Raw genomic sequence first — 261,861 nt, forward strand, 5'->3', positions numbered from 1 at the left:
AGCTGAGCTGGCGTGCCAGGCAATATGACTCCGCGTGCCACCTGTGGCACACGTGCCATAGGTTCGCCATCACGGTTCTATAGGAACCTAGGGGCTCATCTTACGCAAACAAATTCAGATCGTTTCATGAGTAAATGGGGATTTTAGGTCAAGTCGTTTCCATCCTAGCTTTAACACGGCGCCCTGAAAAAAGACAAATATAAATTTGCTGCTGTCATATAAATCCAGCACATCCCTTCTTGGCATATTTAATGTTCTTTCCCGTAGACTCAGTACTCGTTTCAGAAGTTTTCAATGAAATGGAAGTTAAACCAAAGAGCAGAAAGCAGAAGGTCACATCAAAAACACCACCAATGCCTTCGCTGACAGCATTCATATCACAACAAAACGACACATGGAATTGATACAAAAACCAAAGAAAAGGGGAGAGCAAATCCCAGAGCTAGTCGCACTAACTTTTTTCCAGGAGAAAATTTATGCCCTGCAATAAACCGAAGCCTGGCACTTGGTAGTAACTCTTGAACGAAGCAATCGTTTGCATGCACCAAGCGTGCCAAAAGAAATCCTTGTTAGTATCCTTTGACGTTTTTCAGCGTGTTGGCACCATTAAGTTGCATCCTGCATGGCACCTTTTCTCTCTACCCCCCAAATGACAAGCATCTTACTTTTCTTTTCTTTTTTTTTTACACAGAAGTGAACAGAACCAAACAAATGGAAAAAGTCTATGCAGCAAAGACAACTAAAAATCAGTACACCCATGGTGCTCATCCCTCCAGTGAATTCTACCTAGTGTAGTACCTTGTGGCTATCCATAGTTCCACTCTGAACCTAAGTGCACAGGAATTTCTCTCCCCCACTTGGCAGCACAGGCAAAAGAACACTTTGATTCAGGGCTGCCCAAATCTCTGTGAAAGGATAACGGTGACCTTTGACACTTGAAGAAGTTGCGGTTAATGCTGAAATCTGCTCCTTCAACTTCTAGCTTTGGACCAGGCCAGTTTTAAAGGGTGTACTCTTTCTTGAGTCTCCTTGCTGGGAAGTCCTGCCAAAGATGTTGTGTCAGTAGCAGTGTTTCAGCTTTTCTTCCAGCTTCTACAATCTTCCTTGCTTGCTAATGAGTTAATATCTCAATGCTAACCCTGTCTGTTCCTGTGTTTGATAGAGTCCATGTTGCTCCATCCACGTACATGGAGAAAGCCCGCAGCAGTTTGGACTGAATCTGGAATATTGCACATTCGGTAACCTTTAAGTTTAACCTGCGCATTAAATTAAAACATATTAAACAAATTTGTTTCAGAAACAACAGAAAATGATCCAGAACATGTTACATTTATGCACATTATTAGATTGTCCCTTTGAGGTGCCACCCCGAGTTGAGTTTGGTCCTGTTATTAACTTTAAAAAAATTGATCAAGAGTCTAAACAAGACACTGCAGGTTCCTTAAGGCTATGTTTCCCCAGAATTTCTGGATGTAAAATATACTTCTTTTTTTTTTCATTTGTCCATGTACTGCAAAGCAGCTCTTGTCCATGGCAAATTGGAAAGCAGTTAACAAAAACCAAAAAGAAGGGGGGAGAGAATTAAAATCTGAAGCCGAGGAAGATGGATGCATTTCACAGCTTCATCTGCAAGAAAGAGAAAGAAACAAAAAGGAAATAATAGTAATAATTTGGTCCCCTTTGGAAGAACAGCAATACCTTAATAACTCTAATGTTAGTAGATCACCAACCTGTTATTAAACAATGATACAATTCGGTGAAATCATTATCAGCTGATTAGTTATATTTTAGCAGATTCACTCATTAAATCAATATTTCCCGACCTTGACAGCTTAAAGAATATGTGGATTTGAATTCCCAGAATTCCCCAGACAGCCATACTGGCTAGGGAATTCTGGGAATTGAAGTCCACACATCTTTAAGTTGCCAAGCTTGCAAAACACTGCCTTAAATAAACCAACATTTTTGTAAAAGAATCTTGAGGGTAAAGTATCCTTTGATATAGCCAAAATGCATGAATGCTGCACAAAGATGCCTTTACATATATTCTTTTTCTTGAAAGTAAATTTTCACTCAGCAGGCCTGTTGCTGCTAGAGTTTTACAACTATAGAAGAAGGCTTTGATTCTGAATGCTCCAACAGTCAGATTTTAATCTTTTAAACACACAAATCTATTTGCATATTACATACTCTCAAGTTACGGTACTTATTCCCATCTTTGCATGACTGGATGGAATTAGAAGATTCTTTATTCACCCATTCTTTGTCTTCACTGACTGCATTACGTTGTATGATTAGATTAGTTATATTTATATGAATTATTACACATATCATGTTTTTATTGTCATTAATTCAACAAGACACCAAGACGCTTTCTGAGTGGATCCCTCTCTTTTTAATTTGTTTTACCTTTGCAGAAATATACAAGTATTTCCGAGACAAAACAGTCCTGGGGGACAATCATTTTCAGTTGCCTTGGAAAGCTGGATGATTTTTTTAGGGAGAAAGATCAGGCAGGAGACCAAACAAAATGGAGAGGCTTGATATCAGAATAAGAAGCATCTCACTTTGCAAATGTATTTTGCAGGGCTCTCTGTGGAATCAATCAGTCAAAATCAATCCATCAAGCAACCAACCAACCACTATGCAGTTTTTCCCTTTCAGAAAGGAACTCAGAGTTGGTTTCATATTTAATTTACTTTTCGTATTGATCCCCATGTTAATTATTTTCAGCTACTCAGATCTCTCTGTTGGGAAAAAAATATCAAATAAACTTGAGCCTTGCAAGCTTCCAATTTATCAGTATCTTAAACTGCAGAAAAAACAATTACTACCAACCTGCCTTCCATTGAGGATCTGTATACTGCATGAGTCAAAATGAGGACTGTGAAAATATCTACAGAGCCCTCGCATCCTGGACATAAACTGTTTCAACTCCTACCCTCAAAACGACGCTATAGAGCACTGCACACCAGAACAGCTAGACACAAGAACAGTTTTTTCCCGAACGCCATCACTCTGCTAAACAAATAATTCCCTCAGCGCTGTCAAACTAGTTACTAAGTCTGCATTACTATTAACCTTCTCATCGTTCCTATCACCCATCTCCTCCCACTTATGACTGTATGACTATAACCTTGTTGCTGGTATCCTTAAGATTTATATTGACTGTTTCCCTATGACTATCACTAAGTGTTGTACCTTATGAATGTATCTTTTCTTTTATGTACACTGAGAGCATATGCACCAAGACAAATTCCTTGTGTGTTCAATCACACTTGGCCAATAAAGAATTCTATTCTATCCTATCCTATCCTATCCTATCCTATCCTATCCTATCCTATCCTATCCTATCCTATCCTATCCTATCCTACCCTACCCTACCCTATCCTATCCTATCCTATCCTATCCTATCCTATCCTATCCTATCCTATAATCCTGTTGCTTTTGAATTGACTATTTTGATTACCTGTCTTGGATAGAAAACAGGATATAAACAAATAACACAAGGGAAGCTTAAGCTCTTTAAGCCACAACTGAATCCAAGTCCATTCGGGCGGACCCTGATATGCTTGTCCATCCTATGGCTCCCTCTGGTGGTGATCATCATGGAAAGGAACCATCTCCGCTCGGATCTTTCAGCACCCAGACCTTTTAATGGTCCTTAAACATTTCAGGAAATTGCTTTGTGGTTAATTTGGGCTGCTCATTAACAAATGCAAATCGACAATGTACTGTGTTAACACTTTCTTTTTTTAGCAAGGATCACTGCTGTTGCTGTGCTAATGTTTGCTCTCACCTACTGGAAGATTTTTAATAGATTAGCTATTGTCCCCCTAAGAAATGTAATAATATAAATATATCGTTGTATATTGCTTTTTTGGGGAAAAAAGGGGAGTGAAACAGGCTGCCTTTGATGCAGGTTTCTGGTCTCTGCTAGGTTGCAGGAATTGGGTTTGTCTAGTCTAGTGAAAAGAAGGACTAGGGGAGACATGATAGCAATGTTCCAATATCTGAGGGGCTGCCACAAAGAAGGGGGGCTCAGTTTTCCAAACCACCTGAAGGCAAGACAAGAAACGATGGATGGAAACTAATCAAGAAGAGAAGCAACCTAGAACTAAGGAGAAACTTCCTAACAGTGAGAGCAGTCAACCAATGGAATGGCTTGCCTTCAGAAGTTGTGGATGCTCCATCACTGGAGGCTTACAAGAAGAGACTGGACAGCCATTTGTCTGAAATGGTATAGGGCAGTGATGGCTAAACTTTTCCAGACCGAGTGACCAAAGTGTGCATGTGTGCATGCAAATGCATGCGTGTGCACATGGACCCCCCAAAATGCAATGTGTGCACAGCCCCCACACATGCGTGCATCTCCTGCATGTGCCCTGCGCACCGCATGCATGGGTGCCCCCCCCACATGTGCTCACCTCCACACGTGCCCTGCTCCCTGTGCATGCAGGGTAGAGAACCAAAGACCAGCTGGCTGGCGGGAGGCGTGCGCGCATGTGCAGCAGAGCTGAACTGGGGCGATGGCTCACGTACCATCAGAAAGAGCTCTGCGTGCCACCTCTGGCACGCGTGCCATAGGTTCGCCATCATGGGTATAGGGTTTTTTTGCTCATGAAGGGGGTTGGACTAGATGACCTTCAAGGTTCCTTCCAACTCTGTTATTCTGTAAAGGGCAGCCTGTAGCTAAGGCTAGTTTATGGAGCTTCACTGCATAAGCACCGAGCAGTATATAAAGGCCTCGCGGTAATATTTATGGCTGCAGTGGCCTTTGCCTAAGCAACAAGCATGAGCCCAGGGGGACACAACCAGCCAAGAAAAAAAGTTCCCAACTTACCACCTGTGACCTGGAATTATGACTTGCTGACATTCTCATATATGACATCGCTAATGCAAAACTGCTGTTTCTTCTTTAGCCACATTAGTTGCACACACTGGTGAATAAAAATGTATTGTTCCTGTAGAAAGAGAACCAAAACACCACCAGTCACCCATATATAGTTATGATAGGTCCCCTGCTTCCAGGGGTGGGCTGCTGGGGGTTTGCGGGGGTTCGGGAGAACCTCTAGCTAAGATTCTGTGCAGTTCGGAGAACCCCCAAATCCCACTCCTGGCTGGCCCCGCCCACCCCACCCCGCTCCACCCCTCCCAGGAGTCCCCATGCAGCCCATTTTGGATGCAGGTAAGTGCAAGGCATGCGCAAAGGCTCAGGGACGGCGAAAAACAGGCCTACCGGAAGTTCGGGAAGGCTGGAAACAGGCCCATTTCTGGCCTCCAAAGGGCCTCCAGAGCCTGGGGAGGTCATTTTCGCCCTCCTGGAGGCTTGGGGAAAGCCTCTGGAGCCCAGGAAGGGCAAAAACACCCCCCCCCATGGTGCTGAAAGCTGACTAGGCCACGCCCACCATGGCCACACTCACTCAGCAACCGGGCAAAGAACCCCTGGCTAAATTTTTTGAAGCCCACCCCTGCCTGCTTCCCAGGGGTGAAATCCAGCAGGTTCGGGAGAATTGGTAGCGGAAATTTTGAGTAGTTTGAAGAACTGACAAATACCCGAGTGGGGTGGGAATGGGGATTTTGCAGTATCCTTCCCCTGCCATGCCTACCAAGCCACACCACCCCCACCAAGCCACGCCCACAGGACAAGTAGTAAAAAAAATTGGATTTCACCACTGCTGCTTCCCAATACATTTGGGCTGCTGTCCTTTAGCCAGCTTTATTACAAGATTCTTCATCAATTTTCTAGGAATTGTCAGCACCAAAAACACACACACACACACAAAAATCTTGGCTTTATTTCCTCCAGAATTCAGATCGGAAGATTACTTTATGATTTCCTTAATGTTCTGATCTCTTTAATTTTTTTTTTTTTTTTGGGGAAACCAGCATTTTTCAATCCAATCAATTTTAATAAAGGTGGACTTCAACTCCCATAATACCCCAGACAGCATTGCAAGATTTGCAAGACAGTTCAGGTATTACAGCTTTGGGGGGGGACTTCAAAAATGTCCTTCGAAGTGCCCATCTACTGTTCGTCAGCTTACAACATTAGTTTCTGTTTCATCAAGGAGGCTTATGGGCCACGTGGTGAACCAGGAGGATTAATTTTCCACTGCATAAAGAAACCTGAAACCAGGTGGAAAGAGGTTTGCTTTGCAGGTTTATATCGAAATGAATTCAGAAGAGCGGCTCTAAATTTGCTCCTTAAAGGGAAACTGACATCTAGCGGCCAAATAGATGTGTTTTCACAGCTTGTTCTGACATGAAAGTACATATACTATATCAGAGGTGGGTTTCAGCAGGTTCTGACCAGTTCTGGAGAACTGGTAGCGGAAATTTTGAGTAGTTCAGAGAACCGGTAGTAAAAATTCTGACTGGCCCTGCCCCCATCTATTCTCTGTCTCCCAAGTCCCAGCTGATCGGGAGAAAATGGGGATTTTATTTATTTATTTATTTATTATTCAAATTTCTATACCGCCCTTCTCCTTTCGGACTCAGGGCGGTGAACAGCCAAGATAAAAACATCTATACAAACATCACAGTTAAAAATAAAGTTAAAATAATTTATAAATTTGGCCCATAATTTAAAACTTGTCAATTAAAATCAATATTAAAATTTTAAAACTAACTCTAAAATCAAGACAGACCGGCTAACTGAAAAAAATAAGTTTTTAGGGCCCGACGAAAATTTTTGCAGTATCCTTCCCTTGGAGTGGGGTGGGAATGGAGATTTTACAGTATCCTTCCCCTGCCATGCCCACCAAGCCACACCATGCCCACCAAGCCACGCCCACAGAACCGGTAGTAAAAAAATTTGAAACCCACCACTGCACTATATGTATGAATACATGGCTGAAGAGGTTAGAACGGGTCCCCAACCCCCAGTCTGTGGACTGACACCAGTCCGTGGCATGCCAGCAACCAGGTTGTGCAAACAAGCAAAGCCTCAGCTGCAGGATGCAGGCAGCACACGAAACCACACCCCGTTCGGTCCATGGGAAAACCTCTCTCCATGGAATCGATCCCTGGTACCCAAAAGATTGGAGGCTACTGGGTTAGGACACATTTTCCCATTTTGTGTTATTCTAGATCTAGAACTACCATATCTCGAGTAGAAAAATGCAGATGACCAGCAGGTGGCAGCCAAGAAATACATTAACTCTTTACTGCCACCACTTGGTGGTTCTGAATATCTGCACTGGTGATTTGGCACTAACTGGCTTGTGTTGCCTGAATTGCAACTGAACTGTGTCACACTGGGAAACAGCTGAGTTGGAATTCTTGCTGGAATGTGAGACAAATTCAACAGGGCATGAAACAGAAGTGTTATCCAAAAATAACCCTCCAAAACTCAGGAGTAGTAAACCTGTACATCCTAATGTTGGGGATACAACTTCCCAAATTGTAAGCTGCAGTTAAAGCATACTTTTGCATTCCTTTCCAATTCCACAATTCTTCTTCTACTATTCTGATCCTGGCAATCCAACACATCGTATCCTGCTCTTTGGGGTTTCATGCTGCCACACATTTGGGGCATTCAATAAGTTAGACCTGATTTGCTGAAGCATGACAGCACCCTACTGCGTTGTGTGTAAGAAGAGAAGGAGGGAAGACATAACATGGTTTTGCCAGAGGAACAGGAGGTTTGACCAGCTGGCAAACAGCAGGGTTTCACTATCCTTACAAAGAGTTGGCAATATCTCATCCGTGGATATTTTGGAAGAAAGGTTAATTGAAAGCAACTCAACAAGCAAATGGAAAAGGAAGGTATCTAAAAGGACCAGCATCAGATCAGACCTTCAAGGTTGTAACAATGACTTGGATGCATAAGGAACAGCCTAGTGAGAATTATTTTGGAAAAGTGGGAAAGTACTATTACCCCACATGAAATACTGGATTAAAGGAATGTTTGCCTTTTTTTTTTTTTTTTTGAAAAGGCTATTTTTTCTAGTAATCCAAAAACAACACAATATATTTCCCTCTGGTCCAGATTTTTTAACATTTTACAAGAAAACTAATCAAGGAGAGAAGCAACTTAGAACTAAGGAGAGATTTCCTGACAGTGAGAACAATTAACCAGTGGAATCACTTGCCTCCAGAAGTTGTGAATGCTCCAACACTGGAAGTTTTTAAGAAGAGGTTGGATAACCATTTGTCTGAAGTGGTGTAGGGTTTCCTGCCTACGCAGGGAGTTGGATTAGAAGACCTCCAAGGTTCCTTTCAACTCTGTTATTCTACTCTATTCTATTCCCAAGTAAAGTACAAGAATGAATAATTTTATGCCTAATTTGATACAATTTTATAAATATTTTAACATATATATATCAATTTAGCATGTTTCTGTTTAATGTTTTTTCCCTATTTGTTTGCATGACTGTTTTTTATGCTTGATGGTTTTGTAACTAAACAAATAATTAATTCGTACTAGTTGTTCTGTATATTGTTGTCTCTTGGATTAAGATGCAAATAGGAATGTAAAATATTGCTGCTGGATTATACCATCTCAGATTGCAGTGGGGTTTTCGGGGGGGGGGCAGGAGGTGGAGTCATGTTTGAATTCTCCCTCCAAAATTAATACATGAAAAGAACTGCACATAAAAAAATAGGATTTCCAGGAGCTGGTTCTAGATTCTGTGTGTTTGAACCAGAGGTGGTATTCAGCCGGTTTGGACCGGTTCACCAGAACCGGTAGCGGAAATCGCAGGTAGGCCCACCCATTTGCCCCGGCTCTATGCCATCCTGTTTAGACATGTTTTTGAGGCCAGGCGCATGCGCGGAAGGCCAGGCACATGCGTGGATGGGGCATATGCGCTCACATTTGTGAACCAGTAGGAAAGTAAATGAATACCACTCCTGATCTGAACTGTATGTCTAGCTGGACATGCAAACACAGATATATGGCCCAAGTCCACCTCAATAATGAACAATCTTTGCTTGTTAACGCTTTGAGACAGACCAAGAAACAGCCATAGTTCCTACCATGGTTTTTATAGTTGCAAGGTAGAATAACAGAACCTTAGCCTTCCAGAGTTTCTTCCTGCCCCATCTTATATCTCTTTTTATACCAAATCAGGTGGGGATTCTTGAGGTTCATGTTTTCTTCTTTCTTAGGACTGAAAGATCTTTCCTAAAAATTCTCTCCTTAACGGTTCACTCCTTCCTTCTGCATTCCCAAGACTAGGTCTACATCAGGGGTGGGTTCTACTTACCTTTACTACCGGTTCGCATCATGCCCGCATGCGCAGATCACTTCTGATGACGTCTGGGTCAGTGGGTGGAGCCTCCCACCGGTTTTACTACTGGTTCTTGCGAACCGGCCAGAACCGAGGGCAAGCCACCACTGGTCTACATCCCTTCCCACTGCATGATTGAGGCCATTTTCTCTCAGCCTGACCCACCACACAAGATTGTTGAGGCAGAAAGAGCTCTGTGTACATTGCTTTGAACTCCTGAATGAAAGTTGGGTTAAATCTAATAAATAAATAGGCAAAAAGGATAGTGGTGATGTTACATTTGCACTCTCATAGATGTTCACCCTTTGTAGGCACAGCTGTTTTATCTTCTCCCACTGGTTTCAGTTCTTTCCATTTATGCCGGTTACTTCTTTTATAGTGTGATGTTCAATATTCTATATTTTCTAGTCATCGTTCTAGCCAGTGGTGAAATCCAATTTTTTTTACTACTGGTTCTGTGGGCGTGGCTTGGTGGGCGTGGTGTAGCTTGGTGGGCATGGCAGGGAAAGTATCCTGCAAAATCCCCATGCCCTCCCCACTCCTGGGGGAAGGATATTGCAAAATCTCCATTCCCACCCCACTCTGGGGCCAGCCAGAGGTGGTATTTGCCGGTTCTCCAAACTACTCAAAATTCCCGCTATCGGTTCTCCAAACTGCTCAAAATTTCCGCTACCGGTTCTCTAGAACCTGTCAGAACCTTCTAGATTTCACCCCTGATTTTAGCCATTGTCTATTCACTGCAGGATGAAGGCCTATATGTTTCTCAGGAACCAAAGGAAGCCTTAAGCAAATAAATGAATCAATCTGGCTGTTTGAAATATGCATAAGTAAAAGTCGTACCTCTGTCTGAACCATGGACATCCGATAAGACCTCATATCGGACACCATTCCCAATATATCTACAAATTCATGATCATGAATGTGTTGTAAAAGCCGGTCTAATGCTATGAAGGTCCCAGTTCGTCCTACACCAGCACTGCAAAACAAACATAACGTTATAGACTTTTGCTTCTGAGGTGAGAAATATGCTTATTTTGCATTCTGTTCTGAGAAATCTTATAAACTGCATAAGAACAGAATACTTTATTGTCACTTTGAATGTACACTAATCGGCATACATTAAAATGAAATTATGTTGCATACAGCTCTCAAAGGGTCACCACCTCTAATATAAACATAAACATGATAGATAGATAGATAGATAGATAGATAGATAGATAGATAGTAGATAGATAGATAGACGAAAGATAGATGATAGATAGATTACATAGATAGATAAAGATAGCTAGCTAGAGAGATGATAGATGATAGATAGATGATAGATAGATAGATAATAGATAGATAGACAAAAGATAGATGATAGATAGATTATATAGATAAAGATAGATAGATAGATAGTAGATAGATAGATAGATAGACAAAAGATAGATAGATGATAGATAGATTACATAGATAGATAAAGATAGATAGCTAGAGAGGTGATAGATAGATAGATGATAGATAGATAGATAGATAGATAGATAGATAGATAGATAGATAGATGATAGACAGACAGACAGACAGAGACAGACAGACAGGCAGAGAATTATGCATGGACCCATATATATATGACACAGAGAAACAACACATAAATATCCATCATCACAGCATACCATATATCTCACCATCTAATGTTTGTTACTATTGCAACATATTCTTTACTGTATATAGGGAAACCTAAATATGGAAGTGCTAATGATTTTTAAAGCATTTCTCCTAATAATATACAAAAGAGGGAGAAAACTCTTAGTTTGATAGTGTCATGATTAAGGATGGGGTCTGGCCATGCCTATAAGAATGTGATGATTGGGCGTCTCTTCCATCACATCACATCTGAGGAAAAGAACAAATATGGTTGGTTTGACTTCCAAATTTGTAGGTTCCATGTGCAATCCCCCCATGTTTTTCTGCATGCTTTGGAGCAGAAAAAGATAAACTCCAATCCATGCTGTTCAGCACATTCTGACAACCAGTTCCCAAATCCATGGTAGGTTTTATTTTAGATTGCTCATCCATCCTTCTACTGCAATTCAATGCTATCTGAATGAGGGTTTTGGTAGCATTTAAATCCATGAGCTACTAGACTTTCATCGAACATTGTGTGTCTGAATTAGTGGGTTTCCTCCTCTTACCCAATCCCTTTCCTGACTGGATTATATACTTTCATCTATAGATCTATGGGAAGGAACCGTTTCATTTCTGAATTTTGTAAATTAATCTGACCTTCAGAATCTCATGATGACAATTGTTTTATGTAAATGAATAAAATGGGAGAAAACGATATTCGGACACTGATGGACTGTATAGAGATAATAATAATTAAAAACAGACTGTGCTGGATTACAGTATTTTAGGAGGAGGAGGAGGAGGCAGAAATCTATTTTTCTATTCAAATGTAATGGTGCTTACAGACTTAAGTTTAAGTGGATCAAGACATATAGAAATAAAATTCTGGGATTTTCAGCATAGTGAAAAGATTGCCATGTCCACAATTTCCCCCAAAATAAGGAGCCATACATAATGGCACCCCTAAAATGAAGCACTCGTAATGTAGGAAGAATTGAGGTGGCAAGACATAGCATGTAGTAGTGAAACACTCCGATCGAAGCATCTTAAAAGGGAGAGAAACAGCCTGTCAGTGGAAGAGCCATTTGACCAGCAAGTTCAGAGACTTCAATGAATTCTCTACCAAACAGAATGCAACTTCTAAACGAAAACATATAGCCCTTCTCATTCCCCTTCACTGCAAAAAAAGCACATCTTTGGCACTGCTCAGGAAGCAACACACCATTGTTCTTTCGGCTATGTTATGTCCACATCTTCCACATCCAGCGGCCAAAAACTTACCTGCAGTGTACAATCATGGGCCCCTTGCTTTTCGTCGCCTGCTGTCTGACCATCTGTACAAAGTGCAAAATGCTTTCTGCTGCATTGGTGGGAGGGACACCATGGTCAGGCCAGGAGGTGTAATTAAAATGCATCACATCCTGCACTTCATCTGCCTGAGTGGAAGGAAAAAACACAAAGGTTCTGGAATGACATCAGCCCATTGCCAGTGAAGTGCTCACTTACACAGGTTAAAATCGTCAAAGCATAGAGCTGGATAGGAGTAGAGTACTCAGTCTTAACTTTCTACTGTGCAGGGGTGTAATTTATTTATTTTATTTACATATTAGATTTGTTGGCCGCCCATCTCACCTAGATAAAGTTGCTGGCTAATTAATAAATGTGTTGGTTTTTGTTTTTTTTTAGCCTGGAGACTAAAACATATGAAGAACGGTCGCAGGATTTGGGTTTGCTAGTCTAGAGAAAAGAAGGACTAGGGGGGACATGATAGCAGCATTCCGGTATTTGAGAGGAGAGGGGTCAACTTATTTATCAAAGCACCTGAGGGCAGGACAAGAAACAATGGATGGGAACTAATCAAGGAGAGAAGCAACCTGGAATTAAGGGGAAATTTCCTAACAGTGAGGACAATTAACCAGTGGAACGGCTTGCCTTCGAAAATCATGGGTGCTCTATCACTGGAGGTTTTTAAGAAAAGACTGGACAGTTACTTCTCTGAAATGGTTTAGAGTCTCCTGCTTGTGCAGGGGGTTGGATTAGAGGACCTCCAAGGTCCCTTCCAGCTCTATTCTGATTCTGATACTACAGGTAGCCTCAATTTACAACAATTGAGTCCAGAATTATAGTAATATACTGTGGCAATTGTTCATCGAGGTGCCCATTTGAATGCCTTGCTTAACAACCATAATCCCAGCTAACTCCATTACAGTTGTTAAGGAGAACACAAGGTGCCTCAGGGTAGGGAAGCTGCTGGGAGGCCACAGGCCCATATTGCAGTATCTCCCCAGTTCAGAAAGGACTTGCCCTGGGCCACTCCAACCTGGTGAGACACCCCTTGCACAGCTTCCTGTCCCCACCCATTGAGGCCCACATTGGGCCTCCTCCACCCACCTCCTCTGGTCATGCCTTGCTCCACTTACCTTTCCCAAAGATTACCTTTCCCAAGGAGAAGCAGCTGATGAATTGCAGATCGTCCCAAAATGGTGCTCGCTTTCGGGATAAGCGGTCTCTTTATAGGAAGGCTGTGTGCTGGATGGGCTGCTTCTCTTTCCGAAAGGCAAATTTTGTTCATGTGATTGTGGGGGCACAGCAGCGACCATAATTTCAGGGACAGTTTGTAAGACCCTTCATTCAGCACCATCATAACTCTGAATGGCAGCTGAACAAATGGTTGTAAAAGCCCATGTTCCTCCCCAGCCTCCTCACTGTCTGACTCTGCTGCCAGCTCCGCAGGCTGCTGGCGGACCACAACACTAAATTGAGGACTACCTGTATCTGTCCTATGTCAGGGTCCGTGATCTCTTGATTGAGATTTTGGATTATTGCTTTTAAATTGAGGCAAGGAGAAGCAGCTAAATCTGCCCAAACACATAACCATATATATACATACAGGAAAGTATTGTTTATGTAATACTCACGTGTGGATTATGTCTAGATTTTGTTCTAGTTTAGGGCCTCAAAACCCAGAAACCAATGTCTAAATATTAAATATAAGACTGTTGGGAGTCCAGGAATCTGATCTGAGAACTGAATGGCGCACATATCCCTCCCTATAGCAATAGCATTTAGACTTATATACCGCTTTACAGTGCTTTATAGCCCTCTGTAAATGGTTTACAGACTCAGCCTATTGCCCCCAACAATCTGGATCCTCATTTTACCCACCTCGGAAGGATGGAAGGCTGAGTCAACCTTGAGCCAGGTGAGATTCGATCTGCCAAATTGCAGGTAGCTGGCAGTCAGCAGAAGTAGCCTGCAGTACTGCACTCTAACCACTGCGCCACCATGGCTCATCCAAGTTTTATTTATTTCTGCAGTGTAATTTAAACCCAGAGGGAAATAGAGATGATAACATCCAGACAACCTTGGCTGATCTTGGAAAAAGTCAGACCTACTAGCATGAGACAATTATGGAATTCCAGAGTAATAGACTTCACAGTGGGAAATTGAAAGAACTCAAAGGACTATGAGAGGCATATAAATACTTTTTTGCATATTCAGCGGTATTCGCTGATTAAAAAAAGACCGTCTGAAGTAAATGAAAACTTAAGGTGAGCAGGAAAGTCTGAAAGTTGAATGGAAATCTACACACACACACACACGTGTCATGGAATGTACAGGTAGTCCTTGATGTAAGACCACCATTGGGACCAGAATTTCAATTGTTAAACGAGTTGTACCCCATTTTACAGCCTTTTTGCCACGGTTGCTAAGTGAATCCTGTGACCATTAATCAAATCTGTCTTCCCCCATTGACTTCGCTTTTCGGAAGCTCGCAAATGGTGATCATGTGACCTCCTGGGGCACTAAAACTATTGTAAATACATGCTGGTTGCCAAGCACCCAAATTCTGATCACGTGACTGTGGGGATGCTGCAATGGTCGTAAGTGGAGGACCCATCATAAGTCACTTTTTTTCGGTGCCATGGCAACTTTGAGCAATCGCTAAACAAATGGTTGTAAGTCGAGGACTACCTGTATAGGGGATTTAAAATCAAGTTCTCTGCTTAATGGAGCAGAATTCCTAACAACTAAAAAGCTGCATGACACCATTTATATTGACCTACATAGCTGATTCTGAAGTTCCTGAACACCCAGTCAGCTTGCTCTTCTTCTGAAAGCATCTCCACCGTGATGTCTCCATAAAGAACGGGCTCTTCTGCAAAAGGCCAATAATGGTCACATTTCACCTGGAAAGGAGGAAAAATAAAGCAAAGTTACAAACAGGGAAACCAATCTCTTAAGAGGGTTTCCTTTGGTATTCAGCCGGTTCGGTTTAGACAAACCGGTAGTGGCGACCTGTGGGCGGCAGTATGCCGTCCTATTTAGCCACGTTTTCTAAGCCATGTGCATGTGTGCAAGCCGGGTGCACAAGCAAAGGGCATGCGCGCACACTCACATTTTCGGTGCACAGCGAACCGGTTGTAAAATTATGTGGAACCCACCTCTGATCAAAGTTGATGCAAGAATCCAAGGAAGGAACGTGCAAATCTAGACATAAAACACGTTCCTTTTATCCAGGAGACCCTAATGCAACCCCTTTATTGGGGTGGTTATTTTGGGTTAGATAGCGGCGTGTCTGTTTTGGACTAGAAAAATCTTCTTTTTTGAAGAAAAAGAAAGGTGAGCAAATCTGCCTGCAATAATGTTTTTCCTACTTGTACACTCAATTTGCCTTAACCAGCACTGTCACTGCCTTTTAAAAATTACCTTTCAGGTTGTGCTTAAACTACAATACTTATTTATTGTATCTGGGCAAATTCCGCTTGAGAAATGGTCTGTATTCCTGCTCCCTCTCTGCCCATCTTTTAAATTTCATATTATTGTTATCCCATTGTTTATTTTATTTATTTATTTATTTATTGAATTATTTATTTATTTATTTATTTATTGAATTATTTATTTATTTATTTATTTATTTATTGAATTTCTATACCGCCCTACTCCCGAAGGACTCAGGGCAGTGAACAGCCATAAAATAAAACACATACATATACAAAATTTAAAATCGAATAAAATGAATTAAATAAATTTGGCTGAATTAATACCCATAATTTAAAATACCCATATTTTAAAATACATTAAAATTTAAAATTTGCACTTAAAAGGGAGAAGATTTAGGCGAGAATAGAATAGAATTCTTTATTGGCCAAGTGTGATTGAACACACAAGGAATTTATCTTTGGTGCATACGCTCTCAGTATACATAAAAGAAAAGATACATTCGTCAAGAATCATAAGGTACAACATTTAATGATAGTCATAGGGAAACAGTCAATATAAATCTTAAGGATATCAGCAACAAGGTTACAGTCACAAAGTCATTAAGTGGGAGGAAATGGGTGATAGGAACGATGAGAAGATTTCTTTTTAGTGCAGACCTAGTAAATAGTTTGACAGTATTGAGGGAATTATTTGTTTAGCAGAGTGATGGTGTTCAGGAAAAAACTGTTCTTGTGTCTAGTTGTTCTGGTGTGCAGTGCTCTATAGTGTCGTTTTGAGAGTAGGAGTTGAAACAGTTTATGTCCAGGATGCGAGGGGTCTGTAAATATTTTCATTTATTGTTTTCATTCCTCTGCGATTGTTATGTTTACATTTTTAAATCGTTCTTTTTTCTATTTTGTTGTTGAAAGCTGCCTAAGGCAAATAAGTTACAAACAAACACATAAAGAAATATTTTTAATCTGCTTTATGGAAGTTTTGAAGGCATTTGCCCTAAACTGAATTAGCCTGCTGTGTGCTGTGGCCTATACTGAGTGAAGTGGCTATCTTAAGATTTCTCTTCTAGTTTTGTTAGCCCATATGATTAATTGGTCAAGATTAGCAAGATGCTTTATTGTGTGAGCATCCAAAAAGGGGAAAACAAACCTAATTCATTAGTTCCCAAGGAATTAAAATTCACCTCAATCAGACACACTTTGTGTGCTAATTGTAGCTATTGCTAGAGTGGGATGTATTGGCAACAGTCATTTGTGGCTTTTTCATCTCACAGTTGAACTTACTTAACGCTTTCTGCATGCAACGGCCATTGAAGACTTTCCAAAATCTACAGCTGGTGCAAAATATGGCTGCCCATATGTTAACTACTTGTCTCCAGGTGTAGCAATATAACATAATTGCTGGAGATCCATTGGCTTCAGCTTTATTTCCAGTTGCAATTCTTTTATTTCCTAGTTATTGTGCTTAAATACCCCAGTAAATTTGCTAAAAGCCTGTTTCCAAAAATATTTGGGATTGTACAGTCAAAGAACAGCTGTTATCTGAGATGAATGTGGCACTCCAGATCAATCAATCAATCAATCAATCAATCAATCAATTCCTTTAGCTGTGTTGCAGGAACAGCTAATAAGGATGAATTGATCTTCTACATATACTTAATCTTCCAATAAAAGTGTTGGAGGAAAGAACAGCTGAGCCAGCAAGAAGATTAGCCAGTTTAATGTAGTAGTTAATGGCACCTGGCTAGAAACTGAGAGACTGGGAGTTCCAGTACAGCCTTAGGCACAAAGCCTGCTGAGTGACCTTGGGCCAGTCCCTCTCTCTCAGCCCTAAAACCACTTCCAAAATCTTGTTGAGAAGACTGCAGGAACCTGTGCAGGCATTTTCCAGGAGTCAAAAAATGACTTAAAGAGACACACACACACATAATGCGAGATGTAGAATTTTAGCAAGACTCCATGTTCCAAAAGTCATGAAAGAAACTAGAATCATAGAACAGGAAGTGACCCAGGGGTGGGAGTCAGCCGGTTCAGAGCGGTTTGGGGGAACCGGTAGTTCCCACGATCAGCTGGCCCCGCCCACCCGCCCACGTCCCTATCCTGTCCTATATTTCCTTCTTTCTGGCTTAGCTGATTCACACGGCACAGCTGATTTCTACACCTCCACTGTTCTACTTACCAGGGTTGCCTTAGAAGGTAAGCAGCTGAGCTTCAAATTGCTGTATTTTGATACTGCGCGCAAGTGCATTAGACACGCGCTTGCGCAAAGCGCACACTCACCGAACCAGTTGTTAAACCGGTTACAGCCCACAACTGAAGTGACCTCAGATATTATTATATCTAATGCCCTGCTCAGTCTACATACCCTTCTCTTCTCATTGCACTGAGTAAGCATAACAATGATTTGTGACTTCTGCTGGAGAACCATCTTCCAAAAGTCATTCCTTGTCTCAGGGAGTGGTCCTTGAGTTGCAATGTACTCTTGTGGAGAGTTGTAACCCTGCAAAAGAAAAAGCTTACTACAGTATTATTTTATCGATATATCTTTTTAAATAAATGGTGCCTTTTAAACCACATCAGACTATCGTTTCCTCCCAAGGATATCTACAGAATGATTCATTCTTATGTAACTGCTGCCCTTATATTTTGTGTGTGTTGCTTAAGCCAGGGGTCTCCAACCTTGGCAACTTTAAGACTTGTGGACTTCAACTCCCAGAATTCCTCAGCCAGCTTAAAGTTGCCAAGGTTGGAGACCCCTGGCTTAAGCAGTCTGTCAACCCTGAAGCTGGTCTGGCCGAAGCCAAATTGGGGCTTCAGTGTTGCCACACTAGAGCTGAGGGAAGGTTACTTACAGGGATGTAGTTGGCATTAATGTAATCAGAGCCTTCTTCTTCATTCATTGAAACCAACTGAACACGGCTGAAGTCATCTGCAAAAAGACAACACATCCAATGACAAATTCAACATAAATACATATCATGAATTTTGGAATTGAGTCTCTGAAAATTTATGCATGCATTTGAATGAATTTGGGGAAAAATCAAGAGTCAATCAACTTTCAGTAGCTGATATTTCAATACATTCATAGTTTTGTATACAGGAGAGGGGAAGTACCTTGTTTCCCCGAAAATAAGACCTTGTCTTATATTTTTTGAACCCTGAAATAAGGGCTTGGCCTTATTTTCAGGGGTTTTTTATTATTTTCAGGGTGCAGGAGGCCCTGGGCAGCCTGTGCACTCACAGCCAGAAGTCTGGCAGAGAGAGGCTTCCTCTGCATGCCATCATCAGGCCCCTCCCCTCCTGAGGGGTTGTGTGGAACGTGAGCGGCCCGAAGGCGCCTGTCCCCCCTCGCTTACACGCCTCCCAGGCCTCACCACGTCATTGTGGGAGGACTCTCTATGCGGGGCTGCAGCTCTCTTTGCCCATCGCTGCCTCTCTGCCCCGGCTGCCCGCAAAGCAGAGAAGGGCGCCCGGCTGGAGGGGCCCCACAATGTTCTAGGCCAACCGGCTGAAGACTTGGCAGCAGGCAGCTGGTCCGACGGGCCTCTTCTCTGCTTCCAGCGGCTTCCAGCCAGGGTTTGGAAGGTGCAGAGGCGGCGTTTGGGGGAGAGAAAGAACAACTTCTGCTGCTTTCCTTGTGTGCAGCCAGAAGCAGAAGCAGCAGAAGTCTTTCTTTCTCTCCCCTAAACTCCGCCTCTGTGGCTTCCAAACCCCAGCTAGGGCTGCGGCTGCTCTGGGAGTGCACTTCCCGCTCTATGGTGATAGTTGTTGGAGGCCTCCCCTTCCCCCCTGCTTCTCTCCACTCCGATTGCCCCGTGGTCCCTCCACCCAAGTACTGACTGACCAGAGTGCCCACCAGCAAGCCCAGGAAGTCCCTCCACCTCGGGAGTCACCAGACAGGATGGTGACCAGGCTGGACTCTTCCTGGAGAGGGGAGCCTTACGAGACCCTTGCCCTCCCTCCCTTCCTCCTGCAGGCCCCGCTTACTCTTCCCAGGCACTCGGCAGCGAGATGCTGGGCAGCTGCACCAAGGGCAGCTCCAACAGATGCAGCTTGGCCAGCCCGGCCATGGCCAGCGCTCCCCGCCCACGACTGAAGTTGGCCCACAGGGGGTCGGCCATAAGAGAAGGGAGAAGAGATGGCAAGTGGAGTCCCATCTCACTCCATGTGTCTCACTCCTCCACCACCCCACCTGCCACTCCCCCTCGTCGGCCAAGATCAGCAAGCCAGATTCGGGAAGCTGAATGCGCTGCCACAGCCTGGGAGGAGAAGAACGTCAGAAATGGGCTCTCTCGCAGCGCCCCCCCCTCTCTCTTCTTCTCCCGAGTGGCAGCGGGCAGCGGTGCATCCGGCTCACCGAATGTGGCCTGCTGATCTTGGGCGGCAGTGGCAGTGGCAGCGGCTCTGACCCAATTGTTTGTGCAGCAGCTGCACATGCGTCTAAGTATTGGGGGGGGGTTATTTTCAGGTGGCGGCTTATTTTAGCACATGCACTCGAAAGTTTATTATCCGGACATGTCCTAGTTTCAGGGAAACACGGTACTTCATGACTACCACCCAGAAAAACCCTTCACTTCTGGATTATCAGGAACACATTACATATCAAAGACCATTTGGTAACCTTAAGCTAACCTTATTCCAGGGAGTAGGGAGGGAGCGAGGGAGGGAGGAAGGAAAGAAGGAAAGAAATTTTTCTATGAGTTAGATTTAAATATAGAAAAAGCTGGCAGGAATGTAAGTCACTGGAGTGCTATTCTTTTATGTTCATAAAAGGTAGTCGTATTAGTTGAATTAATAACATAATACTATGTGGTAAATTTATTCCTTTCTGTAGTTCAGAAGGAAAGAATAAGCGGGCAAGGCAAGTAATAGAAAAAGCAAAATGCTCAGAATACATAAAAAAATATTGTTGGTAGTTTCTCAACAATGCTATCCTTTGGTGTTAGCATTCCATGTCACCTGGATGCCAGTACAAAGTCTGGTGTTATATACAACAACTCTCTCCTAAAATAACAACTTACAAGGCAGGATATTTGTGTAGCGGTTTTTGCTGCGATTCATGGGAAGATCCGCTGCAAAATGTGGGGTTTCCAGCCCAATCAGTTTCAGTTCCTGAGTGTGACAGACAAACACACACATTATGCTTAGACATCTTTTGTATCAGTATCTTTATCATTAGGCAAGCTAACTCAATAACAACATTATAATCAAGGCAACCCATTTGTTTTCAAAGAATAGCTGAGCTAAACCCCAACAAGGGAGGCAACTGTGAGAGTGAACCATTATTTTATGTTGGCTTAGTCTTTGTTTGCTTTTCTTTCCTCCATGGGACAAAATGGACAACATGGGGGGGGGAAGGGGCTGAGAATAATACAATTAAGTAAAAGAGGAATTCTGAGACTAAGAGAAATCATCTTTGCGAATGAATACTTACTTATCTGAATAAATAAGATAGCAATGTTTTTATCTGCATCAAACATTAGTGGAATTATGTGGGAAAGAAATTTCTTCATTCATCCTACCTACATTTGCAAAGTGTACACTACAATATCTTTGGAAGTGGTTGGCCATTGGTGTTTTCTTCCTAGGGCTGAGAGAGAGGAACTTGGCCAAAATCACCCAGCTAGCTGCATGCCCAAGGTGGAACTAGAACTCACAATCTCCCAGTTTCTAGCTAGGTGCTTGAACCACTACACCAAACCATCTCTCATCAGGGATAAAAACACACGTACAAATATCACACACATACATGTGTGTGTGTCACACATATTTGAGTGTGTGTTTGTCGGGTTGGCCAAGATAACTTACTACGGTAGTCCCTTGCTACTCAACTGCTTTGAAACTCATTGAATTTTGGTATTCAACACATTTTGACATTAAAATTTCACCCCAGTACTCATTGTTTGTTTGGTACTCGATGCACAAGCTAGAACTTGTTGGTTTCGGCTAACTTGTGACTTACTATTTTATTCCTTAAGGGAAAAACATGTTTGGTGCTCATTGTTTTTGGTACTCATCACGCATCCTGGAACCAATTAATGATGAGTACCGAGGTACCACTGTATTAGGCTTTTATCCAGTGGTGAAATCCAATTTTTTTACTACCGGTTCTGTGGGTGTGGCTTGGTGGGCATGGTGTGGCTTGGTGGGCGTGGCAGGGGAAGGATACTGCAAAATCCCCATTCCCTCCCCACTCCTGGGGGAAGGATATTGCAAAATCTCCATTCCCACCCCACTCTGGGGCCAGCCAGAGGTGGTATTTGCCGGTTCTCTGTACTACTCAAAATTCCCGCTACTGGTTCTCCAGAACCTGTCAGAACTGGTTGAATTTCACCCCTGGTTTTATCCCATAATAAAGAAGAGATGGCTGTTAGAGTATCTCCCTGCTTAAAGGAAAGTATGAGATCTCTCTTCGTCATGCAAGGAAAGTTTTAAAAAGAAATGGAAAAGAAAATGATATTTAAGAAGTAATAATCCCTCCGCTCCCACCCCGCTTTGAAGTGGAAAAGTCTAAATATACTATCTAGTCATTTACTCATTTATTTCCATAAAATTTAAATAGCCAAAATCTGAACTGGGATTACCTCAAATTGCAGAGAGAATTTGTAATCAGAATCTTTGGCCATATCCTTGACGTAGCTGTCAAAATCATCCAGCTGGACAGGGCTTTTTAAAAAATGCATACAGAAAGAAATAAAGAAAGTCATGTCATTCGCAAAAGTCACCATCTGGTAATTGAACCAGTAAGCTAAAGAAGTAATTTATGTCTGTATCCAACTAACTTGGAACCGGATGAGAGAAACATCAATAAAATATGATATGTCAGATAGATATTACAGAAGTGAGGCCAGAATGGTCTTTTTAAATAAAAGCCAGTCCTCCTTCCCACAATAGCAGGTGAACTGATAATATCTGAATTACATGTCATACCACAAGAAGGGAAAGGCCCCTCATCTGACTGAATTCTTCACCCCTAGGCATCTGTCACCAGCCACAGTGATATCAAAAGTGGGCCATCACTCCACGAGGCAATTAGTGTCATGACAGCTGATGAAAATCTGGTCTTTGCATGCAATGATACATATGACTTTTGCATAGTCTTGCCTTCCCCTAAAGACATCTAAAGTCTGTTTCTCATACCCGTGTTTCCTCAAAAATAAGACCCTGTCTTATATTTTTTTGAACCATGAAATAAGCGCTTGGCCTTATTGCCATGCGCTCAAAAGCCCGATTGGGCTTATTATCAGGGGATGCCTTATTTTGGGGAAAACAGGGTATATATATATGTGAAAACATAGAACAGGAAGTCTGGAATCCTTGTCCCCAATATTTTATTTTATCCCTCAACAATTGGCAGAAGGTAAAGGCCCATTCACACGTGTTAACCCTACTACCTGAAATACTACAGTCCAGATTAGGTTTATTACCTCATCCAATATGAGGAAATTTTACTGTTTTGTTGATTATTTTCAACAGGACTCAGTCCTCTAAAAAACGCCTCACAGGTCAGGATTCCATCCTGTTGTTCTAACCTCTTATTTCCTGAATACAGGTAGTCCTCAACGTACGACCATAATGGAGGCAGGAATTACAGTTGCAAATTGTTATGATTGTAAATGAAGGCATCATATGATCAATTTTTTTATTTTTTTATTTTTTTGTGGTGGCCATTAAGCAAATGTCATAGCTGTTGGGTGATCAATATGGTCATTAAATGAATCCATTTTACAGGCCTTTTTTTTTTTTTTGCCAGAAACTAAAGCAGATGCCAGAAACAGGCAAAAACATTGAAAACTGCAGTCATGCGACCACCAGAAGTTACAAATGGCCATAAAGATATGCTGGTTGCCATGTTCCCAAATGTAACAGTAACAGAGTTGGAAGGGACCTTAGAGGTCATCTAGTCCAACCCCCTGCTCATGTAGAAGACCTGTACTAGGGATTTGAACCGCTGAACTGCCGACCTTTCTGATCGACAAGCTCAGTGTCTTAGCCACTGAGCCACCTAGTCAGATGCCTAAATTGTGATCATGTGACTGTAGGATGTGTGTGTGTATCTGTGTGTGTACAGACATCATAACTTTGAAATCGGGTTGTCTTGGGGGAGGGGCATTATAACTTCAAATGATAATTAAACAAACAGTTGTAAGTCAAGGACCACCTGTAATGAAGGAAAGTCAACCACTCTTCTTGTCTAATTTCTGTGCTCCAATTTGTGAAGATTACAGGACACGTATGCGTTTCTTTTCCTTAAAGCAACAAAATCCCAAGGAACCTGTCTCTTATCAACAATTAATTACCGCTGTTTACCTGCTTTCATTAATGATCCAGCGAATAATTAGCAACCGTGTTGAGTGATGGAGCAGTTTGATAACAGGAATGTTCCTGGTTGTCCCCCCACTTCATTTCTTTCACGCTTTATGAGAGTCAACCAAAGGCAAACCCTTTGGGGAATTGTTAACAAGAGATAATTGATTTTTCCCCAGTGCTTAATTTTCCATTTGTCAAGAACATTTTTATCATGAAGGATCTTCTGTGAAAAGTAAATGGAAACCTACAGGTTCTCATGATGGAATGTCATTCTCAGTGATACCTTCAGTTTTTGGACAGCCCTTGAGCAAGGACAAGGCTGTTGTGGCTCGCTGGCAGCCAGCAGAGCTGGCAGCAGAGTCAGACAGTGAGGAGGTTGGGGAGGAACATGGGCCAGTCCTGGGGGCTGGGGAAAGCTCGGACGAGGGCTCTGCATCGGAGGCAGAGAGGGAGATAGACAGAAGTGAGGCAGAGGAACAGCTGGAGCCCATTCCCAGTGTGCTAATACGCAGAGCAGCCAGAGCAGAAGGCAAGAACAACTCAGAAAGCAGAGTCAATCTGGGAGTAAAGCCACACCTTGGAGATGATTGGCCCCTCCCATAGGAAACAAAAGAGGAGCGAATGGGGAAGGGGCTTTTGCAGGAAACAATTCGTTTGCTTGTTCGGTTCAAGAGTGGAAAGTTCTGTTCATGACTCTAAGAGACTCTTCGCCAAGTTTTGCCTTACAAGTTACGTGGCAGCTTTTTATTTTTTTATTTTATTTTATTATTTTATTTTATTTTATTTTATTTTATTTTATTTTATTTTATTTTATTTTATTTTATTTTATTTTTTTATTTTATTTTATTTTATTTTATTTTATTTTATTTTATTTTATTTTATTTTATTTTATTTTATTATTTTATTTTATTTTGATTTATATGCTGCCCTTCTCCGGAGACTCAGGGCGGCTTACAAGGCGTTAAGCAATAGCCTTCATACTTTTTGTATATTTATACAAAGTCAGCTTATTGCCCCCACAAACCGGGTCCTCATTTTACCTACCTTAGAAAGGATGGAAGGCTGAGTCAACCTTGAGCCTGGTGAGAATTGAACTCGCAGTAATTGCAGGCAGCTGAAAGCTAAATACTACCTTTTAACAGTAGCATTAGTCTACTGCGCCACTCAGGCTCTAACTTGCCAAGCAAGATAAAGTGTGTTGATAAATATTCTTTTGAAAAACTGTTTGGACAAGCCTTGCTGGCTGTGAATGAAAGTAATTCACAGTCGTGTAAATAAAAGAGGTTTTGCCAGGACCAAGACTTTGTTTCCTGCTTTTTAAGGGAGCCTAGGTCATAACAAAGGCAGTGCAGGTTCCAAAATTGAAAGGATTCTTGCAGGGTTGATTATAGAAATTTTGACAATTATAAGGTCATAGTATGGTGCCCTCTGTGATGTGGGTCATCTTCTGATTTTGTTAGGAATTTCAAAAAAGCCCCACCCTCTTCTTCCCTTTTATTCTTCAAGTTTTTGAGCTTTATGCTTATGATTTTCAGCCCTGGGAAACTTCTTTTTTTTCCCTTTTCTTGAACATTTCCACCCTAATACCAAACTATTTCTATAACCAAATGCATGGGGGGAAAATACTGATGCATTAATTAAATAATTGATATTTATAAAATGAGCATACTTGGTCAGCTTTCTCTTCTTCAATCCATTTTTACTCCTGCAAAAAAAAAAGAGAGAAAAACATTCCATAGTTATGTCTCATTTCCAGTTCTGTGGCTATCTATTTCTAATGTATCCTATCTATCTATGTGGTTGCTAACAGTCAGCACTGACTTGGTAGCATGCAATCAATCACACAATCTTTCTAATAACAGAAATGCATCAGTGTCGACATTTTAATGTGCATGTGTAAACATTCTTGCCTCGTATGCTGCAGGAATCATGGATTTAATTGGGCAATGAAAACTTGCTTATCTATCTCCTTGCTCCCATTGTCTGCTTCAGAACCAGCCCTACATTTCCACAGGATGAAACTCCAAAGCAGAGACATATTTTTGCCTATTTTATTTATTGCAATATTTAACTGCCTGGTAGAAGGGCTTAAAAGCAAACTGGCTCATTCCCAAAAACCACAGCAGTTCTAGAGCAGATTCTTGTCTCTAGCAGGCCAAGAATATATTTGCTTAAACCAAGGTAGATGTTTAGGTGAAGAATATTTTGTGTTCTATATCACAGTCATACTAAATCAAAGCACGTAAGCATGCAATGTTTGATTGATGATCAATCAATCATAAGATTCCATGTAACTATATCCAGATTTTCTTAAAGCAAAAAACTAGATCTGGTTTGCCCCAAAGGTGCTTTTTCAAGAGGCAACTGGACTTTCTGGTTTTTCTTTGAGGACGTTTCACTTCTTATCCTGAAGAAGCTTCTTGGATAAGAAGCTAAACGTCTTCAAAGAAAAACCAAAAACTCCAGTTGCCTCTTGAAAAAGCATCTTTGCAACAATCATGACTTGGATGAGTGAGAAGCTCCGTAGACATTTAGATCTGGTTTGCAACCTTTTTATTTCAAGGAATAAAATGCATTCACGCTTTGGAAAATTCAGATTAATTAATCAAACCCACCAAGAAAAGAAACTGGTTTGTTCAGTCTTCCCCAGCCTGGTGTTCTCCAGATTTACATCTGTCTGTGCTTACCAGAGAAAGTTGGGAACAATGGTTGAGCACATCTGGAGAACAATAGGTAGTGGGGAAGCTGGCTTTGATTACTGTTAAGCAGAAGAAGATAATATGACTTACCAAGGGTTAATATAAAATGCCAAGAGATAATCAGTCCAAAGGCAGGAGGGTAACAGAGTTAGGAAAGCAAAGACACTCCTACGCCTGTGAGTATTAATAGATAACATACACAGATTTTTTTGGTCAGAAAAAAAAAAAGCAAGATTATTAATATGGCAAACAGAAGTCAATACAGCAATTTGTCATTTGTTAGACTTGGGCAGTCAGAGATCCCAGAAGAAGTAACAGAGGGACTTAGAGACTCCCTAAATTTGGTTGGTGCTGAACTCTTCATCAGGCAAAGAAGTCTGCAATTACAATTAAGGCTACGTGATGAAAAAGAGAAAGAAAAGGTGCACCCATTTTTTTAAGGATGCAACAAATGTCTGCATTTAATTTATTTCTTTATTAAAGAAATTTGAATGCCTGACCATTCCACCAAAGGCAACTCTGGGCAACCCACAACAATCATTTGTGCTATTTTCTGCAGAAAGAGAAGCGTAGCTAACAACTAAAGCTGACAATCCTTGAATGTCCCAGACACTCCTGCATTATGACGTGAGTGCTAAAAGAAGGAAAGGAAGGAAGATGGAGACGAGAAGACATTTCATGAGCTCATACATCAGATTGCCCAGTCTTTCAAGCGGTAGGTGTGGGGTCTTATTGAAAAAGTTCTCGTGAGATTAGACGGGTATCACATGAAATCTCAAACAAGGTCATGACTGAGGGAGATGAAATATAAATAGCTATCCCCCCCCCATATTTTTACTTTATTTGATAGAATAAGGGCACTACTTGAAGTCCAGTAGCTACTTTAATGTTCACATGTGTAATATTAACAAACTTTGAACTCTTTTGGATATGGAGGAGAGAGAGAGAGAAGTTTGGGGGGGGGTAAGAAAGAATTAAATACAGTAATAGTCAATGCTTTAGTTTCTAGGTCTTATGGAGAGACCTTAGTTCCAATGCCTTATGGAGACTTGGAACTGTTTCCTAGCCTAGGATTAGAGCAGGGGTGTCAAACTCATGACCCGTGGGCTGGATGTGTCATGTGCTGGCTCTGCCCCCACCCGGTTTAGCAAAGGGGGAAAAAGTCCCGATACATCACGTGACGCCTTGACGCCGCAAGTTTGACACCCGAGAGTCTCAGTCTCTCTCCCTCCTCCCTCTCTCTCTCCCTCTCTCGTTCTCTTATCTATATCTCTTATCCATTATCTCTATAATCTATCTATATCTATCTATCTATCTATCTATCTATCTATCTATCATCTATCATCTATCTATCATCTATCTATCTATCTATCTATCTATCTATCTATCTATCTATCTATCTATCTAATCTATCATCTATCTATCTATCTATCTATCTATCTATCTATCTATCTATCTAATCTATCATCTATCTATCTATCTATCTATCTATCTATCTATCTATCTAATCTATCATCTATCTATCTATCTATCTATATCATCTATCTATCTATCTATCTATCTATCTATCTATCTATCTATCTATCATCTATCTATCTATCTATCTATATCATCTATCTATCTATCTATCTATCTATCTATCTATCTATCTATCTATCATCTCTAATCAATCAATCAATCAGGATAGATCTGGAAGGGACCTTGGAGGTCTTCTAATCAACCCACGGCTCAAGCAGGAGACCCTGCACCATTTCAGATAGCTGGTTGTCCAGTCTTTTCTTAAAAACCTCCAGGGATGAAGCATCTACAACTTCTGAAGGCCAGCTGTTCCACTGGTTGATTGTCCTCACTGTTCGGAAGTTTCTCCTTAGTTCTAGGTTACTTCTCTCCTTGATTAGTTTCCATCCATTGTTTCTTATCTTGCCTTCTGGTGCTTTGGAAAATAGACTGAACCCCTCTTCTTTGTGGCAGCCCCTCAAATACTGGAATACTTCTATCATGTCACCCCTCATTCTTCTTTTTCTCTAGACTCCAATTCCTGCAACCGTTCTTCATATGTTTTTGTCTCCAGGTCTTTAATAATCTTAGTTGCTCTTCTTTGGTCTTACTAAGGATTTATCTATTCTCTCTCTCTCTCTTTCACTCTCCCTCCCTCCCTCATGTGACCTGATTGCCGAGCACCTGACATGTGGTAAAATGGCCACAGGGATTGTGTGTGTGTGTGTGTGTGTGTGGGGAATACTTCAGAACTTCAAAACTGGATCATAAGTACCCCTAGGAGATCCATTGCAACGTCGAATGGTTGTTAAGTGACCACTAGTAAGCCAAGGAGTACCTGTATCTCTTCTCTCACTCTGACACCCCAATTACATTTCTCCTCATTTGAATTGTATATATGAAGTTTACTGTATATTGTAGCACTGGGCTGTTGGGTTTTTAGTTCTTCTTTAGATTTTTCATGTCTGAGTCTTTAATTAGGATTACGTTTGAACTCCTGACTTTGATGCAGATTAAAACCCGCTTTTTCAAAGCAGCCCAAAAGATGTTAATGATATCTGTGAACAATTTTTTACTTCTGGGGGCTCAAGGAGGAAGTGAAGGTTGATTAGTTAATTAGCTACGTCAATATTTACAGGGAAAACTGGTAGCCGACATTCAGTTTGGAAGTTCATTACCGGAGGATCAGCTTCAATGCCATATCAAATCAATTTAGCCATTTGTGCCAGCTGATTGCACCCCATAAAATCCAAAGAATGACTTTCAAATTTATCCGGTCTTTAATCTAGCCATTAAATGGTCACCCCTGAGTATAGAGGCAATGCCTGATGGAATTTTTCTTCCAAACAGAATAACTTTCCTTTTTTTCTCTTTCTCTCTGATAAATGTATCTGCCTACAGGAATGGGTCTGCCCTCTTTTGAAATAAGACATAATGCAGAGACAAGCTAAAGAAATGAGATGTTTGCCTGCAGACGTTATGTGAAAACTTTTTCTGCTGAAGCCATATTTCTACAGAGAGGCTGGGAGCAAATGCCAGTAATAGACAAAATCAGAACAAAACATGGAATGAGATATAAAGCATGCATGGTTTCCTCTTTCAATACTTCTCTTTGCAGCATCTTCTCATTTTCCATGCTGCCCATATCCAAATCTCTAGCTGACTGCCGGGCTTTAGGTGGTATGGATAATTTTTTTAATGGGATGGGGGCTTGGCTTGGCTTGGCTTTCCAGGGGCCACATTGGACAGAATTGTGATGCAAAACGAGTAGAGGTTATGTGAACAGACAGGATTTATTTTCCTGTTTCTTAAATTTTATTTTTGTTTCTTTTAAATGATGTTCTCATGTTAGTTTTGTTAACAATTTTCAGAATTTTCTCTTTCAAGTTCCTCCCTCAGTTTTTAACAACTGGGTTTATTTATTTATTTTATTACATTCCTTGAAACGCCCATCTCGTTTCAAAGTGACTTTGGGAATTTTACAGCATAAAACATTTAAAATCATCCGTCATAAATATTCCTAACCCAATAAAATGAAAGTACTATCAAAGTGAAATCATGGTTACAAGATGGAGAAGAAGGGAGGGGGGGGAGTGTTTCTTAATTAATCAACCACCTCCAGTGTGATATTCTCCCCAATTGGGACCCCCCCCCAACCATCTGACAGAATCAGGTCTTAAGGCTCTTATAGAAAGTCAGAAGGGTGGGAGCCAATCTCACCTCAGGGGTTAAGATATTTTGGAATATTTTACCCCTTGAGGTGAGATTGTCCAAAGAAAGACACTCTGGATATTGTAAAAAAAATAAAATAAATGTGTTGCCCATCCCTTCTTCAGGCAATATTTCTTGGCTGGGGGATTCTGGGAGTTGAAGTCCACACATCAGGCCACACATCTTGAAGTGTCCCAAGTGGAGAAACACTACCCTTTTCTAAAATGTGCCTGACCATCCTCTTAGATCAGGGGTGTCAAACTGGATTTCTTTAAGGGCTGGTTCAGCATTGTAGTTCTTCTCTGCAGGCCGGTGGGGGATGGGATGGGTGGGATGTATGCCTCCTGCAGCACCCTGCCGGCCAAAATGGGGTGCAGGGGGTCCACGTGTGCCTCCCCTGCGCCTCATTGTCATCCTCCACGGCCTCCTTCAGCACTCTGCCAGCCATTTTTCACTCCATTTTCAGGCCCTTTTTCAACCCGAGTGCTGCAGGAGGCCATGGAGGGTGAAAACTAGGTGCGGTGGGTGGAGGTGGGGGCATTACGCACCCCGTTATAGCCACCAGAGGCACAGCGGGCTGATCCTTTGATATTTCCAGGCCGGTCCTGGGGGCCCGATTTAAGCATCCCGCAGGCCGGATCTGGCCCATGGGCCTTGAGTTTAACACCCCTGTCTTAGATCAGCAAGCCTTATGTTAAAAATGTCACTGTGTGCCACAATAACACACCTTCTTGGCTGTGGCCAAATCTATGGAAGGTGCTGATTCTGAAGAGAAATTTAGCTTCCTTTTTCTTGGCTTTTGAAATCATTCTTTTTATGGCAGCTTTGAGGACTGAAACCTAACAGAAAAGCAGAGTGGCCGTATTTTATTGCTTTTCTTGATATTTAGAGATGAAGATTTCTATTGAGATGCTGACATCCCTATCCCAGAGGGTGGCTATTAAATTAATCAACAAAAATAGGAATATGTTTACATTAAAATGGGGGTGGGGAAGATATATGTCTGTGATAGTGAGGATGGAAGGCTGCCAACCCAGAATGGATTGGTTCTCAGCTGAATCCAAGTGCAGAAAAGCAATACAATACAGGTAGTTCTCGACTTACAACCATTTGAAATTACAACAGCACTGAAGATGGTGATTTATTACCGGTCCTCACATTTACAACCATTGCAATATCTCCAGGGTTTCATGGTCAAAATTTAGGTAACTGGCAACCAGCATATATTTGCAACATCTCCAGAGTCATAGGATTTGTGGCCTTCCTAGCCTGGTTACAACAGTCATTGGAGGTAGCTGGATTCACTGAACAACCATGCGATTCACTTAACAACCGCAGCAATTTGTTTAACAACCATGGCAATAAAAAGGTTGTAAAACTAGGCACAATTTGTTGAACAGGTACCTTGTTTAGCAAGAGAAATTCTAGTCCCGATTGTGGTCATAATTCAGGGGACTGCCTATATTCCAGGATAGGCAGGTCAGAAGTCCAATGTAGACTAAGCTTGTTAACAAAACATACACAAGCTAACACTACTTTTATTATAAGATGACAGTAATAGAATCTTGTAAGTCTGAATGTGCTTCCCCCACCTCTCTTTTTTCTTTATGAGAATTAGGGAGGGTTCTGTCTGAGATACTTTCTCAAATTACATTTCTGCCCCAGGCTAAGATTTCTTGTATCTAATCACTGTCTTGGTTGCATCTCTTCTTCCTGTTCTCAAGGTTATTCCTTCTTCCCATTACAGGTACATTTCTCTAGCTTGGTCCCAAAAGCATAAAAGAATTGCTTAAATGTGGTTGTTGTGAAGGACAAAATCCTCAGATTTAATTAATAACTTGCATGTATTTGTCAAAATCCTGTCCAGAAAATCATGGAAAATGAGATTCGTGTAAGTTTGAAAGACCGACAATGCCCTCTTGAGGCTGAAAAATAGGACTCAAATTTTCTTCTTGATAAAAAGGTAAAAGTACCGGCACGAGTGGAGACAAGATGGATAAAGACTGCTATAAGTTGTCACTGATATTCTTTTTTCTTAGTTAAGATATCTCTGCATTTGCTATGCTTTGTGAGAATCTAAGCTCTACAAAATGCAGCACGGCTTCCTCCAATTTTTTACAAGAACAACAAACTTCTATTTCAGTTGGGCTGAAAAAGAATGATTTGCCCCAAATCACCCTGAACTTCCATAGCTGAGGACAGTCTTGAATCTTCCCATTCTTCGTTGGTGCTCTTGCAACACAAAACAGGGAAATTTCTCCCTAGCTCTAGGTTGGTTCTCTCCTTGATTACTTTCCATCCATTGCTTCTTGTCCTGAGCTCAGGTGCTTTGGGGGGTCAACCTATTCTCCAAAGCACCTGAAGGAAGGACAACGGATGGCAACTATTTTTCGGAGTATAAGACGCACCTTTCCCCCCCAAAAAAGAAGGTGAAAATCTGGGTGCGTCTTATACTCCGAATGTAGCCCCGCCCAGCTTCTCAAACGGAGGTTTCAGAGGCTGAAAAAAGCATCAGAAACAGAGCTTCAGAAAAGAAGCCCCCAAACAGAGCTTCAGAGGCTTTTTTCTGAAGCTCTGTTTCGGAGGCTTTCAGAGGCAGGAAAAAAAGTTTTTTCTGATTTCAGAGGCAGAAAACAAAGCAAAAAAAAAGGCAAGGCAAAGAACTCACAATCAAGGAACCTGTTGCTAAAATTAACCTCTGGGAACAGCTGATTGGGAGTATTCCGGGAGGCTGATCCACCTGCCAATCAGCTTTTTTCTTATTTTCCTCCCCAAAAACTAAGGTGCATCTTATACTCCAGTGAGTCTTATACTCCGAAAAATACGGTAATCAAGGAGAGAAGCAACCTGCAATTAAAGAGAAATTTCCTGACAGTGAGTACAATTAATCAGTGGAATGGTTTGCCTCCGGAGGTTGTGGGTTCTCCCACACTGGAGGTTTTTAAGAGGAGACTGGATAACCAGTCTGAATTTGTCTGAAATTGTATAGGGTTTCCTGCTTGAGAAGGAGTTGGACTAGAAGACCTCCAAGGTCCCTCCCAATTCTGTTATTCTGCCAGCCCCAAATGTCATTGAATAGCATGCTAGGAGCTACATGTCCCCCATTCTCCCCCATCTCACAGAAATGGTCAGACAGTTGGACTAAGAAGACCTCCAAGGTCTCTCCCAACCCCAAATTGATTTAATTTAAAGTTCCCTTAATAAATATAGTTAAATATAATAACGGATAACTTCTCAGATGTTTAGTAATTTCCACCTTACACATTGCAATTGGGCGACGCCCTTTGGAAGACCTATAAGGACTGCAAGCAAGTTTTCCAGGAATTGTATGGAGCCCTGAACAAGTGTGATGTTTACTTAATGACTGCAGTTTTCGCTTAATGAGGCTGCATTCACTTAATGACCACTGCAAAATAAGGTCATAAATTATGGCAATCATAAAGTGGATCATCGCACCGGCCTTGAAATTTCTCATTTTTAACTGAAGCGCAAAGATATTAAATAATTTAATTGGATGAGTTAATTGGCTCTATCACTTTGAGGATCTCCCTCTCTCCCTCCCTCCCTCCCTCCCTCTCTCTTTCTTTCTCTCTCTCTCTCTCCCTCTTATAAAAGGGTTCACTGTATTCTGTTTTCAGCTTCTGGGAAAAAGAATGAAAAACCACACCAAGACAAAGAAAAAAAGTACATGTAGAAAACACATTAAAAATTAAAGCTTACTGATATATTTTAAAGCACTATTACCACAATAGTTAGCCTTGCTCTTTACATTGTGCTTCGAAAATCTGGCCAAATAAAAGGCATTTCCTCTCAGTCAGCACAGGTGCAATCTTCCTGCAATTTTTCTTGACCTTTAAAAGCCATTTTTCAGGTTCATGGTGCCCATTTTCTTTTAGAAGCACCCATAAATAAGGAGACTACATTCTACATGTACTCCCATAAACAAAAGAGATTTCCACTTCTTTGAGTTCTGAAGCTGCAGCTCTTACAGCCTAACTGTGACTGCCACAAACATTGTAATGCCGTTTTAATTAGGAAAAACATAATACTTTCTGATCCTTTAATAGCAATTTTGGATTAGATGATAATGATTTGAGATAACCCAGTCCCTACACTCTATTGGACTGCCCAAACTGTTATGGAAATTAGAGTTGCACAGAAAGTTTCTCAAGCAAAGATTAATTCCGTAATTTGAAATGTTCTTACCTCATGTCAGAAGAAATAATACTCTACTATATTAAAGCAATTTTTTAAAGAGAAAGATCACCAGGATCTAATGGCTAGACTTTCAATATTAATATCCAGCTTAAAGGAGTCAATGTAACAATTATGCATTGCAATACAGGAGGGGGGAAACCTATATTGCAAATCTTCTGAGATATATACCTACCAGTTGTACGGGAGTTTCCCATCTCTTTCCAATGAAGCAAAATTCACAAATGTTCCTGCTCCACACTCCCTAGTTTGGAAGATTCAGAGTTATTATTGATGGACTTAAAAAAAAAAAAATCACATATCTTGGCAGAAAGTCTATCACTTTAAACTTAAACAAGGTAAACTAGGCTGTTTTGTATGAGGATGTTTAAACCTGCTGTTTAATGCTGTTAGATGTTGTTAGTTTCCAAGAACAGTTCTTGTTGTCTGCTTGGAATGCAAATTAGGATAGGATTAGAGTCCTGAAATAAATGACAGCCCACAGCTGCCCCACCTCTGCCGTTGCTCAACACCTTGATTTAGAAAACAGTTTTGTCATAAGCCAGAAAATTTCCCAGAAGCAACACTACTGCATAAATGAGCTGTTTAATGGGTTTTTACTGAAAACTGTGAGGATAGTGATAAAAGATCGGCATGGAGTTTAGGAACCTTAGCAACCAAAAATATGCACAGATGTGAAACTAGCGCTGAACTTGATGTTGTAACAGAAGGGCTAGGTGGGAAATTTAACATCTTCAAGCTCAAAATGTAAAAGTAATTTGCTGCAGTATTGCGTGCAAAAGAGATGCAGTGGTCCACAATCTTTTGGGCATCAGGGACCAGTTCTGCGGGAAACAATTTTCCCATGGACTGGGGGCAGTGGTTTTGCACGCTGCCTAGCTCCCATGCAAACTCAGATGAAGTTTTGCTCACTTGCACATCTTGGTTCCTAACTGGCTGGGGACCAGTACCACTCCGCAGCCTGGGACTTGGGGGACCCCTGCTATATACAGTTTATGTGTGTGTGCATAATATGATATCTAGCCGATTGGAGAATAGGTCTTTATAAGAATGTACTGGTCAGCTGAAGTCTGGGAATTACTGGAGCAACATGGAAATCAGTTATAGTTATATACTGTAATCCTAAATATGATTGCTAAAAGTAAGCTCCATTGAACATAATGTTGGACTTTGGACTAAACTGGGTGAGCAAATCAAATTTTTATTCAGGACAAATCCAACAATCTGTTCGTTTAAAGACTGCCTTCTGATGTTGCTACATGTCTGTGGGATCAGAGAGCTTTGATTTATACTGGCAAGAGGGTGATGTTAATCTTCAGATAAAGAATGGGAATGGAAGGGGTAGGGGCCTTAAAGCAAAAAAAAAAAGTCTGCTAGAGAGACAGCAAGAGAACCATCGTGCTGGAAGACATCTGCCTCAATCTGATGTCCTCCAAATGTGTTGGACTATCTAGGAGTCTCTAGGAGCCTCTCTAGAAGTCTCTGGAGGCTGGGGACAGCAAAAAAGTCACTTCCTGTCCCACTGGGAGTCAGGAAATGGGCCCTTTCAACCTCCGTAGGGCCTCCAAGGGAGTGGGAAAGGTTGTTTTCACCCTTCCCAGTTAAATAGAGAGGATCTGGAGCCAGGTAAGAAAGAAAAACGGGCCTTCCCCACCCCCCCAGGCCCTCCAGAGGCAGGAAACAGCCTGTTTTCCTACTTCTGGTAGACCCAGAAGGCCTGAAAATCAGTTGGCCAGCGCACGCATGCGCCCCAGAGCTGAACTGGCGTGCCCACTAATATGGCTCCACGTGCCACCTGTGACACGCATGCCATAGGTTCGCCATCACGGATATAGGGTTTCCTGCTTGAGCAGGGGACTGGACTGGAAGACCTCCGAGGTGCCTTCCAACCTTGTTATTCTATGTTCTGTATGCAAATGAACTAATCTTCATTATGTACTTCTGGGGTGAATCTACTGGAAACCTTAAAGCCATCAAAAATCCATCTACATATCCTCATGTTAAATGTTAGGCTCCGTGGAACAATTCGTACTGCTTCCGTGTTACATATAGAACTTTCATCCCTTAAGAAGACCTTGATATTAGAAGGTGTGTTGTCCTACCTGGCCATTTGTAGATGTTTTCTCCGAAGAACCACCAATGTTACAAGCAAGAGCCCTATCAGAAGAATGCTCAGAATGGCAAGAATAGAAATCACCACCACGTTAGGATTGATCTCCACAACTGCAAATGGCAACAAGGGATCCAGGTTAAGGAAAGCAATTGATGGTACAATTGAAGAGCCTTGATGGTACAGTGGTCTAAGCACCCTGTTATTAACACAGCTGCCTGCAATTACTGCTGGTTCGAATCTCTCCAAGGCTCAAGGTTGACTCAGCCTTCCATCCTTTCTAAGGTAGGTGAAATGAGGACCCAGTTTGTGGGGGCAATAAGCTGACTTTGTATAAAATATACAAAAGTATGAAGGCTATTGCTTAACGCATTGTAAGCCGCCCTGAGTCTCCGGAAAAGGGCGGCATATAAATCAAATTAAAAAAAATAAAAATATGATACTAACATTCCCATAAAGTGGCATGATAAAATAAAAAAAGATGTGAAACATTGACTTCTGCCAGTGGCTTTCTAATTCTGGAGGTTTTCTTTTTTCTAATATTCTCAGAAAATATATTTGAATTTTTAGATTTGTTCAATGAACAAATCATGTGAATTAACCAGTAACCCATACATGCTTAACTCTGGCTCCCTTCATTGAGAAGACAGAAGTGGATAGAAGACTGCAGCCTAAAACTGACACTCTGGTATGGCCAATGTCAGCCAGAAAACAAGTCTTTGCATAATGATTGAAGGCTATTAAATAAAAGGATGAGGCAGATCTCCCTTCTAACAAGAGCCAAGTTCTAAGGAAAACATCTGCATGATATCATATTGGCGGGGTTCATCTATTTCACTCATGTTTAAACCAGTGGTGGGATCCTACCGGTTTAACAACCAGTTCGGTGATCGCGCACCTCTCACTCGCACTATGCGTGCACCCACACCAGATGTGTGCTATGCACGGGTGCGCAAATGAACGAAAAATCATGTTCCATATTAGTGCTAGGGAATTAAAACAGCTGACATGCGGCAATCCACTCTGCCACGGTAATCAGCTGCAAAGATATAAGTAAGTAAAGCGCAGGGGTGGGCAGGTGGGCCCAGCTGATCGTTGGAGCTACCGGTTTGCCCGAACCGGTAGAATCCCACCCCTGCTTTAAACCCTGATTTGCAAACCATAACAACTGACATTACACAAAAACAAACAAATCACATTATATATGAACCCTAACACAGAATAAATAGATACGGGCAATTCTCATTATTCTTTGTAGTAATGTTCTCTGAAAATGCCATGAGTACCAAATTAATAATGCTGAAACCTCAGCTGGGGACACACACATAAGGTAATCTCAGTGTTTTGCTGTCCTGCATGTCCACCAATAATCATGACAGCACCAAGATTTTAGACTTACAAATAGCTTTTAATGAATAAGAAAATTTCCAAATACAGAACTCACAAATAATGAGGATTGCCTGTAAATAAAGGATGATTACATAATACCCATTTCTGATATATTTCAAATTACACCAGTGGTTCTTTTGATGATTCAGTCTAACCCCTCTGTTCAAATTAGAAATGGGAAGGGGAAAGCATTCAATCTGATTGTGTGTTATACACACACACACACACACACACACACACACACACACACACACAGTTGGAGAAATGCTTAGTTGGAGAATTTGAAGAACTCGGCTCACCCATAGTGGAAACTGCAATATAGGTGGGGACACTGGGGCTGTTATGACTGAAACTTGTAACACTGCAGTTGTAGGAAGTAGCAGGCAGAAGGCTGGAGACTGTCACGACATGAGAAGATACGGTAACTGGTTCCTGTATTATATTGGGAAGGAGGAAAGTGCAAGGTTAGGAATTTTTTTCCCCCCTACTTCTGATTTTACGCAGGATTTGAAACCAGAGGGCCATGCACATCAACTTAGCTATGAGCTCATCCTCGCATTTTTTTTGTTCCAAGGAAGAGATTATATGGGTGCATTGTGGAACACCCATCCAGTCCACTGTTTGTTTAGTTAGTTACCACTTCTCTAAATATGAGGATATTGCAAGACATAGGGATGAAACTGTGCACAGCATGGGTCCACAATAAAGCCATTCAATGACAGTTTTACCATATTTCTATTGCGATAAACCGCATCCTGGTTTATGCAACAGTCTCATATATTGCTCTTTATGCTTGTCAGCATGCAACGTGCGTCAGAGACAAAATGAGAGTTCAGGTGGTTCAATCCTGAGTGTAAGGAGTCAACCTGTCATTCTTTTGCTCGTGGTCTTTAGCATGATTTGTTTATTCAGGCAACCATTTGGCCTCCTTTTCTATAATTATATCCTCCTTTTTAAAAGCAAGTTCTAGAAAGTAGTACAATCCTACATTTTATCCTTGGCTGAAGGCAGCAATTGGGTATTGATATCTCTGGCATCCCTGCTTTGGGAAACTCTTCTTCTCAATATGTCTTCCATAGTTATAAGCACTAGTAGTGTGGGATTAGGGAAAATTGAAGTCCAACCTCCTATATAAGATTTCAGGTAATGATGAGCGACATAGTACAAAAAAGAAAGATCTATTAGCTCATGCTTGTATGCTAATAGAGAATAGTTCTCCAGTTGCTCAACCAGAGAATCCAACCTTATCTGAAAGGTAGTAAACTTTTGCATAGGTTCTCTCTTAAGACAACCCATTGTTTTCAGTTGGAGTTAGTTAGATCAATTCACTCCCTTGGGTGAGTGGGCTTAATTTTAAGACATGCACATTATTACATAGTATTTAAGATAGCTAATATAGGGAATAATGGATTGGCTTAGAGTTAGTAATATTTAGAGCAGGGGTCCCCAATCTCCGGCCCACGGCCACTAGCGGGCCATAACTGATTCAGAACTGGGCTGTGCGAGGGGCAGGTGCTTGCACTCAAACATGAAGCTCCATTTGTGTGAACTTGAACTCTTCCCCCACCCCACCCCAATGCTGGGCTGCCAAGGGGGAAAGGTTGGGGACTGCCAATTTAGAGGAAATCTTTTGAGTTAGCTAGGATTTGAAATCTCTCTGATTTCAAGGGTTCTAGTCCTAGAGGAGATCAACCCTGACTGCTCTTTAGAAGGCCAGATCCTGAAGATGAAACTGAAATGCTTTGGCCACCTAATGAGAAGGAAGGACTCACTGGAGAAGAGCCAAATGCTGGGAAAGATTGAGGGCAAAAGAAGAAAGGGACGACAGAGAATGAGGTGGCTGGATGGAGTCACTGAAGCAGTAGGCGTGAGCTTAAATGGTCTCCGGCGGATGGTAGAGGACAGGAAGGCCTGGAGAAAAGTTGTCCATGGGGTTGTGATGGATCGGACACTTCACAACTAACAACAACAACAACAAATCCAAGGTACAAATTTCTTGGGTGCTTCTGGCTCTCCATTGTGGATAATCAGGTATTAGTGGGCTTTGATTCCAATTAAACCTAGATTTTTTTTTTTTACATCTCCAAGCTGGAGATTTAGTTTGACATTAATTAAAATCTCTGAAATAGAATAGAGGGTCAATGAAAAAAAAAACAACCCTACCCCTTAAATACAACTTCAGGAAAACAAAAGTAATTTTGTTCTTCTCAGAACAAAAGAGTGTTCTGCTCAGAACATTCGGATGTGAAGAATGTTGCAAGAAGTACCACAATATTGAAAATGTTAACCACGAAAAGACTAACAAGGGTGATTATGAAACAACAAACAGAACTGGGAACTTAAAGCATTTTAAGATAGCAGCTAAAGGAAGACAACAGTTTCAGATAGGATTCTTCCAACCCTCTCAAGACTTCAGGTCTTGAAATTCAACATTTGCGATGATTTTGTATCCTGCAATGGGGACGATATGAATAATTTACTCTCAGAAAACCTCTTCCACATGTTGACGAGAAAGAGGCTGTATTCAATAGTCATCACTCTTGTTAAGGTTTTCTGACCCTCAGCCAAATGCTCTTCAGGATCCGACTGAATGTGGGAAAGGAGCCCACTTGAATCTAGATATCTAGTTCTTGACTGAATGGAGGCCTCAATGTTTTGAAGACTGGTATGGTGGCTAGCTGGTATAGCTCCAGTTCTATCTTACATATGGTGGTATCTAGCAGAAGCTCTGTTCCTTTACAGCATTCGTGCTACTTGACACATGTAGGAAAGGACAGGGCTTGTGTCATTATGCCAGTTTCTTATACTGCTAAGTAACAACTAGAAATGGTAAGTAGTAAAAAAAGAAAGAAAGAAAAATCAAATAAAAAGAAGATCTCAAAAGAGTAAAATAAATTTCTATATCAAATGAAATTTAATAAAGAAATACCAGATACCAATAAAATAATATCATTATATAAGGTGAGAGAAAGAATATATACTGAAGAATATAGGTTATTGAAATTGTAATAATTCAGACATTACATTTAGATGTCATTAAGATGATGCTTGTTGTATATTGTTTTACTTGTATTTATAAATGTATTTTTTGGTTTCTTAAATTAATAAAAGTTTACAATTTTTTTTTAAAAAAAAGAAGTGGTAAGTAGTAACAGGAGTGGTAAGTGTCTTTTAAATTAAATTTGTGTATCAACACAACCAGTAACACCAATGGCTCAAGCTGTGTCTTTTCACTTAAAGTTTATCTTGCACTGCTTCATGCAAAGAGGCTAGGTTTTAAAGAAGAGCCACCCAGGTTAAGTATCTCAGGAATGATCTGAAATCGATAAAGGATAAAAACACATACCTGAACTTTTGTCTCATGGTCTGAGCCAACCTGCTGGCAAAAAACCTCGAAGAAATCAGCTACTCCTTCTTCTACCCACAAGAGAGTCACAGAGGTCTGCGTTTTATTCACCGCAAAGAGTGATCTTGGAGGAGCTGGATCTAGAAACGAGATAAGGGTCTCTTTGACTGCGCCTTGTAGGTCAGTGGGATCCCACATAAAGTGAAAGATTACAGATGATCCAAAATCCTGAATTCTACACAGACCTATGGGGATATGTTTTCAGTCTTTCCCTAAGTTTCTTGGCAATAAAATGGAACTATAAAACAGGAAGGCTGCATGTTTTTTCTTTTCTTTTCAACACTTATTTCACTTCCTTTTTCAATTAACCCTTAGCTGCAGGATGAGCATATACGTGTTGGCACAAATTTGCTGCTGAAAATGTTTTTGTCCGATAAAGAACAATCATGAATCCTGGAGTGTTGAATCATCTCACAATTAATGACTCATCTGGTTTGCTTTCTCAAATGATTATAAATCTCGGATGTTAAATTTTTTTTTATCTATATCACAATTGTGGAAGTTTATTTAGAAAATAATAATAATAATAATAATAATAATAATAATAATAATAATAATAATAATAATAATAAAGCAATCCCAAGTCAAAACAAAGAAAATTCAAATATGAAAGCTCATTTCCCTCCAGGTCTTGTCTTACTAACTGAAGGTCACTTGTTTTCTCCTTTTTGATCTGTCTTTGCATTTTTATGGGGATTGTGACAATTCATCGAAGTGAAAATGTAATGTGCCCATCACTTGTAACTATTTTATCTTATACGAAGGTTGGCTATCAGCCCTGAACAGGGTCATCCAGGAGAGGTGTCTGTGTGTGTGTGTGTGTGTGTGTGTGTGTGTGTGTGTCAAAAAGTCAGAAAACATCTGCAACTATATGATTGGATTAGTGGTGAAATGTAAAATCTGTTACTACCGGTTCTGTGGGCGTGGCTTGGTGTGTGGGGGGTTAATGTGACTGGGTGGGCGTGGCCAACTTTTTTTTTTTTAACTTTTAAAAACATTTTTTCCAAAACCTCTTTGGCCAAAGAGGTTGTAAAAAAATGCTTTTAAAAGCCTCTGATGATCCCACCTGAGTTGCCTGATCACCAGAGGTTTTTTTTTACTTTTAAAAACATTTTTTTCTACAACCTCTTCGGCCAAAGAGGTTGTAGAAAAAATGCTTTTAAAAGCCTCTGATGATCCCAGCTGAGCCGTGCGATCATCAGAGGCTTTTTTTTTTAACTTTTAAAAGCATTTTTTCAGCCAAAGAGGTTATAGAAAAAAATGCTTTTAAAAATAAAACAAAATAAAGCCTCTGATGATTGCGCGGTTCAGCTGGGCATGGGTGGGGATTGAATCTAAAATTTGGTGGCAAACTCCTGGGATTCTGAGAGTTCCATGCAGACTTTAAGTGGTTGATTGCTCATTCAGATCTTTCTACCTTTCTACAGGTAGTTGTTGACCTACAACACTTCATTTAGTGACCGTTCAAAATAACAAGGGCATTGACAAAAGTGACTTATGACTATTTTTCACATTGATGACCATTGCAGCATCTCCATGGTCACATGATCAAAATTCAGACACTTGGCAGCTGACTCATGCTTATGACGGTTGCAGTGTCTTGGGGCCATGTGATCGCCTTTTGCGAACCTTCTGACAAGCAAAATCAATGGGGAAGCCAGATTCACTTAACAACCGTGTTACTAACTCAGCAACTGCAGTGATTCACTTAACAACGGTGGCAAGAAAGGTTGTAAAATGGAGCAAAGTTCACTTAGCAGTTGTCTCACTTAGCAACAGCAATTTTGGGCTCAACTGTGGTCATAGGTCAAGGACTACCTGTATGTGCCCAGTCACCAATGACTGTATGATTTCTCTACTCTTCCCGGTTTTCCAAAGGAAAATTTACGCCTTTAGTTTGCAGATGCTTTATTGTACCATCTTTAATACACACACACACACACACACACATATCTATATATATATATATATATCTGCTGGGGATTCGCAGGGGTTCGGGAGAACCTCTAGCTAAGATTTTGTGCAGTTCAGAGAACACCCAAATCCCACTCCTGGCTGGCCTCACCAACCCCACCCCGCCCCTCCCAGGAGTCCCCATGCGGCCTGTTTTGGATGCATGTAAGTGCAGGGCATGCACGGAGGCTCGGGGAGGATGAAAAATGGGCCTACCGGAAGTTCAGGAAGGCCAGAAATGGGCCCATTTCCGGCCTTCAGAGGGCCTCTGGAGCCTGGGGAGGCCGTTTTCGTTCTCTCAAACGCTCGAGGAAAACCTCCGGAGCCCGGGGAGGGCAAAAATGCCCCCCCCCGTGGTGCAGGAAGCTGACATGGCCACGCCTACCATGGCCACGCCCACCCAGCAACTGGGCAGAGAACCCCTTGCTAAAATTTTTGAAGCCCACCGCTGATTATATTCTTATAAAAATACTGATAGATCTCATCATTTTCGGCATTCAGTATGTTTCACTATTCAACTGTGAGTAATGAAACTTAAAAGAACAAGATCCTGAGTTTGTGAGACTGAAGGATTAGGATTTACAGCCACTGAAAATGACCAGAGAAATAGCCAAAAAAATAAAATGAAATGAAAAGTATACTAAAAAAGCTAATAAAAACCCTGAACGTTGTTTCTTGGGCACCCCTTGTACTTTTTAATCTATTTGCTAATTTATTTAATTTATATCCCATCTTTATTATTTTTACAAACAACTCATGACAGCGAATATATCTAATGCTCCCCGTTCCTCCTATTTTCCCCATAATAATAACCCAGTGAGGTGGGTTGAGCTGAGAGAGAGTGACTGGTTCAAAGTCACACAGCTTTCTGCTCTGCCTCTGTGTTTTATTCCAAATAAAGAATAATTAATACTTATTCAAACTGTATTCCATAATTCTCTGCTAGTACAAAATGGCAAGAAAATTGGCCAAAGATGGTGACTATGGATACTGCAACTAAGTACAAGTACCGTATATGTTTATTATTCACGAGTATATGAATCTGCAAAATACAAAATTCATATATATTACAAGAGATAATCATGCACTGTTTACAAACTCTGTCTTCAAATCTGGCTCTTTTCTTTATTTCAACCACTTCAAAACTTCCTGAATGGTAACTGATTAAGCATCATTCTTCCATCCCCATTAAAAAAAAACAACTTTCGTTTTTGAAATATAGAAAACTTAATGATGACTTCCTTCTTCTTCACTGTTGCTAAATTGATTCTCCCTAGTTAATTCATGCAATTTTTTCCCCTCATACTTCTTTTAAAGTGCGATTCCACACAGGTTTACTAGGGAGTAAATACATTTAAACTCATTTGCTCATAGACAAATTCTAGATGTATATTTTAAAAAAACCTTCTGAATGGTAGTTTGATATTGGAATAAATGACTAAGGAATTTCAGTTGTAAGTCGAGGTCATCTGATGAGTCACCATATGACCAGTTCCAATTTTATGATCAATTTTATCAGTCATAAAGTGAGGAACCATGGACATAAATTGAGTCACCATGGGTAAAGGTTCACTTTGGTCCACGGACCAAAAAAAGTTGCAAATCATGATCTCATAACCACTGCAACTGGTCATAAGTGTGAGCCAGTGGCTAAGTACCGGAATAGCAGGGTGGGTGGATGTGGGTGTAATATTTTGCAATGACTGGAAGTGCATACGCGCATAAAATGCCCTTTCTGAGACAATCAATAATTCGAAGCATCGTTAAGGAAACCATTGGAAGCTGAGGACCACTGAATCATAGAATAGCAAACCAATAAACTGATATATAATCCAGTGTTGCACTGGCCATTTTAATATCAAATGAAAACTCTTATTCCCTCTATTATAAAGCATATAGACCCAATTCAGTAATTCACATACACTCACATTTGCAGATAGAACTTATGACTAAAGAGAAACACACAATCTGTTATGCATTCAGTTGTATAATATAGCCTTTATTGCAGTGGTAGATTTCAAAATTTTTTACTACCGGTTCTGTGGGTGAGGCTTGGTGGGCATGGCAGGGGAAAGATACTGTAAAATCTTCATTCCCTCCTCAATCCAGGGGAAGGTTACTGCAAAATCCCCATTTCCTCCTGATCAGCTGGGACTTGGGAGGCAGAGAATAGATGGGGGCGGGGCCAGTCAGAATTTTTACTATCGGTTCTCCGAATTACTCAAAATTTCCTCTACCGGTTCTCCAGAACTGGTCAGAACCTGCTGAAACCCACCTCTGGTTTATTGTCATTGTACATCATATATACAACAAAATTGATTATCTATCAATGTCAATTTTTCCTCCAACCAAAATGCATCCCTTTAGTTCAGAGAACCATTTTCATTTTGTAGCATCCTTTCCTTAAAACCAAACCAAACCGAACCACAGCTGCAGCCCCAGACTGAAGGATGGCTCAGCTAAGGCCTTACCAACTTTCACAAGCTGAAGCGCAGATCTGTTGCTACCCCGTTCAGTGCAAGCAGTGACCGAGAGGTTATAGATGTCCCCGGCAGGAAGGCTGAGCATCGTGGTCATGACATTCCGGGTCACCTGAAACAAACAAAGAGTTGAAAACTTCCTTGCAGGGAAGATCAGCTTTGAAGAGTGACCAGGGATTAGTGGGCTAATTGGACTTTTGTCTCAACCTCTTTAGAGGATCTGGAATCAATCTTCAAAGAAGGAGAATTTGCCAGCTCTCAAGAAGGCTGATCTTGCAAGTCAAGCCAAATCAGCTGGGAATGACTTAGGGAAGAGATAAATCTCCCCTGTGTCTCTAGGGCAGGGGTCAGCAACCCGCAGCTCTGGAGCCGCATGTGGCTCTTTTGTCCTTTTGCTGCGGCTCCCTGTTGCTGGTCGGCTCCACAATTGATAGGGCTTTCGGTTAGGACAGGTAGAAGAAAAAGGATGCTATGCTAGGAAGAGACTCTATGGTGGGGGAACGGGACTTCCAGTCAGCAGAGGAAAAAGGACACCATGCTAGGAGGAGACTATGATGGGGGAACTGGACTTCCGGTTGGCTCCAGAATTGAATGGGGGGCTTCCGGTTAGGACCTTTGTGGCTCTTTGAGTGTTTAAGGTTGCCGACCCCTGCTCTAGGGCAAATGCAACCATAAAGAGCTTTGGATGTAGTCTCCATCCTTTCAAAAGCTGCTACTGAATTACAATTTTTAATGTGACAGAAGAGGAAGATTATTAAATACTTAGGGAGTAATTGTATTAATTGCACTAAATTATTTTTAATTTGAGGGGTCCTCTCTGAGCACTAGCACTGATGATATTACCTAGTTGGGTAATGAAATGTCTGCAAAAAAACAAGGGGGAAGGGCCTTCTCTGTGGGGGCACCTACCCTCTGGAATCAGCTGCCCCCAGAGATAAGGAGAATCCAAGACCTCAGTGCCTTCCGCCGTGCCCTTAAAACCCACTTTTTCCAGCAAGCCGGGCTGGCTTAAGAAGAAATTTTTAAATATTTTAATTGGTTTGTGATTTTTAATTTTTGGGCCAAATTTATATATATTGTAACTGTTTTTTTTAATATTTGTATTTCATGTTCTTAATTCTGGCTGTACACCACCCTGAGTCCTCAGGGAGAAGGGCGGTATATAAATTGGAAATAAAATAAAATAAATAAAATAAAATAAATAAGCAAGCTCAGAGAGCACCAAGGACCCCTCATTTCAACCGTGATCTACAAGTATTCTCCCTTATTGGTAATTTCAAACTTATTTGAATTGTACTTAATCACAAATGCCACACAATGAGGGAGTGGCCATATAAATTGATTAAGATTTTAAGATTTATTGTGATTTATCTATCATGGATAAATAACGCTCAGGATTGGGGAATTAATGCATCCTGAAATAGAGGATTAGACTAGTAACCTATCAGGCCATGTCCATCTCTATGAACTTGAAGAATTAAGAAAACCTATGCTGGATCACACCTCAAAGCCAACTAGTCCAGACTGGTAGTCCTCAATATATGACCACAATTCAGCCCAAAATTTCTGTTGTTAAGTGAGACAGTTGTTAAGCGAATTATGCCCGTTTGGCGACCTTTCTTGACATAATTGTTAAGTGAATCACTGCAGCTGCTAAATTAGCAACATGGTTGTTAAGTGAATCTGGCTTTCCTCATCGACTTTGCTTGTCAGAAGGTACAAAAGGGGAATTATTATTATTATTATTATTATTATTATTATTATTATTATTAATCATATTTCTATGCCGCCCACTCTCCAAGGACTCTGGGCGGCTTACACCAAAGACAGTATACTAAATAGCATATTGCCCTCAACAATCTGGGTCCTCATTTTACCCACCTCGGAAGGATGGAAGGCTGAGTCAACCTTGAGCCGGTGAGATTTGATCTCACATGATCTCGGTACACTGGAATCGTCATAGTTTATGAGTCAGTGGTCAAGCATCTGAATTTTGATCATGTGACCATGGAGATGCTGCAGTGGTCGTGTTGAAAAAAGTCATTTTTTTTTTCAGTTATAACTTTGAACAGTTACTAAATGAACTGTTGTAAGTCACCGAGTACCTGTACTTCTGTTTCCAAAATGGCCAACTAGGGTTAGAAAGACACATAAAGAAGAGCTGGCAGATTAAAGGTGCTCTGTAAACTTTGCTTGCCAATTCTTGCTTCACCTCATCTAGCTATGTCTACAGGTAGTCCTTGAGTTACAAGAATTCATTTAGTGACTGTTCAAAGTTGCAACAGCACTGAAAAAAGTGACTTTTGACCATTTTTCATATTTATGTCTGTTGCAGCATCCCGATGGCCACATGAATTTACATTAGAATTTTTGACATCTGGCTCATACCACATGTCCCGTGCGACCTTCTGACAAGCAAAGTCAGTGGGGAAACCAGATTCAATTAATGAACATGTTACTAACTTGTGGGGAGAAAAGTCATAAAATGGGACAAAACTCATTTAACAAACTTCTCTTTTAGCAACATCAATTTTGGACTCTATTGTGGTCGTAAGTTGAGGACTACCTGTATTCTCTTCTATATCTCCTTGTCTTTATAAGGGGGCCTACTTAAGAAATAAGAGCAGTTGGAACACATGCTTGTAAAATATTTCCCGAGGAAAAGCTGAAAAGGAATCATTTGTCAATTGTAATAAACCCAATGTCAATGTTTTACTTCTTGTGGCCTGACTCTTGTTGGTCTGGGAGCAATATCCAAGAGTAACATGAGTCTTACACTCTTTTTAATCTTCTTCTTTCCTTCTGCAATAACCATCCAGTGCAACATTCTAGAATGGGAGAGGTCCGTGTTGTCATCACCGTAGATCCAGCTGACATAGAGAAGGCTGTTGAAATATTCAACTGCAGTGATTTTAGGGGACACAGGAGCTACCAGGAAACAAGCAAACAAAGAAACAAACACTATCGTTACCATCATTGTCAACCATCATCTTCTTCTTCCTCCCCAAATAAGTGTACATTATTTGCATTAAGAACATATTCTTTTTTTTTTGAAGGCTTCTTCTTCACTTCACTTAATTTCACCAATTGGCATGGTGACTCCGTGGTTAAGATGCTGGGCTTGTCAGCTGGAAAGTTGGCAGCCCAGGTTCAAGACCCAAGCGCCAACTGACAGGGTGAGCTCCTGTTCTCACCTCAGCTCCTGCCAACCTAGCAGTTCGAAAGCATGCAAGTGCAAGTAGATTAATAGATACCACTTTTGTGGGAAGGTAACCGCACTCTATGACATCATGCTGGTCACATGACCATAGAAACATCTTTGGACATCACTGGCTCAAAGGCCTTGAACCAGAGACGAATCCTACTAGCCGAGTAAAATCCACAGGGACTCCCTCCTCCAGCACACATCAGACTTGGAGGAGTCTGCCAAACAAGTCACCAAAGGGACCTCAAAGATTATCTGTTCCAATAGTTGCAACATTTTTTGGGCCAAGGACTTCATATTGCACTTGGGTGACATACTGGGGGGGCAATATGCCGAAAAGTATGTGGGGACAAAACAAAAACTGAATTTTGTTTTAATATAATACACACTTGTATTAGATTAAATTTGAATTAATTGAAAGTAATAGGTTTAATTTTAATTTAAGGATCTTTACATACTTAATATTATTCCTCTCCTTCACATGGATATTTGACAAGTGTATGAAAGTACTGAAGTATGATATATGCAATCTTGGGGTCACAGATTGCACATGTTCATCTAATCCAGGGATGTCCAATCTTGGCAACTTTAAGACTGGTGGAATTCAAGTCCCACAATTCCCCAGCCAGGCACCCCTGATCTAATCCAATCCCCTACTGATAGAAGAAATGTTTGGTTATCCAGTGCCCTAAAGATGGTTGAGTCCAACGTTTTCTGAAGCCTTGTACTATCATTGAGTTCTTCCCGAGGCTAAATTAAAATCTACAGTGGTTGACTCAAAGTGACAGAAAGCAAAATTGTTCCATAATCTGACAGCCATGCAAATATTTGGAATTGACTGGCGTATTACTTCTTATATTGAAATCCCAAGATTTTTCTATTTGGTTAAGCTTTTGAAGAAGCAGTTATGTGTATTTTATCCGATTGCACAGTCTTCTGTTTTTAAATCAGTTTTGTGCACATTTCAATAATCCGCCAAGGAAAGTGGAAACAGTCTTCTATATTTTTTTGAAAGAGCACCCGCTAAAGAATAGTAACCATAGCTTCCTATTATATATTTCTTTAACTTTGTTCGTCAGATTGCTTTCTTTAAAAAAAGAAATAACAAAGCTATGTTTAATAGGATATTTATGCTAACAAAAGACTGGATTTATTTAAGAATTGTATCTCCCATATACTCACTGCCTAGATTGGAGATATTAATGGAGTAAAAAAATTGCCACACACTAGCATTCCAGATTCATGTAATTCTGAGCATGTTTTACATCTATCAAAATCAAGGTGCATCAACTCCACTGTCAGAAAAATAATTACATATTTGGATGAACAGTAGAATCTAAAGAATTCAGAAGTACATTCAGCAGACTAAATCTTGGGTTGGCATAAGATATTTGAATGTTCTTTACTGATTTGATCCGTTTGGTCCAGATACAGTCATTTCACTTCAAATAACTTTATATGTCAATAAATTTCAGGGAAGAAATATTGTGGTTGGGATCTTAATGTGATGTTGAATACTACTCTTGAAGCATGGAGTTTATCATCTCATGAAAAACTTTGCTCTACCAAGCCTGCAGCATAATAGAGGATAGATATGAGAATAAGACCAAGCAAGCTGTGAATTTGCTGCCTGCTTCTCTCTCCTTCTCTGGTGTAATATAAACAGGTGACTGTAAGTTCTCCAATATTCCCCTCCTCCCAAAACCCTTTGAAGTAGCCTGTTCTGCAAAACAGAAATTGCTCTGTGGATTTTTGCAGCTGAGCTCTTGCTGGTCTTCCAGCAAAACCGTAACTAACAAACCAACTTCTTTTCCATCTTTAACCGCTTATAAGAAAGATACGATTTAAATCTTTCAAAGAAGCAAAGATGAAACAGTGCAGATTCAAACAGTGCAGTTTCAGCTTTTTTTTCCACTGGAAAATGATGCTAAAATTAATTTGTCTCAGTCCAAAGCCTTCTTCAAAAAATCCTAACTGATGCTGTGAATGTATGAGACAGGAGCAAATAGAGGCATTTACCGAATCCAAAGGTAGCATCAGAATGACAAATGGATGTTGTGTTATTGTGATGTATACTTCACCATTTATGTGCATGCATATAATCTCATGACAAGCAGGGAGATGTTTGTAACATGACACACACACATTGTTAATTGCTCTTCACTGTGGGGGAAATCCAAGGGGACAAATTACCTACAGAAGGTCCTTGGGTTAAGTCCTTGGGTTAAGAAAACTAAGATCATGGCACCCAGCTCTCTCAATTCATGGCAAATAGATGGGGAAGAAATGGAGGTAATGACAGATTTTATTTTCCTGGGCTCCAAGATCACCGCAGATGGGGACTGCAGCCAAGAAATTAAAAGTTGCTTGATCCTGGGAAGGAAAGCCATGGCAAAACTAGACAGCATACTAAAAAGCAGAGACATCACCCTGCCAACAAAAGTATGTATAGTCAAGGCTATGATTTTCCCAATGCAATGTATGGCTGTGAAAGTTGGATCATAAGGAAAGCTGAGTGCCAAAGAATTGAGGCCTTTGAACTATGATGCTGGAGAAGAATCCTGCGAGTCACTTGGACTGCAAGGAGAACAAACAAGTCAGTCCTAGAGGAGATCAACCCTGACTGCTCTTTAGAAGGCCAGGTGCTGAAGATGAAACTCAAATACTTTGGCCACCTAATGAGAAGGAAGGACTCACTGGAGAAGAGTCTAATGCTGGGAATGATCGAGGGCAAAAAGAAGGGGGCAACAGAGAATGAAGTGACTGGATGGAGTCACTGGAGCAGTTGGCATGAACTTAAATGGACTCCGGGTGATGGTGGAGGACAGAAAGGCCTGGAGGAACATTGTCCATGGGATCACAATGGGTCAGACACAACCTTGCAACTAACAACAAAAGTCCTTGGATTATACCTGTCAATCAGGACTGAAATTTCTATTGTTATGCAATGCAGTCACAAAGCACAATATCATGTATACACATCAATTAGCAAAGGCAGTTCCAGTTACCATTGTAACCTGCTGCCCTTGCAGGGCAAAGCAGACAGAAAATATGACCAGAAGTACTATTTCTACTTTATAATAAAATTTCACTGACGGAATCTTGCAAGTGTATGTCTCTCTATCTCCTTTACATCTGAAGAAACTAGGGAGGATCTCTTCTGAACTTCTTGCCCCAACCACTATTCACCTGCAGGCTTCTTATCTGACCCTTCCTTTGGTAACATCACTTTTCCTACTCTTTCCCAGGGTGATTCACACCATAACCCCAGGACTGGGCGGGCCGTTAAATGAGGACCTCATGTATTTGTGACATGGGAAAAGGCACAGTCCCAAGCAGACTGGTGGGTGACAGCTACAGATGACAGCAGCAGGAGGTGCCATGGGCAGGCATCAGGGAACGCAGGTGAGTGCTAAGGAACACAGGTGGTTGGGTACTAGAGAGTGCTGGCAGATGGGTGGTGTGTGCTGCAGCAGTCACTAGGAAGTACAGATGGCAGGGAGGGTAGTTGTAAATGTGGAACAGCTGAATTTTTGATCATGTGACACTGTGACTGTCAGAACTTTGAGGACTGGTCATATGTTCAGTTTTCTTCTGCTGTCGTAACTTTGTACACTTGCTGAAGGAATGGATGTAGCTCGAGGACTAACTGTATCTTACCATGACCCACAAATCACACAAACTTTCAGACATAAAGTCCTTTATGCATTCCCCCATTCCCTTTCAGTTGAACTTTTTAATGAATAGATCCCCAGGTTCATGCTGGATGTATGATTTTCCAGGAGATAGTTCCAAGTTTTGTTTTTCAGTTGCAAAAAATCCCCATCTCTTTATTTATTTTGTTTATCTTTCGCATTTCTGAACCGCCCATCTCCCTCAGACTCTCTTATTCTGGAATTAATTTTATAAAATTATTCTCTTATTCTATCTCTGTTCCATTCACTACCAGCTCTGGTTCAGGATATGCTGGAAGTATGCAGCGGCTTCTGAAAACATGTCATTGAAGTGACAAGATTTTTCTCCCTGACAGACAACTAACATTTGCTCTCTCCATGCACCACGTATGCAGTTTGAGAGAGTTGTAACATGTGCTTCATCTTCACTTAATACAAGCTGTGCAGGAGGCAAAGGCTGCTGTTGTGACCTAGGCTTCCTGAGTCATTAAAACACACGAGTAGTCCCAAAAACCTCTTTTATTGCAACAGCTGTGAATTCTGTTCATTCACAGATGAGTCCCAATTAGTTGCAAAAAGTCCTTCAGGACAAGTCCTTCGGGATAATCACCCACCTTTATCTCCCTTGACACACTGCCAAAGACCTAACTGGCAAAGCCACATGGAGTCCAGAATCAAACAGAGCTTCAGGCTTTAAGCAGAACAGAATGAACAAAAGTTGCTTCCTGCAAAGGCCCACGTGCCTTTGCTCCTCTTTTAAGTCTTATGGGAGGGGCCAATCTCCAAGCCCTACTGCCAAGTCATCCCTTTTGTTTTAACTGTTCTTGGCTTCTGGCAGGTCTGCGTATGCGCACGCTGGGAACAGGCTCTCCCTGTTCCTCTGCCTCTCTGATGTCCGACTCTGGAGGCTCCGGAGTCTGTGCATAACTCCCAGATGGCCCTGGCCTCATCTCTGCCTCCGACGCAAAGCCCTTGTTTGAACCTTCCGTAGACTCCAGGACTGGCCCATGTTCCTCCCCAGCCTCCTCACTGTCTGACTCTGCTGCCAGTTCCGCAGGCTGCCGGCGGACCACAACAACTGCATAAAAAAGGACTTCTTTAGACCAGAAGTGGATAACTATGGCCTTTTATGACTTGTGAACTTCAACTCCCAGAATTCTGGGAGTGGCTGGCTCAGGGATTCTGGGAGTTGAAGTCCACACATCATAAAGGTTATTGGTGACACTTTTCCAATCTTGTATTTCCTGTATGCTGTCTTGAGATAGTGGATATAGGGAGTGCTCAACCTACAACCATTTCTTTAGTGACCATTTAAAGTTACAAAGCCACTGAAAAAAGTGACTTATGACTGGTTCTCCTACTTAAAACCACTGCAGCATCCTTACAATCGTGTGATCAGAATTCAGGTGCTTGGCAACCTGCATGTATTTACAGTGGCCGCAGCATCCTGGGTTCATGTGATTGCCATTTGTCTCCTTCCTAGCCTTCCTAGTTGACATGCTAAGTCAACAGGGGATGCTGGATTTGCTTAACAACTGTGTGATTCGCTTAACAGCCATGACAAAAAAAGGTTATAAAATCAGGCAATAACTCAGTTGAGAAACACCTTACTTGCCAATGGAAATTGCGGTGTCAATTGTGTACATTAGTCGAGAGCTACTTGTATTACAATCCAGTGCCTTTGGATGGGAGCAATCTGGGTGAGAGTTTTTTTTTGTTGTTGTTCACATTTTCACTTTTCTTACCATCTTGGAAAGAAAAGAATCCTTCTTAGGAAGGTATCTCAGGTATCTTGCACTTATGTCGCCATCTTTCCAATGACGTGACCAAAAAAAGTGTGTAACTTCTCTAGACTTACAATAGTGGCATTTAAACATAGATTTCCATTCAGTAATGTCATGATGGAAAAGGGAGTTCAGTATATCTCTGTGTTACCATTGTAACTGGTAACTGTGCCATGGTGATGCAGTGGTTAGAAATGCAGTATTGCAGACTACGTCTACTGACTGCCGGCTGCCAGCAGTTTGGCAGTTCGATCCTCACCGGCTCAAGGTTGACTCAGTCTTCCCTCCTTCCGAGGTCGGTAAAATGAGGAGACAGATTGTTGGGGGCAATATACAATATATTTTATGCTAACTCTGTAAACTCCTTAGAGAGGGCTGTAAAGCACTATGAAGTGGTATATAAGTCTAAGTGCTATTGCTATTGCTAATTGTTATGGATTGGATTCAGTGGTGGGTTTCAAAAATTTTTACTACCGGTTCTGTGGGCGTGGCATGGCTTGGTGGGCGTGGCTTGGTGGGTGTGGCAGGGGAAGGATACTGTAAAATCTCCATTCCCACCCCACCCCAAAGGAAGGATACTGTAAAATCCCCATTTCTTCTTGATCAGCTGGGACTTAGGAGGCAGAGAATAGATGGAGGCGGGGCCAGTCAGAATTTTTACTACCGGTTCTCCGAACTACTCAAAATTTCCGCTACCGGTTCTCCAGAACTGGTCAGAACCTGCTGAAACCCACCTCTGATTGGACTGCAGGCAGTCTTCGACTTACAACAGTTCATTTAGTGACCATTTGAAGATACAATAGCATTGAAAATAGTGACTGATGACACCTATTTTTCACACCTATGACTATGGCACCATCTCTGTGGTCACGTGATCAAAATTCTGGCACCTGACAACTGGCTCACATTTATGACGTTTGCAGTGTCCTGGGAGCTCACCCTTGTCAGATGACGCTTGGGTCTTTCAATGAACATGAAGACTTACAAGAAAGACATCAAAAAACAGAAGTTTGTCAAACATTCCCCTTTACCAGTTATGAAACCAATAGTGGAAGTATCGCAGCAGCTGAGTTCTGGTTCTCCCCATGTCACCATGGTAACTCGAAAGTTATAGTACCAGGCAGGCAGCAGGCTGTCTATTTTCTAAAAAGGAGAAAAAGAGACAGAATCAGCTTCCAATCCAGTGAGGTCTGCAACTGATATCAGGATCTTTAATGGGCCATAGGTTGCCAGGTACTATACCGAAAAATGGTAAGAATCCCTGCATGGAAGAAGGGAGATGATAAGAGTTGGATCAGTATTACCTCTAGTAATACTAGAGGTAATACTTTCTTCTATTGTAAGTAACAGGTTTATTTTATAAAAATTAAGATGCTTCTTAAAATTAAAGGCACAGATTTAGAAAGCCTAGCATTATGTGTTTTGACTGGGTTGGCAAAGAATTCTGGGAATTGCGCACACAATGTAGCCAGTGGTGAGTTTCCAATATTCTTACCACCAGTTAACCGCGTGCGCGTGCCTTCCGCGCATTCGCCTAGCCTTCCATGCATGCGCTAGCCTTCTGTGCATGTGCTTTACTCGCTCGTGCGCCTTCCACGCATGCGCCCGGTCTTGAAAACGTACCTAAATAGGACGTCATAGAGCCGGGGCGGGTGGATGGGCCAACCCGCGATCTCCGCTACCGGTTCACCTAAACCGGTACGAACCGGCTGAATACCACCTCTGAATGTAGCTGAAGGACAACAGACTATGGAATGTAGTTGAGAAAACTCAGGTTGCACATGGTGCTGAAAAATCCACAATGCAGGAATCAACCAAGCCTCTCTGAGGGAAAAAAAATATCATACATGCCTCACTTGGCACCTTACCCAGAAAAGGCCTCTGAGGGTGAAGATCCACGGAGACATGTATTAGGAAAGACAATCCATAATTCTATCTCAAATCCTTGGGAGCAGCAGAAGTGATTATTTTCTGCGATTTCCCATATAGAATAACATCGTATGGAGCATCAGCCCCTCAATAAAATTAAAGAATGTCTTAAACCTCTTCAAATGTCAGGAGATTGGATGACTTCGCCTCTTTGATCCCGTGTGAGATTTCAACGTTCTCATCTGAGATATTAAGGAATGCCCTCGTCTCATACTCATCTTGCTTTTGGATAGCCCTAATAAATTGTTTTTTCTGTCAGCAATTATATGAATTAGACTTTTATTGGATTATATTTACCCATTGTTATAAGCAGTAGATATTTTAGTTGGGGGGTGGGGGTCTGTTTAGAAATATTTGAATTGTAGGTTGAATTCACTTTACCACTGAAGAAGTGAGTGAGACGGTGGCTGCTATTTCATAATGTGTGGTCCACTCAGAAGTCATAGTTGATGGATTGAAATAAAACATCTCTACGATATATTTCCGAAAGACACCAAGGTAAGGCCTGTTCCAGCTGAGGACCACAGCTGTGGGTCCCAAAGGATAAAGGGTTAAATCTTTGATCCCAGTTGGCACTGTAAAACAGAAATGGAAAGCTGTTGTACATAGAGAAATTTGTCATACGTTCCAAATTCTCAACTATGCGAAATAAATCCCATCAAGAAAAAACCAACTCAAAGATAGCCAGTGGCTATGTTTACACCGCATTCTTAAGTAGTCCAAAATTGACCAGCTGCAGTTTTATAAGATGCAATGCTTAGCTAGCTTTGTTAGCTTAGACCAGTCAAATTGGATTTCTTCGAGGGCCAGATCAGCACTGTAGTTCTCTTCCGTGATCTGGCCGGAGGGAGGAGGAGACGGGACAGACGTCTCCTGCAGCACCCTGCTGGCCAAAATGGGGCATGGAGGGGCGCATCAGGCCCCCTGCACCTCATTTTCAGCCTGGACGGCTTCCTGCAGAACCCTGCCAGCCAAAACGGGGTGTGGGGGTGCGCGGGAGGCACCGCGTGCCAGTCCTTTGCTATTTCCAGGCTGGTCCTGTGGGCCAGATTTAAGCACCCTGCAGGCCAGATCCAGCCCGTGGGCTTTGAGTTTGACACCCCTGGCATAGACTAACAACCTTAGTTACTTTTTTGCAGCTTAATATATTGTAATCTCAGACCCTCTGCTTAATTCAAAATTTAGTGCATTGTACTGATCAAAATATCTAATTAACTCAATAACACGACTATGTTGTGCATTCAAAGCCAATTAATTCCTTCCATGACATGGTTCCTGGACATTAAAACTGGCTTCCAAACTGCAAAAACAACAACAGAAACACGTGTGCACAGACATTACCAATAGCAAATGTAACAGGATCAGAAGGAGGCCCAACTAGTGGTCCTTTCTGTAGGTAAATTACAACTTGGTACTGAGCCCCAGGAACAAGGTTTTCGATAAAACTGCTGCTTGTATTCACCTAGAAAAATGAGAAGGAGTAGACATAAGGACAGATTAAAACAGTGGTGGGTTTCAAATTTTTTTTACTACCGGTTCTGTGGGTGTGGCTTAGTGGCTTGGTGGGCATGGCAGGGGAAGGATACTGTAAAATCTCCATTCCCACCCCACTCCAGGGGAAGGATACTGTAAAATCTCCATTCCCACCCCACTCCAGGGGAAAGATACTGTAAAATCTCCATTCCCACCCCACTCCAGGGGAAGGATACTGTAAAAACTCCATTCCCTCCCCAATCCAGGGGAAGGTTATTGCAAAATGCCCATTTCCTCCCGATCAGCTGGGACTTGGGAGGCAGGGAATAGATAGGGGAGGGGCCAGTCAGAATTTTTACTACCTCTTCTCCGAATTACTCAAAATTTCCGCTAACGGTTCTCTGGAACTGGTCAGAACCTGCTGAAACCCACCTCTGGATTAAAACCATTGCTATGTGTTAAATAAAGCTAGTGTAGTATTGCTTTAAGATAGAAAAGAGAAAGAGCAAAAAAGTTGCTGGAGTGATGAGAGGGAGGTTACTGATATCGTACTAAGGCCGTTCTAAATCCACTTTAACATTTCCCAAATCTTCTAGGAAAGATGCTTCAATTTTATTTCGTTCTTAGGATGCTTGAGAAATTCTTTCAAATTTCTAGGTGGTGATTTTGATCCACACCATCACCTGCAATTGTCACAGGACAGTCTGTATCCATGATCATTTTCTATAGCCTCCTTGCTTTGATGGATCTCTCTAAGTGTAGTAACATGAGAAGAATGAATGAATGAATGAATGAATGGGAGCCAACATGCAAAATAGCAAATGTATTTTTCCATAAAATATGGCCATAAGCATATTTATTTCTTTTGAGGTTTGTCTTATAACTGAGAAATTATATAAACGTTAAATAGAATCAAGGGTATGGGACTTTCTGCTGCACTCATTTAAAAGGAACAGTCAAGAGTTAGAAGCGCTCACTTAGAAACAACAGCACAATGGAATTTATCAGGCAATGCCTTGCAAAGAAAGAGACTGATCTTCTTCTAGAGAGGGACCGTTGAAGATCTCCCCTTAACGAGAACATGGAACAGGGGACTGCCTTCCTGATTCCCACCAGTGGATGAAAGGCTACAAAAGTTGATCAGTCAGCAGAGATGGCTAAATTGACCGTTTTGATCAAAGAAAAGTATATAAGTACTTTTGCTTCTATTGGGAAACTGTTTCTGGACTTTGTGCTTGAGGTAGGAAAAAAATGAAACTTTGATTTTGGGTTTTACTAATTAAGATTGATTTGTCATTACAGAAATGGCTAGTTTATACTATTATGAAAAAAGTATAAAAAATTGAAGTTCAATGTTAATGCCTTATTCTACTGCAGCAGAGGGAGTTGGAAGTCAATGCCTTTTCTTCTTTTCCCCCTCTCTTCCACACTTCTCTCTTCCCCTTCCCTTCCCCTCTGTGTCCTACTATTTGCTTTTGTATTTTGTATTTTGTATTTTGTATTTTGTATTTTGTATTTTGTATTTTATATTTTAATTTCCTTCCTTCCTTCCTTCCTTCCTTCCTTCCTTCCTTTCTTCCCTCCCTCCCTCCCTCCCTCCCTCCTTCCTTCCCTCCTTCCTTCCTTCCTTCCTTCCTTCCCTCCCTCCCTCCCTCCCTCCCTTTCCCTAAGGCAGGATATAAATACACGTGATAAATAACGAAAATGAATTTTGGACAATACTTAAGCAGAAGAAAGTTGATCAAATTAAGTGTGGGGTGTAGATGCATTTTTTTCAGTTAAAGAAATAAGCATAACAATATTTTTAATTAACTGCCCACCTTACCATTGGCTGCTAAGCCAGAATTGCAAAGAATTCTGGGTTAACTAGAAATGAGTGATATGTAGGGACCTACTGATCCATGGCCCCCACTTGCTATTCCCATCAGTGGGGGCAGCTAAATAAAGCTGGATAGATTTGGCACAGGACCAAAAACTTTATAGCTATTCTCGTAATTAAACGTAATCCAAGACCACGGGTTGTTCCTGGCTCTTAATTCCAGCTTGTTTGGAGAAAAATAAGCCAGAGTTACTTGTTTACATATAAAACTAAACAAAATATGGATAGGGCCATCTGGACTTGTTTAGATACTCCAACTGGCAGAAGGCAAATGAGAGAAACAGATCAGCGCACTGCTTTCTCCTACCCAATTCCATTGTGAAGACTTTTGCATTGTACAGATTTTGTGTATTTACTATGTGGAATTGTGCCAAATGGTGAAAACACCATTACTTGCATGCCTATTTTAAGTACACAAACTTGCCTCTCTTGGTATCTGACTAGTGAGTCCCTTGGACTGCAAGGCGATCAAACAGGTCAGTCCTAGAGGAGATCAACCCTGACTGCTCTTTAGAAGGCCAGATCCTGAAGATGAAACTCAAATACTTTGGCCACCTAATGTGAAGGAAGGACTCACTGGAGAAGAGCCTAATGCTGGGAAAGATTGAGGGCAAAAGAAGAAGGGGACGGCAGAGAATGAGGTGGCTGGATGGAGTACTGAAGCAGTCGTTGTGAGCTTAAATTGACTCCAGAGGATGGTAGAGGACAGAAAGGCCTGCAGGAACATTGTCCATGGGGTTGCAATGGGTCGGACACGACTTCGCAACTAACAACAACAACCGTAACTCTCGAGATAGCATGGTGCCCTTGAATCAACCTAGCCTGATCTCTTTATGGAGAGGTGTTGCTGGTTGAAGTGGCTGCAGGTCAGATTCCAAAGAGTGAATGAATGAGAACTATGAGAATAAAAGCCACCAACAAGATGTACTGAAAAATTCTGAGCACTTACATACATAGACGAGCTCCTTCCCCAATCAGCTGCAGTGGGCATTTTGAAGAGATAAGTCTTTGTGAAACCACTCACTATGGGTCATCTTTGCTGGACAAATTTTGAAGACCTTCATCCTCCCTCCCCATCCCCCACCCCAACTTCTGGAGTTTCTTAGCTTGCTTTGGGGAAAAAAAATAAGTCAGGAAATAACTGCATAATTTAGGAAACAGCAAGAGAAAGTTACGCACAGTAATCAGGATGAGTGACATTGTTAAGTGTCTAGCAGATATTGGGCAAGTTAAGGTAAAAGCAGGAAATGATGATCATAGCGGGAAGCTCCTTATCACACTAGGGTCACTCAAAGCAAAGAGAGAACTTGTGGCTTTTTGGAGAACACAAGAAAGAGGCTAGTATGAGTAAACAAGTCTTGGCATGCTAATTAAAGGGACAGTTCAATTCACAGTACACGTAGTTTCGACTTATGACCGTAATTGGAACCAGGATTTCTGTTGCTAAGCAAGGCGGTTGTTAAGTGTGTCGTACCCAATTGTATTACCAGTTTTGCTAAGGTTGCTAAGTGAATCACTGTAATTGTTAAGCGAATCTCTTTCCTCCCATTGACTTTGCTTGTCCGAAGCTGGCTGAGAAGGTTATAAATGATGATCACATGAAAACTGAGGCATTGCAATCATCAAAAATGTATGCAGGTTGCCAAGTCCTCAATCAAAATATCATGTGATTGTGGGATGCTGCGATAGTTGTAAGTGCGAGGACAAATTGCAAATCACCTTTTTGGGTGCTCTTGTAACTTTAAGCGGGCGCTAAGTAAATGGTTGCATGTCAAGGACTACCTCTACCTTATTTGCTTATTAAATTTATATTGCACCCAACTATCAAAAGGAATGGAGCATGGTGGCTCGCGTGGTTAGGATGCTGGTATGGAGGTTTGAAAGCTTGTTGTCAAGCTTCAAAGTGTATTCAGGCTGCTTTTTGCTTCACAGCTTGCCAACAGATGGAGAGCAGGGGGGCGGGATTGAAATGTGTATTCCAGACAATAAGAAGAAACTGTCTCATGGGAACCAAGGATGTTTCAGCAGGTGTCTGCCAGAGTCGTGAGACTTTCCCACAACAACACCTGGACACCTAAGTGAACAATATGACCTGCACTAATGGGGGAGGGAGGATTCTATACTTTAATTATATTCCATTGCCCGGGAATTACCCAGAGCTGGTTTTGCTTTCATTCTGCACCAAAATGATGTACTCAATAAAGTTTTGCATTAAGAGATCAGATAGCTTGGTTGGGTTCGATGGTTGGAACCTTGACACTTGTGTTCAAACCCCGAGTGTTGTCGTGAGTTGGGGTGAGCTCCAGTTCTTCACTCCAGCTCCTGCTGGGGACATGAAAGTAGCCCCCAATTGGGTCACCCCTGGGCAATGAAGATGTCATCCGCTAATCCTTTCAACCTGGAAGTGCCTCGGTGCTCCTGACATAAGTGTGATGGAAGGGTAAAATGTAAAATTTGTTACTACCGGTTCTGTGGGCGTGGCTTGCTGGGGGGGTAATCTAACTGGGTGGGTGTGGCCAACTTTTTTTTTTTTTAACTTTTCAAAGCATTTTTTCTAATGCTTTGAAAAGCCTCTGCCGATCAGGCAACTCAGCTGGGATCGCCAGAGAGGCTTTTTAAAAAATGCCTCTCTGACAATCAGGCAACTCAGCTGGGATTGTCAGAGAGGCTTTTAAAAAAATGCTTTGAAAAGCCTCTGATGATCCCAGCTGAGCCATGCGATCATCAGAGGCTTTTATTTTTTACTTTTAGAAGCATTTTTTCATCGGAGGAGGTTTTAGAAAAAATGCTTTTAAAAGTAAAAAAAAAAAAGCCTCTGATGATCATGTGGCTAAGCTGGGCATGGTGGGGGGACGCGGGGATTTTTGCTACCGGTTCTCCGAACTACCCACCGCCATCGCTACTGGATCGGATGATCCCGTCCGAACCGGGAGCATTTCACCCCTGGTGTGATGCAATCAAAAAGAACACTGGCAACTTTTACAATGTAAAAGTCTATGGAGATTCTCAGTCATCCAGGTCATGGTTGTCCCAAAGGGGCTTTTTTCAAGAAGCAACTGAACTTTCTAGTTTTTCTTTGAAGACATTTTGCTTCTCATTCAAGAAGCTTCTTCAGCTCTGACTGGATGGTGGGAAATGGAAGGATTTATATTCCTTGCAGACATCTGGACATTTGCATTCTTTTAGCAGGTTCATCTGCTTTTAAAAGACACAGGCCACTCTTTTGAAGACAACAAAGTCCATATTTTGGACGGAGAGGATGGCTGGTTTGAAAAAGGGGTTAAAGATGCCATCTATGTCAAAATTGAACAGCCCTCTCTCAACAGAGGGGGAGGAATAAGCCATCATCTATCTCCAAACTACAACACAGTCCTTTCAACAGTTCCAAGAAGGTTCCACATCAATTCGTACTACTCAGGTGATCCTGATGACACAGATAAACCTTCAGGTGATTTAATGACCTACTGAAAGAATACAAATGACCAGCTGTCTGCAAGGAGTATAAATCCTTCCATTCCCCACCATCCAGTCAGAGCTGAAGAAGCTTCTTGGATGAGAAGTGAAATGTCTTCAAAGAAAAACCAGAAAGTCCAGTTGCCTCTTGAAAAAAGCATCTTTGGGTTTTACAACGTAATTTCCATTTCAGAGGCAGCTCTGTGGGTACACTCAAGGCTTTGGGGGGAGGGGGCAGACAGAGGTGCATTTTCAGATTATACCCCTTCAATCAAATGAATCCCAGGTTTCTATACAGGAATAAGAGCACAGGATAATGGGTTGCAATCCTGACAAGGTTATGTTTAGAACAGGAATCTCCAACCTTGGCAACTTCAAGACTTGTGGACTTCAACTCCCAGAATTCCTCAGCCAGCTTTGTCTTAAAGTCTTAAAGTTGCTAAGGTTGGAGACCCCTGCTTTAGAGTACAGACACCAAAATCAACAAGACAAGTTAATTGCGTTTGATTTAAGCCTCTTTAAGTTCAAAAAGCCCCCTCTGACGCTGATGAAATCTGCACCCAGACCAAGATCAGCAAGGTGAGAGAAGGAATGTGTGCCACTTATCCAGGGGTGGGTTCGCAGGGGTTCGGGAGAACCTCTAGCTAAGATTCTGTGCAGTTCAAATCCCCAAATCCCACTCTTGGCTGGCCCCGCTCACCCTGCCCCTCCCCTCCCAGTAGACCCCAAGCGGCCCATTTTGGATGCAGGTAAGTGCAGGACATGCGTGGAGGATAGAGGAGGGTGAAAAATGGGCCTACCGGAAGTTTGGGAAGGCTGGAAACGGGCTGTTTCGGGAGGCTGTTTTTGCCCTCCCAGAGGCTTAAGGAAAGCCTCCGGAGCCTGGGGAGGGCAAAAATGCCCCTCCACACCACCACCACCCCCCGCCATGATGCAGGAGGTCGACTAGGCCATTCCCACCTAGCAACCGGGAAGAGAACCCCTTGCTAAAATCTTTGAAGCCCAGCCCTGCACTTACCTCTGTGCAATAATGTTTCTCCAGCCTTTGACTCTCCTTCTGCTTCTGGCACGTCAAGGAAACAATGGACATGATGGTATTGTTGTTCCCAGCGGTCTCCTGAGAGGTTGTCCAAGACAGAGAGGCTGTGGTGCTGCTCAGCACAGTCACTGCAACATTCTGAGGCTTTTCTGTCAGCTCTTCTATCAATTCTCCTGTAGGACCTAAGATATCATCAGAAGCCAGAAATGATGGGGGTCACCAGAGGTGGGTTTCAGCAGGTTCTGACCAGTTCTGGAGAACCGGTAGTGGAAATTTTGAGTAGTTCAGAGAACTGGTAGTAAAAATTCTGACTGGCCCCGCCCCCATCTATTCTCTGCCTCCCAAGTCCCAGCTGATCGGGAGGAAATGGGGATTTTGCAGTAACCTTCCCCTGGAGTGGGAAGGGAATGGAGATTTTACAGTATCTTTCCCCTGCCATGCCCACCAAGCCACGCTCACCATGCCATGCCACGCCCACCAAGCCACACCCAGAGAACCGGTAGTAAAAAAAATTGAAACCCACCACTGGTAGTCACCATTAATAGTTGTGCTTCTCTCTGGCTGAAATAAGATTAGTTGTCTCCAGACTTAGCACGGCAAGAATGAGTGTTTTTCCTCCAGTGGGACTGGTCTCTCAAGGCAACCTGGTCTACTCAAGTATGAGATGGAGTGTATTGCTTCCGCTTTCGCCTTTCAGCCCCGATCTAGGAGCCTTCGCAGGCAGACACTTTCGTGACAAACTATTTTTGTATTGAATTTATATTTATCGACAAAGAAATAAAGGGAGATTAGTAGAGATCTACCATGTTTCCCTGAAAATAAGACCCTCTCTTATATTTTTTTGAACCCCAAAATAAACGCTTGGCCTTATTTTCGGGGAGGTCTTATTATTTTGGGGCATGTGGAACAAGATGGGGCTCTTCTTGCTGTCTTACCTGATTTCCAGCTCTGCATTTAAATATTTTCGGGGAGGGCTTATTTTGGGGGGCAGGCTTATTTTAACGCATGCTCTCAAAAGCCCAACTGGGTTTATTATCAGGGGATGTCTTATTTTCAGGAAAACAGGGTATTTCAAACTATTTAGCTCTCATCAGCTAGCCATACCCTTCTGGGATTTGAATGCCAGAAGGGTATGGCTAGCTGATGAGAGCTAAATAGCTTGAAATAGATCTATACCAGGGGTCAAACTCGCGTTGTCACAGCAGTGCCAAGTGACATATTGTGATTTTCCCGCCCCCTTTGCTAAACTGGGCATGGGCGTAGTCAGCTCGTGACGCATCTGGTCCGTGGGCCAGGAGTTTGACATCCCTGATCTATACTAATTTCCCTTATTTCTTTGTCGGTAAACATAAATTCAATATGCCAAGAATGGTTACACAGGGGTGACCCATGAAGATCTGGAATTAGAAGAAGAACTATGGCTTCCATCCCACACAATATAACTACTCAATCTTGGGTCAGCTATGCTACTCAACACGACTTGCTCTGTGAAGTCCTAAAGTAAGACATCAGTTATATTTCCCCAGCATGGCTTAACCAAATCAGTTAAAATCTCCCTGCATTTACATGTTAAACATTATCACAGGTAGTCCTCGACTTACAACAGTTCAAGGTTATAACAGCACTGAAAAAAGGGACTTTTGGCCATTATTCACACATACAACTGTTGCAGCATCCCCATGGTCATGTGATCAAAATTTGGGCGCTTGGCAATGGACTCATATTTATGACCGTTGCAGTGTCCCGGGGTCATATTATCATCTTTTGCGACCTTCTGACAAACAAAGTCAATGGAGAAGCCTGATTCACTTAACAACCGTCTGACTAACTTAACAACTGCAGTGATCCACTTAACAATTGTGGCAAGAAAGCTCGTAAAATGGGGCAAAGTTCAGTTAACAACTGTCCTGCTTAGCAACAGAAATTTGGGACTCTATTGTAAGTCAAGGACTACCTGTACTTTTAACCTGTCCTTGATTTTGTTTGAAAATTTGAACTTAAGGTCTTATGTAAACCAAGCCCATTCGATTAGCTTTTGGTTCCATATATTATATAAAATAAAAAACTAGTAAATTCAGTAGTAAGATTAAGGATATTCTGCAAGGATGCCCACAGGCAGATGCTGCAGCCCTTTGCAATGTACACCTTCTGTTCCTTCTCAGAGTAAGTCATAGAGGCTGTGGTTTCCGATGTCCCGATACAGTCAGCTGGTGCCATTGCTGACTATTGGGGGCGAATCATTGGCCCCCACAGAAAGGGTTCGCAACTTGGGCATCCTCCTGGATTCACAGCTGTCTTTAGAAGAGCACTTGACGGCCGTGACCGGGAGGATTTTTCATCAGGTTCGCCTGATCCGCCAGTTGCGTCCCTTTCTAGATTGGGACTCTCTACACACAGTCACTCATGCCCTCGTCACCTCTCGTCTGGACTATTGTAACACTCTCTACATGGGGTTCCCCTTGAGGTGCACTCGGAGGCTCCAACTGGCGCAGAGTGCGGCCGCGCGGGTGGTTATGGGAGCGATGTGGAGTTCCCATGTAACACCTCTCCTGCGCGAGCTGCACTGGCTCCCGGTGGTCTTCCGAATGCGCTTCAAGGTTCTGGTTATCACCTTTAGGACCTGGTTATGTACAGGACCGCCTGCTACCACCAATAGCCTCCCACCGTCCAATACGCTCCCATAGAGAGGGGCTCCTCCAGGTGCCGTCGGCCAAACAATGTCAACTGGCGGCCCCTAGGGGGAGAGCCTTCTCTGTGGGGGCACCTATGATCTGGAACGAGCTCCCCCCAGAGATACAGAGGATCCCGGATCTGCGCACCTTCCGTCGCGCGCTTAAGACTTTTTTATTTCATCAAGCTGGCCTGGCCTAAATCTTCTCCCGTTTTTAAATGTAAATTTTAATTTGTTTTAAATTATGGGGTATTTTAAATTCAGCCAAATTATTTAATTCATTTTTAATCTATTTAAAATTTTTGTATTTATGTGTTTTATCTTGTGGCTGTTCACTGCCCTGAGTCCTTTGGGAGAAGGGCAGTATAAAAATTTAATAAAATAAAATAAATAAATAAATAGAGAGTGTGTTCGCATGATAAGGCACTTTAAAGAGTGGTGGCATGTTTGGGAGATGAACTGGGAAGGCAGCAGATGGCAGGCAAGCTCCAATTTGCCACTTCTCCTGCCCTGCCAGCTAAAGGAACTGCATCATTCTGATTGGAGATAGAAGATGGTCCTTCAATCACTTCTCTGTGATTCCTAATGAGATAGCCATCAAAATGAGAATCCTCTAGCTGAGCAGAAAGGATGTGTGTGTGTGTGAGTGTGTGTGTGTGTGTGTGTATGTGTGTGTGTGTAAGAAAGAGGAGGATATATAAAGATAAAATCAGAAACTTTCCTTTTGGGTTTAATGGAAAAATACTTGGGAAAAATTTCGAACTTTGATATATGTTGACAGCAGCAAGATTACCTTATGCACAAAAACGGAAGGACATTTTGATTCCCACCATGGATGAATGGCTACAAAAACTGATGGGAGTTAACAGAGATGGCTAAATTGACTGCTTTGATTAAAGGGGAAATACAAACAGAATTACTTTCGTTTCTACTTGGAAACCGCTTCTGGACTTTGTGCTTGAGGTGGGGAAAAATAATGAACCGTTGATTTGGAGTTTTACCGATTAGATATTAATTATTTGTTATAGAAATGGCTACTTTATACTACTATGTCCAAGTAAAAAGTTGAGGTTTGATGCTATTATCGTATTCTGCTTAGTGAGCTGTGGTGGCGCAGTGGTTAGAATGCAGTATTGCAGGCTACTTCTGCTGACTGCTGACTGCCAGCAGTTGGCAGTTTGAGTCTCACCACCTCAAGGTTGACTCAGCCTTCCATTCTTCCAAGATGGGTAAAACGAGGACCCAGATTGTTTGGGGGAAATATGCTGACTCTGTAAACCACTTAGAGAGGGCTTTAAGGCACTGTGAAGTGGTATATAAGTTTAAGTGCTATTGCTATTATCATATTCTACTGCAATAAAGGGAGTCAGAAGTCAATACCTTTTCTTTCTTTTTCCCCTTTTTCCTACAATTTCCCCTCTCCCTCCCTTATTTTCCTGCTATGTTCTTTTGTATTTTTGTATTTTATATTATAAACTAATGAAGAAAAGAAAGAGGAGGATATAATAGGGAAGGAGAGGCTGGTAGATAGAAACAGCAGACAGTTCTTTGAAAGATGGATTGGAATAAAATAGTACCTTCCAAAGGTTGCTCCAATGCTGTCCTGTATGATTACTTTTTAGTACTTATTCTTTACTCACAAAGGGAGCAAATATTATAAAGATGGAACACATCACAAGTGTTCTTTCATGCAAAAGACGTTGTATCAGCTCATGTTGTCCTCGGGACTATTTACAGCTCAGGTAGATAGCAGGATGGGATGGAAATTAATAAATACAGAACACAAGCAAATAAAATAGAAAGAATATTTATCACCGATGAACCAGAACATTAACTAGCTATAGGTCATTTTTTATTAGTGATTTATAGTGTGTTACAGCATCATCCAACCATTGCTGTACCAATAAATCACCATGAAGAGACACTTTATCTTGCCACAAAGATAGCTGGATGAAGCTAAAAGGCGCTGTAAATCACTAGTGAGAAAATAACTATAATTTTTTACAACTACCCATATATATCATACGAATATCTAAACTTACTAATATAAAAACGAAGGGTTTGGGTAGATTGACTTTCCCGTGCGTCACATGATCCGGAGGAGCTAAACGTTGTAACTGTTAATGTATATTTTCCTGGTTCTTTTAGATCAGTGACAAGTTCGTGAACGTCTTCTCCAACGGTCAGGAATTCCGTGAAGTTCTCTAAATCAAGATAGGAGATGGTATATGAGAATAAACTGCAATTGGAACGATTCTGGAAAAAATATCTACGATTCGAAATGCTTAAGAGTGCTAATTTGCTGGTTTTTTTTTTTACTTTTAGGATATGTCTCCAACAGTTGGGAATGGCTGTAGCCAAGAAGGAGGAACAAATTCCCTTGAACTAATGATCAAGGAATCCATTCAAACTAGCATCACACTGAAGACAATAGAATATCTGAAGAAGGTATTTTCCAACTATGGTCCAATTGTTTTCGAGATAAAAGGGGGAAAAAAGAGTGTCTAGACCAGGGGTGAAATCCAGCAGGTTCTGACAGGTTCTGGAGAACTGATAGAAGAAATTTTGAGCAGTTTGGAGAACCGGTAATGGAAATTTTGAGTAGTTTGGAGAGCCAGCAAATACCACCTCTGGCTGGTCCCAGAGTAGGGTGGGAATGGAGATTTTGCAATATCCTTCCCCCAGGAGTGGGGAGGGAATGGGGATTTTGCAGTATCCTTCCCCTGGAGTGGGGTGGGAATGGAGATTTTGCAGTATTCTTCTCCTGCCATGCCCTCCAAGCCGTGCCCACCAAACCATGCCATGCCCACAAGCCACACCCACAGAACCGGTAGTAAAAAAATTTGGATTTCACCACTGATCTAGACTCTACTATTGATGTTATTAAAAAATAACATTTTAAAATATGATATATTTATGTCTACAAAATCATCCAGGTCAAAATACATTTTAAAATGTTCATATTTAATTATATTTTTGAGAGAAACAATGAATCTCTCGGTTAAGAACAATAAGTCAAACTAAGACAAAAGTCAAATAAAATTTAGTTATGTATCAAAAGAAGCCAAACAGGTTTCAGAGCTGCCTTAATCAAGCTATTCTTAAAGTAAAATATAATTATGTGGAAAGAAAGTTTCCACCTATGTATCTTTAACAAACATAGTTTGATATGCGCAGTCTAGAACTGTACTGTGGGGTTAAACCTCCAGGGTTTAACATCCTGATTTATGTTGCTTGTAAAGTTACCTTCTCTCTTAATACGAATGTGGAAGCCATCAAATACTGTGGGCAGTTTTGGAGGTAACCAGCTCAACACCATTTGCACCGGAAGGAATGATGGACTTCCTGGAGTAGGTTTTCCAAGTTCTACAGTTGGGATGAGGTTCTCATAATCCCTTGGCACTGCATTAACAAACTCATTCTCATCCTCAGATTCATTAGTCCACCAATCAGGCTGGGATGTGCTTTCATAATCACTGCTGTTAGCTGGATAATCAGGCCAAATATAGGAAGCGTTCACTGTTGGGAGCTCAGATATCTCATCCAACACAGGAGTAACTTTTTCCTGCCCGATAACATTCTGTGTCTCCAAGAAGGTTTGTTCTGGGGAGTTGCCACTGTGCTCTTCTTCCCAGTTCTCGTGGCTATTCTTGCGTACAATTTGTACAGAAACGTTTCGCGGTGGATAGGGAACTGAAAAAGATCAAAAGGCATATTTATAACATTCACTTACTGCCCTAGGTTTGTAGGAACAGAAGGTCTCATTGCACAGGGGATGCGTCATTTTAAGCAGCTGGTCAGCCTACCATCAAACTGAGGCAGTGATTTTCAAAAGCAATTTAAGAATTAATTTGAATTTGTCCTCTTGATTTATTTTTTCTCTACAGAATCATGCCACTACAACCTGCCCTTTTCTGCATATGGGATTAAACCAAATGCAGCAACCTTTTCAGATATTTGCTAGAACTCTTAAGGGGATTAAGGGGAGGTTTGGTAGACAGTATAATGCAACCTTCTTTAGGCATTAAAATAAAAACGATAAAGGAAATGCATCCCCTAAAAAGAAAGAAAGAAGGACACAGCTGTCATAAGAGTTGCATAGGATCTATCAAGAGGTACAACTTCAGAAAGAATTCCTATAATCTTTCTAATAAAATTAGAATCTCAGTTTCCTTTCTATGTGCCACTTTGTCAGGCCATTTCACTGTATAATTTACAGGATGGACAAAGTTTGAGTAAATGAGAGCTGTACTTTTTGAACTGAGCTGAGGGTTTTAGTAGGCAGCAAAAGTAAGCAAAGAGGAGGAAGACATACTAAGTGAAAGAGCACGGCAGAGATTTTCTCATTTTTCTGGTTTTGAGTGGTTAACATTATGTTATACCTATACTTTACTACACTTTTTGTATATTTCTTGCTTCATTAAAGGTAAAGGTAAAGGTTCCCCTCATATATATGTGCTAGTCATTCCCAACTCTAGAGGGCAGTGCTCATTTCCATTTCAAAGCCAAAGAGTCAGCACTGTCCAAAGACGTCTCCGTGGTCATGTGGCCAGCATGACTAAACGCCAAAGGCGCACGGAATGCTGTTACTTTCCTACCAAAGGTGGTCCCTATTTTTCTACTTGCATTTTTTACGTGCTTTCGAATTTTTTATTTTTTTTATTTGATTTATATACCGCCCTTCTCCGGAGACTCAGGGTGGCTTACAATGCGTTAAGCAATAGCCTTCATACTTTTGTATATTTATACAAAGTCAGCTTATTGCCCCACAAACTGGGTCCTCATTTTACCTACCTTAGAAAGGATGGAAGGCTGAGTCAACCTTGAGCCTGGTAAGATTCGAACTTACAGTAATTGCAGACAGGTGGTGTTAATCACAATGCTTTTAGTCTGCTGAACCACCAGGCCCTTAGAATTGCTAGGTTGGCAGAAGCTGGGACAAGTAACGGGAGCTCACCCCATTATGCGGCACTAGGGATTCAAATCGCTGAACTGCTGACCTTTCGATCGACAAGCTCAGCGTCTTAGCAACTGAGCCACTGCATCCCTTCTACCGCGTCCCTTCACATCCCTTCTTGCCTCATTACTTTTTGTAAATTCCACCAGAAAAGATTTCAGGGTGTACCCCAAATAAAGCATCTAAAGCAGCATTTCTCAACCATGGCAACCTGAAGATATGTGGACTTCAACTCCCAGAATTCTCTAGGCAGCATGCAAGGAAATTCTGCCTTAGCAAAAGTTTGGAAAAATCAAAGCCTGCTCAGATTATATATATCCATAGCAACCGTTCTGCATCTCTTGCCTTTTAGGTGGCTTGGATTATAATTCTCAGAATTCCTAGATGCTGGCTAGGAACTCTGGGAATTATAATCCAAGTCATCTAGGAGAAGCCAGACTAGGAAGGCTAACCTAAAAATTCTGAGAAAAGCAAACAAACATTTGATCGCAGCCCTAAACTGACCCAGGAAATGAATCAGTGGTTGGGTTTTTGTGATAAAGAATGTTGAGACGATGAGAAACTTCTAAAGAACATTCTTGCCTAACTTGAAAATAAAAATGTTAATATTGCAGCTTTGTTTACATCCTGCATAACCTTAAAACAGGTTGCAGATTTAGTCAAATTCATTTTCAATAAGATAGCTCCTGTTCTGTTCTGTTCTGTTCTGTTCTACCCTACCCTACCCTACCCTATCCTACCCTACCCTACCCTACCCTACCCTACCCTACCCTACCCGAGTTTTTATTCTTCAAGGCATAGACTGATGAAGAGTTGAGAAAGGAAATGAGGGTAGAATTGCATCATTTGTCACCTCCTTATCACGTTATGTAAAATTGGTCCAGAGAGCATGATCAAGGGGTACTTTGTCTTCCTTGAAATATGTCCTTGGTGAGATTGTTGCTAAAATTGAATCATCTCTCCCAGACTGACCACTGGGAGATGTTCTTGTCAGAAAGTTCAGTGTAACAGTTAGCAGACTGGAAATAGATCAAATGATTCCTGAATTTGTATTGCCCATGGAGCATCTGCTGCATCTGTAGGCTAACAGCCTGTCTGGCAGCCCTTTGAGAAGCGCCAGGTCCGGAAATAGACCTGACAAGAATTACCTAGAACACTACTTCGTTGGCCTGTTGAGTTTGTTTTAAAAGAGAAGAGAAAGCAGGAGATTTTCTTGAAGTTCCTGATTAGCAGTTAACACCTGGTCTGTGCTAGGCTGGGGAAAACAATCTACTAATCATAGATACACACAGGGGTGGGCTGCTGGGGGTTTGCAGAAGTTCAGGAGAACCTCTAGGTAAGATTATGTGCAGTTCGGAGAACCCCCAAATCCCACTCCTGGCTGGCCCTGCCCACCTCGTCCCTCCCCTCCCAGGAGTCCCCACGTGGCCTGTTTGGGATGCAGGTAAGTGCAAGGCGTGTGTGGAGGCTCAGGGAGGGTGAAAAGAGCCAAGGTGGCGCAGTGGTTAGAGTGCAGTACTGCAGCTACTTCAGCTGACTGCTAGTTCAGCAGAGCAGCGGATCAAATCTCACCGGCTCAAGGTTGACTCAGCCTTCCATCCTTCCAAGGTGGGTAAAATGAGGACCCAGATTGTTGGGGGCAATATGCTATTTAGTATACTGTCTTTGGTGTAAGCCGCCCAGAGTCCTCGGAGAGTGGGCGGCATAGAAATATGATAAATAAATAAATAAATAAATAAATAAATAAATAAATAAATAAATAAACGGGCCTATTGGAAGTTCAGGAAGCTGGCCTCCAGGGGGCCTCTGGAGCCTGGGGAGGCTGTTTTCATCCTCCCAGAGGCTCAAGGAAAGCCTCCGGAGCCCGGGGAGGGCAAAAACTGCCCCCCCACCGTGGTGCAGGGGGTTAACTAGGCCACACCCACTCAGCAACCGGGCAGAGAACCCCTTGCTAAAATGTTAGAATCCCACCCCTGGATACACAAAGTCACATTACCTGTCCGATGCTGCTTAGGTTCATGCTTAACCCCACTGTATTCCACCAGCGTGGTTTTATTGAATGTTGCTTCAGATACCAGCTGAAATGTGATATTGCTGTAGCATATTCCAGGCAACCAGTGATTGAAAACCGTTTTGCCTTTAAAGAAATCTGTGGAGCGGGGAAATAAACGTTACATATTAAATGAGCTCATTCAAATTCACAGTCCTGATGAGGACTGTTGGTCACTGTCATGAAGATTTAAATAAGAATCTAAACTATTAGTAACATTTGAGCCTCTTCTGCTCTTATCCTGCCACTCTTTTTCTGGTTGTCATAAGTCCTTAGAAGCTCAAGCCAAAGAAACAAACTTGAAACCTGGCACAATTGTTACGACTGGCAACATGAACTGAGTGATAACAAATATTTCAAAGAGGAGATGACATAATCTTCTTGACATGATCTGCATGAAAGGGGTTCTTGAAAGCCAACTAGCTAAGGGACATATTTCCCAGAGTATAAATAAGTCAAACATGTAAAACTGATTGTCAAGTTATTTCTGTCAGGAAGAGATAAACCTTATGCTTCGGGGTCCACTTTCTTTTTTGTTGAAAACCCTGAAAACAAGCCAAAACATTTCAAAATATAGAACAGAAAATTCTAACAATATTTCCAATGGGAAAATTCAGTCTTTTCATATAAATCAGGGGTGTCAAACTCAAGGCCTGGGGGCCAGATCCAGCCCGCGAGGTACTTAGATCTGGCCCGTTGGGCCACCCTGGAAACAGTGAAGGACTGACCCGCAGTGCTTCTGCCGGTGAAAACGGGCTGCCGAGCTCCGTTTTCGGCTGCCACGTCCTCCTGCAACCCTCTGCCAGTGAAAACGGAGCTGAGGGTTGCAGGAGGCTGTGGTAGCCGAAAACGGAGCTTGGCAGCCCATTTTTGCTGGCAGAATGCTCGGGCCACCACAGGCGCCTCCGACAGGAGTGATGTCAAACTGGCCACACCCACCCTGGCCATACCCACCCTGTTCTACCAAGGTTAAACACAACCCTGATGCGGCCCTCAATGAAATCGAGTTTGACACCCCTGATATAAATGTTCATCCCTGGTTCTGTTCTTCAAGCCTCTTAATTGTTGTTATTAATAACTGGGAGTTAGGAAAAATTGGCTAATTTATTGCAAATCAATCCAAACTGCATGTATGTATGTATGTATGTATGTATGTATGTATGTATGTATTCATTCATTCATTCATTCATTCATTCATTCATTCAATTTTTATAGCTGCTCATCTCAATCAATAGCAGTTCGAAAGAGTTAATGCAAGGAAAATGAGAACTTGCAAGAGTAGCTTTTTAAATCTACTTATTGTACATGTAGGCATACATACATGCATGAACACAAATAATTGTCTCCTTTAAGTCCATTTTGATCCATGAAGTTTTCTTGCCCAAGTACAGATGTGGTCTGCTGTTACATTATTCCAGATTCTTTTTTAAAAAATTTCCCAGTCTATTCTGCATTCTTGGGGAGGGAATGTTTCCTTGTATAATTCCATTTACGAAAAAATACTGACAGCCCCAACATTGCTTTTGAAAGATAATTCTCAAGATTGTTTATATTTTATTTCCTATTCTAGAAACTGGCAGTTACTGCAAAATTGTTACTGCTTATTTCTAATGCAAGCAGTCCTCCACTTATGACTTGGTCACTTAGTGCCCAATTGAAATTACAATGGAATTTCCCAGAGATATTTACCACCCAGATCTGAATTTCTGACAACTGGACTCTCCCAGGATTTTGGACACTCAACAGGAAGCCCACTTTTATGGCCATTTGCAATATCCCACAGTCACATGATCACAATTTACAATATATATATATATATTTGCTAGAAACTGGTGTTTACTTCTGGTTTCCAGCAAAAACTCCCATTGCAGACAGTGGATTTGGCAGCAGATTTGGACAGTGAGGAGGTTGAGGAGGAACATGGGCCAGTCCTGGAGTCTGGGGAAAGCTCTGATGAGGGCTCTGCGTTGGAGGCAGAGAGAGGGCCAGGGCCGTATGCCAGTTATCAGCTGCCTTCGGAGTCAGACATCAGTGAGGCAGACAAACAGCTGGAGCCTGTTCCCAGTGTGCTCATACGCAGTGTTGCCAGACGAAGGGAACAGCTAAAGAACAAGGGTCGACTTGGGAGTAAGGCCACAGGTGGACGATGAATGGCCCCTCCCAGAGGGAATAAAAGAGGAGCGAAAGGGGAGTGGAGTTTGCAGGAGACAATTAGTTCATTACTGCATTCTTGCCAAGTATTGCAGCGTTTGAAAGATATCGGCCTGGCCACTCTCCAAGCCTGATAAAGGTCGGTAATTGTGAACTATCTTGAAAGGCTGTGGGAGAGGAAAGACTTTGCTGGAGAGGAATTCACTGTAAATTAAATAAAAGGGGTTTATCGGGATGAGGACTTGGCTTTGTGCTGCTGGGGAAGCCTAGGTCAGAACAATTTACTTAATGACCACTGTGTTTGCTTTACCACAAATAAGGTCATAAAATTAATCACAGTCATTCTTAACAACTGGCATGACCTGCAACCATATTTCCAGTCTCAATTACAGCTGTAGGTCATGGACTCTGTTATTTGATATGGGTTGTGAAGGTGTTATACCTTATCAAAAAATTCCTCCCTCAAAAATTCATGCCCTCAAAGATGGTTTTAAAAGCCCCAATAAGTACCGTATATACTCGAGTATAAGACGAGTTTTTCAGCACATTTTTTATGCTGAAAAAAGCCCCCCTCGGCTTATACTCGAGTGAGGAAAAAATGACTTTTTTCCTGCAACCGTTTTGGCTCCCAGGGGCTGCAGGGAGGCTTGCTAGGGGCATGAGGGGGGTGCTTAGCAAGACTCCCTGCAGCTCCCTGGAAGCAAAATTCTCTTGTGTAATTTTTTATAGTGTAAAACTACTCTATTATGTCTCAAAATAAAAGGGAGATCAAAAATCCAATTAGTGCCATGTAAATTCTGGAATCCCCAAAGACCTTTCCCATTGTATTTATTAAACAAATTTATATAGCTACCCAACTCATATACAGTACTTTTAAAGTTATTGTTGATACCATATCAACAATATGGTAAACAAGAGGATTTATTGATCCTCTTTTCCATTTACAGAGCTAGTTTACTATTTTTCTTTGAAATCAATATTCAAAAACATTTAACCTACTGATGCCTCAATTAATGTAATTTTATTGGTATCTATTTTTATTTTGAAATTTACCAGTAGCTGCTGCATTTCCCACCCTAGGCTTATACTCGAGTCAATAAGTTTTCCCAGTTTTTTGTGGTAAAATTAGGTGCCTCGGCTTATATTCGGGTTGGCTTATACTCGAGTATATACGGTAAATGTAAATGAAAGGATTGTTTAAGCATTTACGCAACAACACACACACATCCTCAGTTGCTCTGGCATGTAACTTGTTTTGATTTTAAGATGTATTTTCCACCCACCTTTATATAACATTGTCCGATACTCGCTTCCTTCCCAGTAACTTATATTCACCCGTGTGAAAACATTATACTTCTCTGGATATTGGATTTCAAACAATACTTCTGTTTCAGGTGATGGCTTATAATCGTAGATGGAAACGTTGGTTACAGGTAAAGGTTCTTTGAAAGAGAGATAAAATGAAAAGACAAAGAGTGACTTGAGACATCCAGAAAATGGTATTGAAATCCAGTGCCATCTTTACAAAGTTTTGGGACTGTCATGGCACCACCCGCTGAAGGGGAGGGGGCCCCTCTAGGAGGAGTAAACAGACATTCCAGCTTAGTGTGTGTTTGGGGGAGATCAATCCCTGTAGCTGCCATTTCCCAAGGGAAGACAAACAATCTGGTGAGATTTTTGTAATGTAGGTGGTTGTAGAAGTGGGAGAGCCTGAGGGGGAGTCAAACAAGTCATCAGCTTAGAATTTCTACATTGCCACAAATGGTCTAAGTCCTCTTGAATTCTATTAACCCTTACCTAGCTTCAGAATAGTGCTAACCATTAGTTGACTAGATCTCTGTGTAGAGGCATGAACTATGAATCAATTTAATTGGAACTTAACCTGTGACCCTGGGCTTTTGCACTTCACAGAGATCAACAATAAAATGTCTACTTGAGTGATTCTGGTTGCTTGCATTTGACAGGGACTTATCCTTGCAATAAATAACTAACAATCCCATCTATTAAAGAATGTCATCTTGAATCTTTGGACCTTCCTCAAGATCTTATTGGCTCTGAAGTGGATCACTTTTCAAAAAGCTTTTAAAATATGGAAGTGTTCCTAGGCTTAGAGGGAGTTAGTATTTATCTGAGCTGCCTTCATAGGTTTTTCTAATGGTATTTTATTCCATATCTGGACTGTGCTTTACATGTTATTATCTACTTAGATGTGCTATGGCAAAATAAAATTGAATAAATAAGCTGTTTTTTTCCTGCCCTCTTCTTCTCTTTTAAAATATTATCCTGCACTCATAGAAGAACGCCATAAAGATAGTGTTTATAAATGAACATGCCAGCTTGATTTAGCTTTAAAATAATAGTAACAACAGAAAGGGTAGCATACTGAAAATTTCTCATTTCTCCATAAATTTTACTTCAGAGTTATTTCTTCCCCAATGTTCAGGGTGCCATCATATTTTGCAGACCAGGCAGGGAAGTTGGGGTGATGTCCTGGGGAGGAGATCTCACATTGGAAATTTGCTCCCAGACGATAAAATGAGCTTGCAAATATACAATATACTGAATGGGTACCTTCTAATGGATTTTATTTATTTTTCTATTTTTATCACATTTTTAAACTACCCATCTCCTTCGCAGAGGGACCCTTGGCGGTATAGAGTAAGATATTAAAATATAAAAATAATACATAAAAGTTAAAAAGGTAGAAGAGCCAAGGATGTATAAAACACTATTAAAAAGTAATTGAAAGTCGAAGGGAGAGTTTTCAGGGTGCCCACTAGCTCCACATGCGCCTCTGGACTCCCCATGCCAGCTTGTTTTCACTCCTTTCCAGAAGGCAAGGAGGATGGGGGCCTGCTCACCTCCAGTGGGAGAATATTCCACAGGGTTGGGGTAATGGCAGAGATTAAGATTAGGTCAAAGGATTAGAATTATTCAACTAGATCCTATGCAGCTCTTCAAATTGGGGCAGATTTGTATGTTTAAAGCAAGTTTAGCCCCTGTGACTGAGTATGGATTTTCTAGCAGCTCGGTCATGATGGTTTCATTAGACACATACTGTGTTTTACTCTCAAAACACATCCATATATCCGTAATGTACCTGCAGTGTTCAGAGAAGATGCATGTAGATTGTACTTAGCTATAATATGGTTTGAATCGTTTTTCAGATAAACATTGTCTCTCAGCCCAGCATGCCTGGTTAGATTATTATGGGCTTACATCCCATAAAAAGGCCATCTTGAGCTCTTAAAGCAAAGATGAGATATCAACGCAATCAATCAATAGTTAAGTAGTGCACCAATTGAAACAGCAGTTCCCAGCCTGACACCCTCCAGATGTTTATAACTGTAACTCCTTACAGTGGTGAGAATCCTGGAAGTTGCCACTTGGAAAAAAGGAGGGAAATAAACATCCCTGGAGCCAAGGTAGGGTACAAAAGCAATGCAATGTGAAAGTAAGGTAAGATACAGGATGCAATCTTTGAACAATTTCTCCAGGGCTAAGGTCTAAAAGAATTCCTGATTACATCCCTTGCAAGACAGATTTGAGATTCCAGAGAGACGCTGCTTGCCACACACTACTAGCCAAGCAATCCTTCATTACTTTCTGCCTTGCACAGGCTTCCCAAGCTATAATAATCTCATCCCAATTTTCTAATTATGGCAACTTTATAGACTAAGTGATTGCATTAGCCGGTTACTTCTTCCTAGAAGAAATTAAATAAGGAAGAGATGCTGTATTCATTTTTATTACAAATTTATTTCAGTCCTGATCTCTTGATCAGATTAGCTGATAATTAGATTCAGCGAAAGGCCTTTTAAATGGACTCTTTCCTGCCATTTTCCATCTGAGAGCCAGCAAATCAGGATGAGCCAAAGGAAAAGACTGAGAAGAAAGTATAGGGGGGGATCAAGGCCACTTTATCTTAAAGAGGGGAAGAGAGGCTGGAACAAGGATTCTGGAGCAATCAAAACCCCAGTTGGTTAAGGATACAATTTCCTCCCTTTGGTTTTTTTCTTTCTCCTGTATGTTTGTCTTTCTCCACGAAAAAAAATATCTCATTAGAATCCTGAACCCATTTCTCATATAAGGTGTTTGATGAAGTATGATGAAAGCCTGAAATCAAGGCAAGAACTGCCTAGGATCCTATCTCCATAAACTGCCTATTTTTGTGATTCCATGAGTAGTCAATGTTTTATCTTCTAAGCTTAGACACAGGGGTGAAATCTACTTACCTTCCCTACTGGTTTGGAAGTGCATGCGCCCTGCGCGTGCTTGGGCCCTCTGCACATGCACAAACCCTTCTGCACATGCACAGAGGGTAAAAAACAGGTTACTTCCTGGTTAAAATCAGGAAGTAACGACGTCTGGGTGGGTGGGCGGAGCCTCACTCTGCCGCCACTACCGGTTCTACGAACCACCCGCCTCCACCGCTACCAGTTCACCCGAACTAGTGCGAACTGGTAGCATTTCACCCTTGCTTAGACACCATATTCACACAAAGAAATCCTGTACAGCCAGGTGGGCAGGAGAAGACCTGTCCTAAGTGATTATTTTGCAGGAAAGTCAGCTCGTTTCCTTTCCAAACATACTCTACAAACCAAGTCTCTAGAAATTGCTTGCTATCATCATCTTCTTCTTCTTTGTTTAAAGACCCCATAATCCCTTGTGAGGTGGAGTCTGGGCAACTGAATGGAGCTAGCAGAGTGTTTACTGGCCAGATGCCCTATCTGATGCCAATGCGGAGATTTGTTCAGCAGATATATTCTCATTGTGCCCAGAGAGAGAAATATCTGCCTCTACCTAGGATCAAACTCACAGCCTCCTGATTGTGAGGCCCCCACAGCACTCTATAGAAATTGCTTGCTATCTAGTCTATTTATTTGTCTGCTTGTTTGTAAAATTTATTGGCTGCCCATCTTACATAACTCTGGGTGGCTTACAATCATAAAAAGTCTACAGCAGGGGTGGGTTCTAATTTTTTTTTACTACCGGTTCTGTGGGCGTGGCTTATTTTGTGGGCGTGGCTTGATGGTCACGTGACAATTATTTAGGATTTAGCAGAGGTACTGGTCCACCAGGCTTTTAACTGCTTGCAGAGCTGTACTGATCTACCCATTTATTTTTTGCAGGCACTGATCTACTCATGTATTTTTGCAGGCACTGGTTTACTCATTTGTTTTCTTTTAACACTGATCAGCTGTAGGGCGGCCCTTTGAAGCCCCGCGGCAAGAGTTTAAACAGGTTTTTTCCCTCTATCTGTCAGCTGGGACTCAGGAGGCAGCAATAGATTGGGGGTTGGGCCAAATAAAAGGTAAGAATAATGCGGGGGGGCGGGGGGGCAGAACCGGTTTGGTGACATCATATGATCACCGCTACCGGCTCGGGAGAACCGGGCCGAACCGGGAGGAACACACCACTGGTCTACAGGTCTTACAGATCCTTGTGCTAAATAGAGAGCACGGGGCTTAACTATAATACTTACAATGATGATCATCTAGTTTAATTTGAGTACACCAAATGGTTCAGCAACTACATTAAATATGTTGATGGTTCCAGCATGTTTATTATTGATAACGGTTATTTTACAGACTACAAAACAAAGAATGAGGAAATAACAGGATAACAGAGTTGGAAGGGACCTTAGAGGTTTTCTAGTCCAAACCTCTGCTCACAAGCAGGAAACCCTATGCCATTTCAGACAAGTGGCTGTCCAATTTCTTCTTTCAAATCTCCAGTGTCCAGAACTTCTGGAGGCAAGCCATTCCACTGGTTAATTGTTCTCACTGTTAGAAAAAAATTCTCCTTAGTTCTAGGTTGCTTCTCTCCTTGATTAGTTGCTTCTTGTCCTGCCTCCAGGTGCTTTGGAGAATAGGTTGACCCCGTCTTCTTTATGGCAGCCCCTTAAGTATTGGAACATTGTTATAATGTCATCCGTAGTTCTTCTTTTGATTAAAAAAAATCATCCTTTTTTGTGTAGGTGGCTCTTGCCTTATGACCAGGCACTTGGTAACCGTTCAAAACTAGAATGGATTTACCTAGGGATTATTGATGACCTGGATTTGAGCTTCTGCTGGCTGCATTAGTGTTTACTTCTGATTTTCAGCAAAACCAGTCGCATAGCAACATTGGTTTGCTTAACAACTGTGGCATTTGCTTAATCACCTCTACAAAAAAGGTCATAAAATCAGATGTGTCACATGGGTGATCCAGTTTATGACTGTCATGACTTACAACTATAACAGGCAAGCTCCGTTATGGTTGTAACTCAAGAACTACCTGTATCTGATATTCTAGTGACAGTATTTGGAGGAGTCAAAGCTTCACAGGCATCCTTCTTTAAGATGAAAAATAACCCTTGAAGAATTAGCTGGAAGTTTGTGTTACCTTTTTAAAATTATTATTCTTTTACAAATTACTGTATATAGCAGAATTTTTCAATCAGAAGTAATTAAGGCTGGCTAGAATAAATGTTTGGAATCTGTTGTATTTAGAAATTGGAGGGAAATGTAGGTCTCACTTTCATTAAACTTTAGAGCCGAGGTGGCGCAGTGGTTAGAATGCAGTACTGCAGCTACTTCAGCTGACTGCTAGTTCAGCAGATCAGCGGATCAAATCTCACTGGATCAAGGTTGACTCAGCCTTCCATCCTTCCGAGGTGGGTAAAATGAGCACCCAGATTGTTGGGGGCAATATGCTATTTAGTATACTGTCTTTGGTGTAAGCCGCCCAGAATCCTCAGAGAGTGGGCGGCATAGAAATATGAATAATAAAATAAATAAATAAAATAAATAAAGAAGGAAGGAAAGAGGAAGAGAAAATAGGTGAACGAAATTGCAGCTTCTTTATTTAAACTGTCCACCCAAAACATTCCAAAGCATATTACATTTTTCAGAATATGAAAAATACTTTCTTAGTATATAAAATACTTTTTAAAAAAATTAATCAGTCTGCTGTCTTTCTAAACAACTTTATTGTAGAAATCATAAATAATAGGACTTAGGTTAAGATAATAATAATTAAATTCATTGAAATTAATGGGATTTGTGTTGGACAGAATAGCTAATTATCTTTGAATAATGGTGATTTTGAAGTAAAAATAAAAAATTCAGTAAAATCTCAAATGATTTCAATACATTTCAGGTGAACTGTTTTGCTTTTTATATTTTCTAGCATCCAAAAAGGAAAAAAACAGTGCTTTTTATTAACTTGAAAAGAAACAGTATGTTTTTATATTAAATAAGAAACAGAGATCAGAGGAAAAGCTCTCACCAGTTTTTTCAAAGGCTCGCTCTTAGAGTGCTCTTATATTCTTCTTTCCTATCCTCAAAATAGTTCACCCTTTGATATTAACCTTTAAATTCTTAAATGCTGGCATTACAGCTTGCTTAGTACCAGGAGACCTCATGAGGTTGGCTAATGGGGACATTTGCACGAAAGAGGCCATAAGGAAACTGCACAGCATGTTTTAAATAGGCTTGTCTATTATTTGGAAGTAAGTAAGTACAATGTGGTAGTAGAAAAGATTTATAAACGTTTTAAACTTGTACCTGAAGTTGTATCTAAGGTACTGTATTTCTTTGTCTGGAAATATTTTGTGTAAAATGAGAAGATTGCTTAAAGGAACAAGATTTGGCTGGGTCCAACTGGCCTTTCAAAATTCCTCACAGGAATATAGAGACAGAGGCAGTTAATAGACAACTTCTCCAACTTTTTTGACATGAGGAAGGGAGGAAGCAATTTCTCAAGGATGCTTTTAAAAAATCTCATTAGAGGCAGCTCCCACCAGATGTCTTCCCTGGGTTGAATATAAATGTGGGAAGCCAGGCAGGCTATAAACTATCTATAGAAAGAAAGGCTTTTACAATGAAAGATAATCACAGATAATCCTTGCCCACTTCATCATCACCATACATAAAAAGAAGCATTAAATGAGCATTAAATAAACCTTGAATGCAAATTTTCCTTCAAGCTGAACAAGAATTAGTACATTAAAGTGCAGAAATGGCAGATTAATGACCTATCTTTTAATCTGATATAACCAATCTGATTCAGAATTAGGCAGCCTCCTATGGAACCAGAGATAGATCTACCTACCTACCTATCTACCTACCTACCTATTTTTTTCATCAAGCATGTATTTTATGACAGATACAAGTGTAAACATAATTATAAATATATGAAATGGATACAAATAAAAGAAATTCTATCTACCTACCTACCTACCTACCTACCTACCTACCTACCTACCTACCTACTTACCTACCATCTGTCATCTATCTGTCATCTATCTATCTATCTATCTATCTATCTATCTATCTATCTATCTTCTGTCTGTCATCTATCTATCTATCTATCTGTCTGACTGTCTATCTATCTATCTATCTGTCTATCTATCTATCTATCTATCTATCTATCTATCTATCTATCTATCTATCTAATACTTGAAGGGGAGGAAGAGAAGCAAAACTAGATCTATAAAAGCAACAACAGATGGTGGAGATGACATCTGTTGGATGCTTTGAGTGAGATCCCTAGCAGGAGACTTAGGTTTCGAGGCTGCACTCAAACCATTGTTTTCATATGTTCTGTATTTGCCAGCACACTTCACACACACCCGAAAAATGAGACAATTCTGATATGCAATCCTCTTGCAAACATCACTAGACCCTGGGGAACTGCTGTGAAATGGCAAAGGACTACTCAGAAACCAATTGTTTTATGTCACTGTGCATTGTTGTTGCTGGCTTCATAGGCTCCCTCCCATAGTAGGAACTAATGACGGCTGGTGGATGGAGATGGAAAGCATTGTCTGTCTGGATCTAAGTGATGTGCCAAACATTAGGATCCAGTCGCATCCCAGTTAGACATGGACTTTATCAATATGATCTCATGGGGACTCAATGCAATAGCTCAATGGTCTTTAACAAACAGGGAGCCATTTGACACAGAACAAGGAAAACAGTGGTTATTTTTCCCCAAATTGCTGCCATGGTTGTCATGACAACCAAGATAACTAAAAATTGCAGTTGGCTATAAAATGCAGCATTGAAATGGTGAATGTTTGCGAACACAAGCAACCCTACGGTTTCTTCCTTCACATTTGTCCTTTGTGTTCCTTTCCTTCTTTTGCCTAGTCCCAACTTTTGAGCTAAGATACATGACTTGCTTAGCCTCGTGCCTCTAGGACAGGGGTATCAAACTCGATTTCATTGCGGGCCGCATCAGGGTTGTGTTTGATCTTGGGGGGAGCAGGGGGGATGTCCAGGTGGGCGTGGGCAGGGTGGCTAGGGTGAGTGTGGCCAGCTCAGTGTCACTTGTGTTGGGGGCACCTGTGGTGGCCTGGGTGGGGGCTGGGGAGGGATCCACTTTTGCTAGTAGTTTGTTTTGCTAGCACTCTGCCAGCGAAAATGGAGCTTGGGCGGGCCACAGGTGGCAGAGGCCAGTCCTTCACTATTTCCAGGGTGGCCCTGCAGGCCAGTTCTAAGCACCACACGGGCCAGATCCGAGTTTGGATGGGCCTTGAGTTTGACACTCCTGCTCTAGGCCAAGCAAGGGGGACTGTTGGCGGTCTCTCAGCTATACATGCGGTTAGCAAAATAACTGGCTCTTGAATGCATGTTTTTATTTAACAAACAGCAGTTATTTTGCAAATGAGGATGAGGCACCTGAGCCTTTATAGCATTACATCTCAACAGCTGTTTGCACCATGGGCGAGATACTTCAATCCACTGTGGGAGGGAAAGCTTAAATGCTCTCGTTCTCTCTCTGCCATGATTGTAATCCGGATTGACATGTGCAACATCTGTATTCTTTAAGCAAGGGGGACGGTTGGCATTCTCTCAGTTATATTCAATCAGTTCTTTGCTCTCTAGAAAGAAACTTTGGGGGAAAGAAGCATAAAGTATTGAAACTGAAGTTTGCCAGTTTTGGTCTAGGGGTTAAGGCACCAGTCTAGAAACCAGGAGGCTGTGAGTTCTAGTCCCAATTTAAGCATGAAATCTGGCTGGGTGACTTTGGGCCAGTTATTGTAGGGAAAATAGGAGAAGGAAAGAGTATTAGAAATATTCACCACCTTGCATTATTTATAAAAATAATAAAGGCAGGATTTTAAAAATAACCTAAAAATGGATAAAATAGTCTCTTCCCATTCCCCCATTACCAATTTGAAATTTAAGATTTTTTAAAAATGTGATCATGGTGATGATTGAAAAGAAGTCAGAGTAACTGAATTATAAGCAAGGCAAGGCTGGCATTTTAGGAAATGTTTGATTTATTGGCAAAAAAATGTTTATTATTTGAGAACTATCACTAGCCACAGTGGGAAGGTCAAGTGGATTTACTAAATTGTTTCTCATCTGATGAATAGACTAACCAACCTGCCTCCATCATGAATAAGCAGCAGAAAGATATGCCATCCAAGTTTCAAACAGATCAAATCAACAATGTTTTAAAAGCATACTTACTAGTTAACACAGTTAGTGATCTAGCTGGCTTGGAAATAACATTTGCATTCACCACCATCAGGGTCACAATGTAGTAAAGACCATGGTAAGTGGCATTAAAAACCACAGGAGCAGGTAAAGTGCTGTTGAATTCATCAAACTGGAAAAAATAGTTCTTGGATTCACCAGTGATCTTCACAACATACACCGAGGATGAGCTCACCACGTCAGCTGCTTCCAGGGAAATAACTATGCAGTTGTCATATCGCACAACCACTTGGAGAGGTGCCACATTCTGGGGGTCAAGAAGCAAAAGGAAATGAAATTAATGAGGGTCCTGAACAGGCTGTCATGATGTTCACTGTTAAGTATTTAGAAGTCTGGATTGTGTTTCTGAAGGCTTTGAGCTAATGAGGAACTGGGAGGATATTCTGTAAAGGAAAAATCAAATTAGGTTGTAAAAGGACGCCACCATGAATTCTGTTGGGGGAGGATCTGAATTTGTCACAACAGGATAAACGCTACAAGAAATGAAATCCAGATGGCGTTCGTCTTTTCTTACAAGATTAATACCCAGCTCTCAAAATGTATGAAGAAGCCTGAACATTGAGAGGGTTTTTTTCCCCCTCTATTTCTTTTTCAAATAAACAATAATTAATGACGCCCAACTTCCAGTAATTCTGGAATATGATACTTGTACCCAAAGTACAATAGCTAATTTTGGAGCAGAGCTTGTTTATCCTTTGAACTACAAATAGTCCTCAACTTACAACAGTTTAGTGACCATTCAAAGTTAAAACAACACTGAAAAAAGTGACTTATGACCATTTTTCACAGTTACAACTATTGCAGCATCCCCATGGTCACGTGATCAAAATTGACAACGGATTCATATTTATGATGTATCCTGGGATCATGTGACCACCTTTTGTGACCTTTTGACAAGCAAAGTCAATGGGGAAGTCAGAGTCACTTAACAACTGTGTTACTAACTCAACAACTGCGTTTGAGATGACATGCTCTTACTGAAATATTATTATATTCTTATAATCAGGGACACATATTTAAAATTGCCATTTTTCACTCACTGAGTGACACTACATATCATCAAAAGGAAAATAGTTTGGGATGAATTATTTGTAATGATGGAAAAGAGCTGAGACTTTGATGTTGCCTTTCAACCATTAATATCTGGTTACATTAGCAGATGCTCACTGTCATTCCTCTATCTATATATACCCAACTGTATGGATCTAAGTATGAAGTTTTCTTAGCAACAGTGAGGAAGTGGTTTGCTTTCTTCCAGGATTCTTTAAACTAGTTTGTCCCACAGCCCTTAGTTTCTCAAATGATTTTCTATCCAACGCCAACTCTGCTTGATTGATTATGTGCCATCAAGTCAGTGTATACAACCAAACTGATGATAACTGGTACGCTAACCAGCCTTAGAATTGACAATGAAAATACCGAAGTGGTAGATAGCTTCTGCCTTTTAGGATCAACTATCAAGAATAAGAGAACAAACGCTCAAAAGTACTCTAGAGCAGGGGTTCTCAGCCCCCGGTCCATGGACCAACACCAGTCCGTGGCATGCCAGCAATCAGGCCATGCAAACAAATGGACCCCTCTCCGGGGGAGAGCTCCATGCAGTCAGCATGCAAAACCACACCCCTCTGGTCCATGGAAAAACCTTTCTCCATGGAACCAGTCCCTGGTGTCCAAACGTTTGGGGGGCACTGCTGTAGAAACTAGTTCTTGGTAGAGCAGCCATAAAGGTCTTGGATAAGCTATTCAGATGCTGTGAAATATCTGTACCTAACAAAGATCAGAATCACGTAAGCAGTGCTCCTCGTGAAACTTTATGTAACTGAAACTTGGACTTTGAAGGAAGAGGATAGAAATAGTATTGATACTTTTGAATTTTAGTGTTGGAAAAAACTGCTGGGAATACAATGGGCAGCCAAGAAAACAAATAAAGGGATCATTGAACAAATCAACCCAGAATTCCTAAATCAAGGGATACATGACCAAGCTCAAATTATTATAGTTTGGACACACTATATGAAGACCTAACTCTGACTTTAATCCTAGGAGGAAGGGAAGGAAGGAAGGAAGGAAGGAAGGAAGGAAGGAAGGAAGGAAGGAAGGAAAGAAGGAGATGATCATCAACAAGATGGATTAATTCAGTTATAGTGCCCATGTCATTGCTAAGGGTCAACATTGACTGGATGCCACATAATTTAAATAGAAGATAGATAGGTGGGTGGGTGGGTGGATAGATGGATGGATGGATGGATGGATGGGCAGGCGGACAGACAGACAGACAGACAGACAGACAGACAGATAGATAGATAGATTATAGGATATATTACACATTAACATATTTCTACTTTTAAATGTTGCCTCAATGGCCACCCAATCCTTGATCCCATTAATAAGAGGTATGTTTTCCTCCACAGCATATCTCGACAGGACTCTAACCACACTGGAAGTCAAGGGAACAGGTCAGAGGAACAGATACAAAGAAGACCCATTACTCATTCTTAGATCCATGGAAACACAAATCCTTCCTGCACTTCTATTTTATTTTATGTGAGCCTTCAGTTCTATTTATTTTGGTTAACTCTGTTGCTCAGGTGTCAGAAGAAAACATAGAAAGGTTAACTTTTCCCTCAACACCCCATCTGTCAAGTGTTACCTGGAACTATTTGGCTGCAACAGTAGAAAAACAGAATTATCTCTCTTCTAGTGACACTGAAGTTGTTGTCAGTAAAGACAACTACCATATCTGCAGGATTTCCAGAATGCAGCTGTAATTAGATGGAAAATGGAACTACATTCAAGGCTGAAGCTGCTGCTTCTCCTCCTCCTCCTCCATTTAACTGGCTGTGTAGAGTTTAGATCTCCCTGTCTTGCTACTCCAAAAGTCAGGATAGCTGAACTCCACTGAACCATTTTGCTCTTTGATGATCCACAGGAGGGAAACTTCAGACATCTCATTTCTTTGCTTTCTATATCAGAAATACAGTAGCTTTTCTCTCTTAGTAGAGAAGCTATAAGTAGTAGTTTCTCTCTCTCCGTGGGTCCTCTAGACAGACCACATTTTCTGAATCTCAATAAGACGACTGTTCTCAATTTATAATTTATAATTCAAGGGAATAATTCAAGAAGCATTGTGAGCCCACAATATTTTCCCATAATTTACTAAAATTAATGCTCTGTTAGTTAGACAGTATTTAAGCAACTTTGCATGTGTGTCTATTAATAAATAACAGACTAACGCACACACACATATGCATGTGTTTCTTAAGAGTTACTTAAAATAACAATAGTATCAGTAGGGGTCATTCACTGTAATCATGACATATTTCAGGAATGAAATTCATTTCTACTGCAGTTTATTCATGCTATATATGGAGAGAAAAGTGTTGGGATGCCTTTTGCTTTCCAGTGTGGAAACTAAATTCTGTTCCAATTACTGTATTTTTTCAGAGTATAAGACACACTTTTTTCCCTCCTAAAAGAGGCTGAAAATTTGGGTGTGTCTTACACTCCAAATATAGCTTTTCTGAAGCTTTTTTTCAGCCCTAAGGAGGGGCTAGATCTACTTCTGACTCTCAGCTGTGCTTTAGAAGCTTTTTTTTTCAGTGAAGCGATCTTCCCGCTCTCTCCGACTCTCAGCTGTGAAGTATTTTTTCAGCCCTAACTAGGCGCTAGCGTATGAAGTGATCTCCATGGTTTGCCTACTTTTCTCATTGCTTCTCTTTCCAAAGATCAGCTGTGCTTTAGAAGGGAATAAAAGTAGGGGATAAAAACCAGCAAACTATTGTGCTGAAGCTGACTAGACTAAGGACGCTGACCAGATGAATACCTGGTAGGCAGATTTCCCCCCCCCTATTTTCCTCCCCAAAAACTAAGCTGCGTCTTATACTCTGGTGTGTCTTATATTCTGAAAAAAACGTTAGTTCTAACTACAGTAAAAAAATAAGGCTTTGATTCTTGATCAGCTAACTGGTCAAACTTCTTCCTGAGCAGTTAGCCATTTAAAAAATAGGTTATACCACACCAATACATGCAAATTTCTCTTTCAGATTCTACAGTACTCAAAATAGTAACAACAAAAGTGAATCAGATCAGGATGCAAACTTAGCGTTCTCCCACCCAAATTGTCCAAATTGCACATTTGATTGTCCAGATTTTTCTAGAGATGACCTCTTTGGCAAATGGAAACCTGAGTGTAGCTCAACAAAAATGATATGTGTATTTGCCATACTGATGCTTCAAATAAATTACAAGAACACTGAAAGAAAATTGTCAGCACTCAACAATGCATCAAAGTAGCACCATAGGTCTGATAGGATGATACTGGTGCCAAATTTCAATAAATAGAGGGTGGAGCAAAGAACAGGAAGATGAAAAAACAGAACTAGTGGGGATTGATGTAGAATTATTTCTCCTAAAATGATTTGTTTCCTAGCCATTTTTCTGAGTTGGGTTGTAAGACTAAAAATAACAAATGGGAAGAAGAAGAAATATAACAGAAGAAAATATCTGGGGAGGGGTTTTATTCCTTGAGTGGTTGCATGCTTAGCATAAGGGGATAGCTCTGTTTCCCCCTTCCATTAAATGATAATTTTGCTTTAGAGAAGGAGTATTCCCCTTCTCTTTCAGAAGTCTTTACTAGCTTCTTTTGACCTTTTTTGCAGAATACTTTAATTTTCAAAGTATTTCCATTATAAAATAAATACATAATGAATCTGGTTAGATTTCTATTACTTATTTGGTCAGGCTCATAGGTCAGTCCAGGGGTGAAATGCTACCAGTTCGGCGGAACCAGTAGCAGCAGTGGTGCGTGGTTCGGAGAACCGGTAGCGGCAGCAGTGCGAGGCTCTGCCCACCCGCCCGGACGTCATTATTTCCTGGTTTTAACTAGGAAGTAACCTGCTTTTGACCTTCTGCACATGCTTTGGATTGCACCGCTGCCTTAACCACTAGACCAAACTCACACATAGGCCAAACTACTAGACAAACAAATCTGCCAGGAATTTAACCAGGAATGTTATGCGACAGTCCTATATGATCTTCCACTCAAAATTCTCTTCTTCACCAATTAATTAGATGGTCTCCTGCATACAGTTATTACTGCTCTCTTCCTCCCAATGTACTCCCACATACATTCACACTAATAATGGGAGGGGGAATAATGTTTCTTGCTTCACAAGGCCATTATCAAAATTACTGTGATAACACACCAGAAGAATACTAGTAACTCACAAAGCTTTTCCTTTTTAAATAAAATGTATTAATCTAAAAAGGTGCTACCAATCTCCTGATTTTTGGCTACCATAGTTTAGCTCTCCTTCTGCAAATAATAATAATTTTATTTATGAGACAATGCATGCAAAGTAGTTTGAATGGTTTATAAAAATGGGTTATACAAATGTGAAGCATTCATTCAAGCAATTAAGAAAAAATATATATTAAACTATAATGCCAGATCAGCCAAGGAATCTATCTTGAATGGAAACAATCTATTTGGGCATGATATCAACTCTGTGGGCATCCACCTACTCAGCTACTTATGAAGCACTGACAATTTAAGTGAAGCTGTTCTTCAATACATATGAATACCCAAATAAGTACAAGATGAATTATACAGTTCAGCTGAAATGTTCCTACCCACGCAGGTCTTGCTGAAAACCCAGGACAATACAAACAGAGAATAAGATTACATCATCTAATGGATCGCCTTACTAGAACAAGAGTAATCCCTGTAGTGCTGTTCTTGAGTGCTATCTGCTATCAGAACTGTATGTCAAGTTTATTCTTTGTCATAGTGTATCCAAGCATGTATAGGTGTCTATCTGTACCTATACTAATCGAACACACATATGTAATTACTCTTCTAGAAAAACCTAAGAAATCTACTATTTTCCTGCTAATAATGAATATAAATTATTCAGTAATATAGTAGTCATTTAATTCATGCACAAACAATGTTGAGGAATGGCTATAATATTGCAGCTTTCCTCTCTGGCCATTCCCAATAACTTCCAGGAGAGGGTTACTGAAATGCATCAGCCCAAGATGTGTCAGAATATTTTAGCACCATGGACAGAGAACAAAGGTTTTGAATTGGATGGAAATATAAGCACGTTCCAGCTGTAATTACTTCTAGGTGAGGCTCAGGTGTCTTTATGGTGCCTCATCCATCTTTACTTCATGCTGCATTCCTGCAGCAGGTTTTTTTTAAAAAATAAGAATCAAAGCCATTAGCTGCAAATCTGCTCTGAAGCCCAGCACGAGGATACTATTCTGCTATGTTGTCCTAACAGTAGGGAGATGGAAGAGCCAAAGACATGGAAGGCGGAGCTTGACCAAAATTGACCAATTGTCAATAATAGCCTGACCCACCTCCAACCTCATCCAACTCCAGTACTGCAGACTGGAAAACAAAGGCGTTGCCATTGAACTGCACCTCAGTTCAGCCAGAGGAAAGTCCCTTCCCCCAATATTGATGATGGCATGGAATCACAGATGAGTAGCATTGATCCAGGAGTGGGTTCAAAGCCCCACCTGGTCATTCCCATTGTTTTATATCAGGGTGAAAGGAAACATTACGATGTGTGATAGAAATGTTTTGCTTTCCACACCTGTGCAAGAACAATTGCATATTGAACTGAACTGTAATTATTACATCATCTCTTGGATTTTTTGTCAGGATATAATTGGTCCCTATAGTGGGAATCTCTAGAGTTTCATTCAATTGTAATCCATCCCCCTTTCCAACCTCCATTTTACTTTTGTAAAACAATTCCTGAGCCAAATATCGAAGTGGTATTTTTGGTGAAAAAGAGGTATTTAGTAAGTACATACACATCACTTTGAAGCCCTTGTTCTCAATATGGTCAGCTCCATTTGCTCCAACATATACCTTTTGTCTTCAGTCATATAGCAATACCTTTTATTGTGCAGGAACAGACTATTGTGTTAAGTCTGTTTTAAATCATCTTACTGACTCTGGGAGACCTTATCAAAAGTAAGTCAGAACATCTAAACAATTTTGCTACGTTTTTCAAAAAAAAAAACCAAAACATTATTTAGACTTGCCTTGGCCGAAGTGATTGATATATTCATATTTTTTTTAAAAAAAATACAAAATACAAATGATAAACTTTATAACCACCATGGATACCACTCGGTACTGCAATATCAGTCTGAAATAACAATAGCATTTAGACTTATATACTGCCCCATAGCATTTAGTAGCACTCTCTGGGCGGTTTACAATGTTGAAGAATTATTTGCATATTGTCCCTAACAATCTGGGTCCTCATTTTACCAACCTTGGAAGGATGGAAAGCTGGGTCAACCTTGAGCCAGGATCAAATTCCAGGGTGTGGGCAGAGTTAGCCTGCAATACTGCATTCTAACCACTGTGCCATCATAGTTCACTCTTCATTGCTTTGTGTAAAAATACAAGGATTGAGGCTGCTCTAAACTCTGAGAGAGAGGTGTCTATGTAGATACCCAGTCATCCAGGTCATGATTCACCCAAAGATGCTTTTTCAAAAGGCAACTCAACTTTGCTTTTCCTTGAAGATGTTTTGCTTCTCATCCAAGTCAGAACTGAAGAAGCTTCTTGGGTGAGAAGCAAAATGTTTTCAAGGAAAAACAGAGTCCAGTTGCCTTTTGAAAAAGCAGACAGAATCTGTTCCTTAAAATATGGGCCACTACTAAGTAACCCTATCCAATGCTCCCTCTGTTCTCATATGTCAGGGAGATTCAACATCCCCAACCACAGCCAACTCAGTAGATAGTGATTGGACCATGAAATGTATTAATAATCACCAGATAGCTTTTTGGCCAGCATCGAACGCTTCTGTCCCAGAACTTTCTAATGGCACCAGATGGGGATGGCTAATGTAGACTCCCATTAAGGATGGAAGTCGGCAAGAACATCAGTAATGGAAGAGTTATTCCGAGCAGGTGGCCTACAAATGTGATTAAGAAATAAAGCAATAAAAGAACATTTCCCTTGAGTCAAACTTGGAATTTAGTAATCGCATGGATGCCTCCATGTTGTTTTCTTGCCAACAATATAGAAGCAGACTGTCATGAAGAAAAATTCACTCTGCTAAAATAAGAACCATTTGATTTTCTTCATTAAGATACCCATACAGTGATCACTGGGCTCCAGCCAAAGTGAATTGGGACTCTCAAGCTTAGATCAGGGTGGATAGCATAGAAACCGAAAGAAAGTGTCCTACTCATAATGCATAATTTATCACACAATATAGCCCCCAATTGTACATCACTAAATGAAACAAATACTTGGAGCCAAAAATGGAGACTGATATTTAATTTTTTATTTCCCTAGCCTGCCCCACTAAGAGGGAAGTGAGGCATTCTGTCTGCACCTGATTGAACAGCCCATTTATGGTGATAAGTCAGTCCTGCTTCATGCTTTCCCTTGCTTGGCAGATTGAGTCTCATATCTCTTTGTACACTCCTTGCTTCAGAGACAACTGTAATTAATTGCAGCATCAGACAGCATTCTGCATTCCTGGCTTGTTAGATGTCTTACATGGGTGAATAAGCTGTATTAATATTAAAACAGAAAGGATCAATGTCTTGTTTTCTACCCTGTGCTAGCCGAGAATAAAAGTCAAATTTCTAAACCAACAGCCCCCAACATTTTTGGTGCCAGGGATCGATTCTGCGGAGGGTTTTTTCTTCTTCTGAAGACTGGAGGGTATATGTGGTGTCGTGCACTGCCTGAATCCTGCACATGTGCAGATGGGGCTTCATTCACTTGCATGGCACAGTTCCTGGTTGGCCACGGCCCAGGGCCAGTCCACTTCTGTTCTAAAGCAGGGGTCTCCAACCTTGGCAACTTTAAGCCTTGTGGACTTCAACTACCAGAACTCTGTGAGTTGAAGTCTAAAGTCTTAAAGTTGCCAAGGTTGGAGTCCCCTGTTCTAAATCATACGAGATGCCCACAAGACAGACCTTTTTCCCTTTTGCTTAGCTGTTCTGGTGATCTCCAACCAAATACTAATACAGATTTCATTCCGCTTGGCCTTTTCATGATCAGGCAGATCCTATGACTTGAAATGGAAGCAGTAAGCCAAAGCTATTAATAGAAGAACATGGATTTTTCTCCCTGCTGACTCTTCTCTTCCACACTCTCTTCCTAGGTCAGAACCTTGGATCCAGAATGTCCCAAAGGTGCTTTTTCAAGAGGCAACTGGACTTTCTGGTTTTTCTTTGAAGACATTTTGCTTCTCATCCAAGAAGCTTCTTCAGCTTTGACTTGGATGGTGGGGAATGGAAGGGATTTATATTCCTTGCAGACAGCTGGTCATTTGCATTCCTTTGGAGAGTCATTGAGGCCACTTGGAGGTTTGTCTGTGTCCTCAGGGTCACCTGAGTAGTGCAAATGGGTGTGGAGCTTTCTTGGAACTGCTGAAAGAGAGCTGTAGCTATGCTTTCTGCAGATGTTTTCTGCCCTGTGTCCCTTCACTATATATATATATATATATATAGTGAAGGGACACATATATATATGCATATTCTTTCTAGCCAGGTTTTACCTATGTAAACTTAGTTGTTCTTCAGCCCTAGGTTCTGTGAAATCTCATTCACAAGTTCTTGGGCCCTTTTTCTGCTGACAAACTGCAACTCTGTGTTGCTTCCTGGGAGACCCAGATAGCTATTTCTACCTCTTAAGGCGTCCTCAGTGGGCCACACCCACTTCCCAATTATCCTCCCTGTAAAGGCATAATGTATCTTTTTTCTTTTTTCATTTTTTTTCAATATATATATATATATATATATATATATATATATATATATATATATATATATACATACACACACTGTACCACTCTATAAAGTTAGAATACTGCATCCTGTTTTGGTCACCACACTATAAAAAAGATGTTGGGACTCTAGACAGAGTGCAGAGAAGAGCAACCAAGATGATTAGGGGACTGGAGGCTAAAATATATGAAGAATGATTACAGGAACTGGGCTAATCTAGTGAAGAGAAGGATCAGGGGAGACATGATAGCAGTCTTCCAATACTTGAGGGGCTGTCACAAAGAGGAGGTGGTCAACCTGTTTTCCAAAGCACCTGAAGGCCAGACAAGGAATAATGGATAGAAACTGATCAAGGAGAGATTCAAGCTAGAAATAAGTGGGGGGGGGGATTGACAGTGAGAACCATCAACCAATGAAACAGCTTGCCTTCCAGAAGTTGTGGGAGCTTCATCACTGGAGGCTTTCCAATAAGAGACTGGACTGCCATCTGTTAGAAATGGTGTAGAGTCTCCTACTTGGGTAGAGGGTTGGACTAACCTGTTTCCCTGAAAATAAGACCCAACTGGAAAATAAGTCCTAGCATGGTTTTTCAGGATGCTCGTAATATAAGCCCTACCCCCAAAATAAGCCCCAGTTAAGATTGTCAGCCAGATGGGTGCATTTAGTACCGTATTCCCTCAAAAATAAGACCTAACCAGAAAATATGCCCCAATGTATCTTTTGGAGCAAAAATTAATATAAGACCCGGTCTTATTTTCAGGGAAACACGGGAGATGACCTACAAGGTCCCGTCCAACTCTGTTATTCTATTCTCTATTCTCTAGGTTGAACACAGACACAGGCTTTTGGGGATGAGTCTTTGTTGTTTGCATCTCAAAATGAAGTGCAAATGGTTCCTGTAGTCTGCAATTCGTATGAATCCGTTCATACTCCAGCACCATTCGAAGGATGTTCATCCCAAAGTGCATAGCTAAATATATAGGGAGAGATTCTCAGTCAGCCAGGTCATGATTGTCCCAAAGGTGCTTTTTTTGAAAATTAGTAGCTCGACTACTGCTATTGCTATGCCTCTGTTTCATCACATTTTACCTCCATTTTTTTTTGGAAAAAGCACCTTTGGGACAACCATGACCTGGATGACTGACAATCTCCATAGACACTTGGATCCAGGATGTGCAAGGCAAGACATGAAAATAGTTCAATCTGTGGGCAATAATATGAATTTTGGAGATAGTCTTCTTTGTTCTGCTTCATTAAATTTGGGCTTGCCATTTTAACAGAAACCTGGCAATTTGAAAAGCTTCTCTGATTCCTTCTGCAGTCCTATGACTCCTACCCTTGCCTACCTCTCCATGTGGCACGTAAGAGATTAAGCAACAGAGCAGATAATTGGATTGAAGAAGAAATGAGAGGAGCCATATCTTCTTTGTCTTCCATTTTAACAGAATTGTAACACCTGGGAACTCTAATTAAATGTCTGAGTAGCCACAGGTTACCTTTTAATTTTAGCTGACTGTACTGCTCTAAAGGCATGGGGCAATACATGAAAAATATAGCATTGGACATGTCCAATTAAATAAAAAAGTAAACAATACAGTTAAGTCACTGCAGTAACCTTATTATAACCACATAGACCAAGATTTCAAATAGAGAGGCAGAATTGCATTTAAATGCTCCTGAAATATAAAAAGTATCTCACTTTGATTACATGTTCTATACTAATGGCCAGGAACCAATATAAAATAGAAATGAATTAACACAATGGACAAGAGACAAGTTCTTTGTATTGGCTTGCAATTGAAATGTTTCTTTGTCAGAAAGAAAAATTGTACCATTTTCTATCAGTTTTAAATGTGTGTGCCCAGTTCCATCAAGGAAATCGTTTTAATAATAGACTTGCCCTACATTCCTTGAATCAAAAAAAAAGGCTTCTGTTAAATGCAAAGCAAAAAGAACAGGGAGAGGGCTGAAGAAAAGTGGATTAATGGGATCCATTCCTCTCACAACATAATGCAGCCAATCTCTTTTAATAATCTTCAGGCTCATCAATGAGAGATCCTCCCTTTGTTTCCTATATGGCGAAATAAATTTATTGCTAAATAAAATAGGGAAAGGATAAACAGGCTTGCATTAAAAAAAAACCTATAACCTTTGATAGCAATGAAAAAAGAATAGGTTTTGGGCCATGCTCTTGTTTCACAATGGGGGAGGAAGGGGAGAAATTGACATTTCCCTAAGGCAAAATGACAAAATCAGGCAAAGACATGGGAGTATATACCAACTCTAAGCCTGTAGAACAGAGGCTGCAACCGTTTCAAGCCAGAGATGCCTGATCTCTCACCCTCATCCTCAGATTACAAGAAAACCTTTGAGAACGTCAAATCTCATGAGATCTTATGAGGACCTGTGTGAGAATGCTTACCTTCTGCAGGACTGGGGGACAGGAGTTGGAGGTTAGCTCTCCATTGTTTTTAAGGAATGTATGGGTAGCTTCTGTCTTTCCATTCTGCTCTGACATAAGTCTCTGACAATCCATAGAAAGGGAAATAACTTCTGAAATTTTCACCCCCTGTCTATTGTGGGAGGGGAATTCTTGGGGTCATGTGCTGTGAGGCCCAGCCCAAGAACAACATAGACTGTACAATCCAGCCAAAGTCCAATTCTTTATTTGCTTGTGCCCAATTGACAGAATCTTGCCAGACTAAACCAACAGACACTCACCTTAAGAGATACACCCTAAGAGATTCTAGGGAGTGGCTATCCTAACCCTCTGTCTCCAATCTAGCTTCAGGCTACCTTCCGGCTTGCCTCTCCCCTTTCCTTGGAATGTGCTCCCTCCTTCTTGGGAAATTGCCACTTTTTTAAAATTATTATTATTATTATTTAATTTATATACCGCCCTTCTCCAACAGGACTCAGGGCGGTGAACAGCCACGGTAAAACACAACGTATAAAATTTAAAAGCAGTTTAAAAAGCATTAAATAATTTTGGCCATCAATTTAAAACAAGCCAGTTAAAACCAATTACAAATTAAAACCGCAAGGATGGGGTCAAGCCAGCCCGGCTAGATGAAAAAGATGTGTTTTCAGGGCCCGACGAAAAGTCCGGAGGTCTGGTATCATGCATATCTCTGCGGGTAGGTCGTTCCAGAGGGCAGGTGCCACCACAGAGAAGGCTCTCCCCCTGGGGGTCACCAGCCGACATTGTCTGGCCGCCGGCACCCTGAGGAGGCCCTCTCTGTGCGAGCGAACTGGCTGGTGGGAGGCTATTGGCGGCAGAAGGCGGTCTCGTAGATACCCCGGCCCTAAGCCATGGAGGTGGTCACCAACACCTTGAAGCGCACCCGGAAGACCACCGGAAGCCAGTGCAGCTCGCGCAGGAGAGGTGTCACATGAGAGCGCCCCGTCGCTCCCATAATCCCCTGCGCGGCTGCATTCTGAACCAACTGGAGCCTCCGGGTGCACCCCAAGGGGACTTCATTGTAGTCCATCACAACCCTTCCCCTTCATAGGACAATCTATCACAGGTGCAGCCTAAACACACTGTGGGTAACCCATCACTAATTTCTTGCAACTAGACCAGTGATGGTGAACCTTTTAGTGCCCAAACTGGAAGATGTGCACCCATCTGGGCATATGCGTGCACGCCAGAGCACCAGAAACCTGACGACCAGCTAGCTGAGCTGGGGTGATGACACACGTGCCCACAGAGAGGGCTCTGCGTGCCACCTCTGGCACAAGTGCCATAGGTTTGCCATCACAGAACTAGACCAATCTGATAACAGCTGATGGATGGATGGATTATTTCAATTTGTAGGGAGCTCCATTTCAAATTGAAGACTCAGAGCAGCTCACCATGAAACAACAGTTTTAAAAAAATAAACAGGAAAAAAAAAAACCCTTACCCATAATCAGCAGCCAGGTAAAAACCATCGGCATAGCCAGACATGCACAGAGATCTCCTGGCCTAGTTACAAAACGGTATCTTTAAGTCCTTGTGAAAGACCAACAGGATTGAGGCCAACCTAATCTCTGGGGTAATAATGTTCCAAAGGCGGCATGCGCCACAATAGAAAAGGCTGTTTAGGATAGGATAGGATAGGGTAGGGTAGGGTAGGGTAGGGTAGGGTAGAGTAGAGTAGAGTAGAGTAGAGTAGAGTAGAGTAGAGTAGAGTAGAGTAGAATAGAATAGAATAGAATAGAATAGAATAGAATAGAATAGAATAGAATAGAATAGAATAGAATAGAATAGAATTCTTTATTGGCCAAGTGTGATTGGACACACAAGGAATTTGTCTTTGGTGCATTTGCTCTCAGTGTACATAAAAGAAAAGATACATTCGTCAAGAATCATAAGGTACAATACTTAATAATAGTCATAGGGAAACAGTCAATATAAATGTTAAGGATACCAGCAACAAGGTTACAGTCATAAGTGGGAGGAGATGGGTGATAGGAACGATGAGAAAATTAATAGTAATACAGTCTTAGTAGTTAATTTGACAGAGTTGTGGGAATTAGTTGTTAAGCAGAGTGATGGCGTTCGGGAAAAAACTGTTCTTGTGTCTAACTATTCTGGTGTGCACTGCTCTATAACGTCATTTTGAAGGTAGGAGTTGAAACAATTTATGTCCAGGATGCGAGGGGTCTGTAAATATTTTCACAGCCCTCTTTTTGACTCGTGCAGTATACAGGTCCTCAATGGAAGGCAGGTTGGTAGCAATTCTTTTTTCTGCAGTTCTAACTATCCTCTGAATTCTGTGTCTGTCTTGTTGGGTTGCAGAACCAAACCAGACAGTTACAGAGTGCAGATGACAGACACAGTAATTCCTCTGTAGAACTGTAAATGTAATTAGAGAGAAGCGGTCCTTCACATAGACCGGCCCCATGCCACCCGCTCAGTTCTGTCTACTCCTGGTAGAAACAACATTCTTCATATGAAGGCTGAGCGTTACTAATCAGTTACTAATAACTCTAACCAAGGCCTTGATATGCTGCACAGCTATTTTCTCTCTTGCATGTGAAAGGGACTCAGAGTAAAGTGAATTCCAGATCCAACCACAACTCCAGAACACTCAGTATCTGCAAACATGGGGAACATCTAAGTTAGTAATAGGAGAGAATACTAAATTCTTCATAGTCTCAGTGAACTTTAATGAAAAGAGACTGGTAAAATATGTCTTTTTTATTTTCCTCATGCAAAGGCTTTTTTAACTGGTTTTGAAGTGGGAGACTTTAAAAGTAGTGAATTTTATTAATTTTTTTTAAAAATAATATTTATTGAAATTCCAATATATAAAACAGACAATACAAAAAAAATAAAACCCCACAGAAAAAGACATAGCAAAAATTGAGCATTAATGACAACTTTTCTATATCGGTATCTCTATCATAATAAACATATTTACAAAAAATCTAATTCTATATATCTCTATCTTAAATTACATCCTTACTTGAATTGTAATAACATCTATTCATAATCCAATTTCATATCCTATATTTCTTCAACAATTTTGCCTTCTACATATTATATTTAACAAATTATCCCTTAGGTTTTGCATTTACCCTCAAGCCAGGAATACCATCTGTTCCAAATTTAATAGTACTCAGTTTCTAAGTAGTGAAAGTAGTGAATTTTAAATGCACTCATTTTATCTTACAATCTGTGATAGTATTATTACTATCAAGAACTTTGAACCAGGGTGGATAAAAATCAATGTTTTTTTTAAAAAAAAATCAAAAAAATCAGATTTTTTTGATTTAAATTGGATTTTTTTGATTTAAATCGGATTTTTTTGATTTTTATTGAATTTATTTTAATAAAAAACTTTTGGGGTAAAAATCTATCGTGAAATAGTTTTCTATTTAAGATACATAAATAATTTAGTTTATTCAGCATGAAATGGAGCTTAGTTCTGTAGCATGAGGCTGTATATTCTGCAACACTGGGACTATCGGTGAGTCAACAGTGGGTCAAAGGAGTAGCAGAGATGACAGTTGCTCTTTAAAAATTATGATTTAAATCGAGTTGATTTAAATCAAGCCTTTTTACTAGTGATTTAAATCAAATCCACCCTGCTTTAAACACACTCATTTTATCTTACAATCCATCAGAACTGAAGTATGGGTAACTGAACTGTATCTTTCTTTCTATCCCTCCCTCTCTTTCATAACGATTCTAATCAGTGGTGGGATTCAAAAAAAATTATTACCGGTTCTGTGGGCGTTGCTTGGTGGGCGTGGCATGGCTTGGTAGGCTTGGCTTGGTGGGCGTGGCAGGGGAAGGATACTGTAAAATCTCCATTACCATCCCACTCCAGGGGAAGGTTACTGCAAAATTCCTCCTGATCAGCTGGGACTTAGAAGGCAGAGAATAGATGGGGGTGGGGCCAGTCAAAGGTGGTATTTACCGGTTCTCCGAACTACTCAAAATTTCCGCTACCGTTTCTCCAGAACTGGTCAGAACCTGCTGAATACCACTTCTGATCCTAATCCCACACTCATATCCCCATCATAAATGAGAAATGGACATGGCATTGATGAATTAAATCTTTGTTCAACTGAGGCAAACATTCCATTTTCAGATGCCTTTAGGTGGCCAATGAAAAGAAAATGAGTCTAATAACTTTTTCGTTACTGCAGAGCCCCATCTCTAATCCTCAGTTACTCTGTCTCCGAACATGACTCCCTTTCTTTTTTTAAGAGTGTATTTTCCATTCTTCAAGTAGCTGCCTGCTGGATCAGCTGGAATGCAATAGCTATAATGCAAGCAAGACTTGCATTAAAGTTGCATCAAGCTATAACCTATTAAATATTACATGACAGTGGATACATTTGGAATGCTAAAGCATGCTATATATGTTCTTACAAATTGGGTCTTGAGGATGGGAGAGGCTGGTGCCTTCATAAAATGGTAGCCATAACACATGTGGTCACTCAGAAAACATACACTCCCAAGTATTTTGGAAGGTCTATGTGATGATGATGATGTTGGAGAGTTAGAACCGGTGTTAGAGGAACCCTAGAGATCAGGGTCATATGGAAGAGGGATAATGAGGGAAATTATATGATCAAAATTATCTTCTGCGCATGCGCAAGATGGCGATTTGCCTGTGATCCCGGTGATCCTGGGGGGCGATTATGGCTCCAGGGGGCCTTTGGAGGGCTGAATTTCGATCGTTGCAGCCCTGGCCCAGCTGGAGGAGTGTTGGGGCTCTCCGTTGAGGGGTCTCCGGCTTCTGTGAGTGTCCTTGAGGCTCGCGGTGACCGTAGGACGGCGAGAGCGGCCCAAAGGAGGAGGGGCGGCAGCAGACTCTCTTGGCGAAGGTAGCAGAGCCAGGATGACGGCGTCAGCGCCGCGGCGGTGGCGGCGGTGCAGCACCCTCGCCGGGATCCTCGCCAGCCCAATCTGCCCTGGACATGTACTAGGGGCGGAGGGGGGGGCGAGGTGAGGGCGGGGAGGCTGGCAGCGGCGGCGACGGCGGTGCTGGCGGCGTGGAAATGGCGGCTGCCGGGTCAAGGAAGAAGCTGCCACAGTTTGGAGCGTGGGAGCGTCGGAGAGGTTGGCAGTTGCTGGCTTGCTTTGTTGGATCTCCTGGGCGACCGTGGGGCGTTATTTGGCCCCTTGGTCGTCCCAGAGGCCTCCATGAGGATTTATGGAGGCTGGGCGAGGCTGGACGAGGCAAGCAGCATGGTCCCAAGGAAGATCCGGGAGGGGTTGGGGAGAGCTGGACTATGACTGAGGGGTTTTCCCCCCTATGGCATTTGTTGCCTCTGCTCTCCTTTTTCTCCCCCATCCCCCTGAATGTGGTGATGCCATGCCGTGTATGCCTGCTGAACAATCATCTCCGGGTCTAGATGCCATCTTGACCTCCCCGGAGGTAATGACGGTTATGATCTCCGCTGGCTGAGCCTGTCTGGACTATGTGGACTGACCTGACCCCATTCTTCCCCTCCGTTGAATGGAGGTTTACATCTGGGGATTCAAGTCTTGGTGGAGTGGGTCTATAGCTGCTGTCTCAACTCCGGCTTTTTGGACGATCGTGGTTGACCAGCCCCCGTGAGAGGAGGGCTGGGTCACCCTCTGCCGGACCGAAACAGCATTTTACTCCCGCCATTGCCGTGAGAGGGCACTGAGGTCTCACATGCTCCATTGGAACTCTATTGAAGCCTGGCATTTCACTCCTTCTGACTGTGATAACATCAAATTGGCCCCTGGTTATTGGCCATGGACTATCACCTCCCTTTGATCTTTGATGTACTCGGTGAATGACCTTCGTGCCCTGCGAGACTCCCCCCTCTCGCAGGTCTGGCCCTCTTCGTTATCGAGGGCCTATCTTGATGACGGGCGTTGGAGCCCCGAGAGATGGCATGCGGCTAAGAAGAGTTTGAGGGGTTTTTTAAGTGGGTTTTTTAGTGAGTTTTTAACAAAAATTTTAAGGGGTTCGGGGGGGATTAGGGTGGGTTCTGGGGGAAATCCACCGGGTTCAAGACCAGCCTTAGCGAAGGGCTGCGACATTAGGGACGTAGAACCGGAGGTCGGGGAGGGGGTTGGAGTTCGATTTGAAGAGGGCTGTTCCATCAGCACAGTGAGTGGGAGGGGCAGATATGGCGGAAGCTGGGGACCATATCATGTGTGGGGAATGCGCACTCGCTATCTTAGAGCGATTGCGCATTCCGGTCCCCAATGCTTTTCTTGTTCCCCAGGTTGTTCAGATTCTCAGGGCCAGAGCCTCCGGCTGATGTTGTGCAACGCCAGGTCCGTTGTTAATAAAGCCCCCCTCATTCACGATCTTATTCAGGAGGGGGAGGCGGACCTGGCGGGCATTACGGAGACCTGGTTGGGCCAGGAGGGGGGAGTCCCCCTCGTGGATATATGCCCACCAGGCTTCCGTGCATTTCATCAGCCGAGGGCTCAGGGCAGGGGCGGGGGGGTGGCGGTTATTATAAAGGAAGGTCTGGATCCAAGGGAGACCACTGTTCCACAGATAGCCGGATGTGAGTCCCTCTTTGTGAAGTGGGGTCGTGGAGTACAGATGGGCCTGTTGGTCACGTACCTGGCTCCCTGCCACGTGGCAACGGCCCTGCCCGAGCTCCTTAACGTTATAGCCGAGGTGGCGGTGGGCACCCCCAGACTTGCCATCATGGGGGATTTCAACCTGCCATCTATCGGTGAAACGTCTGAGGTGGCTCGAGAGTTCATGGCTTCCATGACGGCCATGGACCTTACTCAGTTAATTCATGACCCCACTCACACAGGAGGACACACTCTGGACTTAGTTTTTGTCTCTGGTCAGTGGTTGAGTGGCCTTGATATAGGGGATATAGCCATCGAACCCTTGTCATGGTCTGACCACTCGCTCCTTCGACTGGACTTTCTAACCGCTACACCCTGCCGCAGGGAGGTGGGACCGACCAGGTGGTTCCGCCCCAGGCGCCTGATGGACCCTGATAGGTTCCAGATGGAGCTTGGGCCATTTCCTGAGATTCTGGCTCATGACTCGGCTGAAGACCTGGTGGCCGTCTGGGATAGTGCGGCTGCCGGGGCCTTGGACCGAGTCGTGCCTTTGCGACCTCTGACCCGGCACCGAACTCACCTAGCTCCTTGGTTTTCCGAGGAGCTTAGGGAGATGAAGCGCCGGAAAAGACGCCTGGAGAGTAGTTGGAGGACCAGCCGCTCCGAACCTGACCGAACACTGGTGAGGTCTCATATTAAGACCTACCTAGTGGCGATAAAAGCGGCGAAAACTAGCTATTTTGCCGCTCTTATCGCATCATCAGATAATCGCCCGGCCGCCCTGTTTAGGGTGACCCGCTCCCTCCTCCATCTGGAAGTGCGGGATGACCCCTTGCAGGGTCGAGCTGAGGATTTTGTGCAGTATCTGTATGACAAAATCGCTCAGATTCGGGAAGGGCTGGCCTCTGACTGGGTATGTCCAGACGGGATGACTGAGGCAGGTCTTGAGAGTGTTATCTGGGGTGAGTTCGATCCTGTGGTTCCCGAGGACATGGACAGGGTCCTGGGACGGCTGAACGCGACCACATGTTTATTGGACCCGTGTCCCTCCTGGTTGGTACTGGCTTCCCGGGAGGTGACACGAGGCTGGCTCCAGAAGATTGTTAACGCTTCTTTGAGTGAGGGGGTCCTGCCGGCCGCTTTGAAAGAAGCGGCCGGCAGGCCCCTCCTCAAGAAGCCTTCTCTGGATCCGGCTGTTTTGGCTAACTATCGTCCAGTCTCCAACCTTCGCTTCATTGCGAAGGTTGTTGAGAGTGTGGTGGCGCAACAGCTTCCCTGGTACCTGGATGAAGCTGTCTATCTAGACCCGCTCCAGTCCGGCTTCCGGCCTGGGCACAGCACGGAAACGGCATTGGTCGCATTGGTGGATGATCTCTGGAGGGCCCGGGATAGGGGTTGCTCCTCTATCCTGGTCCTGTTAGACCTCTCAGCGGCTTTTGATACCATCGACCATGGTATCATGTTGCACCGGTTGGCGGGGTTGGGGATGGGAGGCACCGTTTTGCGGTGGTTCTCCTCCTACCTCTCTGACCGGTCGCAATCTGTGTTGACAGGGGGGCAGCGGTCGACCCCGAGGCACCTTGCTTGTGGGGTGCCACAAGGGTCGGTCCTCTCGCCCCTTCTGTTCAACATTTATGTAAAGCCGCTGGGTGAGATCATCCGTGGCTTCGGGGTGGAGTTCCATCAGTACGCTGATGACACCCAGCTGTACATCTCCACCCCAGGCCACCCCAACGATGCCCTTAAAGTGATGTCCCAGTGCCTGGAGGCCGTGCGGGCCTGGATGGGGAGAAACAGGCTCCAACTCAACCCCTCCAAGACCGAGTGGCTGTGGCTTCCGACGTCCCGATATAGCCAGCTGACGCCATCGCTGGCTATTGGGGGCGAATCACTCGCCCCCACAGAGAGGGCTCGTAACTTGGGCGTCCTCCTGGACGCACGGCTGTCGTTAGAAGATCATTTGGCGGCCGTGGCCAGGGGGGCTTTTTATCAGGTCCGCCTGATACGCCAGTTGCGCCCCTTTCTAGATCGGGACTCCCTACGCACAGTCACTCAGGCACTCGTCACTTCCCGCCTGGACTACTGCAACGCTCTCTACATGGGGCTCCCCCTGGGGTGCACCCGGAGGCTCCAGCTGGTCCAGAACGCGGCCGCGCGGGGGATTTTGGGGGCGACGAGGCGCTCCCACATGACACCTCTCCTGCGCGAGCTGCACTGGCCCCCGGTGGTCTTCCGGGTGCGCTTCAAGGTGTTGGTGACCACCTTTAAAGCGCTCCATGGCTTGGGGCCGGGGTACTTACGAGACCGCCTTCTGCCACCAATAGCCTCCCACCGGCCAGTACGCTCCCACAGAGTGGGCCTCCTCAGGGTGCCGTCCGCCAGACAATGTCGGCTGGCGACCCCCAGGGGGAGAGCCTTCTCTGTGGCGGCGCCCGCCCTCTGGAACAACCTCCCCCCAGAGCTACGTACAATAACAGACCTCCGGATTTTTCGTCGGGCCCTAAAAACCCATTTATTTCAACTAGCTGGGCTGGCTTGAGTCAAATTTTAAACGGATTTTAAATTGGAATGTTTTAATTATGGCCAAAATTATTTAATTATTTTAAACAGTTTTTAGATTTTGTATGTTTTGTATGTATGTCTTGTTTTTACTTTGGCTGTTCACCGCCCTGAGTCCTACATTGGAGAAGGGCGGTATAGAAATTTAAACAAATAAATAAATAAATCAAAGTCCCATCCCTTTAGCATACATTGTGTCATGGGTGCCACCTTGACTACAACCTTGAGCAGTGGTGTATTAACTATTAAGCAGACTAAACACGTGCTTAGGGCACCAGGCCCAAAGGGGGCACCACAAAGTTTTTCGTAGCCTAAACTTGGCTTTGTTTGTACACCAAGATTTGTCAGTGCTTAGGGCACCAGTGAGCCTTAATCCACCACTGACCCTAAAATGCTGGAGGCTGAAAAAGTGCAACTGATGGAAATTTTTATCAAGGAGAATTCCTCCCAGCAGACACCAGCTGGCAGCCTCCATTTTATTTCCTGCTAGAAGCCATCTAAAAAAACCAAAGTTGAGGAAATATGGCCCCTTTATGACTTGTGGACTTCAACTCCCAGAATTCCTGAGCCAGCATAGCAGGAATTCTGGGAGTTGAAGTCCACAAGTCATAAAGGGGCCATAGTTCCCCTCTTCTGCTTAATGGCATCCTTCCCCAGAGCTTTCTGGGAGAAAATTAGTAGCTCAACTACTGCTATTGCTATGCCTCTGTTTCTCCACATTTTATCTCCATTTCATCAGCCATTCTCCAGGAAAAAAAAATGCTTAAATGCCTCCCATTTATCATGCAAGAACAGGGCAATGAAACGGAAGGACATTTAATCTGAAGTCTTTTCCTTGAAATGCTTCCAATAGTGCCCTGAGCCAATAACATTAATTTTCTTCACATAGTATGGCTTTTTCAGTGAATGCATTAAAAAGAAAGAAAAAGAAAAGAAAAAGAAATCTGGTTGACTCACTGGAGAATTCTAAGAATTGTGTTTCTTTAAAAATCTTACAAGAAATATGGCCAAGTTTAATGAAGTCCATGCTGAGAAAGGATCACTAATCAAAAGGTTGGTTATCAGAATGGATGGCAAAGCACACTCATGATGATCACATAGGAAATGGCACTGTGTATGGACTCTTGATCATTCAGACTTGATGGAGAAAATGGTTAAAGTGGTGTTCTTGGAAAAAAGGGGCTCCGAGATCCTTGGAATGCAATGGACAGAATCCAAATTCTGAGAGTTGTTGTTCTCCATCATATCTGGAATGGTTAGTGGGGTTAGAAGATACAACTGTCAACCCTAAAGCTGACCTAACCGAGGCCATTTGAGGCTTCAGTGTTGCCACACTGGAGCTGAGGGATAGGGAGGGGGGAATAGAGATAGCTGGGGTTTGTAGCCAAAACAAAATTCTTACTCCTGGGAACCAAGGACATTTCCACAGGTGGTCGGAGAGAGGAGGAGTGACGTTACCAGGCAACCAGATGATACCTTGATTGGACTATGTTGACTGATTGTTTGGGGAAGGGAAAAAGCTTTCACTTTTAATTAAGTGAAAACCACGGGAATATTCAGAGTCGGTTTTCACCAGCCTGGCCAATAGGATATATCCAATAAAACTATTCTTTGAGGAACCTACCTGCCTCAGAGTTCTGTTTGCTATGGGTGTATTACTTGGAACTCTGACAACAACTTTTAAATTCCAGGGTATGAGACAATTCACCCTTTCTTGAGATTCCCTGAATTTGAGAAGTTCCATAATTAATCGATTAGGATTAGTATCCTCCCTACAAAAACTCTTCTTTCACATTGGTTCTTTGTATCTCACACTCTAAAAAGGATTTACCTTGCCTAAATTAGATTCATTAGTAGGAAGTTGAACAGGACGAGGTTCAAGGCTTGTTTAAGAATGTTTTGAATTGTACCTTTAGAAGCTCGTTTTGATACTCTTAATCCAAAGAGATTCAAAAAGTTCTTTTCTCCAGCTGTAAATATTCTTCTGTTTCAAAGTCCAACGGGGGGAAAAACAGATTCAAAACCAATCCTTTAATCCTGTTATTCTTTGGGCAAAAAGTATCACCATCGAGTCCAAAAGTATAGAAGTTGCAATCTCTTCTTATCAACCCCGTTGCCTTTGATTTTACACTATTTACAGATTTTACACTAGCTTTATGAGTCGTTTAATGGGAACAGCAGAATGAGAGAGGGAGAGAAATTGCTTTGAAAAAATAATTGACCAACCTGGCCATATTTTCACATATTGATCCTGTTCTAGGACATGCTGAACTGAGCCAATGAGAAGAAATTACAGTGTTATGGGGACACAAAACAGGACTTAATGGATCCAATCAATCAATTCACAGGAAGTTTAACTTCACCCCACACAAACCTATTGTGCATGAAGTTAACTCCTCCAATCTAGATCTCCAAGAAAAAGAACTGGAGAGACCAAGTAGCTCAAAACTGCAAACTTCTCTGTTGCAGAACTCACTGCCAAGGCCTCTACAGAACCGTTTCCAAACACTGATTGACCATAAAAAGCATATCATTCCTAGTGCTGCTGACCTATGAGGAAGGGACTGATGATGTGAGACATCCTTTCCAGTGCTCTCTTGGTACAAGGATATATAAGATGTTTGGGAGGACTCCAAAATAATGATTCTTGAGCCGGTTGGAATGTCTGTGTTAAGCCAGAACCAGCAATATGGACATGTGAGTGGGTTGATGGCAGTGGTGGGATTCAAATAATTTAACAACCGGTTCTCTGCCCTAATGACCGGCTGGATGGGCGTGGCCATGGTGGACATGGCCAGGGGGTGTGACAGGCAGCACTCGGCCTCCTGCACCCCCCTGGGAGCAAAATCGGGCTGCAGGGGGGGAACGCACCTCTCCTGTGCCCCATATTTGGCTTAGTAGGCCTCCCTTCAGCCCCTTGGGAGTGAAAATGGGCCGTGAGGGCCCTGCGCTGCACACATACCCACACGTTCCCTGTTTTGGGCCTAGGAGGCCTCCCTGAAGCCTCCTGAGGGCAAAAACGGTCCACGGGGGGGGGGGAACTCCTGGAAGGGGCGGGGAGGGGAGGGATGGGGCCAGTGAGCAATTTAACTACTAGTTCGCCTGAACCGTCCCAAACCGGCTGAAACCCACCACATGGTTCATTTAGGTAAGTATGAAACAAGGCCCTACAGTAAATGCTTTTTTGCATGTCAGTTGTCAAAAGGGCTAACATCAAATACAAATATCAACATCTAATTGTGAATGACTATGGAGATTCTCAATCATCCAGGCCACAGTTGTCTCAAAGGTGCTTTTTCAAAAGGCAACTGGACTTTGTTTTTTAATTGAAGAAGAAGAAGACATTCTACTTCTCATCTAAGAGATTTCATCAGTTATGAAGCTTCTGTTGTGACCTAGGCTTCCTGAGTCATTAAAACACACGAGTAGTCCCAAAAACATCTTTTATTGCAACAGTTGTGAATTACGTTCATTCACAGCTGAGTCTTAATTAGTTGCAAAAAGTCCTTTGGGAGAAGTCCTTCGGGATAATCACCAACCTTTATCTCCCTTGACTCTCTGTCAAAGACCTACTTGGCAAAGCCACACGGATTCCAGAACAGAGATGCCAACTGGGAACAGAATTAACAATGTTGCTTTCCTGCAACGTACCTTTGCTCCTCTTATAAGCCTTATGGGAGGAGCCAATCATCTCCAGGCCTTACTCCCGAGTTGTCCCTTTTGTTTTAACTGTTTGTGCCTTCTGGCAGCTCTGCACATGCGTGCACTAGGAACTGGCTCCTCTTGTTCCTCTGCCTCTCTGCTGTCCGATTCTGGAGGCTCCGGAGTCTGCACATCACTCCCAGATAGCCCTGGTCCCATCTCTGCCTCCAACGCAGAGCCCTCTCCCAGGCCTTCCCCAGACTCCAGGACTGGCCCATGTTCCTCCCCAGCCTCCTCACCGACTCCGCTGCCAGCTCCGCAGGTTGCTGGCGGACCACAACAGCTTCTTGGACAAGAAGTGAAACACCTTCTTCTTCCTCCAGGAAAAACATTCAATCAATCTCACCAGTTGTTGCAATTTGTAGAAAAAGCATTCCAAAGAAACCCCTTTTTACTCCAAGAATAAGGTAGAAAAACCTATTCTAGTCTTAAATCTAAGATGTACAATCCACCCTGTTGCATTGTATGGCACTGAATATTGGGCAGCAACAACAGGGACCAAAAGCTATCTCCATGCCATGGAAATGTGAATGCTCTGTTGGATATCAGGCATTTCCTTTCTTGACCACATCACAAATGACACTATTCGACAACATTTTGGTGTGGCACCAATTATAGAGAAGATCAGAAAAGAAAAGATTCCACTGGTATGGACATGTCCAAAGAGCAGCACTTTCCACCGTGGCCAAGACTGCCTACCAACTAGAAGTCAATGGCCGGTGACCTCATGGGCATCCAAAACAGAGATGGCAAGACAGCATCAACAAAGATATGCAAGCCACGGGCCTGCACCCTGGAGACTCAGCTAACCGTGCAAAGTGGCATTCAATGATCCAAAAAGTGGACCCTGCACTTGTGGGAATACGCTAGGAAGAAGAAGAAGAAGGGGAAGGAGGAGGAGGAGGAGGTAGAAAAACCAAAGGAACTCTTTGAAGAACCAGAACATTTTTGAGAAACTGCAAGATCTTTTTCAGCATAACATTACCTTGAACATCTAAAGAAGGTTGAATACCATTGAGACCTGAGATTTATAAGAGAGAATAATTGGTACCAAATTCTTCAAGACTGCTTCATAAGATAACAACTTCTGCTGGATTTGTGGCTGAGAAACGTACTTCTTGCTGGCATCAGAACAAACAGCAAAAAACAATACTAGAGCTTAGAGTACAGTCCTACCGCAATTAACATTCAAATTATTCCCAAGAGGGAATGTGTCCATTGTGTCAACACTGCCCTTTAAATGGAAGCTTTTAACTATAGACACATTTTAAATTGGCACATGCCCTAGAGGGTATCCATCAACCTTCAAAACATATTACACATCCAGATACAATTCATTACATAAATGAGGTTCAAACGGAAAATAGCTGTTTACTTTCTTCAAGACATCAATTTAGTGAGACAGTATTTCCTCATTACCCCAAATATAAGATAATTGTCTGTGTAATTCCTTTAGCAAGTTAATTGTACACAGGTCTTCTTTTAGTTAGGAAATTTAGTTGTCAGCTTTGCATAATTTTTATATTATAGTGTGTCAGCTATGCTTAACAGCACTGGGCTCGATCCAGTGTTGACTGCCAATTCTTACACAATAGAAATGATAACACAACATCCTGAAGTTATTAAGAATCTAGTAATATATTTTGGGGTGATATTATTATTATTATTATTATTATTATTATTATTATTATTATTATTATAATATAGCTTATTAGTAACCTTGACTATCACTAAGTGTTGTATCTTTTTATTCTTGATGAATGTATTTAATTCTCCTTATGTACACTGAGAGCAAATAGACCAAAGACAAATTCCTTGTGTGCCCAATCACACTAGGACTAGGCCAATAAAGAATTCTGTTCTGTTCTGTTCTGTTCTGTTCTAATTCTGGCAAGAATAAGGTACAATGGTATAGATAAATATCCCTAAAGTATTTAAGAATGGACTTGTGTGCATGTTTCAAGAATATGCTTGTATATATGTTTGTTCACAAATACGTTACACTGTGCTCAGTGAATGCTATACTCAGAATATTTTGCTGAGCTTTTTTCTAATACATAAGCATTGGATTGCAGCCCAAATTGGATCTGTGATGGAAATATGCTTTTACTCTACTGTAGCTCGATACCAAAGATCGAATTTGTTTCCTTGGTAAAAGGGGGAAAGTAAGGCCATATTTCTTGGCTGTTACATATGGCTTGAAAGCTGGACCATCAGAAAGGCTGAATGAAGAAAAAATGATGTCTTTGAATTATGGTGATGGAGGAGATTATGGAGAAAAATTTGGAATGCAAGAAGAACAAATCATTTAATAGGAGAGGAAGTAAAACAAGGCTGCTTGCTGGAGACACTAAAAATTGAAAGCCTGCAAAATCAAGTTGGAAAAGAGTCTGGTTTTTTTTAAGGGGAAAAGTCAAAGGGATTAGAAAGAGGCTAATAGAAGATAAGAAGGTCAATGAGTGTGACCGATCACATACCCATGAACTTGTTCCTGACAGACAATCCTGGTATTGGGTTAGTTGCTTGTTGGGTTAGCCAAAATCAAATACAACTGAGCAGCTGAACAACAATAATGAAGTTATTTAGGGCAACCTCATTTTATTCATTATGTTTCCAAAGATGGATGCCTTTGATAACTTCAGCATTAGTTAAGATACTCTGCTTCCTAAAATTGTGATTCGCCAACTAAACCAAGGCACCTTATAAAGACACAAACACAGGGGTGATAACATGAAACAAACCAACACAAGGCCAATTCTGTCTCTGCTTAGGCCCTCTAATAATGTTAGCCACAACACTGAAGCTAAATAAACACACATGACATATAATACTATTGCCACAATATCATTCTAAAGATGAAGATTCCCTTGACTTGATTTTGACACCTAGAGATATCAAAGACAGTTTGGTGAAAATGTACTGGAAAAGCTATATAATTAGTCTTTTACTTTTTAAATTTTATTTTATGTTTTTATGTCAGGGGCAAGCAACCAGAACCACCCATGAATAGTCTCAAGCAACAGCTTTACTTAGGTTAGAAGAATCTCACCAGACCTGGCTGCATTCGCTTGAGAACGATAAGGTTCAGGGATTCTGGAGGAGGTCAGGACTGTGCCACTTTCTGCACTGCAAGGACTTTAAGCTTGGTCCCCTCTTAATAACACCTCCCCCAGTCTAGCTGGAGAGTCAACCACATTTTGCTTCCTAAACTAACCTACAGACCTTGCTGTATTCTATTTCTATCCCACTATTAATCAACTCTGATGTTGCTTAACAAAGGTTATTGAAGACTGTCTGGGTGCTGCCACTGACTGGGGCACAGAACAAATAGACCAGCCTGAAAAATAATTTGATGCAAAGTAATACAACCCGCCCCCACTTCCACTTACATCCAATAGGAGAAAAGGCAATATTCAGAAACTAGTGTCGGCTTCCTCTGACACATTGTCCTAAATACAGCTAATGTGAAACAAAAGAAATTCCAAAGGAAGTTGCAGTATATTGATTGCTTGATTACTATTTATCAAGAAGCTTGATTCCATCATTGGTAGAACTACAATTTATCCTTGGCATGTATTAATTGTCTGTCAGGAATTCTATACCATCAGAAGCAATGTTTGCAAATGGCATCATTTGGCATAATGACCATTGTCATTCATTTCCTCTAATCTCATTGTTTATGATTTTCCCCTTGCCTAGGCATTGCTCTATTTTATTTATTTATTTGTAGATTAATTTAATTTAATTATCTGTATTTTCATCAGGCCTCCAACAGAGAGTGCAGGGCTTAATTCATGCATTGTCCACCTTCTCTCTTCCCATGCTTCTTCTCTTTTCAGTTCTTCTTCTATATTTGCCAAAATGCTGCTAGGGGTTCACACTTAATCAGCATTTAAATCAGAATAAACAACTCTTAAAAGACTGCTCTGTCCTGTTTATTTCTTTGTGAATAATCCAGGAGCTTCAGCCAGGAAGGATGTAATTGCATTATTTTGACATCCGAGCTTTGTCATGCTAACATACTGGATTGCGCTTCTACAATATGCTATGTCCAAAGAAATAAATTGTATTATAACTCACCGTGATGTCTGATTCTCATAACAGGCTAACACAATGGCTTCCTTTTCCACAACACATTTAACTATAAACTACTAGTGGATCTGCAGAACATTTTGGAAATAATTTTGGGGGGAAATTGCTTTAGAGCACACAGAGTATGAATAAAACATCTGTCTACAACTTATTAAAACAGCTATGCTTTATTTCCCAGGATTCTTCAACATTCTCTGTCTGTACCTGCCATGGGAAAGAAGACATGGCTGTTTTAATGAACTGTAGATGGGTGCTATCCTAAATGAGATCAAAGCAACTTTTTAAAATTAAATCTGAAGCATCCCACAGCCCTACAACTCAACTACAATTTAGTTTAGCCTAGCTTGTATTACAGATCTGGCTTCTTCTTTCAGCTTAGTTCTGATTGTCAGTTCTACAAAAACAGCCACAATGTTTTCCTACCAGACAGTGGTGTATATAATGTGTGGAGTTATTAGGAAGTTTCTCTGCCAAATTGTTGACCTAGGCAGAAACTCTGCCACTCTTTCCTTTTCTTTCTGCTAAGCTTCTCTTGTTCAATATACAATGAATAAAATGTCTAATTCAATTAGTAGAACTGAAACCAAATTTGTAGCATGATCTGGGAGAATTTTCTTGTCTAGGAATAGATAATATTCCTTGGGACTTGTCAGCTACAAGTCCCAAGTTCACATACAGTATATCATAAATTAATTTTTGTCTCATAATTAAATCATTTTTGTACCTTTCAAAAACTTCATGAACATTAATATTTCACAGGGAATTTTGTCTTGCACTTCATATACATCTTCCCATAATAGAAATGTCTTCTATAAGACTTTTTTTTCCCCCTCCCAGTTTCAGGAATTGCTTTATATTTCAAGAATTGTGTGATCTAAATTATGGGCACCATCCAAACTAATTATAGGCAATTTTGAGCTAACAGGCCTATAATTTGCCTCAGTATAATGTAGCTTCATGTCTGATTTTACATTATTTAATGATTTATGGTGCAATCTGCCTTGAGTATAGACTAGGTAGAAAATCCTCATTCAGATAATGATTAAAAGACGACTTCAGTTCATTTATTTACTTCTCCATCTCAAAGGAGAATAACTTACTTGGCACTAATGAAAGGCCAGAAAAATAATTCATCCTTAGGACAGAATGCCAGCCCAGTTTTAACCCTTTGTTGAATGTAAATACATACATTCCAACTGTAGGCTGATGTAACAGAAAGGAAGGGAAGGGAAGGAAAAGAAAAGAAAGGGAAGGAAATGCAATGTTTAGATCTCTAGTGACCTACTTGCAGCATAGAAGGCCCCGGTGGGAATAGCGTAAGGACCAATATTAACTTAATGCAGGCTGACATGCATTTGCATTTTAGACCATATGATAATCAATGAGACATGATTTCACCCCTTGTTGAAGAGAATAATGACAAAAAGGGATACCAAAGAAAGTAAAACAGATAGTTACATTGTCCCTTGTTACCTTTTACAATACAATTTATTTATTTATTTTATTTCACAGTTGGACTTGGACCTGTGAGTTAGCTTTCTAAATCTTTTGACATATGGGCCCCTTTCATTAATAATATTAAGTTAAAAGACAAAGGGTACAAAATGATCCTCATGATTAGGTGAAGACTGGTATTTATAGGAAATCTGGCAATTTAATACTTTTTGCATTTCACTTAGCAGTGAAGCATTGAAATAATTTTAGGGGCTGGAGTTCAAGTTGTGTCGCCTTGCCCAGCTGGGTGACTTTGGACCAGTCATTCTTTCTCAGCCCTAAGAAGAAGGCAATGCTAATTACTTCCAAAAACGTTGGCAAGTAAACTGCAGAGACGTATTCAGACAGTTGCCAAGGAATCAAAACTGACTCCAAACCATAGAATTTATTTTTATTTATTTAAAATTACTTAAGTAATGAGCTCTTACTCTCTTGTTCTCTTTGTCCCCCAAGTCAAACAGCAAGCAGCAATCAAAAGGCCACAAGTTTTTCCCCTTCATGGGTTTAATTATGTATGCCATCCTTTGCACAATTTTTATTCTTTTTAAAAAATCTGCTTTATCTGTAATATATTGGCTTTATACCTCAGGAAGATGTTGGCCGAGTTATTTCAAATCTTCTGCATTATTTATTCCTATTTACCATAAGTCGGGTAGACATGCTGTTTTAGTAATTAAATGTCAACTGTTCATACTGCCGGTTAAACTGTGAAAGATCAATCATAATTCACTTCAAGGTTTGTATGTCCATGGGCCTTGAAGGCTCAACACTTTTCCTTCACACCATCCAAAGACTAATCAATTAGAATCCCAAGCTACAGCAGGATTCTGGAGAGAACATCCTCAGATGCTTCGTTGTGCCAGGTATTCTAGTATATTGGATGCAAAAGAGGTGATGCTAGAGATTATATATGCCACTTAGCAACATAAAAGGTAAAGTTTCCCCTTGCACATATGTGCTAGTCATTCCTGACTCTAGGGGATGGTGCTCATCTCCGTTTCAAAGCCGAAGAGCCAGTCCAAAGACGTCTCCGTGGTCACGTGGCCGGCATGACTCAACACCAAAGGCGCATGGATCACTGTTACCTTCCCAACAAAGGTGATCCCTATTTTTCTACTTGCATTTTTTACATGCTTTCAAACTGCTAGGTTGGCAGAAGCTGGGACAAGTAACAGGAGCTCACCCCATTATGCGGCACTAGGGATTCGAACCACTGAACTACCGACCTTTCAATTGACAAGCTGTGTCTTAGCCGCTGAGCCACTGCGTCCCTTAGCAACATAGATACCACTAAGACAGATAAATGTAAATTTAGAAAATAGCTATGGGCCTTCCTGGGTAAACTAGACAGGAAACTTGTCTAAATGAGCTAATTCTACTTTATTTCAAGGTTACATTAATAGAATCTTGCAAGCCTGAAAATACAAATTCCCAGGCCTCCACTTTTAACTGCTTGCTCCATTAAGGCAGGTCCTTCTTTAGTTTCTTCTTCTGAAAGTAAGCAACTGTCTAAATTAATTTAACGTTTGTATCTGTTGAATTGTCCTGTGGTGAGTTGTCCCAAGAAAAATGTCCCGTAATGAGTTGGCCGTGATGAGTTGACTGCAACGAGTTGGCTCTGGCAAGTTGTCTCATTCTATTCTAAGTGGTATCTCTTCTCCCTTTTCCTCGAGGTCGCCCATGCCATCCATTACATTAGCACTATGCAAAGCTGCAAAACATTTTAAGAATGTTGTGAATGAAAAGAACCTAGGATATCCTTTATTGTGTGTACTGGGAGGATGCAATTATCATGTTTAATTTCCTGTAGAATCTCAACCACCTGAGTTTGTCAATCTGGAGATTTACCAGCCTTTCATTACTAACATCTTCTGGATTTATAGTTTAAAAAAAGGAGTCTAACTAACTATGCTCCTCTGGCTATGTAGGTACAGGCATGTCTACTTCTATATGTCTCTATAGTCCTGGCAGAGAAGCAACAATCAATCAGAACTGGTCCAGTCTTGTCAACAGATAATCACAGAAGCGTCTTAGACAGTCAGTGCTTGTTTGTCAGCCAACAAGGAGAGACTAGTTTCACACTGAACTATCAAACCATTTCCCACTGTAAAATACTTAAGAGTGCATCTGTGAGCCTATGCTAGCCAAAACCCATCAACGATTGCTTAAAAGAGGGGGGTGGGGGCTGGAATCAGAATGAAAAAAGAATCTTCTACACTTTCAACAAACAGTGAATAACTTGCAATAAAAATATGAGCAACTTTGTTCGTGGAATAACAAGTGAGAAGAAGGAAGCAAAACAAACACTCCATGATAGGGCTACCACTAAACCTCATGGTGAAATTTCTTAGAAGCATTTCTGTAAAGGATAAAAACCTGGAGAGGGGAAAGGGGGTTGGATTGTCTCCAATTTTTCCCCCAGCCAGTAGAATCAGAAGTATTTGAGCCTTCTCTAAACGCTAAAATCCCTAAAATATTGGATTAAAATTAGAAGTTGGATAGAAGAAATAATTGGCTATAATGTGGATTGGAAACCAGAAACATTTTTACTGGGGATATTGAACAGAATTTACAGCAAAGAAATTAGATATTTGATTCTGCATATAATTACAGCAGCAAGGATAGTCTATGCACAGTCCTGGAAAAGTGAAAAGATCCCAACAGAGGAAGAAATAATTAAGAAAATCCTGGACTGTGCGGAGATGGATAAATTAACGAAAGAAATAAAAGAAAAGGAAAATACAGAATATTATCAAGTATGGACTAAGTGGTATGAGTGGCTCGAGATTAGGGAAAGTAAATGTGAATAAACGATGGAGAGAAGAAGGTGACAAATGTGTAAAATATTGTAAATGAAAAAAATTAAAAATAAAGGGACGATAAAGATAATGATAATAAAGGATGGGAAAAATGGGGAATGTATATAATAGAAAGCAAGAGGAATGAAATTGATATGTAAAAAGAAACATATATCATGTGTTTGTGTTTTGTATGTTGCGTTCTGTTGTGTTGTTGTAAAATCAATGAAATTAATAAAAAAATAAAAGCTAAAATCCCAATTGTGATGATGACAAGCCACCAAGCTGTCTATCATACTATACTTTTGCCTCTTCACACAAGTCTAGCTGGCATGTCACAAAAGCAGGCATTAGGAGATGGGAAGAACCAGGCTACCCATTTTATGGCCCTATGGCACATCCAAAGAAAAAAAACCCCACTGCTTTTTTTTATAAATACCCAAAAACTGCAATTGGGAAGAAGCTGAGTTTTATTCCAAATCTCTGAAGGAATCCGCATCCTGTCGTGAAATGGCCTTTGTTTGCAGAACATGCTAATTCATAATAAGATTTGGCTTAGCAAGCAATGAGTCAGCTTGCAATTAAGAAGAAATGCATTAAATGCAATCTGTAACAATAGCCTGACTAAATATTCTGCAGACATAGTCCACTCTGTTATCCAAAGCTAAATGAATAGTTAGTTTAGGGTTAGGCAAAACATTCATCCTCTACGAAATGACAGGAGGTAATCAGGCTGAAATTCTAATTATATTTATGAAAAAAATTAAAACCACTTGAATTGAACTGGACTCCTGGGGGCTACATGGATATGTCCATACAATTTCCTTGGCAAGGATTATTTGCTACTATCTTTTGATAGAATATGTTGATGCAACTTCCCAGTTCTAGTCTACTCCTCTGAGATTTCCTTATGGTCTTCTGTCCAAGTGTGGTCAGACTTAATATGGTGTGACCTTGCTTCACTTTTTGAGATTAGTTAGAAGACTGCAAACTTACTTTTCAGTAAATGAAAAGTACTTTGATAAATATGCTTAAGAGCATTTTATACTAAGGGGATACAGAAGTTTCAGATAGAAGAATGAGATATTTTGAACATCTCTCTCTTCTGTCACATTTTTTCTTCAGTCATCTCCTTTAATCATCCTCCTGTCTTATTATTACAGCAAATACAACTGTAGTAATAATAGTAATGAACTTTCATTTCTATACACAGCTTTTCATCTTGAGTGACACGTTGAGAGCTGCAATGAGAATGCCCAAATATTAAGGAAACATGCAAATTAGCTCTTTCCCAACATAGAAAAAAACCCCAGGCTTTTGATCTGAACAATTACTACGTTTGAAGGCTGTGTGTCTGATGTGTTTTATAAGCTCTGTTAGTTTTCAATTGCTTTTTTTTTTCTTTGACTTTGGATTGAAATGAGGAACAAGCTGCTTTTGATAAAGAGAAAAAGAAGATGCGTGTTTGTGTACATGACCGCTATAACGAATTTTAGATGAGATTTGTCATCTGACAAATTGATAAGTTGATTCCCAGATGCCCCAGAGATGTATTCGGCATCCTGCAAAAAAGACTTTTAGCGGGGTTTGTTGAATTTTTAATGACTACTGAAGGGTTTAGGAAAACTCACCCCAACTGATTCACTCTGGCTTTCTCGCCCCAGCTGACTCGCCCCAGCTGACTCGCCCCAGCCAACTCGCTGTAGCCAATTCATGATGGGACAACTTGTCACAGACAACTCAATGTGGGATAACTCAAGAGAGGGACAAGTGCATTGCAGCAGGACTTGTCTTGCTTTAGGTTTGAACAGGGGTGGGCTTCAAAAATTTTGGCAAGGGGTTCTCTGCCCGGTTGTTGGGTGGACATGGCCATGGTGAGCGTGACCTAGTCGGCCTCCAGCACTACAGCCGGGGGGGAGGTGTTTATGCCCTCCCCAGGCTCCGGAGGCTTTCCTTAAGCCTCCGAGGGCGAAAATGGCCTCCCCAGGCTCTAGAGGCCCTCTGGAGGCCAGAAACGGGCCCATTTCTGGTCTTCCCAAATTTCCAGTAGGCCCATTTTTCACCCTCCCCAAGCCTCCCCGCGCGCCCTGCACTTACCTGCATCCAAAATGGGCTGCGTGGGAGCTCCTGGCAGGGGCAGGGTGGGCAGGGCCAGCCAGGACTGGGATTTGGGGGTTCTCTGAACTGCACAGAATCTTAGCTAGAGGTTCTCCCGAACCCCTGCGAACCCCCAGCAGCCCACCCCTGGGTTTAGTTTTAGTTTAGTTTAGTTTTATTGAATTTATATACCGCCCTACTCCCAAAGGACTCAGGGCGGTGAACAGCCATAGAATAAAACAATATAAATACAAAATTTAAAATAGAGTAAAACGAATTAAATTATTTGGCTGAACAAATTTAAACCCCAATACTTTAAAACCAAATTTAAAATTTCCATTTAAAAAGGGGAAAGACTTAGGGTTTGAACCTTCTCAAGTTAGAAGTCCTTGAGGCTGCAGTGAGCTGCAATTCTACTTGAGTTGTCCTGTAGTGAGGTGGCCACGGCAGGTTGTCCCACAGTGAGTTGGCCACGGCAAGTTGGCCAGGGCAAGATGACCGGGGCGAGACAGCCAGGGGGAAGTCAGCTGCAACAAGTTGTTCCATTCTGACTGCTGAGGGGGTAGAATGTGATCACGGTGGGTTCAGGAGCTCTTCTGGCTAAGTTGTTATGGAAAATTCAGCTTTGTTCATGGACAATAAGAAATTAGCTTGTGCATCTTTCTCTCCCGGAGAGGCACATATGACAGATAAGCTTGCAAATCAACTGATGATGTCTCCAGAGCAACAGCCAATATTGACATCAAACCAAAGTTCAAACATCGGGCCAAAAGATGGTTGGATGAATTTGAAAATCTATAGATTCGAGCAAGCTGACTATAGGGATGAAATTAAATATAAACAGATAAAGCATGTTGATGTAGTGGAAAGCTAGTCAGAAATTTCCATTTCTGAAGAAGCTTCAAAGAAGTATCAGACAATACTTTCTACTATTATGATAAGGAAAGAGAATGTGAAGACAATAAATCCATAACATTATAGTGTATGGTCATTAATTTATTGTTTCATTAGTTGTTTTTAGATTTTTTTTTTGGTCTTGAATAGAATGGAACCCATTAAAATGGTTTTAAGACTTACTTGGGGGAGGAATAAGTATGTATAGTAGTTCTAATCAATTCAAGTAGAACTACAGATAAGTGATAGCAAATCAACGTGCTTTACATTAAGAGCTTAGATACTTCAAATCAAGTTGGAACAATTACTTCTTGAAATCCTGATGCCACTTAATATGAATTCACCTTCCCCAACACGGGACTCTTCATGGGCCTGTAGTTAAAAAAGGAATCCCCAGGAGTTGAACAAGTTGGCTTTGAGACTCAAAATGCTTAATCAGGCTGGTTAAAGACCCAACAGATGCATTTGCACAACATGCTAGGCTTAGTGAAAATGAATTTTAGATTTGTGTATGCCTTAGCATATTATGCCAACCCACCCTGTTGCTCAATTTATTGTTCTTTGCGTAGGACAAATCAAGAAATATTTACAGGACCGCCTACTACCACCAATAGCCTCCCACCAGCCAGTACGCTCTCATAGAGAGGGACTCCTCCGGGTGCCGTCAGCCAAACAGTGTCGGCTGGCGGCCCCTAGGGGGAGAGCCTTCTCTGTGGGGGCACCTACCGTCTGGAATGAGCTCCCCCCAGAGATACGGAGGATCCCGGATCTGCGCACCTTCCGCCGCGCTGTGAAGACCTTTTTATTCCATCAAGCGGGCTTGGCCTAATCTCCTCCCTCTTTTAATATGTAAATTTTAATCTGTTTTTAAATTATTGGGGTGTTTTAATCTGTCCGGACCAAAATGATTTAATTTGATTTTATCTGGTTTTTAAATTTTGTGTATTTATGTATTTTATTGCTTGGCTGTTCACCACCCTGAGTCCTCCGGGAGTAGGGCGGTATACAAATCAAATAAACCAACTAACTAAAAATGTGTTGATTCAATGTCCAACGCCACTACATCACGTAAGTGCATCTTAAGACTTGAAGTCTAATCCACCTAGCCTATGCATTATGTTAGTTATCAATCCATGGCTGGAGACATAAGTAATAATTCCCTTCTGCAATAGAACAAAGAATTGTGAGACGTTGCAAAACTTGACATCAAATACAGTTCTCCTTCTTGAAAGAACTGAGCAGCACCTGTCCTCTGGAATGAGGTTCTTGAGGTTCTCCATTCTGCTGTTGTTTAGAAGAGTTGTGAAGACCCAGGCCTTTGGTGAGGAGAGGGAGGTCCACCCACTTCATTGTGCTTGCCAACTTTTTAATTTCTTATGTTTTATTGTAATATATTTGATCGATATGAGTCATTCAGAGTTGTTGAGAGTCAGATGGCATGTGACTTAAAGCACCCTGTTATTAACACAGCTGTCTGCAATTACTGCAGGTTCGAATTTTACCAGGCTCAAAGTTGACTCAGCCTTCCATCCTTTCTAAGGTAGGTTAAATGAGGACCCAGTTTGTGGGGGCAATAAGCTGACTTTGTATAAATATACAAAAGTATGAAGGCTATTGCTTAATGCATTGTAAGCTGCCCTGAGTCTCCGGAGAAGAGCGGCATATAAATCAAATTAAAAAAAATATATTATTATATACAGAACAATGAGAAATCACAGCTACCAGTTCTATAGGTGGTGTTGGCCTTCACTAGCAATGAGTTCTTCACAAGAAACCTAGAATTTCATAATATCCCAGCCAGGGGTGGGCTTCAAAAATTTTAGCAAGGGGTTCTCTGCCCGGTTGCTGGATGGGCATGGCCATGGTGGGTGTGACCTAGTCCGCCTCATGCACCACAGTGGGGGAGGGGGGCGTTTTTGCCTTCCCCGGGCTCCGGAGGCTTTCCTCGAGCCTCTGGGAGGGAGAAAACAGCCTCCCCAGGCTCTGGAGGCCCTCTGAAGGCCAGAAACAGGCCCGTTTCCAGCCTTTCTAAACTTCCAGTAGGCCCATTTTTCGCTCTCCCCGAGCCTCTGTGAGCGCCCTGAATCCAAAACAGGCCACGTAGGGACTCCTGGGAGTGACGGGGCAAGCCAGGAATGGGATTTGGGGGTTCTCCAAACTGCACAGAATCTTAGCTAGAGGTTCTTCTGAACCCCCAACAGTCCACCCCTGGTCCCAGCATAGTATCTGTGTGGATCCAAGCGGTGTGGCCTTTTGCAATCAAGAGATGGAAATTTTGCCAATGTACCCAGTATGCTGATAATCACTGGGACTACTATGGCAGCTTTATGCCATAATCATTCAGCTTCAGTTTTCAGAACTTAATACTTTGTGATCTTTTCCAATCTTTTTTCCTGTTTTATATTATATCCTAGGATTGCCACATCACTTATCCACACTTTCTTCTTAAATCCGGTGCGTTATGCACCAAGACTTTATCACTTCCATTCAGAAATCACACAATATTTTAACCTGCTCATTTTCAACTACTTGAAAATCATATGTTCCCACCAATTTATTCATTCCTGGCACACAAAATCCTTTACAGATTTTCCACCATGAGTCATTTTGGCAGCTATGTTACCATCATTGTTTATAATCAGCTTGTGTAATCTTTTTTTGCAGGAGCTGTGCGTATGATCTACTGTTTCTTCTTTGCGCAATCTGCACTTTGAATCATTTGATGGTTTTTTTCAATTCTGGCCTTGTTCACATTAATTTGAATAGCTTGCTCTTGAGCAGCTATTATCCTTCCAAATGTTTTGCACAGTGCTATTCTCTCTCTCTCTCTCTCTCTCTCTCTCTCTCTCTCTGTGTGTGTGTGTGTGTGTGTTACTGCTGTGGATGCCTTGGCAGCCCAAACCCCCTAATTCCTGTCTTCTGTGCTAAGCTAAAACCTAACAAAGCTCACTGCAGCTTAGCATGATTTATGTACCCAATCAGACCATGCAATAGTTTTACTGAAGTCCAATTCAGGCATTCAAATCAGGAAACATAAAAGTGTAAGAGTTGGTGTTTAAGGCACTATTAATCATTAATTGCATCGGGTAAATAATTGGTGGCTTGTATGAAATTAAAACCAAGGACTTCCTAAATCCTAGGCTCAGCTGAACCAGTTACCTGTTGGGGGCTGCTCCTTTCTAAAGTGTTTTTTTTTTCTTGTGATCAATACATTGCAGGGGGATTGAAAAGCAGAAGTCCCAGGAGTCTGATTACTTCGCAGCAGCCTGGGCCCCTTGTCAAAGATCACCACTTAATCAGTCCTTGCAAGATCTGTCAAACCAATATGCTTTACATTAGGAGGAACGTTGCAAAACCTGTTGCGGAACCGTAATTCAGCCAAACTGTCATATCTTAACAGAGATGATAACATGTAATTGTCTGTTATCTGCACAAAGGCACCTGCAACTGAAAAGCCTGACAGCTGCAGCCAAGATAAGCATGACTGCACACTGGGAATTTGAGCCCCAGTTGAATCTTTAATTGAGGAGCAGGGCACCTCCTGCTGCACAAGGCAAAACTTGCTAAGTTAGTAGAGTTGCCTTTGACTAGGAAACAGCTAGTTCTGAGGGCACATTTATCTTTTCTGGCTTCCTATATCATTGAATTAAGGGCCAACATAGTAGAATTCTTTATTGGCCAAGTTGGGCACACAAGGAATTTGTCTTTGGTGCATATGCTCTCAGTGTACATAAAAGAAAAGATACATACATCAAGAATCATAAGATACAACACTCAATGATAGTCATAGGGTACAAATAAGCAATCAAATCATTTTAGGAAACAATCAATATAAATCGTAAGGATACAAGCAACAAAGTTACAGTCATACAGTCATAAATAGGAGGAGATGGGTGATAGGAACGATGAGAAGATTAATAGCAATAGTATTGCAGACTTAGTGAATAGTTTGACAGTGTTGGGGGAATTATTTGTTTAGCAGAGTCATGGCGTTTGGGAAAAAACTGTTCTTGTGTCTAGTTGTTCTGGTGTGCAGTGCTCTATAGCGTCTTTTTGAGGGTAGGAGTTGAGATGGGAAGCTACATTTACTGTGGATTGGAAATGGCACATAAAAAAAAAAATGACCTGCCCTGCAGGTGGCAGAGATGAAGTTTAATCCTTTCCTCCCCTGATCTTCTCTTTCAGAAGCACTTAAGGAAAAGTCCCTCTGGTGACAATTGTCTGGTTTGAAGAACAAAGCTTCTGTGCTCTTTAACAAGAGAGGAAATGGTTAAATGGGGTCCTGTATGCTACAAACCTTATAATTATAGTCCAAAGGGGGCATTTAGGCATTAAGACCAACTCCTTGATCAATGCAGAAATCAAAATTGAATTGTCTAGCTTTGCCTTGATCTCATGCAATGAAGAGCAGCCCACCAATACTTCAATCTTTGGGGGACTGATTGGGGGACCCCCTCCTCAACTGTTTTTATTGTTTTGGGGGACCCATCCCCAACTGTTTTCATTGTTAGTGATTTTTTTCTATATAACCAAATCTAATTTAAATCCATTCCATCATGTCCTAGCACAGGAGGAAAGGTGTGGATATTCTTGTATGTAATATACTTTGGTGTATAGCAATAACACTTAGATTTACATACCGCTCTTTATAGCACTCTCTTCGTGGTTTACAATTTCAGCATATTCCCCCCCAAAATCTCTTCTCATTTATCTGACCTAGGAAGGATGGAAGGTTGAATCAAGCTTGAGCCCTATCAGAATTGAACTCCAGGCTGTAGGCAGAGTTTGTCTGAAATACTTCATTCTAACCACTGCGCCACCAGGGCTCCTTATTGTTATTATTATTATATATATAATATATATATATATATATATACATTATTATATATCCTCTGTAATCTTTTCTCAGTACTAAACATACAGTGGCCTTTCAATTTCTCTTCCCTTCTAATTAGCTGGCCATCCTCACTGTCTTCTCCGAACTTGTTTTAAATTGGTTTTGAAACACTATTAAACTGTTGTCCAGAACTGGAATTCTGCCTGTTCTTTGTTACATGATAGCATTTTGTTGATTTCCCTAATACAGTATTTTCCAATCTTAGCAACTTTGAGATATGTGGACTTCAACTTCCAGAATTGCTGGCTGGGGAATGTTATATAAAAACATAAACATTGTATAAAATTTTCCATTAAAAAAAAAGGAAGTTCATTATTCTAAACTATCATGGAATCTGTGTCAAAGGGAAATATATTGCATTTTAAAAAAAGAGAAGAAGAAAAGGAACAGATCATCCTGGAGAAATATGGCCACTGTGAGCTGATGCGAATTTGGTGGCACTTCATCAGTCAATCACTACAGACCTTCAGGTTCAGCTGATAGGCAGATTTTTTGCTTAAATCAGGAGAGGATATGAAAAATGCAGCTAGAAACCTAGGGGTTGAATGAATGGACATAAGTGGTACCATACACAAAGGGATCTAGAGAAAGATTGGTGGGTGTGCTCCTAAGATGGGGAGATGAAACTATGAATATGTATATATGGACATGTTGAAATATGCAAAGCAAATACTAATACTCATACTCTATAACAAGGGTGTCCAACCAGTGGTGGGTTGCCCCTGGTTCGGTCCGGTTCTATAGAACCGGTAGTAAAACAGTTGGGAGGCTCTGCCCACGCGCCACGACGTCATCATGGGTGATCTGCGCATGCTCCCGTTGCGAACTGGTAGTAAAGGTAAGTAGAACCCACCCCTGTGTCCAACCCTGCCAACATGGCTGGATGGGGAATTCTGGGAGTTGAAGTCCACAAGTCTTAAAGTTGCCAAAGTTGGACACTCCTGCTCTATAAGAAGGATGGGAGGGAACTCCCACATTGCAGATTGATAGGTGAGGTTTTAATTATTTCTTTCCTGATACATCAGGCTAGGAGAAGAATGGAGGAGGAGCAGCCAGGATGGCATTCCATCTCTATGACACTATGTATTGTAACAATATCATTATTCAACAAGCTTCCATAAAATTTCACAGTAAGACTTTCAACCTGCAAAAAAAAAAAAAAATAGACAGGTACCAAACAGAAACAAAGTTTATTTTATTTCTTGGTCGCCATTTAGTGGTCGCCCAGATTTCTGCAGCCCTGATTTTGTAACACTACATATAGGTCATCCCCAACCTATGTTAGGAAACTTGGAGCTGATGAAGATCAAGCAATCTATGCCACAGAGAAAATATATTTGTATTTATATATGGTTCCTTATTTATTAATTTGTTTGTTTTATTTATGTATTGTTTTATTTATGTATTGTTTTATTTATGTATTGTTTTATTTATTTCAATCAAATTTATATAGCCATTTCACCCATTTGAGCAGCCCACAACAATAAAAAGTGAGAATGCTTTCTATCCTTCAAAACATATTCTAACATGTTATTTTAAGCCATCACATTGCTTGAGGCAAGAAATCCAGTCACTGTAGTTCGTAAATCATGATTTATGGCTTGGCAATGTTGAACAGTATTAAACAATTGTGGGTTATTTAATAAAACACATTTGTTTGTTTGTTTGCTTGTTTGTTTAAGTTGATTGACTGCCCAACTGTGATGAATGTGATGACTGCCGTGCCCCACATACCCAAAATTGCAAACACGTTCTTTAATATCTTGTAGCATTTTGCTCTGATTGCAAAAAGTCCTTTCAGCATAACTGTTCATTTGTTTTTCTTGGCATCTTCCCCTCTGCCATCCTATCTTCAGTTTCAGATGAGTAAGAAAAGAAAGGAAAGGAAAGGAAAGGAAAAGAAAGGAAAGGAAAGGAAAGATGAAGGAAAGAAGGAAGGAGGGAGGGAGGGAAGGAAGGAAGGAAGGAAGGAAGGAAGGAAGGAAGGAAGGAAGGAAGGAAGGAAGGACCTACAAGTTGGAGTAGAACATAATTATAGCACATAGCTCTGCACTTAGGAGGCACCAAATTGTAATTACTTTTTCGTGGGATCTGATTCATTGACAGTTCAAGCTCATCGTGCTTACAACAGCTGAGCTTCTTAATTACCCACCATGCTGGCAAAAAGTCTCCAATTTGCTTCTGAGAATCAAGGTCATTAACCCAACTCATTATCTGATGCAAAACCGATGTGGGTGGTAACTCTATCAGGGATGTGCATGGGGATTGAGGAGCAACAGATAGAATGGAAAGGTTACGTAGTCTAGATGAAAAATAGAAATGGAAAGGCTGTATTTCATTCTTCTAATTAAGAACAACAATCTTGAATGTTCTTGTGCTGGGAATTACTTGAGCTGAAAGCCAAATGATGCCGCCTAAGATTTCATGCATTTGGCTTCAGTTAATTAGAGGAAACTTAATTTTTACTAGACAGTCTAGAACAAAATCCACTCTGTGGTCACAAACCAAGAAGTTGCTTAGGTTCAAGCTATGTTATAGAATAAAAAGCACAAAGAATCAGCTCATAAATTTCTTTCTGCCATGTTTCCTCATTCTGAATGAGGATGAGTACTGGAGATGGGGCAGTTTCTTTTCGGGAATTAAACATTCTCTGCTGGTAGATTTTTTAAAAAAACCTACCATACACTAGTCTACCATACACTAGATACAATAGTCCTCGATGTACAACGGTTCATTTAGTGACCATTCACAATGGCTCTGAAAAAAGTGACTTATGACCATTTTTCACATTTATGACTGTTGCAGCATCCCCATGGTCATGTGATCAAAATTCCCAGGGTCAAATTTGCAGAAATTTGGGGCTCAGTTGTGGTTGTAATTCTAAGACTAACTGTATCAATAACAAGAGAAGTGACAACTCAGGGAGGGAAAAGGAAGGGTTGGATGAATAGATGGGAGATACACCAAAGTCTTACATTGCACAGAAAGTGCCCAGCCTGCCACAGACCATTCTATTCTCTCTACCCAACCCTCCTATCTTTTTGTAAAGGCCTAGAAACATGGATATGACACTTGGTTTGGGGCTCCAGTGGGGGAACAGTGCAATGGAGGTAGTTGATCCAATCTACCCCCCCCCTCTGCCCCGTCCTTCCCATGTGTCTGTTTGGTTTTTAAGGTTTGATTTTAGCTTTTTATGTTTTAGCTTAGAGATAGGATAGGATAGGATAGGATAGGATAGGATAGGATAGGATAGGATAGGATAGGATAGGATACAGGAACAGGAACAGGAACAGGAACAGGAACAGGAACAGGAACAGAACAGAACAAGCATTGGAAGGGACCTTGGAGGTCTTCTAGTCCAATCCCCTGCTCAGGCAGGAAGCCCTATACTATTTCAGACAAATGGTTATCCAACATCTTCTTAAAAACTTCCAGTGTTGGAGCATTCACAACTTCCGGAGGCAAGTTGTTCCACTGGTTAACTGTTCTAACTGTCAGGAAATTTCTCCTTAGTTCTAAGTTGCTTCTTTCCTTGAGTAGCTTCCACCCATTGCTTCTTGTCCTGCCCTTAGGTGCTTTGGAGAACAGCTTGACTCCCTCTTCTTTGTGGCAGCCCCTGAGATATTGGAACACTGCTGTCATGTCACCCCTGGTCCTTCTTTTCATCAAAATAGAGATATCCAGTTCCAGCAACCATTCTTTGTATGTTTTAGCCTCCAGTCCCCTAATCATCTTTGTTGCTCTTCTCTGCACTCTTTCTAGAGCCTCAACTTTTTATATATATACATCGTGGCGACCAAAACTGGATGCAGTATTCCAAGTGTGGCCTTACCAAGTCATTATAAAGTGGTATTAACTTGTCATGTGATTTTGATTCTATCCCTGTGATAGAAGGATAGAATCTCTATATAACTATAAGCAGCCCAGAGTTATCCTATGGTAAGATGGGCAGCCAATTACATTTAATATATAAATATAAATAAATATAAAATATAAAATAAAATAAACAAATGAAGTGTATGTATAAGCACCATCGGAAACAGGCAAGAGAACTCAATTAAACCTTATTCTCACATTCAAACTATGCGTGGAACTATGTCAGAGAAAGGAAGCAGAATGATCTTTCTCTTCCTGCTTTCATTAAATTTTAACTGAGAAGCCTACATATTATGGAGGAGTCCAATTTATTGCTAAATCAGCCACCATCCCTTATGGTTCTGTTTCTGCGTGTGACTCATATCTTCCGATAGATTTAATCCCTACTGCAAACTTTCATTTTATTCCCTTTATTATCTCTGCTTCCTCCTCAAAGCATACTCATTTTTTTTTATTCCTTCATAGTTTCCGATAGATCATTTTCCTGCAGTATAAAGTAACCATGGCCAAGATATTATTTCCAAAATCCTCTTAAATCCTTATGTCAAGAGCTGCAGTTATAATCACATATTGTTAAAGAGCAAATTCCGCTAAACACATAGAGATTTTCTTTCAAATAAAGTAGGGCGGAGAAATGCTTTTTTTTTTTTTACACCTGAGTTATAAACGGTCTTGAAAAAAATTATTTCAGGTTTATCTCTAATCAGCTATTCAGACTTTCAATTTTTTAATTCTACTTTTAATTCTTTTCAGCACTTTTTAACTTTATATTATATTGTGAAATATCCAAAGTCGCTCTCTTAGTAAGATGGGTGATGTAGAATGATAATAAGTAAATAAACTAAATTATCCATTATTTTAATACAAACACCAATATTTTCTCTGCAGTTTGCCATTAAAGAACTGAACATTTTTTTTTAAAGCTGGGGCAATGCTTTACATATTGCTGTTTTTACAGTTCAAGTCCCCTGAGGGACAATGATTTAGTGGCAATTTTTATTGGCTTGTCTTCAGAGGTTCTGGATGCTCCATCACTGGAGGCTTTTAAGAAGAGACTGGACAGCCACTTGTCTGGAATGGTATAGAGTAGGGGTATCAAACTCATGTTGTCACAGCAGCATCACATGACGTATCGAGACTTTTTTCCGCCTTCACTAAACCAGGTGTGGGTGTGGCCAGCACGTGACGCATCCTGGCAGTTTGAGAGCCCTGGTATAAGGTCTCCTGTTTGAACAACGGGTTGGACTAGAAGACCTCCAAGACCCCTTCCAACTCCGTTATTCTGTTACTAATTTTTGCTTCCGTCTTTATTCTTACAAAGGAATGGAACTCAGGATGGGTGAGTGGGTGGATGGCAGGGGTGAAATCCAGCAGATTCTGACAGGTTCTGGAGAACCAGTAGCGGAAATTTTGAGTAGTTTGGAAAACCAGCAAACACCACCTCTGGCTGGCCCCAAAGTGGGGTGGGAATGGAGATTTTGCAATATCCTTCCCTCAGGAGTGGGGTGGGAATGGAGTTTTTTTTTTATTTGATTTCTCCGGAGACTCAGGGCGGCTTACAATTGTGCTCAGCAATTTTGCAGTATCCTTCCCCTGCCACATCCACCAAGCCACACCATGCCCACCAAGCCACGCCCACAGAATCAGTAGTAAAAAAATTTGGATTTCACCACTGGTGGACAGAATCACAAAAACAGAAATATCTTCTCTGTACCTTTTTTACAGAGAATAGTCAACAGTACCCTTGTGTTTATAAGCAAGATACTTCTGAAGACTGAAAGTTGAGCATCCCTGTTAAGACTTGTTCTTAGGCTTCTCAAGGACATCTCATAAGATGACTGGAAACAGAATGACAGATGAGATGGACCCATTCTTCTACCCAAGAGGGAATGTTCTTACTGTTTTGACACTTAGAAACCTTAGTTTCTCAGTGAGAGACCAAGAAACTGCACAGTGACCCAACACTTGACCTCCTTTCTCTGAGGGACCCAACACAATGCCTCAAACCCTCAGAGGCAGCCATCCATCTTCTTTACAAGGAAGAGGGGGACAATCTAGTCATTGGCAAACCAATTACTGGTGTTCAGACAGTTTTCAAACAAAGGACGGAAAATTGCAGTGTGGTTTATATTGAGCAGAGCTCCTCTGCTTGGCAGGATTATTCTTCTTTTACCACCGTGTTAAATGGTCTTTTGCTGTTCTCTTTGTCCAGAGCAATCAGGTAGAAATGGAGTGAAGGAGTGTAAAGGAGAAAGAAGCAAGAATTGGATACATGTCAAAGGCAGGCCCAGCTGTCTTGTGGGCATATTAGAGAGATAGAGAGGAGGGGGAGAAAGCTGAAATGAAATGATGGAGGAGCTGTTGAAAGCTGTCCCCCTCCCTCTCCTCGGATTGCTTCCACTCCATCTCTGGTAAGGACCTAATCCTGCGGAATGCTGAGCCTGCCAAAGGGGTTGCTGACCAGGCTGATGACATTCCATTATCTCCTAGAATGTTTGCTTTCAACCGAGGTTGTCATTGTGTTGGCTGAGCAACTATTGCATGCAAAATGCTTGTGTGATTAAACAGTGGCTAGGGGAGTTAATTACTTCTTATTGTCGGGTCGCTGGAGGAGGATGTCTTTAATCTTTTTTAAAAGGCAGAAATGGCAGAATTCTCTCAAGCCACGTTGGAGGTGGAATGCAGCTCTCATTAAAGGGTTCTTTTAATAGGCAGGGCAATTGTTTCCTGGTAGCCAGATTTGTTGTTTTGCTCCATATATTGCTGATGTTTTGCTTAGCTACAAAGTCCACTTTATTTGCTTTGGTCTAGCGAGAGATTTCCTGAATCAGTAGGTTGCAGGATCAAGTCCTAATAAAGGAGAATGTTTGTAGCTCAAGGTTGATATGAGGGGTCCTTGGAGCTCTGGGTTGTTTTCTTGCAGTGCCAGTAAAGAGTGCTGTTTGCAAACATCACTCCTTAGTATAGCACTGATGATCTTACCTAGTTTGGGTAATGAAACGTCTCAAGAAAAAAAAGCAAACTCAGAGAGAACCAAGGACCCCTCAAGATCAAGTCCATGGTATTTGCAAGACACTGAAGTCATTATATTCTTCTGCTGGACCCCATCATGTAGCATTTATACCTGCGTGAGCCCGTAATCCAGCTCAATTTCTTTGCATCAGAAAACAAATGAACATGGACATAATATGCATGCTTGAAGGTATAAATGGAGTGGTAATGAATGCAAGTTACAATGAACCAAGACTGCAATTCCTTTATTATTTGGATTTATACTCCGCTTTTTGCCATTGCAAGAGCACTACAAGAGTAAAATATGAACAACTGAAACACAAACAAAAGTCATCCAAGGTTATTGCCACAACTGAAAAAGCATTGCTTAAGATAAAGGGTCTTTCATCCTACCAGAAAAGCAGAAAGAGAAGGACCCAACTCTAACACCCAAGGGAATTCATTCCATAATTTGAGAGGTCCTTCCTTAAAAGGATGTTTTTTTTAATGGTTATAGCAGCTGTATTCATGCGACATACCAAGCTAGGTCAATCAAAGGTCGGGCATATCATCTGAAGATTGTAGTCCAATCATAAAGATATGAAGATCAGGATAAAAAGAAAAATCTGCAGTGGACTGAAGTTAAATCCTTGGGTAATTGTTCTAACCAATGTCTTATGGCCTTGATTCTAGAAGAGAAGGTTAATTTCTCTTCCAGCTTCCAGATGCTGAGAGGGACCCAAGCAGAAGGCTAGAATGGCCCTGGAAAATGGGAAGCTCCCTCTTTTTGTTTTTTAGACCTATGCATGGTAATAACACAGGGTGGTAAGTTGCACAGAAAGTAAGTTTAGTCTTCCACCTTTACTTTCATGATTGCTCTGAACCCTGATTGTACCATCATAATGTCCTTTTTCTTGTTTCTTGTTTTTTCTCCTACACCGGAAAAACCAAACGGTGAGCAATCAGTTGCAAAGAAAAATATTGCATACTGTATGAGCAGCCCAACAAAAAGAATTCTGTAGCATCCTAAAATTTAACAACACGGTGAACTAAACTTGTGAAGGCCACAATGCATGTTAGCGCCAATGACTGATGTCATCTAGAATCGCTTTTCCATTTCCCTAAGCAATTTTTGCTACAACAGCTGCAGTCACAAAGCTGATGGATTGACACAGGAGAGAATGATAAACAGCCCTTCTTCCTAAGTTAAAATGGAGAGTCAATAAAACCTAAATTGGTCCCTTGCAAGCAACAGACAATAACCTCATAAAGGTAGACCTCAACTTATGACTATTTGTTTAACAATGGTTCAAAGTTATGACAGCCTTTGAAACTGTGATTTATGACCTGTACTTGCAATTGTAATTGGAACACTTGGCAACATTTATAACTGGTTGAAGTACCCTGCAGTCATGGGATTGCAGTTTGCAACCTTTTTTGGGGGGGGGCAATTTATGGCGAAAACACACCCATTAGGGAAGCTGGATTCACTTAATGATCACCACAAAATTGTCATAAAATTGAGTGAATCATGCTAGAAAGCAGAAAAACCTAAAAGCCTGCAGCATTCCCACCGATTGACCTACAGCACGGCTGTTTTTATCTTGAGACAAAGAAAATCCAACATTAGATTCCCCTACACCAGGAGTGTCAAACTCAATTTCATTGAGGGCCTCATCAAGGTTGTGTTTGCCCTCGGGGGGGGGGGGAGGAATGACTAGGGTGGGAGTGACCAGCTTGATGTCACTTGTGTTGGGGGGTACTTGTGGTGGCCCGAGTGTCCTGCCAGCAAAAATGGAGCTGAGAGGGGGTCGTGTGGCCTGTTTTCGGCCACAACAGCCTCCAGTCCTCTGCCAGCAAAAATGGAGCTCCATTTTTGTTGGCAGAGGGCTGCAGGAGGTCATTGTGGCCAAAAACAGAGCCTGGGACAACTGCGCTCCCTTTTCTCTTGCAGAGGCACAGCGGGCTGGTCCTTCGCTGTTTCCAGGGTGGCCCCGTGGGCCACATCTAAGCACCCCATGTGCCAGATTTGGCCCGTGGGCCTGGAGTTTGACATCCCTGCCTTACAAGATCAGGTACCACTTTTTGTTATGTAAAAGATAACCTGGGAATTCTAAAGCCTTGTGCAACAATTTGGCTGTATTTAAATGATATTGTTCTGTCCCCCTTCCTCACACAAGCAAACATAATACCAAGCATGCCTGCCAATATTTTATTAGGTAAACAGATTAGAATTCCTGGCAGACCAAGGTTTTGGCAGCAAACTGCCGAATGCCTGCCAAAACCGTTTTCACTCCCATAAAGCAGAAGAGGATGTATCTTCAGTCCATTCCAGGAGCAACAAATTATCCATGAGACAGGAGTTTAGTCAATGTTCAGTCCAAAATATATCCAAGCTGAATTTCAGAGATCACAATGTGACTTTCAGGGTTTAACTTTGTCCGTCACAAAGCCTGAAGAGCAATCCCACCCACCTTTATTCCTGGTGGGGCGTGGCTCAGTGACTCAGCTCAATCTCTGGCCCTCCCACGCCTCTTCCGTTGCTGCGCACGCTTCTCCCTCTGACACTGCCTGGGATCAAGCCAGGATTCATCATCCTCGCTCCCTATCAATTGGTGCTCCGGTATGCCTTCCTCCTGGCACATCCCAGGCTGTTCCTCCTGGCCTTCGGATGGAACCTGAGGCATTGCCAGAAAGGAGTGTCCTGGAGAGGGAGGCCTTATCAGTTCCTCTCCATCACCTTCTGAGTCCTCCTCCTCTGTTAGGACAGGCTCGGGAGTCGGGGTCACAACAGATATAGTTAATAACTATCCAAATAAGTATTCACTCCTCTGCTGTGATGGAGCATGATCAGGGATGACCTGCTAAAACTATCAATAATTACCTTTGAGAGACCCTGCAGACATTACAAATGTGGCTGCAAAGTTGTTTATTTTTTGCCCCCTTTTAAAAATAGCTTTACGAACAAAAATCTATGGGGGCCCAACATGGATAAACACCATCATGGACAACCAACTGATTTACTTTTTTAAAAGAAACCTCTCAGGTCACAGTTGCATGGCTGCAGAGGGAATGTAGGACGAGCAAGAGGAATTTCTAGAAGCAATCCCATTGTTACAGAGCTGCTTTAGGACTTTATGCTAGTTAAAGGAAGATCATCTATTAATCTTTTTTTCCCCCTGCATAACATACAATACTGACTGAGAGCAGTGGTGTTGCTCTAAATTCTCCCAGGATGTTTGAGCCTAAAACTATCTGCTACGATGATTATTCGATTATGGCAGGGGTGAAATCCAGCAGGTTCTGACAGGTTCTGGAGAACCAGTAGCGGAAATTTTGAGTAGTTTGGAGAACCGACAAATACCACTTCTGGCTGGCCCCAGAGTGGGGTGGTAATGGAGATTTTGCAGTATCCTTCCCCTGCCACGCCCACCAAGCCACACCACGCCCACCAAGCCACTCCCACAGAAGTAGTAAAAAAATTGGATTTCACCACTGGATTATGTTATATAATTACGTTTCTCCTGACCCACAAAATGGTGTCAAAAGGATATAGATCAGTGTTTCTCAATTTTAGCACCTTCAGATAGATGGACTTAAACTTGCCAACGTTGAAAAGCACTGATATAGTGAGCTAGTTTTATGCACAATTATGTTCCACCAATGTATAATTTCCAAAGCATCTTGATTCTGATTAATGACTTGTTTGGTGGGGAGCAAATATGTATGAGATACTCGTTTCAACCATTTCTGCTGATAAAAATACACGAAAGTGTAGGGAATCAATGCTGCCTTAGCCTGTCACCTTCTAAATTAATTTGGTTTTAGTTAGATTTTAGTCTGTACTTTCTCTTCCTTTCAATCCCCTTTAGGTTTTTTTTCATCCTTTTGCACTGCAGCAAAATCTCATTGTCTGGTCAAAGAAAGCTTAACCCAATGGTTGAGGTCTGCCTTGCATAAATATTTGATCAGCAGAGAGTACCTTTTTAATAAGATTTCTCCACCCCACCCCCACCACCCTTTGAAAAATATGTGTAAGGGGGGGAAGAAGAAAGAGAGAGCGAGAGAGACTGGCATATACATTTGTCTCTTCCACTCTACTTTGCCAATAATTATTTCAGCATTTATTATTGAATTATATTATTCACATGCCTTGTGCCTCTCATTTTAGCTCTTACCCCATTGAGCTGAGAAGCAAGTAGGGCTGCTATCGTCTTTCCTATCTTTTTCCTACCGAAAAACAGACCATGTATCACATGCATTGAGTTTTATTAATATGCTATGGAAAACAATCCTATCAAGACGGCATAGAATGCAATGGGTGGATAACTATGCTTTTCTGCCTAAACATTTTTCAAACCTGTACTTTCTTCCAGAGATTTAAATCTATATTTGTATTTGTATCCAAATGAGGAAGATGTACAACTAGTCCTCAATTTACAGTAACAGTTTGTTCAGTGACCGTTACAGTGGCACTGAAAAAAAGTGACTTATGACCGTTTTACACACTTATGACCATTGCAGCATCCCCATGGTCACATGATCAAAATTCAGTTGCTTAGCAACTGATTCATATTTATGACGGTTGCAGTATCCCAGAGGGTCACATAATCACATTTAGTAGACTTCTGATGAGCAAAGTCAATGGGGAAGCCAGATTTACTTAATAACCATGTTACTAACTTAACAATTGCGGTGATTCACTTAACAACTGTGGCAAGAAAGGTTATAAAATGGGGCAAAATTCACTTAATAAATGTCTCACTTAGCAACAGAACTTTTGGGGTCAATGATGGTCGTACAGGTTAAAGATTACCTGTAGACATATGTATACATGACTCTTATATGTATGGATGTGTGAGATTCAATTTATGCACCATCTGACTCCAGACTAACTCTGGATAGTTCAAAATATAATAAACACTAAAAACACAGTACAGAAGAAAATTTAAAAAAAGATGTTGAAACTATAGAGAGTGCAGAGAAGAGCAACAAAGATGATTAAGGGCTGAAAGCTAAAACATTTGATGAAAGTTTCCACGAACTGGAACTAGTTTAATGAAGAAAAAGACTAGAGGTGAAATGATAGCAATGTTCCAATATTTGTAAGGATGTCTCAGAGAAGAGGGGGTCAACCTATTCTCCAAAGCACTTGAGGACAAGAAGTAATAGATAGAAACTTATCAAGGAGAGATCTAACCTAGAACTAAGGAGAAATTTCCTTAGTGAGAACAATGGAACCAATGGAATGGCTGACCTTCAGAAGTTGTGGGTGCTTCATCACTGTAGATTTTTAAGAAGACATTGGACAGCCATTTGTCCAGAATGTGTAGGGCCGTGATGGCGAACCTATGGCACAGGTGCCACAGGTGGCACGTGGAGCCATATTGGTGGGCACGCAAGCTCAGCTCCGGCACACATGCGTGCACCGGCCGGTTGATTTTCAGGCCTTCTGGGCCCACCAGAAGTGAGGAAACATGCTGTTTCAGGCCTCCGGAGGGCCTCTGAGGGAGTGAGGAAGGCCGTTTTTGCCCTCCCCAGGCTCCTAGAAAGGCTCTGGAGCCTGGGGAGAGCAAAAAAATGGGCCTACCGGGCCCACCATTCCATCACGTGCCAAAAACAGGGGGAGCATGGGGGGGCACATAAAATTATGGATGTGGGCACACGTGTGTGACCCCCCCCCCGATCTCCCCACGCTTTTGGCACACGATGGCAAAAAGGTTAGCCATCACTGGTGTAGGGTCTCCTGCTTGAGCAGGAGGCTGGACTAGAAGATTTCCAAGGACCCTTTCAGTTCTGTTATTTTGTAAAATGGGATTTGGCCACTCTATATAAAAGCAGTCAAAAATACAATCCTTAAGGGGCACAACTTTTTATCCCATTTTAACCCAGGGCACAACTGTGTCTTCAAGGCCTTATGGAATTTAATGGGGTGATAGCTAAACAGATCTCAGATGGCACTGTGTTTTGGAAGTTCACAGAGTGCACCAACTCTGCCAGTATGTATTGACCGGGCAGAAGCCATGGGAAATAGCAGACTCTTAAATAACCCAGCCTTATGTCATGCAGTAGTTTATAATGATGACCAGCATCTTGGACTAGACATAGAAGCAACTGGTACCATCAGATGGAGCTGTGTAAAGGCCCTCTTGGCCTCAGCTGCCACCTTCTCTTTGAGCAGGAATTATAAGTCCATAAGGACCCCACAATTGTGTACCACTTCTGGCTCTGCACCAAAACTAGAGTAAAGGTAGAAAATCCTCAGTTCCAGGAGGTCTTTATATTCACAGCCGTTCAGTCTTGGTAGGGTTAAGTCAGAGTCAATTCCTCCCCTTCCAGGTTTATACAGCCTCCAGACATCGGGACAGGAACCTTGCTTGGCTGCCCTGGGGTCAAAATATATAATTGAGTACCATTAGCATATTGATGATGCTGAACTCCTAACCAGTATATGACCTCTTTTAGCAGTTTCATGTAGATGTTAAACAGGAGGTGACAGAGCATGGAATTCTGTATCACCCCACATGGAAGAGGGCTAGGGGATAACCTCTTCTCCCCCTGTCAATATTGACTGGAACTGACCATGAAGGAAGGGGAAAAAGTATAATATATAGGTTGTTGGAGAAAGTTGATGGTCAGCCTATAATCAGGGGTGAAAAACATGTATTCTATTGGCTTTTGTCAGATTCCCATGGGGCCTGTAGGGGTCATGTTTGTCTGAGTTTAAGTTTGGCTGAAGTTTGGACTGATGCTATGTCCCCAGGTGATTATGCAACGTGGTGAGCTCTGCTACCAAGTGGGTTAATCCTATTATGTCCTGGAGGGTTGTGTCTTAATCCCTTCACCCTGGAGCTGAAGGTCTTTTGTTTTGTAGATAGGCTGGCCCAATCTTTCTCAATGGGTATAAAAATCTGCTGGTGGGAGGGAGATTGAGTCTGCTTTCTGTCTTTTAAGAAAAACATGTTTCTCCATTTTTCATCCAGGGAAATATAATATTCTGCCTTTTTAATATTTCCTAAAACATTTCATTCTTCTAGGAGAGGGGTGAGTGCTAACTTTCTACACACGTATCTAATGATTGTTTGAGGTCACAACAGCATGAAAACAGTGACCCATGACTGATCCTCACACTTCCATCACTGTGTCCATTCAGCCATGTGATCAATATTTGGGTGTTTGGAAACCGGCATATATTTACCATGGTTGTAGCATCCTCAAGTCATGTGATCACTATTTGCAAACTTTGCAGGGGACTTTCAACAAGCAAAGTCAATAGAGGACACCAGATTTACTTAATGTCCGAAGTACTTAATGACTGCAGAGATTTCCTTCTGGCTTAGATTCTCAAAGAGCTGCCTGCCAGGAGGAAATCTTAGTTCGATGGCTGCCAGCAGCATCCTTCTGGGGAAGCTTGCACAGAAGATTGCAAATGGCAATCACATTATTGCAGGGTGCTTAGCAACCAGCACAAACAGGTTGCCAAGCACCCAAATTGCTGAGCCATGTAACCATGGGGGTAGTGGTGCAACATTTTGCAATGATCATCGTAATTCCAGATCATTGTTAAACAAATGGATATAAATTGAGACTACTTGTAAGATAGTCCACCATTAATTAACCTAGCCAGATCTCCTTATCCAAGGTCCTGGAACCCCACAATTATGCTAACTGGGTGAAGAGCTGTCATGATTGCTTTGCCTTGCCAGAGCAAGCCAAACAGTGCTATTAAATTTAATTCCCACCCAAGCAAAGTCCCTACTTAGCATTTTGCAAATCTCTATTACCTCCATCTCTGTCTTGTGCTATCAATAGTTCTTTGCTTACATTACATTGTAAGACATTTGTTGTATAAAACTTAAACGCTCCAAACTTTCCTCTCTATGCAGACTTTGTGTTCATTTTCATTCTCCAAGTGAGTATTCATCTACTTTTGTTGTTGTTGTTGTTATTTTCAGTTACTAAAGCATGGGTGGTATCTGAAGTCTCTGCAGCAGAGTATGCTGCTCCAGTCTGGGGAACATCTGCACATGCAAATCAAGTTAATATCACTTCAGTGAAGCAGTACACTTTGTGACAGGTTGTCTCTAGCCTACACCAATTGAGAAAATATATCCTCTTGCTGGATTGTCCCACCTAAGACCAGGAGAAAACTAGCAGCAGATGTTGAGAGAACTAAGCAAGAAAATAATCCTTGATTCCTCTGAATGGACATATGCCCCAAGCCCACTGACTCAGATCCAGGAACTGCTTTATGGTGAGAACAAACATTCTTGAGAATACACAAGAACACAATTGAATCAAAAGATGGAGGAAGGAGACTAGCCAGAAATACCATTAAAGGAGGATATGTCTGAAGGATCTGGCCTCCCTTATAACACGTGGAGGACCCTGAATAGGTTGTGAATTAATGTGCTCAAGTGGAAGCTCTTAGCAGATAACAACACGCTATGTGAATGTGGAGAGACACACAGCCCAGCCCATCTACTGGTAGGTCAGCTACTATCAGAAATATGTATAAATAATCATTTATTTTTGACCAGAGGTGGCTTCATTCTGGCAGTTTAATGTTGGATCTAGAAGAGGAGGGGGGGAGGGGAGAGGGAGAGGGAGAGGAAGAGGAGGAGGAGGAGGAGGAGGAGGAGGAAGAAGAAGAAGAAGAAGAAGAAGAAGAAGAAGAAGAAGAAGAAGAAGAAGAAGAAGAAGAAGAAGAAGAAGAAGAAGAAGATGATGATGATAGGTGGAGTCTCAGAAGTTCCCTATGCTGTGGTCCTTTGGATTCTAAACCTTGTGGTTTAGAAGGCTGGGCAAGACCAGTCTGTTTGCTACCTCTATGATTCAATGTATTGTAGGAATGTGGCTCAATCCATTAACCAGGTTAGGTGTGTTGTATGAACCAAGCTCTGCAATATAATACTTTTTGCATCCTTCAGCAATAAATATATATTTTACTATTTGATGTCCTAACAATTAATTGAACTTGTTTTCTTCATTTAAAGACAATCAGTAATCCGTAGGATGCTCTAATAAATAACTGCACAATTTAAAACCTTGTTGAGGATGGAGGTCAAAGCAATGTCTTCAATGGAAATTTCATTCTTACCCACCCACCCCCATCTCACATATGACTGTATTGGATGTTAAGCGTACTTGAGGATTATTAGCAATAATGGAGAGTGGAAATGCTCTTGAGTCACCCTGTGAATCAATCAACTAGAAGAGCACTGAACAGACAATCGTATTATATTCTAAATAGGAGATAATAGACTTCTGATATACAGGTTGTGCAGCTCTTCTGCTGTTAAGCAGTCATTACTGGGAAATTACATAGCTTTGTATATCCGAAATAGTTATTGCATATCCAAAAAGTGAAATACTTATGTTTTCTGCAAGCAGGCAATTTAGTGGTTCAGCACAGAAGGGAGTATAAGAAAAAGTGCCATGGGAAGCCTTTTGTTTATCCACAAATGAGCACTCTCAGAAGATCTGATTGGAAACAATGAAACGTGATGGTTATTCCAAGCAATGAGATCAACTTCAACTTGGGCTGCACAACAATGTCATATTTATTGTGTGGTTATTTGAAAGTAAATGGGTCTGTCTGCCAGGAAGTGTCATGACCTACAGTTTAAGAACTGCAGCTCTTGGCATAGTTGCCTTCCAGTTGGCAATCTAGCAGAATGATGACTTAAAGTAGATTTCCCCAAACTATTGCCCTCCAGTTGTGTTGGAATGATAGACTGTAATTTGTCAGAAGAGTCTCTGGATCATGGGTCATCTAACAACAGTAACAATTCTACAGTAGCATGCCTGACCTTCCCACTCTCATTTTATTCACAGACCACAATTAAAGCAGATTAGGAGATTGGACTAGCCATAATTAAAATTTCATACTCAAATGAGATTAATTTGATGGCTTCAGCTCTGTTTATTATCTGTTTCCACAATCTTTCACACAGTAGATTCCAAATGAATACAGTAGAGAGCCAGCTATATTCCCTGAACAATTTAAAAATCTAAGAAAATTTAAGTCTCAAATCCTTCACTGGTGGTACTTTCCCCCCCCCTTGAAAAATGGTCCCCAAAATATAGAAGACCACAAGGATAGAAGGAATAATGGCACAGAGGATTACAATTCTAAAATTTTGTATATGGATATACTAAATTGAGCAATCAATCACATCCTGAGCTACATATACAAACAATATCTGATTTCTGTCCTGTCCTGCCTCCCAAGGTCACCTCACAGAATTTAGACAACAAAATGAGCCAATTTTCATCCATAACTCTTTTTTAAAACTTTCAAGGGGCTTTAGAGATATAAAAGCAAGTGCCTTGTCTCCCAATATCTCTTCCCTTTACCCTCATCTTTAAAATCACCTGAGAAAGCTAAAAACAGACCAAATCTATTCAGCCATGCCTGTGCCAGAGGTACCATTTCATCAATGGATTATCTTTCATGGTCCTTCAGAAGGTGGTATGGCTGGATTGTACCCTTTTCAATGTTATCTATTTCTAAGCTAGCTAACAGTGCTCTATGGTCATGCAATAAACATCATCTCTGTTCAGATTCTATATCTGAAAATTCTCCTTTGAATCTCTTACTATTTTTTGCCCAGCCTGGACTGTAGCTCTGGATGTAGAGATGACTAGGCTGAGCCAGAGGGTGGGGTCAAATGCATCATCAGTTTGGAATCTCTACATCAGCATATGAGACCTAAATCCAGTCCCCCTTGAAGTTGGCCAACTCTTATTGTGATGCCAATTCACCTTGACTGTTAATAGTTCAGGTTCATGTGTATAGGTAGCATGAAATAAACTCTATCCTGACACTTTAATTCCCAACTAACAGGGCCCTTATCTTTTTCACACATTCAGAATAAGGTACATAGAAGGAATGTGGCCTCAGAGCATAATGGCATAGAGCTAGGCTTTGATTAGTTTTTTCCCCAAATTCATCATTTATTTCTGATGTTCTGGTTTTTGTTTTGTTTTGTTTTTTTTAAAAAAAACAAGTTTAAGTACAAATTAATTCAACTTTTCTCCAAATTCATTCATCTGTAACTCATTCCTTTCCACTTCTGTCTTTCATTACCATGTGTCATTTTCACTTAGCCCAAATAATTATCTTCATTTTAAAATTGGATTTTTAATGGCAGAAGGTTAAAAAAAAATAGAAAGAAAACAGAGAAAATAAATGGGGAGGACTCACCCCAATTTTAAACAAATGCTTACATACTTCTCACATAATAATTTACTTATAAATCTATTGTGAAAGTCAAAATGAAAAATAAGTTGATGCAATTTTCTTATGATTTAGTTAAGGTTCAAACCTTGGAAATGGATAACTTTTTTAAAAAAGTTCCCCTCACACATATGTGCTAGTTGTTCCTGACTCTAGGGGTGGTGCTCATCTCTGTTTCAAAGGCAAAGAGCCAGTGCTGTCCGAAGACGTCTCCGTGGTCATGTGGCCGGCATGACTAAATACCAAAGGCACACAGAGCGCTGTTACCTTCCTACCAAAGGTGGTCCCTATTTTTCTACTTGCATTTTTTTATGTGCTTTCAAACTGCTAGGTTGGCAGAAGCTGGGAGCTCACCCGTTACGCGGCACTAGGGATTTGAATCGCTGAACTGCCAACCTTTTGATTGACAAGCTCAGCATCTTAGCCACTGAGCCACCATGTCCCTATATTCTTTACTCTCTCCTTAAATAGTCACCAATAATTCACAGGCTGTCATAAGCAGTTTGGGTGGTAGTAGGAGTTCAGTTACCATTTTCCCTCTGGATGGGCCTCCTAAATCAGATCTTTTTTACCCTTCTTAATCTCGATTATGCAATATGATTTAAACACAGATGCAAAATGGGCCCAGAGCCTGAGCCTGAGCAAATATATTAATCTCTTTCCATTTCCCATTCTTTTCAAAATCCATAAGGATTAAGCAATGCATGTTCACGAATCTGGAGGAGGTAGGCCAGCCAGCAATTTACTGAACTATCCAAGCATTGAAGGATTATTTTGTCTAATTAAGACAAAGCACAGTATTTAAGTCAGAACATTAGCATTAAATGGGCCATTCTGAATTCTAAATACTGTTGCTCATGAAATTATGCATTTTAATGTTCTCCCTACATGGCAACATTCCAGTGACACATAATATAAATCATTTCCTTTTACATAAGAAGAGACAGAGGTTTTTCATTAAAAGATGCCAAGTTATAAGAATGAGTGAAGTAGAGGAGGTGTAGCTCTCCAAAAATGCAAAGAAACCTGGACAGGTGTGTGTTGTGAGTGGGGGAATGTTGGCTGAAATAATTTTTCCCCTCCCTTAGAGCAGGATGGGATGGGATGGGATGGGATGGGATGGGATGGGATGGGATGGGATGGGATGGGATGGGATGGGATGGGATAGAATAGAATAGAATAGAATAGAATAGAATAGAATAGAATAGAATAGAATAGAATAGAATAGAATAGAATAGAATAGAATTCTTTATTGGCCAAGTGTGATTGGACACACAAGAAATTTGTCTTGGTGCATATGCTCTCGGTGTACATAAAAGAAAGGATACATTAAAGTTACTTATAGTTACTGATTGACTGAGGGCTCAGCTGACATAGCCAAACTCAATACTGGGGTCCTTGAATTACCACCGCACTTGAACCTGGCAATTATGGTTGTAAGTCATCATGGTCGTAAAATGAGTCACCACATCACCAGATCAATTTTACGATCTTTTTTGCAATGTCATTCAGTGCATGTGAAAGTTGCTAAGTGAATGTGGGAGTTATTAAGTCAATGCTTAATGGCTCTGTTTTTCCAAAAACAGAAAGGAAACACTCATTTCTGGCAAAAACGTTGTATATCATGGCCATGTGACCGTGAAGTGCTGCAAACATCCATAAAAGTGGGCCGGATGCAGAGTGCTCAAAATGTGGTCATATAATCACAGGGATGACATCAGAACTTCAAAAGCGAATCATAAATACAGTAGCTTTTTGGGAGAGGAGGAGTCTGTTGTAACTTCACATAGTCAGTAAAGTCATAAGTCAATGATTATCTGTAAACCGAGATGCTCTATGACTTTCTTAGTAGTAATTGAATGTCCAACACTGAACATTAGGCAATTCCAATGAAGAACTCTGACATTACACTGTTTTAGTATTCGAATGATTGCCTTGCATGTCGATGGAGATTCTCAATCATCCAGTCATGGTTGTCCCAAAGGTGCTTTTGCAAAAGGCAACTGGACTTTCTTGGTTTTTTTCCTTGAAAACGTTTCACTTCTCATCCAAGAAGCTTCTTCAGTCTGCTGAAGAACTGAAGAAGCTTCTTGGATGAGAAGCAAAACATTTTTAAAGAAAAATACCCAAGAAAGTCCAGTTGCCTTTTGCAAAAGCATCTTTGGTATGACTGCCTTGCAGTTTCTCAGTTGACATATTGTTTTTAATTTTGTATTTCATTGAATATGGTTTTTATTATTGTTCTGTTTATTTTATTGTAAACCACCCAGAGACTTCAACGACAGGACAGCTTTCAACATTTTTAATAACAAATAAATAAAATCAGTGCCTCATCAAAGAACTGGGAAAAGTTTGTTTCCCCCTGGCTTATTTTTGTGAAGTGTTTTATTAAACAGCAATAAAAAAGTAATGATAATGTCAGTGAGATAGAAAATTATTTCTATAAAAAGGAAAAGGAGGAAAAGGAAAAACTGGAAACTTATATAAGGACCAAAATGACTCCAGAAAATTTGACCAGATTAGGTACATGTCCTCTTGCTTGACTAGATAGATATGATAGATAGATAGATAGATAGATAGATAGATAGATAGATAGATAGATAGACGATAGAGATATAGATGATAGAGATATAGATGATAGATACCTTGTTTTCCCCAAAATAAGACATCCTCTGATAATAAGCCCAATCGGGCTTTTGAGCACATGGCCAAGCACTTATTTCAGGGTTCAAAAAAAATATAAGACAGGGTCTTATTTTCGGGGGAACATGATGGATAGATAGATAGATAGATAGATAGATAGATAGATAGATAAATAGTCCTTGACTTACAACCATAATGGAGATTGTCCATTGCAGTCATAAACTATGGATCATTATATGACTGACCCAATTTTGCAGTGGTTTTTAAGTGAGCCCACTGTTGACCATGAGATTTTTTCCAAAAGCTAGAAGTAAATATTGTTTTTTGCCAAAACCATAAATCGCAGTCAAGTACTGCAGAATGCTGCAAATAGTTGTAGAGTAGAATAGAAGAATAGAATAGAATTTTATTGGCCAAGTATGACTGGATACACAAGGAATTTGTCTTGGTGCATATGCTCTCAGTGTACATAAAAGAAAAGATACGTTCGTCAAGAATCATAAGGTACAACACTTAATGATAGTCATAGGGTACAAATAAGCAATCAAATCATATTAGGAAACAGTCAATATAAATTGTAAGGATACAAGCAACAAAGTTATAGTCATACAGTCATTGGTGGAAGGAGATGGGTGATAGGAACGATGAGAAGATTAATAGTAGTGCAGACTTAGTAAATAGTTTGACAGTATTGAGGGAATTCATTTGTTTAGCAGAGTGATGGAGTTCGGGAAACAACTGTTCTTGTGTCTAGTTGTAAATGCAGCCAGTTACTGAATACCCAAAATGTAACAATGCAATTTGTGGGGGGGAGGGGTAGATGCCACTGGAACTTCAGAACTAGGTCATAAATACCTTTCAGGGGGTTGGTTGTTACTTACTATCACTAGGTTGAGGACTGTGGATGGATGGATGGATGGATGGATGGATGGGTAGATGGATGGGTGAATGGACTGATAGATTGATAGATGATAGATATCTCAAATGTTACTACATGTAGTACAGGGGCTTAAGGCACCCTGTTATTAAGCTTGTTAAGACCAGCTGCCTGCAATTACTGCAGGGTTCGAATCTCGCCAAGGCTCAAGGTTGACTCAGCCTTCCATCCTTTCTAAGGTAGGTGAAATGAGGACCCAGTTTGTGGGGGCAGTAAGCTGATTTTGTATAAATATACAAAAGGATGAAGGCTATTGCTGAGCACATTGTAAGCCGCCCTGAGTCTTCGGAGAAGGGCGGCATATAAATCAAATTAAAAAAAAAATATTTCAAAATAAAAAACACTTCAGTGTCTAGCTGCAAAACGTTTGCCTTGATTTAAATGGCATAACTGTCAGAAAGCCATCCATGAAGCTTCCTTGCAGAGCGTAAGTTTGAATTCCTCCTGTATCAGCCGTACAGGTACTGTATATGTTGGATCCAAAACCTGAGCTCCGACTAGCAGCTGATAAATCACAGGACCTACCAATTTCATTCCAGCAAAACTATTATTACTATATCCAGGATAAGTTAGAAACGCTCAGAGAGATGATACTGACTGCTGCCAATCCAGGAGTGTTTTTGCAAAGCCTGCTGTTGATTATAAGATTGATATCGGTTTCAGCCTTGATGTTAAATGGTATCGCTGGAATGATAATGCTGGGAAAATCTATTTTATGGGCTGTCAACAAGTCCCGGTATAAAGGACATCTAATTTGTCTAGTTCCAGAAAGATTGGGAGAGGCAGGATTTGATTGATAGAAAGAATATAGGAAGACTTCTGACTCTCATGAAAAAGCTTAATCAAATCTCTTGTAAAGGCGCCCTCAATCCTGAAGAAATAAGTTGAAAGGAAAACAAAAGCTCTTTAGGGAAGTCTTGAGGAGGAATAAAAAAATAAAATGCCCCCCCAAAAAATCTTAGAAAGAAGGGAGCAAGAGAATGGGAAAACATGTGATATATATAGTCTGTACTATTTATTTTCTTTCTTCCTTCCTTTGCTTCTTTTGCTCTTTTAGTTGTGTTAATTTTTATGTTCTTTGCAAGACTTTTATTTATACACACACACACACACACACACACACACACACACACAAATGTGTGTATGAGAGCTAAGTAGCTTGTAATAGATCTATTCTCCCTTTATTTGTCAGTAAATATAAATTTAACACAAAATAGTTTGTCGTGAAAGCGACTGCCTGATGAGGGCTCCTGGATTGGGGCTGAAAGGTGAAAAGGAAGCGGTATGCTCCTTCCCATATTTGGGTAGACCAGGTTGCTTCGATAGAAAACCCAGATATATATACAGGAGCCCTCAAACAGTCGCATTCACAACAAACCAAATTTGGTATAAAACCAAAGACAAATTTGGTATAAAATGGTTTGTCGTGAATGCAACTGCTTGAGGGCTCCTGGATTGGAGCTGAAAGGCGAAAAGGAGCAGAATGCCCCCTCCCACATGTTGGGGCAGACCAGGTGTCTCGATAGAAAAAACACTTAATCTTTCCCCTGGCTCAAGCTGATGAAGGGAGGAGAACTTGTGGCTCAGAAGGTTAATTCATCTGCCTAACATGCAGGAAGCCCAAGTTTGAATCCGAGTAAGGGTATGGCTAGCTGATGAAAGCTAAAAAGCTTGAAATAGATCTATACTAGTCTCCCTTTATTTCTTTATCAGCAAAATATAAATTTTATATTTTATATATATATATATACACACACACATACATACACATACACACACATATATACATACACACACAAACATATATATATATATATTTGTTTTCTCAGGTTTTCGCGGGTGTTTGTATGTAGGTCTTTGGTTATTCGGGTCTTCTCCCACGTAAAATTGGAAGTGTCTTGGCGACGTTTCGACGAAGTCTCATTCGTCATCTTCAGGCTGGTGTTCTCGGCTTCGTGCTTCCAGGAGCAATGTGAGATCGCAGCTGTCTCTTCCTTTTAACTGCTAGTGGGGGTGTGAGCTGATTGGGTTGGGCAGTTAAAAGGAAGAGACAGCTGCGATCTCACATTGCTCCTGGAAGCACGAAGCCGAGAACACCAGCCTGAAGATGATGAATGAGACTTCGTCGAAACGTCGCCAAGACACTTCCAATTTTACGTGGGAGAAGACCCGAATAACCAAAGACCTACATATATATATATGTATATATATGTATATATATGTATATATATGTATATATATATATATATATATATGTATATATATGTATATATATGTATATATATATATACATACACATGCATACATACACAGTATATAAAATCCTCATCATTTTAACCACTGCCTATCCACTGCAGAATGAAAGCTTCTTCTACATATTTCCAGCCTATACAATCCTGACCTTTCTTTAGCCAATCCTTGCTATATATACATGATTTATGGCCAGTTTTCATACTTACGACCGTTGCAGCATCCCCATGGTCACGTGATCAAAATTTGGGCACTTGGCAACTGGAATATATTTGTGACAATTGCACTGTCCTAGGATCATGTGATTACCATTTCTAACCTTCCCAGTTGGTTTTCTACAAGCAGTGGGGAAAGGTAGATTCGCTTAATAACAGCATAGTTCACTTAAGAACTGCAGTGATTTGCTTAACTTTGGCAAAAAAAAGTCATACAATGGGGCAAAACTCACTTCACAAGTGCCTTAGCAATGGAAATTTTGAGCTCAACTGTGGTTGTATGTTGAGGATTACCTGGATATTTCTGGCTTACTTTGTTTCACATCCACCAGAAACCTAGAAAATATTGTATTGGTTTTATTTGGATTACTGTATGCTGCTGCTAGTAGTTCAGATATCCTTATAATCTCTCTCCCTCCCTCGCTCGCTCTCTCTCTCTCTTTCTCTCTCTCTCTTTTTCTTTCTTGCTCACTCTCTGTCTCTCCTCTCTCTTTGTCTTTCTCTCTGTGTGTCTTTCTCTCTGTGTGTGTCTCTCTCACTTTCTTTCTCTCTCTCTCTCTGTCTCTTTTTCTCTTTCTTTCTCTGTCTCTTTCTTTCTTGCTCAATCTGTCTCTCCTTCTCTCTCTCTCTCTCTTTCTTTCTCTTTTTATCTTTCTCTCTCTTTCTGTCTTTCTTTCTCTGTCTCTCTTTCTCTCTTTCTCTCTTTCTCTCTCTCTCTGCCTCTCCTTCTGTCTCTCCTTCTGTCTGTCTGTCTGTCTCTCTCTCTCTCTCTCTCTCACCGGCCAATTAGGTTGCTCTTGTGTCTTTCTGCACACAGATGAAATGGAGAACCCAGCAATGCATGCTAAATATTTCTCTCAATTTTCAGTCTGCTTGATAAGCATTTCTGACAAGTATCAGGACCTGAGACAAATTAAAAGAAAACACTATAAATCTCAGAAGCTACATACTGGCGTGTGGCTTCTTCTTTTAATATGTTCTGACTCCACATTCCTGCTGAAAGAATGTGTCTGATTCATCTAAGAGAGCTTGGCACACATCTTCTAATTCTCCAACACTTGACTCCTCCATGGGGGGGAAAAAAGAGATTTTCTACTTTATTCATGGGGAGAAATGCACATGTTATCATTTTGACACTGACCGCTTGGATATTGGACTCACAGCTTTGTGCTAGCTTCAGCATATAATATATCCAGCCCTTCTGCCCATTGTTTTACACTTCGAGGCACACACTGTGCTATTCACAGCAAGGATACAACTTGATTTCTTGATCCTCAGTTTCACACAACAAGAGTAATGGAATTTCAGAGAATTGTTCTCTGACTAATGAATAGAAAATCAAAGCTGTGAGTGAACCAAAGCTAGAAGGAGCTAGATATTTTGTGTAGGGAGGGGAGAGACAGAGACACACACACACTATACAGGTAGTTCTTGATTTACAACAGTTCATTTAGTGACCATTCAAAGTTACAACGGCACTAAAAAAGTGACTTATGACTGTTTTTCACACTTATGATCATTGCAACATCCTCATGGTCACGTAATCAAAATTTGGATGCTTGGCAACTGACTCACAGTTATGACGGTAGCAATGTCTTGGAGTCATGTGATAATTTTTTTGCAAGTTTCTGACAAGCAAAGTCAATGAGGAAGACAGATTCACTTAACAACCGGGTTACTAACTTAACAACTGCAGTGAATCACTTAACAACTGTGGCCAAAATCATCACAAAGGGGGCAAAACTGATTTACCAACTACCTTATTTAGCAACAGAAGTTTTGAGTACAATTGTGGTTGTAAGTCGAGGACTACCTGAACATAGTATTCTCAGCAATAGATTATGTTGCCTGTCACCTAATACTGTTAATAAAGGTGAAATAAAATATCAACTCAAAGCAGAGAACACCGAAGTTCAATTACATTCAATAGAGTTGAACAGAAAGAAATATATTTAGTACTCCATCATTCACCTGTTTGGTTATTTAAAATCTTACTCATTTGATTAACTGATAGCTTAGTGTATTGTGCAAACCCCTAAATGATTAATTCAGAACCCAGGTTAAGCCTATTGTGTGAATACATTTAATATCTTTCAGAGGCACTTTCTAGCCCATTCAATTCTAATCGGCCATGAATTCTACCTTTGGCCTGAGCTAAATGTTGAAATGAAGAAGACAACAAAACAACCTGCTCAAGCTTTTTCCAGCCTTCCATTAGGCAGAACATACCTCCCAAATAATCAGCATCTTTAGCAGAAGTGGCCTGCATTGTTGTGCTCCTATCTCTCCTTCTTGATCTAACTTATTTCTTTCCTTCAATTTCAAACCATCCCCTTCCAAATCTTAAGATTATACTTGCTTATTTATACAATTTAATAAGTCTAGCCCAAAGTTTCCGATATGTGAGGTATAGTATCAACTTCCCTTCAATATAAAATGCATAAAAACCCAAAGCTAGACAGGTTATTTGTAGGAGCAGTGGCAGAAAATTCTACAAGTTCTTCCTTGGTGATAACAGCAATAGCAATAATATTTAAACTTATATACCCCTTCACAGTGCTCTCCAGCCCTCTTAAGCGGTTTACAGAATCAGCATATTGCCCCCAACAAGCTGGGTCCTCATTTTACCCACCTCGGAAGGATGGAAGCATGAGTCAACCTTGAGCCAGGCAGGATCAAACTGCTGGCAATCAGCAGAATTTGCCTGGAATACTGCATTCTAACCACTGCGCCACCACAGCTCTTCTCATGATCACTTTGCAGAATGAGATGTACAATATATAAATCTAATACACTTGGTCCTAGCCATTCCCAGAATAAATACAAAGTAAGTCCTTCAAAAATCTCAGGTGAACACCAAACCACAAGAGAAAATATGGTGACTTCATTAAGGATTATTTATTTATTTATTTATCAAATTTAGAAACCACCCATCTCACTTTTAGAGTAAATTTTAATTTATTTTTCATTTGGTATTTAATCTGGGATAACTATGGATGCCTTTTGGAGATCCTGGAGATTCTCAGGGGATCCAAAGATTTTAGGATTTATTTATTTATAATATTTATAGGCCAGCCATCTTATCTCAAGATGGCAGTAACTCAAGGATGGCAGAACCCACCATGCATTTCCCAGCATTTCCAAGGAGTAAAGTTAGTCAGATGAAAATCACAAATAAATATTTATCTGAGGATAGAGACTGCAACTACAGTATGTTGCAAAAAAATTATAGGAAAGGGTTCTTCCTTTCTTGCTTACAGAAGATGCTAATGATATTGTCCTTTGAGCACAATCTTCACTAGAATCAATGGTGCAAAGCTTGGGTGGCTGTCAGCTTTGTATTTAACAATGTTTCACGGAGCATAAGAAATGCACCCAGGGAAAAAGACGGAGACGGGAAGAGGAGGAACAACAGGCATACTGAGTAAAATGTCATGTGCAACGAAGCTCGCAGTGTTAAGAAGAACTCAAAGACCCAAATACATCAAGAATATACTCTGATTCTATAATACAGGTAGTCCTTGACTTGCAACCATTCATGTAATGATTGTTCAAGGTTACAATGGCACTGAAAAAAATTGACTTATAATTAGTTCTCACACTTATGGCCGTCGCAGCATCCCCATGATCAAACTTCAGGTGCCATCAACCACATGTACAGTATATTTATGATGGTTGCATCATCCTTGGATTGTCATCTGCAACTTTCCTACAGAGTTTCTAATAAATAAAGTCAATAGGGGAAGCCAGATTTACTTAAGAACCACATGATTCACCCAACTACTGTAGTGATGGCAAAAAGGTCATAAAATGAGAAATAACTCACTTAACAATTACCTTGCTTAGTGGTTGTTCTTGATATATTTGAGTCTTTGAGTTCTTCTTAAAACTCAACATTAAAACATTAGGGTTACCCCGTGGTGAATGGGTGGCCAATAGATTTAATAAATAAATAAAATTAGAGTTGAGAAGTGAAAACTATTTTATGACAAATTCCCAAAGACAAAAAGACTGCTTAATCAAGTCAAGGCATTATCATCTCAATTAAAGATACCCAAATACTTCAAGGTACATGGCTATATGGAGTCCTGGATAATAGCAATAGCACTTATATACCACTCCATAGTGCTTTACAACTGTCTCTAAGAGGCTTACAAATGTAAGCATATTACCCCCAACAATCTGGGTCCCCATTTTTACCAACCTCGGAAGCATGGAAAGCTGAATCAGCCTTGAGCCGGTCAGGATCGAACTGCTGGCAAGGCTAGAAAAAGAACTGAATGCACTTAATGTACCGGAAATTTTAATTGAAGTAAATCAATTTAATCCATTCAATGATTACTCTCAAGGTAATTAATAATCTTTTCTACTGTCATATTCAAAGATATAATTTTGTAACCATTGGGGGACGGACTCTTGAAACTGCACACAAGGCTTTAAAGGGATAAATGTGGTTTGCGGGAGAATTAAAATACAAAAATAGAGCATGATTCTCTATTGCATAAATCAGTCACAACGAGCCAAACATGCTTTTAGAATATCCTCTTTTATAAGCAGAGAAAAGGAATGTCAAAGCCATTGAGCAAAAGTGTAAATATTATTAATTTGATCCAGAGGAAGCTGCATATGTATCCTTGACATCTGTGCATACAGTTTGGTTGAAAAACTGCACACAAACCACTGTTTATTTACAGGAACCTGTGTAAATATGTTCTGCAAAATACAGCCAAGGGACCTATAAATAAGTAGCTGATGGTGCGCAAAATCCTTTTGCATATTCATAGAATTAAGCAGGCAGAATCAGAAGCAACTCTATTGTCAAAGATGGAGCCACCAAGACAAACCATTTCTCTAGGATTATGTACAGCCCTCTACAAGAACAGAGCTCCTGTTACCATTAATATGCAAAGTTCAGAAGCTTGAATTTATTTTAGCTCTACTTTGCTCAAAAAATAAGAATGCTACAATCCCTAATGCACTCCACATATTGTCTGTATCTTTCATTATCTTTTTTTTTTTTTAAGAAAGATAGAATAAGCAACATATACCGCCACCCTGAAAATGATCAGCTCAGGAACTGGGCATGCAAAGAACTTGAATGGGAAATGGAAGGCAATTAATACTGGCATTGATGTCCCTAGAGAGACCATCCCATAAAATAAGTGGCATAGAGAAAAGGCACTTTAGAAAATCAGAGACAATTACAAGACCGATGACTCAGAAGCAAAGATTCCTTCTGCTGGGTGGCCATAGATTGCAAGGGCTAAAATGGCCATATTCCCAAACTGAGCAGTTCCTGGAATCTAATAAGAGACTGCCATATCATGAAAAAATATGCTGATATATGAAGAAATTGTATTTGTCTCAAGGAGATTCAAAGCAGCCTGAAATAAATCATCATTTAGTCTGCCTTTTTTTAGATTAAGAAAACTCCCTCCAACCTTACCCTCAAAGACTTTTTATACAGCAACTCTATCAACCTTTATCAACCATACAAATCCTAACATTTTCTAATACAGTAGAATTTCACTTCCGTAGTTGACAATTCTCTCTCTTCCCTGATGTTTTTTTTTTTTTTTTTACTCTGGTTGCTTATTTCTCAAGAAGCAAATGAGACTTTAATAAAGTAAACAAATATACCTAAGAAGCCACAACCCAGATTACAAATGTCAAAGTGATTTACATTACTAGAAACATCAGTTTTTACACTTGAATTCACTAACAGCATTAACCGATTATACTTGAAAAAGGCAATCCTTGTCCAATCTACATCCCCTCCATAGGCACTCTTTGTTACTTCATTCATCTGGAATAATCAAAGGAACCCTGTCTCAGAAGACTTGATTTGCATTCAAAAAGCATTAGGTTCAATCCTTACCATCTCTTGGTAAGGCTAAGAAATATCCCAACTAAAACTCAAAAAAGCTGTAACTAAACTGTTCTCTCTTAGATGGACTTTATAGGTGCAGTTTCACAAACTAATCCTGAACAGAGTGTGTGGAAGTAATTTCTACTGAATCTAACTGAATTTATTTGCAGAGAAGGAATTTATACCTGAATGTGTGAACCATAGTTTCCCAAACTCTTTTTCCTTCCTTACCCAAAACTGCTTATCAGAAAGTCCTTTTTCACCTGATGTAGGTAAAATTAAATGTCCTGGTTATGGGAAATGGGCTCCTGTAACATTACCCAAAGAAAAAACACCTACAAAAATCTATATTAATTTACCCAGGTTTGGCAAACACTAGTACAAAACCCTTAGAATTGATAAATTGCATTGAGTGTCTCTACCAGCAGGAGGAACTAAAATCAGGGAGCTATCCGTTCAGCACTTCGACTTGCCATACATTGCTGTACAACAACCGTAAACAGCAACAGAGCAACAAAAGAAATATCTCAACTCCTGAAACGATTTGACTTTCATCACAAAGAAATTGCCTTTCAGTAATTGTGTTTAATGAAATGTACTGACAGCTCCCTTGGCATGTTTGCCGATCCTGAAGAGATTAAGAAACAACTCTGGAACTTACAAATGTACAATTGAGCACAAAGAGAGAAAGCATAGAATTGAGTGTGTATTTTGGTTGGCATGGCATAGATGAATATTTGCACCCATCACTTTACCTACAACATCACCTAATATAAATTGAGGATGAGTCTTAAAATAGCCCCAAATATTATTTCTTTGCTTTGTTGATAATCTATTTTCCTGTCTTACTTTCTGGAATCTGGAGAGATGTTAGATGGCAAAGCAGAAATCGCCTATTTGACCGTATTTCTTTCATTAGATGTCAAGTAGCCTCCAATAATTTTCTACTCAAGAATTCTGAGGGTGGGGTTAGCAGGTGGAAAATGTACATAAATAGCTGGCTGGTTTTAGCAGGGAGGGGAAAAGCCATTGGCCAAATTCCTATAACATTTTAGGCTGGAGATGATGGGAGGGGTACTCCAACACATCTGGAAGACATCCCTGTAGGAGGTGGCCAGATTGTCCAACTGGATGCCCCCTTCCTTTGTCTAGGGCTCCAACAAAAACTAACCAAAACTAACCAAAGTCAGACCAAAAATGCTCCAATGATTGTATTGCATTGTGATTCTTTTTAATCATGTTTTGGCTTGATACATAGAAGTTTTAATTCTAGAGTTTTTAACCTTTTGTTGATGGCTGTGTTAGCTACCCACAGTTCAAAGACAAGGTGCACAGCCATATAAGTAAATGAAATTGTTTGACGGGAAAGCTACTAGACATCCCACCATTGCAGACTGGACTGGGTAGAAGGGCATCACTCCTTCGATAACGCTGTCCAGAAAACAACTGCAAGGATGGTATTCAGGGGTGGAGTTTGATTCAAGGGACTTTGCTTTCCCCCCCCCTTACTTCTGCTTGCAAAACATGTTATATACTGATGATCTCTACCCCCCCTTCTCTCCCTCCCTCTCTCTTCCTCTCTCTCCTTCCCTCTCCCTCCCTCCCTCCCTTCCACCCACCCATCTCTCTCTCCCTCCCGTTCTCTCTTATTCTTTCTCTCTCTCCCTCTCTCTCTCCCCCCTCCCCCACCCACCTACCCATCTCTCTCTCCCTCCCATTCTCTCTTATTCTTTCTCTCTCTCCCTCTCTCTCTTCCCCCTCCCCCACCCACCCACTTATCTCTCTCTCCCTCCCTCTTTCTCTCTCTCTTTCCCTCTCTCTCCCTCCCTCTCTCCCTCCCTCCCTCCACCCACCCACCCACTTATCTCTCTCTCTCCCTTCCTCCCTCCCTCTCTCTTTCTCCCCCTCTCTTTCTCTCTCTCTCTCTCCCTCTCTCTCTCCCTCCCTCCCTCCAGCCACCTATCTCTCTCTATTTCTTTCCCTCCCTCCCCACTCCCTCCTCCCTTTAAACAGTAGATCTCAACCTTAACAAGATGCCGAGCACAAAGAGGCCAAAAGCCAGATTCCAAACTTTGATTCCCCTCACCAGAAAGCCAACCCTGGCCTTCCCCTGACCTCAGCATACACGGATTTGCCACCTACCCACCCACCCATCCCCTACTCCACTTACTACAGACCCAGAGGAGGCCAAACAGGTCCGGAGAGAAGCCCAAGATCCTCCCCCCCGCACAAAACCATATACACACACCCCAATCTTCTCAGCTTTCCCACCGTCCACCCCAGCTCCTTGTCTCCGTCTGGATCAAGCAGCAGCAGCAACAGCAGCCTCGTCGCCGTGCTGTTCTTGCCTCCCCCATTCCTTCCCCTCTTCGGCTCTCCTCCATCGGCCTCCTTTTCAGGGAAATCAAGTCTGGTGCTGAGAAAGAACCCCCCACACACACATCCCATTTCGCCCCAGGAAGCCGAACCCAAATCCGTTAGCCACGCTTCCACACACACACACACACACCAAAAAAGGTGTGGGGGGGGGACACCACTGGGGAAATAATCGCAAGAGTCTCCCCCCCACCCCCAAGAAGGAAGGTGGCGGGTTTGGGGTCGCCGTGGCCCCGAAGCCGGACCCTTCTGGAGAGAAAAGACGGAGAGTCCAAGGCTGGTTGGCTTCTCTCCGCTCAGCTTGGCCGAGGAGTCGGCGGCGGCGGGACCGCTCGGCCTCCTCCAGGACAGGCGCTCGCTCTTACCTCAAGCAGGAAAACAAAGAGCCAGAGCCGGGAGAAGCCGCTCATCAGGGCGCCGCACCTTCCTCCCGAGCCGAGAGCGCCGGGCATTGAAGCAAGAAAAGGGGCGCGAGAGGCCGCCACGCCGCCGACGCCGCTGCAGCCGCCCGAGTCGCCAGCAAGCCTCGCTTGCCCGCCCGCCCGCTCGCCCGCCCGGGCGAGGCGCGGGGGAAGAGCAAGTCCGCAGGGCGCGCGAGACCCACACAGACGCCGCCGAGCCAGCGCCAAGTCCGGCAGGCAGGCAGGCAGGCAGGCGCGCGTGTCAGAGTGCCTGTGTGTGTGTGCGCGCGCGCGCGCGCGCACGCCTGCCTTTCCAAAGTGGGGGTTGGGGGGGGTGACAATGGCGAGCCCTCCCTGGTGCTGAGGGCTCTCAGACCCGCTGTGCAGCAGCCTCGCTCTCGCGCCGGAGACCCATAGCGCCGCCTTCCTCTTCTTCCTCTTCTTCTTCCTCTCTGGCTTCCTCTCTTTCCGCGCCGCCCCGCTCCGGAAGGGTCTCCTCCTCTCCCACCCACCCACCCACCGACCCTGACCGGAGTTGGTCGGCTCCCGTCTGCGGTCCTCCCTAATTCGCTTCCCTCAGTTCGCCTCTCTGGTGGGTGCGAGGGGCGAGTTGCCGCCCTCCCGGAATGGCTGGGTCGACTTCATGCCAACAAGCTCCGCCGGCCGGAATGGACGAAGGCGCCACCTTCCACCTCGCTTGGTTCATTCCCCGCCACCCATCCCCCGTCGCGACGCTCCACCCCTTGGACTCCCCGACCCCCCCCCCCGGCTTTAAGCCTGGAGGACTTCAACTCCCAGAATTCCCCAGCCAGAGATGCCTTCAGCTAGACCAGGGTCTCCAACCTTGGCAACTTTTAAGCCTGGAGGACTTCAACTCCCAGTATTCCCCAGCCAGAGATGCCTTCAGCTAGACCAGGGTCTCCAACCATGGCAACTTTTAAGCCTGGAGGACTTCAACTCCCAGAATTCCCCAGCCAGAGATGCCTTCAGCTAGACCAGGGCTCTCCAACCTTGGCAACTTTTAAGCCTGGAGGACTTCAACTCCCAGAATTCCCCAGCGAGAGATGCCTTCAGCTAGACCAGGGGTCTCCAACCTTGGCAACTTTTAAGCCTGGAGGACTTCAACTCCCAGAATTCCCCAGCCAGAGATGCTTTCAGCTAGACCAGGGGTCTCCAACCTTGGCAACTTTTAAGCCTGGAGGACTTCAACTCCCAGAATTCCCCAGCTAGAGATGCCTTCAGCTAGACCAGAGGTCTCCAACTTTGGCAACTTTTAAGTCTGGAGGACTTCAACTCCCAGAATTCCCCAGCCAGAGATGCTTTCAGCTAGACCAGGGGTCTCCAACCTTGGCAACTTTTAAGCCTAGAGGACTTCAACTCCCAGAATTCCCCAGCTAGAGATGCCTTCAGCTAGACCAGGGGTCTCCAACCATGGCAACTTTAAGCCTGGAGGACTTCAACTCCCAGTATTCCCCAGCCAGAGATGCCTTCAGCTAGACTAGGGCTCTCCAACCTTGGCAACTTTAAGCCTGAAGGACTTCAACTCCCAGAATTCCCCAGCCAGAGATGCCTTCAGCTAGACTAGGGGTCTCCAACCTTGGCAACTTTAAGCCTGAAGGACTTCAACTCCCAGAATTCCCCAGCCAGAGATGCCTTCAGCTAGACCAGGGGTCTCCAATCTTGGCAACTTTAAGCCTGGCGGACTTCAACTCCCAGAATTCCCCAGCCAGAGATGCCTTCAGCTAGACCAGGGGTCTCCAACCTTGGCAACTTTAAGCCTGGAGGACTTCAACTCCCAGAATTCCCCAGCCAGAGATGCCTTCAGCTAGACCAGGGCTCTCCAACCTTGGCAACTTTAAGCCTGGAGGACTTCAACTCCCAGAATTCCCCAGCCAGAGATGCCTTCAGCTAGACCAGGGCTCTCCAACCTTGGCAACTTTAAGCCTGGAGGACTTCAACTCCCAGAATTCCCCAGCCAGAGATGCCTTCAGCTAGACCAGGGGTCTCCAACCTTGGCAACTTTAAGCCTGGAGGACTTCAACTCCCAGAATTCCCCAGCCAGAGATGCCTTCAGCTAGACCAGAGGTCTCCAGCCTTGGCAACTTTAAGCCTGGAGGACTTCAACTCCCAGAATTCCCCAGCCAGAGATGCCTTCAGCTAGACCAGGGGTCTCCAACCTTGGCAACTTTAAGCCTGGAGGACTTCAACTCCCAGAATTCCCCAGCCAGAGATGCCTTCAGCTAGACCAGAGGTCTCCAGCCTTGGCAACTTTAAGCCTGGAGGACTTCAACTCCCAGAATTCCCCAGCCAGAGATGCCTTCAGCTAGACCAGAGGTCTCCAACCTTGGCAACTTTTAAGCCTGGCGGACTTCAACTCCCAGAATTCCCCAGCCAGAGATGCCTTCAGCTAGACCAGGGCTCTCCAACCTTGGCAACTTTAAGCCTGGAGGACTTCAACTCCCAGAATTCCCCAGCCAGAGATGCCTTCAGCTAGACCAGGGGTCTCCAACCTTGGCAACTTTAAGCCTGGAGGACTTCAACTCCCAGAATTCCCCAGCCAGAGATGCCTTCAGCTAGACCAGGGGTCTCCAACCTTGGCAACTTTTAAGCCTGGAGGACTTCAACTCCCAGAATTCCCCAGCCAGAGATGCCTTCAGCTAGACCAGGGCTCTCCAACCTTGGCAACTTTAAGCCTGGAGGACTTCAACTCCCAGAATTCCCCAGCCAGAGATGCTTTCAGCTAGACCAGGGCTCTCCAACCTTGGCAACTTTAAGCCTGGAGGACTTCAACTCCCAGAATTCCCCAGCCAGAGATGCCTTCAGCTAGACCAGAGGTCTCCAACCTTAGCAACTTTAAGCCTGGAGGACTTCAACTCCCAGAATTCCCCAGCCAGAGATGCCTTCAGCTAGACCAGGGCTCTCCAACCTTGGCAACTTTAAGCCTGGAGGACTTCAACTCCCAGAATTCCCCAGCCAGAGATGCCTTCAGCTAGACCAGGGGTCTCCAATCTTGGCAACTTTAAGCCTGGAGGACTTCAACTCCCAGAATTCCCCAGCCAGAGATGCCTTCAGCTAGACCAGGAGTCTCCAATCTTGGCAACTTTAAGCCTGGAGGACTTCAACTCCCAGAATTCCCCAGCCAGAGATGCCTTCAGCTAGACCAGAGGTCTCCAACCTTAGCAACTTTAAGCCTGGAGGACTTCAACTCCCAGAATTCCCCAGCCAGAGATGCCTTCAGCTAGACCAGGGCTCTCCAACCTTGGCAACTTTAAGCCTGGAGGACTTCAACTCCCAGAATTCCCCAGCCAGAGATGCCTTCAGCTAGACCAGGGCTCTCCAACCTTGGCAACTTTAAGCCTGGAGGACTTCAACTCCCAGAATTCCCCAGCCAGAGATGCCTTCAGCTAGACCAGGGCTCTCCAACCTTGGCAACTTTAAGCCTGGAGGACTTCAACTCCCAGAATTCCCCAGCCAGAGATGCTTTCAGCTAGACCAGGGCTCTCCAACCTTGGCAACTTTAAGCCTGGAGGACTTCAACTCCCAGAATTCCCCAGCCAGAGATGCCTTCAGCTAGACCAGAGGTCTCCAACCTTAGCAACTTTAAGCCTGGAGGAGTTCAACTCCCAGAATTCCCCAGCCAGAGATGCCTTCAGCTAGACCAGGGCTCTCCAACCTTGGCAACTTTAAGCCTGGAGGACTTCAACTCCCAGAATTCCCCAGCCAGAGATGCCTTCAGCTAGACCAGGGGTCTCCAATCTTGGCAACTTCAAGCCTGGAGGACTTCAACTCCCAGAATTCCCCAGCCAGAGATGCCTTCAGCTAGACCAGAGGTCTCCAACCTTAGCAACTTTAAGCCTGGAGGACTTCAACTCCCAGAATTCCCCAGCCAGAGATGCCTTCAGCTAGACCAGGGCTCTCCAACCTTGGCAACTTTAAGCCTGGAGGACTTCAACTCCCAGAATTCCCCAGCCAGAGATGCTTTCAGCTAGACCAGGGCTCTCCAACCTTGGCAACTTTAAGCCTGGAGGACTTCAACTCCCAGAATTCCCCAGCCAGAGATGCCTTCAGCTAGACCAGGGCTCTCCAACCTTGGCAACTTTAAGCCTGGAGGACTTCAACTCCCAGAATTCCCCAGCCAGAGATGCCTTCAGCTAGACCAGAGGTCTCCAACCTTAGCAACTTTAAGCCTGGAGGACTTCAACTCCCAGAATTCCCCAGCCAGAGATGCCTTCAGCTAGACCAGGGCTCTCCAACCTTGGCAACTTTAAGCCTGGAGGACTTCAACTCCCAGAATTCCCCAGCCAGAGATGCCTTCAGCTAGACCAGAGGTCTCCAACCTTAGCAACTTTAAGCCTGGAGGACTTCAACTCCCAGAATTCCCCAGCCAGAGATGCCTTCAGCTAGACCAGGGCTCTCCAACCTTGGCAACTTTAAGCCTGGAGGACTTCAACTCCCAGAATTCCCCAGCCAGAGATGCCTTCAGCTAGACCAGGGGTCTCCAATCTTGGCAACTTCAAGCCTGGAGGACTTCAACTCCCAGAATTCCCCAGCCAGAGATGCCTTCAGCTAGACCAGAGGTCTCCAACCTTAGCAACTTTAAGCCTGGAGGACTTCAACTCCCAGAATTCCCCAGCCAGAGATGCCTTCAGCTAGACCAGGGCTCTCCAACCTTGGCAACTTTAAGCCTGGAGGACTTCAACTCCCAGAATTCCCCAGCCAGAGATGCTTTCAGCTAGACCAGGGCTCTCCAACCTTGGCAACTTTAAGCCTGGAGGACTTCAACACCCAGAATTCCCCAGCCAGAGATGCCTTCAGCTAGACCAGAGGTCTCCAACCTTAGCAACTTTAAGCCTGGAGGACTTCAACTCCCAGAATTCCCCAGCCAGAGATGCCTTCAGCTAGACCAGGGCTCTCCAACCTTGGCAACTTTAAGCCTGGAGGACTTCAACTCCCAGAATTCCCCAGCCAGAGATGCCTTCAGCTAGACCAGGGGTCTCCAATCTTGGCAACTTTAAGCCTGGAGGACTTCAACTCCCAGAATTCCCCAGCCAGAGATGCCTTCAGCTAGACCAGGAGTCTCCAATCTTGGCAACTTTAAGCCTGGAGGACTTCAACTCCCAGAATTCCCCAGCCAGAGATGCCTTCAGCTAGACCAGGGGTCTCCAACCTTGGCAACTTTTAAGTCTGGAGGACTTCAACTCCCAGGGAATTCTATGAGTTGAAGTCCTCCAGGCTTAAAGTTGCCAAGGTTGGAGACCCCTGAGCTAGACAATGTTGAAAGTATAGGAAAAGAAAACCTCTGCATCTCTGGCTGGGGAATTCTGGGAGTTGAAGTCCTCCAGGTTTAAAGTTGCCAAGGTTGGAGACCCCTGTTTTAGGGCAATCTTCCTCACAGGGTTGCCCCGATAGTAACAAACAGTGCTGTGCCAGCCTAAGCAGCCTCCCAAATCACTACAGAAGTTTAGCCTAAATGAGGGATGTCACCCATGCATCGTGGGACTTTGATACCTTGATCTTTCTCCAGGTCTGCTTCTTAGACCATGTTAGTAGATGTGGCATTTTACAGGGAAACATTAGTAGACGGACAAGTCCAAATCCCAAGGAACTTATCATCTTGATAGTAGCACAGACATAGTACAGTAGGCAGTACAGAAGAAGGAGGAGGAAGAGGAGGAGGCAGTGGAACAGGAGTTTGGACTCAGGGTCTTAATTTATCCTTTCCAGCTCTATGCTTCATACAGTCTGGTTACAAAAACACTCTTTATGTAGTCTGGAGATGTAGATTTAAAAGAGGTTACAAGCAGAAATTTGTACACGCACACCCAAAAAATATGGCATCATATAGTTCAGTCTTCTTTGAGGTTCTCTGATTGTTGGGACTACAAATTGCAAGGAAAATCAAAACAGTCTTGACTGTTTTAATCAAAAACTATCTGGAGTACATCAGGCTGGGGAAGATGCTTTTCAAGGCGAGAGTTGCAGAGGGAACATGGATGGAGATATTTTGTGAATCGGAGGAGATCTGATGGATGGATCAAGATGTGTGGTTTGTAAACCATGGTTTATGGCATACCGTGTGTATAACTCAGGTAGTTATGGTTTACTCAAAACACTATTGGCAAATCATTGCTTAAAATCTACTATAGCATGTGAACCTAGCTGTGAATGAATAATAGTTTAATAAGGATCATTGTGTGAAATGACTCTCCCAGAGATAAGACATTGTCGATAAAGCTACATGATGTGAAATTTCTTATTCCCCGCTCCTGTGTCTCTTTTACCATGATCTTCAAACCTTAAGATTCTATTTCTGAATAAAGTAATCTTGGCTATTTGCAAGATTATCTAATTTATTTATCTATTGTGTTAAAAACTAATCTAAGACAACCTATTTACTGCTAAACGGCAAGGCTTTGAAATTGCTCTCACCACTTAAAGACTCCAAAAATCTGAACACAGGGACAAAGGAGTGATAAAATCATAAAGAGTTTTGAGGAAAGGGGGAAAAAAAAAGATTATGCAGGATTTGGGAGTAAATAAAAGGCCAGTGAAGTCCTAAAATTCCTGAAGAAATTATTTAAGGAGATCTACGAGCTTTCTCCAAACTGCCTCTTCTCTGACACCAGAGTAAATGAAAAAGGGGGATAGGAGGGGAGGGGAAAAGAAAGAAGATAATAAGAATAAGTGTACAATTATGATGATAATACCGATAGAATAAATCTGAAAAGAAATTGAAAGAAAGTATATACTATTAGAATACAGGAGTTGTTCGGATACCAAACAAGAAGAATATTCCACAACAAAGAAGATAGAAACAAGAGAGGGTAGGAAGAGGAGAGGGAGGGAGAGGAATGGAAGAAAGGGAAAAGGAGAGGAAGGAAGGAGAGGGGATAGGAGTAGGAGAGAAGGTGAGTGGGGGAAAAGAAGAGAGGAGTGGGGGAAAGGAAGGGGGAGTAGGATGAGGTAGGAGAGGAGGGAAGAGAGAGGAGGGGAGGAGAGGAGGGAGGGAAGGAAAAGAGGAGAAGAAGAAGAAGGGTTGTTGCAAAATGAAGGAAGAAAGGGTAGAAGAGCAACTCCAAATGTAATTAAAACGCCTTATTTTAATGCTTTCTTTAAGGAAAACATGTATATGTAGGATTAATTATGTATAAGAAAATGTACATTTTATATTATATGTATAAGAAATAAAACTGAAAAACTTTTCCAAAAAAAAAAAAAAATCAAACTGCCTCTTCCATCATCTTTCTCAAAAGCACAGCCAGGAATTGGGAATTATGACACCCAGGAGAAGGGTAGGATAGAAGCAGTTGTGAAATCTGAACCGGTTTACTACCGGTTCGCTGGCCACGCATGTGCAGTGCGCACCAAAAGGGGGTTTGGGAAGGTAAGTTGAACAGCGCGGGGAGGTGATCAGCTATGGCACACGATCGTGGGAACCTTTTTAAAAACTTTTTTAAAGCATTTTTTACTACCAGCTCAGGCAAATAGGTAGTAAAAAATGCTTTTAAAAAGTAAAAAAAAGGGTTCCGATGATCGCGGGGCACAGCTGTGATCGTCAGAGCCTTTTTTTACTTTTTAAAAGCATTTTTTACTACCTATTCACCCAAACCGGTAGTAAAGAAATGCTAAAAAAGTTTTTTTAAAGAAAGGTCCCACAATCGCAGGTTGCTCAGATTTTTTTTTACGTTTTTTTACGTTTTTATTACCAATTTGGTGAACCAGTAGTGTTTTTTTACTACCGGTTTGGGCGAATCAGCTAAACCGGTAGCATTTCATCCCTGGATAGAAGGATAGCAGAGTTCTGGACTAAAAAATGAAATGGTAATGGAGTGATAAAGAGAAGGTTTATATTTCCAAACTGGAAGATGAACAGAGTAGACAAAAAACTAGTTGCTGTTTAAGAACAGCTTGTGAATGCGACTAAGCCAACTGTCTCAAAGTGTTGGTGAAAGAAATGAAGAAGTATGAAACCAATACTTTTCACATTTTCAGTTATTTTTATCCTGGCAAAGTGGAGCAACAGAAAAAAGCATCTTTTGAGTCAGATATCTTATTTTTAAGGCTGATCGAGTTTCCTGGTATCTGATTATGCCTCTTAAACGCTTTTATCTTTTTCAGAAGCAAATTACACAGGCGTAAAATAATAATGGCTGCAGTTCTGCTCCGTTGTTTAAAAAATGTGGGTTTTGACTGTTTTCGGGTGGGAGGAACCCTGCACATGAAAAGGAAAATGAAGATCTGCTTTCAGACACAATAGGTACTACCCTAATTTGTGAGAGTTGAACTTCAACTTGTCTAGTTGACTTCTAAGATACTTATTTCTCTTTTGAATATATATTTCCTGCTATATAATTAAAAGCTCAGCTGGATCGATCCGTATTTGCTATATGTGTGCAATTGAGATCAAGTAAAACCTTTGAAAATCTTTTGGAGGGCATATCTCTGAATATTTCCTACAATATACTGAAGATGGCTTAGCTGAACATTAAAAATGTCAAAAGCTATGTCAAATGTCAAAACATTTGCTAGACCAATTCTTGAATACAGCTCATCAGTCTGGAACCCGCACTAAATATCAGACATAAATACAATCTAGAAAGTCCAGAGATTTTACGAGAAGAGTCCTCCATTCCTCTACCCGCAATAAAATACCTTATGTCACCAGACGCCAAATTTTGGGCTTAGACAACTTAGAACTACGCCGACTTCAGTCTGAGTGAAGTGTAGTACATAAAATTATCTGCCACAATGTCCTACCTGTCAATGACTACTTCAGCTTCAACCAAAACAATACACAAGCAAATAATAGATACAAACTCAAGGTAAACTGCTCCAAACTCGATTGCAGAAAATATGACTTCAGTAACAGAGCGGTCAATGCCTGGAATGCACTACCTGACTCTGTAGTTTCTTCCCCAAACCCCCAAAACTTTAACCTTAGACTGTCTAATGTTGACCTCACCCCATTCCTAAGAGGTCTGTAAGGGGTGTGCATAAGTGCACCAGCGTGCCTACCGTCCCTGTCCTAATATTCCTTTTTACTCTTACTCTTTTCATGTATTCAAATTATGTTTATCCTTTTATCTGTTATATATGTTTGACAAAATAAATAAAATAAAATAAAAAATAAAAATATGTTTCCCTACTTGGGTGTATTTTCAGTGTTTGTACCTACAAAGACCAGAATCATATTAGCAATAGTTTTCATTAACGGCACATAAGCCAACACATAAGTTAGTCCAGATGGGAAATAACAGGGAAATCCAAGACTGGAAATATGAAAACAATCCATGAAAAAGATACTAGGAAAAATATTTCCATAATACTGTCAAGAAAATTATATGGTTATGTCAGTGAAATCACCAGGAGCTGGGCTTGACTGAGATATTTTATCTTTAATTCAGATTTGTTGTGTTATAAATGCATGATCTTCCAGTAAACAATTTGAATTAGATGGGAAACACTGACCTCAATTTATAGTTTTATTTAATTTTTTTAAAGGTATTCAGTCCCTGCTGTTCATCTTGTTTTACATTTCAGTAATAGTTTGCATTTTTCATCTTGGGGTTTATCTTCATGAAGTACTACAATTAAATGGGTGGTTAGTCCTACTTTTCTTGTGCTTTTGAAGCCAACTTGGCATCTCTGCATATCCAGACATGTACAGTGCAATTCCAAAAATGGTGAACAACAGCAGGACACAATGACTGTACCTTCAAAGGAATTGGAGATAGTAAAGGAAGAAAGAGATGGGAGAGTCAGCAGAATGTTGATGTCCAAGAGGACATTCTCTATGAAGAAGAAAAATGATGTGTTGGCAAAGACGCACATGGTTTGGTTGAAGTTCAGATCCTGGAGAAGCTGTAGCTCTGTGTTTGAACCTGTGTGTGACATGGTTTGATTGAAGTTCAGATCCTGGGGAGGCTGTAGCTGTGTTTGAACCTGTGTGTGACACATTACAGGTAGTCCTTGACTTACAACCTCAACTGGGACCAGAATTTCCATTGCTAAGCAAGGAGTTTCTTAAATGAGTCATGCCTGATTTTATAATTTTTTTGCCACAGTTAGGGGAATCACTGCAGTTGTTACGTGAACCACATGGTTGTTAAGTGAATCAAACTTTCCTTATTGTCTTTGCTTGTTGGAAGCTGGCTGGGAAGATCATAAATTGTGTGTGTATGTGGGTATATGCATAACGGCTATCTTTTGAGAGCTGAATGCAACGAAATTTCATTTTAATCTATGCTGATTAGTGTACATTTAAAGTGATAGGGTGATAAAGTTTTTACTCTCTTCTATGTCTTTGGAAGAAAATGGGAACAAACCAAAAACACTGCCAAAAGATCTGTTTTAACATACAATTTATCATTTACTAGAGCTGTCTACTTTATTTTTAAAGTCCTCTGAAATCAGTGTCCTCATAGTCCTATGATTAACACTTGTAGTTTGTATCTTATGATTATGATTGTATCTTATGATTTATGAGCTATGACTTATCACTTTGTTGCTTCTATAAATACTGACAGCTTATGCACAAATTCCTTGTGTGTCCAATCAGACTTCGCCAATAATTCTATTCTATTCTATTCTATTCTATTCTATTCTATTCTATTCTATTCTATTCTATTCTATTCTATTCTATTCTATTCTATTCTATTATTTTACCCTACCCTAACCTACCCTACCCTACCTTATCCTATGACCCTGGGATACTGCAACTGTTGTAAATACATACCAGTAGCTAAACACCTGAATTTTGATCGCAGGATCATGGGAATGTTGCAACAATTTTAAGTGCAAGGAGCAGTCATAACTCGCCTTCTTCGTTGCCATTGTAACTTTTAATGATTGCTAAATGAATGGTTGTAAATTGAGGATTACATGTACATTGCATTATTATTCTTATTCAAAATATGCAGCTATTGTCATAAATGTATAGATTACCATTAACATCTACTGCATACATCTGTGATGATAGTTGCACAATACAGTTACTGAGGTCCCAGGCAACGGCTAGATTGATCTGATACTTCATTCAGGATTGCCTTCTCAAACTGGGAAAACATGTGGACTCCATCTCCCAGAATTCCCCATACAGCGCAATCATTGCTGAGGGTATGTTAATTGAATTTCACACAACTGTGGCGTGCATTGGCTGAGAAAATCTGCCTGGTTGTTTTATGTAAGATTTCTTTTTGCAATGTTTCCAATAAATTACAGTAATGCATCTTGTCTTTCTGTCTTAGCCGGTTAGTTAAGTGCCATCGAGTTGAACTCATTCCTGATGGCTCCATGCTCAAAAACTCATCTTCTCAACCTGTCATCAGTAATAACCTCTAGATCTTCCAATGACAGTTTTATAATCCCTTTGATCCTGTCCAACTTACCTCTGGAGTTCTCTTTTTCTACTTCCCTCCTGCTTGCCAAGCAGAGCTGTTATTGTTCCCCCGCCCCTTACCTTCCGGAATAAGTACCAATACCCCGACCTTATTATCAATTTCCTTATTGATGAGACATTTCTCTTGACTTCTATTTATAACAGATTGCAATTCCAGCAATAAATTAATCAATTACCATTTCCCAATCTTTCTGAGACATCTCACTCTATACATATGCAGATAATATGCACCCGGAGACTCCAGCTGATCCAGAATGCAGCCACACGGGTTGTTACGGGAGCCCCTCGTTACTCCCATATAACACCCCTCCTGCGTGAGCTGCACTGGTTACCAGTGGTTCTCCGGGTCCGCTTCAAGGTGCTGGTTCTCACCTATAAGGCCCTACATGACTTAGGTCCAGGGTATTTGCAGGACCTTCTCCTGCCTGCCTCTCACCGTCCTGTTCGCTCACATAGGGCTAATCTCCTCAGGGTTCCGACGGCGAGCCAATGTCGTCTTGCTGTGCCCAGGGGTAGGGCGTTCTCTGTGGGTGCTCCCACCCTCTGGAATGAATTACCTACCGAGCTCCGGACGGCTCCTGATCTCCGCTCCTTCTGTCGGGACCTGAAGACTTGGCTGTTTAAGCAAATAGGTTGACTCTGATTCCGGGTTTTATTATTTATTATTAATTAGTTATTTGGTTTGAAATGGGATTTTATTGTAAATGTTTCTTAACTTGTGTTTGCCGCCCTGAGTCCTTCAGGAGAATGGCGGCATATAAATACATGTAATAAATAAATAAATAATATACTGCCATTCCCATGCTATTTTCTCATACCATTTTGCCGATTATGTTTTAACAATTGGAGCGATGACATTTGCCCAATGCAATCTGTCTTCTATTTCTTTGACTCTCCATTGCAAAATAATGCATGCAAGAAACAGGAAATTGTTTGGGAACTGTAATTAAATGACTCTGCAAAATAGGTTACATCTTGTAGGATGAATAAGAAACTTTAGTGGAACTCCGTTGCTCCTTGAATTAATTGAAAATGACAAAATCATTTTCCGCGCTGTATTCTACTCTGCCACCAGTCAGAGATGCACACTCCGACAAACCCACACACAAACACACACATCTGAGAAATGTTAAGGATCTTTCATTTATGCACAGAACTCAGGATTCAGCAATCATTTTGAAGCCCTAGTATTTCTGTTTTTAGTTAATCAAAGCTTTTAATTAATTCATTAAATTCCCCTTTATTGTTTTTATAAGTAAGGTGACAAACATACCTAATACTCCAGTGGTGGGATTCAATTTTTTTTACCACCGGTTCTGTGGGTGTGGCTTGTGGGCGTGGCATGGCTTGGTGGGTGTGGCTTGGTGGGCGTGGCAGGGGAAGGATACTGTAAAATTTCCATTCCCATTTCCTCTTGATCAACCGGGACTTGGGAGGCAGAGAATAGATGGGGGTGGGACCAGTCAGAATTTTTACTACTGGTTCTCTGGACTACTCAAAATTTCCACTACTAGTTCTCTAGAATTGGTCAGAACCTGCTGAAACCCACCTCTGTAATACTCCTTCTACCTCAGTGGTGAACTCCAATTTCTTTTACTACCAATTCTGTGGGCGTGGCTTTGCGAGCATGTTGTGGCTTGGTGGGTGTGGCAGGGGAAGAATACTGTAAAATCTCCATTCCCATCCCACTCCAGGGGAAGGATACTGCAAAATCCCCATTCCCTCCCCATTCCTGGGGGAAGGATATTGCTAAATCTCCATTCCCACTCCACTTTGGGGCCAACCAGAGGTGGTATTTGCCAGTTCTCCGAACTACTCAAAATTTCCACTACCGGTTCTCCAAACTGCTCAAAGTTTCTGCTACCAGTTCTCCAGAACTTGTCAGAACCTGCTGGATTTCACCCCTGTTCTACCTCCTGTTTTCCCCACAACAACAACCCTGTGAGTTCAGCTGACCGAGGCCCAAAGTCACCCAATCGACTTTCATACCCTAGGTAGGACTACTAGAACCAGAGGTGGGCTCCACATAATTTAGCAACCGGTTCGCCTAGTGCAGAACTGAAAATGTGAGCGTATACGCCTTCTGCGCTTGCTCATGGCTTCAAACACACGGCGATTTCATGCATGCAGTTTCTAGCACACTTCGGGCAGCTGTGGTGAGTAGAGCGGGCAAGGTGCGGAAATCAGCTGGGCTGCGTGGACCCAGAGCGAGCCAGAGAATGAGATATATAGGACAAGATAGCGCCAGGGAGGGTGGGCAGGCCCAACTGGTGGTCGGAACTAATGATTTGCCCGAACCGGTTTGAACCACCAGCAGCCCACCTCTGACTAGAACTCTTAGTCTCCTGGTGATTGGTCCAAAGTCACCCAATTGGCTTTCATGTTTAAGGCAACACTAGAACTCACAGTCTTCCAGTTTCTAGCCTGGTGCTTTAACCACTAGATAAACTGGCTCTCTTAAATTCTTTACAGCTGTTCTCAGATATATGTTATTTATCCCTGTGTTAAAGGACAGACAACAGAAAGAATTTCTACCATACTTGTAACCTGACCTCTCACACAGCTTTACACACACTGGGGTACACCATGCTTGGTTTAATTGCAGTTTATTGAATGCTCAATTAATTAATTGGGTTTATACAACACATCAGGCCAAATCAAACCATTTTGAAACATAAAGCCATTTGTGAACCAGGTGACTGATCTCACCTTATTGTTTGAAGTTACTTCTGAATCCAGAGATTTTGTACTCAGTAATGACTACAAATAGTAGTAGAATATATCAGCATAATTCCCCAAGCATATGATGATTCGTAAAAATGTAAATACTCTTTTGAATCAGTTCAACTGACAGTGAATATCCTGAGCTGGTTAGCAGAATTTGTTTCAGCAACCATACAGAATTTGATTTGCCATTCCTGCCTTCTGAGTTTTCTTTTTTCAGCTTCCCAATCTAATATACTGTCTGATGAGATTGTTTTTTTTAAAAAAAAGTTTTTCAGTTTTATTTCTTATATACATAACATGAAATGTACATTTTCTTATAATTAATCATACATATACATGTTTTCCTTAAAGAAAGCATTAAAATAAGGCGTTTTAATTTACATTCGGAGTTGCTCTTCTACCCTTTCTTCCCTCATTTCGCAACAACCCTTCTTCTTCTCCTCCTCTTTCCCTCCCCTCCCTCCCTCCTCTCCTCTCCTACTTTCTCCTTCCTCCTCTCCTACCTCATCCTACTTCCCCTTCCTTTCCCCCACTCCTCTCTTCTTTTCCCCCTTCTCACCTTCTCTCCTACTCCTGTCCCCTACCCTTCCTTCCTCTCCTTTTCTCTTTCTTCCTTTCCTCTCACTCCCTCTCCTCTTCCTCCCCACTCCTCCCCTCTCCTTTCTATCTTCTTTCCTGTGGAATATTCTCCTTGTTTGGTATCTGAGCAACTCCTGTATTCTAATAGTATATACTTTCTTTCCATTTCTTTTCAGATTTATTTTATCTGATGGGATTTTTTGATGGCACCCCATTCATGTACTAAGGGGGGGGGAGCAAACCTTTTGGGGAAAGTGACAAAATGAATTTTTTTTCGGGGGGGGGTCTTCAGTCTCTGAAACAAGTGGGTCATGAAAGCCAGTGTGGTGAAGTGCTGGTCTAGAAACCAGATGAATTGTGAGTTCTAGTCCCACTTTGGAATGAAAGTTGCCTGGATGACTTTGGACCAATCACTCTCTCTCAGCCCAACCCATCTCCCGTCGCTGTTATTGGTGGCGCAGAGGACTAAAGTGCTGTTAAGTAGCACTTAGCTGCCAGCTGCCTGCAATTACTGCGAGTTCAAATCTCACCAGGCTCAAGGTTGACTCAGCCTTCCATCCTTCCGAGGTAGGTAAAATGAGGACCCGGATTGTGGGGGCAATAAGATGACTTTGTATAAAAAAGAACACCGCTTAGGGGGGCCCGAAAGCCCTACTAAGCAGGTATATACAAAAATATGAAGGCTATTGCTTAACCCATTGTAAGCCGCCCTGAGTCTCCAGAGAAGGGCGGCATATAAATCGAACCAATAAATAAATAAATAAAATAATAAATATTGTTGGGAAAATAGGAGGGCGAAGGAGCATTAGGTATGTGCACTCCCTTGAGTTATTTACAAAGTAATAAAGTTGGGATAAAAATCTAAAAAATAAGTAGAGATCACTGAATGCGAAGGCACATTTAAGAAAAAAAACTGTTTCCCAGCTACGTGCATACGAAGGGGTGATGATGCATGTAAAATTTGTATGGATATTTCTCTATGTAACAGTTACAGAAAGTAGAATGCACCTTTCTCAAGGACGGGAAAGAGGTCCATGATTTCCAGTGATGCATCTTTTGGCTCGAGGCTACGTACTTCATTTTATTGTAATGATTTTTTCCCCCATTGGAATGGTGTGCCAGCACAAGAAACAAAGTGGAATATAACAGCTGCTGAAGAAACAGAGGACTAAGTTTATCAATGTAATGTAATGTAATGTAATGTAGGGCAGTGCAGTGCAATGCAGTGCAGTGGAATAGAATGGAATGGAATGGAATGGAATGGAGTGGAGTGGAGTGGAGCGGAGCGGAGCGGAACGGAACGGAACGGAACGGAACGGAACGGAACAGAACAGAACAGAACAGAACAGAACAGAACAGTAGAGTAGAGTAGAGTAGAGTAGAGTAGAGTAGAGTAGAGTAGAGTAGAGTAGGATTATTTATTGGCCACTTGTGATTGGACACACAAGGATTTTGTCTCTGGTGCATAAACTCTCAGTGTATACTGAGTGCAACAAAGTGATAAGTCATAGATCATAAATCATGAGATACAATCATAATCATAAATACAAACAACAAGTGATAATCATAAGAGTATGAGGACACAGATTTCAGAGGACTTTAAAAATAAAGTAGACTGCTCTTCTAAATGATAAATTGTGTGTTAAAATAGATCTTATGACAGTGTTTTGGGTTTTTCCCATTTTTCATTCTTCCAAAGACATAGAATAAAATTAAAACTCCAGAAATATATATTTTCAGTCTTCTTCTGACCATTGTTGATGTGCTGACTTTGCAGAAAGAATGTCCTCCAGTATATCGTTTGAGGTTGCTACTTGTACACAATCTCCAGAGTCCTTTATCAAAGGACAATTCTGATCCAGTCAAATAAATTGGACTTCTGCATTGTAATTCTGTAAGCTTATAAGACCAAGGCCACTTCAATTTTCTTACAGTCTTTCTTCCTGAATTTGTACTGAATATCTCTTAGCTTTCATTGATAGTTGAGTTAACCTTCAACTAGAAGAGCCGTAGTGGCGCAGTGGTTAAAATGCAATATTGCAGGCTGACTCTGCCCACTGCCAGAAGTTCGATCCTGATTGGCTTGAGGTTGATTCAGCCTTCCATCCTTCCGAAGTTAGTAAAACAGGACCCAAATTGTTGGGGGCAACAATCTGACTCTGTAAACTGCTTGGAGAGTGCTGCATAGCATTATGAAGCGGTATGTAAGTCTAAGTGCTATTGCTATAGCGCTAACCAGTGGTGGGTTGCCCCCGGTTCGGACCGGTTCACAAGAACCGGTAATAAAACTGATGGGAGGCTCTATCCACTGACCCGGACGTCATCAGAAGTGATCTGCGCATGCGCAGAAGAGCACACGTGCACGCGAGCAAAGCGAGCACGTGCACACGGGCACGATGTGAACCAGTAGTAAAGGTAAGTACCTAAACTCTGCATCCAAGAGATGAGATTGGATGGATTCTTTGCATGTTCTGCAAAGGAATTTTGCTGAAATGAAATCATTAACACAAACTTTATTTTTAAGGATCCTGAAAGAGTCAGGAGGCAAAGAAACAGAGGAATATTTTCTTTGCAAAACAGGGCAAGAAAGGAAGGAAATGGAAGGAGAGAAAAACATTACCCACATTTAGAAACCAAACCTATTTACTATTGATAGAAAAAGATGTAGAGAGCTGGGGTAGAACTCATGCATCACTTCTAGATTACTGGGCACATTAGTAATTACTGGTTCGTTTGTTACCAAGGGTTTTATTCAGAAAAAAAAAAAACCTCTGTTAATTATTTCAGGATATCATCAGCAATGTTGATTTAAAAAAAGGCACAATGAAGATGGATGTCAATACACTGCATTAAATTAGAACAGCTCAAAACATTCAATTCTATACCGAATCTGGCATATTTAATTTGTGACAATTTCTGCTGAATAAATTAGCACTCTTGCAATGGAATTAATTAAATCAGTATTAAAAATACATTGGCTGCTTAGTATTCTATTGTGAGAAAGAATGGGGAATGGGATCTTTTGGCAAGTGCATTTCACCCACAGGAATAAGATTCTCGTTAACCACTCGCAGCAGTTTTAAGTAGCATTACTTAATGGGTTGGAAATTTATTGAAATTTACGGTAACACCGCTAAGTGTCTCAGATTGCTTTATTAACTAGCCACGCTGGAGACTTTGGCCTCGGTTTTGAAGAAAGAAGTAGATCCCTTGTAAAATATTTTTGCAGGCCTCTGCAACTCAGTAAAATCTTTGTCATGTGATGTTAGTAGGTACCAGGAAGAAAAAGAAGAGGCTTTGTTAGAGAAGTATTAAAGCTCAATCACATGTACCTAGTTGCCCTTTCAAAGTCTAGAACAGGGGTGTCAAACTCGATTTCATTGAGGGCCGCATCAGGGTTGTGTTTGACCTTGGGGGGGGGCAGGGGGCATGGCCAGGATGGGCGTGGCCAGCTCGACGTCACTCATCAAGGCTCCGTTTTCGGCTGCAATGGCCTCCTGCAGCCCTCTGCCAGTGGAAATGGAGTTCCTTCCCAAGCTCCGTTTTCATTGGTAGAGGCACTACGGGGCAGTCCTTCACTGTTTCCAGGGCAGGCCTGCGGGCCAGATCTAAGTACCCTGTGGGCCAGATCCGGCCCCTGGGCCTTGAGTTTGACACCCCTGGTCTAGATAGAAAAGCAACAGGCTCACAGTTACTCATGATCAGTGCAATGCGCTCTACATGGGGCTGCCCTTGAAGATCACATGGAAGCTGCCACTGGTTCAGAATGCAGTGGCATGTGCCATTTTGGGTGCCTGTAGTACCACCCAAAGTAACACCATTGCTATGTGAACACACTGGTTCCCCCTTTCTAGGTGCAATTCAATGTGCTGGTTATCGCTTTGAAGCCCTACATGGCACCACCAAGGGTATTTCACTTCTCACTCAGGGTATCTGCTCATCCCATTAGGTCAGATAGGGTCCAGGTCAGTGGTAGGATTCAATTTTTTTTCTACTACTGGTTCTGTGGGTGTGGCTTGATGGGCATGGCTTGGTGGGGCAGCACTTTGCTGTGAGTGACATCGAGTTGGCCATGCCCACTCAGTCACATAACCCCCACCAAGCCACGGCCATCAAGTCACGGCCACAGAACCGGCAGAAAAGGCAGCTCCTGTGGCCTATCCCTTTACGATCCCCCTTCCTCCCCCCCACGAAGTATCTTAAAGGGACACTGCAGTCCAGCTGCCTTCCGAGAAGCTCTGCTGCAATGCCATCCCTCTGGCACAGCAAGCTGTTCTCCTGACCAGGTCTGGCAATGGGGTGAGGCCGTGCATGCACACCAGAGTCAATGGGGTGCACATGCATGGCCGACAAGAAGAACAGGGTTGTGACAGCGGCGACGGGACTTCTTCAGGCTTCTTTTTTTGGCCTGTAGTCTTAGTTTTTGGTGCAAGAAGCCTCCACCTGCCACTGCTGGCTCAGTTCTGGCTGGCAAAGAGGCTTCTTGCACCGAAAAAGAGGCGGTGGCTGCAGGCTTCTTGCACTGAAAACTAAAACTACAGGCCAAAAAAGAGGCCTGAAGAAGTCCCGTCGCCCCCATCACCCTGTTCTTCATGCCGGTCATACACACACCAGCCCCATTGCCTGCCGATGCCGCTTACAGCCAGACCTGCCTGGGAGAATGGCCTGTTGTGCCAGAGGGACGGCACTGCAGCAGACCTGCTCGGATGGCAGCCAAAAACTACCAGCAGCTGGAGGCTCGCCAGACGAGCCTCGTCAGGGACCCCCACCAAGGTGCAGATGAAGGTGAGTGAGGCAGCATGAAGGCGAAGGTTCTGGGGCAAGGCACGTTCCCTGACCTGGCCAAGGTGAGCAGCGAGCAGGCGGAGGCTCTGGGGCAAGGCCGGAGCCAGGAAATGGCACGTTTCCCAACCCGCCCAAGGTGAACGGCAAGTGGGAAGCTCCAGGGTCTCATCAAATGATGCCTCCCTGGGCCCCGACCCGAGGCAAAGTGTGAGCAGGTGTCATGCTTACCTTTGGTGAGCAGAGTGGGTGGGGCACGGAGGTGAGGCGATTAGCTGGGCCGCATTGTGAAGGCAACATATATAGGGCAATGTGGGGTGGGGGTGGGCATGGTGAGCGGGCGGGTGGGGCGAGCAATGACTGGGCAGGCAGGGGCGGGGCAAACCAGAGGTGGTATTTGCCAGTTCGGCGAACCAGTCCAAATTTCCGCTACCGGTTCGCCTGAACCGATCCTAACCGGCTGAATACCACCTCTGATCCAGGTCCACTCCCTTAAATGTTGTCATCCGATGCTATCTGTCTACTCCATAGCCACTGTGATCCTTTGGAACAGCCTCACATCTGAGCTTTGAGGGCTCCTATCATTTTAACCTTCTGGAAGGCTGTGAAGATCTGGTTCTTCCCCAGACATTGAGCTAAGGCAGGGATTGAGTTGGAGGCGGTTTGATCTGGTGCATTGTTTTTGTGAATTGCTATGAGCTTATCATTATATGAGATAGGTGCCATGGCGATCCTTATAAATAAATAAGCAAATAAATAAAGTAAGATGTGTCACTTATGAAATAGGAACCAGAGAGAGTGTTTGGAATAACGTTTATCAACACTGCCATCTCTTGTTAAATTTACAGTATAAACCTCACTTAATGCAGAAGATGGTTTGTTTACTGTATATGGGACAATATAGTTAAAGTCTATTTGGTCCATCATTTTATTTCTAATAATGAATGCTTTTCCATCTCATCATGACAGGTCATCGGAGGGACAAAACTGCTACAGCCCTGTGAACATTACCTCCTGATACAGATAATGCCCAATTCAATGTTTTGTACAATTTATTAAGTGTGGCACTCTCATGGGTGTATTGTTTAAAATTCAGTTTAGAAATATTATTACTTAGAGTACTTCCAAAGGAGGCATGGCAAACTAATTGTCTTTGAGTGAATGGAAACAACTGCAACAAAGGCCAAAGAACTGGTGTTTGGACCAGTTCTATGGAACCCATCTGGATAAGGAGAGGACAAGAGATGGTCCAGATGAGCCCAGGTGGCTGCCCCTCCCAAGAAGACCACAGGATAGCAATTTTCTATGGGTTTGAGCACTGGGAGACAAAGGAAAAACCATCATACTCACAGCCACGATGGAGCCATTTAAAGGACACTAATTTTATTATCCTCACTTTCTAATCACTTTTGAAAATTGCCTATTTATTACCTTAAGGCTATTAGAGATCTTCAGAATAACAAGTTGGGAAAAAAAACAACCAACTGGTGAGTTTACCTTCATTCTTGAACAAAAGAAAAATTAACTGCAAGGTTAAGAATTTTAAGAATTGGAAATAAATGACAAAAAAAAAATAAGATTTTGAGATAAGTTATAAACAAATTAAAGGTCCAGAAGAATTTGGAATATTACATTGTAACAGAGATTGGAGACTTTACAATTTTAGAAAAAGAACACTAGAGGGGGCTAAGGTACCTCTTTTAGAGGTAGTGGCACCTCATCCAAAATAATGCTGGAGATGACAGATGGTCTTTAGACAAACAGCAGCCTGTCTGGAGTCAATCTCAGCTTGTTTTGTCCCATCTTGTAATGGATTGTGAGAATAACCTTGAGGAAGAAAAGAAAGAGCCACAACCAAGGCAATGGCCAGAATAAGAGCTATCTCAGTCCACAGCAGGAATGTAATTTGAGTAAGCATCTCAGACTTGAATCTGCCTAATTCTCTTTAAATAAAAGCAAGGAAAGGTGGGGGGGGGCATATCCAGAGTTTCAAGCTTCTGTTACTATAATCTGCAATAAAGGTTGTTCTACCCTGTTTCCCTAAAAATTGTTGTGGCTCTGTTACCTGAGCCTGTGTCATCGGCAGGAGAGGACTCCGAGAGTGAAGGAAAGGAGTTGGCAAGGCCTCCCTCTCCAGGACCCTCCCCTCTGGCAATGCCTTCGGTGTCTGCCGAAGGGCAAGAGATAGGGCCGGGGCCAAGCACGTCCACACAGCCACAGGTGGACAGTGATGAGGGTAATGAGTCTTGGCTGGATCCACGCCAGCGTCGCAGAGATAAGGGCGCGCAACAGAAGAAAAGGCGTGCCCGAGATTAGGCTGAGTCACTGGACCACACCCCACAGGATATAAAAGGGAGCGTGGTGGCCAGTCAAACCTTGTGAAGAACAAAGCTGAAAGCTTCCACGCCATTCTGCATTGCCGGACTTTTGCTATAGACTTTGCTGGATTATCTCTGGACTTGATTGACTCTGTAATTATTGAGCTGTTTCTTTTGATGTACCAGAAGTGGGGAGAAGTTATCTCTCCTCTTTGTAAGTAATAAACTCTTGGCAGGCAGCCACTAGGTTGTTGCCAAGTTCCGTTATCATAAGGAAAAGGATTTTGTCGGCTGGTTTAGTCTTTAACTCTTGAGTCTGTTGGTGTGTGTGCGTGTGGGACGGGGACAGAACAAAAATAAGACCTCCCCAGATAATAAACCCAATAGGGCTTTTGAGCACATGTGCTAAAATAAGCCCCCCTGAAAATAAGGCCTCCCTTAAAATATTAAACCGTATGTGCAGCTGGACCCCGCCATTTCCTCTGGTTAGGTTTAGGGAGACAGAGCTGGAAATCAGGTAAGACAGCAAGAGGAGCCCCATCTTGCTCCACGCACCCCAAAATAATAAGACCTCCCTGAAAATAAGGCTAAGCACTTATTTCAGGGTTCAAAAAATATAGGACAGGGTCTTATTTTCAGGGAAACTTGGTAGTATTCATGATTTTGGTGTCCAGGTCTGACTTGCCAGATATGGCTGACCATTGCAGCTTTCAGACATCCATCCAAGATCTTGAAAGCATCTCCATGTTGGACCAGTATAGTAATGTGCAGTTTGGTATCTTCAGTGTACTGGTCAGGGGTGGGTTCTAAATTTTTTTACTACCGGTTCTGTGGGTGTGCCTTATTTTGTGGGCGTGGCTTAGTGGGGGTAATGTGACTGGGTGGGCGTGGCCAACTTTTTTTTTTTTTTTACTTTTAAAAGCATTTTTTCTATAACCTTAAGAGGTTGTAGAAAAAAATGCTTTTAGAAGCCTCTGACGATCAGGCAACTCAGCTGGGATCGCCAGAGGCTTTTAAAGGCATTTTTTTCCCTACAACCTCTTCGGATGAAGAGGTTGCAGAAAAAAAATGCTTTTAAAAGCCTCTGACGATCCCAGCTGAGCCGCGCGATCATCAGAGGCTTTTTTTTATTTTTATTTTTAAAAGCATTTTTTCGGCTGAAGAGGTTGTAGAAAAAATGCTTTTAAAAGTTTTTTTTTAAAAAAAGCCTCTGATGCGGTGGGCGGGGTAAGCGAGCAGCAACCGGGCTGGGGACCAGTTCGGGGGCGTGGCCAGCCAATGTTATTACTGGTTCTCCGAACTACTACTAATTTTTACTACCAGTTCTTGCGAACCGGTGTGAACCGGGAGCAACCCACCACTGGTAGTGGTGATGTCTCACCCTAGCTAATGGATGATCTCCCAAACAGCTTCAGAAAGACATGGAATGATAGGGGTGAGAGAATGAGTGCCTGCAGAATCCCACAAGTGTAATATTCAATTGCAAATTTCCTTTCTAGAGAGTCCTGCATACGGAAAATCCACTTGGAAAATGTTGTCGTGGCTTTCTCTGAAACGCCAAGCGGTCCGTGGAAGCTTGTATAAAACAGTTTGTTTAATGCAAACAATGTGTTTAACCTAGGCAGATCGTATGCGCTATAGAGTTCGTGTAAAAAACTAATCCTCTTTAGAGATTTCTCTGCAAAACAGATGCCATCAGTGAAGCATTAAGATATGCTTAGCTACCTTTTCTCATTCTCTGAAAATGTAATCTGCCTGTCTAGATGGAAAGGTGATGGTTTTTTTAAAAAAAGCTCCCTATTTTAGGACTGCCTTGACAGCAGCCGGGTCCTTTAAAGATGGATTGAAATGCAATTTAATTCAGCCTTTCCTCAGGAGGACATCAGGCTGGGAAAGGCTGCTATAGGCCAGAGGTCAGAAGCATTTTCCGTCAAAGACTTTTCAACATATTGCAAAGTCATGGCATCTCAAACGATTTAATCTCAATCGATTTAACTCTGAAGTCTTAGATGAACTCACTGAAATATCTGCAGGATTTAGGGATCTCATGCAAATTTGACCTTTAGGAAAATTATTTTAATATGAATTTAATTCGGCAACATTGACCAAAGGAATGATGGTTCTTGTGATACCACCAGTTTTGGCAAACTCTTCTCTTGAGACTGTTACTGCAAAACAGCTGTTAATCAGTAACTGGTTTTCAATGCTTGTTTTGAGTTGCAAAGGGCCAAATGAGCATTACAGAAATACATTTTTATATTCTGGTCATTAGTGTAAGACTAGACAGGCAATTGACTGAAATGTCTTTGAATATTAGAAGCTCAGGTTGGTAGCTATGTTGTTGATCTGAGCTCCGAGTTTGGCAATTTGTTTGCAGCACTGTCCTTTAAATATCTTTAGGGTTAGGGTTTTTTGTTGTTGTTAGTTGTGAAGTCATGTCCGACCCATCGTGACCCCATGGACAATGTTCCTCCAGGCCTTCCTGTCCTCTACCATCCTCTGGAGTCCATTTAAGCTCACGCCGACTGCTTCAGTGACTCCATCCAGCCACCTCGCTCTCTGCTGTCCCCTTCTTCTTTTGCCCTCAATCTTTCCCAGCATTAGGCTCTTCTCCAGTGAGTCCTTCCTTCTCATTAGGTGGCCAAAGTATTTGAGTTTCATCTTCAGGATCTGGCTTTCTAAAGAGCAGTCGGGGTTGATCTCCTCTAGGACTGATCGCCTTGCAGTCCAAGGGACTCACAGGAGTCTTCTCCAGCACCAGAGTTCAAGGCCTCAATTCTTTGGCGCTCGGCCTTCCTTATGGTCCAACTTTCACAGCCATACATTGCCACTGTTAGGGTTAGGTATTTAAAGGCCAGTGCTTCCCCAGACAAGCACAATCCAAAGCAGACAGAAGATGTCTCCTCAAATGGGGATGAAACGTTTGCAACCAAATTGTCAAACTTGGAGCTCAAGACAGCAACATAGGCAATTCAGTATCTGCATAGTGTCCCTCCTTTTTAAAAAAATAGTGAATGTTTTTGGTTGATTTGAGGAAAAAATGACATAAAATACTGATGGTTTCCAGAGCAATACTTGAATAACTTTTTGAGAATAAAAATGGCCTGTAGATGGTGCAAGCAAGCTAGATTCTCACACCAATGATATTGCTCATCTCACATCATTCTATTTTCACTCTGCTCCCTGCAATGTTTACGTTCAATTTGAGTTAATTTATACTGTTGTTCAGAGACCACCAAAGACCCCTCATTTCAACCCTGAGCTACAAACATTCTCCTTTATTGATACTGCCTACCTGCCTACCAGATCCGTGCTCTCTTCAGCAGTGTGTGGATCAATGGTAGATTTGGTGTGGAGAGAACTTCAGTGTCTGGTATTTTATCTAGCCATGTGATGTCTAAAATTCTGCACAGACAAGTTATATGGAGATGGTTGAGTTGTCTTCATGCCTTTGATATCACAGTCCATGTCCAGGTTTCATGGGCATAAAGACAGGTGGTAAGTACCACAGCCCTGTAGACCTTCAATTTTGTTATTAGACTAATTCCTTGATGTTCCCACACAATGGAGCACAGTCTACTGAAACCAGAACTTGCCTTTGCTATTCTGCAGTTAACTTCTATATCAATGGACATGTCTAGAACAAGTAACCAGTAGCATCCCATAAGTTCAGTGCACAGAAGAGTTTATTATTGCTACCTATACATAAGAATCTAGTCAAGTAATGGTCATAGTTCAATTGGTGCTAGAGGACGGTGACTGGAATTCATAGGGGGAGGGGCTGGACTTGGGTCTTTTATGGCAACACAATGATTCTAAACTGATGAGACATTTAATTCCACCTTCTAGCTCAGCCTGATTTTCTTCTAGAGATCACTATTCAGGAGAAGGTGCATGTTGTGGCCTGTCAGCAGCCTGTGCAGCTAGTAGCTGATTCCGACAGCAAGGAGGCTGGTGTGGTGCTGCGCCAGCAGCCTGTGCAGCTGGCACTCGAGTCAGACAATGAGAAGGCTGGAGAAGATGTGGTGCCACAAGCGGGGATTCAGCCAGGGCCTTCAGAACCTCCAGAAGCTCCAATAAGTGAAGAGGAAGAAGAGGAGGAGCCTCTTCTCGATGCATGGGAGCGCAGAGCTGCCAAAAGGCAGGAGTGGCTCCTCAGGAGGAGGTCTCCTCGAGAGTAAGGCTTGGGGCTAATTGGCCACTCCCTTAGCCTATTTAAGGAAGGACGCCGACTGAGGTAATTTGCAGGGAACAACTTCGTTCACTCTCCTTCGCATCTTAATCTTAGTTCTCTTATCAGGTTCCTGCAAATTGCTTCTGGGCTTTCTGCCAACCATAGTAAGATTACGATTATTTATTCTTTGGATTCTTGTTTGGATTCTGTTAATTAACAGCCTTTGTTTGAAAAAGACTGATTTAATTTAGTAAACTAAGGTTTGTACAGACTTTGTGTGTGCTGCATTCTTTGGGGTCCGTAGCTGGGGCAGAACAGTGCATGACTTTGTTCTTTGAATATTGATGGCGTCCAAAGTTGTCACAAGTCATAGAAAATTTGTCCATGCTGGTAGTCCTCAATTTATGACCGGTCGCAAAGTGATGATGGATATCTCTGGAGGGTACTTACAAGCTAGATTTGGGTTTATTTACTGCTGTTTGCAGCATCCCGCACCCGTGTTATTGCGTTTTATGATGGCTTTGCCAAAACCGGCATTTACCTCCTTTATGACTGCAATGTTCACTTAACAACCGCTATAAAAAGGCCAAAAAATTGTGTTGGTAACATACGTGATTTAATGAACAACTGTCATTACTTATGACCATAATGGGAAAGCTTCCTTTTGGTTGTAACTTGAGGACTACTGACAAATGACTTGCATCTCTCACTCTGAGTCAGTGTGCAGGGCACAGTCATAGGAGTTTATGTGGAATGCCTTAGTGAATATCAATGCAGTTACTGTATGAATGTATCAGCTGCTTATTTTGCTAAAGGGCAATCTTTTAGAAACATGGATTTTTTTCTTTGAAAATGGACATTAAGGCATGCTTCTTTTGATAGTGTCTGTTACAGACTCTTGACTGTGAAAGCACTCAAATCGGGCATAGAATATTCTCCTCTGATGCAAAGCTACAGGATATTAGTGTTCAACTAAAGATTTATTTTCTGTCATTTTGCAACTTTAATGAAATGACTGAAGTATTTCTAAGCTTGTCAAATCAGTGAAAAGGGGTTTATTCAGCAAGAGTTCCATAAACGTTTCTGTAAATCTAAATTAGCTCTAGGCAGGGGTGGGCTGCTCACAGGGGTTCGCAGGGGTTCGGGAGAACCTTTAGCTAAGATTCTGTGCAGTTCAGAGAACCTCCAAATCTCATTCCTGGCTGGCCCTGCCCACCCCACCCCTCCCCTTCCAGGAGTCTCCACACGGCCTGTTTTGGATGCAAGTAGGTGCAGGGTGTGCATGGAGGCTCGGGGAGGGTGAAAAATGGGCCTACTGGAAGTTTGGGAAGGTTCAGAAATGGGCCCGTTTCCGGCCTCCAGAGGGCCTCCGGAGCCTGGGGAGGCCATTTTCGCCCTCCCAGAGGCTCAAGGAAAGCCTCCAGAGCCCGGGGATGGCAAAGACACCCCCTCCCCCCGCCATGGTGCAGGAGGCTGACTAGGCAGTGGTGGGATTCAAATAATTTAGCAACCGGTTCTCTGCCTGTTTTGGATGCAAGTAGGTGCAGGGCGCGCACGGAGGCTCAGGGAGGGTGGAAAACGGGCCTACCAGAAGTTCAGGCCCGTTTCAGGCCTCCACGGGGCCTCTGGAGCCCGGGGAGGCCGTTTTTACCCTCCCGGAGGCTCAAGAAAAGCCTCTGGAGCTCGGGGAGGGCAAAAACGCTGCCCCCACCCGCCGTGGTGTAGGAGGCCGACTAGGCCATGCCCACCATGGCTGCACCCACCCACCAACCGGGCAGAGAACCCCTTGCTAAAGTTTTTGAAGCCCATCTCTGGCTCTAGGTGACACTTCTAGAGAGGTAGAGCAGATCTGGACAACTTCACTTGGTGGGTGAGGCTATGCTTTATAGCTACTTATTTGGCCTGTGACCTAAGCAAAGGGTGGCCACACCACAAAAGAGAGCGAAAAAAAGGGGGTCAGTTGGGGAGTTGAGTTTCTTCTTTAAAAAACTAAAAATAATTAAGGCTACCTAAATAAAAATCTTGCTGCCCCATATCACCATTTTGTCGTATTGAAGTATGGTGGCCACTAGGAGGTTCTGACTTTTTTAGCCATGAAATCTCGAGAGATCTGGCAGTAGAAAAATGAGACTGGGATTGCATGTCGCTCTTACACTAGATATAGTATGATGAATTTAGAAAGATGAATATCTGATCTGAAACAAGGTTTTTTTTTTTTTTTAAATTAACTAGGACATATTGTCTACACCAGTGTTTCTCAACCTTGGTAGCTTGAAGATGGGCTGGCTGGGGGATTCTGGGAGTTGAAGTCCACCCATCTTCAAGCTACCAAGGTTGAGAAACACTGGTCTACACCTATGTTCTGATTTGAAGGACACCAAGATGGTCTACTGTAATTGAAAAGACAACAACTGGATAGATGTTTAGGGTAATAATATGCAATCCTGTTCAATCTGAGAGCTGGATTGTATTCTGAAGATTGCATTTATAAAATTGGATGCGTCGGGGCAAAGAATTGACAGGGTCTTGGATAAAAATAAAAAATAATGAATCCAGTTGATTGGATTGCACAAGAAAGCTAAATAAATTAAGTTAAAAACTCCTGGCCTTGGGCACCTGATTTATGTTTTGCTTTCTGATGAACATGTCTAGGGAGATGCAAGACTTCAGATCCAAAACAAAAAAAAATAATTGCTTTGGAGCAGGTATGGGCACTCATACTGCATTATTGATTGGAGTTTGAATAGCCACTGGCATTGAATATTCTGCTTCTCAAGACCTATGACCACAAGGGAGCAGTAGGGTGTAGATAGATTTTTAAGAATTATTTTTTCATTCTGTCTGCTCTTTGTCTAACACAGTGATCACCAAACAGGTGGTCCGTGGACCACTGGTAGTCCGCGAGAAAATTTTGGTGGTCTGCAGAAAAATGATTTGCCTTTTTTTATATTGCACTAAATCAGGGGTCCTGAAACTACGGCCCCTGGGCCGGATACGTGCAATGAACGTTTGTGTTGCTGCAGAGAGTCTCCCCCTTCAGGGTCTTTTTGTGTGGGTCGGAGGGGGTTAGAAATTCCGACTTCGGGTCTGCATCAGCCTCCTGGTGTGGGGCTTTCGGCGAAGGCAGGAGGGAAGTGCTGCTGGTGGCGAAGAGCCGGAGGGCCTTGTTCCAGTGGGACTGCATCATGGCCTGGAACTGGCTGACCATCTCAGCCCGCTGAACCTCCAGTCGCCGGTACCTGGCCTTGCACTCCTGCAGGTCTTCCCTCTGCTTGGAAAGCCTATGCTCGTAGTCCTCAGTGAGGTGCTTCTGCTGAGTCTCCTTCTCGGTGAGATCCAATTTGAACCGAGCTGCTTTGCCAACTCTTTCTCGTGGTGGCTGCTTAGCTCCAACAACTGCTTCCTGTTGGGACACTAAGGAGCCCAGGCGGGCAGGGGAGGAGTGGCTGGGAGGGGAGGGGCAAGTAGAGGCTGGCGAGGCATCCCTCGACGTGAGTGACATCAAGTTGGCCACGCCCACCCAGTCACATGACCACCTAGCCACGCCCACCCAGCTTGTCATTAGGCAGATCATATTAGTGGTCCGTGGGATTTAAAATTATGAATTTAATGGTCCCTGAGGTCCGAAAGGTTGGGGACCCCTGGTCTAACAGATTGCAAATTTGTTTAAGAAATTCCTAATAGTACCTTTCTCCCCAGGGATCGACACACAAATATTCCTGGATTCTACTCTTGATGGGATATACAGGTAGTCCTCAACTTACGACCACAATTTTTTTTTTTTAATTTTGATTTATATGCCACCCTTTCTCCGGAGACTCAGGGCGGCTTACAACGCGCTAAGCAATAGCCTTCATTCTTTTGTATATTTATACAAAGTCATCTTATTGCCCCCACAACTTGGGTCCTCAATTTACCTACCTTAGAAAGGATGGAAGGCTGAGTCAACCTTGAGCCTTGGCGAGATTCGAACCTGCAGTAATTGCAGGCATCTGGTCTTAATAACAGGGTGCTTTAGACCACTCTACTACCAAGGCTCTTGAACCCAAAATTTTTGTTGCTAAGTAAGAAATGGGAGAAAAGTCAGTTTTGCCATTTTACGACTTTTCTTTCCATGTTTGTTAAGTGATTCACTAGTTGTTAAATTAGTGACATGGTTGTGAAGTGAATCTGGCTTCCCCATTGACCTTGCTTGTCAGAAGGTCGCAAAAGGTGATCACATGACCCAGGGCGTTGCAACCGTCATAAATGTGAGTCAGTTGTCAAGCATCTGCATGTAAATCGCATGACCATGGGGATGCTGCAATGGTCGTAAGTGTGAAAAATGGTCATAAGTCACTTTTTTCAGTGCTGTTGTAACTTCGGTCACTAACCGAACTGTTCTAAATCGAGGACTACCTGTAGTTAGCTTGTTCTAGATTTTGCTTCTTCCTGTAATATATTTCCTATAAATAAATCTCTTTTCTGATGTAGTTTCAAAAGCCACTTGAAAGTTATGGTCTCAAGAAAGCTACCTGCAGACCAGGGGTGGGTTCTAAAATTTTTTACTACCGGTTCTGTGGGCGTGGCTTATTTTGTGGGCGTGGCTTGATGGTCATGTGACAATTCTTTAGGATTTAGCAGAGGTACTGGTCTACCAGGCTTTTAACTCCTTGCAGAGCTGTACCAGTCTACCCATTTGTTTTTGGAAGAACCGGTCTACCCATTTATTTTTGCAGGCACCGGTCTACTCATTCGTTTTTGGAGACACCGGTCTACCACCACACTGCCTTTTAACACTGATCAGCTGTAGGGCGGCCCTTTGAAGCCCCACGGCAAGAGTTTAAACAGTTTTTTTTCTTCTAGCCGATCAGCTGGGACTCAGGAGGCAGCAATAGATTGGGGGTGGGGCCAAATAAAAGGTAAGAATAATGCAGGGGGGACAGAACCGGTTCGGTGATGTCATATTGTCACAGCTACTGGCTCGGTGGAACTGGGCCGAACCGGGAGGAACCCACCGGTGCTGCAGATATAAAATTCTTCAAGTTCCAATGCGGCATCTCTGTACAGAAGGCCCATCTTTTCCTAAGCTTGTCTTGTAGCTTTCTTTCCCTTTGTAAGAAGTTAGCACCCACCCACTCCTAGAAGAATGAAATGTTCTAGGAAATATTAAAAAGGCAGAATATTATACCTCCCTTGATGAGAAATGGAGAAACGTGTTTTTTAAGGCAGGAAGCAGACTCACTCTTAATAGCCCCCACCCACACTCTCAGCAGCCCACAGCAGATGTCAGCACTTAAGTGATAAAGACATAGCTACTGTATTTCCTCGAAAATAAGACCCTGTCTTATATTTTTTTGAACCCTGAAATAAGCGCTTGGCCTTATTTTCGGGGAGGCTTATTATTTTGGGGCACATGGAGGAAACCAGAGGAAATGGCGGGGACCAGCTGCACATGTGTTTAAATATTTCGGGGAGGGTTTATTTTCAGGGGAGGGCTTATTTTAGCGCATGTGCTCAAAAGCCCGAATGGGTTTATTATCAGAGGATGTCTTATTTTCAGGGAAACAGGGTAGGTCTATTCGTAAGCAAATGCTCTCACCCAAGACCAGGGGTGGGTTTCACTTACCTTTGCTACTCATTCGCTCGCAAAGCTTCTGCACATGCACAGATCATATTTGATGACGTCCAAGTGGATGGGCGGAGCCTCCCGCCACTGCTGCTACTGGTTCACCCGAACCGAGGCAAACTGGTAGCAACCCACCACTGCCCAAGACCCAACAAAGTTAGTATTAGCCCTCTACCCATCTAGCAACAGAACTCACCACATGGCACCTGGGGAGATTGCATCACCCAGCAAGGCTCAACCAAGCCTGGGACTCAAAGGACAACCTACAAAGTTATCCTTGCATGGCCCCACGGGATTCTGACAACCAATCAGAATACAAGCTCAAAGTCAAAGCCCAATAGAGGGTATAAATCTCTCTCTCTCTCTTTCACCCATGTGCCTTTTTGCCCAGGATCTCAAAACCATGTGGTCCTGTCCACCATTAAACCATCTTTTCAAGCAGTCTCCATGTTTCCAGTGTCTTTCTCCCCACTTGGAACTGAACCCAGATGGACATTTCTTCCAACACCTTCTTATGGTCCAAGGAGAAGGAAATTGTATTCCCAATATTTTGAGATAGGCTGAAATAGGCCCCATCAATCTCATGAATTCACCAGGAGCCCAAGAATAGAGCAAACAGAAGGGCCTTCAACCAGGGGTGGGTTCTAATTTTTTTTACTACCGGTTCTGTGGGTGTGGCTTATTTTGTGGGTGTGGCTTGGAGGTCATGTGATTAGGTGGGCGTAGCTAGCTGGTCAGTCATTTCTGGAAGGTCCTCGCACTTACGATCAGTCCTCGCACTTACGACCCGACTCATTTGATTGCTTTTAAGACTGATCAGCTGTAGGACGGCCCTTTGAAGCCCCACGGCAAGAGTTTAAACAGGTTTTTTCCCTCTAGTCATCAGCTGGGACTCAGGAGGCAGCAATAGATTGGGGGTGGGACCAAATAAAAGGTAAGAATAACGTTGGGGGGTGGGGGGGAAGGCGGGGGGGGGGAGAACCTGTTCGGTGATGTCATATCGTAAGTGCGAGGACTGGACGTAAGTGCGAGGACCTTCCAGAAATGAGTCTGACCAGCTAGCCATGCCCACCTAGTCACATGACCTCCAAGCCACACCCACAAAATAAGCCATGCCCACAGAACCGGTAGTAAAAAAATTTAGAACCCACCCCTGATTTGTACCCATTTCCCACAGAAAAGAAAACATCAGGAGTCACAAAACTCTTCCCGTGCCTGACTATTTCTTGAGCGGCCACAAAACTAGTATATGTAATTGAATTAAACATTCTGTTTTCTTCTGAAACTTTTCTTTTCTTGGATTTATCCATGGTTGGCCTACCAGCGGTTGAAATGCTCAATAAATCACATGCCGGCGGGTGTCGCATATTGGTGGCTGTGACACATATTTTGAGTGACAGGGAGCCGTACCAGAGGGGTGAAAGAGCCACATGCGGCTCCAGAGCCGCAGGTTGCTGACCCCTCTTCTACACCTTCTGTAGATGAACACACAGATTGGCAGACAAGGACACACACATCCCTAAATTGGTTTAGAAAGTTTGGAGGAACCACAGGACGGATCTGAACACAAGGTCTGTTACACACTTGATAGTATACTTTTTCAACATTGGATCCAAGTGTATAATGAAGTGTATATTGTAAGTGTATCATCTCCAAGTGTTGGAAGAAATGTCCATCTGGGTTCAGTTCCAAGTGGGGAAAAAGACACTGGAAACATGGAGACTGCTTGGAAAGATGGTGGACAGGACCACATGCCTTGATGATGTTGGGTGAAGGAGAAAAAAAGGGAAGAGATGCTGAGAGTGCCTGAGTTTTATACCCTCTCTGGGCTTTTGAATTTGAGCTTGTATTCTGATTGGTTGTCAGTCTCCCATGCAGGGGCAACTCTATAGGCTGTCCTGTATCCCAGGCTTGGTTGAGCCTTGCTGGGTGATGCAATCTCCCCAGGTGCGATGTGGTGAGTTCTGTTGCTAGATGGGTAGAGGGCTAATCCTACCTTTGTTGGATCTTGGGTGAGGGCATTTGCCTATGAATAGACCTAGCTATCTCTTAAGTGTGGACATCTGCTGTGGGATATTAAGGATGGTGGGGGCTATTAAGAGTGAGTCTGTTTCCTGCCTAAAAACATATTTCTCCATTTCTCATCCAGGGAAATATAACATTCTGCCTTTTTAATATTCCCTAGAATATTTCATTTTCCTAGGAGAGGGGTGGGTGCTAACTTCCTACATAATACTGATCCAGTTCTACAGAGGAATGATTGAGTCTGTCATCTGCACCTCTATAACTGTCTGGTTTGGTTCTGCAATCCAACAAGACAGACACAGACTTCAGAGGATAATTAGAACTGCAGAAAAAACAATTACTACCAACCTGCCTTCCATTGAGGACCTGTATACTGCACGAGTCAAAAAAGAGGGCTGTGAAAATATCTACAGACCCCTCACATCCTGGACATAAATTGTTTCAACTCCTACCCTCAAAATGAAGCTATAGAGCACTAAACATCAGAACAACTAGACACAAGAACAATTTTTTCCCGAACTCTGCTGAACAAATAATTCCCTCAACACTGTCAAACTATTTATTAAGTCTGCACTACTATTAATCTTCTTATCGTTCCCACCACCCATCTTTCCACTTATGACTGTATGATTGTAATTTTGTTGCTTGTATCCTTACGATTCATATTTATATTGTTTCCTGATTGCTTATTTGTACCCTATGACTATCATTAAGTGTTGTACCTTATGATTCTTGACGAACGTATCTTTTATGTATATTGAGAGCATATGCACCAAGACAAATTCCTTTTGTGTCCAATCACACTTGGCCAATAAAAAAATTCTATTCTATTCTATTCTATTCTATTCTATTCTATTCTATTCTATTCTATTCTAATGAAGAAAGGGATACTTTAAAAGAGAAATTATACATTCGTCAGAGAGCATAAACTGGTTATAACTGGGGTTTGAGTGGAGATTCTTCCATTCCCAGTCTGTTTTTCATCAACAGGAGCTCTAGCTCCCACCTCCAGTTTTATCCTCACAACAACCCTGTAAGGTAGGTTAGGCAGAGAGAATATGCTGGGCTCAACCAGGCACTTTCGCGGCTGATGGGGGAACATGAACCTGGAATTGCTAAATTCTAATATTCAACCCCTTTAAGCAGGGCGCCATTTGTCTTCATGGCAAATCTTGGTAGTACAGTGGTCTAAAGCACCCTGTTATTAAGACCAGCTGCCTGCAATTACTGCAGGTTCGAATCTCCCCAGGCTCAAGGTTGACTCAGCCTTCCATCCTTTCTAAGGTGGGTAAATTGAGGAGCCAGTTTGTGGGGGCAATAAGCTGACTTTGTATAAATATACAAAAGGATGAAGGCTATTGCTTAACCCACTGTAAGCCGCCCTGAGTCTCTGGAGAAGGGCGGCATATAAATCAAATTTAAAACAAAAACAAAAAAACATGGGCTTGCCGGGGTCTGTTGTGGGAACGTTCCCATGTATATTAAAAGGATTAAAGAACCGGAGGGGGGGTGGGGGGAGAAGACAATACAATGTGCTTTTTTATACGCCGGAAGGCTAAGGGAACGAGAGCGTTTCATTTTCCTGTCAGCTCAAACCTGCAATAAAAGTTAAGCAACGAGCACGGTCTTTCAACGGGCGTTACTCAACCGCACAACGAACGAGGCGACGAAATCCGCAGATCTGGCACGGCCAGGGCCGGATTTAGATGAAAAGAGGCCCTAGGCTATTCCACTTATGAGGACCTTTCACCTATAGTGAAAGTGTAATTTTAATTTTGCTAATAATTTGAATGTAGGCCCCTCTTGATCTTGAGGCCCTAGGCTGAAGCCTAGTTAGTCTATAGGAAAATCCGGCCCTGGGCACGGCGCGGCGACCTTGAAAGCTCAACTCCCACGCGTGACACGCGCCACGGTCCTTTCCCCCTCCCCTCAAAGTCAGCGCCCTCCAGATACCTTGGATTTCCCCTTCCCATCATCCTCGGCTGGGGAATCCTCACCTTCGCCCGAGAAGGGCGAGAAACCAACGGCCACCGGCTCACGACCCACGCACCCCCACGCCCCCCACCCCCAGCCTGAGATCCAGGCAAAGCAAAGGTCGTCACCCCAAGCCTCACTCGCGATCGCCTATCCTGCCTTGAGATGGTGAGGAAAAAAAAAATGACGCTTATTTTCCCAGGCTGGCGATTGCTGAGCGCCTTTACTCGCCAACAAGAGCCAAAAGGGCATCGGGCGCCGGGGAGCCATAGGGAGAGGTCGGCCGCCCTTGGGGACGAAATGAACTTCTCTCTCTCTCTCTCTCTCTCTCTCTCTCTCTGTGTGTGTGTGTGTAACAGTAACAGAGTTGGAAGGGATCTTGGAGGTCATCTAGTCCAACCCCCTGCTCACACAGGAAACCTGTACTAGGGATTCGAACCGCCGACCTTTCTGATCGACAAGCTCAGTGTCTTAGCCACTGAGCCACCTACTGTGTCTGTCTGTCTCGCCCTCCCTCTCTCTGTGCATGTGTGTGTATGTATGTAACAATAAGAGAATTGGAAGGGACTTTGGAGGTCATCTAGTCCAACCCCCTGCTCACGCAGGAAACCTGTACTAGGGATTCGAACCGCCGACCTTTCTGATCGACAAGCTCAGTGTCTTAGCCACTGAGCCACCTAGTCTGTCTCTCCTTCCCTCTCTCTATGTATGTGTGTGTGTGTGTGTGTGTATGTAACAATAACAGAGTTGGAAGGGATCTTGGAGGTCATCTAGTCCAACCCCCTGCTCAGGCAGGAAACCTGTACTAGGCATTCGAACCGCCGACCTTTCTGTTCCACAAGCTCAGTGTCTTAGCCACTGAGCCACCTAGTCTCTCTCTCTCTCTCTCTCTCTCTGTGCATGTGTGTGTATGTGTGTATGTAACAATAAGAGAATTGGAAGGGACTTTGGAGGTCATCTAGTCCAACCCCCTGCTCAAACAGGAAACCTGTACTAGGGATTCGAACTGCCGACCTTACTGATCGAAAGCTCAGTGTCTTAGCCACTGAGCCACCTAGTCTGTCTCTCTCTCTCTCTCTCTCTCTCTCTCTCTGTGCATGTGTGTGTATGTGTGTATGTAACAATAAGAGAATTGGAAGGGACTTTGGAGGTCATCTAGTCCAACCCCCTGCTCACCCAGGAAACCTGTACTAGGGATTCGAACCGCGGACCTTTCTGTCTTAGCCACTGAGCCACCTAGTGTCTCTCTCTCTCTCTCTCTCTCTGTCTCCGTTTGTGTCTCCGTTTGTGCGTGCGTGCGGACACACATCCTGCCTTGAGACTGTGAGGGAAAAAAAAAATGAAGCTTATTTTCCCAGGCTGGCGGTTGCTGAGCGCCGTTACTCGCCAACAAGAGCCAAAAGGGCATCGGGCGCCTCTGCGCCCAAGGGAGAGATCGGTGGCCCTTGCGGACTAATGAACTTTTTAGGGTGCGTGTGTGTGCGCGTGTGCGTGCGTGCGTCTCCATTCACGCGTCCCTTCGTGCGTGCGGGCAGGATTTCGGGTCGTGCCACGTACCACCCCCTTCGCCTCGGCCCCGCATCTCGCCTTTCCCTCACCCGCTCTGCAGTGCCGGCTGACGGCCGGCAGGTGACGCTGTCGAGCCTCCTTTAAAAAAAAAAATCTGAAAGAAAGAAAGAAAGAAGGGGGGGGGGAAAAGAAAGAAAGAAAAAAAGAAAGAAAGAAAGAAAGCCAGGCTGCGCGTTGCGACCACCGGGTTGTATGTCAGCCGAGGGAGGCAGAGGCGGGGATCAACTCCGCTCGGATCTCTTCTCGCCGGTCGCCCTTTCCCTCCACAACCCGCCCCGCTCTCCCCGCTGCTCTCTGCGGTACTTTCTCTAAAGGTCGCTGCGAGGCGGGGAGGAGGACGGGCGGACGGCGCTGCCTCTCCCGCAGGATCCTCTCTGCGCAGTTGGCATCTTCTGGTCCACCGGCAGCACCCGAGGAAAGCGGACGCTCGGCAAGTCACGGGGCTGCCCGGGACGTCTGGCGAGGTAAGAGCCCAGAATGAGTCCCAAGTGAAGCTCCGGGGTGACGGGGTTGGGGTAGATTTCCAAGCATTGCTGGTCGCTGGAGAGAGAAATGAGTGCTTCTTTCTCTATCCAAGAAGCGGTGGATCACTTTCCTGGAGATCATCCTTGCCCTAACCTTGGCGGGGTGAGAGGGGCAGAAGGGGCGAGAAAATAATGATTTAATCATTCCCCCATCCCCTTTCTGAGGGTGCTGGGAAAAACGATGCAAAGAAGCTCCTGACAAGAAGCTTCTAACTCTTCCTTCCAGGATGCAAAAAATAAATAAATAAATCCCATTCAGTTAGGAGGAGCCGATTAACCAAGTACAGGCAGTCCTCGGCTTACGACCGCAATGGAGCCCAGAATTTATGTTGCTAACTGAGACATTTGGGGAAGTGAGCGTTGCCCCAGTTTCACGACCTAAGACGGGAATCGTTGCGGTTGTTCAGTCAGTAACACAGTTATTTATTTATTTATTTTTATTTTTTTATTTATTAGTTTGATTTATATGCCGTCCTTCTCCGGAGACTCAGGGCGGCTTACAATGCTTTTAAGCAGTAGCCTTCATACTTTTGTATATACCTGCTTAGTAGGGCTTTTGGCCCCCCCCTAAGCGGTGTTCTATTTTATACAAAGTCATTTTATTGCCCCCACAAACTGGGTCCTCATTTTACCTACCTCGGAAGGATGGAAGGCTGAGTCAACCTTGAGCCTGGTGAGAATTGAATTCGCAGTAATTGCAGGCAGCTGGCAGCTAAATACTACTTTTAACAGTAGTTTAGTCCACTGCACCACCAGGCTTCTTAGTTCAGTGAATCTGGCTTTCTCATTGAAGGTCGTAAAAACGGCCACGGCAACCGTCATAAGTATGAGTCAGTTGCCAAGCGTCTGAATTTTGATCACTTTGACCATAGGGATGTTGCTGCAACGGTCGTTAAGTGTGGGGAAAACGGTCCTCAGTCACCTTTTTCAGGGCCATTGTAACTTCGAACGGTCACTAAATGAACTGTTGTAAATCGAGGACTATCTGTAAGGGAGCACGATGGGAGAAGGGGCTGTTCCAACAGGTTGAAGAGGAAAACACTTGGGGGGAGGGGCAGCTGTTCCAGTAGAGGTAGGGACTGCATTCATACTGGATATTAACCAGCTACTCCTTCAGCAGAATGTAAAAACTCTGCCCATATCACTTCATTAAACCTGCAGAAGTTAAAAGTAACCTGCCTGTTTTAACACACCTGGGAACTGAGATCTGCAGAATACCTTAAGGACTTGTAACCTGGGTTGGAGCAACGTATTTTGCCAAACCTGAAAGAAAAACCAGGACTCTCCAAGCTTGTCTGTTTTAAAATTGCAGCTGGCTACGTTCGGAGGCCTCTGAGAGGATGCTGAAAATATCCTACAGGTATTGCAAAGAGCTTGACCAGATTGCTAGGTTACATGTTTTAGGAATCCCAACTTTTTTGGGATGTAATTTTTTGGTTGTAATTTTTTTCCCTTGCTCTCCTTTTGCAATCTTTGAAGAGTGATGTGATTAGAGGCTGTTCAAGGTTCACGGTTTCACCATTTGCGGTTTAAAAAGACCTTGGATGAGTTGGTGATATTTTGGTTGCTTAATGTAATCCTATGTTTCTTGCCAGTGGCAACTTGAAGGTGTCTAGACGTCAATTCCCAGAATTCTCCAGCCAGCAGCTTAAAAGTTACTGAGCTTGAGAAAAAAGATGTAATCCAACAGCATGCAGGAATTCTGTATGTGTTATAAAGTACTCTGTTACTATTTTTAACAATCGATTTCTTAAACGTTATCGGTAAAACTAACTTGACATACAGTATCCTGTTCCTGGAAATGTTTGTCGCTATCAAATACTCTTCAGAAAATTTGGGAATGATTAGAAAAGTCGACATATACTGTAAAATCTTACCTCAACTCCATCTGGTTCCTGAACGGACTTGTAGCATAAAGAACAAATTATTTTAAGCAGCATCCTAAATTACATACAACTTTCTTGTAATAATATGGGTCTTTCGTGGTCTGCTGAGCTCCACGTTGTTCTGTTTCAGATTGGCAGCTGGGATGACAAATTTAGCTGCTACCGTGTTTCCCCAAAAATAAGACCCTGTCTTATATTTTTTTTGAACCCCGAAATAAGCGCTTGGCCTTATTTTTGAGGAGGTCTTATTATTTTGGGGTGCGTGGAGCAAGATGGGGCTCCTCTTGCCGTCTTACCTGATTTCCAGCTCTGCCTTTAAATATTTTCGGGGAGGGCTTATTTTTGGGGGAGGCTTATTTTAGCGCATGCACTCAAAAGCCCGATTGGGCTTATTATCAGGGGTTGTCTTATTTTCGGGGAAACAGGGTAGTTGTTGACTTCTCATCTTCCATGTATAGGTAATCCTCGATTTACGACCACAATTTGAGCCCAACATTTCTGTTGCTAAGCAAGAGAGTTAAATGAGTTTTGCCACAGTTTACGACCTTCCTTGCCACAGTTGTTAAGTGAATCACTGCAGATGTTAAGTTAATAATGTGGTTCTTAAGTGAATCTGGCTTCCCTCTTGACTTTGCTTGTCAGAAGGTCACAAAAGGGAATCACATGACCCCGGGACACTGCAACCGTCATAAATATGAATCCGTTGCCAAGTGTCTGGATTTTGATCACATGACCATGGGGATGCTGCAATGGTTGTAAGTGTGAAAAATGTCACAAGTCATTTTTTTCAGTGCCGTCGTAATTTCAAACGGTCACTACATGAACTGTTGTAAGGTGAGGACTGTACAGTAGTCCCCAACCTTTACGGCTCGGCGGCCTGGCAGGGGGGGAGAGGAACTGGGCCATGAGAGCAGTGAGCTGGCACACACTCGGTAGAGTCCCTGCCAGCCTGCCACTTACACAGCTTGAGTTGCGCACTTGTGCTCACTCTGGCCAGCCAATTCAGAATAGACTGTTGTCCAGTAGTGGGACACAGCCCGGGGGTTGGGGGCTCCTGATCTAGGAGCATTTCTCTGGTCTGCTAAGAAAACAAATACAGCTCATCCTCGGCTTACAACCATTTGCTTTAGTGACCATTTGAAGTTACTACAGAAAAAACCGGTCCTCACATTGTCAACAGAATCCTCACAATCATAAGATCAGAATTCAGGCACATATTTCCAGTATCCTGGGTTCACATCAAGAGGTGGTATTCAGCAGGTTCCAACCAGTTCTGGTGAACCGGTAGAAGAAATTTTGAGTAGTTCAGAGAACCGGTAAATACCACCTCTGGCTGGCCTTACCCCCATCTATTCTCTGCCTCCCAAGTCCCAGCTGATCGGGAAGAAATGGTGATTTTACAGTATCCTTCCCCTGGAGTGGGGTGGGAATGGAGATTTTACAGTATCCTTCCCAGTAATGGGTTTCAGTTTAGTTTGCTACTGGTTTGTTCGTGCGTGTGCGCGTGACCCACGCTTCTGCGCATGTGCAAAAGCATCCGGGCGGGTGGGCAGAGCCTCCCGCTGCCGCCGCTACCAGTTCGCCCGATCCGGGGTGAACTGGTAGCAACCCACCACTGATCCTTCCCCTGGAGTAGAGAGAGAATGGAGATTTTACAGAGCCTTGGTGGCGCAGCAGACTAAAGTGCTGTTAGCTAGCACCAGCTGTCTGCAATTACTGCAAGTTCGAATCTCACCAGGCTCATGGTTGACTCAGCCTTCCATCCTTCCGAGGTAGGTAAAATGAGCACCCGGATTGTGGGGGCAATAAGCTGACTTTGTATAAAAAAGAACACCGCTTAGAGGGGGCCGAAAACCCTACTAAGCAGGTATATACAAAAGTATGAAGGCTATTGCTTAACGCATTGTAAGCCGCCCTGAGTCTCCGGAGAAGGGCGGCATATAAATTGAACTAATAAATAAATAAATAAATAAATTTTACAATATCCTTCCCCTGCCACACCCACCAAGCCATGCCATGCCCACCAAGCCATGCCCACAGAACTGGTAGTAAAATTTTTTGAATCCCACCATTGTTTCATGTGTCTGCTATTTGCAAGCTTCCTGGTCAGCTCCCAACAAGCAAAGTCAACGGGGGAAGCCATATTCACGTAACTGGTGATTCACTTAAGGACAGTGATTCATTTAACAACCATGGCAAGAAAGGTCGTAAAATTTGGCACGGCTCACTCCAAAATTCTGGTGTCAGTTGTGGTCATAAGTCAAGGACTAACCGTAGACAAATAACATTAGAGAAGGAAATTAATGCGTCCGTCTACGCTTTCTTTTAAAGGCAGTTTTGTAAGGGGAGATCTGCGCTTCTCTTTCCATTTGGCATATCAAACATCAAATACCTGAGAATAAGTTCTAGTTCCAAATTTAAATATTTGCATGCAAAACAGGTTCCAGGTCATGGAAGGGATGTCAGGTTTTGCCTCCAATGGAACTCTTCATATTTGTTTTATGAAAGGATTCACATGATTTCTCATAGCAATGTTTCTCAAAGTAAGTATTCTGGGAATTGTAGTTCCATGCACCTTAAAGGTGTTGAGGCAGTGGTGGGTTTCAAATTTTTTTACTACCAGTTCTGTGGGTGTGGCTTGGTGGGCGTGGTATGGCATTGTGGGTGTGGCCTGGTGGGCATGGCAGGAGAAGGATACTGTAAAATCTCCATTCCCATCCCACTCCAAGGGAAGGATACTGCAAAATCACCATTTCTTCCCGATCAGCTGGGACTCAGGAGCCAGAGAATAGATGGGGGTGGGGCCAGTCAGAGGTGGTATTTACCGGTTCTCTGAACTACTCAAAATTTCCGCTACCGGTTCTACAGAACTGGTCAGAACCTGTTGAAACCCACCTCTGTGCTGAGGTTGAGGAACAGGGGGATGTAAATATTTGGCTCTTTTTGTGTTGGTTCTTTGAAAATGTTTAGATGTTGCTGATCCTTGGTTTTAAAATCCTCCAAGAAAGAACCTTCTAAGCATACTAGAAAGTGCCTTGAAGTTTTCATTTACAATGTTACTCATGTTTGTCAGAGCCAAATAAAGGTATTGACTGACTGTAGATTTTGACATTTCCTTTCTTTATCTCTAATAAATAAATAACATTCTGGGCGTTTGAAATCCTCTAAAATTGAAGCTTTGACAAATTTGTGAGTGTGCTTGAAACATGTAACCTTTATATCATGACAGTAGTTTGGGGTGTTTTGTTTTTTTTAATCCCAATCTTTCATCCTACTGAGACTTTTAACAGATTAATTTATATCTGTGTCATAAACATTCTTGAGCTATTGGATAGAGCAGGAAACAATGTTATATATTTTTAAAAAGACTCTTTGTTTGCGTGTAACCCAATTGATCTCAGGAGCTGTCTTGTCTTATTACAAAATCTCCAGAATAAAAGTCTGGTCCTTGTGGTGTTTGGAGTCAGATGAGTGAGATAGATGATAGATAGATAGATAGATAGATAGATAGATAGATAGATGATAGATAGATAGATAGATAGATAGATAGATAGATAGACAGACAGACAGACAGACAGACAGACAGAGTTAGAGTGTGTGTGTGTGTGTGTGTTAGAGTTAGAGAGATAGAGATGATAAATAGAGATAGAGACAGAGAGAGAGAGATAGGTAGAGTTAGAGAGAGATGATAAATAGAGATAGAGAGATAGACAGAGAGAGAGAGGTAGGTAGACAGATAGAGTTAGAGAGAAAGAGATGATAAATAGAGATAGACAGAGAGAGTTAGAGAGAGATGATAAATAGAGATAGAGATAGATAGATATAGAGAGATAGATAGCATTAGAGAGAGAGAGATGATAGAGATAGATAGTTAGCGAGAGAGAGAGAGAGAGAGAGATACAGGTAGTCCTCGACTTAAAATAGTTCATTTAGTGACCATTCAAAGTTACAACGGCAGTGAAAAATGTGACTTATGACCATTTTTCACACTTACTGCCATTGCAGCATCCCCAAGGTCACATGATCAAAATCGAGATGCTTGGCAACTGGTTCTTATTTATGACGGTTGCAGGTCCTGGGCGGGGGGGGGGTTTGGAGTCATGTGATCCCCTTTTGCGACCTTCTGACAAACAAAGTCCATGGGGGAAGCCAGATTCACTGAACAACCATGTTACTAACTTAACAACTGCGGCAAGAAAAGTCATAAAATGGGGGTAAAGTCACTTAACAAATATTTCACCTAGCAACATAAATTTTGGGCTCAATTGTGGTCGTAACTCGAGGACTACCTGTACAGACATACAGAGATAGAAATAGAAATAGAATAACAGCGTTAGAAGGGACCTTGGAGGTCTTCTAGTCCAACCCACTGCTTAGGCAGGAAACCCTACACCACTTCAGACAAATGGTTATCCAACCTCTTCTTAAAAACTTCCAGTGTTGGAGCATTTACAACTTCTGGAGGCAAATTGTTCCACGGATCAATTGTTCTCGCTGTCAAGAAGTTTCTCCTTAGTTCTAAATTGCTTCTCCCCTTGATTAGTTCCCACCCATTGCTTCTTGTCCTGCCCTCAGGTGCTTTGGAGAATAGCTTGACTCCCTCTTCTTTGTGGGAGATATTGGAAGACTGCAATCATGTCTCCTCTAGTCCTTCTCTTCATTAAACTAGACATACCCAGTTCCTGCAACCGTTCTTCATATGCTTTAGCCTCCAGTCCCCTAATCATCATCGTTGCTCTTCTCTGCCCTCTTTCTAGAGTCTCAACAGATAGAGACAGAGATATTCCATTTGTTGCAAGTACTGTACAGGCAGTCCTCAGTTTATGACTAGTCATTTAATGACCCTTCAAAGCTACGATGGGTCTGAAAAAAGTGACTTACAGGTGGTTTGTGCACTTATAACCATTGCAGCATCTCCACAGGCATTTAACAAGATAGATAAATTGCCCCAATCCATCATAATTTTTTGGGGGGGTGGCGGGTGGGAAGGGTTATATTGAACAAGGGAAAGAATTTCCCCTCAAGTCTCTCACCTAGTTCATTGATAAAAATGTTGAAGAGCCCAGAGCCCAGGAGGAAGTTCCTTCAGTCCTGTGCTCTAAGCTGCAAGGGAACCATGAGGCAGGCTGGCTAGGACGATGGGCGGGCACTGGAAGCACAGACAGGTGGGGTGTGTGTCAGGGGTGGGTTCTACTACCTTTACTACCGGTTCACATCGCGCGCGCACGGTTCTGCACATGCGCAGATCACCTATGATGACATCCGGGTCAGTGGGCAGAGCCTCCTGCCGGTTTTACTACCAGTTCTTGCAAACCGGTCCGAACCGGGGGCAACCCACCACTTTTTTGTGTCTCTGTGTGTGTTACTCCCAAGGAATGGAGGTGAAGGGAAATGATAATAAGGATATAATAAATAATAGTAGAATATAATATACTGGAATACTAGAATTAGAAGAAACCAGGGGTGAAATTCAGCAGGTTCTGACAGGTTTTGGAGAACCGGTAGCAAAAATTTTGAATGGTTCGGAGAATGTGGACGAGTGCCCGCCCACATTCAGTGGCATTCTGTGGCACCTGTCAACAGTCCCTCTGCCCACATACATCCCTTCTTGTGCACCTTAGCATCTGCACCTAGCATCTACCTGCTTCTCCATGGCATCTGCCCACTTGTAGCTTTTACCTTCAGCTCTCCTGCACCAGCCTGCTTGCTTAGACTCTCCTGCCTCTTCCCATATGTGATTATGACCTCATCATAATCACATATCATAATCATCATACCCACATGAGGTCCTCACTTAATGACTCACATAGTCCTGGGCTTACAATGGCAACTGGGACTGCGGGGATTTCCATCACTAAGTAATTTAGTTGTACGATGTCATGCTTTACAATCACATCGCTTAGCAACAGAAATTCTGGTCCCAATCATGTTATAACCCGATGATTACCTGTACTTGTTGCTATATTACACTTCCACCCTGAGAAACTCAAGGATTACTATTTCCTGTGGCAAAAGAAGAAAAAAAATACAGCCCCCCAAATTGTTTTTGGTACTCAGAATGTCTGTGTAATCTCCCTGCCTTTTCTACTAGCTCTATTTATTTTGAGTAAGTTGTAGCTTTCCAATACTGCTGTGTTAATCATGAGTAACATTCCACCAAATTTCAGTGATAATCATCACATCAGATTTATCTTCCTGAATTCAGATCTCTATTCTCTATCTTTATTTCTCATGAGCTATGCGTTGAGGTAGAATATTCTGAGATTCTAAGTAGCTCCACTTGCGGGCCTTGTTTTGGTAGCTTTCCTGAATCTTCGTTTATATATATTTTTAAATGTTTTTTTAATATTTGTATTCTATGTTTTTTATCTTGGCTGTACACCACCCTGAGTCCTCAGGGAGAAGGGCGGTATATAAATTGGAAATTAAATTAAATTAAATTAGTCTTCCACCACTTCTCTTGAATTCTGCTTCTTGCCCTCAGTCTTGGCTGCACATTGACTTCTGACCTTTTGCTCCTGTTTAACACCCTGCTGAAGGATCATCTCCAGTCTCTGTAAGATGTAGCTTACTGTATTTTTCAGAGTATAAGATGCATCTTCCCCCCCCCCAAAATTGGGTGATAATGGTAGGTCATGCCCCATGGCAGCCATTTATAGCATGTTCTGGCTTCTTCTAAGCCCTTCCCTATATTACAATGGGGATGTGTGAAAGAACGAATGCACCAATGTGGGAGTGCAGCTACCTCACATTTTCCTAGTTTACTCAAAATTGTCACAGGCTAACATATTAGACCAGAGGTGTCCGAGGGGTATTTATGTAAAGAAAGGTCAAGATTGTAGCCATAACCATAAGATCAAAGACTTTTTACCTAAGTTGAAGGCTTTGATTGTCTAATTGAGGTTGTCATCTTGCCTTTTTTTTTTTGACAAAGATAACCTCCACAGACACTCCTGTCTTGGACTATTGACTACTGCAATGTGCTCTCCATGGGGCTGCTCTTGAAGACCACCTGCAAGCTTCAACTGGCCCAGAATGTGGTGGCATGAGCAGTGATGAGCATGCTTTGTTCAGGCAGTTTCCAAAAACTGGACACCATTGAATGGAAGAAGCCAAAAAGCTTGCAGAGGTAGTAGTTTCATATCATTAAAAAAAAAAGAACTTATATATTGTTGGAAGAAATATCCATCCATAAAACTTGCAGTTTTAATTCCTACATTCTAGTAAAGATGGTGTAGGAAGAAATATCCTTCTGGTTCAGCTCCAAGTGGGGAAAAAGACACTGGAAACATGGAGACTGCTTGGAAAGATGGTTTAATGGTGGACAGGATCACATGGTTTGAGTTCCTGAATAGAAAAAAGGGACGAGACGCAGCGAGTCCCCGGGTTTTATGCCCTCTCTGGCTTTGAACTTCCTGGGGCCCAGAAAGAGTATCCTGATTGGTTGTCAGACTCCCAGGGGGTGGGGGTCTTAGCTAGCCTTGCTGGCTGATGTAATCTTCCCAGGTGCCATGTGGGGAATTTCTGTTGCTAGATGGGTCCTATTGTGTTGCAGATGATGGTCCATTGACAAACGTGGGGGGAATGAGTGAGCTTGGCTGAGGTCTTAATGGCCCATTGACAAAGAAGCTGCTTTGTCTTTAAAACATGTTTCTCCATTTCTCATCCAGGGAAATATATTCTGCCTTTTTAATATTTCCTAAAATATTTCATTCTTCTAGGAGAGGGATGGGTGCTAACTTCCTACAATATCAAACCCCTTTTTATTTATTTGTTAAATTTATTTGCTGCCTGTCTCTCTGTGGGGCTACTCTAGGCAGCTTACAGTAATAAAAAGGAAGAAAAATGAAAGGAATGTAAACAGAACAGAAGTAAAACAGTAGAACGATAAAGTAAACAACGGCAAAGGAACACAACAAGAATAAATACATCAATATGTCATATCTTTTTCCCTGGATTAAGAGTCATAAATATCTTGGATTCAGCATCGATGCACAGGGAATCATTTCTCTATGCCCCGGACTTGTACATTTCTGGATCATAATACCTTGATCCAACAGATGGGGAAGAATTAGACGGGGAGGGGGTAAGCTTCGTGCTCCTTCAAGGGAACACATTTTCAACCAAACATTTCCAGCTTTCTCCATCCTGCATCTGATGCTGATTATCCAAAAAGCTTCTGAATACCTTTAGCGCAAAACTTTGTTTAGGAGAAATGTCAAGATAGCTTCATTTTCCCTACTAGTCGAGCTTTTAAAGTAATTCCTGCTGACTAATAAAAAGGGGGTTACTGTAAACTCCAGGGTTTTTTCAGAGCTTTGCCAAAGGTTTCATGTATCTTTTATACATTAAGCAACTTCAGATAATGCTTCAAAAGTTACTGTTCAAGGCCAGATGCTGGGAACAATAATTGAAGCTGTCTTGACCCGCTGAACAATGGAAAAGTGGAGTTTAAAAAAAAAAGAAATAGCAGTACTATAAGTTGAACCTTGATGCATCTGGATACTTCCTTCAGTTACGTAGGTATACACTAAGAGCAAATCTCTCCAAATGTAGAAAACAAGTATTTTATAGGGAACAAATAAAACCTTTAGGCCATTCTTTCCTTACTGTTGAAAGGTTTAAAAAAAAAAAGTCCTTTGAAAGTAGACATTCCTCCTCAGAAACAAGGCAAACTTAGGCCGTCCATTAAAAAAAAAAGGAATAATGGACATGTTTTGGAGGTTTTCCTAAATCTCTGCATAAATGTTACGGTGAGCACAGCAACAGCATTTGATGTATAAACCGTTCCATAGTACTTTACAGCACTCTCCGAGAAGTTTACAAAATCTGCACATTGCCCGCAACAATCTGGGTCCTCATTTAACTGACTTTGGAAGGATGGAAGGCTGAGTCAACCTTGAGCCTGTCAGGATCAAACTATTCACTGTGGGCAGAGTTTGCCTGCAATGACTGCATTCTAACCACTGTGCCACCACAGTTCCAGGACATCAACTCATACCTTTCCAGTGCAAATTGCTGCTGCTGCTGATGAAAATGATGGTTCATTAAATTTATATGCCATCCAATTTCCAGCAACTCTGGGTATTTACAAATTATTAAAAAACAACAACAACCAGGAAAGAGATTAAAAATGGCAAGAAATGGAGAGAAGTGATGGCAGGATAACAAAGCGGATGTCAGGTGTGAAAGATTTTCACACACTCTGCTGTTCTGACTCAGCCTTTGCAAGTAGTGATGTTTACTCACAAGTAAAACAACCCCTTTTTTTATAACAGGGCAGTACAGTCTTTTATTCACAGGGATAAACAAAAAATCAAAAGTCCCAACAAACCTGGGTTTAGTCAAGAAATCAGAATTTCTTGCCGTATACTAGAAACAAACAGTTGTCTGTGACAACCGGCCATTCCCAAACCCCTCCTATTTATTTCCCAGCCAGGGAGGGGCTGGTTATTGTCAGCGTCTGCCTCTCCCTATGAGCCGGCTTACTGATTTCCTTTGCCCTCCTCTCTTTTCCTCTCTGTGCATATGGGCATCTGGGATGGGCTCAGGGGTGAAATGTAAAATTTGTTACTACCGGTTCTGTGGGCATGGCTTGGGGGTGGTGGGGGTAATGTGACTGGGTGGGCGTGGCTAACTTTTTTTTTATTTTAACTTTTCAAAGCATTTTTTTCTGCAAATGCAAAAGAAATGCTTTGAAAAGTCTCTCTGACAATCAGGCAACTCAGCTGGGATCGTCAGAGAGACTTTTAAAGCATTTTTTTAACCACCTCTTCCCCGGAAGAGGTTGCAGAAAAAAATGCTTTGAAAAGCCTCTTGAGATCCCAGCTGAGCCACGCATTCATCAGAGGCTTTTTTTTTTACTTTTAAAAGCATTTTTTCGGCGGAAGAAGTTGTAGAAAAAATGCTTTTAAAAGGAAAAAAAAAAGCCTCTGATGAACGCACGGCTCAGCTGGGCATGGGGGGGGCAGAGATTTTTGCTACTGGTTCTCCGAACCACCCGCCACCATCGCTACTGGATCGGGCGATCCGGTCTGAACCGGGAGCATTTCACCCCTGGATGGACCCCATTTGTTCATCCCCCTCGCTCAGCTCAGGCCCTGACTCTGCCTCTGCCTCTAATCCTGCTTCCTCATCAGAGCCTTCCAAGGGCTGTGAAGCTGGCCCAGGCCCTCCCTCAACCTCCTCCTCCTCTGACTCTGCAGCTAGCTCTGCTGGCAGCCGACAGGCCACAACACTTGCTAGAGAGAAGTTCCCTGAAGGTGGGCTCCAGCATGAGTCCAAAAGCTCAGAAGACAAAACCTCTGACCCAGTTTGGATCCTGCAATACTGTGCCTTGATGTAACAGTAACAGAGTTGGAAGGGACCTTGGAGGTCATCTAGTCCAACCCCCTGCTCAGGCAGGAGATCTGTACTAGGGATTCGAACCGCCGAACTGCCGACCTTTCTGATTGACAAGTTCAGTGTCTTAGCCACTGAGCCACCTAGTCAGGCTGTGATATATGATGGTGTGGTTCACAGAACATGTTACGGCAATATGCAGAATGACAGATTGCTATCCCCATTTTATCTGGATCTTTCGGTATTATGGAAACTCGGTCACTGTGTGCTCAATGCAGATGACAATACAGTAACTGGTTTAAAGGATTTTCTGACGTGCCGTGAAGGTAGCATTCAGAAATTGCCTATAGTTGAGAGTATCTGCTGCCTTCTCCTTGTGAGCTCTTTAATTCTCTTTGGTGGGTCTTTTCTCACAGCCCTCCTTGGAAAACATGATGATACGATGAGGTTGAAGGCTGGGCTGGGAAAGTCATCCTTTGCATCGGTTCGGACACATCAGTGACGAAGCCACCAGCCTGCGGTGTGTCCCCCTTGCCATGGCTAAGAGCGCAGAGGTAAAACTGGCCATCTTTGGCCGAGCTGGAGTAGGAAAGTCAGGTAAGTTTCTTTTTTTTTCTCCTTGGTTTGTCACCTGCAAACCACTGGAGCTTATTCAGTCAGTGTCTTTAAAAAACGAGTTGGGATTTAGGCAGTAGTGGGATTCAAATAATTTAACAACCGGTTCTCTGCCGTAATGACCGGCTGGGTGCGGCCATAGTGGGCATGACCAGGGTGTGTGATAGGCTGCACTTGGCCTCCTGCAGCTTCCTGGGAATGAAAATGGGCCCAGGGGGGCGCCTCCCCACCATGTCCTGTTTTGGGCCTAGTAGGCCTCCCTGCGCTTACCTGGAAGCCAAAATGGGACATGTGGGGACTCCTGGAAGGGGAGGGGAGGGGAGGGGCCTGCCAGAAATTTAACTACCGGTTCACCCAAACAGGCCCGAACCGGCTGAATCCCACCACTTTAGATGGATTTAGGTTTTGTCTATGGAGATTCTTAGTCATCCAGATTGTGGTTTGGTGGGTCTTTTCTGCAAGTGAACTAAAGAAGCTTTTTGGATGAGAAGTAAAACATCTTCAAGGAAAAAGGAGGGAAGTCCAATTGCCTCTTGTAAAAACACCTTTGGGATTTAGATCGTCCATTATCGTTGAGGTTACTGAATCTCTATTTGCCACTGAATTACCTGGCTAATGTCAGGTAGGCATTGTGAATAACTTTTTAGAAATTGGTAGCATTTCCGACTATTCCCCCCCCCAGGTGAAAATGACCAGTTTGATGTATTGGTTGAAGCACCAGGCTATAAACCATCAGACTGTGAGCCAGCTGGATAACCTTGGGCCAGTTCTTATCTCTCTCTCTCTTAGCAAGAAGAAAGCCAAGGCAAACCACTTGTCAAGAAAAGCACAGGGTGGGGGAGGAGCAGGAGGGGAGGGGGAAGGAGAAGGAGGGGGGGAGGAGGGGAGGAGGAGGAACAATCAGATTAGTTCCTAGCACTTGCAAAGTTTTAGAAAAATCAATGCAATATCATCTAGTCATGCAATTTGGAACTTGCAGTTTTAATTCCTGCATTCTAGTAAAGATGGTGTAGGAAGAAATATCCTTCTGGTTCAGCTCCAAGCGGGGAAAAAGACACTGGAAACATGGAGACTGCTTGGAAACATGGTTTAATGGTGGACAGGATCACATGGTTTGAGTTCCTGAATAGAAAAAAGGGGCGAGATGCAGCGAGTCCCCGGGTTTTATGCCCTCTCCGGCTTTGAACTTCTTGGGGCCCAGAAAGAGTATCCTGATTGGTTGTCAGATTCCCAGGGGGTGGGGGTCTTAGCTAGCCTTGCTGGCTGATGTAATCTTCCCAGGTGCCATGTGGTGAGTTTCTGTTGCTAGATGGGTCCTATTGTGTTAGTTTCTGTTGCTAGATGGGTTCTATTGTGTTGCAGATGATGGTCCATTGACAAAGATTGAGTTTCTGCCTCTGGCCCATTGACAAAGGGTGGGGGCAGGAAGATGGGAGCTGCTTCGTCTTTAAAACATGCTTCTGCGTTTCTCATCCAGGGAAACATAATATTCTGTCTCTTTAATATTTCCCAAAATATTTCATTCCTCTAGAAAAGGAGCGGGTGCAAACTTCTTAAAATGGTACAAAAAACTTAATTGTACTACAGTATATAACTTTCTTCCTATAGACTAGAGGCTGTTGCAAATCAAGGTATATATTAGCAGAACAAGGTTATTCAAGCAATCTGTGGATTTTCATAGGCACATCCTGTACCAGGCATGAAAAGAAATGTTCTGGGTGGAATTTGTTTTTAATTCCTATATTACAGCAAAGGTGGGGTACCCTCATCCTGAGGCACTCCTTCGGTAAAAATAATAATCCAGATCGTTACGGGCATCAACCCACCCACGCTCTCCTGAAAAGTGCATGGATCCAGTTTGCTCTGCTAAGTACTTCTGTTTTACTGTAGCATGTTAGTAGCACCGCGGAGAACTAAAATGCTTCCCTTGATGAGGTCCATGTGAATTTCTGAAAATACTTGATTTTGTAGCAATTTCCTGTATTCAGAGCATTGTCACTTTGGGGGAAGAATCTGGTTTGCAGGAAAAGGCATTCATCTCTCTCTCATGGCTTGCTTCTGTGTAAAAATCACATATAATTTTGCTAATTTAGGCCTTGTGGTAGTAGAAATTGTTCAAGCCAAAGAATATTGAGGGAGAGTTAAAAGGCAAAAGAGTAGCTGAAATAAAAAAAGAAAATAGAGGCAACCTACAGCAGCAAGAGCTGCCTCTGAAAAATACATTTCTGTGTTACCCCCCAGAACACTCCCCATTACCTCCAGTTTAAGAATCACAGAATGTATGGGCAAAGTTACCCAATGAGCTTATATAGATGAGCTTGGATTTTAACCTGGGTCTTAATATCTCATTGTAACCATCCGGCCATATTGGCTAAAGTGAGTTGCCAACGCTTGTGCTTCAGTGAGCTATTCTTCACCTTCTCCTAGGTTTTCATCTTTTCCTACTGACACTCTCAGTAGAGTTTATTTTTCTTAAAAGAGGCCAGATGCTTGCTCTGAGAGCAGATAGCAGATAAGCAGGCTATTGCTTAACGCATTGTAAGCCGCCCTGAGTCTCCGGAGAAGGGTGGCATATAAATCAAATTAAAAAAAAAAAAAGATATATCTAAATTACTCGGTCAGCACCCGGTGATGTAATCAGGGGTGGGCTCCTGGGGATTCGGCAGGGTTCGGGCGATCCTCTAGCCAACGATTGTCGGGGTTCAGTGAACCCTCAAATGCCACCCTTGGCTGGCCACGCCCACGCCCACCCCTCCCCTCCCCTCCCGCCCTGCCCCTCCCCTTCCAGGAGTTTCCACGCAGCCCGTTCATCATTCCAGGTAAGTGCAGTGGCCGCACAGAGGGTGTGGGAGGGCAAAAACCGGGCCTACCAGAGGTTCTGGAAGTCCGGAAATGGGCCTGTTTCCGGCCTCCTGAGGGCCTCCAGATCCCGGGGGAAGCTGTTTTCACTCTCCTGGAAGCTTGAGGAAAGCCTCCGGAGTCTGGGGAGGGTGAAAACCCCCCTTCGCCATAGTGCGAGTGGCCGACTAGGCCACACCCACACAGCCATGCCCACCCAGCAACAGGGCAGCAAACCCGTTGCTAAAGGATCTGAAGCCCACCCCTGGATGTAATGATATGTGAAAATGGCCTTGGGAGACAGGAGGAAGAGTCACAGACTAGGAATGGAGATATGGCAAATGTCTTAGGAGGAACCCTTCTTGTTTTCTTCGACTTGTAAAGGTGTGTATATGGGGCGGGGGGCAGTGGTATTTTTAGACTTGTAAGATTTTGCTAGTGTAACTTTAATGTAAGATAGATAGGTACTCCTGAGTGTTCTTCTTGTCTGGACTACCTCACAAGGCTGACAGGGAAGTGAGCCTGGATTCAAGGAGATAGATCACGGATGGTCTGCATTTTCTCTGATCTATAGAGTCAGGAAGACCATTCCTTCTGTAAAACTGCCAGAAGGAAAGCATATCCCTCACAAACTGTGGTTTGTGCTGAATATATTACGCTGCCATCCTGGCCAGACAGTTGAAAGTCCATGCCAAGTAATATTAACTGAAAAGTTTGCCAAGAACCTGAAGGAATCTGTGATGAAACACATAACAAAGGAGGCAATGCATGGCTCCCAGAAGTTCATAACAAGAGTTTTGTTATGAAATTTGCTCTTCTTTGGCTTTTTCTTTTTTTTCCCACCCAGCAGGCAAATATGAGGATAAACTGTGGGTGTGCATCCATTTTGGATAATATCCGGATACTGAGCCAAGTTGGGATATATCAAAAGCAAGGCTGGGTGTTCTTGAAAATTAGTTTTTCCTAAAGTGAAACAGCTGGTCCCAAAACCTCAAAACTACTTGGGAGCTCTGTAGGGTATCCAGACTGCTAGAGATGCTTTCAGCTTGACCAGGAGTCTCCAACCTTGGCAACTTTAAGCCTGGAGAATTTCAACTCCCAGGGAATTCTGGGAGTTGAAGTCTTCCAGGCTTAAAGTTGCCAAGGTTGGAGACCTCTGAGCTAGACGATGTTGAAAGTATAGGAAAAGAAAACCTGCACCATTGAAAAGTGATGGAGAATAAGTACAGCGGTGTTTCTCAACCTTACCAGCTTTAAGATGTGAGGACCTCAACTCCGCCAATGCTGGCGGGAGAATTCTGGGAGTTGAAGTCTAGGTATCTTAAAGTTGACAAGGTTGAGAAATATTGAGGTACAGTGATCTTTGATAGGTGATGGGCTCTGCTAGCGAGTCGTTGTGGAGATGGCAGCCTCTTCGTTCCTCTCTGCAAATCAATTTGTAAGGAAGTCATCCTCCATGAATGTAAAAGTCTAGGAAATTAATTCTGCCTCCTTGAAAATGGCTGGAGGGAGGAAGAATTCTTATCTTCATCAAAGGCTCTAGAAAATACGTTTGGAGAATCGGCTTGGTGGAGCAGGAGATCAAAATGGGATGAGAGGAGGGGGCGGAATGAAATAAAACGCAGCTTTCCGTCCAACTATTTTCTTCTTTTTTTATCTTATAGCCCCTTGATGGTGAACCTATAGCACGTGTGCCAGAGGTGGCACGCTGAGCCCTCTTTGTGGGCCATCGCCAACTGCTCTTCCGGGTTCTGTCGCAGGGCAGCCAGTGGGTCTGGTGCGCATGCATGCAGCGGCCAGCTGCTCTTCTTGGTTCCGGTGTGACAGCTGGTCTTCGCACAAAGACAAGCTGACTGGCACGCGTGCGTGCGCCGGAACCCAGAAGAGAGCAGCTGCCTGGTGCACATACACGCTGGACCAGCTGGCTGGTGCGCAAGTGTGTGACAGAACTCAGAAGAGCAGCTGGCCACCACGTGAAGACCAGCTGGCTGGCACGCATGCGCACATGGGAACCCAAAAGAGAGCAGCTGGCCAGTGCACATGCACGCTGGATCAGCTGGCTGGTGCACAAGTGCGTGACAGAACTCAGAAGAGCAGCTGGCGACTGCGTGAAAACCAGCTGGCTGGCACATGCGTGCCAGCCAGCTGCTCTCTTACGGGTTTCAGTGCTCTGGTGCACATGCTCCAATTTCAGCACTTGGTGCCGAAAAGGTTAGCCATCACTGTTATAGCCCCATTAAATATTACAGTCAAAGAAATGAGACCCTCATGGGTAGTATGTGTTTTCCTCAATCTCCAGTCTTCTATCAGAATCCAGGAGTTCGAGAGTTCTGTGCAGTATCATAGCTCTTCCTAACATTGGACTCTTCTGGACAGACAGTTCTGATGTCACTCCTGGGGTGTTTGGAGCCATTCTCCCAGTTTAGGAGTCATAACTCCAAGTGTTCCTACCACCCCTGGGATCACTTTGGCCTTTGCTTTCCACATCCTCTCTAGTTCTTCCTTAGGCCCTGGTACTCTCCAGTTGCTGTCACTTGGCACCGCTACATCTATCACTACTACTGTCTTCTGTCATCAAAATATAAAATAAAGATAGTGAGATATTAAGAAGTGGGGGGGGAGGGAGAGAGAAGTGTGGGGTAAGGGGAAAAAAGAGGGAAAAAAGCATTAACTCCCAATAATTTTCAGTGCACTAGAATAAAGGTCTCAACATTTTGCTTTGCATATTTAGTATATACCAGTGGTGGTATTCGACCAGTTCTATCCGGTTCGGGCGAACTGGTAGTGGTGGCTGCGGGAGGCTCCGCCCACCTGCCCGGACATCATCATGTCCCATTTTTGATGCTCTGCGCATGCACTCACATTTGAGAACCGGTAGCGAAGGTAAGTGAATACCAGCCCTGGTATATACTAGCTATTTCTGTAACAACAAACCAGTGGTGGGTTTCAAATTTTTTTACTACTGTGGGCGTGGCTTGGTGGACATGACAGGGGAAGGATACTGCAAAATCTCCATTCTCTCCCCACTCCAAGGGAAGGATACTGTAAAATCTCCATTCTCTCCCCACTCCAGGGAAAGGATATTGCAAAATCCCCATTTCCTCCCAATCAGCTGGGACTTGGGAGGCGGAGAATAGATAGGGGCAGGGCCAGTCAGAATTTTTACTACCAGTTCTCCGAACTACTCAAAATTTCCGCTACCGGTTCTCCAGAACTGGTCAGAACCTGCTGAAACCCACCTCTGCAACAAACGTATCTAATCAGTGAATCCCAAAGTCCAAATGAATGCAATTCTGGGGATGAAAAAGGAATGTTTTCTCCGTGTCATGTCAGACATATTTAATTCTCCACTTTCTTTTGAAAAAGCCAGCAAACTCAATCTCAAAGCTATGGTCTGCACAAAATCAGGATTTCTCTTAAGTACTGTTCTCTTCAATACTGCTTCCCCTCCCTTTGCCTTAAGGCTGCTCATAGCACATTTGAAGGCGGGTTGTGGTTTTAGAGTTGTAGGATTTGGGTGGGAGGGTCACAATATAAGAAAATGAATGAAATCTGGATTAGTTTCCCAGAAGGCATTTTGTAAAACAAAAGGAAGGGAATGTTTAAATCAACAATTGACTTGAAATGGTACATACTGAATGCATCAGGACCATTAGTGTATAATGCCTGTAACTTAATTTCCATAAGTGCTCCTTTTTTTTTTTCAGTTTGCCCTTTCTGGCTTTGATTATTAGGGGGATGGAGGCTAAAATCAGGGGTGAAATCAAGCAGGTTCTGACAGGTTCTGGAGAATCGGTAGCGGAAATTTTGAGTAGTTCGGAGAACTGGCAAACACCACCTCTGGCTGGCCCCAGAGTGGGGTGGGAATGGAGATTTTGCAATATCCTTCCCCCAGGAGTGGGGAAGGAATGGAGATTTTGCAGTATCCTTCCCCTGCCACGCCCACAAAGCCACGCCCACCAAGCCATACCCACAGAACTGGTAGTAAAAAAAAAAGTGGATTTCACCACTGGCTAAAACATACAATGAATGGTTGCAGGAACTGGATATGTCTAGTTTAACGAAGAGAAGGACAAGAGGTGACATGATAGCAGTCTTCCAATATTTGAGGGGCTGTCACAAAGAAGAATGGGGTCAAGCTTTTCTCCAAAGTACCTGAAGGCAGAATAAGAAGCAAGAGTTGGAAACTTATCAGAGAGAGCTCCAACCTAGAATTGAGGAGAAATTTCCTGGCTGCGAGAACTGTAAATCAATGGAACAGCTTGCCTCCAGAAGTTGTGGGTGCTCTATCACTGGAGATTTTTAAGAAGAGATTCAGAAGAGTGTCTGAAAATGATATATTCATGCACTTCACAACCAACACTCATTTGTAACATTACAGGATCCCACAATCACATGATTGCCATTTGTGTGCTTTGCAATTGGCCTGTGATAAGCAGAGTTAAATGATGAACGTGGAAATAAAATCATAAATCACAGCTATGTGTGGTTTGGTTCTAATGACCACAGTTATTCACTTAATGACAAAAGCAGAAGTGTGGTTGCAACTCTGTTGCAGTCATGTGGCTTTCCACTTAGTAACCGCAATGCTTATTGACAAAGTTACCAGTCTCAGTTGTGGTCACTAAGTTAGAACTACCAGTAAACTGTAAAATTACCTGAAAAGGGTCTTTGAATGATTTTGGATTTCCATTAACTTGCCTTCTAGAGGCCTAAAATAATGGAGATGGTGGATTCTGTTCCACCAGAGTGTGGACTGAAAGTTGTGTCCTGAAATAATATTTGTCATTATTATTTCACCATTATTTCAGAATTGATTGTAACACATCTTGTGTTAGACAATAATTATAACTATTGCAAAAGGGACACGGTGGCTCAGTGGCTAAGACACTGAGCTCGTCGATCGAAAGATCGGCAGTTCAGCGGTTCGAATCCCTAGTGCCGCGTAATGGAGTGAGTTCCCGTTACTTGTCTCAGCTTCTGCCAACCTAGCAGTTCGAAAGCACGTAAAAAATGCAAGTAGAAAAATAGGGTGGGAAGGTAACAGCATTCCATGTGCCTTTGCCGTTTTGTCATGCTGGCCACATGACCACGGAGACGTCTTCAGACAGCGCTGGCTCTTTGGCTTTGAAACGGAGATGAGCACCGCCCCCTAGAGTCGGGAATGACTAGCACATATGTGTGACGGAAACCTTTACCTTTACTTTTATACTATTGCTAGTGGTTCTGTCATTAGGAAGTAAATACAATCCATCTATTAATCAAGAGGCTTTTGCCATTAGTATCAGGTGCAAAGAATCAAGACCATACATTCAATCTAGTTAAACTGATTTATTACTCATGCCTAAACACAAGAATCTACTCAATTTATGTCAGCACTAGATTGGTGCTAGATAAGAGTTGATGGAATTCAAGAGGGGTTGAACTGAGACCGCTTGTGGGAACATAACAATTCCAGACTGATTTCTCTCTTGACTCTGCTCCCATTCTTTGCCGGTCCTTATCCTACATCAGTGCTCTAATATGACCAATAAGAGCTTTTGTGCTGAAGGAAATGTAGCTGCTCTTTCCCCCTAAATGACCCTTGCATCTTTCATCATTTTGGCCCTCTTGAATCTTTTTAGTAAATTCAACCTTAGACTAATTCATTCCTTGGCAAAACTTTGCATGAGATAGTGTGGTACCGTAACACAATGAAGAGCTTTGATTTCTGCACTGAAGCATTTCCTTTGGTAATAAAGTGAAATCATTGTTAATATTCTGCTTTTTAAATGGTCTTTTGCTTGGAAGAAGATTGTGGAGAGCTAATTTTAGGGAGCACTTGGGATTAAACTGAAAACATGGAATTATGCAACCACTGCTGCTGGCTGCCTTTTTACTATGGATTTTGGCCAGAGACCCCACTTCCAAAATATAGAACTCAGCACTATTTATATTCATTTGATTCCAAGTGTTCCTAGTAATGCAGATAGATAAAAATGTATGCAATACCGTTCATCTTTATGATAGCTATTCATTTAATAGTTAAAATTTAGAATATGTTTTAATGAGTTAAGAAAGAACGTATTTCTCCTTTTCATTTTTTCAGTAGTAATTTTTTAAAAAAATTATAACAATAAAAACTAAACACAAATTAAAAAATAAAATAATATAAAGAAAATAAGATGCAGAAAAAGAGAAAGAAATGGAAAGAAATAGAAAAATAGAAAAGAAAGAAAAAAAGAAAAAGAAAAGAAAAATATAATAAAGAAAAAGAAAAGAAATATATAAAGAAATTACTTCCTCCTTCATCACAACTGGCAAAAACAATTTTAGTAAGTTATCATCTTATCTTAAAATACAACAAATTATCTCTTCTTCCTATATCCCACCTCTTATCTATAAACAAATCCTTAAGCCTTTTCATTTCAGTTCTGATGTTAGCAAAAGTCCATTAAGGGCTACCAGCGATAATAACGTATCTATTTTAACCTTGGTCAAATAAACCAACTTTATTTTTCCCACCTTTTTTTTTCTTCTAACAATCTTGATCTTTAGTCCGTTCAAATAATGTCCTAGAAGTTGGTTTCTTTTTATTTTTTTCCTTTATCCCTTCTCACAAAATTCTTCAAAGCTTTAACAAAACTGTTTTGTAAATGCAATATAGGAAAATTATCCAGGCCACTCTCTTGGTTTGTTACTTTCAAATCAGTCTCAATCTTATCAGGTAAAACTTGTTCATAACATCTTTTAAACACAGTCTATCTCTGTTTAGAGGGTTAAAATTATCTTTTGGGTCCATTATGCCAAAATATTCTTTAATATGTGCAATGTTAAAATATTTTGCTTCACTTTGTATTTGTAAGTCAAGTTCTTTTTAATTGTAAATTTTAGTTCTTCTAGTTTTCTCTAGTATCCAATTTTTAATCTTTAATCTTTTTTTCTTTTTAAGAATTGAAAACAAAAACTTTTCTCACAGGAAGGATTCTTTTATAATTAATTCCAAGACCCTATTTCAAATTTATCTGGGCCCTTAGTCACTTTGTAATTTTCTAAAAATCAAAGTTTTAATTACCCTTTTCCGATTATTTGGAAAAAAAATCAGAAAAAGTCCTTAAACTTGTATTTAAACTTTTAAAAATTGATGCTATAAAACCTGTTGATGCCGAAGTTCCTAATGCAGCAGTTCCAAAAGTGATTACAAAAAGGAAATATCCAAACCTGGCAACCTTTCATAGATGTTGGCCACAAAAGGTCATGTTTGCTCAAACATGACTTTCTCTTGTCTTCCAGAGTGCTAAACTAACCAGAGACTATTGATTTGCAGCCTTTTTGTGAGGAACAACTCCCTGATGCACTTATGGGTGATCTCAAGTCCTTTCCTTGTCCAGAGAGGAATTATCAAAGGGAAGGTCTACTTACTAGCTCTTCATTCCACTGCAGTCATTGGCTCTGCTTTTCTCAGAGTCATTTTCAGTCCTCAATTTCTTCCCTGAAGTCTTCCCATACTTCCCCTTTTCATATATAAACAGAGAGGGAGGGAGGGAGGGAGAGAGAGAGAAAGAGAGAGAGGGGGGGGGAAGATGCTTCAGAAATGTCTCCTGATTGCTGATTACTGATTACTGGCATTCCTAACATTCCTGAGACTGTTCTCACAATACCTTGAAGAAAAAATAAATCCTACAAAAGTTCTTACTATTTATTTTATTTTATTTTTCAATTTATATACCGCCCTTCTCCCTGAGGACTCAGGGCGGTGCACAGCCAGAATTAAAATCATGAAATACAAATATTAAAAACAATTAAAATATATATAAATTTGGCCCAAAAATTTAAAAATCACAAACCAATTAAAACTATGAGTTTTATACTTTCTTAAATTATATAATGACATCATCCTCTACCCCATAACTGGGGGCATCATATGAAAACAGCAGATGTCAGAAAAGCAGCTATAAAAAACCCATGTGTCAGGATAATTGGATAGCTATTGCATGAGATCAAGCCAGTTGTCTGCAAACTTGAGATCAAGTTACAGATCAAATGCAATTCAAAATGGTGCCATCAATAATATAAGGGACAGAAATAGGCATGTATGAAATAGGATAGGAGAAGAAATGATACACAGATGGGGTCTAAGATTAAGGTAGAGAAGTGGTTAAGACACAGATCTCAAGCCATGAAATCAAAGTGATTCAATTAGGTGATGGAAGTTTCAGAGAATAGACCAGTAGGACACCAGATGTTCAGCCTTATGATTCGACCAAAGCTCCACCAAGTGATCAATAAAAAATAGACATGTGATTGAAAAAGGCAAGGAGGTCAAACCATAACTGTACATCATTTGAGGTACAAGAAGGTTTAATGAGACTTTGGGTCTTCTTAGTAATATTTTACCTGCACTGGAACCACTACCTTTGAAAGTATAGTTCCTTCCTTCCTTCCTTCCTTCCTTCCTTCCTTCCTTCCTTCCTTCCTTCCTTCCTTCCTTCCTTCCTTCCTTCCTGGCGCAGTGGTTAGAGTGCAGTACTGCAGGCTACTTCAGCTGACTGCTGGCTGCCTGCAATTTGGCAGTTCAAATCCCACCAGGCTCAAGGTTGACTCAGCCTTCCATTCTTCCGAGGTCGGTAAAATGAGGAGCCAAATTGTTGTGGGCAATAGGCTGACTCTGTAAAACCACTTAGAGGCTGTTGTAAAGTACTGCAAAGCGGTATATAAGTCTAAGTGCTATTGCTATTCCTTCCTTCCTTCCTTCCTTCCTTCCTTCCTTCCTTCCTTCCTTCCTTCCTACCTACCTACCTACCTACCTACCTACCTTCCTACCTACCTACCTACCTACCTACCTACCTACCTTTGTTTTCTTAACCTTCAATTTGATTCTTGTTGGCTGGAAATATATTTCTACACAGTAGTCCACATTCATAAAATCCTTGACAGAACTGAGCAACTATCCTTTGATACCCAGATTCCCTAGAGAACCCCTTTTTCTTTGGTGATTTGCAGGGATTTCTGGAACAAAAGCACATATAGGATGCTACTTTTGTCTCTTAAACCCCGTTTTGTCCCGTCGCTTAATTCTTTCCTTTTCACTTAAGAGAATACGTAAGCCTTTCAAGACCTCCTCAAGAAAATGGCTTGGAATTATGAGAACCATTCAGTCCGTTAATGTCATGATGTCATGCTCAAATGTTTGCAAGACATAGAGATCATCCCAGTGGTGGAATTCAAATTTTTTTACTACCAGTTCTGTGGGCGTAGCTTGGTGGGCGTGGTGTGACTTGGTGGGCGTGGCTTGGTAGGTGTGGCAGGGGAAGGATACTGCAAAATGTCTCTTCCCTCCCCACTCCAGGGGAGGGATATTGCAAAATCTCCATTCCCACCCCATTCTGGGGCCAGCCAGAGGTGGTAGTTGCCAGTTCTCCGAACTACTCAAAATTTCCGCTACCGGTTCTCGAGAACTTGCTGAATTTCACCCTTGGATCTTCCCCTCAAAAGAAAGTAGCCCACCTCATCCTAGAAACGTGGTTAATGATGCTTTGGAGTCTAATTTGTACAAACAGCCTGTTTCACTCTGCAAACCATCTGAGGCTTATATATCCTAGCAGCATGTTGGTTTACACTGCTTGAGACTCACTGTTTGGAAGGGCAAGAAATTAATGGGATAAACCTTAAATGAGTTGACTGTTGTAAAATGCAACCCAGCAGCAGTGCTGAAAATTTATGGATTTGCTCTTCAACCGAACAGCGTTTAGGAGGACCCGTTGCTTCATTTTTCCACTAGTTTGATATGTGTATAGATTAATGGGATCAGCAATCAAAATGTTAGTACCATAAATAAGCAAAGAGGCCAGCCTCAACATGATACTAGAACTGGTGAAGAACATTGCTGGCACTGCCAGTTGTTTAATATGGTTTCTGCTTTAAAAAGTCACATTTTATTTCTGAAGAACTGTCTATATAATATTTATTCTATTCACACTGGAAATTTTAAGTAGTTGTATGCAGCAATGAGAGCTTTAAGTTAATAACTGAGCATTAGGTTGCTTTCTAACGTATTAATAAGGTTCCTTAATAACTGATCTCAGTGAAATAACTAAATATTCACAATTCAGCAGCAGCAACCACACTTGTGGTGAACTGCATCGGTGCCCCTGCGTAATATAAGGCATGCACACCAGTGGTGGGTTTCAAAAATGTTTACTACCGGTTCGGTGGGCGTGGCTTGGTGGGCATGGCGTGGCTTGGTGGGCGTGGCAGGGGAAAGATACTGTAAAATCTCCATTCCCTCCTCAATCCAGGGGAAGGTTACTGCAAAATCCCCATTTCTTCCCAATCGGCTGGGACTTGGGAGGTAGAGAATAGATGGGGGCGGGGCCAGTCAGAGGTGGTATTTACCGGTTCTCCGAACTACTCAAAATTTCCGCTACCGGTTCTCCAGAACTGGTCAGAACCTGCTGAATCTCACCTCTGATGCACACAAGCCCAGAGAGATTCCCTGGGTAGACTATTGAATGTTCCTTCCTAAACCTGTTCTGTTAGAGCACGAAATATTGCCAGGAAATTATAAATATCTTGTATGCCGTATTCAAGAGAAATGGCCCAAAAAGAAACTTTAAGCCAAAAATTAAAAGGATCAAGGCCCATAGGCATATTTATGAAATGAGGATTAGCAGAGAAATCAAGTCTGGCAGGCAGTTGGGCTTTTTTTTAAAAAAAAAAAAAACATTCATCACTGGGATTACCAAAAGGCAGAAATGCGTTGAAAAATGGAGGCCTACAAAATCCCTCAGGGCACATTGGTCATAGTCTGTTCTCAAGCTGGAGTTATTAAAAAAAACAAAACACTATCAATTTGAAATAGAAAACAATTGGGGCAGAACTAGTAGGGAAGCGCTTTCTTCTTCTTAAAGTTGAACATAGACTCCAAACGATTCTTCCTTAGCTTCTTCCTGCCAATATTTTTTGTTCCTTCAATGGAAAAAAGAAAGAAGAATTGCCCTGTTGGGACAGGGGTGGATGTGTTCAGGGGTGGGCTTCAAAAATTTTAGCAAGGGGTTCTTGGCCCGGTTGCTGGCTGGGTGTGGCCATAGTGGGCGTGGCCTAGTTGGCCGCCTGCACCATAGTGGGGGGCATTTTTGCCCTCCCTGGACTCAGGAGGCTTTTCTCGAACCTCCAGGAGGGCGAAAATGGCTTCCTCAGGCTCCGGAGGCCCCCCGGAGGCTGAAAGTGGACCCATTTCTGGCCTTCCCAAACTTCCAGTAGGCCTGTTTTTCACCCTCCCCGAGCCTCTGCACACACCCTGCACTTACCTGCATCCAAAATGGGCCACATGGGGACTCCTGGGAGGGGCGGGGCGGGGTAGGCAGGGCAGGACCAGCCAGGAGTGGGATTTGGGGGTTCTCTGAATTGCACAGAATCTTAGCTAGAGGTTCTCCTGAACCCCTGCGAACCCCAGTTTGATAGTGTCCAAATGTATTGGGGCTACTATTCCCAGAAGGCCTAGCCAGACCATGTGCTTCTCTATGATAAGGTTTGTTTGCATCCCTCTGGAATGAACTGCCCCCGGAGATTTGCACGATCTCCGACCTCCGTACCTTTCGCCGTGCCCTTAAGACTCTTTTGTTCCAGCAGGCCGGGCTGGCTTAGCAAATGAATTTTAAATTGGGTGTTTGTAGTTTTTTAACATAATTATATATATATAGATAGATAGATTTTAAATTGTTTTTTAATTTTTTGAGTATATGTTTGTTTTAATATGGCTGTACACCGCCCTGAGTCCTTTGGGAGAAGGGCGGTATAGAAATTTACTAAACTAAACTAAACTAAACTAAACTAAACTAAACTAAACTAAACTAAACTAAACTAAACTAAACTAAACTAAACTAAACTAAAAGGTTTCCCTTCCAGTCATGTCTGACTCTCCAGCACAGTGCTCATCTCCGTTTCTTGGCTGAGGTAGCCAGCATTGTCTGAAGACAATTTCCATGGTCATACGGCCAGCAGGGCTATACACCAAAGGCATATGAAATGCTGTTATTTTCCCACCGAAGTGATTGCTATTAATCTACTCGCATTTACATGTTTTCAAACTTTTATGTGGATTTGAGCTCAGAGAAATAATGGGAGCTCATCCAATTGTGCAAAGCTCGGGTCTCAAACCTGGGCTGTTAGCTTTCCAGCTGACAAGCTCAGCATCTTAACTGTTGAGAAAGAGGGAGCTGTCTGTTCTTTCCAAGTGTCTAAGAAAGGGTACAGTCTGTCATTGCAAAGATTTATGTCAATTCCTGAAGTTGACATTATGCAAATGACACAAAAATCCAGCACAGAATTGATGCCAATTTATGTCATTTGTACGATGAGGTTGTTACCCAAATGCCATGAATTGCCAGGAAATTTGGCCTGTTGATTGAGAATTCCATTGAGGTCTCACCACACATAGGTGTGTATGTGTTTGTGTGATGTACACATGGACATACCACTGTATGCATACATTGGTATTGATTACATATAATGAATGAACGTTATATTTGTTTAAATGCCCTCATCGTTTAAACCTGCCATTTGATGTAACGCTGCCATTGTGTGGAGGCAGTTGGTGATTTTAAGAATGGTACCAGGCCTTTCTCCACTGCTGAGTAAAAGTGCCCTCCATCCAATCATGACTCATCAACAAACAGTCCTGGCATGAGATTTGTTGTTCCATTGCCAATCTCTATCCTGTCTTTATTGGCACTGGTTTCTCTGAGGTAGTGAGTGATAAAAATTGAACAGATTTTACACCCATCGGGACTATTCTTGTATAATGCTGGAACGAGAGGGTTAAAATGCTAGTTGTATTCCCGCTAACATCGTGGGTGTTGAGATGGTTCATTGGAAACCATCTGTTCTCATGGGAGTCATTGCATAGGGGTGGAAAGAGATGACATTAAACCAAGGTTGACATTATCTCTGAAAGTGGAGGATGGGAAGGGGGACAGAATTTGAGCAATATGAGTGGAAGAAAAAAAAAAGCAGGAAAATGAGTTTGAGATGTTCCTCTTAATCACAACTAGAAGAAACCAGGAATATTGTATCTTCAACGAACCAAAATAGAGCTTTCCTATATCTGTGAATGGCCTTCCAATAGCTATGCATTTCTCCAATGGGTTTTAACAAGGAGTCATGCCAGTTTCCACTCTGTTTTAAAAGTTCTACAATTAGAAAGTATTTGAGTGGTTTTCTTCCGTTAGAAAAAGGAAGCTGCTCCGTTTTTGCACAGCTGCTTTAGATACAGAGAACATACTTTTCAATGCCATCTACAAATGTGTTCCGGCTCCAAAATAAGATATTATGACCCATCAGAACCAGCCTTTAAAGACCTTTAGGTAAAGGTAAAGTTTCCCCTCGCACATGTGTTAGTCATTCCTGACTCTAGGTGACGGAGCTCATCTCCGTTTCAAAACCGAAAATCCAGCGCTGTCCAAAGACGTCTCCGTGGTCATGTGGCCGGCAGGACTAAACGCCAAAGGTGCACGGAACGCTGTTACCTTCTCACCAAAGTCGTCCCTATTTTTCTACTTGCATTTTTTACGTGCTTTCGAACTGCTAGGTTGGCAGAAGCTGGGACAAGTCCCGGGAGCTCACCCCGTTACGCGGCACTAGAGATTCGAACCGCTGAACTGCCGACCTTTCGATCGACAAGCTCAGTGTCTTAGCCACTGAGCGACCGCGTTCCCTTAAAACCTTTAGCATTGCTTGTTTCAGTCACTTCCAGGAATTTTATTTGTCTTTCAACACTTTTTTGCTCGGTGTCTCCATCCTGCACTGTGAAAATATGCCTCCTTCCATGCAAGACAAAAGACACGATTGCTTCAGTTTTGTCCATTTGACCCTGTGTAGATTATGCACTTTTTAGGCTCAACAAAGAGTCCTTTGATAGCGCTGGTTTTTCTGACATCCTTGATGACCCAGCTTGTTTGTCTTTCTCTTTTTTTTTCCTTCTTTCATTTGTCAAATAAAAGCTTTAGTCAACATTTCCGGGCTTTTAGCGAAAGCATTTTGATCTGGATTTGCCTCCCCCCCCTCCCCACAATCTTTGGCACAGACTGATAAAGTTGTCCATGGCTGCCATCGCTTAGAAATATTGCCTATGTTGTGGTCCGCCAGCAGTCTGTGGAGCGGACAGTGAGGAGGCTGGGGAGGAACATGGGCCAGTCCTGGAAGCTAGGGAAGGCCCGGATGAGGGCTCTGTCGGAGGCAGAGATGGGGCCAGGGCCATCTGGGACTGATGTGTGGACTCCAGAGCCTCCAGAGTCTGACAGCAGAGAAGCAGAGGAACAGGAGGAGCCTATTCCTAGTGCGCGCATGCGCAGAGCTGCCAGAAGGCACAAACAGTTAAAACAAAACGGGACTACTCGTGTGTTTTAATGACTCAGGAAGCCTAGGTCACAACAGCCTAGAGCAGGGATGTCAAACTCGATTCCATTGAGGGCCGCATCAGAGTTGTGTTTGACCTCGGGGGGAGGGACTGGGGGCGTGGCCAGCTCAACATCACTCCTGTTGGGGGCGCCTGTGGCGGCCTGAGCACTCTGCCAGTGGAAACAGGCTCTTGAGCACCGTTTTCAGATGCCACAGCCTCCTGCAACCCTCTGCCAGTGAAAACGGAGCTCAGGAGGGCCACGCGTCAGGACCGCAAGGCCAGATCTAAGTACCCTGCAGGCTGGATCAAGCCCCTGGGCCTTGAGTTTGACACCCCTAGCCTAGAGGGTGAGAGGCTAGGAGAGATAGTAGAAGGTGATTTGTGTGATTTTAATGAGATTTGGCTCCACCCTCTCGGTGCAGGCCGTGGTCCGAGTGGAAACAAGGAAAAACAAACAACTTATTTTTGTATGTGTGACTGCAAAGAACAGAGAGCATTAACTGAACGGAAAACAAATTTTTGAGCATAATAAGGTCAATTATATTCACAAGCTTTTTTTTTTAATCTGCCACCATTAGATTTTTTTTAAAAAAAGATTCCCTTATGTCTCCAAAGCACCCATCACCAAGGATAAAAAAGTTACTGGTAACTACAGAATCATTTGTTCTTTATTGCCATCTTTTTACCTTTTGCTTACATGCTACATTTTTAGCTTGAAGCTAAGTCTTGGTTCCTACGTTGCATAAAATCGTATAATGCGTGTGGCAGGAACCCTGTCATTGTGGTTATGTAATCTGTAGTTTTTGATGTAAAAAGACGCGTGAGCTCATCCGGTTGTGATTTAATCATTTCATGTGGGCAAGTAAACCAGGGCTTTTGCCTCCAGCAGTTGTAAATGCTCCAACACTGAAAGTTTTAAAGAAGATATTGGATAACCATTTGTCTGAAATGGTGTAGGGTTTCCTACACCAACCGCCTAGGCAGGGGGTTGGACTAGAAGACCTCCAAGGTCCCTTCCAACTCTGTTATTCTGTTAATGTGAGAATCCAGCTTAAAATTGAAATGCTTGAAGAAGAAAAAGGAAATAGTAGCATTTAATCTTGTAGGGTGAGGAACTTCGACCAATGAAGAGCTTCAAAAGATATTCACACTCAGATGTGTGCTGTAGAGATAAAAGTAAGAGAGAGGCTCTATTTGTGTTACGCCTACAGGATACCTTAAGGAACCTTAGAAAGTAACTCTCATGGGCTAACTTCAAAACCACACAAATATAGCTAAAAAGGTTTGAGCGTTTTATGGTTGAGCATGGTGGGAGAATTCAGGCAAAGTTTTAGCATGTTGTGTGAACCAAGTCATCACAGGAAGACATCGTATGGATTAATTCATTTGGGTATCATCAGTGGTGGGTTGCCCCCGGTTCGGATCGGTTCGCAAGAACCGGTAGTAAAACCGGTGGGAGGCCCTGCCCACTGCCCCGGAAGTTGTCATCGGCAATCTGTGCATACGCGCGCGAACTGGTAGTAAAGGTAAGTAGAACCCACCCCTGAGTATCATGTGTGATGTGAACATAGCTGTGTTTTGTTAATCTATGTTTTGGGCAGCTGCAACCACAGAAGGAGATAAAGCAAATAAGATGGTGGCATTAGCACTACAGTTCAAGCTTATGGCGTGGATTGCAATACCGCTTCTGCCATTTTACTTGTTGTTTTGACAACACTACAGCCTGAAGATACTGATGATTTGGGGTTTTGCGTGCTGTGTGAAGACAACCATGGTATTTTTTTTTTTTAAAGGATGAATCTAATTGCTTTGTGGTTATAGCATTTCAGTGTTCAGGAGCCACTGCCAGGGAATGCAGAAGCCATGTAAATGGGTTAACATTTGAAAGCTCTCATGACAAAATTGATGTAATCCATATTGAACAAATAATGGGCCCTGTATGTCATTCCAGGATTTTCTCTGGTGAGCACTGCGTGCCTTCTTGCTGCTGATGGAAGAAATTCAGTTACCGTATTTTTCGGAGTATAAGACGCACCTTTTTCCCCCAAAAAAGAGGGTGAAAATTTGGATGTGTCTTATACTCCGAATGTAGCCCCGCCCAGCTTCTCAAACGGAGGTTTCAGAGGCTGAAAAAAGCATCAGAAACAAAGCTTCAGAAAAGAAGCCCCCAAACAGAGCTTCAGAAAAGAAGCCCCCAAACAGAGCTTCAGAAAAAAAGCCCCCAAACAGAGCTTCAGAGGCTTTTTTTCTGAAGTTCTGTTTCGGAGGCTTTCAGAGGCAGGAAAAGAAGTTTTTTCTGAAACGGAGCTTCAGAAGTTTCAGAGGCAGAAAAAAAAGCAAAAATAAAACAAAGCACAGAGCTCACAACCAAGGAACCTGTTGCTAAAATTCAGCTCTGGGAACAGCTGATTGGGGGTATTTGGGGAGGCTGATCCACCTGCCAATCAGCTTTTTTCTTATTTTCCTCCCCCAAAACTAAGATGTGTCTTATACTCCGGTGCGTTTTATACTCTGAAAAATATGGTAGTTGCAGCCAACAGCTTCGTAGTACCAGTGTAGTATCTTTGGAGGAAGAGGCTGGAAGTTGGGGCTGAGAAAGCAAGGCTAACAGTATTTCAAGTAGTTGTCCTTCTCTTTTAACCTGGGCTTCTCTCTTAGAGGTCCCACCTAATCAACAGAAAAGTTGGATCTTGAAAGGCCAAATCTTGCATAATAACCCAGGCAGGATTTCTCCACCCACCCACATCCCTGGTCTTTTCCCACTTTCTGAGCCAGAAGTGACATTTCATCAGACTGAAGGAAGGGAGGTTATTCTTGGAACTTCTCTGAGAGTTTCCAAAACATCTCCTGGGTGGAAGGAAAAGGAACGCAAGGCAACCAGGAAAATACTCGAGAGAGAGAGAATGTCTGTGTTGCCTTGTGCTTTAGTTTTCATCCATTTCTCAGCCAGCCAGCGCAGGAGCAGCTACATCTGGATGAAATTAAGGCAATGGTAGCCAACCTTTTTGGCAAGCAAGCTGTAGCTGAGCCTGGAGGAAAGCCTCCCTCCTTCGGAGAGGCCATAACTCAGCAGCGAAGTGCATGGTTTGTTACAAGGCATTCTTCCCATTGAGTTTTCCAGTTCTTTCTTAGAAGAGCTTCTGTCTGAAACCCTTGAGAGCTTCTGCCGGTCAAAGGAACTCAATTCTAGCCAGATGGAAGGCAATTTTTGCCTGGTGCATCATGTATTTATTTATGAGATTTTGGGCGGAGGGGGGGTGATGACACCCTTTCAAATCAGACTTTCCCAGCAGATACTCCAGTACATTAAACTAATCACAAGAATGAAAATGAATAATTGAAAAGACGGACTATCTTAAGCAATATAATATTTTGAACTTTGCTGTTTAGGAACAGCCAGGGTTGGTCTGCTGGGGGTTCGCAGGAGTTCGGGAGAACCTCTAGCTAAGATTTTGTGCAGTTCAGAGAACCCCCAAATCCCACTCCTGGCTGGCCCTGCCCACCCAGCCCCGCCCCTCCCAGGAGTCCCCACATGGCCTATTTTGGACGCAGGTAAGTACAGGGTGTGCATGGAGGCTCGGGGAGGGTGAAAAATGGGCCTACTGGAAGTTTGGGAAGGTTCAGAAACGGGCCCGTTTCCGGCCTCCAGAGGGCCTCCGGAGCCTGGGGAGGCCATTTTCGCCCTCCTGGAGGCTCAAGAAAAGCCTCCAGAGCCCGGGGATGGCAAAAACACCCCCTCCCCCCGCCATGGTGCAGGAGGCCGACTAGGCAGTGGTGGGATTCAAATAATTTAGCAACCGGTTCTCTGCCCTAATTATTTCTTCCAATAACCAGTTCACCAAACTGCTCAGAAAGTTAACAACTGGTTCTCCCGAAGTGGTGCGAACTGGCTGAATCCCACCACTGTGACTAGGCCATGCCCACCATGGCCACGCCTACCCACAACCCCTTGCTAAAATTTTTGAAGTCCACCCCTGGTAATAGCCCTCACCCTAAATATGTGAACAAAACACGAATGCTGGCTCTGAACAAATCCTTTTACAGCGGAATGTGGTGACGTGGATCCCTCAACGTGCTCAGTCATTAGCTGGGTGTTCCATGGTACTCAGAACCACAAACTACCATTCCAGTTTTAGACTCATCCTAGCATTGTTCTGCAAACTCATCTCCACTGTGTTTTTGCATACCAGCAAAGAAAGTTCACCCTTCGTGAAAAGCTGTTTTGTGGTTGGCTTGGTTTAATTTTGTTTTCCTATGTTCTGCAAACGCAGACCCGTTATGCTTTATTCGACAAACCACAGCTTAGTTCAAAGTTTGTCTTTGGTTTCAGAGTCGCATGTCCTGTGGTGTTTTGCATTTAACCTGTTGACCAGAGAGAGAAAGTACCTATACACCAAGGAAAATGCATGTAGTATATACTAAACCACAGCTGAGCTTGCTTTGCTCCAAGGTGCCACATTCTTTGGACTGGTTTTGCTCTATGGCCACCCAAGAAGATTGGCTGTGCTATCTAAAAAAAACAAAACAGGGGAATTCAACACAATTCAAAGCCACATGGTTTCCCCCATGCCCTTCGGCCTCTAATTATTGTTATTATTATTTTAAAAATGGGAATACTAGGCCTTTTCCTCAGAAGGATGATACACACCCAGGATTACTGAACAGGAGGTGTGAGCTCTGTACTGTAATTTGTTCCGTTTATTCTTGCGCGTTGGAAAAAGAAGTGTCACAACAAGGAAGAAACATTCTAATCTGGCAGGAGGGTAGATATTAACTACCCTTCTTTCTACTGGGAATTAATATAAAAACCTACAGTAGAATGTCAGCAAAAGCATACCAGATTTGAGATACTGTGGGCTGCTCAAATTGCACTCAAGAAGGTGTAGGTAGGTTAATAATGTATATTTTGGGTCAAGAGGTTCATAGAACTGACTAAGGATAGATTATATACAGTATGTGATCAAAATATCTTGAATATATGAAATAAAATTACTCATGGTTTATTGCATCAGTGTATTGTAGATATGGGGTGGAACTAGGACCTGGGAGACTCAGGATCATGTCCATCTCAGTTACAGATTAATTTGAGATAGTGTGTCTTATTCTACCCAGTCTATTTCACTGTGTGTTTGTTGCAGGGAAGAAACTGTTAGAGGGAGAACTACCTTGGTCAACTTGCTTTCTAGGAAGAAATGTGAGATTTCATCTCAATCTAACAAATGGATACAGCCAAGATTTACAAACTAATGCAAAGCCGAAGTTTTCAATTGTGATTGGTTGAAAATAATGAATGGTTTCTTTCTTCAGTAGCCACACATGTGCTAAGTCAAAACCAAAGCTATTTTGACAAGATCTTACGTGTGAATTAAATCTCTATGTACACAAAGGAGAACAGGGTGCAGACATCCTGCTACAGCCATAAATCACAGTATATAAACCACAGTTCAGACAACACGTTAACAAGAACCAAACTAATTACATCATGGCCAGATGAAATGTCTGGACCCCTCATTGGAAGGTGAATGGGAGAATTCCAGCTGTAATTGAGATATGCTGATACTCCATTCCAGTTGTAGACCTTGGATAATTGGGTTGCTTTGTACATCAGGAGTGTCAAACTTGATTTCATTGAGGACCGCATCAGGGTTGTGTTTGGGAGGGCCGGAGAGGACCGTGGCCAAGATGGGCGTGGCCAGCTTGACATCACTCATGTTGGTGGCGCCTGTGGCAGCCCGAGTGCTCTGCCAGTGAAAACAGGCTCCATTTTCGGCTGCACTTGCCTCTTGCAACTGGGACAATTCAAGGTGTTGGTTATTACCTTTAAAGCCCTACATGGCTCAGGACCAGGCTATCTTCAAGACCGCCTTCTACCACATAGCTCCCAGCGACCAGTAAGATCCACAGAGTCGGTCTCCTCCGGGTCCCGTCAGCTAAACAATGTCGGCTGGCGGGCCCGTCGGGGAGGGCCTTCTCTGTGGCTGCCCCGGCTTTCTGGAACCAATTACCTCTAAAGTCCGGACCACCCCCACCCTATTGGCGTTCCGGAAAGTGGTGAAGACCTGGCTTTTCCGGCAGGCCTGGGGCCGTTGATCTCGTTATAGTGATCTTGCGAGACCCAGCCACAAATTGGAGTGTATGTGTTTTAACGTTTTAACGTTTTAATGTTTTAATGTCTTCTTTTAACTTTTGTATGGGATGTTGCATTGTTTTATTCTCTGTTGTAAGCCGCCCAGAGTCCCTCGGGAGTTGGGCGGCATAGAAATGCAACAAAATAAATAAATAATAAATAAACCCTCTGCCAGCGAAAATGGAGCTCGGGAATGCTGTGTGCGGCCCTCCTGAGCTCTGTTTTCACTGGCAGAGGCACCGCAGGCCGGTCCTTCGCTGTTTCCAGGGTGGCCCCGTGGGCCAGATCTAAGCACCCTTGAGTTTGACATCCCTGCTGTACATGGAAAGTTGTCATGTAAGGGCCGTGGAAAAAAAAAAGGCAATTCTGAGACTTAATTTTCACCTCTTAACTTCCACTTGGTCGTCTGGCTTTTTGCAGCCCAGATATAACAACCTTCTGTATAGTTCTGCTACTTGTGTGTTGAAAATAGCTGCACTGGAAAGTTTACAAAGGTTCTCTGAGGATTCAGACAAATAACCAAAGGTGGGGGGGGGGAGAAAAAAAGAAAAGCAAGCACTCTGAAAATACATTTCTTATCATTTCGGCAGCCAAGATGTGGAGTTTTCTTGTTTAAGACATACAGAGAAGCCTTTTTGATTTATAGTCAACATCTTTCACTGAGGGAGCCAACATTTAATATTGGCTTCCTCTCTACATTGCAAAACCCAAATATTTCCAGCAATATTCCCACACTACCTTGAAACTGACAGATAACTGGAAAACAAAGGCCTCTTCTATTGCATTCATGGGCCAAGACCACCACTCCTTGGGGGAGGTCCACAGAAAGCACCAGCAAATCAAAAACACTTCAAGGGAAAGAAGACAGAAATATATACTGCCAGTTTTTCAGAGAGAGAAGGAGAGGGAGATGGAATTTATTCAAGTAATTATTTTAAATTCCTCTGACCTGATATAACACACTAGCCTAGTGTTTCTCAACTGTGGTAACTTTCTGACATGTGGATTCAACTCTCAGAATTTCCCAGCCAGCTATACTGGCCTGGAGAATTGTGGGAATTAAAATCTACATATCTTAAAGTTGCTAATTTTGAGAAGCATTGCACTAAGCCCCAAGCAAAGCTTCAAGGCAGAGATTTGACCTGCAAGTGATTAGACTCAAATAATCCATCATATCGTAATTCCATATTTGAGCCCAGTTGGTAACCTGGATTATTAAATGAAGAAACATAGCTTGTTAAACCAATAATAATGCTTGCATTCATTTAACATGTTAAGCGAGAATGAAACATGTTTAGTCAGAAATGAGAATGAAGGCTTAGCATGTTTTATGATCCAAATCCATGTTTCCAATAAAAAGTCTGGAAATGTAGAAAGTTTATTTATAGTGAATGTAGCTTAAGGAACCAAAAATTAAAATGGTTTTGTTAGGGAAGACTAAATGCTAAACATCAGGGTCAAAATCCACTCACAGTTACTTGTGTTCAAATTAGAGCTATACTCATGTTTAAAGTTCAACTTGGGTCTCTGGAGGCTGTTGAATTATACTTCATAGAAGCTCCAGCCAGCTTAACTAATGGAAAAGATGGTTGCGCAAAATCTGGAGGATGAATTTTCCAGGATTCTGGCATCCAGTAGCTTAGCAAAAGAAAAAGTCAAGACGCTGATGTCATTGCAATGTATTTATGGATTTCCCCAACTTTGGATGAGGGAGTCAGCAAAGAATGGGGAAAACAAGTTCAAAATCTCATCTATGGAAAACATGTCAGAGTTCACACATAATGTAATTCTGGGTCACTAGAATTTAGAATTTTTTTTTGGAATTTACCTTTTGCTGGCTGCATGTCAATGGGGGAAGAAGGGGTTTGTGGCTATGGTGGCCTCATCTATGTAGATGAGCCTTGGTGGTACAGGGGTTTAAGGCACCCTGTTATTAAGCTTATTAAGACCAGCTGCCTGCAATTACTGCAGGGTTCGAATCTTGCCAAGGCTCAAGGTTGACTCAGCCTTCCATCCTTTCTAAGGTAGGTGAAATGAGGACCCAGTTGTGGGGGCAATAAGCTGACTTTGTATAAATATATACAAAAAGGATGAAGGCTATTGCTGAGCACATTGTAAGCCGCCCTCAGTCTTCGGAGAAGGGCGGGATATAAATCAAATTAAAAAATAAAAAAAAATAAAAAAATAAAAAATGTAGATCAAGGGTTTGCAACCTTAAACACTCAAAGAGCCATTTAGACCAGAGGTGGGTTTCAGCAGGTTCTGACCAGTTCTGGAGAACCGGTAGCGGAAATTTTGAGTAGTTCAGAGAACTGGTAGTAAAAATTCTGACTGGTTCCGCCCTCATCTATTCTCTGCCTCCCGAGTCCCAGCTCATCAGGAGGAAATGGGGATTTTGCAGTATCCTTCCCCTGGAGTGGGGTGAGAATGGAGATTTTACAATATCCTTCCCCTGCCACGCCCACCAAGCCATGCAATGCCCACCAAGCCACACCCACAGAACCGGTAGTAAAAAAAATTGAAACCCACTACTGATTTGGACCCATTTCCCACTGAAAAGAAAACACTGGGAGCCACAAAACCCTTCCTGTGCCTGACTATTTCTTGAGCAGCCACAAAACTAGCATATGTAGTTGAATTCTTCGGAAACTTTTCTTTTCTTGGATTTATCCATTCAACCACGCTGGGGGGGGGATTGAAAAGCTCAATAAGTCATGTGCTGGCGGGTGTCGCACATTGGCGGTTGTGACGCATATTTTGAATGACAGGGAGCCGAAGCAGAGGGGTGAAAGAGCCACATGCGGCTCCAGAGGTGCAGGTTGCTGACCCTGGTGTAGATATATGAAAGAGGAGGCTGGATAGCTGTCTGCCAGAGTTGCTTTCACTTGGATTCGTGCCCAGAGCAGGAAGTTGGAGTCAAAGGTATTAATGACCGCATCCAAATCTAGATTGAGAGCTATGATCCCATCCAACTTCATGATTGAGTTTGGAAGGCCATGAAAAAGTGATTGGGGCAATACAGGGAACTGTGTGTGGAAGAAGAAGAGGCAGAGCTGAGGAGCAGAGTTAAGTGCATCATCAGCTTAAAATTGTTACATTCCCACAAACGGTGCAAGTCCAACCCCTCTTGAATTTCCTTGGCCTTTATCTGGCACCAATTTAATATTGAACTTTAATTGACTAGATCAGGGATGTCAAACTCACATTGTCACGGTGGTATCACGTGGCGTATTGTGACCCCCCCTTCATTAAACCGGGAGTGCGCGTGGCCAGTGTGTGATGCATCTGGCCTCATGGGCCAGGAGTTTTGACAGCCCTGGACTAGATGCTTAAGTTTTAAACTGCAACTTAACGTATGAGCCTGACATGTGGGACTTCAGATCACCCACATCTGTATTATGGGTCGGCATTATGAATGAACCAAGCTGTATCATTTTTAGAATAACTTGATGTTATTCTAAATAACATCTAGATAGATGTGCAAATGACTGCCATGTTCAAAATGTCACTGTACCTTGAGAGCTCCAGTTTGGAGGATGGTTCTTTAGAAATTGTCTTCTTCTGGATTACTGTCTAGAGCAGAGATGGAGAACAATGGCCCCTTTATGACTTGAGGACTTCAACTCCCAGAATTCCTGAGCCAGTCTTGGTGGCTCAGGAATTTTAGGAATTGAAGTCCGCAAGTCATAAAAGGGTCATCATTCCCCCACCCTGGTCTAGAGTAAAGGTGGCCAATCTGAGACCTCAGGGCCATAGATGACCAGTAAAATCCTTAGACTAAATCCTCCAAGGACTTCTAAGTATGGTAACCAAATTATAAAATTGAACAGAGAATATATGAAATCTTTGAATGGAGCACAGTCATTATCACTGCGTTAAGTGTTTGCCAGCTGAGCTCCCATTCTAAGACTTACGGTAGCCTTGCCAGGGAATTTATCTGTAGCATACTGAGATAAGGCTGGTCTTGTGAGACATTAGACTACTGCGCATGTCTACATTCTTTATTTTCTAACTTCCTGATACTTCCTTTATCCGTGTGTGAGATAACTGCTGGTAAGATGTAGTTAGCTAGTTTTTTTTTTTACTTTTATAATAAAATGTTTCTTAGAATATATACTTCGGGTTTTCTTTCTTTGAGAGTATACACCATGGAAAACAAGATCCATTCACCTCTAATTAATTACAGTTTCCCTGGGGGGGAATTCACGCTTCGACAGTCATACCGTCTAGATTTAATTGTAACTACATGAAAAAGTAAATAACATTAAATTTAATTTTCCTCTGGCTCCTTCCATCACTTTTTGGCATGTGATTTTGAGTATGTCATTCAAAACCTCATGGCCCAGAGAAAGCGGTCTTTCTGATCTAGAATATTTCTGGAAATACATCTGTAAAAAAATATGTCTTTTTGCTGACGGTGGCTATTGGATTCAGCTTCACCAACACAAACCTTTTAAAGGGGGAATAATGCTTATGAACTGGAGGATCATGAATTAGATGAGAGCCTCTTGGTATGTTTGGAGAATTTTGTTTATTTTTGCTTTTGCAACTCAACACGGTTGCCACCGAAGCTACAAACGAACAAAACAAATTTCTTTGACAATTAATATGGCTCCTTGCGAACAATTGTTTTTGAGGCATTTTCCTTTGCAATTGACAGCAGCAAGATTAATAATTAGAATTAGAATAACAGAGTTGGAAGGCACCTTGGAGGCCTTCTAGTCCAACCTCCTGCTTGGGCAGGAAACCCTACACCACTTCAGACAAATGGTTAACCAACATCTTCTTAAAAATTTCCAGTGTTGGAGAATTCACAACTTCTGCAGGCAAGTTGTTCCACTGATTAATTGTTCTCACTGTCAGGAAATTTCTCCTTAATTCTAAATTACTTCTCTCCTTGATTAGTTTCCACCCATTGCTTCTTGTCGTGCCCTCAGTTGCTTTGGAGAATAGCTTGACTCCCTCTCCTTTGTGTCAACCCCTCAAATATTGGAACACTGCTATCATGTCTCCCCTAGTCCTTCTTTTCATCAAACGAGACATAATGTGCCGGCTTTGAATGATTTAACTAAAAGATACTCTGAAAACAGATCCCCACCGTTCATTTAATAACTTGGAACGGTTTGTTATCTCAGGGTATCAATCTTTCTTGATTCAAGAATCTATATTTGGGCTGATACCAGAGAATGTTCTGTGTTCCATTTGGAGAGCTGAAGAGTTGGCCCCTCCTGTCTTTTCCTTTTCTGTAATATAAACGGAAACATGAATCCCCCAGTCCAAGGCTATGCAAGCATGCTCTAATCTGTTACGGCTACCTGTCCTCCAAAGGATTGTTAGACATAGCTAAAGTTTTCCTTGCCAAAGGTTGTGCAGGCTTTTGCAAAGAGGGGGGAGTTTTTTTTGTCTTGACGTTTGGAAACATTTGTCTTTGGTTTAGAACGGGCATGAAAAGAAGATGGATTTGGATCCAAAGTTAAAAAAATCAAGTTCAGCCTGCCGGAGTGCTGTTATTTTAACTTTGCTTTGGAAGAAGGCAACAGCAAATTAACTGAAGCCACACTGACATGTCGTATTGCCCTGTTCGGAATCCAGTAGGGATGGGTCACAGGGTTTTCTGGGGATTCGGAAGCAATGACTACATGGAATGAATAGTGAAGCCTTTGTTCCACAGCAGCGTAAGAAAATAAATAATGACTTAACACGAGAGAGCTATCAATGAATATAGAATAGAAGAATAGAATAGAATAGAATAGAATAGAATAAAATAGAATAGAATAGAATAGAATAGAATAGAATAGAATAGAATAGAACAGAACAGAACAGAACAGAACAGAACAGAACAGAACAGAATTCTTTATTGGCCAAGTGTGATTGGACACGCAAGGAATTTGTCTTGGTGCATTTGCTCTCAGTGTACGTAAAAAGACAACATACATTCGTCAAGAATCATAAGGTACAACACTCAATGATAGTCATAGGGTACAAATAAGCAATGGAATCATACTAGGAAACAATCAGTATAAATTGTAAGGATATAAGTAACAAAGTTACAGTCATACAGTCATAAGTGGGAGGAGATGGGTGATAGGAACAATGAGAAGATTAATAGTAGTGCAGACTTAGTGAATAGTTTGACAGTATTGAGGGAATTATTTGTTTAGCAGAGTGGTGGCATTTGGAAAAAAACTGTTCTTGTGTCTAGTTGTTCTGGTGTGCAGTGCTCTATAGCGTCGTTTTGAGGGTAGGAGTTGAAACAATTTATGTCCAGGATGCGAGGGGTCTGTAAATATTTTCACAGCCCTCTTTTTGACTCGTGCACTTTACAGGTCCTCAATGGAAGGCAGGTTGGTAGCAATTGTGTTTTTTTGCAGTTCTAATTATCCTCTGAAGTCTGTGTCTGTCTTGTTGGATTGCAGAACCAAACCAGACAGTTATGGAGGTGCAGATGACAGACTCAATAATTCCTCTATAGAACTGTATCAACAGCTCCTTGGGCAGTTTGAGCTTCCTGAGTTGGTGCAGAAAGAACATTCTTTGTTGTGCTTTTTTGATGACGTTTTTTATGTTAGGTGTCCATATTCCAGATTGGTGAGAAATAGAGTGACAAAGAAAGAAAGATCTTATGCTCCATTTTGCTGGTCAGAGATCCATATAGAGATGACAGCTGTTGGATCCCTCTAAAGCCAGCAAGCACTGTTGACTTAGGTTTCATCCAAGTTTCATCCCATGGGAATTTTGACTAACTTATATAGGCTCTGAAACACCGTTACTCACCCTCTTTTTTTGAAGGTCTCATCTCGCTGGAGTTTGCCAAGGACAAGTTCGTCTTATCTTGTGCTAGGCGTGCTTTGTTAAGCTCTGCCAAAAAATGAAACTATCAAGGCTAAGGAGTCCAGGTGGCAAGGAGACCATCTCAGAGTTAAAGAGCATTTGTTTCTCAAGGTTAACTGAAGGGAAGATGAGAAAAACAAAAACATGGATGTCCTACCAAGGACGGGGCATAACAAAGTATAATCCTTTAGCAACTAAAATAAGAGCTTGCTTAATTCTGTATTACAGACTCAGCTATTACATAGGAATAAAGAATTCTGCATACCATGCAGCTAAAGAAAGAGGTACATGCTACTATCCAATTCCTCCTACTCAACCTTCTGTTGGAACCACCGGGTCCATACATGCTCATGTATCACCAGTTGTTCATTTTGATTTAAATAATTCAATATAGTGAAATAAGTAAGAGATGATGCCTCGTCACCACTTCAGATAGGTATACCAGTGGTAGATTACACTCATCCATACCATTGCTAATTACTTGAGGGACCATCTCATGCCAATGAGACTGGCCTACCCCACTCGTGCTGGCAGAGGAAGTCTGCTGCAGGCCCCATTTACCGAGGCAGAGGTGGGTTTCAACAGGTTCTGACCAGTTCTGGAGAACCGGTAGGGGAAATTTTGAGTAGTTTAGAGAACTGGTAGTAAAAATTCTGACTGGCCCCGCCCCTATCTATTCTCTGCCTCCCAAGTCCCAGCTGATCGGGAGGAAATGGAGATTTTGCAGTAACCTTCCCCTGGAGTGAGGACGGAATGGAGATTTTACAGTATCCTTCCCCTGCCATACCCACCAAGCCATGCCATGCTCACCAAGCCGCACCCACAGAACCGGTAGTAAAAAAAATTGAAACCCACCACTGGACTGAGGTATTCTGGCTGGTGGGATCCAGGAGAATCCCTTTGGAACATCTTGCCCCTCAGAGTGAAGTTGGCTCCAACCCTCCTGACCTTCCACAAGAGTTTAAAGACCTGGCTCTTGTCAGTTGGCTTTGGGCTTCAATGAGGAAACTTCACATTGGGGGTGATTGTTAGATTAATAACAGATCCTACCTCCTCCTCCATGTTCATCCTATTCTCTCCCTCCCCATCTTTTAGTCAGGATTGAGTATTTGGATCTTATTTATTCATATTGTTCATAGGTTTTGTATAGTTTTATCCTTTTTAACATTGTAAGCCACTCAGAGTTACCCTGTGGTAACATTGGCAGCCAATAGATTTAATAAATAAATACCTTTATTCACATCTCTTTTCTAACCAATAAAAAAATTTCCCCCATACATCAACTCCTCTTTATCTTTTATTCTCAGTGTTAGTCTGTTTCATTTCTGCACATTTTAAAATTTTCTTTATAATTTCTCCTTCTAACGGGATTTTATCTGCTTTCCAATTCTGTGCAAATACAATTCTGGCCGCTGTTATTATATGAATAATCAAATATATACAGTATCTTCTTTGCTATATTTCTCTGGTAATATTCCCAATAAAAATATCTCTGGTCTTAATATGTTGCTGCTGCATTCCCTCTAATCATGTCTGTATTTTAACCCAATAGTACTTTGCTTCTTTACACGACCACCACATATGATAATATGATCCCGGCAATTGATCACATTTTCAGCATTTGGCTGATTTAACTTTAAACATCTTAGCTAGGTATGGAGATAAAATAGATAGGGAAAAGATGAAAAAGAGAAAAAATAATTAGAAGAATAGAAACTCAGACAATGCCTAGGTAAAGGAAAAAGGGGGAGGGGGGAAGGGAAAAAGTGAGATTATTATAAAAGTGTACACAAATGATGAAACAGATGTAATTACTAAATAAATAAGAAATTGAAATGAAGATGGATATAAATAGATAATCGGGGCTGCTCAAATACTATTCTAGATTGAATTGAAAAGGGAATTAACAAGAGAGAGGGAAAGGAGTAGAGAGAGAGGAAGGGAGAAGAGAGGAAAGGAGAGGGAGAGATAGAAGAGAGGGAAAAGGAGAGGAAGAAAAGGGAGGAGAAAGAGGAGTAGGAGAGAGAGTTAGAAAGGGAGGAAGAGAGGAGTGGGGGAAGGGAAGGGAAGGGGAAGTAGGAAAGAGAAGGAGGGGAAGAACGAAGAAAGTAGAAAGAGATGGAGGAAGGAAGAGAAGGGGAGGAGAAGAGGAAAGGTTGTGGTAAAATAAAGGAGGGTAAATAGTAAAAGAGCAGCCCTGAACAACTAAAAATGAAAGTTAAAAGATAAGATGAATGGAAAATGATGGATAAAAGATTGTACATTTAAATATGTTTATGAGAAATAAAAATAAAAACTCTTTGAAAAAAAAGATTTAATAAATAAATAAAATAATGTCTAGTCCCTATTCACTGCAGTGTCGCTTAAGCACTTCGGCTTTGAAGATTATTCAGCAGATTCAGAATAGAACCAGATGATTGTTCTGTTTTGAACCTACTATTTCCATAGTTTTGAAACTTCTCTACTAGCTTCCTGACCATGTCTAGGCAAACCAGCTAATCTTAATTTGCAATTCATGCCAAATGCAGAGTTCCCGTATTCAAGGCTAACAAGCTAGGCAAGACCTTTTACTGAACTAAGGTTTGTGTGTGGGTGAAAAATGTATGACATCAAAGTTGGTACTGCCTTTTTTTGTAGGAGATGTTAATTCCACATAGCTAAAGGAACCACTTTCTTTGACAAGCCATGAAATATAACTTGACCAGTCTTTTTAAGAGATGAATGTAAGCCTTTGATGAAACCAGAGTGGTGGTGATAAGAAACCTGCTTTTAGTATTCAATTATCATTTCCAATTCCTGGTTTATTTAAGGCAAGATTGGGTGATGTGTAGTGCACATGATGCTTTCAGGCCCTTGTTGGGGGGTATCCCAGAGTTTAGGCAACCATTACTCCAGAAGATTTTAACACATTCATTTTTTAGTTTTCCCTCTATGTCTAATCCCAGGTGGAAACCTGGCCTATTATTACCTTCAATGCTGCAATTTGTTTTATCCCTTTTTGGCTTCCACTTGGATATTTGGATATTTATTCCAAGACCTTTGTCACAAAGATTCCATTTTATATTCCTTATTCATTAATAAGACCACCACATGTCATGAAAGATCAACTTTGGATTCCAGGCTATAGTTGATTGTCCTTGTTGTTGTTCTGAGATCATCTGCAAACTTAGGAACAATCCTTATTTTTGGGGATGACTGTAGGGAGGTTGAAAGGGAATAACCCTGGGGGAGAAATTCATATTATTTTAGTCTAGACTATTCTTTGAGAGTGGGATTCTCTTTGGAACAAGCATAAGATGCAGTGTACCCGTCATGCCAACTATTCTGCAGACAGGAAGGTCTCTCATCGCATATTTTACTTTGTTCTCTAATCCATGTGCAGGTCTTTCTATCTTGTCTTGTGATGTCGCGCGTGTATCTTTCCATGGCTCTTTGCGCCACTTGCAGCTTTTGTATCGATTGTGAGGTTAGTGTCCATATCTCACCGGCATATATTAGAGCAGGTAACACACACTGATCGAAAACTTTTCTCTTCACGCATAGGGGGAGGTTGTTTTTGAAAATTATGCTTGGCTTACTGAATGACTGTCAACCACATTTAACACATTGTTCAATTTCCTTTATTGTATCACCTTTCATTGAGATCCGTTGTCCAAAGTATATGTAGTGGTCTACTATGTCTAGTTGTTCTCCAAATATATATTTATTTATTTATTTGTTGAATTGATTAAACATAATCTGGCTCTTTTTCGGGTTTATTTTTAAGCCACATGGTTCTCCTGCTTTGTGCAGCTCTTTTATGTGTCTTTTTAGCTCTTCTGGGTCTTGTGAGAAGAGAAAATCATCATCGGTGTGTAGATAGATAGATAGATAGATAGATAGATAGATAGATAGATGATAGGTAGATAGATATGGATGGAGATAGATAGATAGATAGATAGATAGATAGATAGATAGATGATAGATAGATGATAGATAGATAGATAGATAGATAGATAGATAGATAGATAGATAGATAATAGATGATAGATAGATGATAGACAGATAGATGTTAGGTAGGTAGGTAGGTAGGTAGGTAGGTAGATAGATAGATAGATAGATAGATAGATAGATAGATAGATGATAGATAGATGATAGACAAATATATGATAGGTAGGTAGATAGATAGATAGATAGATAGATAGATAGATAGATAGATAGATAGATAGATAGATAAATATGGATGGATAGAGATAGATAGATAGATAGATAGATAGATAGATAGATAGATAGATAGATGATAGATGATAGACAAATATATGATAGGTAGATAGGTAGGTAGGTAGGTAGATAGATAGATAGATAGATAGATAGATAGATAGATATGAATGGATAGAGATAGATAGATGATAGATAGATGATAGACAGACAGATAGATGATAGATAGATAGATAGATTGATAGATAATGATAGATAGATGATAGATGATAGACAGATAGATGATAGATGATAGACAGATAGATGATAGATAGATAGATAGATAGTTAGATAGATAGATAGATGATAGATAGATAGATAGATAGCCCTTTCCTTCTCCACTTGCCCACCCAAGAGACATTGCTGTAGTTGATTCAACAATGTGCTTAAAAGGAAAATTGCTGAGCCAAACCTACTTTATTATTGTTTTCTTTCCCAATCTTCTTTGCTCAAGGACAGTAAATGAGGGGGCAGAATAAACAACTGCATTCTTGGTAGAAGCCTGATCTTTTGGCTTCCTTCCTTCCCTTTGATGCAGAAGCTACTTAGCAGCAACATCTGTAACTTTCCCTTGACAAGCTTGCTTGTTTGGGTTACACATTTTTTTTGCTTTGCATGGAAGCTCACACAATGGTGGAAAGGGATATCTCTGAATTCCCTTACTCTGTCCGTTCTTATGAAATAGGATGGACGTTTCGTAGGGGAGACTAAGGAATGAATACAGATTTCTGTTGGGCCATTCAATGGATGGCATATTTTTCCATTCCCAAAAGTATTTCTGCTTTTCGCAAAACAATATAATTTTTAAAAATACCCAAACCTTGTGTAAGAACCCCAAGATCTCACATGATCTCTTTCAGGATTATTGAGATGGGTTTTGGTTATAGCCTGGACTATCATATATGGTACATAAATTTCAGAACAGTTGCTAGTCTTTGGGCGAAATCCTAACCTGCCATATTGATCTTGCAACCACTCAAAAAAATAATTTGTAAGGAGTTTCTTCAAAGAAGAATAGATATGCTATGGAACCAAACCTGAGAAGGCCGTGGAGAGCAAACAGTTCTGGCCAGAATCTGTAGAGATTCTCAATCATCCAGGTCATTGTTGTCCCAAAGGTGCTTTTTCAAGAGGCAACTGGACTTTCTTGTTTTTTCTTTTGAAGACGGTTCGCTTCTCATCCAAGAAGTTTCTTCAGCTCTGACTGGATGGTGGGGAATGGAAGGATTTATACTCCTTGTAGACAGCTGGTCGTTTGCATCCTTTTAGAAGGTCGTTGAAGCACCCCATAAAATGATGCAAATGACCAGCTGTCTGCAAGGAATATAAATCCTTCCATTCCCCATTATCCTGTCAGAGCTGAAGAAACTTCTTGGATGAGAAGGGAAACGTCTTCAAAGAAAAAACAAGAAAGTCCAATTGTCTTCTGAAAAAGCATGTTTGGGAGTTCAGGCCAGAGCTAATTTTGGCTTGCTACCATCTTTCTTTTATGTCCATTTTAAACATTCGAGCCCTTTTAAGGATGAAATGGATACGGAGTTGAACTTCCCAATTCACCGCTTTTAACTTCCAAAAGTCCCTCTTTCCCACTTCCCAACGGGCCATGGTTCTATTCACTTTCGAAGTTTAGCCGCTAAAATGTGACCCTTGAAACAATGGGGTTTCTGCAGAAGTTGGCAAGTCAATCTCGGTCTCATTTTAGGAATCTTAGACCTTAGGAATTATTTCTGTAATTCAGTTATAATGCCCCCAAAAAGCACGATATACACCAATTTTCAAATTTTGCAGAAGACCATAGATGACTCACTTGCCAAGTGTTTCTGTATTAATTGTGGTACATAGGCTTTTCTAACTATTCTGAAGTTAATAAACTACTTTTATGGGGTGGCTGTGAGTATCTAATACTAAAACTCTAAGAAAATTATTTATTTATACTAAGATGTTAAGACGCTTCAAGCAGCTTGTGGATTTCTCTGTTTGTCTCTCTGTGTGTATGTGTGACAGAGAGAAAAGCAAACCACACACACACAAAATAAAGACTAGCCACATGCCAACCATTAAAACCAACTCCAGGAATAATAAGCGCATCTCAAATAGCATTAAAAGGATTCAGAAAAAACAGAATAAACAACCTAGATGGCAAAAGTATCAAAGATTAATAACATAAGGAAAAGACTGCAAATACAAATGAGGAACAAGGAGCAAGAGGGACATCTTCAGGTTTCACCAGGCTGCTAACATTAAAACCGTAAGGACTTCCATTGCCATGATTCCACAGAATACGTCCATGATTGGAGAAGATTGGTCTAATCTAGGGGTCGGCAACCTGAGCCACAAAGGTCCTAACCGGAAGCCCCCGTTCAATTCTGGAGCCAACCGGAAGTCCACTTCCCTTATCATAGAGTCTCCTCCTAGCATGGCGTCCTTTTTCCACTGCTGACAGGAAATCCGGTTCCCCCACCATAGAGTCTCCTCCTAGCGTGGCATCCTTTTTCCTCTACCTGTCCTAACTGAAAGCCCTATCAATTGTGGAGCCGACCAGCGACAAGGAGCCGCAGCAGAGGGATGAAAGAGCCACATGTGGCTCCAGAGCCGCGGGTTGCTGACTCCTGGTCTAATCTTTTAAGGCAGGAAAGCTCTGGACCTATTTCTGAATAAACATGTTTAACACTGAATTGCAATAAACTTGATTCTTCCGTGACTTACATTGGACTGGTGGTGGTAGGTGAGGCCGTTGTTTTTCAACCTTGGCAACTTTAAGATGAATGGACTTCCAACAACCAGACAGCTGTGCTGATTGGGAAATTCTGGGAGTTGAAGTCCATTCATCTTAATGTTGCCAAGGCTGAGAAACAATGGACGAGGCTATAAAATGTTTGAGATTTGCATTATTAACATTAATGATTAACACACATTTCCTGGGAAACTGGTTCTTTCTTTAAAAACGGTCATGTATATTTCATTGCCTAGTTTTTAAGATGCCCTGGTGCTTTCATCCTGGTACACTTAATATGATTTATATGACGTTTTAAGGATGAACTTAATAGAATATTTTTTCTTCTTTAATATATATGTATATGCAACATTTTTCTGATATGCAAAAAATGGAAGTAATGATGTAACATGGTTTATTCCTTATTAGTTACTGGCCCAGTTCTAGGTATGTAAAACCAGGGATGGTTTATCGTGATGTCCAAAATGTCATATAAAATTACTAGCATCACATTTCCACTAAAGCCCTAGATCACAGGGGTAAAACTCACCATGTCACGTTGCCGTCATGTGATGTTTCGCAATGTTTTTCCCTTACGTGGGGCTGAGGTGGGCGTGTCCTGGATGTGACGCATCCAGCCCATGGGCCGCCAGTTTGACACCTCTGCTCTAGATGATATAGATAAGATTGGCAACTATGGAATGTACACGTTACTCTAGAATGAATAGATAACTCTCTTGGGACAACATACCATATTTTTTGGAGTATAAGACGCATCGGAGTATAAGACGCATTTTAGTTTTTTGGGAGGAAAATAAGAAAAAAACTGATTGGCAGGTGGATTGGCCTCCTGGAATACCCCCAATCAGCTGTTCCCAGAGGTGAATTTTAGCAACAGGTTCCTTGGTTGTGAGCTCTGTGCCTTGCTTTTTTTTTTTTTTTTTTGCTTTTTTTTTCTGCCTCTGAAAGCCTCCGAAACAGAGCTTCAGAATAAAAGCCTCTGAAGCTCTGTTTGGGGGCTTCCTATCTGAAGCTCTGTTTGGAGGCTTCTTTTCTGAAGCTTCGTTTCTGATGCTTTTTTCAGCCTCTGAAACCTCCGTTTGAGAAGCTGGGAGGGGCTACATTCGGAGTATAAGACGCACCCAGATTTTCAGCCTCTTTTTTTGGGGGAAAGGTGCGTCTTACACTGAAAAATACGGTAGCTTCGAATCTTTGGTAAGCAAGAAGAGGGTGAAGTTGGAGCCTCCCTAACCATTCACAGGTTATATTAAATAGCTATGTAGATTAATAGCAAGATTCCTGCTTATAGGCAAGCAACAATAAACTACTCTGAAGTGATTCCTCATGTCAGAATAATAACAGAGTTGGAAGGGATTTTGGAGATCGTCTGAGACCCTAGAGCCGTGATGGTGGCACGCGGAGCCATATCTGTGGGCACGCGAGCATTGCCCTAGCTCAGCTCCAGCGCACATGCACATGCCAGCCAGCTAATTTTCTGGTCTTCCGGCCCACTGGAAGTCGGAAAACAGACCGTTTCCAGCCTCTGGAGGGCCTCCGGAGGGCTGGGGAAGGCCGTTTTCACCCTCCCCAGGCTCCAAGAAAGCCTCTGGAGCCTGGGGAGGGCAAAAAACAGGCCTACTGAATCCATTGTGCCATTGCATGCCAAAAGCGGGGGGAGCCCGGGGGGTGGGGCACATTGAATTATGGGTGTGTGCACGTGTGCGCACAACCCCCCCACACTCCCCCAGCTTTTGGCACTCGATGGCAAAAAGGTTAGCCATCACTACCCTAGAGCCATGATGGTGAACCTATGGCACGCGTGCCCAAGGTGGCACACAGAGCCATCTTTCCAGGCATGTGAGCTGTCGCCCAACTCACCTGCAGCTGCGTATACGCGCACGCCCCAGCTGGTATTTGGGCCTCCAATTCAGAGGACCCACCTGGTCTTCAGAGTACTTGTGCGCAGCACTCACGTGCGCAAACTGCATTTGCACACGTGCATTGTGCATGCGAAAACCACATGCATGCGCAGATGGTGCAAAAGCATGTGAAGTGCATGAGGGGAGCCACGCAAAACCTGTGTACATGCGCAGATGGTGTGATTGCACATGCAGCCCATGGAGGCGCACATGAAAGCTGTGTGCATGCGCAGATGATGCCGTTGCGCACGCAGCGCACAGGGAGGAGCTGCCATTAGTGCGGATGGCACACGTGCATGCAAAGCACGCGATGCACATACCTGTTCAGTACTCAGTGAGTAAAAGGTTTGCCACCACTGCCCTAGAGTACAACTCTTTCTAAAAACCTCCAGTGATGGAGCACACATAACTTCTTCCCTGTTTCCTTGGGTGTCACCCTCCACTTTTACTGCTTTGGCTGCCATAAGAAACGGGAGGGGGGAGAGCTCGGGGGCTTAGGGGGAGGGAAGCGTGCTGGAGGACTTTGGAAGAAACGAAACTGAATCTTTGAAGTTGCTATCGGGTCAACCGTCGTGGCATTCCTGATTGATGACGCTGCCAGATGTGCTTCCACCTGACCCTGGGAGACCTTTGGATTGGATGATTTACGATGGACAGTGGGAGGGGATGCTTTCTATATGCACTTTTCGCGCTTATTGCTTTTAATTTCAGCTTTCCTTAGTTGCGTTCACTTCATTTTCTAGTAAAAGTACCTTTCTCTATAAATCATGGAGTTTGGGTCATTCTTTCCTGGACTTTGAAGGAAGCATACCTGACATTGGGTCTGTCACTAATACTTCTAGGCTGACCTCATAAGACCTCATCATCTGTCCTCTTCTCCTCCCCATCTTATCTTACCAAAGGCCTAATAGAGGGGTGTGCTCCCCTATGGGGGAAAAATAGCAACTCTCACAAACTAGAGCAAACCAGCTAGGACAGGGGTCCCCAAACTTGGCAGCTTTAAGACTGCCAATTCTCCAGCCAGCATAGCTGGGAGTTGAAGTCCACAAGTCTTAAAGCTGCCAAGTTTGAAGACCTCTGAGCTGGGACATTGGAAAAGGATGCAGTTTTATGGAGAATTATGGAGATGCAGTTTTATGGAGAATTCTAACTTTTTAAAGAGAAAAATGAATCATAATCATAAATGAATCATGGAGGACGGAGGAGGAATGTTTATTTAGACCTAAGAAATCTGAAATTTTCATTTGCGATGAATCCCTTAAGAACAAAATAACATTTCTTTTTAACTGGATGAAGGCCTCTGGCAAATATTCAAAGACAAAATCCAAGACAAATAAACATATTAATACATCAAGAACTGGCATTTTGCCGTGAAACATTTTTGAACCTCGCAAGGTTGCTAGGTGCATTTCTAACAATCAATATTATCCTTTCAAGTTCATCATTATCAGGTAGCTTATCGGTGGATCAGTACAAACATCTTAAAATAAGGCTTCCAGAGGAAAAAGCATTTTGTCTGAATACTCAAAAGAAGAAGAAAAGGAAGATAAGTGTTTGCTCCTGAAAAGGTAATGGTGGTGAATCAAGCTTTAATTTGAAAAGAGATCTATCTCCAAAGTTGAATTGGACCGAGCTGCAAAAAAATATTGCTTTTCATGTTTGTTCCCTATCAGTTACTAAATTTTGCATTACAGGAAAACCACACTTCGCAGCTGTCCAGACCTATGGAAAAGATGATGGAGAAGAGAAAGGGATGACTTTGCTTCCTTCTTTCCTTTCTAGATTTTCCCCCTTTTATCCCACTGACAACACAGCAATTGAAGGTTGAAGAAGCACTGGCAGGAGGGAAAACATCTCTAGTTGTACTATTGTTTGCCAAGGAATTCAAAAGCATCATAGTATCTGAGCTCATCGTGTTTTGAACCCTATGCAGAAAAGTGGTTCTTGATAAATGTGGCCAGTCATAGATCAATCATCTTGACACTGATCAACTACAACCTTAGCATTCCTTACCATTGGCTACACAAATTATGGATGTACAGAGATGCTGCTTACAACATTTCGAGGCCAAGTAGTTCCTTGCCTCCGGTGTATCCACTTCATCATATTTCCCTTTTCCCCCTAATATTATAAGGGAGGTGAGACACTTCGTCTACTGCATTCTTCATTTAAGGTTCTCCAGAAGCTGCATGTAATGTTCTCCAACGATCATGCTGGCAAGAAATTCTTATAACCACAACACTGGAGAGAACCAAGTTGTGGAAGATGCAAAAATGCACTCATGCATTTGTTGGAGAGTGTGAAGATTTATGGAAAAATACAAGTTTTAGTTAATGTTTAGCTTCACAGAACCATGTGGCTCCACCAGGAAGGATCTGAGAAGGTCCTGCAAGACAACTTCATCACTGCCTCATCTTTCTTGTTCTGACCTCTGTTGGCCTATTGATTCCTGAAGGAAAACAAATCAGCCGAGTTTGCAATGGTGCAAGTGGATCAACTAGTGATGATTTAGTGAGGGGCCATAATAGCCAGCAACTCTTTTCTGGAAGGTGGAACAAAAGGACTACTGTTCCGTACAAAAATCCAAGTTGGAAAACTGCTTGCTTATCTGTTCATCCTCATTTAAGAAGAGTGTGTTTTTCTGAAGATCTCATGCCGTGGTAGGAGAGATCATTGTTTCCACATTATATGTCACATTACTGTTTAAACAAACTTGATTATCTTGTAAAGCTTGTTTCAACACTGCCCAGACACCGAGGGAAGCAAGCAAATAAAGCCTGCCGAAGGGGAATTGGTTTAATGCCACAAAAATGTCAAAGCCAAAGACATAGAGGCCAGGAGAATTTCAAATAACCCCTGTTAATCTCCCGTGGAAATTGGCAAAGATGCCATGAAGGACTCACTTCAATACATCTCATTTTATGCATGCTTTCTATATGCAGGGGATATTTTACGTCGCACTAATAAACATTCTTTGAGAAGATTGGAAAGCTGTCTTCATATTGGCTTTTGAAGAGCTCAGTTAAAACTATTTTGTTCCACTGAGCCTTTGGAGACACACAAATCTTTTTTTTTTTTTTTCCTCCTTCGTACCAAGCTGAGGTCTTATTGGAATTACTGCTGCTATATTTTTTCTCCTGCTTTTATTTATTCTGGAGTTTTTATGACATCCTTTGATTTTAGTGCACTTTATTGCCTGAGCTTTTAATGGAAGTTTAAGCTGGTAATATAACTTGCAGTAAATGAGAAAAGATATTTGAAGTCTCACTTGTCCTGATTGCCGTTGTCTATAGAGCAAGATCTCCATGTATACAAATAAAAATAATTCAATTCATTTTGATACGTAATAATTTGTTTTGGTACAGATTGAGCCTAATACTATAGGCTGTAGGGAACTTGGGCAGGATGTGGCTCCTGGCTTAGGGAGTGATTTACATGATATCAGATTTCTGGGCCTTTGCAGGTCCAAAGAATCAAGACCATTCATTAGATTGCAACATAGAAGATTTATTCAAGGCTATACATAAGAATCTAGTTGACTAAAGTTCAGCACTAAATTGGTGCCAAATAAGGGTCAACAGAAGTCAGAGGGGTTGGATGTGGACTGGGAATGCAAAGACTCTAAGCTGATGACATGCTTAACTCTGCCTCCCCAATTCTGCCTGTCCTTCTCCTCTTCTTTAGTCTTAGAGCTCACTTATTGTCTACCAGAGATGTACAAACTGAGATTGCAGTAGTAGTAGCAATAGCATTTAGGATTATATACCACCCCATGGTGCATTACAGCATTCTCTGGGCAGTTTATAATGTAGAAGTATTATCTGCATATTGATCCCAACAATCTGGGCCTTCATTTTACTGACCTCAGAAGGATGGAAGGCTGAGTCAATCTGGAGCCCCATCAAGATCGAACTCCAGACAGTGGGTAGAGTTGCAATATTGCACTTAAACCACTGGGCCACCAGTAAGAATCCACGTGGTCCCTCAAATCAAGACAAGACACGAAGGTATGTGAACGAAGTTGTTCCCTGCAAATTGCTTCAGTCAGCGTTCCTCCTTAAATAGGCTAAGGGAGTGGCCAATTAGCCCCAAGCCTTACTCTCGAGGAGACTTCCTCCTGAGGAGCCACTCCTGCCTTTTGGCAGCTCTGCATGCCCGTGCATCAAGAAGAGGTTCCTCCTCTTCGTCCTCTTCACTTAAGGGAGCTTCTGGAGGTTCTGAAGGCCCTGGCTGAATCCCCGCCTCTGGCACCACATCTCCTCCAGCCTCCTCATTGTCCGACTCTAGTGCCAGCTGCACAGGCTGCTGGCACAGCACCACACCAGCCTCCTTGCTGTCAGAATCAGCTACTAGCTGCACAGGCTGCTGACGGGCCACAACACTCAGCAACATAAATTCTGGGCTCAATTGTGGTCATAAGTCGAGGACTAACTGTAGTTCCCTGATGTTTTGCATGAAGCATCTCAAAATGTGCATTTGTTCTAAGTTCATATTGGATAAATTCTCCCAAAACATCTCTACAGCTGCCTCATCTGCTGTCATATCCTTGAAGGCTACATGCAGATTTCTTTAGTGACTCAGAAAGAGAAGGGAAGGCACTAACCTCCAGAGACGTTTCTTGATTCTTGTTGACTCTTGCAAACCTTAATCATAATGTGTTTTTTAAAATAAAAACAGCATTGCTTGTAAGGTAGAAGTTTGATGATTATTTGACAGGTATTATTTTTTTGAAAGCAGCATTCCTGAATTGCAGGAGTCCAAATTTATGTGATACCTGCAGCCTTTTCAGGCTACTGTTACTGGAAATTTATGGCATGATTTCTCAGCATTTTAAGGGAGCAAATCTATGAGAATATTATGCTCTGAAACAGGCTAAATAGAATTTTTTTTAAAAAAATCTCCTTGTAGCAAAAGGGGAAAAACATTCCCAGAAATGCCATTATGAAAGAGTTGATCAATTAAACTAGATCAGTGTTTCTCAACCTTGGCAATTTTAAGGTGGGTGGACTTCAACTTCCAGAGTACTTCAGCCAGCATTTTGAAGAATTCAGGGAGTTGAAGTCCACATATCTTAAAGTTGTTAAGATTGAGAAACATTGGTCTAGATCAGGGATGCCAAATTCAAGGCCCACGGGCCGGATCCGGCCTGCAGGGTGCTTAGATCTGGCCCATGGGGCTCCCCTGGAAACAGCAAAGGACCAGCCTGCGGTGCCTCTGCCAGCGAAAATGAAGCTCGGGAGGGCAGGGCAAGAAGTAACGGATGGAAACCTATCAAAGAAAGGAACAATGTAGAACTAAGGATAAATCAGACTCAACCCTTCCAAGAGCGAGTGGCTGTGGTTTCCAGCATCCCGATATAGTCCATCACTGACTATTGGGGGTCAGATCTTGTCCCCCTCAGAGAGGGTTCACAACTTGGGTGTTCTCCTGGATGCACGGCTGTCCTTGGAAGATCATATGACGGCCGTGGCCAGGAGAGCTTTTTATCAGGTTCGCCTGATACACCAGTTGTGTCCCTTTCTGGACCAGGATGCCCTGCACACGGTCACTCATGCCCTCGTCACGTCACGTCTGGACTACTGTAACGCTCTCTACATGAGGCTCCCCTTGAAGAGTGCTCGGAGGCTCCAACTGGTCCAGAATGCGGCCGTACGGGTGGTTATGGGGGTGACCCAGCACACCCACATAACACCCCTCCTGCGCGAGCTGCACTGGCTTCCGGTGGTCTTCCGAGTGCAATTCAAGGTGTTGGTTACCACCTTTAAAGTGCTCCATGGCTTAGGACCGGGGTATATACGAGACCGCTTGCTGCCAGCAATACCTCCCACCGGCCAATATGCTCCCACAGAGAGGGGCTCCTCAGGGTGCCGTCGGCCAGACACCCAACTGCCAACTGGCGACACCCAGGGGGAGAGCCTTCTCTGTGGGGGCACCAGCCCTCTGGAATGAGCTGCCTCTTGAGATTCGTCTCATCCCCGACCTGCGTACCTTTCGCCGCACCTTGAAGACCCTCCTGTTCCAGCAAGCGGGCCTGGCCTAATACGAATTTTAGAATGGGTGTATGTGTGTTTTAATCTATGGGCCATATTTTTATATATTCAATTTTAAATTGTTTTAAATTTTGTATATTTATATGTGTTTTAATATGGCTGTACACTGCCCTGAGTCTTTCGGGAGAAGGGCGGTATAGAAATCTAATAAATCAAATCAAATCAAATCAAATTTCCTGACAGTGAGAAAATTGATCAGTGACTTACCTCCAGAAGTTGTGGTTGCTCTGTCAATAGAGGTTTTCAAGAAGAGACAGCCATTTTTCTGGAATGGTATCCTGTCTCCTGCTCAAGCATGGGATTGGACTAGAAGTCCTAGGGTCTTCCAACCCTATTATTATGTATATCATATCACTTGCAGAATGAAATAATGACCTACGAGGCCATCACACTTTCTATCATGCACTTATATCTCTTTGGAGGATCTATCTTCTATTTTCCACATCTTGAACCAAGAGCCTTGGTAGTACAGTGGTCTAAGGCACCCTGTTATTAAGCTGGTTATTAAGACCAGCTGCCTGCAATTACTGCAGGTTCGAATCTCGCCAAGGCTCAAGGTTGACTCAGCCTTCCATCCTTTCTAAGGTAGGTAAATTGAGGACCCAGTTGTGGGGGCAATAAGCTGACTTTGTATAAATATACAAAAGGATGAAGGCTATTGCTTAACGCATTGTAAGCTGCCCTGAGTCTCCGGAGAAGGGCGGCATATAAATCAAATTAAAAAAAAAAAAAAAAAAAGAGCCGTTTACACCATTGGCTGTACCTTTAATGACCAAGATAGTTTCTCCAGCCTGCAGGCTTTGAAAGAACCCATCAAAATCTTGTGCCCTTGTTTTATTCTGGGTTTGGGCTTTGTACTTTTGGAAAAGCAATAAGTCATTTCACTGCAAATTAAGGTTGGAAATTAAAGAAAGTAAAAATCATCCATATTTGACATACAACCCTCTTTTCTATCTTGTAAGCTTCTGAAATTCTGCCATCACCTCATAAATGTTTCAGCAAGAGTGACTTATACCATGAAAATGACTCCCTGTATTTCAATTTCTGAGGCGAAGAGAGCCAGAAGAGAAGAGGAAGGAAAAGAAAAAGTCTAGGTCAAGACTGGTTATAGAAAGGCAAAAATAAAAGGGTTTCAGGCAGGGCTGGGCTTCAAAAACATTAGCAAGGGGTTCTCTGCCCAGGCTGGGTGGGCGTGGCCATGGTGGGCATGGCCTAGTTGGCATCCTGCACCACTGCAGGGGGGGGTTGCCCTCCCCAGGCTCCGGAGGCATTCCCTGACCTCTGGGAGGGTGAAAATGGCCTCCCCAGCAGGGGTGGGTTCTAAAATTTTTTACTACCGGTTCTGTTGGCGTGGCTTATTTTGTGGGCGTGGTTTGATGGTCATGTGACAATTCTTTAGGATTTAGCAGAGGTACTGGTCTACCAGGCTTTTAACTGCTTGCAGAACTGTACCGGTCTACCCATTTGTTCTTGGAGCGTCCTGGTCTACCCATTTGTTTTTCGAGCGTCCTGGTCTACCCATTTGTTCTTGGACCATCCTGGTCTACCCATTTGTTTTTCGAGCGCACTGGTCTACCACCACACTGCCTTTTAACACCGATCAGCTGTAGGGCGGCCCTTTGAAGCCCCGGGGCAAGAGTTTAAACAGTTTTTTTCCTTCCAGCCAATCAGCTGGAATGCAGGCAGCGAAAAATTGGGGGCAGGGCCAAATAAAAGGTAAGAATAACATGGGGGTGGGGGTGGGGTGGGGTGCTCCAGCTCCTGAACAAAGAGAACCGGTTCAGTGATGTCATATCGTCACCGCTATTGGCTCGGCGGAACCAGGCGGAACCGGGCCAAACCCACCACTGCTCCCCAGGCTCCGGAGGTCCTCTGGAGGCTGGAAACGGGCCCATTTCTGGCCTTCCCGAAATTCTGGTAGGCCTGTTTTTCGCCCTCCCTAAGGCTCCATGTGCGTCCTGCACTTACCTGCATCCAAAACGGGCCACGTGGGGACTCCTGGGAAAGGTGGGGTGGAATGAGCGGGGCCAGCCAGGAGTGGGATTTGTGGTTCTCCGAACTGCACAGAATCTTAGCTAGAGGTTTTCCCGAACCCCTGAGAACCCCCAGCAACCCCCCCACCCCCGGTTTCAGGGCTCTATATACAAAATACAAGGCTTCAATACACAAAACTTATAGAATACTAATAACATACAGGTTGGAATGTATTTGAGGCCACCATAACATTGCTGGAGAAAATAATATTCCCAGAGAATTGTTTCTCATTGCATGGCTGGTCTCACACAATAGACTCGACCGTAACTCTGAGTTTCAAAAAACATGGACTTAGTATAACTTTATTGTCACTTTAAATGTACAGTAATTTAATTAAAATTAAATTTCATTGCATACTGCTCTCAAAGGGTTACCACCTCCAATGTACACTACATAAACATGATAGATAGATAGATAGATAGATAGATAGATAGATAGATAGATAGATAGATAGATAGATAGATAATTAATGAATGCATGCAATCACGGATGGCATAAGGAACAAAGCTGTTACAGAATCCGGTAGTCCTGCTAGAAATACTTCGAAACCTCCTCACAGAGGGGAGCAACAGAAACAGACTGTGAAGTGGGTGTGTGGGGTCTCTAACAATGCTTTGAGCTCTACGCACATAGTGCTTATAAGCAGTATCCTGAATAACAGGAAGCAAACTTCCTAGAATCTTCTCGGTTGTCCTTAGCACTCTCCATATGGACTTTCTATCTGAGTCACTGATACCACCAAACCAAACTGTGATACAGTTTGTTAAAACGCTCTCAATCGTGCCTCTGTAAACAGTGGCCAGGACAGAGGGAGAAAGACCTGCTCTCCTCATCCAATGCAGGAAATGCATAGTTGCAGCACTCATCATTTCTAATGCACAATGAACTTTTTTTTGTTGGAGACTATACCACAGTGTGCTAAGAAGACAGTGGTTGAATTTCCCAGACATGTTGAACCACATGTGGTATGAACTTGGCCAATGGAAAGGAAGGGCAAATCCAGTGATGTGGCAAGTAGAGCATGGCCTGTGGTCTTCACTGAGCTTTGTTTTTTTTCCTTGCAGATGTTTCATTGCCAAAGTAGGTAACATCATCCATTTGATAATGAAACATCTGCAAGAAAACCAAAAAAAGGAAAAGAATCATACAGAAAAAGATATAAAGTAATGACTTCTGGTTTCATCGAGACAAGTACAATTTCAGTAATTTATCATCTCTGATACTACAACAAAAGGGCTCTGCTTCCCATATCTCATCTCCTATCAATAAACAAATTTTTAAAGCTCTGTCATTCAATCATAATCATCAAAAGTCCATTAAGAATTACCAGGAATAACAACATATATATATTTAACCTTAATAAAATGAACTTTCCTTTCCTTTCCATCTCCTCTCCTCCACTCCTCCACTCCTCTCCTCTCCTCTTTATCCTTTACCACTTTCTATAAAAATATAATTTAAAAAATCCCTTCTTCTCATATCACGTCTCTTAAAGGTAACGGTAAAGATTCCCCCGCATATGCGTGCTAGTTGTTTGCAGCTCTAGGGGGCGGTGCTCATCTCCATTTCTAAGCTAAGGAGACAGTGCTGTCCAAAGACGTCTCCGTGTCATGTGACCGGCATGACTAAACACCAAAGGCACACGGAGCACTGTTACCTTCCCACCAAAGGTGGTCCCTATTTTTCTATTTGCATTTTTTACATGCTTTCGAACTGCTAGGTTGGCAGAAGCTGGGACAAGTAACGGGAGCTCACTCCATTATGCAGCGCTAGGGATTCAAACCACTGAACTGCCGATCTGATCAACAAACTCAGTGCCTTAGCCAATGAGCCGCCGCGTTCCTTCACGTCTCTTATGTATAGCCAATTATAGATAAATCTTTAAAGCCTCATCATTTGGTCCTGGATAGCAAAAAATCCATTATCAGAAACAAACGCATACAGAGACAGATATCTTGATTGAATAACCCAACTTTATATTCGTTTAATTGTTTTGGGTTTTAATCCCTTTAAACAATGCCCCAGTCTCTGATTTCTTTTAAGTTTCTCTTTGTCTCTTCTCAAAAACTCCTTCAAAACTTTAACCGTTCTCATTTCTAACTCCAAAACAAAAAGGTTATTCTAGTACCCTTCTGGTCTGCTATTTGTATATTCCTTTTAATTATTAAAACATCCTCTGGTTTCCTTTATAAGTCCAATATAACTTCTTGTTCCATATCATTCTTGTAGCCTCTTATCCACTTTTGAACCAACTCAGTTCTATCCAATGAGATCTGTTCTATAACCTCTTTAAGTCCCATTTTTATACTAGCAGACAATTTGAGAGAAACATCTGCATGCATTGTTCCCAAATATCCTTGAAGATGCCACAGTTAGAATATTTTGTTCCATTTTGTATTAATGAGCCTCTTGTCCTTTCATTGTACTCTTTATTTCTTTCTGGTTCCTTTTAAAATCCAACTTTCAAAATCCTCTTATGTTTTTTCTGTAATCAACATCATTTCCCCACAGGATGGTTTCTTATAATTAGTTTCCAATCCCTCATATATATATATAGAGAGAGAGAAAAAAATTCAAAACAATTGACAAGAAGAGTTCTTGTAATTAATTACAAAGTTTTATTTCAACTCTACCTGGTCCCTTAATCCTTCTATAACTTTACAAAATCAACGTTCCAATTACCCTTTTGCTGTTTATGCCAAAATAAAAATATTTCTGTCTTTAAAACTTGCATAAAACTTTTTTCAGACTCACTCAGTATGATTGCCTTTCTGAATTTTCCAACAAACAAAACAAAACAAAACAACAAAACAAAACAACAAAACAAAACAAAACAAACAAAACAAAACAAAACAAAACAAAACAAAACAAAACAAAACAAAACAAAACAAAACATTAAGGTGCTTGTCAACTGACTCATATGATCATGTGATCTGCTTTTTCCACCTTCTGACAAGTCAATGGGGGAAGCCAGATTCACTTAACAACCCTGGTTCCTAACTTAACAAATGCAAGGATTCATTTAACAACGGTGGCAAGAAAAGTCATAAAATGGAGCAAACTCGCTTAACAAACGTTTCCCTTAGCAACATAAATTTTGGCCTCAATTGAGGTCGTAACGCAAGGACTACCTCTACTTGTTTTGCCTATGCTTCTATTCCTACTTAGAAAAATAATCTTGGTAGCAGAATTCCTCTGCAACAAAGAATAAGATGGAACAATGCAGTGGTGGGTTCCTCCCGGTTTGGCCCGGTTCTCCCGAGACGGTAGCGGTGACAATATGACGTCACCGAACCGCTTCTGCCCCCGTGCCCCCCCATCCCCCTGTCCCCCCACCCCCTGCGTTATTCTTACCTTTTATTTGGCTCCACCCCCAATCTATTGCTGCCTCCTGAGTCCCAGCTGATGGCTAGAGGGAAAAAAACTGTTAAACTCTTGCCGCGGGGCTTCAAAGGGCTGCCCTACAGCTGATCAGTGTTAAAAGAAAACAAATGAGTAGACCA

The 261,861-nt window shown here is 42.3% G+C and overlaps 2 protein-coding genes across 4 annotated transcripts in view; one reads left to right on the forward strand and one right to left on the reverse strand.

The window, feature by feature from the left end:
• Positions 1-212: 212 nt before the first annotated feature.
• On the reverse strand, positions 213-161,170 carry PTPRO (protein tyrosine phosphatase receptor type O). 2 transcript variants are annotated; one of them, XM_034403317.3, is made up of 27 exons: positions 160,678-161,170; positions 86,561-86,834; positions 77,378-77,536; positions 73,890-74,042; positions 70,183-70,629; positions 68,979-69,140; positions 64,245-64,447; positions 57,763-57,883; positions 56,803-56,996; positions 55,524-55,635; positions 48,606-48,757; positions 45,821-45,941; positions 41,337-41,476; positions 38,290-38,422; positions 36,594-36,714; positions 34,667-34,735; positions 26,659-26,742; positions 25,539-25,574; positions 22,144-22,225; positions 20,581-20,671; positions 18,412-18,488; positions 17,925-18,059; positions 14,909-15,031; positions 12,123-12,277; positions 10,077-10,212; positions 4,844-4,964; positions 213-1,626 (listed from the first exon to the last, which is right to left on the reverse strand). In XM_034403317.3, the coding sequence occupies exons 1-26, from the start codon at positions 160,762-160,764 to the stop codon at positions 4,860-4,862; spliced, it is 3,672 nt and encodes a 1,223-aa protein (XP_034259208.2). In that variant the 5' UTR covers positions 160,765-161,170; the 3' UTR covers positions 213-1,626; positions 4,844-4,859. The 2 variants fall into 2 exon arrangements, with proteins under 2 accessions (XP_034259208.2, XP_087729790.1); XM_087873664.1 differs by lacking the exons at positions 68,979-69,140; positions 70,183-70,629; positions 73,890-74,042; ... (1 more) ...; positions 86,561-86,834; positions 160,678-161,170 and adding an exon at positions 64,789-64,905.
• A 36,440-nt stretch (positions 161,171-197,610) lies between these two features.
• Positions 197,611-261,861, forward strand: part of RERG (RAS like estrogen regulated growth inhibitor) — a 140,044-nt gene continuing 75,793 nt past the window's right edge. Inside the window, exons 1-3 of one of the 2 annotated variants that reach the window (XM_034403797.2) lie at positions 197,989-198,331; positions 207,212-207,406; positions 211,035-211,215. In XM_034403797.2, coding sequence (XP_034259688.1) covers positions 211,155-211,215 — 61 coding nt within the window. In that variant the 5' untranslated portion in view covers positions 197,989-198,331; positions 207,212-207,406; positions 211,035-211,154. Of the gene's footprint in view, positions 198,332-207,211; positions 207,407-211,034; positions 211,216-261,861 lie in introns of both variants that reach the window. The other variant, XM_034403796.2, reaches the window with a different exon arrangement.

This window comes from Pantherophis guttatus, chromosome 7 (genome assembly GCF_059756535.1).
Source record: "Pantherophis guttatus breed Tessera chromosome 7, ASM5975653v1, whole genome shotgun sequence".
Classification (NCBI taxonomy): Eukaryota; Metazoa; Chordata; class Lepidosauria; order Squamata; family Colubridae; genus Pantherophis; species Pantherophis guttatus.

What these genes read in the sequence shown, in the direction of transcription:
- PTPRO (XM_034403317.3), bottom strand. Translation starts at nt 160,764, where the DNA reads ATGCCCGGCGCTCTCGGCTCGGGAGGAAGGTGCGGCGCCCTGATGAGC. An exon ending in GCTTCAGCTTGTGAAAGTTG is followed by an intron (nt 41,477 to 45,820) that starts GTAAGGCCTTAG and finishes TCTCGTTTCTAG; the next exon opens with ATCCAGCTCCTCCAAGATCA. An exon ending in AGTGCAATGAGAAGAGAAGG is followed by an intron (nt 15,032 to 17,924) that starts GTATGTAGACTG and finishes CCTCCTTTCCAG; the next exon opens with GTGAAATGTGACCATTATTG.